Source organism: Ahaetulla prasina, chromosome 4 (genome assembly GCF_028640845.1).
Source record: "Ahaetulla prasina isolate Xishuangbanna chromosome 4, ASM2864084v1, whole genome shotgun sequence".
NCBI classification, from domain to species: Eukaryota; Metazoa; Chordata; class Lepidosauria; order Squamata; family Colubridae; genus Ahaetulla; species Ahaetulla prasina.
Window position 1 is genome coordinate 51,026,597 of NC_080542.1, and position 228,715 is coordinate 51,255,311.

At 38.2% G+C, this 228,715-nt stretch overlaps 3 protein-coding genes and 1 long non-coding RNA gene across 13 annotated transcripts; 3 read left to right on the forward strand and 1 right to left on the reverse strand.

The window, feature by feature from the left end:
- The first annotated feature begins 1,120 nt into the window (after positions 1-1,120).
- Positions 1,121-8,498, forward strand: LOC131196947 (uncharacterized). The gene is made up of 3 exons (XR_009154853.1): positions 1,121-1,516; positions 4,007-4,081; positions 8,362-8,498. It is a non-coding gene; the product is annotated as an uncharacterized LOC131196947 (long non-coding RNA).
- On the reverse strand, positions 6,351-68,081 carry USO1 (USO1 vesicle transport factor). Of its 6 annotated transcripts, none has more exons than XR_009154849.1 (26): positions 67,924-68,081; positions 63,276-63,362; positions 63,106-63,170; positions 62,117-62,196; positions 51,583-51,683; positions 48,915-49,017; positions 46,592-46,647; positions 44,972-45,092; positions 44,688-44,866; positions 44,394-44,534; positions 43,141-43,229; positions 40,729-40,883; positions 35,820-36,031; positions 34,550-34,570; positions 28,138-28,248; positions 24,881-24,999; positions 24,159-24,340; positions 22,793-22,914; positions 20,509-20,647; positions 19,160-19,323; positions 17,183-17,272; positions 16,369-16,434; positions 16,015-16,143; positions 14,978-15,193; positions 8,280-13,155; positions 6,351-6,757 (listed from the first exon to the last, which is right to left on the reverse strand). XR_009154849.1 is itself a non-coding variant. In XM_058180446.1 (26 exons), exons 1-26 carry the CDS (start codon positions 67,987-67,989, stop codon positions 8,592-8,594), a joined length of 2,895 nt encoding a protein of 964 aa, XP_058036429.1. In that variant the 5' UTR covers positions 67,990-68,081; the 3' UTR covers positions 6,351-8,591. The 6 variants fall into 6 exon arrangements, 5 of the variants coding, with proteins under 5 accessions (XP_058036429.1, XP_058036430.1, XP_058036428.1 ...); XM_058180446.1 differs by having other exon boundaries at positions 6,351-8,635; positions 13,119-13,155; XM_058180447.1 differs by having other exon boundaries at positions 6,351-13,155; positions 16,015-16,125.
- A 2,596-nt stretch (positions 68,082-70,677) lies between these two features.
- Positions 70,678-115,487, forward strand: G3BP2 (G3BP stress granule assembly factor 2). Of its 4 annotated transcripts, none has more exons than XM_058182323.1 (12): positions 70,678-70,698; positions 82,439-82,554; positions 89,352-89,433; positions 91,011-91,184; positions 93,087-93,177; positions 97,338-97,440; positions 99,709-99,889; positions 103,891-103,986; positions 106,150-106,252; positions 113,374-113,502; positions 113,678-113,796; positions 114,226-115,487. In XM_058182323.1, exons 1-12 carry the CDS (start codon positions 70,684-70,686, stop codon positions 114,493-114,495), a joined length of 1,479 nt encoding a protein of 492 aa, XP_058038306.1. In that variant the 5' UTR covers positions 70,678-70,683; the 3' UTR covers positions 114,496-115,487. The 4 variants fall into 4 exon arrangements, with proteins under 4 accessions (XP_058038306.1, XP_058038307.1, XP_058038308.1 ...); XM_058182324.1 differs by lacking the exon at positions 70,678-70,698 and adding an exon at positions 73,283-73,418; XM_058182322.1 differs by lacking the exon at positions 70,678-70,698 and adding an exon at positions 73,707-73,847.
- A 23,550-nt stretch (positions 115,488-139,037) lies between these two features.
- Positions 139,038-183,018, forward strand: CDKL2 (cyclin dependent kinase like 2). 2 transcript variants are annotated; one of them, XM_058183293.1, is made up of 13 exons: positions 139,038-139,190; positions 142,454-142,621; positions 144,364-144,558; positions 145,304-145,482; positions 147,675-147,787; positions 147,918-148,057; positions 150,780-150,868; positions 158,825-158,948; positions 170,001-170,290; positions 170,867-170,960; positions 172,809-172,926; positions 173,961-174,067; positions 174,585-183,018. In XM_058183293.1, the coding sequence occupies exons 2-13, from the start codon at positions 142,454-142,456 to the stop codon at positions 174,642-174,644; spliced, it is 1,677 nt and encodes a 558-aa protein (XP_058039276.1). In that variant the 5' UTR covers positions 139,038-139,190; the 3' UTR covers positions 174,645-183,018. The 2 variants fall into 2 exon arrangements, with proteins under 2 accessions (XP_058039276.1, XP_058039275.1); XM_058183292.1 differs by lacking the exons at positions 170,001-170,290; positions 170,867-170,960; positions 172,809-172,926; positions 173,961-174,067; positions 174,585-183,018 and adding an exon at positions 150,953-151,017 and having other exon boundaries at positions 158,825-158,952.
- Positions 183,019-228,715: the final 45,697 nt, after the last annotated feature.

Genomic DNA, 228,715 nt, shown 5'->3' on the forward strand with positions numbered 1-228,715 from the left:
CTTCCCCTGCCGCGCCCATCAAGCCACACCCACAGAACCGGTAGTAAAAAAATTTGAAACCCATCACTGGCTGTAATGGCTTCAAAATTTGAGACTGAAAATAAAAGGTATAAAAACCCCTTTTCTCCCAGGTACACTTAATTTAGGAAGTCCTCACAAGAACCACATCTGAGTCTGGAGTTTTGGTCATCAATCTTTGCAGCCATTAAGTGGGTCATAACATAACATGACATAACATAACATAACATAACATAACATAACATAACATAACATAACATAACATAACATAACATAACATAACATAACATAACATAACATAACAACAGAGTTGGAAGGGACCTTGGAGGTCTTCTAGTCCAACCCCTGACTTAGTCACCTGACTTAATTTTACCACCATTTTTAATTTCACCATCATTTTTTAATTTAATTTTAATTTCACCACCATTTTTAATCATGATCATAAAGCTAGTACCATGGTTATTAAGAAAATCATGTGGATGTTAAGTAAATCTTGTGGTGATTAAGTAAATCCATTCTCCAGAGTGGACATTTTTTGTCTAAAACTGGCAAAAAATATCAGAAATTGGCAAAAAAAAAAGTGACAAATCAAGGTCGCATGACAACAGGATGCTGCAACTGATATAAATGCAAACCTGTTGCCTACTGCCTAAAATGCAATCACATGACTGTGGGAGTCTGTGTGGCTGTTGCAACATCAAGGTTGGGTCATAACTAACTTTTTTGGAGTCTGTTGTAACTTTGAATGGTCATTAAGTGACTAGTCGTTAAGTGAGAATTATCGGGGGGGGGGGGAAGGAGGCTATGGTGTCCTTTAGAACAATGTTTCTGAATCTCAACTTGTTTGAAATGGGTGGGCTTCAACATCCAGAGTTCCCAGCCAGCATGCTGAGATAGAGGAATTTGGCACACTTGTAGATGGGAGGATATTGTGCCTGCCCTAAAAAATCATTTCATGAAGCTTAAGTACAAGTATAATTTTATTGTCATTGTACATATATACACAGTATACCAATACATCAAAATTCACATAACACCCAAAGACCAGGCCCAACACATATAACAATCCCCAAACACCCCCCCCACCCACCACAAATTCTGTACCCCTGAACCACCTAAACATCCACACAACAGACCAAGTAATGCTGTCCAACAGCTCACTGATGGTGGCCCTTTAGTACATTGCTGAGTGCAATTATAGCTCTGGGTTAAAAACTATTCAGAAAACATGCGGTCTGAGTTCTAATTTTCTGTATCTTCTGCCAGAAGGCAACAGTCCAAAAAGATTGTAAGCAGGATGGGAAGAGTCTCTTGAAAATGTTGTGCAACTTCCTCAAATAGTGAGATGTGAAGATGTAATGGTGTACAGATATTTTGTAGGTTCCTAGAAGTCTATGTGTAGGATCTGTATAAGTCAGTATGGAAACAGGCTAGCATTAATATTTGTTCCATTCCTTTCTGGCCCTTCTTGCAGATCTTTCCATCGCATCGACTTTGTGTAAGTAATCTTTTATCTTAACATTTTTGGGAAACAGTTTTTCAGCTCTTATGTTAAATTAGATATTCATATCTGTCATCACTGAAATGTATTGTTCTGGAGTAGCCCGTTGATGGCACAAAGATAGTTTTCATACAGCTGTATATCTCTGCCATGGTGAGAAGCTGTGTCTGCCCTCTCAGGTCCTAGAGGCTGTAGATATCTGGATGGGGAGCAAAAGGGCTAAAATTGAACTCTGGTAAGACTGAATGGCTCTTATCTAGGGTTTTTTGACTCTTGGATAATTACCATCTTTTGTCATGGATGGGGTTGCACCCAGGGGTGAAATGTAAAATTTGTTATTACCGGTTTTGTGGGCATGGCTTGGGGAGGGGGTAATGTGACTGAGTGGGTGTGGCCATTTTTTTTTAACTTTTAAAAGCATTTTTTCTACTACCTCTTTGGCCAAAGAGGTTGTTAAAAAAAAGCTTTTAAAAGCCTCTGATGATCAGGCAAATCAGCTGGGATCGCCAGAGGAGCCTTTTAAAAGCTTTTAAAGGGTTCTGACAAACTCAGCTGAGTTGCCTGATCGCCAGAACCTTTTAAAAGCATTTTTTACAATCTCTTCGGCCGAAGAGGTTGTAGAAAAAATGCTTTTAAAAGGTTCTGATGATCCCAGCTGAGCCACGCGATCATCAGAGGCTTTTTTTTACTTTTAAAAGCATTTTTTTGGCCAAAGAAAAAATGCTTTTAAAGGTTAAAAAAAAACCCTCTAATAATCTCATAGCTCAGCTGGGCATGGGTGGGGTGGGGGCAGGGATTTTTGCTACCGGTTCTCTGAACCACCTGCGGCTATTGCTACCAGATCGGGCGATCTGGTCTGAACTGGGAGCATTTCACCCTGGTTGCACCATCCCAGACAGATCCAGTATGTAATCTGATGGTTCTTCTGAACTCACAACTCCTGCTCAAGGAGCAAGTGGCAGTCGTGATTAGGAGGGCATTTGCACATCTTAGTGTTATATTCCAGTTATGTCTATTCCTGGACCAATGTGACTTTCTCATAGTCACCTGTACCTTAATCACCTTCTGTCTGGATTATTGCAATATTCTCTACATAGAGTATTCAGAAGCTTCAATTAGTTCAGAATGCAGCAATCTGAAGTTTTGTGCAAGCCTAGACTTGCACATTTGTCACCTCTTCTGCAGGAGATGCACTTGTTAATCTACTTGTGGGTCCAATTCAAGTTGGTGGTTATCACCTTTAAAACCCAATATCTCTTGGGGCCAGGCTATTTGGAGGACCCCCTCTCCCCTATTAAATTCACCTAGCCCACCAGGATAGGAAGGCATGTTTCACGTCCCATCAATTATAGATGAGTATTTGGGACAACCAAAATGGCCTTCTTAGTGTTGGCTTCTTCTTCAATTTTCTCCCAATTTCCTCCCAATGTAGAGTTCGCCTCCACCCTTTTACTTTTCTGGTAAGTCCTAAAAATGTGGTTTCCTTACCAGGCCTGGGGACCATGAATTGAGATGGAGCTGAATCAAATGGTTGATTTGACTGTGTTATTGTTACAATGGTTTTTTTTTTAAAAAATGGTTTCTATTATACTAGTGAATTTCTAAAATTTAGATAGATAGATAGATAGATAGATAGATAGATAGATAGATAGATAGATAGATAGATAGATAGATAGATAGATAGATAGATAGATAGATAGATAGACAGACAGACAGACAGACAGACAGATAGATAGGTGGGTGGATTGATGGATCTATCTATCTAGATCAGTGGTAGTCAACCTGGTCCCTACTGCCCACTAGTGGGTGTTCTAGCTTTCATGGTGGGCAGTAGGGGTTTTATCCGATACTGAAGCACTTTCATTTTTTTTAATTTAATTGACTTTTTAAAAAAAATTCATAGCATTATTTAAAAACATTTTCATTAGATTTTCATAAAATTCCCTGTGATAATTTAAATTTCTGAAAATATACTATTTGTATCGCCTACGCATAAGTTTAGTTCACGTTACGTAAGTAAAACTAAATGGCACTATAGTGTGACCGCAAACAAAATAGCCTCGTCCCAGAATAGCTCACGCATCTCCCCCCACACCACCCAGCTGTAACAGACAAGCAGAGCTGGTAGCCTGCGCCCCCCCAAATCCAATCCATGATGCCCGAGAGGCATGCACAGATGACGATACATGTCACATTACTGTGGAACTGGTGGGCGGTTTGAAAATTTTACTACTAATAGAGATACAAAAGTAGGCGGTAGGTATAAAAAGGCTGACTACCCTTGATCTAGATGATAGATGAAGATATATGAGAGAGAGCGTGAAAGAGACAGATCCACCTAAGCCTTTCTCATGGCAATGGCATTTATTCCAAACTCAGAGGAAAATTAGACAAGCAATGCAGGATGTATAGTTTGATCATAGTACCACCTTTGCTTTCAGAAGTTCAGAGGAAATTCACTCTCCTGACCTTCTTTCCTACCTACAGATTGGAGGTCACTTGTTATTTGCAGATAGCAGGGATAGCAGCAGTGGGTACAGAAGATGCATATTCCAGATGCAGGTAATTTATCATCAACCTGTTTTTGCCTATACCACCTTTTCCTCCCTGCTGCTTTACGAACCGGGCAGGAATTCCATTTCTCACTAATTCTCATGGATGATACTTGTCAGAAATTCTAAAACTTGTACCTCCCAGCCATGGCCTCTCTTTAGACATTATAGGAGAGCTGTGTTAGTCTATAGCAGCAAAAAATCAGGAGGAATCTAGTAGCATCCTTTTTGACTAATACATTTTCTTAAAGGCATAGGTTTCCCTAAGAAGGCGCTTGCAATCAGATTCATAATGGCTAGATTTATGTAGTATTTAAATTGGAATGAGGCAAGAGGAAGGCAGGTTGATTACGCTGGTGAAGGTTACATGTGAGACAGAATACAAGTATCTTATCTGTAACATCCCAATACATGTTCCATTCTTCTACCATTAGACAATAAATATACATAATTTGGTGTGGGTGGGGTGGGATGGGAGGGTAACAATTGTTATGCCAAAATCTGATCTTCATGTTACTGGTAACAACCCCTTCATATTCTGTAGTCATGATGAAGGAGATGGTTGGAATGCAAGAGTGGTAGGAGATGGAAAAAGTTGTCCCGTGTTTGAACGTTTTCCTGCCAAACGAAGGTTTTTCTTTTTGCATAGCATGATCCTTCCAGTGCATTATGCCTCTCCCCATGGGGAGAAAGGGTACGGCTCTGGTTGGGGAGGACACAATGGTGCTATGCCATAAACTACTTTTATGGGGAAGCTGTTGAGACCTTCCAATATTAAATAGGCAGAATTATATTAATTCTGCCTATTTAATAGAAGCCCTTGTAATGAGGACTTCAAAAAAATTTTCAATGGAGAATATTCAGCCCTTTAAAAAAATGCCTTTTTAGATATGGCAGAAAAGTACAGTGATAGCAAGAGCCCCTAAAAGTTCCTGGCTTCAATTTTATTCCAAGATTATTCTGCGAACAGATTCAACAGTGCAATTTCTACAAACTAAGTTGCTATATTTTTTTCAATGGCCTAATAATAAAGTTTGCATGGGAAATACTGTCATCTAGTGGAAAAGTATACAAGTTGTATACTACATTGGAGCACTATCAACACACTTAGTCTGACAAAATTGGAAATAACTTACAGCCATCCTGTTTATCAACTAGATATTTTTTTTAAAAAAAGTTTTTTATTTTCTAGACAAACATACAATACATATTTTCTGAATAGAGTACTGACCGAGTCAAAATCCATACAGCTTATTTTCTCCATATTTACTATATATACTCCAATTTCTGCCAAATATTCTACTTTCCCCCTTTTATCTCTTATTTGTATTTTTTATAAAATATATAATCAATATTAACATCCGCCCTTATCTCATCTTTACCTATTTGAAATTATTCTCTTCATTTCTCTTTATCATATGTTTTTCATAATTTTTTAATCTATTGAAACCCTTTACTTTGTAATGACCCTTTACAATCATTCAATCATTTACTTCTTCACAATTATTTCTTTAGTATAAATTTTTTCCAGATGGACCCATATCTTACTATTTTATCCATTATTTTAACCTTTTAAGCATATATTCCTTTATATTTATTTTACATCATCTTTATATAAAAATTTAATCACTAAAACTAATTTCCACTCTTTTTTATCATTCAAATTTTAAAGTCCCAGTATTAATACAATTCTTTTACACTTTCAAAATTACAATATACTTCATCTTTCAGATAATATAATCATCAATATTACTTCTATGACAATTATTTATAAGACTATTATTATACTTATATAGTTACCCCTTCTACGTAAATCATTTTACATCAAATCAGTTATATTGTTTCCATTTCATTTAAATTCCAGTCTTTTAATCATTTCTAAGTATATCATTTTATACCAAATCTATTCTATCTTAATCACCATCAGAAACAATACAATTCTTCACATTTGTTTTTATACTTCATTTTGTAATTTAATTTTTACAGTCCCATTAATTTCCCCTTCTAAATAAATCATTTTACATCAAATCAAATGTAATTATTTAAATTTAATTTTAAAAATCCCAATATTTTAAATTTTATTTCATTTACAAAATATCCTTATTCATATAGTATAATCACCAGTATTAATCCTAATACCATTTTTAGTACAATTATTATTTTACATACATTTCAGGTTACCCTTCCTCCTATCCATAGATTACTCCCTTTATCCATTTTCTCCTGATTCATCTAATAAACCACCCATTTTTTTTCTTTACTTTTTCTTCTTTTTATAGTTCTCTTCTGGTCTATTCCCTTTTTCTCCTCTTACCTTCCTTGTTTCCCCACTGTTATTCCCAATGTAATCATTCAATTTTTCCCCTCTGAATTTTTTATTTTTAACATTGTTAATCCCAATGTAATCATTAAAAAGAAACACTTCTCACCTAGATTGCCCTTTGTTCTCAGCTGATCTATTCTCCATTTTTCCTCTGTGCTTCTTTTTGACCTCTCTATTTTTTTCACTGTTAATCTCAGTGTAATAATTAAAACTGTTTTTCACTCTTTTTTCCATTGCTATTCCCAATGCAATCATTTAATTTTTCATCAGTGTCTTTATCTTCAGTATTATTTTCTTGCTTGTCTTTAATATCTTGTTCATTCCGTTGAATGTGATCTGGAAAAATTCTTGATTTTTTTCTATCTACATCAAATGATAAACATACCATTTTAACCATTTGTTAGTTTTCACCACATTTTAACGTTCTAGCTTTTTAATTCCAATTTAAAATTTATTGTTTTCTTCCTCTTGTATTATCAATGTTCAGTTCTTGAGAAGACCAACAAACCCTCCTTACAAATGCTCACGGCTCATTCTTCAAGGACACAGTAAATTTCCCATATTTAAATGTTCAATGTAGTACTTTTTTTTTCTGCCAGTAGATGGCTCTCTAGTTCCAAATCAATAATGTAACAATACACAAAAACAAGTTTTGTGTATTAAGTCCAATTAACTTTCTTTCTTCCTCTTTTAAGTTTTTGATTTCCAACTTTACATTCCAATTCAAGTTCAATTTAAAAACTTTGACAAGGCTATTCTATTGTGAGTTTTTCTTTATTCTTTAATCTTCCTTTAAGGTTCAAAATTTTTCTTGCAGTTTATATCCAATCCTGTTCCAAAAATGTTTTCTTTTGGGTTTCTTTTTCTTATAATAAATTTAGTCTCTACAAATTCAGCATCCACATTTAAAATTTAAACATCAAACTCCGTTTTGGGCTTTAGTGTTTTTTGCTTCTGCTTTCTCTCTTCTCTATCAATTAAGTACCTCCAATGCTATTTAGCTGCTGTTTCCACTCTGGGATAGCTTTAAAAATTTCCAAATTTTTTCTTTTATTACCTGTGAGTTAGCAATCACTCACCTGGTACCAATACTCTGTCCAAATCTCCGTTCCTGCACAATTCTTATCAATTAGATATTCAAACTGCATTAAATAATGAAACAGGTCCTCCTATTTTGCTTTGAACCTGAATTGTATCTAGATGTCTTCAGTGGAATATCCTTACATATATCCTGATTATTACTATTTGATAACATCATATTGAAAATGTCTTCTGTTTTCAGGGCATTCTTTTTAAATCTGATAGAAAGGACATTGATTTCATATTTCTTTCCTAAATGGAAGAAAAGTTCAGTGGAATTCTCAAGAATGGAATGTACGCTTGTCCTGTATTTTTCTTAATTGAATGTTACTTTCATTGATAATCACCACTTCGGAGATCTATCAATCTCTCTGGTTTCTAATACCTCAGTTACATCTTAGCAGAAGGCATCAATGGCTAGAGCTGGTAGAGTTTTTATTTTAAATCAAAAAAAACCCTGCCCAAACAGGGCATGGAGGAAGGTTGCAGAGTGACAGAGATGTTATAGATATGTACTGTATTTGCCATCTTGAAATAATTAAAATAAGCTCAACAAAAATAAGTTCTAGCCCTAGTTTACCTCATGCAGATGAGAACATGTAGCTCCCATAAGCCCAACCAGAATGTCATGGTCAGGGATGCTGATGTCCAATAACGTCAAGAGGGCCCACTCTTATTAATAGAACATATCTGTAATTTGGGTGTTCACAGTCCAATTTCCTTATTTATCTCTTTTATTCTAGAATTCAAAAAAATGTACCTGCATTGCCATTTCAGTCAATATTAGATGAATAAGAATGGTTACCATGTAATTAGTTGACAACTGTAATGATAGAAATGAAGTCCAGCATTTCATAGATGTAAAATTTCTGCAAATTTCTTCACAGCCTTCCAAATGGCTTACTCCAATGCCCCAAACTCTCAGACAACGAACCAACATATTGGCAATGAAAACTCCAAGGGTTCCATCTTTTATGACTCTAAAACCAGGTGTAAGGATACATTTTGTTGGAGCTGCAGCACATTCTTTTCTGAAGATCCCCTCTCCTCGTTATTGTCCCAGACTCAGAACTACTTCCACTACATTCAGAGATGGCAAGGAATTAGGATCAGTTTCTCACTCTCCAGAAAACAAGTTTCCTGCAGTCACCCAAGGATTTTCTGTTGATACAACAAGGCATGTCACTTTTTATACTACTAAAATGCCCAGAGGTGATGCTTAATATCTCTTAAGTTCTAAGTATTAAACTTCAGGCTTGTTCTTTAATTCATTTGGTCTTTAATGAAATAATACCTAGGCACAGCACTTCCAAACTGATTTATTAATTCCAATTAAATGTGAAAAGAAAAATGTGGACAATATATTTAAATTTTGGAAATCATGTCAATACTTCTTATGATTGTTTCTCTCACAATATGAAATTATTTTTGTTCTCTGTGATTTCCTATAAAATCATGTATTATTGATGAATAATTAGTGATGCAATTGAGTGAAGGAATGTAATTCTCACTTGAGAAATGCGGAAGGGATGAATGAGTGAAATAATACAAGAGAATATATGTAGCTCAGGGCTGAACTGTGGATTCCAAGCAAAATCCAAAAACACTAGGGTATTCCTGGAAGTCTGGCACTCAGACAATTCAGCCATCAATAGACACATTGAGATAACCACATTTATACATCATTTAAGAGACAATAACAATACTAAGATCAGAAGACTTTTTTCATAGCAATCACCCAGATAAGCAACGATTAACACTAAACACGCAATCAAGTAGAAGACAAAATTCTAAACAAGAGACTGCAAAGGAGAAAAAAATATATACCCCATCCACACTGGCAGAACAAGGCACTGAATATGAATAGGATGCAAATCACATGCTTACTGGCACTGAGGATGTTACCTAGTTGGGAAATGAAAGGTTTGGAAGCAATCAAACTCAAAACACTAAGGACACCACAATAAATGAACTGATAAAGAGTTTCAGAAATGAATATTCAGTCCTGAGAAAGAGGAAAGCCTGAGAAATTCAAAATCATCTGTCTTTATTTTTGTCTGGTGTAAGATGAGGCACAGAGGCTTTCAATATTCTGTTATTTACCCTACAGCAATAAAGAGCATTGCTGAACATTTGCTAAGTCTGTTTCTTGACCACATTTTCCTTTAAGTGCTATCAACGCTATTTTGTTCTGTATTGAACTCTATTTTAAGATTCATTAATAGAAGAAATTTTATTTTAGTAAATAAATATAATAGTGACAGAGGATTCAAGTATATTGTGCATCAAAGTGAGAAACATCAAAATCCTAGGGGTATAATATAATCTCCTCTTTTGAAGGACTCCCTCATGTTATCTTCATTTTTATCACTTCTCAGTCCACTTGAGTTACATTAAAATTCAAACGTAGACAGCTATGGGGAAGATAATACATGATCATTCTGATTTACCTTTTTTATATTTATCCCGCAAAAATTATCTCCTAAAAAAATATGTATGAGCTAGATGCCTTGAAATGTATGTTGCTGTTATTACCGTAGGAATGGCTAACACCAAATATTCAATGACCATGGTAATATTTTTAGCAATACATCTTATAAAAAAGGGTGCATAAATAAATGAAGAAAATTTTGATGAAGCAAACTAAAATCTCAGTGAACAATAATTTACATACAGCATGGACAAACTATAGGACAATAAGTTGCATATTTGATTACAATACAAACAACTATTAGCTAGAAAAGAATTACAAATCTGTTTAGCCCTTGAGATTGCCTGTTGAATTACAAAAAACAAGATTGCATATTTTGCTTGCTTAAGATTCTGGAGCATTGCTGTTAACCAGGATAAGGAATTTTCTAGGGCCAATCTCTGTCATCTCCTATTAAAGAGGATTGCTGAGGAATTAAAAAAGGAAATTCATCTTTAGAGCATCCAGAGTTGTTGTGAGTCAGAAGAACCAACTAAATTAGATGGATTTGACTTTATATAAACCAGTTTGATAAATGTCAAAAGCATTCAACAGAGAACCAGAGTTTTCACTCTACATAGTACTATGGAGAAGATTTAATACTCAGAGTGCATTTTTTTGCCACCTGGGATTTAGCTACCTTTGGCAACAAATTAAAATCAATCCCAGATTAAATTAAGAAAGTTTAGAAACACTTTTATTTCAAAACAGAAATATTACAAAACTGAGGTAGCATTGCAATTTATTTTGCTGCAGGTCAGCATATATTACTAGTATTTTAATAAAGTACAAAAAGGGAGAACCTTAAATACATCCTTTATGCAGTACCAACTTAAATCCTACTTATTTTCTAAAAAACCCTGTTAAAAGATTACCAGTGCAGAAAAAAAATAATTTTATGGCCAATGCCTACATTTAAAAGCTTTGCAGTGTCCCTTAGTCATGTGATTCATTTTAGGTAGCCCTCAGTTTACAACCTCAACTGATCCCAAAATTTATGTTGCTAAGCAAGACATTTGTTCAGTGAATTTTGCCCCATTTTATGATCTTCCTTACCACAGTTGCTAAGTGAATCACTGCAGTTATTAATTACACAGTTAAGTGAATCTGGCTTCTGCACTGACTTTGCTTGTCAGAAGGTCACAAAAGGTAATCACATGACCCCAGGACCCTGCAACCATCATAAATATGAACTAGTTGCCAAGCATCTGAATTTTTATCACGTGGCCAGGGGATGCCGCCAGTCTTAAGTGTGAAAAACAGTCATAAATCACTTTTTTCAGTGCCACTGTAACTTCAAATGGTCACTAAACAAACTGTTGTAAGATGAGGACTACCTGTACAATCAATACACATTGTCCTGTGCCTCACCTCTTGTTTTTCTCTATTTCTACCTTTGCAGAGTAGAGATATTGGAAAGATTGTGTAAAAAGATTGCTTGGGTTTTTTTTTTCTCCCTCCCTCCCTCCTTCTCTTTCTACAGTATGTGATCTATTGCCCGATCTGCCTCTGCAAAGCAAAAAGATTGGCTAGGAAGGAATTACAAAGAGAAAGCAGGCACACAAACTGATGTGCGGCCAGCTGTTTGTGTAGTGGGCTTGTGCTTGGCAGTGCCAAAACATTTCCTGCAATATGTATTCATTATCGTGTGCCTGTCTACTTTCTTGCAGTCCTTTCCTCTCCAGTGAATGTAGATACAGACATTTATTTGCTTCTTGCTAATAACCCCGGCACCAGAATGAGCAGTCAAAAGGCAGAAGAGTGATTAGGAGGCAAATAAAAGCCCAAGGTGTAAAATTTATTTTGTCAGCTATAAGCAGAAGCAGGCCAAACCAAGTTGATCAAAGTTACTTCTTTACTGTTACAATGACTATTAGACTGACTGCATTCTCTTGGGAACCGTCAGATAAGGCTTTGGGGATTCTGGAAAAGTAAAATTTTTGCCATTTTCTGCTGTGCAAGCACTCTTAAGATCAGCCTCTTCACACACACATACATACACACACACTCCTCTAGCTAGATATTTTTACCAAATCATTCCAGGGTCTGAGTAAGCATATTTTGCAACCAATTTTTGCAGTTGTGCACTTTCCCTGATGAAAAATGGCGACCCCAGTATTTTTTCTGTAATACTTTTAAAAATTGAATCTGAACTTATTAGGCCTATGTAAAATAAACAGCATTAAAACGTAATAAAAAGCAATCACAACTCAGTCAAATAAATGATACTAAATAGGTATATATTTATTTTCATTATTGAAAAAGTAAGTTGATATAGCAACTGTATTTATTTATTTCCTTTTTAAAATCTATTGGGCAAAAAGAAAACCTCAATAAATTATCACCAATCACAATGTGATTTTTTTTAATAAAACAAATATGTTTTCAAAATAATAATCTGATATCCTTTAAACTTTTATATGGGAATTTTGCTGAAAATGTTTCTTTAATATACTATCAAATAATGCTCTTTATCTTTGAAAATCCCTCTGTACTGTTGCACTTCTTTTACTTCCAAGGTACAGAATGGAGCCATTTCAGATGCAAGGCACTCAATAATGCTGAACAGCTCATTTCATTTCAAGCCAAAATCCACTGAGAAGAAAGCAAGGAAACTATGACCCACTTAACTTGAGCAAACCAAACCAAACCAAACCAAACCAAACCATCACTTTCAATCTTTTGTAAAAGGTGTTAAGAAAAAAATATGTAAGATCTCTCCAAGCTGAATACAGGAGACAATTTCATTCAAGAGATTTTAGCCATATGCATACCATATTTAATCACAATATAATCCAAAATAAGAAAATTAAGTAATGACAAACACTCTGAAAATATGCAAAAGGCAACACATTTTAATCCAACATTGTTACCTTCTTACAGCTTCAAAAATGGTTTCTAATTTGTTAATAATTCAGTTTGATCTGAACATGAAATTTAACATACTAGGCTTCCATTTAGCTACAATATATTACTGACACTTAAGAAATTGAGGATATTTTCTAATGATCTTTTCTTTTATCAAGGTGTTTTGCATCACAAAGCCATCCAGATTGGTTCATACATTCCTAAATTTCAAAGCATTCCTAAATTCCATATTTAACCCAATAAAGTACTATTAATTTTCTTCTTCTCCTTCTGCATCCTCCTCCTCCTCCTCCTCTTCATCCTCACCATGATCACCTAAATCCACATCATCTTCATCTTCAATCTTTAGGGGGGAAACAGAAATAAAACTGCTATTTAGTGTATTATGTTAAATGGACAGCTTATTTTTAAACTTGCTAATTATTTGAAGTATGCTCAAGCAAATAATTAAAATTTAAATCTATCTCCTTAGGTTTAAAGACAGCACTTCATCTGAGGCCATAATCCTTTTGTTTTATTATAGAATTTATAATATAGAAATCTATTTATTTATGACAAAAGAACATTACATTTACCAGGCCAAGGTCCACATTTGCCTTTGAATAGCATATTAAGATTAGACTCAATCAAAAGAAAAAGTTGGTCAAGATGCAACTAAATGGCGAAACTGATTTGTTTGATCAGAGAAGAAAAAACTATTTTTTTATAAAAGACTGGAAACACTTTATGAACTTATCTGCTTAAAACAGATAAAAAGGATCTGATTTCTGAAACTTTAAAAAAAAATTATATGAGGAGAACGGAGCTTATGCCATATAATTTTAAAGGGAAGAAAGGTATTAAGTGTCTATAACTGCTGCGAAGAAGATAATTTGTTTCTTTTAAGTGTTTTCTTCTATTGTTTTCAGCACTTTCTTTTTTATCTTTTTTCTTTTCTTTTATAGTGATTTAATTTTGTAAATAAAATTTACAAAATTTTAATAAAATTTTATATTTTATTAAAATATAAGTAAATCTGCATAGTAATTTTAGTTGATGTTTATACAGTTATACAGATGTATAATATAATATCTCTAGTTGTAAAATTAGTTGCCGAAAGCCACACATGACAGTACCAGTAGTTGTCAGAACATGGTACTGGATTCTTTACTGTTCCCTTTTAGAAGCTTTCTCTACCAGGTAGAGAGAGAAGTATTTAATGAACACAGCAAGCACTTAAACTTCACTTTTTTCCCTTTTTTAATTTCTCTCTCCTTTGTAATACAGTAGCACTATAGAGCAGGGGTGTCAAACTCAAGGCTCCGGGGCCGGATCCAGCCCATGGGGTGCTTAGATCTGGCCTGCGGGGCCACTCTAGAAACAATATAGGACTGGTCCACAGTGCCTCTGCCAGCAAAAACAAAGCTTGGGAGGGCTTTGCGCAGCAGCCCCTGCGAGCTGTTTTTGCTGACAGACGATTGCAGGAGGCCATTGCAGCCAAAATAGAGCTCGGAAGTCCCCCTGAGGTCAAACACAACCCTAATGTGGCCCTCAATGAAATTAAGTTTGACATCCCTTCTGTAGAGGATAAAAGTAGAGGAGAGCAGTGCCTCCAGTTAACATCTTTTACATTTTGCTGATAATGGTCCAGAGACTTTTTCCTCTTCCTATCTTCTCTTCCTGTCTCAGATAAGGAAGCAATGGCACCTTAAGACATTCGTTGCCATTCTCCCTCTCCAACTTCCAAAGCATGCAGGGTTTGCCAGAGGAAGTCAAAATTACCAATGTGGCAGTTAAATCGCATTCTTTCAGAGCAGTAGTCTTCAAAACTGATATATCCGAACAACCCATCTCAATGTGAAAAATCAATCTGTAACTCATTAATTAATATATTTCATGTAATATATTTTATCAAAATGTTAAAATTAGTGTTGTAGTAATACATTTCATGCAAGATAAACCGAGACTGTGAATGCTGAGACCCTGGGTGATAATCATGGAATTCTGATGTTCCAGGGAACACAGTCTGAACGCCATAGTCTAAAGGGCTAAAGAAACTGGGGGCACAAACACAAAAATATACTTTATCATACAACTAGTCATACAATAAAAGATGATAAATTTAGCCCTAAATTGTTCCAGAAATTTCAAATCTCACACCTGCTTTTGCAAACTTTGTATCTTACCGGTTCTCCAAGTTCTTTGAGCTTATTCTTTAATCCAATTATTTTCTGATCCTGATCAGCCAGAAGAACCAGAAAATCATCTTGTTCTTTTTTAGATTCTGCAATTTCCTGCTGCAGTTTACTTTTTTCATTTTTCAAAATTGCTACAGTGCTATTGGATGTTTCCAATTGCTGTTTAAATGAAGTTGTTTCTTCACTGAGTCTTGCAATTTCATTCTGACATAGAAAAGAAAAAAATATTACATTCAGAGACATGTTACCATCAATGAAAAAGTTGCATCCGGAAGGAAGAAGAATATGCTTCATATACCATAAAACTCAATCTCATTTTAAGGTGATTTAAGAATTCCATATAAATGGTCATGTGCAATGCTTTATTGATCCTCATCTAAAATCTGTTTTTTAGAAGTTTATGCTTCACATAGTTGATCTTTAGTAGCTTTTCAATATCCAGTTCTCAAATGCTCTGTCCATTTTTAGAAACTTGACAACGATTCTAGAACAGATCTTTGAAGATGGAAGAAAATAAAACTGTAGCAAGCCTCAGCATGCATTATTGATTGATCATTGCTTAGATCCTCTCTCATCTCAGGCGAACATCTTTTGATATCTCAATGCATTGTATATTACAGTATAACAGCTTTAGGATGAGGACACATAATTAAGATTCCAGCAATAAAGAACTGTGACTCTACATACTTTAAAAGTACTTTTTTGACCAAGTTTATGGTCAAGACCCCGCATGTCTTGCCTGCTTAAAGACTTTAATATCAAAGCCTAAACATAATCTGTAAGAGGACATCAGCAAGAAGCAAATTTACTTCACAATCAACAACGAGGATAATATTTTTTCTCTGGAATGCCTATTATAATCTACAGTTAATTCATCAATCATTACATCCAGACATTTTTTAAAAATGTAAAAAGCATTCTGTGCCAATAATCCAATAAGACTGCAGTTATAAACTATAGACTGTTAACTCTAAAGTTGTTAAATATGCAATATGCTTTATTAGTATGTTTTATTAATTAAATACCTTTAATTCTTTATTCTCCTGCAAGATCACTGAAAGTTGTCTTTCCAAGTCAGTTGTCTTTCCTACCATATCAGCACTACTGTCTTCTGATGCAAGAACTGAAGTCTGGTTCTGAAAAAACAAATAACACTGAACAATATTATGAAGATAATAGTTTTCAGAAACTATAATAATTGTGATTGTTTTATATGGTACAGTATAGCCAAGAACCAAATATGATTATTGATGGCTGATACTGAATAAGGCAAAGAGATTAAGGGATTACTTCTAGTTATTATAATTCACACACATACACAAACACAAAAACTAAACAAACCAGAAATTAAAAGGCAAGCAAAATTCTTAAGATCCTACCATTTTCTGAAGTTCTTCTTTCTCAACCTGAAGCTTGATTATTTGGGCCCTCAAGTTTTCAATTTCCTGTGAGAGAAAAAATATTAAATTCAGCCAAAGATATATTTATTTATAGGTCCAAGACTAATCATATTATGGTAGATATGATAGTAAAACATTAATTAATTTGAAGTGGGTTTGCTACTGAAGTATGGGTAACATGCAGATTTTAGTCTATATCTCTCAAATATCACAGAAGCTGACTTTATAAATTGAACTGAATGCAGACCAGATTCTTATTCAAAGAAAGTATCCATGTTGTTTTGGATAAGAATGGATCAAGATGACTCTTAAGGATTCTTTAGATTTGACTTTGATGCCCAGTTCTCAGCTGGGGCATAAAGTATTTTCCCCACCTCAGATTGGTCAACTTGTAATTTTTATACCTGAAAAGAAAGCATAGTAATTTATGCTAGAGATATATCCAAATTGGATTTCTACTGTGTGTATCTCACTGAGCTATCTTTGAAGATACATTAGCTCATGAAGAATGTGGAACCAAAGACAATAAAAGATTGCCTGTGAGATCAGCAGTGATCCTCATATGAAACACATAATAGAAAACAGATTGGTCTCCCCACCCTAATAATCTGACACAGGGAAAAAAAGAGAAAACTGAATTGTACAACTAAAATCCCACAGGATCTAGTTCCAAAATCAAGGTAAGTGCACCCTTTTCATTCAAATTATAGTCATACTTTGAGAGCAAGCAATGCATGGTTTCTTCCACATGGTTCTTCCAAATACTTTAAAATAGGCTTTAGGAGTTTCCTACCTTACACAGTTCACTATTTAATTGAGTTCCAGTAGATATATTAGTTTGTGATGATTGTTCTGTTGCTTCTTCCATTGTTGTTGAAAGTTTCTACAAACATCAGACACATAAAAAAGCCCAGTTATTTAAAAAGCATAAGCATTTTATACTGTTATTCTGGTTTTATATTTTAAAAAAGCAGCAACCAGGATTATAGCTTCAGACAATCACACAATAATGATTGGTATCATCTTGGAAATTAGAAAACTAGCATTTTGGTATGCTGCATACAGAAGAGAAAATAAATTATGCAAACTAAATTAAATCTTACATTTTAAAAAAAAAAATCCTTTGCTAACAAATATGCTGGGAATGCCGAGAAGTATTTGAAATAGTCATGCTTTTCAAAAATATAAATTAGATTCCATTTTTATGCTATGAACTTCTAAACAATTATGAGATCAGTAAATCCATAGTATTTCATCTATAAACCCAGGTTCAGCTTTTAAAAATAAGGCTTTATTTGCCGGGATTCCAATTTATTTCTGATGAAATGAAAATAGTCATATAAAATTGGTGGGTTATCTCACATCTTCTATTGCTTCTAGACACAGATTTCAATTTTATGGATTTAAACCACTGCCAAGGCAGTAAACTGTTTTGTGTTTTAATCTTGGGAGGCCGGGCTTGGCGTGACCAGGGTGGGCACAGCCAGCTCAATGTCACTCGTGATGGGGACACCTATGGTGGCCCAAGTGTTCTGCCAGTGAAAATGGGCTCCTGAGTTTCAGTTGCCATGGCCTCCTGCAACCCTCTCTGCCAGTGAAAACAGAGTTTGGGAGGGCCAATATGGCCCTCCCAAGCTTCATTTTCACTGGCAGAAGCACTGCGGGCCAGTCCTTTGCTGTTTGCAGGGCCTTGTAATACCCCTGATTTAGAGTAACTGCAACAGTATATAAAATATAAAACATGAAAAAAATCAATTGAATTTAAATCTGATATGCCATAAAAATAAATAGATGGAAGTATGGCAAAAAAAAAATGACTTTTGCCATTTTCCTTAAATATTGGGACAATATACAAATATTCCTTTGGGAAAAGCATTCTATTCTTGAAGCCTTATAGGGGAAGCTGTGATAGACAGATGAACCTCTGAGGGGGGGATCTTCAAATAGCCTATACTGCTGATGTTAGTAAAGGGGCAATTCCATAGTGGGAGAGCAAGTGACTCTGAATCACCATATTACTTAAATTCTAAAGGTCTACATCTTAAAAGAATGTCCATAATAGCTAATATATATCAATCCAATTTTTTCAGCACTGTTGTCCTGGTTTTGACAAATATTAAAAAAAATGCAGCTGTGATCAAAATAATAAAATAGGAAGGTTTTATAGAAATCTCTTTAAAATGTACGTAATGATCATCTGTGGAGATCCTCAGTCATCCAGGCCATGGATGTCCTAAAGAGCTGAAGAAACGTCTTGTATGAGAAGCGAAACATCTTTGAAAAAAACCCAGAAAGTCTAGTTGCCTCTTGAAAAAGCACTTTCAGTACATAACGATCAAGGTATCAAGGCAACCTCCTGAGAACATCAATGATTACATCATTAATGTCACAGGGAAGTTACCTGTAAAAACTGACTAAGGTAGGGAACAACCTTTAATAAATTATGTATCTGGCAATTATATGGCTCAACTATTTCATGAACCATGCTTTGGAACCTCTTTTTGAGATTAATAAGAGTTTTAGAAAGGCAGCCCTCTTAAGCTGTATTTAGGCTTGTGGTCTAGGTGCTCCTCATCCCCAACAGAAAGAATAAAAATGTACTACTTGGATATACTTTTTTCCCCTGATTTGAAGGAATTATGGTCTGCTGTGATTTGGGAGTAAGAAAGGAAACAATTTCTTAATCAACCTTTTAGATCTGATCATGAAAAACTGATGGTTTCAGACCAGATCGGAAGCCAATTACTGAGAATGAAACTTTACTGCTCACCAGGGTTTCAATCAAAGAATCCTTTTCCCTTAGCTGTTCTTGCAGTAATTCCAGTTTATGCTTCCATTCTTCCATTTCAATGTGCAATTTGCTGATTTCTTCTGATTGAACACCATTCATCTGAGCCATATCACTGTGGGAACTATGATGTTGATTGTCTTTTCCTATTAAGCATATTATAAAATGATTAACTTCTAGCATTTCAGATAGAAAATTAAAACATTTTTTCTTCAATGTATTTCAAAATTACAATTCCACTAGGAAATTAATGCAGAACTAAAATTAGACAACTGTATCAGAAAACTATTTATTGACTGTCAGACAGAGTAATGGAAACAGAAAAAATAGGATAAAATAGTAAATAAAACAGGACAAATAAATATATCATGAAGAATGATATTTAATATTGTTCTAAACATTTCATTTCTGAAACGAGCTTTCCTTAAGGCAAAACTTTGAAATATCGATATTTTATATAACTTATTTTACTGGTCAGTATCTGGTAATTGCTGAAATGCTTAGAAATGTACTAAATGGGGGAGGGGAAGGAGAGAGATATTCTGATTCTCTAAGATACCTTCTCTAAGAGTTTAAGTGGATGTGCATGGAAGATTCTTAGGACTATTTATATATAATATGAATAAAAGATTAATACACAAGAGTTGGATTACAGAAATATTTTGGTGTATCAGATTTATTAGCTGATCAACTGATTGATAGAAACTAAGATAAAGGAAAAGAAAAAAAATAAAGGAAAAGATGCCTTCTTTTCAAGCTCATAATATTCCTGCAGTTTTCTTAGCAGGATTACAAAAATCAGATGGTTACTGTCTTCTGTTAGAATGCTTTTTAAATTTTCCTGTAAAACCTACCGGGAATTGTCAACTGGTTTCCCCATCCTTAAACTAATTAAGCTCAACCCTGCTTAAGTTTTGAGACTGAACAATGTTAAGTAAGATATTACTAGCTGCTGACAGTGAAATATAAACAATAAATTTCTTAGCTTCTAAGGCAAGTGGGGAGGGATGGCACTGTGGGTCCAAACTGGTGCTATCAGCTAAAGCAACTGTTTAATTTATCTGTCTAAACTTTTCTTTCCACCACTATACCTCCCTTTGTTTTTTGGGGGGTTTCTTGAAAAAAATATTCCCACTTTATAAATGATAATCTTGATGAAACTCTGAGATTGACTCCAGGTACTTAAATAGTCCATTATCTGTTAATGATTACTGCCAATTCACCACATTCTTGAGCTGTTGAAAATATATGCAACACAACACAATTTAAATACCATGGCCTGCAAGTTATTCCTCAGGAAACACAACATAAAATACTATTAGCATTACTACCTAGCTGTATTTTAAGGAGGTTATATTGGTCCTTGTGTTGTTGGATTTGTGAAACTTGTTGCGTAACTGCTGTCTGCAATTGTTCATTTTGAATTTTAAATGATTCTATCTGTTTCTTCAATTCCTCAAGCTCCTGGTCCTTTAAAATAAAATAAAAAGAAACAAAATTAAGTTTGCATCCATTTATTTAACATAGATCTACTGTCTAATTATGCCTGGGACCTTGAATCTTTTACTAGATTTCTAACTGAGATGCTAAACTGAACAATTGTATTTGGTTAGTGCACTATAGATAAAAATAGTTTTGGGGATTCTCTGGAACATGGTAAAATAAAAAATGTATCAAGGACTAAACTATTCTACTTCTACCATTTACAGGTATTCATTAACTTAAGATGTAGCAACTGTTTATAACAGCACTAAAAAAATTATTTATAATTCATCCTCCTACTTATGTCTGTTGCATCTCTGTGATTATCTCTATGCTCATGGGAAGGAAATTCATATGCTTGGTAACTGGCATGTATTTATGACAATTCCAGTGTCCTTGAGTCACATAATCTCCAGCTGGTTTCTGACAAGCATAGTCAATGGGGGAAGCCAGAATTGCTTCACTTAATGAATGAGGCAAAATAGATCATAAATTCAGACACAGTCTGAATTTTAGGATAGGTGTTTCAGCCCAATTGTAGGCATAAGTCAAGGTCTATCTGTGCAATAAGAGGTCAGGTCCTCGTCGTGTCAAGAGGATATTCCAAAAAGTAATTCTGGAGAGAGTTTAGAAGATCTAAGGGGTCCTCACTTATTGATCATAATTGAGACTGGCAGCTTCACTACTCAATGACATTTTCCTAAAGTGAGAAATCATTACAATGGCAGTTTGTCAGTTCCATAAATTTTATGCATCAATAAAGAAGCAAATGAGATTTCAGTATATGGACAGTGTATGGACAGATTTTATTCCATACGTTGACATGTCGTAAATTGAGATCTATTAAATTGATAGTTATTTGATGCTATTTAATATACAAGTTTACAACATGCCACTTATAAAAGACAAGCCTCAGGCCTGCCAGAATTGAAATTACAATGAATAAGGGAAAGTATTAACTTATATGCCAAATTTATCATCAAAAGGTGCCTTTTGCTGCATTGCACATTTTTGGATATGTATGAGTTAAACTTCTCTTCAATATAATGTGTAACTTGGGCTTAAGATATGCTTCTTTAAATATGCACAATATTCCTGAGATTAAATGCAATTCACTTAAAACAAGATACATTATTTACCTGTACTCTAATGACATTTTTATAATGTGTCACTATGTTGACATGCTGTTCTAAAGTTTTTCACTACTTCTACCATTTACAGGTATTCATTAACTTAAGATGTAGCAACTGTTTATAACAGCACTAAAAAAATTATTTATAATTCATCCTCCTACTTATGTTTGTTGCATCTCTGTGATTATCTCTATGCTCATGGGAAGGAAATTCATATGCTTGGTAACTGGCATGTATTTATGACAATTCCAGTGTCCTTGAGTCACATAATCTCCAGCTGGTTTCTGACAAGCATAGTCAATGGGGGAAGCCAGAATTGCTTCACTTAATGAATGAGGCAAAATAGATCATAAATTCAGACACAGTCTGAATTTTAGGATAGGTGTTTCAGCCCAGTTGTAGGCATAAGTCAAGGTCTATCTGTGCAATAAGAGGTCAGGTCCTCGTCGTGTCAAGAGGATATTCCAAAAAGTAATTCTGGAGAGAGTTTAGAAGATCTAAGGGGTCCTCACTTATTGATCATAATTGAGACTGGCAGCTTCACTACTCAATGACATTTTCCTAAAGTGAGAAATCATTACAATGGCAGTTTGTCAATTCCATAAATTTTATGCATCAATAAAGAAGCAAATGAGATTTCAGTATATGGACAGTGTATGGACAGATTTTATTCCATACGTTGACATGTCGTAAATTGAGATCTATTAAATTGATAGTTATTTGATGCTATTTAATATACAAGTTTACAACATGTCACTTATAAAAGACAAGCCTCAGGCCTGCCAGAATTGAAATTACAATGAATAAGGGAAAGTATTAACTTATATGCCAAATTTATCATCAAAAGGTGCCTTTTGCTGCATTGCACATTTTTGGATATGTATGAGTTAAACTTCTCTTCAATATAATGTGTAACTTGGGCTTAAGATATGCTTCTTTAAATATGCACAATATTCCTGAGATTAAATACAATTCACTTAAAACAAGATACATTATTTACCTGTACTCTAATGACATTTTTATAATGTGTCACTATGTTGTCATGCTGTTCTAAAGTTTTTTTCACTTCTTCTTCCTTTTTATCTTCTTCACTTGACTTATAAACTGCCTTTGTTATAACTCCTGTAAAATGATTATTTGTAATATTAGACAATTTAAGTGAAATGTTGTAGCATTCTAGATGACTATAAAGATTCATAGTTTAAAGGGTGCCTTTTCATTAACTTGATAATGGCTATTCAGTATTTCTTAATCGCTCAGATTTTTTCTTTATTGTGCTAAAAATATTCTTATCCAATAATATCATTACTTTAAAATGGAAAAAAAGAGAGTTTGATAAAAAAATGTTCAATAAATAATGGATCAGGAAACATTTCTCAATCTTGTTGTGGGTTAACCAATCCTGTTGCAATGTTTAACACCCACCCACCCCAATTTCCCACTGAGTTTAACTCTCCACAATTGTTTCAAATTTAAATGAGTTTAATAAATAGTAGTACAATAATACATCACAAGCAGAATATATACTCTAGATTTCTGTGGAGAAATATGAAAGCCTCAGAAAGAACAAACCATTTTTTCTCAAGCCTTCTGCCCAAAACCGAAAATGAAAAAAAAACCCCTCACAAACTATACATTTGAAGAAAATTGCTGTTTCAAAATATTCGTATCAAATCATGAAATAAGACAAATATGCAAAAGGTTTATCTCAAAATAAGTGAAAATTTCAGAAGTCCATGAAAAATGAAGCAGAAGAAGCAGAGCCTGCTAAGGAACCCAGAAAATGAGACTATGGAGTTGTTTCATATGGCAACATTTGAATTCTGAGCTCTAGTGTCTCCTCTTCTCTACTTGGTTTTCAGTTTCTTTTGAAACATTAATCTTCTTTATGTATCTGTAATGTATAATTTACTTTATTTTGCCACAAAGTAAATGGTTTCTTCCTCCTTTCTCAAAATTAACTTTTTGCTAGCCTAATGGTCCTAAGCAGGTAAAAATGAATGAAGAGATGCTACATTTCATTGTATCCAGAAATCTACACCTCCATTGGTTACAAACTTTTTAAAAATTATATACTTTGCTTAATACTTCTTTAAAAATAAGAAATTGACCTCTTCTCTCTACATGGTGCAATAATAAAGGCTGTGAATGTATAATTTATCTGTTATTTTTTTCTCTGAATTTTCATCAGAATTTTCAGAAATTGTATACATTTAATCTATATAAAATTATTGATTTTGATGGCACAAGATTTTTGTTAAAAAAAGAATTAGAACTGCTGGTAAAATGTACTTTCTCCTTTTTCAAATGTAATACTTCAAGAAATAAACAAATAAAATCAGGAGAAATGATGTAATAAGGCTCACCTTCCAGTTCTTTCACCAGCTTTGTAAATTCATGATCAAACATCATATGATCAGGGCTAGAAAAGTTTGGCTGTGGTTTCTGAGCTGCTCGGGAATAGAATTCATGTTTGCTAATAAATCCCAATTTCTCAATAAAAATTTCCTTTCCAATCCTTTTTTCTATAAGCTGCTTTAGTTTTTCTCTAAAGAGGAAAACAAAATTATGTAATAATTCTAGCTGAAAAAAAATCCTCTTTTTAATTGTATCCCTGCCTCTCAAAATCTTATAGTTCTCTTTAATAAATAGAGGATAGAGAAAAAGAAGATTACAAGGTAAATAGTATGCAATAAGCCAAAATGATGAGGAAGAAAAGAAGATGCCTTCCGATCTTGTAGAGAAATCGATTTCAGTGTGAAATAAATTGAGACAAATTACAAAACAAAATCAAGCAATTTCAGAATATTAGAAACAATGAGAAGACAAACTAAACAATAGTTTAAAAAATAGTTATGTCTTATTTTGTTTTTTCAAGCCAACAGTATTCTTAAATATCATCGGAGAAACTCAGCCTCTAATTCGAATGACATTTTTTCAGTTTCAAACCTTTGGGGCCATAAAGTCTATAACAAATAATAAAAAAGCATGTATTTGCCTTAATTTATAAGGAAAGCTTATCTATTTCCTAATACAGTATATACAATGCAAAATATATTAAATGCAATATGAATGCCAATATACTCACTTTTTATAATTCTCAAGTGAATTGTCATTGTAATAAATGGAGATTCCTAGTAATAGAGCACATAATCCTTGAACCAGCTGCTCCTCTTCTCCAAGGTTTTCTGCTATTTGTCCTGTTAGCTACATATTTGGCTAAGGATGCTAGAGACTCAAATCCTTTTCTTTGCATCACATTTTAGAGTAAAAAGGTAACAATTTCCTTGATTTATTTTGACTGAATGGCCATGTCAATGCAGGTATCTTAACATCTGTTTGTTTGTTCATTTGTTAATTTATTCAATTTCTATGGCCACCCATCTCATTCAATGACTCCATACCAATACCAAGTGGCTTTCCTTCTTTCATAAAACATACTTATCAACTTGGCTACAGCTTTTAGACTTCATGGGGGCTTCTTCTCTTAAATTAGAACTAATATAACTTTTCAACATCAGCTTGTCTTGAGCCAGGTTTTTATCTTTATAACTTAACTGCAAAACAATCAGTTGTTTATTCATTTAATCAAAGCAAATTTAATGAAATAGTTATTATACCATAACAGAAACATGCAGCGTGCCAATTTTAACAGAGGAAAGTAAAAATCTATTTATCTATTTCCATGACGGCCTTGGACCTGACGCAAGTAGTTGATGGCCCTACCCACACTGGGGGTGGTACACTCGATTTGATTTTTGTCTCTGGTCAGTGGTTGAGAGATCTGGACTTAAAGGAAATAGTCATCGAACCTTTGTCATGGTCAGATCACTCTCTCCTTCGCCTAGACTTTCTGACCGCCACCCAACACCGCAGGGAGACGGAGCCGATGCGTTGGTTCCGTCCCAGGCGCCTGATGGACCCGGAGAGGTTCCGGACGGAGCTTGGGCCATTCCCTGAGGGTCTGGCTCACGGCACGTCTGAGGAACTTGTTGCGGCCTGGGAACGGGCCGCGGCGGGGGCCTTAGATCGTGTCGTGCCTTTGCGGCCTCTGACCCGGCGCAGGTCCCAACCGGCTCCCTGGTTCTCCGAGGAGCTGAGGGGGATGAAGCGCCGGAGAAGACGCCTAGAGAGTTCCTGGAGGTCTAGCCGTTCAGAGGCTGATCGGACACTAGTGAAGTCCTATACAAGGACTTACCTAGTGGCATTGAGGGAAGCGAGGCGTTGCTACGCCTCCTCCCTCATTGCGTCGGCAGATAACCGCCCAGCCGCCCTGTTCCGGGTGACTCGTTCCCTTCTTCACCAGGGGGAGCGGGATGACCCGCTGCAGGGACGTGCTGAGGAGTTTAACGGTTATCTATACGATAAAATCGTTCAGCTTCGGGACGGGTTGGACCAAGATTGCGGTGACTCAGGTGAGGCGTCCGAGGGTGGTCTTGGTGACATTGTCTGGGATGAGTTTGACCCTGTGGCTCCCGAGGACATGGACAGGTTGTTGGGTAGACTGAATGCCACCACGTGTTTACTGGACCCTGCCCCTCCTGGCTGGTGCTGGCCACTCAGGAGGTGACACGAGGCTGGCTCCAGGCGATTACGATCGCTTCTTTGGTGGAGGGCGTCTTTCCGGCCGCCTTGAAAGAGGCGGTGGTGAGACCCCTCCTTAAGAAGCCTTCCCTGGACCCGGCTGTTTTAGGTAATTATCGTCCGGTCTCCAACCTTCGCTTCGCGGCGAAGGTTGTAGAGAGTATGGTGGCATATCAGTTTCCCCTGCACCTGGATGAAACCGTCTATCTAGACCTGCTCCAGTCCGGTTTCCGCCTGGTTACAGCACAGAGACGGCTTTGGTCGCGTTGGTGGATGATCTCTGGAGGGCCAGGGATAGGGGTTGTTCCTCTGCCCTGGTCCTATTAGACCTCTCAGCGGCTTTCGATACCATCGACCATGGTATCCTGCTGCGCCGGCTGGAGGGATTGGGAGTGGAGGCACCGCTTATCGGTGGTTCTCCTCCTATCTCTCCGACCGGTCGCAGTCGGTGTTGACAGGGGGCAGAGGTCACCCCGAGGCGCCTCACTTGTGGGGTGCCGCAGGGTCGATCCTCTCGCCTTCTGTTTAACATCTACATGAAGCCGCTGGGTGAGATCATCAGTGGTTTCGCGTGAGGTATCAGCTGTACGCGGATGACACCCAGCTGTACCTTTCACGCGGACCACCCCAACGGTTATCAAGTGCTGTCCCGTGTCTGGAGGCTGTACGGGTCTGGATGGGGAGAAACAGGCTCAAGCTCAATCCTCCAAGACAGAGTGGCTGTGGATGCCGCATCCCGCACAGTCAGCTAAATCGCGGCTGACCATCGGTGGCGAGTCATTGGCCCCGATGGAGGGTGCGAACTTAGGCGCCCTCCTGGATGAACGGCTGTCTTTGGAAGATCATTTGACGGCCGCTCCAGGAGAGCGTTTTACCAGGTTCGCCTGGTGCGCCAGTTGCGCCTTTCTGGACCGGGATGCCCTGTGCACAGTCACCACGCACTCGTGACGTCTCGCCTGGATTACTGCAATGCTCTCACATGGGGCTCCTTGAAGGGCATCCGGAGGCTGCAGTTAGTCCAGAATGCGGCTGCGCTGGTGATAGAGGAGCCTCGTGGCTCCCGTATAACACCCATCCTGCGCAGACTGCACTGGCTACCTGTGGCCTTCCGGTGCGCTTCAAGGTTTTGGTGACCACCTTTAAAGCGCTCCATGGCATAGGGCCGGGTTATCTACGGGACCGCCTACTGCTACCGAATACCTCTCACCGACCCGTGCGCTCTCACAGAGAGGGACTCCTCAGGGTGCCGTCAGCAAGGCAATGTCGTCTGGCGACGCCCAGGGGAAGGGCCTTCTCTGTGGGGGCTCCCACCCTCTGGAATGAACTGCCCCCAGGACTTCGTCAGCTTCCGGACCTTCGGACCTTCCGCCGTGAGCTTAAAACATACCTATTTAACTGCGCAGGACTGAGTTAGTTTTTAGTTTGTGGGTTTTAACTTGGGTTTTAATTTTTTATATTTTTAATTATTAGGCTTTTGAATAAGTTTTTTAATTGTTTTTAGAATTGTATTTATTGCTTTTAAATGCCTGTAAACCGCCCTGAGTCCTTTGGGAGATAGGGCGGTATATAAATATAAACAATAAATAAATAAATAAATAAATGTGAGATATTTTAATAATAATAAATGTCAAAATTGCAAACATTTGCTACATCATTGAAAGAAACATATCTTTTAGTGAATTGTCACTTCTCTCCTTCAATTGAAATATTATATAATTTACTACAGTGAAGCATTAAATGGTAATTCTTTTAAAAGGATACAAATGGAATATTTGCTGAATTGTGAAGAAAATGTGTGACAGCGATGGGGCAATTGCTTAGCCATGTGCAAAGCAGCATTAATAATCCAACCCTTGTCTGCACTTTGCTTCCCTGGAAAAAACAAAAACAAATGTTATCTCTGTTTGCATCACTTTTATATCTTGCCCCATATTTTGATTCATAATTTTCAAAGTCAACAATCAATCAATCAAAACCATTCCCTAAAAATGAGGGATGCACAGGCCTAGGAGAAAATTGAAATACAATAAATTTTCAGAAAAAACAATCAGGAATAAAATATCAAGGTAACCTGATAAGAACTGTACATCCTTAGTATCTGCAATTGGAAAAGAAAATTATTATGAAGAGTGGGCTAGAGATTATTGCTATCAGCTAGAAAAGGAGGTTGGATGAAAGTAAATCTTGACTTTATTGTGTAGTAGCAATCCTATCCGGCTTACTACACAACTTTTATAATAGGCAACCTAATGGCTTAGGGCCTGGGTACTTACGGGACCGCCTGCTGTTACCACATGCCTCCCACCGACCCGTACGCTCTCACAGAGAGGGACTTCTCAGGGTGCCGTCCGCCAAGCAATGTCAGCTGGCGGCCCCCAGGGGAAGGTCCTTCTCTGTGGGGGCTCCCACACTCTGGAACGAACTTCCCCCGGGTTTACGCCAAATACCTGACCTTCGGACCTTTCGCCGCGAACTGAAGACACATCTTTTCATTCGCGCGGGGCTGGCTTAAATTTTATGGATTTTATAGTTTTTATCATTAATTTTAAATGGGGTTTTAGTTTCTATATATTCTAAATTTTTAGGCAAATTATAATAAGTTTTTTAATCTTGTATTTTATATAATATTGTCTTGTCTGTTTTTATTTGCCTGTACACCGCCCTGAGTCCTTCGGGAGAAGGGCGGTATAAAAATCAAATAAATAAATAAATAAATAAATAAAATAATAACCAAACACATATTGCTGCGATTCTGTGAATGCTACAATTCAGTCCACCACTGACGGGACCACTCTCCTACTTTTGCCTTGTTCAAGCTTTCTATATAACTAAAAAGACAAGACCGTATAATAATTTAATACTGCATTATTGAAGATGTTATCAAGTTGGCTAATGAAACTTTTGCAAGAAAACAACCAAGCTCAGAGAGCACCAAGAATTCCACATTAAAAATAACACAAACCATAGCAGAATAATATGATTTTAAAAAGGAAGATTATGAATCAAGGATAGAAAGGGAACTGAATTACCAGATATACAGTATATCCTTATTGTCTATTGCTACACTCTGTGTGTAGCTGCACAAAATTTAGTTACATTATGCATACAGCAGGCTGTCTCTCTCAAAATAAAAAGATGAGAAGGAATTCATCTGGTCACCCGGAAAAAATATTTAAAAGGAATAATAAGTTTATTATGTAGATCCATACAGTATTTATGGTACAACAAGACAAAACTGTGTCAAGAGTAAGATTGATGCAATTCACTTAACAACCATCTTCCTTAGCTATGGAAATTTTGGCCAAAATTCTGGTCCTAAATTGAGGATTTGTACATGAGGGCAAGTATGACATTATTTCCATTACTTGGTAGGATGAAACCTAGGTCTGGAATATACAGGTAGAAAGGTTTAAATTGTTCAAAAGAAATAGACCTAATAAAAGAAGAAGTGGAGTTGCATCATTTAGAAGAAATAACTACACCTACTGGTATATATAAATTTTTAAAAAGGATGAAAATCTTCTTGAATGCATTTGGGTTAATATAAAAGGAAAAAGTAATGATACTGCCATATCTGTATACTATAGGACACCCAACCAATCAGAGGAAATAGACAAACTTTCTGTTAATCACATAGCTACAATGTGCAGGAAGCACACTAGAATAATAATGAGAAATTTTAACTACCCCAACATCTATGGGGAGACAAACTCTGCACCAAGTGGAAGATCAGATGGGTTCCTGACAAACCTAAGAGACAACTTTTTCACCCAAAAGGCAGAGGCAGACACTAGAGGTCAGCTATACTGGACTTAATCTTTAGTAACAGAGATGAAATGACAGAAGGGATTGATACTGCAAGAACTCTGGGGGAAAGTAACCATGTCATGTTGGAATTTAACATAACCCGGGCACCCGCAAAGTCATACTAATGTTTCAGACTTTAGATTTTAACAAATTTAGAGAACTTGGGAAGGATGAAAATTTCAAACGGAAAAACAACTCAAGAATCTCTGAAAAAGGAGAGTGTAAAAGCCCAGTCTAACAGTATCACTGAGAAAGAAAAATAAAAGAGACCCCAGATGAAACCAGCATAGTTGCATAAGGAACTCTTTGATAAACTGAAAGACAAATTAAAGTTCGGAACAAACTAAAACTTGAATAGGTATGTATGTACACACACACACTCTCTCTCTCTCTCTTACGTGTATGTATGTGTGTGTATGTGTATATATATTTATCAATGTGTAAAAAACAAGAAAAATGTCAAGGAAGCAAGTAGTTAATATTGGGATTCAGGGAGAAATTGTATTTGCTTAATTTATTCTTTGCATGTTTTTCCACAAAAGGAAAAAAATAATCCAACCTAACAATAACAGTACCACAAAAGACAGATTAGGAATACAAGTCAAAAAAGGGGAAAAAATAAACCCAGGAAATTTCAGACCAATCAGCATGACATCGATACCTGAGAAGATTCTGGAAAAGTTAATTAAGCAATGTATCACCAAACATCCAGAAACAAGCAAAGTTATTACCAGAAGGCAACATGGGTTTGTCAAAAATCAATCATGCCAGATAAACCTTATTATATTCTTTGACAAAGTGACTAAGTTACTGGACCAGAAATTGCTGTGGACATAGTTTACTTGGACTTCAGTAAGGTATTTGATAATATAGACCACAAATCTATTACTGAGTAAGATAGCAAAATGTAGGATAGATAGAATCTCCACCAGATGAATTTGTAACTGGTTGATCAACCACACTCAATTTGAGGTCCTCAAGGGAATGACATCTACATGGCAGGAAGTATTCTTCAAATCTTCCTAAACAATTTAGATGAAGGGTAGAAGAGGAACTCATCAAATCTGTAGAGAACACCAAACTGAAGGGAATAGCCTTAGCATAGATTTTAGAAAATAGGCTCGGGATCCAGAAGAATCTTGATAGATTTCAACAGTAGATCCTATCCAACAAAATATAATTTGGTGGTGAGAAAAATAAGATGTTACATGTATTTCTTTTCTTAGGTAAGAAAAGCTAAATGCACAAGTTTAGAAGAGGTGACTCAACAGCAGTAATTGTGAGAGGGATGTAGGAATTCTAGTGGACAGCCACTTAAATATGAGCCAGCAGTATGCCAAAGCTGCCAAAAGTCAACACAGCCGAAGGCTACATCAACAGAGGAATAATATCAAGGTCACATGATACTATACTAGCAGCTTTAGTACTGCTTTATAATGCAGAGACCACCCTTTATAAGATCACACTTGGATTACTGCATCCAGTTTTAGTCATCATAATATAAAAAACTCCTACCCTCAAAACGACGCTATAGAGCACTGCACACCAGAACAACTAGACACAAGAACAGTTTTTTCCCGAAGGCCATCACTCTGCTAAACAAATAATTCCCTCAACACTGTCAGACTATTTACTGAATCTGCACTACTATTAATCGTTTCATAGCTCCCATCACCAATCTCTTTCCACTTATGACTGTATGACTATAACTTGTTGCTGGCAATCCTTATGATTTATATTGATATATTGATCATCAATTGTGTTGTAAATGTTGTACCTTGATGAACGTATCTTTTCTTTTATGTAACACTGAGAGCATATGCACCAAGACAAATTCCTTGTGTGTCCAATCACACTTGGCCAATAAAATTCTATTCTATTCTATTCTAAAAAAAAAGATGTTCAGAAAAAGTGAAGTGAAAAGTAATAAATTTAGCCTGAAAATCAGAAATGTGAGAAAGATATTCAAAATTGTTCCTTTGAATCTTGTACAAAAGGGAATAAAAAAAATTCTACCAGATTTTCAAAATTCTGTTACTGTGGCCAACTGCAATAATGTGGATTTCTAAGATTTTTTTTTTCTTTTGTGGTGACTGCTTCCTGATTTGGTGTACTTCAATGGAATTACACCACCTAAAACACTAGTATCATGCTGAGAGAACTTGTTAGGCTAAATATAATTACTTCTAGACAATATTTTTATCATTCACTTCTAAAACCATTTGGAAGGTGAAAGAAAGATTAAAAAGCCCTTCTGTGCTTCTTTTTTATTTTATAGGTTACAGCTGCAACATCCACTTGCTTTAAAAAGATGTAGCCACATGCTATCTTCATGTTTCCCTATAATCTGAAGCTATTTTTATAAAAAGAAAATAAAAATGATTATATAGGTTTAACAGGTAAATGTTTCAATAGTTATACTCAATAAGAATATTTGTATTTTTTAAATCTATTCCTGACTATTTCTATCTGGTTTCAATATTTAAAAAAAGTACTTTAGGTTTTACTTTACTTTTTACATCTTTTTACTTTAAATAGCTGATAGTTTTTTATTAGCAATAGATTTTGCAACTGCCTTTTGTCAACTGCATTTTTGTTGATTAATATCTTGTCTTTACTATTTACAAATAATGCAGCAAATGTATCCAACATATCTTCCACCTATTTTTTCCATATATCCCTGTGAGGTAAGTCAGGCTAAGAGACTAACAGCCCTAAGGTCACCCAGCTGGTTTTCATGACTAAGATAGGACATGAACTCATGGGCTCTTGCTTTCTAGCCTGGCACACTTTAACCACTACATCAAACTGTCTTTCTGTTCTGTTCTTCTGTTTCATTTATAACTTAAGCAAAAAACTTTACAAAATGTAAAAGCATTCAATATATAAATTTTATCCTGCATTTTCAGCAGAAAATACTAATCAAGGAGAATGAATCACTTAATAAAACAAAATTTAATCTGAAAATAATTTAATTAAAAGTAGGATGAACACTAGTCTGAAATACCATGGTTTGGAAACACCTAATTTTTTTTTAATCTTCTATCTGGTTATGAACAGAAAGGAAGTACTCATTAAACTTTGCAGAAAACAAATACTGAATTTACACTAAAAGAAGACAAAAGAAGTCAAACTACATTTAGTACCCACTGGTTATGCAAGGACTCTTGGGAGAAAGAAAAGCACCCATAACAACCATGTTTCCCTTATCAGTCACCAAAAACACCAAGAGATAGACAGTTTGTTACTAGAAATAACACCAAGCAACAGGCACAAACTGTAAGTACAAAAAAACACCCTCAAACAGTTAATTCATAAAACACAGCAAAGTTGAGATAGCAGATAGACCCTGCTACAATGAAAGGAACGCCTTGCGTTCATCAATACATACCCGTCTGTCGATCTTATCACCCTGTGAACCATACATTAAATATTACAAAGGAATGCTGCAGGATGTTAAAATAACTACAATACTGTACAGAAGTAAGTTATTTTCGATTTTCATTAATCTGAACAAGTCTGCGTCTATGTATATGGATGACATAGAAGTGTACACATTTTTTTAAAAAACCCAAATAGCAATAGCAGTTCCTTTTCAGAACAAATATTTTTGAATGAGATGAAAAATTAATACTGAAATTTGTTGTTATATATAGTTTAACATCAGCCAAATGAGGTTTGATTGGTTTCTAGGATTTTACTTCATTTAAATCTAATTACCTACTCATTTGTTTTCAAATCTGTTTGCATACAAACAATGGAATAAGGTTCATAACAATTTTCCATGCTGCTCTGAAGGAAAAAAAATATTTTTATTGTATTAAAAAATATGCAAGAGAAATCATTTTCCTCCATCCTAAATGTATACACAATTTGTTTGTGTATACAATTGTTTGAAGCATAGCATGTTCTACAAACTAATAACAAAATTTAATCTGAAAATAATTTAATTAAAAGTAGGATGAACACTAGTCTGAAATACCATGGTTTGGAAACACCTAAATTTTTTTAAATCTTCTATCTGGTTATGAACAGAAAGGAAGTACTCATTAAACTTTGCAGAAAACAAATACTGAATTTACACTAAAAGAAGACAAAAGAAGTCAAACTACATTTAGTACCCACTGGTTATGCAAGGACTCTTGGGAGAAAGAAAAGCACCCATAGCAACCATGTTTCCCTTATCAGTCACCAAAAACACCAAGAGATAGACAGTTTGTTACTAGAAATAACACCAAGCAACAGGCACAAACTGTAAGTACAAAAAAACACCCTCAAACAGTTAATTCATAAAACACAGCAAAGTTGAGATAGCAGATAGACCCTGCTACAATGAAAGGAACGCCTTGCGTTCATCAATACATACCCGTCTGTCGATCTTATCACCCTGTGAACCATACATTAAATATTACAAAGGAATGCTGCAGGATGTTAAAATAACTACAATACTGTACAGAAGTAAGTTATTTTCGATTTTCATTAATCTGAACAAGTCTGCGTCTATGTATATGGATGACATAGAAGTGTACACATTTTTTTAAAAAACCCAAATAGCAATAGCAGTTCCTTTTCAGAACAAATATTTTTGAATGAAATGAAAAATTAATACTGAAATTTGTTGTTATATATAGTTTAACATCAGCCAAATGAGGTTTGATTGGTTTCTAGGGATTTTACTTCATTTAAATCTAATTACCTACTCATTTGTTTTCAAATCTGTTTGCATACAAACAATGGAATAAGGTTCATAACAATTTTCCATGCTGCTCTGAAGGAAAAAAAATATTTTTATTGTATTAAAAAATATGCAAGAGAAATCATTTTCCTCCATCCTAAATGTATACACAATTTGTTTGTGTATACAATTGTTTGAAGCATAGCATGTTCTACAAACTAATAACAAAAGGATTGAAAGTCGATGTAAAGACCATTTATATTGGTATTTTGTATTATTGATAAATTCATAAGAAGGCAAGCCCACATGTAGTCTCAATAAATGGCCAAGGTTTTTTGTACACATTTATTTCTTGGCTTCCTACATTCACAGTTCAAATATTTACCATTGCTCTGATTATGAAAAAAACAAAAGCACATACTATTTTTGCCTTACCTTTCAGTCCCTTATTTCAGTTTTTACTTCCTTCAAGAATGTACCATATATATCAGATTACACATGCATTTCTGAGTCTTTACAATCTGATTCTTTACAATATACTTTTGCTTTCCTTATGGCATTCAAAGCATAACAAACACTCCTCCAATATTTCCTCTCTTTAGTTCTATGAGATAGATTGGACTGACAGAGCTTCCATAGTTGAGGACAGATTTAAATTTGGATCTTCTTGGTCCGAATTCAGTGCAATCACACCACACTATTATTTTCCACATATTTCCATATATGTTAGGCACAGACATTACTTATATCCCAGCAAACAATTAGTTTTGATCATTCTAATCATTAGTTCTATCCCCAATTAACGGAAAACACTATATATTAAAAGCAACAGTTTGTGTCTGTAATAGTAAATGTAATAATCAACATATTTTATAACAACTCTCTTTTTAAAGAATATTTCTTTATGGACACTTTTAAAATGGTTCAGGGGTATGAAAGTTACAGGTTCATTATGCTGTACCTGAGACAGAATGTTAGTGCACTGCTGAAGTAAGGACACTGGAGGATTTCCAATACTAGTGGCTAGCTGTACCCGTAGCAGCTGTTCCTTTAGAATGGCATTTTCTTGCAAAGCATGGGCCAATGCTACAGCTGCACACCAATTTGAAACAGAATCTGTAGAAAAGAGTCCTCCACAAAGAAGTTGGCCAGCTGAGACAGAATTTCCAGTAGCTGTAAAATAAGCAGTCAATTTATTGACAGGACTATTTCAGACATGTTCACCTATATAAAGCTTTTGAAAATATCTGAGAGATTATCTAATGCAGGAATGTTTTGACCTTGATGGGAGGCTTCAGAGTATAGCCAATTGAAATGGTGGGGAAAAAATGCGTGGACCTATTTTGGGCAGCTATGCAGGAGTTGTTGGTCTGCTGTCAGCAGGATTTTATACTGCACACCGGCCAGCTGGTCTTCACACGCACATGCGCACCAGAAACCGGAAGACCAGGTGTCCAGTGCGCATGCGCACACTGGAAACCAGAAGATCATCTTCCCAATGCGCGCATACACACCAGGGGCGGCTGTTCTTCCGATTTCTGGCACTTGGTGCCAAAAATGTTTGCCAACACTATTTATTTATTTATTTATTTATTTATTATTTAAATTTATATACCGCCCTATCTCCCGAAAGGACTCAGGGCGGTTTACAGGCATATAAAACATCAGTATACAAAATTAAAATAATCTTTAAAAAACTTATTCCAGTGCCCTATCATTTAAAATAGAAATATAAATATTAAAATCAATTTAAAACCCCTATAAAATTTAAAATCTAAGCCAGTCCTGCACAGATGAATAAATGTGTCTTGAGCTCGCGACGGAAGGTTCGAAGGTCCGGAAGTTGACGGAGTCCTGGGGAGCTCGTTCCAGAGGCGGAGCCCCACAGAGAAGGCCCTTCCTCTGGGCGGCGCCAGACGACACTGCCTAGCTGACGGCACCCTGAGGAGTCCCTCTCTGTGAGAGCGCACGGGTCGGTGAGAGGTATCTGGTCGCAGTAGGCGGTCCCAGATAACCCGCCCTATGCCATGGAGCGCTTTAAAGGTGGTCACCAAAACCTTGAAGCGCACCGAAGGCCACAGGTAGCCAGTGCAGCCTGCGCAGGATGGGTGTTGCGGGAGCCACGAGGGCTCCATCTATCACCCGCGCAGCCGCATTCTGACTAACTGTAGCCTCCGGATGCCCTTCAAGGAGCCCCATGTAGAGAGCGTTGCAGTAATCCAGGCGAGACGTCACGAGGCGTGAGTGACCGTGCATAGGGCCTCCCGGTCCAGAAAGGCGCAACTGGCGCACCAGGCGAACCTGGTAGAACGCTCTCCTGGAGACGGCCGTCAAATGATCTTCTAGAGACAGCCGCTCATCCAGGAGGACGCTAAGTTGCGCACCTCTCCATCGGGGCCAGTGACTCGCCACCGATGGTCAGCCGCGATTTAGCTGACTGTACCGGGATGCCGCATCCACAGCCACTCTGTCTTGGAGGGATTGAGCTTGAGCCTGTTTCTCCCCATCCAGACCCGTGACGGCCTCCAGACACCGGGACAGCACTTGATAACCGTTGGGGTGGTCCGGTGTAGAAAAGTACAGCTGGGTGTCATCCGCATACAGCTGGTACTTCACACCGAAACCACTGATGATCTCACCCAGCGGCTTCATGTAGATGTTAAACAGAAGGGGCGAGAGAATCGACCCCTGCGGCACCCCACAAGTGAGGCGCCTCGGGGCCGACCTCTGCCCCCCTGTCAACACTAACCTATGCCATTTTGGACAAATGGCTGTCCGGTCTGTTTTCAAAAATGTCCAGTGATGGAACTTTCACAACTTCTGGAGGCAAGCTATTCCATTGGTTTACTATCCTCACCATTAGAAAATTTCTCCTTACTTCTACGTTGCTTCTCTCCTTGTGTTGTGACTCCAGCCCCCGAGCCTGTCCTCATGGAGGAGGAGGACTCTGAGAGTGATGGGGGGGGGGGAGCCGACAAGGCTTCCCTCTCCAGGACCCTCCTCTTTGGCACCACCCCAGGTTCCAGCTGTAGGCCAGGAGGAGGAGCTGACAAGACCTCCCTCTCCCGGACCCTCCCTGGCACCGCCTCAGGTTCAAGCTGCTGAAGATCAATCTTGGATTGACCCGAGACAACGACAAAAAGATAAGCGTGTGCAGCAAAGGAAGAGGTGTGGCAGGCCCAGAGATTGCTGAGTCACTGAGCCACACCCCACAGGGGATAAAAGCGGGTGGAGTTGCCATCTGGCCCTTGTGACGGACAAAAAGCTACCAAGTGTGAACTGCAGATCAGTCGTTTGGGAGTTAAAAGGCCTGAACTGTGCAAAAGATTTTTCTGTGAGCTCTTGGCAACGGATGTTGGACACGTGGGCTTCTGTCTCCGTAAGAGATAAAGAACTCGAAACTTGGCAGGTCTTTGCACTGTTGCTGCCAAGTCTGTCATCCCTACAGAAAGTCGGGTCTGTTGTAAATATAAATGAGTGTGGGACATGTGTCTCTGCGTCTTCTCTGTGAGGTGGGGAGGGGGACAGAACACCTTGGTTAGTTTCTATCCATTGTTTCTTGTCTTCTGGTGGTTTGGAAGATAGTTTCCTCGTCTTTCTAGGAGTCCTTCAAATATTGGAATACTGCTATCATGTCCCCTATAGTCTTTCTTTTCACCGTACTAGACATACACAATTCCTGCAACCGTTCTTCGTATGTTTTAGCCTCCAGCCCCCTAAATATCTTTGTTGCTCTTTTCTGTACTCTTCCCAAAGTCTCAACCTCTTTTTATATTCATCAGTGGTTTTGGGGTGAGATACCAACTGTACGCTGATGACACGCAGCTGTACTTTTCCACTCCAGGCCACCCCAGCTAAGCCGTTGAAGTGCTGTCCCGGTGTTTGGAAGCCGTACGGGTCTGGATGGGGAGGAACAGGCTCAAACTTAATCCCTCCAAGACGGAGTGGCTGTGGATGCCGGCACCCCGGTACAGTCAGCTGCAGATGCGGCTGTCTGTTGGGGGCAAGTCGTTGGCCCCGATGGAGAGGGTGCGCAACTTGGGCGTGCTCCTGGATGGGCAGTTGTCCTTTGAAGAACATTTGACGACCGTCTCCAGGAGAGCTTTTTATCAGGTTTGCCTGATCCGCCAGTTGCATCCCTTCCTGGACCGGGATGCCCTATGCACGGTCACTCATGCTCTCGTTACCTCTCGCTTGGACTACTGCAATGCTCTCTACATGGGGCTCCCCTTGAAGAGCACTCGGACACTCCAGCTAGTCCAGAATACGGCTGCGCGGGTTATTGAGGGAGCGGTTCGGAGCTCCCATGTAACACCTATCCTGCGCAGACTGCACTAGCTACCTGTTGTCTTCCGGGTGTGCTTCAAGGTATTGGTTACCACCTTCAAAGCGCTCCATGGCTTAGGACCGGGATACTTACGAGACCGTCTACTGCCGTCTTCTATCTCCCAGCGACCGGTGCGTTCCCACAGAGAGGGACTCCTTAGGGTGCCATCAGCCAAACAATGTCGACTGGCGGCCCCCAGGGGGAGGGCCTTCTCTGTGGGGGCTCCTACCCTGTGGAACGAGCTCCCCCCTGGACTTCGACAATTACCTGACCTTACGACCTTTCACCGCGAACCTAAAACCTATTTATTTTGTATGGCTGGACTAGCTTGATTTTTAAAATTTTAATTTAATTTAATGGGTTTTAAATTTCTGTAATTTTATAGGGTGTAATTTGTATCTTAAATTTTCTGACTAACTGAATAAGTTTTTTAAGGGTTGTTTTTAATATTGTGCGTGCTTTTGTTTGTATTTTATTTGGCTGTTCACCGCCCTGAGTCCTTCGGGAGAAGGGCGGTATACAAATTAAAATAATATTATTATTATTATTATTATTATTATTATTATTATTATTATTATTATTATTATTATTATTATTATTATTATTATTATATTGTGGTGACCAGAATTGGATGCAATTTTCCAAATGTGGTCTTACTAAGGCTTTGTTAAATAGTAGTAGAACTTCATGTGATCTTGAATCTATCGCTCTAAATGCAGCCTAGGATTGCACCGGCTTTTTTGGCTGCACACTGTTGGCTCATATTTAAGTGATTGTCCTCTAGGATTCCAAGATATCTGTCATAATTATTGGTACTGAGCCAAGTTTCAGCTACCTATATACCCTGTTTCCCCCAAAATAAGACATCCCCTGATAATAAGCCCAGTCGGGCTTTTGAGTGCATGGCAATAAGGCCATTTCAGGGCTCAAAAAAAATATAAGACAGGATCTTATTTTCAGGGAAATACGGTAATTGGTTTTTCTTGCCTAAGTGTAAAACCTTACTTTTATCTAAGTTGAATTTTATTTTAGATAGGGCCAATTACCAGTAAATGTGATAATCTTATGTATCATTATTGTGTTTGTTAATGATTTCTTAATATGAGTTATTTTTTTCAGCACAGCAGGTAATGGGAAAAAACTCCAAAGAAAATTGCTAGGAGAGTCTAATGCTGCTCACTGATACTTTATTTTGTTAAAATATCATTGCCATTTCTGGAATCAAAAAGGGATTAAGTGAAATGGGCTTCACATATAAGAAAAAAAAACTATTCTATAACATTAAAGCAGCAGAAGGGTTTTCAAACAACTTACAGAAGCATCCAATCATATATCTATTATGCCATTTAATGTGTTATTACAATAATGCCAAGCTTGTTTCTGGAGCAACTGCAAATGAACATAACTGGAAAGTTCTACAATTACCACTTATAAGGATAAGCCTCCTGAAAGTGAGTAGAACTTTCCTCCCTCCTGCTACCCCATAATCATGTATTTTTACACCTAAAGTTAGAAGTAGGAATTTAACTTTCCAATACCGTACCATCAATGGTTGAAGGTAGAAGAGTTGATACAATTTCTCCTTGCCCTTTTTGGTTTTTGTATAAGAAACACTGGAAGCAATAAAGGACAGCACAGCGCAGGACAAATGGTTGTCTCTCATTTACCATTGACATAAGAAGCACAACAATTGCAGGCCTGTGATTGAAAGAAGAATCTCTTTTTTTAGTTTAGGTCTGTACGCTTCCATAAGAATGTGATGCATATATACATAAAATTGATACACTAGTATGTAAAAGAAAATATATTAATTAACCCAACTTGTCAGAAAACTTGTGACTTATTCAATTTCTCTCATTTTTTTCCAGTTCTGCCAAGTAATTACCGTATCTTTCAGAGTATAAGATGCATCATTTTCCCCCAAAAAAGAGGGTGAAAATCTGGGTGCATCTTATACTCCGAATGTAGCTCTGTCCAGCTTCTCAAACAGAGATTTCAGAGGCTGAAAAAAGCATCAGAAATGAAACTTCAGAAACAAAGCCCCCAAACAGAGCTTCAGAGGGTTTTATTCTGAAGCTGTTTCAGAAGCTTTCAGAGGCATAAAAAGAAGTTTTTTCTGAAACAGAGTTTCAGAAGTTTCTGAGGCAGAAAAAAAGCAAGGCACAGAGCTCACAACCAAGGAACCTGTTGCTAAAATTAACTTCTGGAACAGCTGATTGGGGGTATTCTGGGACTCAGATCCACCTGCCAATTAGCTTTTTTCTTATTTTTTTCTTATCCCTCAAAACTAAGGTGCATCTTATACTCCGGTACGTCTTATACTTTAAAAACTACAGTACTTCATCTTACACATTTTTTTTAATGTGGCTCTTCTTCTCAGGACAGTAATTTACAAAAAATATTTACAAATAGAAGTTCCAGTTCAATGCCTAAGACCCTCAAAAAAAGCAAGGAAGATAGCAGAAGGGCAACTAGAAGTAATTACAACTTGGTATCACTTTTAGATCCGGACTTTCCTTTAACTCCTTTTTGAACTCGATTCAAAAAGAAAATAACAAAGTACTTTCTTTCTGACATTAAGAAACAAATGATTTGCAATTCATAAACCTCTGATAAAAACCATATTTGAGTATATGAAACAACTGTTAACACCACATTACTGTGAGCGTTCTACTAGTTTCCTTGATGAAACAAGATTATTTGGACCTTTTACAGTCAGGATTCAGGCCTAGATATGAACGGAAATGGCAATGGTCATACTTTTTATGACAATGATTCTGATGGGAGTAGTTTGTTCATCCTTGCTCTACTTGATCTATCAGCAGCCTTTGATACCATTGATGATGGTATCTTTCTAGAGTGGCTTTGGGGGTTGCAGGGGGGGAGGGCATTTTGTTGTCCTTGTTCACTTCCTTCTCAGTCGGTATTCATAGGAAGCAAGAGGTCCAGCCTCACCCCCTGCTTTGCAGGGTCCAACAGGGCTCGGCACTTTCTCCACTTCTGTTTAACATATACATCAAGTCACTGGAAGAGATTATATACCAATATGGATTATAGGTCAATATGCTGATGAAACCCATCTGTATATTGCAGCCCATGATGAGTTAATCCATATTGTGACCTCCCTCTCACAGTGCCTGGAGGCTGTAATGGGCTTGATGGGAAGCAATGGACTAAAACCCTGGCAAGAAAGAATGACTCTGGGTTTGGGTTCTTCAATCCATGGAAAATTCATGCTACAGTCAATTCATCTGTACAGATGAAACCCATCTGTATATTGAATGAAACCCATCTGTATATTGCAGCCCGTGATGAGTTAAACCGTATTGTGACCTCCCTCTTGCAGTGCCTGGAGGCTGTAATGGGCTTGATGAGAAGCAATGGACTGAAACCCTGGCACGAAAGAATGACTCTGGGTTTGGGTTCTTCGATCCACGGAAAACTGCCATCTCTGATCTTGGATTAGGTTTCCCTGCCTCAAATAGCCCCAGTGGAGGTTCTCCTGAACTCATGAATTCTGCTTGAAGAACAAGTGGCAATCATGGCCAGTATGGTCTTTGTGCAACTATGGCTCAGGAATTCTGGCAGTTGAAGTCCACACTCATAAAAGGGCCATAGTTGCCCATCCTTGATCTAGTGGCACCAAGAAAGGCATTCTCTGTAGCAGCCCCTTCCCTGTGGAACATCATCACTGCAGAAATAAGACTGTCCCTCATTTTGCAAACTCTTGCAAAATTGCCCTGTATCACTGTAAGTGAATTGGGTGGCCATATAAATTTTCTTAATAAACAAATAAATAAATCACGAAAACTCAGAATAACTTCTATATCAATTGCCATTTCTTATAATTAAATATTAACATTTCAGATTTTTATACCCAATTTACAGTTAAATGTGTTTCCTTCCATAAACATTAATTTTTACACAAAGTTCCATTACATTTTCTTTAACATACCTTGGAGGATTTGAAGGTGCATTTACTGAAGCAAAGTAATCTTGATTCATTTGAGATCCTCGAATTACTTCTGATACAGTGTTAATGGTCTAGAAAATAAGAATTAAAGAACACAAGAAATCAAAACTAATCGCTACAATGTCAGAATCAGGAAGTGAACAATGAATTGATATTGAGTTCATTTCTTTGATTTATGCTATATTATGCAAAATGCACACTAACAAATATTTATATTTATTTATGAAAATACAATAAAGTATTTTCAGTTTTGGTTCTCTGTATATATTCTATCAGTGAAAGTAACATGATTGCTCAACAGATTTAAGATTGGACAATATTTCATTGTTATTCCACACTATCAGAAGAATATGAAATTATTGAAAATTGAGCAATATTTGTGCATGTAGCTGTTTACATTGAATGAGTTGATTTGTATGTGATCATGTGACGTCATACTCTGCAGACAATTTTTACATGCTATCCTACAAAATCTTAAAAACAATGAGGGTGAATGACATCAGTCCAATTTACTTGCAAATGATAGTAACACACCATGAAATATTCTAAAATGATAATATTATTCCCTAATAACATTGTTAAAATGAAGGTTACCTTTATAGTAGCAAAAGAAGATCTGAACCCTGTTTGTCAAACATTTTCAATAATCTAACATTTTTTAATTTACATTTGAAACGATGAAATTGAATCAAACACAGGTAGTCCTCAATAGTGACCATAGGTCATTTAGTGACCATTCAAATTTACAACGGCACTGAAAAAAATGACTTAAGACTATTTTTTACATGTACAACCATTATAGTAATTCCATGATCATGTGATGAAAATGTAGATGCTTGGCAAGCAGTTTGCATGCAAGCAGTTTGAGGGTTACAGTGTCCCAGAGTCATGTCATCACTTTTGCAACCTTCTGACAAGCAAAATCAATGGGGAAGCCAGATTCATTTAACAACTATGTTACTCACTTAATAACTGCAGTGATTCACTTCACAACTGTGGCAAGAAAGTTGTAAAATGGGGCAAAATTCACTTAACAATTGTTTCACTTAACAACAGAAACTTTGGGGTCAATTGAGATCATAAGTTGAGGATTATCTGTAATAATGTGTGTCAATATTTTAAAGTTCTACAGAAATTTTTAAAAATTCAGCATTTCAGAAAAGGCTATGATAATTTCCTCTTGTTACCTGATCATTATCTTATCTTGTAACAGTCACTATTCTCTAGTATTTTACCTCTGTAAGAATATCAGCAGGAACTCCAGTTGCCATCAGAATTGTACAAAGCTGTTGTAATAACCCACAATGAAACATGGTTTTTTGACAACTGCTGGTGGCACCAGGAGGATTTGTAGGAGACACCAGCACACGCACCAGCTGTAAAGAAAGTAAACAATGATTTAGGTGTGCTGAAAGTATCCAAAGCATCCTTTTTAAATAACTTCAAAGATAATGCTATTCCATTTGACATTAGTTCAAAACTTACTTAGACCTCATTTTAAATGTTACTTCATATGGATAAAAAATTACCTGCAGCATCAAATGCAAATTGGTTACTTTCTGTGCAGACCAACCAGCATTATCATCACCAACTTCAAACCATGGTTTCATACGCTGAATATAAGAACCTTCCTTGAAAAAATTCTGATTTGAATTGTTATTTTTCAACAAATTTTGTAGCAACAGAAGACAGTCCTCCACTACTATGCCTACAAAATAGAGTGGTTAACAGACATTAATTTTAATAGCTCTTATAAATATGAATTATCTGAACTTATAACTATGGAATGAAAATTGAGATTTCAGGCACATACCTCCATCGCTATTACCCTCATCTGTTATGATATCTAACAATCTTTCAAATGCATTTTCAAAAGCAACTATTTTCTGGATTGCTGCATTACTTTTTGTTAACTGCTGAAGTAACAAAACACCCTGGAGGAGAAAGGGGAAAAAAAGACAAAATGTTCACTGGAGTTAAAAACAAAAGACAACAACAACCAATTGCAGACAAGAACTAGTATAAGTATATATTCCATAAAATCGCTTAAAAGTTTGTGAGAATCAATTGAATAAGAATCACTACTTTCTCTCATATATTTTCTTCTGCTATTGCTCAAATCTCCTTTAACAAAAACAGAGAATAAAGGGGAAATAAGTAGTTTTGTAAAGCACTCAGTCATGCAGTTTCTTCAGATGACTCAGAACTTCCTCCTTACCTATGTGTTAGGGTTTTTAATGCCACATTATGGAGTAAAAATAGTAGTATTGTATTGTTTTAAGTTAACTGTTTGAATAGCAAGGATAAACTATTACATATTGTGGGCACCTAGTTTTTTTAAACTTACAGTGCCATCTCTTCTTCTATAGTTATATTTTAGAATTCTCTCTAAGTTTTGGTTCCTGGCTCTTTGTTTGAACTTTGCAAAAAATAAAGATATGATGCATACATGATAAAGCAGCAGAATACTGGCTGCTGCACCTGAAAACTTATCTCTAACTTATCTTAAAGTGTATAACTAGACATTTGTTGAAAAATGTTTGAAAAATAAGAAAAGAAGATTTTATTTTAACTATGCAAAATGCATGTCTGATAATTTATAAAATAAGGACAACAATGACAACATGTAAATGAGTAAGGAAGATATAAGATTTAGGAAAGTGAAGTGCAAGGAAATACAGTTATAAGCAAAGAAAATGTCATTTCAGATTAATAATTTTCTGTTTCAAAACAACCAGGACAGTGGTGAAATGTAAAAGTTGTTGCTACCGGTTCTGTGGGCGTGGCTTGATGGTGGTGGTGGGGTAATGTCACTGGGTGGGCGTGGCCAACTTTTTTTTTTTACTTTTAAAAGCATTTTTTCTACAACCTCTTCAGCTGAAGAGGTTGTAGAAAAAATGCTTTTAAAGGGTTCTGATGATCCCAGCTGAGCCGTGCGATCATCAAAGGCCTTTTTTTTACTTTTAATTTTTTTCAGTCAAAGAAAAAATGCTTTTAAAAGTAAAAAAAAAACCCTCTGATGATTGCGTGGCTCAGCTGGGCAAGGGCAGGGGAGGGATGTTTGCTACCAATTCTACCCACCACCCGCCGCCATCGCTACTGGGTCGGGCGACCCGGTCCGAACCGGGAGCATTTCACCCCTGAATCAGCACTTCTAAAATCAAAGAAACTTGTTTATCAATTTACAATAAATCTGTCAATCTCTTAAGATTTTCAGCATGAGGTTAATTAAAAATAAACGTATTTTCTTCAAAAACAGTCTATAATATTCTGCAATAATGACATTGGCATATACTTCATGTACTTATCATCTACTCTGATTATATTGTATTTTCAGTGAAATATAAATGCTAAGAAAATACTGGGCTGGTTTTACAATTCAGAAAAGAATGTCATTAATAAAATGTTGCATGAATGTAAAATATCTACTCACATCATTTCTTATGACCTCTCTAGAATCTGCTAGTAGATCCATTAACCTTGAGACTCCTAGAAAAAAAATGATAGACTTGAGTTAAAGGGAGAATTATCTATTTTAATCAGCCATGGACATTCAAGGTCTCAAGTAAAGTCTTACCTAGTCTGGCCAGAAATGATTCTACTAAATACCAAGGTCTGAATACACGAATTTCTACATTCATGTCATATGAGACATCATTAAAGTATGACTCCCCTCCCCATATTCTTTTCTTGACAAATTAAGAAAACAACTTTTTAATGGCTTGTTGGCATTCAGAGAATAAAAAATAGCACAGTCTACATGTTTCTTGTACTACTGTAATCTACCTAAATATTCTGGCTAAAAATACTATTACCAGATATATGGAAAATTATGCTCAACTTTTGAATAGTTTATAAAGTTCTCAAAATGAGGTGTAAAGCCAGGAAGTGCAATTAATCTTCTTGCTTAAAACGCCAAGCAAGAAATATCTTTTAATAATGACCAGCAATGAATTAATTACACTTTCTCATAGACAAGAACAGGTTGTCCAGAGTATAGTATAAAATCCATTTTAGATTATTACAATACACTATATATACATAGCACTAAAAAATCTAATCCATTCATCCATCATCTTAATTATCGGAGATACTCTAGGCAGCCACTGTGAATAATAATGCAATTGCCATATTGTGTACTAAACTAAATTTAGTTGAGCAGGTATTGTACGGTCCTTAGTTCTGACAGATAAGACAGGTTCCGGGCCCTAATCAAGAGGTTGTCCCAAAGGTGCTTTTTCTAAAAGGCATCTAGACTTTATTTTTTTCTTTTGAAAATGTTTTGCTTCTCATCTGAGAAGCTTCTTCACTTCTAACTGATGGGTGGGGAATGGAATGATTTATATTCTTTGCAGTCACCTGGTTGTTAGTCTTTTGAGGGTTAGTTGTTACCTTTCTGAGAGTCCTTTCAAGGGTTCAAGCCACTTGGGTGTTTATCTGTAGTCATCTGAATCAGAATGTAAAGAGATGTGGAACCTTCTTGGACCTGCTGAAAGGACTGCTTTATAAACAGGTGATGTTGTATCCTTTCTCCCTTTGTTGAGGGCTATTCAATGTTAATATACATGATCTTTTTGACTCCTCTTTCAACCAGTAATTCTCTTTGTCCAAAATGTGAACTTTGCTGTGTTCAAAACCGTGACCTTGTCTTTCAGATTCAAATGGACTGCTGAATCCTATCTTAATATATTTATTCTTCTGTGTTATGCCATGTGTTTGTGAAGTGGTTGTTTTATTTCCCAATGTGCAGATCTGCACATGTCTCTCTGCATTGCACTGCATATACCACATTGTAGTGTTTGTGACTGGATGTTTTGTACTTGGGGTGGACAATCTTCTATCTTAATGTATTCCTGGATTTAAAGTGTGCATATATGTTGTGTTGCTTGAAAATTCTCCTGAGCTTTCCATATATTCCTGCAAAGTATGGAATGACAACATTGCTCCATTTGTTGTTCTCTTCCTTGTTATGAAAGAACTACCGCTGGATCCTTTTGTGATCCTTCATCCTTTTGATGAAGGCCCAGTTTTGATAGGGCATCCTTGATGTATTTTTGTTTTCTCTTTTCTTTCTCTTTTCGCTCAGGTGACTTTGAAGATACAGAAAAACTCCCAAGTAGCCTCCACAACTTTCAGAGAGCTAATGACCAATCCTCCAAGTGCTAACAACCAGATGACTGCAAAAAATATATATTCTTCCATTCCTCACCAGTCAATCAGAATGGAAAAAGCTTCTTAGGTGAGAAGAGAAACAATTTCAAAGGGAAAAAAAGTTTGGATGCATTTTGGAAGATTTGGAACAACAATGACCGGGATATTGAGAATCTTCATAGAATCTCTCTCTTTCTCGAGGAATTGATTAAATAACATTTTAATTGGTTCTGGAACACAATTCCAAAGCTCCCAGCCCTTGCCCCACACTGCCTGCCCACACTGCCTGAATCAGGGTATGATTTGATCCAGAATAGAGGTTCCTATATTGCAGCATTTCATTACTCAATTATGGTCTTCAAAATATGTGCTTATTATTACTCTTATCTTTTCATACTACAGAAAACATTATTTATCCAGAGAGTTAATGCTAATAATTTTAAATTTTTATCAATTGCTTTGGATATCTGTTTTCAGTCCCCCATGCTGTCCAGAGTCACCATGTGTGAGTTGGGCAAGCATATAAATTTGTTTAATAAAAATATAATTAATAAATAGCTATTACGTTTAAAAATGGATGTAAAATACTATTTAAAAATACTTACCCATAGGACTGACTAAGATTATCTGCTGCACTTGGGGACCTTGCTGTTTTAACAACACTGTAAGAAGTTTTACTCCAGGCCACCGGACATGAAAATCAAACTCCTGCAATGATCATATATTTCATTGATAAAGTATTAAAGTTTTATTGTAGCAGTAATCTAATGCACCAGTTCTATAGAGGCTAGCATTTACATTTTTTGTCTGGGGTAAGTAATTAATAAACTATTGATTGAAATATTACAAATCTGTCAAGTAATTAACATCAAACAATAGCAATACCTAAAAAGCTTTTCTCAAGTAATTTAGATTAGTTTATAAGAAAAAAGTTTCAGGTAAAATTAAGGATATATATGTGTGAAATTTACTTGTCATAGTCATAACAAATTCCTGGGATAAATATCCCAGGCAAACTGTTTCTTAATTTTATCCAAATAAAATTTAAGATTACATACAAATCAAGCACATTATGAGAGAATGCACCAACACCATCACATCAGGTTTTACCAGATGCAGTAAGGTGCAAAATCTACTTTGAGTGTTTTTTACCTACTTCGGACTTACAAACAAAACAGATTTGTGAACAGCCTCTAGGAACATAACCTGTTTAAAAGGAGAGTAATGTATATATTTGCTGTGAAATATCTAATTCTAGCTACAGTAGGCAATAGAATGAGTGATAGCTTATCTGTCTAAAATTTCTGAAATAATCACCAACATTAGCATAAAATACTCTTGAAAAAATAATCCATGACTTGTAACCATTCATTTACTGACCATTTGTAGTCAAAACAATGGTGAAAAAAAATATTTACAACCAATCCTTGCACTTATGACTATAGCAGCATCCCCCTGGCCATGAAATTAAAATTTGGATGTCTGCCAACTGGCATGTATTTATGACAGCTGCAGCATCCCAGCATCATGTGAATACCATTTGCAACCTTCCCAGATGGCTTTTAACAAACAACTGCAATAATTTGCTTAACAATCCTGGTTTAAAATGTTGTAAAATTGGGTACCATTCACATTGACTGCCTTGCTAAGCAATGGAAATACTGATTCCAATGGTGACTGTAAGGCAAGGACTACCTACCCAGGTACAGTACACTGTAACAGCAGTAACTGTAAGAGGGATCTAGAAATCCTAGTGGAAACCAGTTAAGTATGAGCCAGCAGTGTGCTGGAGCTGCCAAAAAAGCCAATGCAGTCCTAGATTGCATCCATTGAAGGATAGTTTCAAAATCACATGATGTATTAGTACTATTTTATACTGCTTTGATAAGACTGCACTTGGAATACTGTGTCCAGTTTTGGTCACCACAATAGAAAAAAAGAAATTGAGAGTCTAGAAAAGAGTGCAAAGAGCAATAAAGATGATTAGAGAGCTGGAAGTTCAAACATACGATAAACTGTTGCAAAATTGGGTATATCTAGTCTAATGAACAGAATTCAATTTCAATTCAAAATAGAGTTGGAAGGAAGAGGTTTTCTAGTCCAACCCCTTGCTATAACATTTCAGGCAAGTAGCAGCCCAGTCTCTTCTTAAAAACCGCCAGTGATGAAGCACTCACAACTTTTGAAGGAAACCTGTTCCACAGTTAAATTGTTCTCACTGTTAGGAAGTTTCTTCTTAATTCCAGGCTGCTTCTCTCCTTGATTAGTTTCCATCTGTTGTTTCTTGCCCTGCCTTCTGGTGCTTTGGAAAATAAGTTGACTTCCTCTTCTTTATGGCAGCCCCTCAAATACTGGAATATTGCTAACATGTCACCCTAGTCCTTCTTTTCTCTAGACCAGGAGTGTCAAACTCGACTTCATCGAGGACCGCATCAGGGTTTTGTTTGACCTCGGGGGACCGGGGTCGCATGGCCAGCTTGATGTCACTCGTTTTGGGAGCGCCTATGGTGGCCCAAGTGCTCTGCCAGTGAAAATGGGTTCTAGAGCTCAGTTTTTGGCTGCAACGGTGTCCTGCAACCCTCTAACAGTGAAAAAGGAGCTTGGAAAGGCCACACATGGCCCTCACAAGCTTTGTTTTCATTGGCAGAGGCACTATGGACCAGTCCTTGGCTGTTTCCAAGGCAGTTCCACAGGCCAGATCTAAGCATCCCGCGGATGTTAGTCTATGGTTAGTCTCGAACAGGGACACCCCTGCTCTAGACTAACTATAGCCAAATCTTGCAACCATTCTTCGAATGTTTTAGACTCCAGGCATTTATCTTAGTTGCTCTTCTCTGTACTTTTTCCAAAGTCTCAACATCAACATCGAAGTCTCAACATCAAGGACTGAGTGACATAATAATAGTCTTCCAACGTTTGAAGAGCTGTCACAGAGAACAGGAGGTTAACGTATTCTCCAAAGCACCTGAGGACAAGGCAAAAACTAATGGATGAAAGCTTAACAAAGGGAGATCAATTCTAGAATTAAGGAGCAATTTTCTGACAGTGAGAACAATTAATCAGTTAAATAGTTTGCCTCCAGAAGTTGTGAGTGCTCCATCACGGGAGGTTTTAAGAGACTGGACAGCCATTTGTCCAGAATAATGTAGTCTCCTCCTTGAGCAGAGAGTTAGATTAGAAGGCCTCCAAGGGACCTTCTAATCTTTTATTATGCTATACTTTATTTATGACAATGTCACTCAGTTAAATTACATACTATTTAATAATTCTCACCTCTAAATAAGTCAGCAGAAGAGTGACATTTTCATGTTGCTTAATAAAAATTTCGGTAAACTGACTGCCAAAATCTTCTGTTTGTTTCTGTGAATTTTCTTCTGTAACATTAAAAATAGTACAAATCAGAGATCTCAACAAAGGCAATTTAAAGTAAATACAATAATAAAGATATTAAAAAGTGAAATTGAACATATATATACATATATATATATTTCATATTATGCAAAAATATTCCAGGACTTTAGGTGTTACACTTTATAGATTTGGTAGTAAATGCCAAAGTAAAACAAACTCAATGAACTAGTAAATAAACATTCAAAAACATACCAATGCTCTATTTACGACTACCTTAATTCATTCATATTCAGAAAAAGACACTCTAAGATGAATTTCTCAAACAGAAATCCCTTAAGCAAAAAATAATTTCATCTTCTATTTTTTAAGTTCAAAAGCCTTTTCCTGAACAAACCATTTATTAAATCATATACTGCATAATGTCTGCAAGTTTCCAATTTTCTGGGGGCGGGGGGGGGGCATTCTGAAAAAGATAGTGTAGTTATAGAGAATCCTAGTTGCTTTAGGCTCAGTTATATGATGAAAACATTATTAGATGTGGATATGGATGAGGGCAACGTGTCCTTCTAGGCTCCTCAGCAGTGTTTGATATCATAAACTACAGCGTCCTTCTAGATTGCCTATGAAAGTTAACATTGTCTTATAAGGGTAGTACACCTTCCACTTCCAGCTAGTGGAGGATAGGAAGTCCCGAAACCCTTGGCCTTTCTTGGTGGAGGGACCCTAGATTGAGGGTAAAGGTTCGTTCTCCAAGCTTGTGGATTGGTTTCTGAATGTTTAATTACCAGGCCAGGTAACATCTGCGGAGTTTAGGGGATGTCAGTGTCAGTGTTCTTCTGTTTATAAGGGCTTCAGGTGTGGGTGTGTCAAGTGAGGGTCTTGTAAATAGATCAGCTGCGAGTCATCAGTGGGTCTTGTGATGAGGTCAGGTTAGGGTCATTGGGAAGTGAACTGTTGGTGGGGGGTTGCGTGAGTTGGTTGAGGGTTAATGCTGTCTCTGGTTGGCTGTGCGGTTGATTTGGATTCTGAGGGGTTCGCGGGTTGGTTATAGGTCAATGAATCTGTTAATAGAATTACTTGTGGAGTGGCAGGCTTCAATGAACTCACGAGGGTGGCAGGTGGCAGTGTGGCTGATGATTTTTGTATTGCTCCAATTGAACTAATACTGTTTAGTATCAGTGTGGGTAGAGACTAACAAAACATTTGGAAACCAACCCACAAGCTCAGAGAACGAACCTTCATCCTCATCCTACACCCAAGCTACAGGTATTTGCCACTATTACAAACCATAGATTGGTTTGAAACTTTTGGGAGAAGTTGTCCATTAGTTTGCAATGGATATTAGGTGCAGTGATAACTGAAGATGTAGAAGATACTTGTTATGCATCTCTGATCTGGGCCAAGCAGGATGTACCTTGGTTTTCTTTGTTGTGTCTGATATCTACAATGGACTGGATGAGATGGAATAAAATCTAAACAAGTCCTAGTAATATTGAGTTTATCACTTCATGACTGAATAACTCTATTTCAGACCTTAAAGATTTAGAAACTACAGTTTGTTCAGAAACTGTCAGCTTGTTTGTTTGACTTTGTAAATATACAAATAGAATGAGACTATTGCCTTATACACTGTAAGCCACCCGGAGTCTTTGGAGAAGGACGGGATATAAATGTAAATAAAATAAATTAAAATAAAATAAAAACTATTTTTGTTTAACTATTTTTATAGCATGATAATGCCTGTATTTTAGATATTACAGTATATTATATAATATACAGTACGTTTCCATATATAATTTAATGTCTTGGTTATGATCTATAAAGCCCTTTAGGACATTCTTTTATCTATAGGATTATGTTCTTTAAACTGAATCTGTCCTATATATCCAAACTGAAATAATGGAAGTTAAAAGCAGGTCATCTCTGCGGTATCCTTGGCCTTGTGATACAGCATTCCCCGGGAGATCAGGATGGGTCATGCTGTTTGCTTTCAGAAAGAATAGGAAGATAATTCTTTTTCACTGTATATTTGCGAACTAAGTGCGAGTTGTGGGATTGATGTTATCCTAAAACATGATATATGGTTTTAAAAGAGATATAGTGCCACAATGGTTAGAACGCAGTATTGCAGGCTAGGTCTGCCCACCACCAAGATTTTGATCCTGACTGGCTCAAGGTTGATTCAGACTTCCATCCTTCCGAGGTCAGTTAAATGAGGATGCAGATTGTTAGGGGCAATATGTTGACTCTGTAAACTGCTCAGACAGTGCTTTAAGCATTATGGAGTGATATATGTCTGAGTGCTATTGCTATTATACATATTTCATCTAGTACCGGTATTATAGAGTTATTAATTCTATAATTTATTTTAATGGATTTATTTTTGTCATGAAGTTACGTTTTATTATAGATTATCCTGAAGTGTGATTTTTCTATTCTGAACATCCCCAAGTCTTTACAGGACAGCACATCTATTTTCTGAAATAAGTGAAATATTTTTCCACTACTTTACTGACTAGTTTCAGATTTCAATTGCTATGTACCATACAGAACCTATATACAAAATTGCACAATGTATCTACTTGTAATACAATGAAATAGTATTGGGGCTTTATTATATATCTAGACCCGTTCCAGTCCGGCTTCCGGTCCGGTCACAGTACGGAGACAGCTTTGGTCGCGTTGGTGGATGACCTCTGGAGGGCCAGGGACAGGGGCTGTTCCTCTACCCTGGTCCTATTAGATCTCTCAGCGGCGTTCGATACCATCGACCATGGTATCCTGCTGCACTGGTTGGAGGGACTGGGAGTGGGAGGCACCGTTTATCGGTGGTTCTCCTCCTATCTCTCCGACTGGTCGCAGACGGTGTTGACAGGGGGGCATAGGTCAACCGCGAGGCGCCTCACTTGTGGGGTACTTCAGGGGTCAATTCTATCGCCCCTCCTGTTCAACATCTACATGAAGCCGCTGGGTGAGGTCATCAGTGGTTTCGGGGTGAGTTATCATCTGTACGCTGATGATACGCAGCTGTACTTTTCCATCCCGGACCACCCCAACGAAGCTGTCGAAGTGCTGTCCCGGTGTCTGGAAGCCGTATGGGTCTGGATGGGGAGAAACAGACTCAAGCTCAATCCCTCCAAGACGAAGTGGCTGTGGATGCCGGCACCCCGGTTCAGTCAGCTTCAGCCGCAGCTGGCTGTGGGGGGCGAGTTATTGGCCCCGACGGAGAGGGTGCGCAACCTGGGTGTCCTCTTGGATGGGCGGCTGTCGTTTGACGATCATTTGGCGGCCGTCTCCAAGAGGGCCTTCCACTCACGCTTGGTGCGCCAGTTGCGCCCCTTCCTTGACCGGGATGCCTTATGCACGGTCACTCATGCCCTCGTCACTTCCCGCTTGGATTATTGCAATGCTCTCTACATGGGGCTGCCCTTGAAGTGCACCCGGAGGCTGCAGTTAGTCCAGAATGCAGCTGCGTGGGTAATAGTGGGAGCAACTCGTTGCTCCCATGTAACACCAATCCTGCGCAGTCTGCACTGGCTTCCTGTGGTTTTCCGGGTGCGCTTTAAGATTCTGGTCACCACCTTTAAAGCACTCCATGGCTTAGGACCCGGGTACTTACGGAACCGCCTGCTGTTACCTTTTGCCTCCCACCGACCCGTACGCTCTCACAGAGAGGGCCTTCTCAGGGTGCCGTCCGCCAAACAATGTTGGCTGGCGGCCCCCAGAGGTAGGGCCTTCTCTGTGGGAGCTCCTACGCTCTGGAACGAGCTTCCCCCTGGGTTACGTCAAGTGCCTGATCTTCGGACCTTTCGCCGTGAGCTGAAAACGCACCTATTTATTCAAGCGGGACTGGCTTAAAATTTTAGTGGGTTTATTTATATTTTAATGTTTTAAATGTTTTAAATTCGGCCACCTTATAATATGCTTGTTTTAATTTCTTTTAATGTTTATATTGTGACTTTTACATGGCTGTACACCGCCCTGAGTCCTTCGGGAGAAGGGCGGTATAAAAATTGAATAAAATAAATAAAATAAATAAATAAATATATGTAAGAACAAAATAGTATTAATAAATTTAGCTAAGATTTAATTCTCAGTTTATTTTTAAAGATTGAATTCTTATTGTTTTTGTTTTTTTTGGTCAACAGTAAGGTTCTTTAGTTCACAAAAAGTTGCAGGTATCAGTCTATTCTATTATTTGGTCTGGTCTTCACTTTGCAGCAGTTTCCAATGGACACTGCCCAAGCAATGTGCGGAGGAGAGTGGTTTCCTGAGCAAGAATGACTGTAGAAATCTTCAAAATAAATTGTGACATTTATTTTATAACTATGGAATATTTACTTTTTAATTACTAGACACCCATTTTATTTTATTTATTATTTAAATTTGTATACCGCCCTTCTCCCGAAGGACTCAGACCCATTAACTATAAATAAATTGCTACATTACCACTGAACATAAAACGTAAAAATATATGACTAAGCTGATTCTAAATTTAATAATAGCAGTGAGATTTTTGGTTGCACAATACTGGAAGAGAGAAGATTTACCTACTATTGAAGAATGGACACTTAAAGTATCAAACTTAGTAAAAATGGTAAAAATCTCTGCGTATTTGAAAGAACATTCACAAGAAAAATATGTATTGGAGTGGAGAAGGTGGATTGATTATGTTCAAAACAAGTATCGGACTAAAAAGTACCAAATAGTTTATGAATAACGTTATGAATGGCATATATTAATGTATATGTTTAAATGGGAAAGGGGAGTTAAGAGGGTGCTGGAAGAGAGTGGATATAAGTTAGATTTTTGTGGTATTTTAGCTTATAATTGATAAATGTTATACCCTGCATTTTGTTCTGGGAAGTCTCGGGGGGGTATTGGGGGGGAGAGGGAGGCGAAAGGGGGGAAGTGGGGGAGGGAACAATGGTTTAAAAATTTGTTCTTTGTAAAAGTTACTTTTCTGGTCAACGTCTATGCTATCCTCCATAGGTAAAGGTAAAGGTAAAGGTTCCCCTCGCACATACGTGCTAGTCGTTGCCGACTTTAGGGGGCGGTGCTCATATCCGTTTCAAAACCGAAGAGCCAGCACTGTCCGAAGATGTCTCCGTGGTCATGTGGCTGGCATGACTCAACACCAAAGGCGCACAGAACGCTGTTACCTTCCCACCAAAGGTGGTCCCTATTTTTTCTACTTGCATTTTTACGTGCTTTCGAAACTGCTAGGTTGGCAGAAGCTGGGACAGGTAACGGGAGCTCACCCCGTTACACGGCAGCACTATTTGAACTGCTGAGCTGCCGACCTTTCGATCGACAAGCTCAACATCCTAGCCCCTGAGCCACCACGTCCCTGCTATCCTCCATAAGGCTTCTTAATTATGCTTGACAATTTTTTTTTTTACCACCAACCATTAGTCTTTTTCCTACCATTTTATCACTTTATCTTAAAGCAATTGCAGGCACAAGATATAATAAACAAGGTTTTAAAGACTATTTGCAGTCTTAAACATTCATAAAGGCTCTTAGCAGTGAATCATGCTCTATCTTCTAAAAGAAATCTAAAGAAGCCTAGTGTAACATTGCTATTTTACAAATGTACAGTTTGGGATCAGATACATTCAAAAGTTGAAAGATTTCAAAATTATATACAGGTAATCCTTGACTTATGGCCACAATTGAGCCCAAAACGTATGTTGCTAAGTGAGAAATTTGTTAAGTGAGTTTGCCGCATCTTACAACTTTTCTTGTCACATTTGTTAAGTGAATCACTGCAGTTGTTAAATTAGTAACATGGTTGTTAAGTGAATCTGGCTTTCCCACTGACTTTGCTTATCAGAAGGTCACAAAAGCGAATCACATGATCCCAGGACATTGCAAATATGAACCAGTTGTCAAGCACCCGAATATAAATCAGGTAACCATGGCGATGCTGTAACAGTGATAAGTGTGACAAATGTTCATAAATCACTTTTTTCAGTGCCATTTGAATAGTCACTAAGTGAACTGTTGTAAGTCAAGGACTACCCTTTACTTCCAATCCCAAGTACTTTAATTGATCTGAGTTTCAGGAAGTTAAAAATAAAAAAGAGAATATTATGTAGGAAATGACAGCAAGAATTACAGTGGAGTATAAAAATGATAGAAATGATAGAAAAAAATGAAAAAAAATATCTTCTTTTATATTGGCTGTACATAGATTACAATTCCTAATAAAAACATGTGCTGCTCCAAACACACACACAGTAGTTGACTACTGGTACTTGTACTTCCTTCTCTCATATGCCTCAATAGGTTACTGTAGTAAATGTTCTTCAGGCTAGTAATTTTTTCTTGTACTTAGTTACAATGCTTTCCAAACCTGAATAAGTATTTTTCGGAGTATAAGTTTTAGGGGAGGAAAATAAGAAAAAAGCTAATTGGCAGGTGGATTGGCCTCCTGGAATACCCCCAATCAGCTGTTCCCAGAGGTGAATTTTAACAACAGGTTCCTTAGTTATGAACTCTGTACCTTGCTTTTTTTTTTCTGCTTCTGAAACTCTGTTTCAGAAAAAACCTTTTTCTGCCTCTGAAAGCCTCCGAAACAGCTTCAGAAAAAAAAGCCTCTGAAGCTCTGTTTGGGGCTTCTTTTCTGAAGCTCTGTTTGGGGCTTTTTTTCTGAAGCTTAGTTTTCAATGCTTTTTTCAGCCGCTGAAACCTCCATTTGAGAAGCTGGGCGAGGCTACATTCGGAGTATAAGACGTATAAGAGTATAAGAGATTTTCACTCTCTTTTTTGGGGGGAAAAGGTGCATCTTATACTCCGAAAAATACGGTATTTAAAATTAGGTAAAAGTACTTTTCTTTAGGTAAGAGGACACAAACCTATTACCCAATCACAACAGAGATATTTAAATAAGTAATTTCTGATAAGTAGTTTTGAATAATGAAAGAAAAAATTTGGGAAGTACTGATCTTATATTACATTCAATTGCAATTTTTCCAGCATTTGATAATCAAAATTGTTATTAAAACAATATAATAATCTCATTCTTAAAAATTTGCTTTGATTACTCTTTTTAATAATAGTTCATAATATGTTAATAAAATATGATAACCTAAGCCCGATATATATATAATGAATAAATATAATATTAACCATGTTAAAACTTTTATAAATCCTTAGTAGAGTATTAGAACAAAAGCTTCTGAAGACTGGCTGCTAAATAAATCAGGACAAACATAATATACAATGTTAACTAGAAAACAACCTTTATGAAAGTGCATAAATTAAAGCATGCTAATGGATCCAACTCTGATTTAAAAGGACTGCAAAAAAGTCAATTTGCTGCTATAAATTGTTCAAGGAATAATAATTGCCTTTAGAAATTATTTTTAAGTAGCATATTAATTGAAAGTTCTTTAAGCAAAAAATAAAATAAAAAATCCCAAGTATTTTACTTGAGGATCTAATATCATCCTTATTTTTTTCAAATAATACCTGAAATTATTACATGACTCCCCTTAATATGAAGAGGACCATTTCAAGTTTGTATCAGATACTTGTGTGTATGTAAAATGTGCTAAAACTATTTTCTAAAATATAGCATCCTTTTTTCAAATGAGTAAGTGTTGCGAATAATTAATACTTAGAACTACATCTAAATGCATCATGGTGATATATACTCCATTTCTTTTACCTTCAGAATCATCTGTAAGAGCAGAGGGAGAAAGAGAAAGTTTTAAAAAATAAAGCAACTTCTATTTAATATTGCAAAGAAGGACAATTGATTTTATATAACTAATGTTGAAAAGAAGAATACAAATTAGTGCTAAAAAAGATATTACTCATACTCTTCTAGTTAGAAGACAAGGTTTAAGATTTTTTTCCTGTGGATGAAGCCCCTCCCTTCAGATACACATTCTAACTTCAGCTGACCACTGGACATAGTGTAACTTCTTTATAGTACGTAGTCCTTGGTCACTAGAATAGTTGTCTTTCAGTGCATCAGAGTGTCAGTGACTGTGAAAGGCAATAAATCTTTAAATCCAACTGTAACTCTTGGTTAGAGAAGATGGAACTGAATGAACAAGATACTGTAGTACAGTGATGGCAAACCGAGTGCCCAAACTGCGTGCGTGTGCATGCCCAAACTGAAAAATGTGTGTGAAAGTGCGTATGCGTAAACATGCACATGCGTGGACATGTGCAGCAGAGACCCAAAGACCAGCTGGCTGGCGTGCAGCGGGGCATCCCAACACCGGCAGCACGGCAAGAGGCAAGATCTTTTTCTTTCGTGAGCTTCTGTTTTGCTGTTTGCAGGGAAACAGAAGCTCACCAAAAGATACGGCACGGAGATCTGACTTGGGGTGACGGCACGCATGCCAGCAGAGAGGGCTCTGCGTGCCACCATTGGCACACGTGCCATAGGTTCACCATCATGGCTCTAGTATGCTCGGGGGGGGGGGGGTTAGTTCAATGTTAAAGCATCCCCAGTGTTGATCTATGGAGCCTCACTTTTCTATCTTGCAATATTTAATGTATGTAAATGGTTCAGACAAGATCAGTATCTTAAAAAAATTAGTAGTATTCTCATTCTTTGATGTTTTTGGCATTCTGACTAAGTGCTAAGGAGAAGAGTTGTGCTAGCTGAACACGCCACAGCAATATATTCTCTCAGACACACTTGCTGATGGTAAATACCTTAAGTGCATAAGTGATAGATTGAATGCTTATTTGGTGTATATCTGTAGTATATTCTAAATATTCCAGATGCATCCAGGTGCATCCAGCTTGTGGCAGGTTTGTTATCTAGGGTGGGAAGTGGGAATACAATTCCTTGGGCTCAGTGGAGTTTGGAACTGTCAGTGGGCATAAAGGAGAGATCTGGTCTTAGCACCATCTTATCTTGTTATTCTTTTCACAGAGAGAGCCCCTCATTTTATAACCTTCATAGTTAATATGGCTACTAAAAATATAGGTATGTTTTTCGGCATCTGCCAAAATAACCTAAAAACTAATTATAGAGTAAGTTTCTATAGTGTTGAATATTGGGCAAGTGAAGATGCTGACACTTAGGAACAGATGCCCATCACCCAATCAGGACATAGCCCAAAGTGGCAATCAATTGATACAATGCATTAGTTGTCAAGCTTTGTCAAGCTCCATGTAAATGGCAAACCCAAGATAGGCAGAATAAGAATGTAATAATAAAACTTGAAAGTTAGTTCTCAGACAGACTTATAATAAACCAGTTAAGGGAGGATTTCTGGATTGTATTGCTTCACCTCAAACTTATTGAACTCCACTTCCTTTCCAGTGGTTCTCATAATCTGCCACAGCACTTACACTTTGGTCCCATTTTTAGGAATCTTAAAAGTTCCCGAACTACTGGTTCTGGTGCCATAAACCTGTCTTCTGTGCTACCAAAAGCATGCCTATCAGTTAATAGATTTTGGCAATAGCCAGGTGTCTTGAGATTATGATTTCCTTTGTGTTGATGTTGACTCCCAGATGCAGGATTTACACTGGTATTCGCCCAATATTGGGAAAGATGGCACATTTGAGCAATTTACAATATTTTGTTTCTTATTGGGCCTATTTAATAAAAGAACAGTTCCAATCCTCTGCATCAACATAGTACTGAAAATCTTTTTAAATTATTTTCTTTAACATGAAACAGCAAAAAACACAAGGTTATTTAAAGTTGGCAACTTTAAGTAAGATCAAAAGAAACACATAATGAAATATGGTTATCAGTAAAACAAAATAAATTTGAAACTAGAATGAAATGAGAATCTTTAATTTTAGAAATTCCAACATAATTATTTTACTTGTTTTCAGTTATACTCATTCAAATTGATTTCTGTAACCACTGGCTTCAGCATATACTTTTTAAATTTAAAACAATGTTTTCAGATGCTGCTCATTTCACTCACACTACATTAAAAACAAAACATGCAAATCCAAAACAAAAATTAGGAAAGACTAAAGCAAAATTATTTCTGCAATAGGAAAGAGATACTGGATTAGTTTGGATACAACCCTAAAGTATGATCTATAGTTATACAAACGTACCTTCATAAGCCTGGGGCACCACACTCTATTCTTTTCTCACTTCCTTATAGCTGCACTAGAGAAGGTTAGAAGGACTCAATATATCCCTATCCAATAGCCATTTTGCAAAAATGAGGGGGGGGGGGAGGAAATCAAATCCTGGATTATAACCTTTTTTTTTTCCTACAGTAGTCGTAGTACCTCAAGTTCATATACAGAAAGCCTTTTTTCAACTTAAAACTGGATTTATATGCATCACATTTCCTCTGGCCATCATAGAAGTGACAGCAACTGAGCCAAAGCTTAATGGGAACTTGCATATCTAAAGCAGATCACTTTAATTTTTTTAAAAATATTTCACTAAATTAAATAAAATTAAGTAAAATCTATTTGTTAAGGACATATTAAAAACCAACTACTTAACCTTGTTCTTCCTCTTCCAAATCATTGGACATGATATTGCAGAGGGTATCCAAAGCATAGCCGATTATTTCAGAATCTGAACTATGAATAAAAGGACAAACTCTCATTGAATAAACTGCATATAACACTAACATTGCAAATAATATCATTATATAATCTCTTATGTCATTTCAAAGCTTATTGGAAAGCCTTGATTTGGAGTATATTTAATACTCGATAAGCAGTACGTTTAGGAATTCTACTACAAGTAGCCTTTGCATACTGACTGCAATAGGCACTGACAAGCCTGCACTATAGAATAGAATAGAATAGAATTTTATTGGCCAAGTGTGATTGGACACACAAGGAATTTGTCTTGGTGCATATGCTCTCAGTATACAATGTGGTCTAAAAAAAAAATCACATTATTGTGCCTGATTTACGAAGGCAGTGTGATAGTTCTGGCTGTGTTGTAAGTGAATCAACTGTGGTCATTAAGCACAATGTCATGTGACCATGACCTGTGACTTCCTGCCTGCCTGCTTTCTCACTGGCTTTCCTTGTTAGAAGGCGGCTGTGCAGGTTACAAATGAGGATTATGTTACTGTGGGATGCTGTGACTATCATAAATACATGCTGGTTGGCCAAATGCCTGAATTACAATCAAGTGACCATGGTGCTGCTACAAAGGCTGTAACTTCAAGGCCAGTTATAAATTTCATTATTCAAATTGTTGCTGAACAAATGATGAATAAGCAAGAAACACCTTCCTATGCACTCCAGATCAATTTTCTCATGTAAATAATTTGTTAGTTACATTGATAGGTTCTGAAGCTTCTTGAATATACTAAAGTAGAATTATACTCCATTATTGCAGAAAACACTGGACAGATAACGATCAATTTGATTCTTATATTTCTTACATTTTAATCATAATTTAATTTCATAATTCAAGATTGTATTATTGGAAGATCCTATTTGTATATTTTAAAATCATCTGGCAAATCTTACCGGTCTGTTTGGAGAACATGTATAAGATGAGACATAGCTTGAATCCCCACTTCCAAACGATATTTCTGTCAAAAACAGAGCAAGTATTAAAAAATGTTAGCATATTCTATCAAACATACTTTAGATGCCACATGCAAATGAAATTTTGTTAGAAATATATTTATATATACCTTTGAAAGAGATTTAAGGGCACGTACAGCATCTCTGCGATCCTCAAGTAAGGTGGAAGATGCCACTCTATCACATAATTTTTGAATCTATAACAGAAATAAAATGATTCAAAAATTAAGATTCTAAGATCTTAAATTCAAAGGGCTTAATAGCTTACAAAAATTTATTTACAGATTTTCTCAGATTGAAATCAAAATTAAACATGATATAGTTCACATGTTACAGTTTAAAAAGAATATGAATTTATACACTATTTTATAAAAATATGAATTCTTCATTTGAAACTATGAGCTAAATGGATTTATACATACAGAAGTGCAAAACCACAGTCCAGGATACCTGATACTGACTTAATGTTTTAAATGAATCAATCAAATTGTTGATTTCTTTGAGAAAAAATTGTTGAACAAACCATAGTTTAAAGCAATGTGCAGACTTAATTAAAATTATTAAATAATTATTAAAATGATTATTAGATATTAATTCTCCATTTTCAAGGAATATCTATTTTATCTATTTATTAGATTTAGATTTCACTTTTTTACAAGAGTTCCAAGGTGGGATATATAATGATACATTCTATTTTCACAAACAACATGAAGTATATTGGCTAAGAGAGTGACTATCCCAAAGTCACCCTTAAGCTTTTATAATAGAGGGTGAAACTGGGATTCACTGCTATATAATCACCTTAAGCACTACATCAGCGATCTTTCAAAATTTATTCATTTCAATTCAATTTTCAATTCAGAATAGAGCTTTAAGGGACCTTGGAGGTCTAGTCCAGCCTCAAAGGAGGAGACCCTATACCAGTGATGGCTAACCTTTTTGCCATCGCGTGCCAAAAGTGGGGGGAGCGTGGGGGGTCTTGTGTGCGCGTGCCCACACCCATAATTCTATACAACCCGCCCCCCATGCAAGTGACCTCACTGCGCTCCCCTCCGCTTTTGGCACGTGATGGCATGGTAGGCCTGGTAGGCCTGTTTTTCGCCCTCGCCAGGCTCCGGAGTCTTTCTAGGAACCTGAGGGCGAAAACGGCCTTCCCCACCACCCACCGAAGGCTGGACACGGCCCATTTGCCAACTTCCGGTGGGACCGGAAGGTCGGTTTTTTGCCTTCCCCAGGCTCCTTTCTAGGAGCGGTCCTCTGAAGGCCAGAAATGGCCTGTTTGCTGACTTCTGGTCCCACTGGAAGATGGCAAATGGGCCATTTCCAGCCTCTGGAAAGCTGCTGGGAGGGTGGGGAAGGCCGTTTTCGCCCTCCCCAAGCTCCTAGAAAGGCTCTGAAACCTGGGGAGAGCAAAAAATGGGCCTTCCTCACGCCCCCGCCCAGGCCCTCCAGAGACAGGAAACAGTCTGTTTCCCTACTTCCAGTGGGCCTAGAAGACTCGCATGCCCTCTGATATGGCTCTGTGTGCCACCTGTGGCACGTGTGCCATAGGTTCATCATCACAGCTCTATACCATTTAGACAACTGGCTGTTTAGTCTCTTTTTAAAAACCTCCAGTGATGAAGCATACACAACTTCTGAAGGCAAGCTGTTCCACTGGTTAATTGTTCTCACTGTTAGGTACTGTAGTTTCTCCTTAATTCTGGGTTGCTTCTCTCCCTTTTTTTTTTTTTTATTTACATTTATATCCTGCCCTTCTCCAAAGACTCAGGGCGGCTTACATTGTGTAAGGCAATAGTCTCATCCTATTTGTATATTTATATACAAAGTCAACTTATTGCCCCCCCCCAACAATCTGGGTCCTCATTTTACCTACCTTATAAAGGATGGAAGGCTGAGTCAACCTTGGGCCTGGTGGGACTCGAGCCTGCAGTAATTGTAAGCAGCTGTATTTAATAACAGGCTATCTTACAGCCTGAGCCACACCACGGCCCAACTCCTTGATTAGTTTCCCTCCATTGTAATGTATTTCTCTGTGCTGTTATTTAAAAGGATTTGCCTGTTTATGAGCACAGCCATATTAAAGGTATGAAACGGGTCAGAAGAATTATTTATCATTGGATTCTCTTTTTCCTCATACACATGTAAGTCTTACACTGGAACCTAAGCTTTATTACTCCATTTTTAAAAAAGAATCACACTCAACACATTTCAACAGAAAAAAAGCAAGCAAAGATTTTTTTAATTTCTAAATCATTTTAAGAAGATAAATTCATGATAAGCATATGTTTGCTTCTTGCAGGTAAAAACAATTGAGCATTACAGTGAAAGCTTGCCAGACAAACAAAAATTAAATAGTCTATCTTCACTCAGCTCTTCTCTTCTCAGACTTGAAACCTACCAACATTTTCCCCCAGGAAAAAAGGATTCATAATGCCATTTAAACCTTAACTGTTGTGAAATATATATATTATTAATTACAATTGCTTTTTGAATAGTATTTGTCAGTACTTTCTTTGTCAGCTCAGGTCCCTGTTAACTGTGAACCATCTACTCCAGGTGGAATTTGCCTTTCTAATATGGAGGGAAAGCCTATAGTTCCCATACACTGAAAAAATGCCCTCCTCAAAAAGAGTTCCTTCACTCAGGAACAGCTTCCCCCATAAGTTTTTATCATTTTAACATTTAGAAAGGCAGGACTATTTTTCTGCAGAAACACTGGTGAAAAAACTTAAGTCAACAAAATATGCTCAGAACATAAGCAGAATTTGTTTCTGCCTTAGATGTAGCAATATTATCAAAGGTCACAGCATATTATCTTCTACTCAACAATAATATTGAGTTTATTTTTCAGTAATCCTACGTGAGACTCAAAAATGATGGACCAACTCAGAGAAATGCTTTCCGCTTATTATTATTTTTTAGTTAAGTTTAAAATCAAGTTACAAAAAGAAAAAAATAAGTAACAAAAAGCTATGCACTATTCTATCATCTCTTTGTAATTTCCTCTAAAAAGGCTCTGGTTTTCCTTTACACATATGCATTAAAATTCAGTTAAAAGTCATGTACATAATCTCTAGTAGTAATGTCACAGTTTTTAAAATAATTATGGAGGATGAAAACATATAGTGAACAGTTGTGTTGTCTTTGAGGTTGCTTTAATCAATTATTCAGTGCAGAATATTCTAGAAAGATGGGAATGTAGATATTAAAATATAAGAGAATTGCATTAAAAAGCAGGATGTAAAATCCATCTTTTAGGAAATTCTCTGATTTGCTTATTTATTTTACTACTTGTTAAGTGTACACTTCATCTGCACACCAAATCACAATATTCATACTTTTTTCTAAACTTTAATATAATTTCAGGGGATTGTTTGTTTATAGCACCTTGTTTTTCATTAAAGTAATCCTGAAGTAGAGTAAAATAGTATTTATGAAATGCATGGGAAGATTTTAGAATTAATCTAATATGTTTTAAAAATTAGAATCCAAGGTTCTATTCAATAAACACACCTGGGCTGAAACAATAGTACCTCCTGGGACAATAGGCTACCTAGTGAAAGAATAACCAACTATCTGTACAAATCTCTATTTAATTTGCTGTATTAGGGAACGTAAAGTAGGTTGTGAATGCTATTGCTGTTAAAATAATGGCAAATCATTATTGTTGATCACAACATTATTGTTGTGATAGCTGTTGATTTTTTTTGCAAATAATCTAAATCCAAGTATCAACAAAACCCAGCATCTTGCTATCACACCAAATCACAATACTTATACTTTTTTCTGAACACAAACAGGACATATTATTGAAGACACTATACAAACAAGGTACAGCAACTATGAGGAAAATATGGGAAGCAATTTGTTAATACTCTCCTCTAAGTCAAGTCAATTCCCACACCATATAACGTATGTATTATTTTAGCAGAATACAGATGTGATTTGCTTTACATACCTTATTCCAGGATATTTTTTTTTTTTAAATCTTATTTTTATTTTTTCAACTAGCTGGACAAAAAGATATATACATGTTTCAAATTATTTTTTCAGGTCTTATGTGTTATTATTGCCAATATCTATAAATTCAAAAACTTTTTGCGCTGAAATGTATACTGTAATACAATGTTTTTAACAAGCTCAGTAAATAAATGATTTTATATTCATAATTTCAACATGGGGACACAAATGAAAATAAAATTATTTCTTAGGAATAACTATAATAATATAATCTTTTCTTGGGCCGATTGCTGAAATGACATTAAATAGTAATAATAAAAAGACATAGCAGACCAACGGGGCATTTATGTTTTATAAGGGGCCACTCTTAGCACTGATCCTTAGTTTACAGAAGATAAGGTGGCGAACTAAGAAAATAGATGGAAATGGCTGAAATTCAGCTCCACCGCTCATCGTTTTCAAAGCTATACTTACTGTACTTAATACAGTATTTACCAGGATTTATCACCCCAGACAGTGTTTCATTGTGATATATTTTGTTTACATGGACATGACCTCTTTTACATATTACTATAAAGAAACACGTACAGCACAAATGGGTTACTTCGAAGATGTCCCCACCCTCAAGCTTATGTCAAAGCTCTGCAAAAGCAGCGAAAACGCCACGCGGTGTAGCAACCTTGGTACAACGTGGTCTGTAAAGCAGGGCTTTTGCCGGGAATAGGGTCCTACGTCTCGCCATGCCGAGAGAGAGAGTCCTAAACCGGACTTTCTACGCCAAACTGTCCAACTTACCGTATCAGCACCGGACGGCAGAGGTCCAGGGCTCTGGCCGCCCATGACGCCCCGTAAGAAGTTCATCTTGTCACCGTGGGCACTCTCCCAGAGATCCTTAGGCCGCGACACCCCACTAGGTCCCCGTCAACAATCGTCAGCATTAACTTCAACGCGCTTGCGCCGAGACGTGGCACCACGGTAGTCACCATAGAGATAGAAACTTATAGTTGATAGACAGAACTTCCGTTTTCAGTAGATCTTTTTAATCTTCTTCCAGTGGCATGTTGTATGCGGTGTAAGGCACCTGGATTTTAGGCAAATTCCGAATGTGTGTTCTCTACAGCAAAACACTCGGCTTTTATGTTGTGTTTCATCATGTAAATAGTATATAAATATTGTTTATCTCTAGGTGCCTGCTGATTGCTGATGGTCTGAGTGCCAGGCCTCCAGGAGTTCTCTAGTGTTTTTGGACTTGGCTTGATCTAGGAGGCTCACACTTTCCCAGTAGAAACTATGGTTAAGTCTTTTCATGTGTTGTGCAATTTTTATTTTTATTTATTTTATTTTATTTATTTTGTCACACAGTATATATAAGCATAAGCATGAAATAACTATACAATATATAAGCATATATATATATATATATATATATATATATTGATTTATATATATATATATATATATATATATATATATATATATATATATATATATGTATGTAATAACTATATTAATTGGATATGAGGAAAGGAAACAATAGGACAGGAACGGTAGGCACGCTTCTAAGAGGTCTGTAAGGGCACCCCTTAGAAATGGGGTGAGGTCAATAGTAGACAGTTTTTGGTTGAAGCTTTGAGGATTTTGGGAAGAGACCACAGAGATCACATCATTTTAGATATTCAACATTTAAAATGCAATCAAATCAGTAGAAAGCAAGGCGGTTTTGCCACTAAATTCTAAATTCCATATTTATTTATTTTATTCATTTATTTTCGTCAAGCATATATTTTATGACAGATACAAGTGTAAACGTAATTATGAGCACATGTAAAGGGTATGAATAAAAAAACATTAAGACAGGGACGGTAGGCACGCTGGTGCGCTTATGCATGCTCCTTACAGACCTCTTAAGAATGGGGTAAGGTCTACAATAGACAGTCTAAGGTAATTTGGCTAGAAAGGAAAGCATTGGAGCAAGGTCAATGAAGATTGAATATTTCTGTAATTCAAGGGATGTTTTAATAACGATCTGGCAAACAGAAATTCAAACTAGCCTCGCATCATCTCAATATGTTATTAAGACTATTCTTAAACTGTTGCCCTAAAACATTGAGGTGACACCCCATGTGCAAAACGGGACACAAATGGTCAATGTTTTAAAAGTTAAAAACTAAAATTCTGAAGTCCAGTCTCTGAACTTGTCAGGATATCTTGAATTGCTCCATTAATTTTGGTGGGCAATTCTCAGGAAAGGAAAATGTCTTCCATAGGAAAAGATGAAATAGTATAAATAATGTCCAAGAAAAAAAGGCAAAATGCTGTGAAGCAATTGAAGAATGACGAAGAAGTAATAGGAGATAGTGTAACTGAAACAACACTAAAATATAAATAAGGTTAGTTTATCGAGAATAGAATAGAATTTTTCATTGGCCAGATGTGACTGGACACAGAAGGAATTTGTCTTGGTGCATATGCTCTCAGTGTACATAAAACTATGAATGTGCAGATCAATGATGTCATAGTCTTGATTATATTGGTAGTTAATTTTAGATAGGTTGTGTGAGGGAACAAGAATATGGATCTGAAAATTAATGTATTAAAAATCAAGGTAGTTGTATTTGACCGGAAAATGAACAGTTTCAATTTACACAGAAATAATGAAAAATTATCAAGTATATTAACTTGTATTCACCAATATAATGTTTACTAAAGAAATACCTAGATAAGTTAATCAGATAAAAGAGAGTAGATAGTATGTAGTTTGTTATAAGCCACGAACATTGAAATAAGGGAAAATAGACCACAGAATTATAGGGCTAGAAGGGAGGCCAACCCCCTGATCAAGGCAGACCTCATAACATCCCAATCACATAGTTAAGCAGTCTATATTTGAAAACCTCCAGTGATAGAGCACCTACAACTCTGGGAGGCAAGCTATTCCATAAATAAATTGTTCTGTCAGAAAATGTCTCCTAGGTTGGATCTTTCTTTAAGAAGCTTCTACCCATTACTTCTTATCCTGCCACTTGTGCTTTGGAGAATACATCAGTTCCCTCTGATGTTCTCTGTGAAAGCTCCTCAAATACTGGAAAACTGTGTATAAGAAGGTGCTTCTGTTTATTGTTATTTGTAAGTAAAAGTTGAATATAACAGCAGAAACATTAAACTAAAATGAAGTAGAAATAGGAAATGTATGAGGTAAAGCAAAGATTCTTTTAATTATACCCAATTTGGTGGGCTCAGCACAAACAGCCAACACACAAGCACTCATAACCTATTAGTCACTACACCATTCTTCTCATTGCTACAACTACACCTTGTGAGTTTTACTACTACTACTACTGTCCCACTATTCTTTTCAAATACTGTTAGAGAAAATTATCACTTTAAGGCTTCTTTACTTCCTCCCCCTCCGCACCCCCCCCTCATCACACCAACTGTTTCTCAGCACAGCTTTTACAGATAAATTGCAGCGCTGGCTGGAGAGAGGATTTAAAAAGGACATCAGCAGCATAGGTACTGGCCGTTTTCTAGGCAGCCTCTTCGATTACAGACAGAATGCAAAAGCACAAAGTAAGTGAACTATATTCCTCAATAAAGAAATACCTAGATAAGTTAATTTGGTAGAACAGAGTAGATACTATGTAGTTTGTTGCTAGGAATGAATGTTGAAATAAAGGGAAATGGATGTGTATAAGAATCTGCTTCTGTATGTACCAGTATATTTTTATTTGTAACTGAAAGTTGAATCTATCGGAAACACTAAATTAAAATGAAATAAAAATAAATTAATTAGGAAATGTGTCTGGTAAAGCAAGAAAATCATGGGTTTAGAGAAAGGAAAAAACTTTAAATGACAGGCTAGAAGTGAGAATTTTACAAAACAAAATATGGTGTATGAAGTTATAAATGAATGTCTGTGATATAAGAAAGAGGAATTGCAAGAAAAGTGGTGATGAAAGGGAGAAAATGTTATTTTAAAGCAAGTACAATTGAATAGAATAACTGCCTTTACAGTGTAGAAGACAAAAAATATTTTAAAACTGGAAGAATTAAATACAACTTTAGGTGACCTCTATAATTGACTGCTAGTGAGACAAAGGATGCATCTTGAGACGTCCTCTAAAAATGGCTAATGGGGCATTTTTGAGCCACAGTTAGTGGGTGTTCTTGTCCATGTCTTAGACTAGTGCACATAGAAAGCATAGAAACTTTATTAGTGTGTTTATTAGTGTGTAAATGTTGATATACAGAAAGGTCTAAAGAAAAAAAATGGAGTTATTTTCCTCATAATTATGCCATTTCTACAATCTGGTAGCCAGAAAAGTTTGGAAACAGAAATGGTGAGAGAATTTAAAACAGTTTGTAGGTTGAGCACGAAATAGTTCCAAAGAAGTCAACTAAGTCCCATGGTCAACTAAGTCCCATGGTAAACAGCAGGAGAAACTTGAAGAAACAGGCAGGGAGCAGGCAGCAAGGAGGCAGGTCTTGAACAGTTTGGATATAACCTGATAAAGCCATATAATGCCACTTACTCTTAAGGTATTATGCCATCTCCAGTGCTCAGCTTTCTTTAGCTAAAATATGATTTTGGACTTGTCGCTCTCCCAAGGTCATATTCTGAATCAGCAACTACTAGCAATTAGTAATTATCAGTATTCACAGACAGCTGGCAGCCTGTTGCCTTCTGAACTGCAGGCGGAGAGTCCATCTGGTTCTCCTTTTTATCCTCACAATCAGAGAAGTTAAAAGTCAATAACAGATATGAAGATGAGCCCTTGAATTGGTGTTCAGTAAAATTGTGGGAGAGCTACAAAAAGCTAATGGATGGCAGTGAACAGGAAAGAGAAATATCGAGAAAGGAGTGAAAGGGAGGCAAATATCATTCTCCCTGTTGATTTTACTTATTTTTCCAAAGGTGAATGCTGAAGGATTTGGGTTGGAGAGTGGAAATAGTCCCAATAATCCATACTCACCCCTACAAAAATGCTTCATAAAACTATACCTCAAAACAGCATATTTCTCCCTCACTCTATTGTATCCCCACCACTCCAACACTTGTTGGAGTCCTCAACACTTCTTGTTTTAGTTCAGCTTGGGTGAAGTGTACTAAGGGCAATATACAGAGTATGGCTATGAAATGTCTTTCTTTGCCTAGTAGAACTTAAGTGGATTTCTCTCCTTGATGGGTCCAATTCAATAAACAGACTTCTATGGTAGTCCCCCAAGTCAAAAACTTTCCTTCTAGGTGGGTGAGTCACTCCATCCTGTTTCCGTCACAATTCTGCTGGTCACCTGTAAATTCAGCCATGCTATAAAATTAAAGTCACTCATAATCTGATCTATTTTTGGAAATATTATACCTTAAAAATAATTATGCTCCTTAAAACTATGGAAGAATGTTTTGAAGTAGGTGACTACAAAAATAACAGCAGGTAATAGTAATAGTTATTAATTTTCCTGAAAACTATTACCATTTCTTTTAAAATAAATTTGTTTCTGGACTGCTGTGGTTTATTCTGAAATGATGAGTAGAACTGGATTTATAAAATTGCAATTTTTGTATGAGTTTCACTTCTAAAATGCTGTAGTGCAATCTCTGTTTTTGTATTTATAAAATATTCAATTTTGGAGAGGGTTTTTTTCCCCCTCAGGCATTTGGGTAATAAGCAAAATGGGTAGGGCTACAGGATTTCAGCATATGATCATTTGAGAGCACTACAAAAGATAGAGGTCTTTAGAGAGATTAGAATTATGGTTTCAAGAATAATTCCATTTTGCCTGCCCAGATACGAAAAGTCCTCATCGGAACCGGAAGTGAGGTTTGTGCAGGGTTTGTTTGTTTTTTTAAAATGTCTCTTGGGAGAAGGGAATCACAGAAACCGTCCCCAAAGGACGTCACAGGTCGGAGGCTCCGAAATTCTTGTGTCTGTAAAACAGTGGAGGAAGGAATTCATATATAGATACACCAGCAGCGCGCGGGGAGAACCAGAACTTCCGGTCAAACTTAAAACCTGGCATTACTCCGTTAGCTTAAAAATACTCCGGTATCCTTTTGCTCTCGCTCTAGCGGCCAAAGCCTTGTTGTAATCGCGACCCCGCCCACATCTGGCCGCTTGGGAAGGTTGCGCGCGCCGCGTGCTCTTCTCCCCTCCCCTCCCCGCCGAGGGCGCGCTCGAGACATCCGGTTCCGCCCCGAACCAGCGTGAAGGAGGGACGCGCGGCATCAGTCGCTCCTCCCCGTGCCTTTGCCTGGGAGCGAACCGGACCCTGAGCTCGAAGAGAGTGTTTAGGTGGGTAACGGAGCAAGATAGGAGGAGAAGGCCCTTCCCGGGAGGAAGCGACTTCTTTTCCTTTGAGACTATCGGGATGTTATGTCTACAAATCGGAGCAGGTTCTCTGCTGGGGCGCTTTTCATAAAGGAAAACAGGGATGGGGGGGTGGATGGGGGGATCTGCTGTCAATAGCACGCAGGCCGACTTCGTGATCTAAGGAATTTCGGAAAAGGTTTATCTTACTCTTTCCTAAAAACAAAAGATCACAAGGGAGAAAACAGAAATCCAAAGCCCTTTAGACAGCTTATAGCGTATCTAGAGCTGGCCTTTGAAAGCCATCGGAGTATGTTGCCTAAGAATACATACATGCATACGCAGATAGTTTGAAGACCCTTTATGCAATTTTATAATGCAGGTCTTCTAATCCAAGGAGAACAGCCTTATCAGGTAAATCAGTATTGGGTAATACCGTGAATTTATTCTGGGTGGGTAGCTGCTGACCACTGTACTATGCAAACTCAGTTCACCGGCAAAACAGATATTGGGCGCTTATATTCCTGATTACACAGCTAGGGTTGCTTCCTGAGTATGTTACCATATATGCTGAAACACACATTGCTTGAATACTTTCCCCCCCCCTCTTTAAATATAGTAATTTAGTGAGCAATAGAACTAATCCTAATAAGATGACAAATTCTGAAGATTCAAGAAGGGAAGATTCAGGAATAAAATTTGCCTGAAATTTTATTAAGAATGATTATAATAGAAACCACAATGCTCTTTAAAAGTCTCCTAATGGTTCTTCTTATTTTTATTTATACTGAGATGGAAATAGATAAAACTACAGTACTACAAACCCTTAGCAGGCAAATAACAGAATTAGACAAACCTATTTTGCATGCATGGGTTTCCAGGAAAAAGAAGGAAAAACAAGGTAAATTAACACAGGTATGCCACACAACCACTGTAACTGAAAAGAGATGAACATTAATGAAACATTTCTTGTTCCTGTTTATAGACCTAGCTGCATATTTGCAAATGAAAGCATTTTATGAGCTGTTCTTTTGCTCCTCAAGTTCATCTCTTTAAAGTTTGAGCCTTGGGTGCCTTGGGAGGAAGGAGAATCATTCTTAGTAGCATGATGTATATAATATGTTAAGAAAATGAATTATCTATCACTCCTTATCTTTTATCATAGTGTTCGATGATACAGAAAAGTTATTTAATCTCCCTTGCCATTACTGCAAAGAAACAGAAATATTGTGGAATAAGAGTTCCATGTAGTATTCTGTGGAATAATGCTACATGACAACACTCAAATACATCTTCATGGCAATACGCTATATTGCATACTTTTTTTGGTATCTGTGTACTTCTGGGACAAGGAATGTCTTTCTCCTGCATCTACTGGAGGACCAGTATCGTAGAGAGCCAAGATAACAAGAAATAGCAATATTGAAAGGATCATAATTTTGTCTGGTACTTGCAATACATATAAAGAAAGTTACAGAATTTACCAACAGAGTTTTCCTGGATATGAAGTTCAAACAACAATCACCACAGTCTCTTTCTGGCTACTATATCCTTTAGGACAGGGGTCTCCAACCTTGGCAACTTTAAGACTTGTGGACTTCAACTCCCAGAATTGAAGTCCACAAGTCTTAAAGTTGCCAAAATTGGAGACCCCTGCTTTAGAATAGTTAAACATAGATAGATAGATAGATAGATAGATAGATAGATAGATAGATAGATAGAGTTTTTGCAGCAAGACATTTTACAGGTAAATGATCAATGACGGATCTTTGTAGTAGCAGCTATTAATGGATATAGAGAGTGATATATGTTTCTCGTCTTCAATGGGATATGGTTTGAGATTCTTTTGGGTATGGTCTGAACTTAGAAGGAACAGTTCTGGCAATCTGTGACACAGCATTAATGTTTGCAAACTAATGGATAGCTGTTTGCTAAATCTTTTCCAGATTTTAATGAGCTAATTGAACTGATGCACTATTCAATTGAATAAGTGTACTGCTTTAAGGCTAATAGAATCAAGCAGTAAAATCCTTGTGTACTGTACAGATATTACAATGTGAGATTCTCCAGAGAAAATGATTTCTCTCAGATCATTTCTCTCAGATGGTTTACTTGACCTCTTCCACATTCAAACTGGCATGGTTATAGGCAATTATGTCCATATTGGATAAAAGTTTCTGATTTTCCTTTGGTTTTAGGAAATCAGTTTTATCATCTGTCTTCTGTTGGTACATGTGATGGTGTTTTCATCTTGAGATTGTCCACATCCTGCAGGGCATTTCAGAAAATTTTAGCGGCTTTTACCATCGTTGAGACAAATCTCTGTTTACAAAGTTTCTTTCTTGGGGATTTTTCTGGTTCTGCTTACATAGCAACAGTTGGGTGCAGCATTTAGTTACTTCATAAAGATCATGAGTACAGTAATTTTCACTTCTGTAAGCTGATAGTCTTTGAGAGCTAGAAAGTGTGCCACCACACTTAAAAGGTCCAAATGGCTTCCACTTAAGAGTTTAAAGCAAGTTAATCTAATCTAATCCATCTCTAGTAATCCAGGAATGTTTCTTAATAATAGGTAAAGAAGGATTCAGAGTTATTTTCCATTACAAGCCTTGAAATATATCTGGATAAGTTCAAGTTGAAGTACCAGTATATGCCTTCCTTTCTTATGATGTTTGTGTATGTAGCTCTTTTCTTTTTGTTTGGTCATTATTGCAACTGCAATCTTGAGCACAGTTATGGAAATGGGACTATGATACAGCCTTCTTCTATTTACTTTCTATTCACAGCTAAATCTAATAGAAAATAGAAAAACATGCAAATTCCCATGTGCACTTCCATTTTCAGAGTCATTTTTAGTAGTTATTTTAGACAGTTTCATTTTGCATTTCTTTAAAAAAAATCTTCAAAATAAGATTTTTCCTTATACTCTATAGCAATTAACCAGTTTTATAATTCTAAAAGGGAGGTAATAAAATATGCCTATTCTTTCTTACTAAGATTCTTTAAAAAACAGTAAATTTAGACTACAATTCTGAACATTATTATAGCATCTATAAATTCATTGCAAGTAGAAACTTAGTTTTGAAAGTGGGTTAAGAAATTTGATTGACTCTATATTGATTCATGAATTTTAAAAAAAAAGATCACATCTGAAATCTATTGGGGATCATTGTTCTTACAAAACAGACTCTATTGGACTTGAATAATAAATTCAAACAAATATAAATAATTGACTATTACATAGGAACTTAGCCAACATTATACTATACTTGGAATAATTAATCAGAATGAGAAAGTATTTTTTGATTTCCAGTGGTGAAATCAAGTGTTTTCTGTTGCTGGTGTTATTTGCTGCTCTTAGGTTATTTGGGAATTGACTTATGAGGTTCTGGACTTTGTTCCCAATGTCCATTTTCAGTTGCACTGTTCAGAATTATTTAAGTAACCAAATATTTAAAATTAATGGAAATAATAAGTTATAGATATTATTCAAGAGGCATCCAAACAATTGTAATGAAATACTTCTCTGCCTCTTGGGAAAAAGTAAGACAAAAATACTCAGAGCAGTCTCTATTTCCTTTGGTATGATAGATAGTGGTCAAAACAAATAGCAGTGTGACCCATCACAAATCAGACATGCACAATATATCTTCTGAGAACTTTGCAATTCTGCATATGTAGTGATTATTCACATTTTTTAACCTGGATATGGATTTGAAATTCTACAATACTGCAGTAGTTTAAAATAATTTTTTAAGCATTGCGGTAATTTTAAATCGAAATACCCTGAATTACAAAAAGAATCTCGAATATCTATTTAGCACAAACTGCTAAGCTTTATACAAAACTTGACAACTTTTACAAGTTTTACAGCAAAGCTGTACTTTCATGAACTACAGTAAATCTGAACTTTCATGAACTACAGTAAATCAATTGCATTTTTACTGTTTCGTGTTGTATTTTTTAAACATTGCAATTTTTTTACAATAGTATAGTTTGCTATAGTAGAGCATTAACTGAAAGAATCAGTTTCTCTTCTGGATTCTTAATATGAAAATTATTGTAAATGTTAACATCTGTTCAAATTTATAGAATCTTGTGTGACTCCATCCTGAAGATGATTTGATTCTACGTCTTAATTTCATTCTGTTGAAAAAGTATTAAAAGTGTAGCATTCTATTCAAATGGGATTTTAATAAACATTTACATTTAAGAATCTTGAATCTTTAAATTCCATGTAAAAACTAAAAATCATCAAATTGTTAGTTAAAGTAACTTTGAAATATTTGTTGCAAGGGCCATATTTGCAGAGACAAGGAAATACTTGACTACAATATTATATTCCTATGGACTTCAAAGTAATCTTATTAACTAATTCATAAATGTTTAAAAATCTTGAACTGTAGATTACTGATAGTCCTTGATCTACAACCGCAATGGAGCCAAAATTTCTGTTGCTAAGCAAGATAATTGTTAAGTGATTTTTGCCCCATTTTATGTCCTTTCTTTCCATAGTTGTTCACTGCAGTTAAGTTAGTAATACAGGTGAAACTCAAAAAATTAGAATATCGTGCAAAAGTTCATTTATTTCAGTAATGTAACTTAAAAGGTGAAACTAATATATGAGATAGACTCATTACATGCAACGCGAGATAGTTCAAGCCTATATTTGTTATAATTTTGATGAGCTTACAGCTCATGAAAACTCCGAATTCACAATCTTAGAAAATTAGAATATTACATGAAATCAATAAAACAAGGAATGTACATAGAACAATATTGGACCTCTGAAAAGTATAAGCATGCATATGTACTCAGTACTTGGTTTGGACCCCTTTTGCATCAATTACTGCCTCAATGCGGCATGGCATGGATGCTCTCATCCTGTGGCACTGCTGAGGTGTTAAGGAAGACCAGGATGCTTCAATAGTGGCCTTCAGCTCTTCTGCATTGTTCGGTCTCATGTCTCTCATCTTTCTCTTGGCAATGCCCCATAGATTTTCTATGGAGTTCAGGTCAGGTGAGTTTGCTGGCCAATCAAGCACAGTAATCCCATGGGCATTGAACCAGGTTTTGGTACTTTTGGCATTCTGGGCAGGTGCCATGTCCTGCTGGAAAATGAAGTCAGCATCCCTATAAAGCTCGTCTGCAGAAGGAAGCATGAAGTGCTCCAAAATCTCCTGGTAGATGGCTGCGTTGACCCGAGACTTAATGAAGCATGTCACCAGCAGATGTCATGGCTCCCCAAATCAACACAGACTGTGGAACTTCACACTGGACTTCAAGCATCTTGCAGTGTGTGTCTCTCCATTCTTCCTCCAGACTCTGGGTCCTTGATTTCCAAATGAGATGCAAAAGTTGCTCTCATCAGAAAAGAGGACTTTGGACCACTGAGCAACAGACCAGTTCTTTTTTCCTTTAGCCCAGGTAAGACGCTTCTGACGTTGTTTGTTGTTCAGGAGCGGCTTGACAAGAGGAATACGACATTTGAAGCCCATGTCCAGGATCGGTCTGTGTGTGGTGGCTCTTGATGCACTGACTCCAGCCTCAGTGCACTCCTTGTGACAGTCCCCAACACTTTTGAATGGCCTTTTCCTGACAATCCTCTCCAAGCTGCGGTCATCTCTGCTGCTTGTGCACCTTTTTCTTCCACACTTTTCCCTTCCACATAATTTTCCATTAATACAGCACTTTGGGAACATCCAAATTCTTTTGCAATTAAGCAAAGGAGGCTTTCCCTCCTTATTGAGAGAGTCAACGATGTTTTTCTGCACAACTGTCATGTCAGCAGTCTTTTCCATGATTGTGATTCCTACTGAACCAGACTGGGAGACCATTTAAAGGCTCAGTAACCCTTTGCAGGTGTTATGGCTTAATTAGCTGATTAGGGTGGGACACTTTGAGCCTAGAATATTGAACCTTTTCACAATATTCTAATTTTCTGAGATTGTGAATTTGGGGTTTTCATAAGCTGTAAGCCATAATCATCAAAATTATGACAAATCAAGGCTTGAACTATCTCACTTTGCATGTAATGAGTCTATCTCATATTAGTTTCACCTTTTAAGTTGCATTACTGAAATAAATGAACTTTTGCACGATAGTCTAATTTTTCGAGTTTCACCTGTATAGTTATTAAGTGAAATTGGCTTTCCCATTGTTTTTGCTTGTTAGAAAGTCACAAAAGATGATCATATGACCCAGGGGTGAAATGCTACCGGATCGGACTGGATTGGACGAGTAGGTAGCGAAGATTGGGGTTGGTTCGCTGAACTGGGAGCAATGGCTGGCTGGCCAGGCCCCCGAACCGATCCACGGCTCGCAGTCCTGCCATGCTTGCCTGCCTCCCATGCTGCCTTCCCGGCGTCTTGGTGGCCAGCTTGCAAAGGCAGGCAAGCTGAAGGCCATGTGGAAGGCAGACAAGCAAGGCAGGGCTTCGGGGAGAAAAATGCTGGAATAAATACATCAACTCCTGTGGCACAAGCCATGCTGCCTCACCCATCGCCACCACTATGCCACTCCATCTCTTCCTCCTTGCCAGCCAATCTCCCACAAACTTTGCTGACACTTCCACACCTCCCAGCGCTTCCATTCCTTCCCCCCCCACGACCTCCCCATGCCCGCTCAGCATCTGGTTCTGCAGTAAGGCAGCTCCGGGAATCGCCAACCTATTGGCAGGCACTGGGGGGGGGTGGATGAGGAAAGCTGCACTTACAAGAAGGGGAATGGTCTCCTCTTCTTTATGGGGCTTGATTTTGCCAGACTTCTCTGCCCACTTTTAACACCGCCGATGCCACTGCTGCTGGGAGACCGGCTGGATGAGCCAAATGAGGCTTTCTCATTCCTGCCACAATTAATAGAAAGTGCGTAGGATCCAGGCTACGGTCAGGATTGCAATGGCATTAGCCCGGATGCGCCTTATTACAGGACCTCCAGGCTGCCTGGGAGCTCTGAGTCAGCTGAAAAAAACCTTCAGTTCTTGGGGAGAATAGAAAAGAGAGCAAGAGAACGAGAGAGTGATGGGGATATGGGGACACCCGATTCTCTCTCCCTCCCTCTCTTCTTTGGCTGGCTCAAGCAGTCACAGCTGTTTGTTGGTGCTCTTGTCTCCTGGCTTAGTCCCACAGAGCAAAAGGAGAGTGAGAGAGACCAAGGAAGACCGAGATATCAAGGGCTGCGGGAGAAGGAGCTAGCAGCTTAATCCCTTCCCTGAAGCCCTGCCATGCTTGCCTAAGAAACGGGTATTGCCGTTTCCCCATCGGTCTCTTGCTCTCTCGCTCTCTTTTCTTATCTGACCATAGCCTGGATCCTAGACACTTTCTATTACTTGTGGCAGGACAGCAAGTCTCATTCAGCTGCGTCCAGCCAGTCTCCCAGCAGCAATGGCACTGGCGGCATTAAGAGTGGGCAGAGAAGCAACCAGTGAGTGACAGGATGCAGGGCTAGCAAGTGGAGGCAGGGTGAGGCTTCCCGGGTGGCTGGAATGTGGGGCAGTTGGCTCCGTCGGCTGCCATCCCCGCCAAAATGACAGCCCCAGTGCAGCAGGGCTGATAAGAAAGAAAGAAGAAAGGAAGGAAAAAAGGGAGAGAGAGGAAGAAGAAAGAAAGAGAAAGGAAGGAAGGGAGAGAGAGAGAGAAAGAGAAGAAAGAGAGAGTGACATGAGTGATGTCAAGTTGGCCCCGCCCACCCAGTCACACGTCCACCAAGCTATGCCCACAGAACTGGTGGCAAAAAAAAATATAATTCACCCCTGATATGACCCCAGGACACTACAATTATCATAAATATGAGCCAATTGCCCTGGGTCAGAATTTTGATCACATAACCATGGGGATGCTTCATAGATCATAAGTGTAAAAAATGATCAGAAGTCGCTTTTTTCAGTGCTCTTATAACTTTGGCCATTAAACAAATGGTTATAAGTCGAGACTACCTGCATAATTAATCTGTAAATGTTTACTGAAAAATTCCATAATGTTCAATGGAGACTATATCGTTTGCCCATGTAAGTTTCAAGTAACTCCTGCTACAGTTAAGGTATTGGACTAGGACTGGAGAGATTCAATCAATCAGAATAGACCTGGAAAGGACCTTGGTAGTCTTCCAGTCCAACCTGAAAAAAGATTATTAGAGAGCTGGAAGCTAAAACATATGATAAACTCTTGCAAAACTGGGTATGAATTGAACGGAATTCAATTCAAAATAGAGTTTGAAGGAACTTTTGAGGTCTTCTAGTTCAACCCCTTACTATGCCATTTCAGACAGGTGGCTAACCAGTCTTTTCTTAAAAATCTCCAGTGATGAAGCACTACAACTTCTGAAGTCAACTGTTCCACTGATTAATTGTCCTCACTGTTAGGAATTTTCTCCTTAATTCCAGATTGCTTATCTCCTTGATTAGTTTCCATCCATTGTTTTTTGTTTTGCCTCCTGTGATTTAGAAATAAGTTGATCCCCCCACTTCTTTGTGGCAGCCCCTCAAATACTAGAATACTGCTATTATGTCACATTTTTCCACATTTAAATTTTTTTGGATAGGGTTCCTTGTTCAAGTCTGTCAAGATCTTTTTGGATCCTGAGCTTGTCTTTTGGGGTATTGGTTATTCCTGCCAACTTAGTGTCATCTACAAATTTGATGAGTTCCCCTTCTATCCCCTCATCTAAGTCTGATTCAGATCCAGATTCAAAATGTACTCCTGTCCATAAAAAGTCACTGGATAACTTCAGTCTATATTTTTCAATATAGTGTATAAGAATATTGCAGTATAGGCTGCCTTCAACTGTTAGGAGAAAAGTAAGTGTAAATTTAATAAAATTCAAAGGGGTTTGCATGGGATTGGATTATTAGATGTACTGACTGGTCATTAAGGTCTTCATGCTGCAGCCTGAAAGAAAAGACATTCCTCTTTTGAAAACTGTTTAAATATTTTCAAAATTATATTACATTTAAAACTAATTATTTTGAAGCATATATTTCTTATATAGATATTCTTCCTCTATTGCAGCCTTTGACATTTACCAAAGAAATGGTGATGGAGAAGCCAAGTCCGCTGCTTGTAGGGCAAGAGTTTGTGAGACAGTACTACACCCTGCTAAATAAAGCACCAGATTTCTTACACAGGTACTTTCTTTTAAATGTCTGTGTCTTATGTAATCACAATCAACTAAGCAAGCTGCATCAATTTATTCATATAATGTAACTATCATTGCCTTTAAAATCAATTCAACATGACTTTATGTTTCCTTGGATACTTACTGAAAGATGGCCAAAGATCTTTTAAATTAATATTTTTATGTAGCTAAATTTGACTAAATGTTATCTGTTCCAATTTTTTTTACAGTATTAAGAAAAATCCCCTGTAATAAATTATAGAAATGTATCAATTATCTAAATTTAGATTTTTAACTCTTAAATTTGCATCAAGTTTATATTCTGTATTCTGTATTTATATTCTGTATATTCTTTGGAGCGGATAAAATAATAAGAAACTGATCAGCAAATTATAGAAAGTGGAATTATGTGGGAGAGATATTGCTCTGTCGCACAGTTTTAACTTTTAAAGGAGTTCACAAAAATAATAAAACAATTTGGTTGCCCAGAATTGTTTAGAGCTGTGCAGCTTGCAAATTTAATACATTTTAAATATATGTATGAAAAAACATTCAAAGTGAGTGCCATCTCATAAAAGTGCCATAAATTGTTGCAAATTGAAATAGCATGTAAAAAGCTTGACAAAGCTAAAATGCATATTTTGTATTGATAGAAAAGTGCCTGGCAAACTTTTTCATAGAAGTAAATGGACAAGACAGGGACCTGTGATCTCCTAAATGTCAACTATTATTAATGATTGCTAGAATTTAACATGTCATTTAACATATCAGCAATTACATTATAATTGTATAGAATGCAGTCAAGCTGGGAGTTGAAGAGCATAGTCAATCATTCAGTTCTCCCTAATGATATTTCAGGGGTATTTACCTCATTTGAAATAGGTATATAACAAGGTATTCGTAGATCATATATTTGTACATTTGTATTTGTAAGTTGCATCTCATAGGAAGGAGACTCTATCCATTTCTGGCACAGGAAATTCAGCATCAAATTTTATTTATTTGTATCCTGCCTTTATTATTTTCACAAATAAACACAACTGATTGGCCCAAGGTCACCTAACTGGTTTCATGGTAAAATGGGATTTGAAGTCACAGTCTACTAATTTCTAGCCTGGTGCCTTAACCAATAGACCAAACTGGTTCTAAAATGCCAAAATGTCTCTCAAATGCCAAGAGTCTATAGATTTCAGAAATGCCTCACATAATAAGAATAAAATCAAGGTTTGCAAAATCAAGGTTCAGCAAAATTTCATAGAAAAAGAAACAAAATAGTACAGCAAAATTATATTTAAATTTAAATATTATTGAAGAAAGAAATTTTTAAATAAAGATTTAATAAAGAGTAAAGATTTTTGTACCAAAGCTCTTTAACTAACAACCATTTCAAGTTACATATAAAACCACATCCCTAATCGTGAGAGGGCAGTCTGCCTAGAAATTGGCCAGCACCTCTGCTGCTGTTGTTCTGCTCTTCCCAGCCAGCACAGGAACATTTGACAATAAAAGCTGTGCTGAGAGAAAGCCGAGGCTGTTGGTGTGTATCAAAGAAGGAAGGAAGTGGGTTTGTTCATGGAAATAAAGTAGCCTGATTCAGCTAGAAAGAAATACTTTTCTTCAGTAGTAGAATTCACAAGGAATTGTAGTTGGAAGAGCAGTAGGAAAAGGTGTAGTAGCAGTGAAGAAGAATGGAATAGTGGTCAGCAGTGAGTACTGGTCTGTGAAGGATTGCCTGCATGTTGTGTGTAAGAACCTTCTTTTGTTCTGTTGGCTATCTTGTGTTTTTGGAGCGCACTGATTTGGGTATACTTAAAAGAAACCATGATATACTCTTTCATGTTCTTCCCATGGGAGAAAAGGCATTCAGTGTAGTAGCACTAGTCCAATAATTAGAGTCAAAGTTCACATATCTGACCTCCAGGCAAGATTGGCAGAATATAAATTGAGTAAATAAATAAAACAACTTGTTTTAAAGGTTTGGTTTTGGTTTCAAAATAAAAATAAAATAAAAACAAGAGAGTTCAGTTTGCCTTTTATAAAAAAAAAACACCTTTGAAACAACTATGACCCGGATAATTGACAACCTCTATAGAAACTTGCTTTAAAGAACTGTTAGACTAAATACTATTCAAGTATCAGTCTGGTATTGAGAAAAAAAAGATACATCCAATTTCTGAAGTTGGAGATAAATTAAAATGGAATCCGATCAACAAGTTGTAAAAGAAGAAATTCCAGGTTAGAAAATAAAAAAGTACTTAAATTATCACATGAGACTTTATTATTGCTTTAGCAGTATGTTTATGTACATACACAATGTATGTTTTCCAGTACTTTTGACTAGTGATAACTACCTATACAAATCCACCCACTTTTAATGAGGTTTTTAGAAATGGTTTGCCTTTGCTTTCTTCATAGGACCAAAAATGTGACTAACCCATAAGTCGTCCAACTGGCTTTGTCATGAAGGCAGAACTGTAACTCATAACCTTCTAGTCTTTAACTTGGTGGCTCAAACTGGTTTCACTGAGTAGAGAAACTGGAGTGATTTAGGAAAAGAAGGAAGATAGTAAGGCCAAACACTACCTAGAAATTCCAGTTGCTAAGGGAAGTCTTTATTGAATTTAGTCAGTATACAGCCCTTTCATTCGATTACTTTCTGCAGACATTCTAGCAGAAAATATTAAATTAATTCCAATCAGTTTATTAAAGGATTACTATAATGTTTTTTTTTTACTGCATCTTTTAGACCATCTTTTATCTGTGGGCAAGCAGGAAAACCTAATTTTGTGGAGAAGCAGGAAAATGGAATGTCTTTTTTCACCCTTATACTTGATTTTTCAATTGCAGATTTACTTAAAAAACCTCTAGCAATGCTAAAAAAAGAATGACTGTTTCTACTTTTTACAATAAGAACAGAAAAAGGAGGGAATCATTACCCAGCAAAACCTTCTTCTGTGTGGAAAAAAAATTCTGACTGCTGGCATTTACATCCTAATTATAAATTACATTCATATCCTTAGTTGCACATAGAACAAGGGTAGTCATGAGTCATGCACAAACTCTTGCTCAGGAAAAAAACATTTTTTTCCTTTCATGCTGATAAAAGGACAGAATAATTAAAACAAATTTAAACATACTTTTGCATATCAAAATCAGCATACACTGTCAAAACGTACTAGGTAGAAACTGTCATCCTTTTTTTTTTAAGAACTGCCAAACTGTTTTTGGGAGGGGGTTATATTGCAGGAGGGCTACATCTGGGGGCAGGGAGAGTCAATTTTGATATGTTAGAATTAAGCAAAGCGGTTAGCAGATGAAATCGGTTTAATCTAGAGGTGGAATGCTCCCAGTTCGGGCCGGATCGCCTGATCCAGTAGCGATGGCTGCGGGTGGTTTGGCGAATCATTGGCAAAAATCCCTCCCCCCGCATGCCCAACTGAGCCGTGCGATCATCAGAGTTTTTTTATTTTACTTTTAAAAGCATTTTTTCTTCAGTTGAAAAAATGCTTTTAAAAGTAAAAAAAAGCCTCTGATGATCACATGGCTCAGCTGGGATTGTCAGAGGCTTTTAAAAGCATTTTTTTCTACAACCTCTTCGGCGGAAAAAATGCTTTTAAAAGGCTCCTCTGACAATCCCAGCTCAGTTGCCTGATCGTCAGAGGTCTTTTTTTTCTTTTAAAAGCAAAAAAATGCTTTTAAAAGAAAAGAAAAGCCTCTGACAATCAGGCAGCTCATCTGGGATCGTCAGAGGAGCCTTTTAAAAGCATTTTTTAACAACCTTTTCAGTGAAAAAGGTTGTAGAAAAAATGCTTTTAAAAGTAAAAAACAGTTGGCCACGCCCACCCAGTCACATTGCCCTCCCCAGCAAGCCACCCCCACAGAACCGGTAGAAATAAATTTTACATTTCACCACTGGTTTGACCCTGTCTCATCTAAAAAAACGGGAGGATAAGAGGGTGTGGCCTCCATTTTGTTTGATGTATTTTCTTCACTGCAAAGTTCTTTTAATTATACTGCATCTCAGATGATTCCAGATAAGATTTGATTCCACATAGATTTAGATAAATCTATGTAGAATCTCTGCCACTAGAACTATACTATTCTTTTCTCCAAAAAGACAACCCACCTTGAAAAGAAGCCCTGTCAGGTTTTTGAGTGCATGCGTTCAAATTAAGCCCTAATTAAGACTCCGCCTACCCCAGGGTACAGGGGGTGGGGTGAGACACACAGGTAAAAAAATAAGCTAGGGTGGGGGTTTGTGGAGCTGCCCTACTTACCAGGCCTCACACACTCTGACACCTGCCTCGCCTTCTGCGGCCGCTTGCTGCAAGTCGCATGCATTGCCTCGGCCTCTGTTTTGTCTTTAGATGTCTGCCGGCATCTAAACAGGTCAGGGCAATATGTGCAAGTGGCAAGCGGCCGCAGAAGAAGTGGGCCAGCAATGGGCTCCTGCTGGGCAGGGCTGTCAGTGCCACTGCCACAAGGTGAGTCAATAATTAGAACCCTCCAAAAAGAAGGCCTGGCTGTTTTTTTAGGGATCAAAAGAAAATAAGACCCAACCTTCTTTTTGGAGAAACACGGTATAATCATTCAGTGATTGCTTAAGAACTGAAAGAGACAGCCAGAAACATTTGAAATCTTCTCTGATCTATTTATTTTTTAAATTTATTTGCCGCACATGTCACCAAGAAACTACTCTGGGCATATATATATATAAAACGGAAAAAACAAAAAAAATGAAAATAAGTGTAAACAAAACAGTATCAAAGTAAAGGAACTGTTTCAATATTCATTATTATCTGTTACTTCCTTGCCATCTTCTCCCATTACTGAACTGATTGTTTTCTTGATTTTTTTTTCTCACATAAAAAACAAGAAAAATGTCAGGGAAACAATCAGTCTATTAATGTGGGGGGGCAAGGAAGTAACAAGACATTAGAAAGAAAGCAGAACTGCTTAATTTGTTCTTTGCATCTGTCTTCTTGCAAAAATATACACTGTAAGCCACCCTGAGTCTTCGGAGAAGGGCGGGATATAAATGTAAAGAAAAAAAAAAGAAAAGAAAATACAATCCAGTTTACCAAAAACAAAGCCCTGAAAGACAGAACTAGAAATTAAATTACTTATTAAAATAAGCAAGAAAAAGGTAAGAGAGCATCATCTAATCTAGATGGATTCAAATCGTTGGGTCCTGACAGATTTCAGCGAACCGGCTGAATCCCACCACAGCTTATGACCATTTTCATACTTACAACAATTGCAGGCCCATGATCAAAATTCAGATGCTTGGCAACTGATTCATTTTTATGATGGCTGCAGCATTCTGAGGTCATGTGATCCTCTTTTGTGACTTCCTGACAAACAAAGTCAATAGGAAATCCAGATTCATTTAATAACCACATTATTAATTTAACACTTGCAGTGATTCACTCAAAAACCGTGGCAAAGAAAGTCATAAAATGTAGCAACTTTCACTTAACAAATGTCTCACTTAGCAACAGAAAATTTTGGTTCAGTTGTCATAAGTCGAGGACTACATGTATATGACCTTAAATCAGAAATAAATAAACAAACAAACCACAATATGTCTTTGCATGATTTGTGAATTAACACAAATGAGATTATGGTAGTTAGTTAGTTAGATAGTTTCCCTAAATTATGGGTTTCTGGCTATTTTTACTGTTCTCACTGACAGACAATTTTGGCTACTGATTATTCACATTGGTTATGAAGGATAGGACAAGATGTGATCTGGCTACGACATGTGCCATACTGTTGATCACTAAGGTTGATTTGACTGACCTGGCTGGTTAGGCAAGTGTCCCCTTCCTCCGTCAGAACTCCTTATGCGCCCCCCCCTCCAACAATTTGTGTGCTCGGTAAAAAAGGATGACCATTCCAGATAGAAAGAGTAGACGATCTTCAGCCAAGGGTATACAATCACTGTGCAACCTCAAAACAAGCTCAGGATTGTTTCTTCTGAGGAGGTCTGGCTTATCTTCATATAAGACTATACTCATATAAGACTATGAATATAACTTAAAAGGAGATACATATTGCTTAGTGATGTTTTCTTTTCTTTTCATATTTGTCCTGTGTTTGTAAAATTTATTATTTGCTATACTTAGGGTACTGATAACTGTTTTTTAGAATATTTCTAGAATGTTAAAATTAAATTCCTTCTACATGGGATCATCTGTATTTATTCAGCAACCACTTATTTAGTGATTATTTAGTGACTGAACAAGGGGACTTACAACTGTTCTTTGTAATTGTGGCCATTGCAGCATCTCTGTGATCACTAGTAGGGCACTTTCAAATCAGCTGACAATTTCAGTATTTAGAGTGTCATGTGAACATCATTCACGATCTTCACCACTGGTTTCCAACAAGCAAAGTCAATGTAGAAGTCAGCACGAGGACACAGATATTGATGATCTGACCATAGGTTGATGCAGCTCTGGGATTTGCCCAACGAGCAATTGGAACTGTTGGATTGTGAGACAACATAATCATGAGACATTTTGCTTTATGTACAATCCAATTACTGACATTAGACAAAGACTACTTGTAACAGTTTTTATCAATTGAATCAGTTTGCCATTAGATGAATTTGGGCTTGTCAGAATCTTCAGCCCTGTGCATCTCAGCCCTGTGTATAAAATAAAATAAAAATAAGGTCCTTTTATCTATCTCTTAAATGCAATATTTTAGAGCATTTAAAATACCTTTCATTTGAAATTGTAAAGAAGAAAATATTTTAGAATATGCTTCCATATGCTTAAATATTGTTTAATTTCTTTAAAGGTTTTATGGGAGGAATTCTTCCTATGTCCATGGTGGATTAGATGCCAGTGGAAAGCCTCAGGAAGCTGTATATGGCCAGGCTGTATGTACTATAAATCCTTCTTGAAATTGGATGCTACAAATAAACATGACTCTTAATAATTAAAAGTTATCTGCATTAACAAATGCTACCGTATATTTACATGTTTCTGTTAAAGCTCACAATAATTCTATGTATCTTTAAAGTCAGGAGAAAAAAATCTTCCCTTGTCTCACCTTTCTTCATTTCTCCTCACTCCATTCATCTTCCTAACACTTAAATGCATGTGATTTGGGAGAGGGGGCTGTCTTATACTTCCCATTTTATTGTCTTTCTACTGCCATTCCTTGTAATACATACAAATAGTGTCCACTTAACTGTTCGAAGATGTACTAGTGTTAAATAATAACTTTAGGCTTATTTATGCCCATTTATGACCTTTGCAGTATCCCTCAGTCATATGATTACCATTATAATTTAGTATACTTTTCTTTTTTCCCCCTTGCAGACCAAAGAGATTGGAGATTGAAAAAAAAACAGACTCTTTGACTTCTACACATCAAAAGCAGTGTGTTTTTACAAGCAGTAGGAAAGAGTCAGACAAAAGAGAGATTGCTTATAAATTTTGTCTTTTTTCTCTTCCCTCTCCCACCTCTTAGAGCATAGAGATTGGAGAGAAAGAGATTTCAAGAGAGTAAGCTGTTTGTGTAGCATGGCCAGCTTCAGATAGCCAGCATGGTTCCATTGGTTTCAGTGTGTACAAGATAGTAAGCAGATACTTGAGCATTCGAAAGGTCAGGGAGTGGTTAAGAGGCAAGCTGAAGGTGTGACAATGTTGATTAGAAAAAAGACACTGATTGATTTTAATAATTGAAAAGCCCTTCTGCACTTTATGCATGAAACAGAAAAAAAATATGTTATATAGGTTTGATAATTTAAAAAAAGTAAATGATAGAAAAAATGAAAAATATGTTGTAATTATAGAGTAAGAAGTTAATTTAAATTTATTATAAATGTAAGAAAATAGGAAGTCAATTTTTATATATATATATATATATATTCCCTGCACTTTTGGCTTTATTCATTCCTTTTTTTTCTCTTTTTCTCATCTTAATTGTTAATTTATGTTAGATTTTTATCTTTCTTATTTAAACATTTAATAAAGTTATTAATCTAAAGATGTGCAGCTAAGTAGCCTTCTCTCTTTCCAACTGAAAAAAACAGAAGTGGTGATATGATTTGCCACTTAACTACTCCTTTACTTAGCAGCAGCAGTTGCTTAGGGTTGTTAAGTGAGGACTACCTGTTTTACCACTGCGAGTTATACCACTGCGAGTCTCTTTACTGAAGGAAAAAAATATTAACATAGAGCCTGTACATTGGCAGACAATATTTGAAATGGTTGTCTTTGCATTCACTAGAAACTCGCAACTAGCTTCCTAAATGCATTGGTTTTCAAACTGGCTAATACATTTTAATAATGTATATTACAAAAAACTATAAAGGAACATTTTTAAAATGCCTAATAAAAGAAAAGCTAACTATTGTATTGTTTTTCAGAGCTATTTTTTCTACATAAATGTATATGTTATAGAAAGTTAATTTTACTTAGCCATTTTTTAAACTGTATTTGTGTTTAGGACATTCACAAAAAGGTGATGTCCCTGCAGTTTAGTGAGTGCCGCACTAAGATTCGCCATGTTGATGCCCATGCAACCCTGAATGATGGAGTAGTTGTACAAGTCATGGGAGAGTTAACAAACAATGGACAACCAATGAGAAAGTTCATGCAAACTTTTGTGCTAGCTCCAGAAGTAAGTGATATTTTGAATGTTGGAAGCAGTAGAGATAGCTGTACTTCGGTCCCTTGCTAATTGTAGGTGAAAGGAAAACATAGAAGCAGCCAGAAAACTCTTCCTTTAGAGTAAGGTTCCTTTAGAGTAAGATTCTCTTAGACTATTGTCTCTGCAAATTTACACAGGCGCAGCTAATGGTGGGTAGAGGGAAAACATGGAAGCAGCCTGAAAACTTTCCCCTTTCTTCTCCCCACCACTTGCTGCACCTGTGTTAGTTTGCACAGAGACCAGTGTCTATGGGAGGCTTACTCTAAAGAATTTTGCTGTCTGCTTCCATGTTTTGCCTCCACCCACCATTAGCTGCACTTGTGTAACAAAGGGGGGAAAGATGTACGGAATGGGTGCAGAGGATGTCAAGCAGCAGTGGGTACTTCAAAGAGTGGGAAGCGGAGCATGGGAGATGCATGAGGAGAGCCGGAGGCAGGTGATTTTGTTCCATGATTTTCCCCACCCCGAAGCATCCCATGCAAACTCAATGACCCGCATGTTTGTTTTAACAAAAGCATTGGAGAGAACTGGGATGGGGGCTTGTTCACTTAATGTGATTCACTTAACATCCTCTGGATTTGTGAATGTAATTGGCAGGTTCCATTACATTCATAACTAGAGAATTACCAGTATTACCTCTTCCTCAAGAAACCTCTCTTTACATAGCTGTGAACTAGATTAGGATTAAAAGCTTACTTTGTGTCCCTTGCTGGCCATCTACTCCTTCTTTCAACTATTACCAAAAATGTAGGCCAGCATGAGCAGTTTTACCTTCATTAAGAGAATGTGTGTTCCCCCAAAGTTGGAGGGGAGATAAGTCTAAGTGCAAAACTAGAAAGCAAAGGCATGTATTTATACTTACACGGGTGCATGGAGCTCTTGCCTAGTTTCTATTATTTCATCAGACGTAAAGGCAGAAATAGCAAGCCACAGCCAATAAACCACATGGTTTTTCAGCTTTCCCAGAGCTTCTCCAACTTATATGCAAAAATTTGGATTTTCAAAAAAAAGGGCAAGTGAAAATTTAAAGCAGATATGTTTTTGCTAGGCTTAATTTGTTTTTTAATTATTTTTCTAAAAATCAAACTTCTGAACTAATGTAAAAATGTCTACAAGCTGAAAATTTCACTTCTAGCCCTCTGCTGACATCCTGCAGTGTAACCAAGGCAGGCAGTTCTAACAAAGTATGGATTTTATTTAATCAAGGTGGCAAATAAAGGGCAAATTATCAGACTATAGCTAGTAGTGGAGGCTAAGTTTGATGACATCAGTATGAACTAGCAATTCTAATGGTTCCAGTTTCAATAACAATGGTTCTTCAAATGTGAAATTTTGAAGACTGGCTGAAAAATTTTCTTCTTGTTCTTTCAGCATATACCAGAGGTCTCACAAATCTTCTATTATTATAAGACTTAGCTATTCACCGTTTGGAGATAGGTAAAAAGTCTTCATATGGATAGGCAAAATCTCAACTCTGAAGAGGTTAGGTTTAATGATTCTTCCCCGAAACTTGAAATTATGACAATCAAGCATTGTTATGTCCATGAAGAAAGAAAAGGCACATCAAACTGATGTAATCTAGTTTCTAAAGGAATAGCTAGCTGTGTTTGGGATCCTAAAGACTAACAATACACAACCATTTTTGAGTCAATACTATTTTCATTAGATGCTCTGTTCCTAAGTCTCCCTCAAATTGAGCTCAACACCCCATGACTTCATGAACATGTCAGTGGAGCTTTCTTGGCAATTGTGCACTCCACAGATATTAACTTTGCCCTTGCAAGGGCAAACAGAAAAAAACATGGGCATAATTTGTAATATTGCTAGAGCGACAATCCCCAAATTAAGCTTTCTTCTATCTTTGTTTTTCAGGGGTCTGTTCCAAATAAGTTTTATGTTCACAATGATATATTTCGCTATGAAGATGAAGTATTTGGTGATTCCGAACCTGAACTTGATGAAGGTAAGTATTTTTAATATGAATTCTTTATATATTTTAAAATAATAATAATAAAACAAAAGGAATAAACAAAAAAGGCATTCGTTACAAAAATGCATAAATACTTAAAAATAAGTGAAAAAATGACAGAAAAATGTACAGTATGTTATAGTAGTAAATATAATTCCATATATATATAATTACCTAATATAAATATTACACATGCGTGTGTGTGCGTTTATGTATTTCTACTACACATGTACAATGCTTTTTTAAGCCTACTATATTTTGTTTAAATGACTTCCATATTTATCCATACTATGTTTATAGTTTATACTACGTTTATCTCATTAAGTAATATCCTGATTAATTGTAACCAGGTCTTGAATCCATTGAGTAAAAGGGATCATACATTTATCTTTTCAATGTTGCAGTATTGGACTTGTAGCTAAAATAAGGACATGGAGAATCCATATTGTCTAGTTGTCAAATTCCATATACTAAGTAGGTAATTAAGAGAATAGTAACTTCTGAGAAAAAGAAGTTTGTTGCATAATAAAATATTGTTTGTTGCATAATAAAATTTATATAGTCCACTCCCAAAGTCTTAGTAAGTATAGGACATAAACAGGTATTTGATAGTTTACTTTATTAATTGATTAATCCTATCACCATTTCAAAATACAAAACAATAAAATACAGACTCTTAATTTCAGGCTAAAATAGAGAAGAGAAAATGCAGTAATAAAATACACATGTGCTAAATACAAAGAATCAACATTCAAATAAACACCTCTTCTTTACAGGATACTCTGATCTGTTTGATATAACAAGTTCTTAGCTTAGCTGCCTTAATTATAAACTTTGAAATTCTGCTTATGATGTATAGATTAGAACCCAGAAGAAATAGGACAGTGTGCGATTCAGATCTCAGTGGGCTGTTCTTTCAAAGAAAACAATCAAAACATGAACAATATCTTTGATTGCTAGGGCACTGCATATACATATTTTCTCATGACATGATATGTGGCGGAAGTGCCCATATTTGATTGTGGAATCCAATAGCTTGTATCGGCTCTCAAATATGCCCTTTCTGCAAACTCTGTCAATTTCACTAGCAAGTAATTTTTCAAATTGAAAAGTAGTTTTGTTCTTAGCCAACCAACTTAAAAATCTACTTTTTGCCATTAACTCCTTATCAGTTTGAGCACTAATATCTAGGACTCTTGTTTAAAAATTTCCCTTGCCTGGTAGCCAGTTGAGAATAAATACTGGATGGAAAACCCATGTTGTGAAATTGTGGTAAGTCAGCTTATCCAGGAGTTGGGCTGAGCCATACTTAATCTGCCCTAAACATATTTTGAGTAGCCTATCAGAGTCCATTGAATGGAACTTCTGCCAGTATGTGAAAACTTTTTAAATTAGCTACGTATAAAGCATTTCTGCTTTGTTTCTGTTCTGACCGCAGGGACTGATGTGTTCTTATCAGTTCTCAGTAAGCTTCTTAAAAACCAGGCCTGAACTTGTTCAAATGAGGTAGCTTTTGCAAGGCTTCACAATTCTGTATCATAAGACAACATAGGAACCATTATATGTATATACTTTCAGTATATACTTTCAGATATTCAGGTAATAGTAATTAAATAATTTGTATAATCTTTTAGTACTTGCCTTGTTTCTTGTTGAACATCTACTAAAGTAATTTATCAACAACTCTATGTTGATAAAAACCACTCCTAAATAAGTAAAAGAATTCACTTGTTTGATAGGCCTTCCCATTTAGTTATATTTCATACTTTTTTTTGTTAAATATCATCACTTTAGATTTGGTTTTATTGATGTTTTAAAAAATAGAGCACAGTAGATATTTAGCTTTTGCAACAGTGTTCTCAGGCCTATTTGAGAATGGGCCATTAAAACCATATCATCAGCATATAAAAGAATATTAAACTCATCATGAATCTTCAGTATATGAATATCAGAAATATAGAGAAATCCTGGAATATCATTGACATATAATTTCTGAGATGTTTTTGATATATGGCATTGTTATCCTTTTTTGACTTAAAATTAGAGAGAACTCCGCCAGGTCCCCATCTGTTCTTCCAGCCAGTCATATTCCAAGGATAGAACTGTTGTGCTTAGTATTAGTGAGGATGACTGGGAGGATGTTGAAATTTTGAGCTGAAACAAATGAGTTTTTCAATCATCCAACAGGAATGATGCTATCCAAAATTCTCCAGTTTTTTTTTTTTTTTTGGGGGGGGGGAACCCTACTGGTTTTAAATGTGTCTATCTTCACTACTGCCTGCTTGTATGAACTCCAGTAGGTTTTGAAATGAGCAGCAATTTGCAGGTTGACAACTGAGAATAGTGTCAATGTCCCAGAGGATAGCTTATCCCTAGGCAGTGATGATTTTCTTACATTTTCTCCTTAGCCCCATGATGTGATGTTTTATCAGGGAGCAGAACTATTCCCAAGGACTCTTCGTTGTTATTTTCCATGTCCTTATCCCATTCTGAGATAGGGGGTGAACCAGGTGATGGTGTCTTAAAATAGGCATTACTTTCTTGGACAATTGAGTTGACCAGCTCTATTAAAAGTTTAGCAGCTGTATGTATTGTTGTTAACAATTCTCCCATATCATCAAGCCTTTTTATAATACCACGTGTTCAGTATCTGGTAAATCAAGTTTATTTTTAAAGGTTCTACAGAGAATGGGCTTATTATGTTCCTCTCTCCCTTTTTAGGTTCCAAATTCAGATCCATCTTTCTACTACTTTTATCTGCTTTTGTTTTAACTAACTCAGCTGTAGTATTTAGATGACTATTTAAGCTTAATAAAAGTGTCTTTCAGGATGTCTACTTCATTAACTGTAATCAGAAGCTCAAAAGTTGACAGTACTCTTTGTGCATCAATAGACATTGTCTTGTTATAAAGTCATTTTTGTTCAGTCCTCTTCCCCTTGTTACATAAACCTTGCAACTGGACAAATGGTTGGGATCTGAGAAGGGAAACTTCCTCAGGGATAGAGCAGAAAAGTTGGGAGCCATCTATCTCCACTTACAGATTTCATTCCAGGGGATCATATTTATTTGGGAGATTATCAAGAGGTTTGGTTATTTTCAGCATGTGGCTGTTTACTTTTTAGGTATCTGTCAACGTTGAGCTATTTAGTAGGTTTAAGTGAAGTCTGAGAAGCAGAATGTGAACTCTGACTCATCTTTCCTTTCTCCATAGCAAATTGAAAAAAATATTGATCTCTGGTAAAAGTACTAAAAATACAGCAATACTAAAAGTACTAAAAATACAGCAGTCTCCAGCAGAAAAAGGATAAAAACGTATCTCAGAAGCTAAAAATGTTGTTGGTCCAAAAAATATTGTTACAAAAGTTGTAGGCATAAATATAGCCACTGAGTTACATCTGATAAATGATATTTATCTCTTAGCACAGCATATTTTAAAAATTCATCCTCTATTAATTGATCCAAAGTCTTTAGTCTTGCTTTCATCCCATTTTCCATATCCACATCTTTTTTTCAATTTTTTAATGTTTCCCTATAAACTCAAATTAGCATGTGAAAAAGGATCATTTTTAAGATATTACATTCATGACTTCCTAACATATATAATTATTTCTAGACATACTTTTTTTGTGAAAAAGGAGACAGGTTCTAAGATAACAAAAGAGTGGTGTGGTGGCCTAGTGATGAAGATATTTACTTTCCACTTGGAAAGTTGAGAGCTCAATCCTAGATATAAGCAGATGTTTCTTTCCTGTAGCGTAAAGAAAAAATATCTGCTACGAACTTGTAGGCAGCAGGAAGGGAATTGTGTATTATCAAGAAATAGACTAAAGACCTAATGAGAATTGCTTAATGAAGATAGGAATCTACAATGATTAATGTATTTGCAAATAATTAAAATGCTATCTCAAAGAAGGGACTTGAGTAAAAACATGACAGAATTTGGAATATTTATACAAAGCCAAGATAATTTATTAGACTGTATCTACAAATTTGTATGGCATTTAGCATTATGGAAACAGAAATATATTGTATTGCACTTCAATTCCTGGAATAAATATGTTTCCTTTCATTTTCAGTAAAATTGAAAATATAAAAAATTACTGTGGCAGGCATCATACTTTTATGAATTACAAATTGATGAATTATATTTTAGAATCAGAAGATGAAGTAGAAGAGGAAAATGAAGAAAGGCAAACATCACCTGAAACTGTACAAGAAAATACAAGCAGTGCTTACTATGATAGTCATCCTGTAACGTAAGATAATTATCTATGCTTATGTTTCAGACAGTCTATGCAAATGTGTTTGAAAATCCATGAATCTGTATGTTAATAGTTTTATCTTTAGCTCATAATAAAACAAGATATGAGAACTTGTAATCAAAGTGAAATGAAACCTTGTTCATATTTTCCAAAATGTTTGATAAGGCAGTTAATTATATGATTAACTATTGACAAATTACTACAGATTTCATGAGGTTAAGGATTTTTTTTAGTAAACATTATAACTTCTATTATAAATGAAATAGAAATCATTTAAGATATATCTTTTATTAAAGTTCTTTGTAAAGAGGTTTGTATATAGAAGTAGAATGTGCTAGTGTGTTTTTAGTGCAGCAGGCAGTTTTAAAATGATTCTTTTAAAGCCTTTTGAGGTGCATTTTCCTGAAAAGTTTTCTAAATGTACAGTAGATAATTATGTAACATATTTTTCGGTGTATAAGACGCACGGGAGAATAAGATGCACCTTAACTTTGGGGGAAGAAAACAAGAAAAAAAAAATTCTACCTCTTCCTACCAGCATTTAAGGTGGCACTGCTTTATGCTGCCCTCCTCCTCCTGCAAGCGAGAGGTGCCTCAGAGACTCGGCTGGGAAGAGGGCATCAATTACTAAGAAGTTATTTTCTGGAAAACTTATCCGGGTGCTCCTGCGATCCTTAGGGACTACTTGCTTTCCCCAAAGAGACCCCTCGTATGCTGTGCAGGGAGGGTCGGGGCACAGCCTGAGGAATGAACCTCTTCGGGATGGTCTGGGGGCACCGGTTTCCCTCCAATGAACTAGGGAGGAAAGCATTTTCAGGTAGCAGCGCCAGCCGCACAGCGTGCTTTTAGTATTCACTAAGCTGGCTCTTCAGCCACAGCACCCGGTACCTCTCCACCATGCAGTCTTTGCAGAGGGCTTTCACTGAGGAAAGCCAAAGCTGGCATCGTCCAGGAAGGCGCCCCCCCCACCTGTCAGCCTGGGTCCTCCCCCGTTTCTCTTGTAGAAGTAGTCAACCACGTCCTCCGCGACCCGCTTGACGGTGGAGATTTTATCTGGGTGCAGCTTCCCCCTCCCCTTCAAACGACCAATCAACCCCCCGCCCCCGTTCCCTGCTATGCTATGAAAAATGCTTTCTCCCCGAATCCAAAAGCATGCCATGTGGCTGGCACTGTCACCTGAAAATGCTTTCCTCCCTGATTCACCAAAGCACTTTGGAGGGAAACAAGCCGCTGCCTGGCTCTGCGAATTGCATCAGGCCAGCGGTGCTGGAAAGGAGGGACGTTTCACTTTAGAGGCTACCAGGTACAGAGAGGGCTTAGGTGGTGGCGGCGGCTCCTCACATTGCTGGGGAGTGAAGTCATTGGGACCATTGTCTGCCCTGAGCCGCCCGTTGGCCAGCCAGAGTGGGAACCAGCTGCGAACCATGGGGCCTGCCTTGTTTGCCGAAGCTTCTGGGCAGATTCCCCCACTCCCAGACCGTCCCGAAGAGGTTCGTTCCTCAGGTTGTGCCCCGACCCAAATCCCCTCCACCTGGAACCGCCCGCAAATGCGACATGTGGAGGTCAAAAATGTCCAAAGGGTGGGGGCTGGTGGGTGGGCGGGCCTATCTTCAGAATATAAAATGCATCCATTTTTTCACCTTCTTTTGGGGGGGTGAAAAGGTGCGTCTTATACACGGAAAAATACGGTATGTTTGCTTGTTTTGCTTTGTGATAGCCGAGATCTCCAATATAAGAGTGATATGCCCTGTGAGATGCCCTTAGACCCAGCCAACTTCCTTCTTTACTTGGCTTATTGTTAATATATTGTTTTAACTTCAAACAGATTTTAAAGAAATTGTTGTAAATTGAGGGCCACCTGTATTCTGTCCAAGGCATACTTAGAAAATAAAGTCATGCAGCTCAGTGTTTTTTATGGAGTAAATGGACCTTCCCAGAAAAAGGCAGAACACCTTCTGGGTGGCTAGAAAGGGTGAAATATGTTTTCTGAATGGTCAGATTCATTATGATAGCCACTTTCTCATACAAAAATCTGGAAGTGTCCATCTGTCTCAAAATACTAACGACCTCTGCATCTTAAAAAAAAAGAAGGTTTTTAAATTGGGCATCAACAAAAGGAGTTCAACTAAAACCTAATGTTAAATGATGCATAAGATGCATATGTAACAATTGTATAGTAAATTGTAGTAGTTTTTTTCCTGAAAATTGGATAATACTAATAATTTACATTAATAGAAACATTGAAATATCTGATTATTCCAGAAATGGAGTTGAAGAAACATTGGAAGAGTCTTCTCATGAACCTGAACCAGAGTTAGAATCTGAATCTAAAACTGAGGAACTGAAAACGGAAGTGGAAGAAAAAACTCTTGAAGAGTTAGAAGAAAAATCTCCATCCCCACCTCCTGTAGAAACTGCTTCCCTACCACAGGAACCACCGAAGGTTGGTTAAGTCAATATGGTTTGTGTAATTAAATGGAACCTGATAGCAAACTCTTGATTATGAGGGTGCTCTAAATATTTATAATCACATATAGATTTAAAGAGAATGTAGCTTGCATTCAATGTCAGCTATATTCCATTGCCCAGCATGAAATTTAGTTGGATTTAGTTGTCTAAATCCAAAAGACAAATACATACAATTGATAGAGGTTCATAAGTATGTGGAGTATTATTTAGTATTGTAATATTTAAACATTGTTAGAACATATTATTATGTTAAGGCAATGTCATTTAATCGGGTGAAAATTAATTTTTGCATTCCCCCCCCCCCCAAAAATGTGTTTTTACACCAAGAATTCAAATCTGTTGTTATTTTTACAATTGCACAATGTTTAGCTGGGTATGGTAAATCCATGTCTGATCACATACCCCACAAAAGTCCATGCAATCATAAACGAACATCAGAAAGCAATTATCTAACTTACAAACATGTTTAAGCGAGTTTCATCAAGTCTTGTTTTGATTCGTTCTTCGACATCAGCCACCGACTTGCTTCTTGGCCTCTGATATAACTTTCACTTTCTCTCATGTATAAAACTCTGCTTGCTACCTCTGTGACCTGTTCCACACATCTTTCTATTGATTGGACATGACAGGGCCATTGTGGTACTTGCATTGATTCATCAGTGAACATCTTTATTTCCGCTGTAGTCAGTTTGCATATTGAAGTGGCTCATATACACCTTCAGACCAGTCAGTCAGGTCCATAGAGTAAATTATCTCACATTGATTAAAGGTGTTTTTCTTGCATGTACAGAAAAATCTCCCAGTGCGTCATCGTCTGCATCCCTCAAGTCAATGATCTTTTGCCTACCAGCTCTTTCTTGAATGTCATCTGAACACAAGAGTGTTTGAATTATCATTTCATTGAAAGCATAACATGCTGAGGGCTGAATTGTTGGTTAAACACCATGTATTACAGCCTTCTTTTGCAGTGTGACTTCCTGCAGCTGGAACAACACTGACCTTCAATCCAGGAATATATTACTTTGATGTTGAACCAGCAAAGATAGTATACACCAACTATGTATTCCACTATCATTCTTAAGTTTGGGAGTTTTGCCTTTAAAGCCATGTTTTGAAACCGATATTTGAAAAAACCTATTTGCAGCTATCAACCAGCATGAATGTTTTGCAGGGCCAATTTCCAAAAGAGACAGATTTGTGGGAAGTTTTCTTGTCCTTATTGCCTGTGTGATCCTATATCCATATGCTTGATCAGTAGAGAGATCCTTTACAAAACTGTCGCTTAGTGAAATGAGAGGCTCACCAATTGAAACTCTGGTGAATGAAGGATCATTGTCAAGTTTTGTTGTAGTGTCTAGCAAGTTGCCAATTTTAATTGCCCATTTGTTGTTAGAAAAAGTCTTCCCATCCAATTTTGTGATTAAGTGTCATAGAGGTAATTCATTTGTGTGGAGTACACACACCAACCAGATCAACTTCAGGTCAAGCTTGACTTGTACCCAATGCATGGCACCACCTTCACAGCCAGTATTAAAATTTGTAGAATTTCCTCCAATGACCTTTAAGCTTTTGTCAATACCTTTCTTTTTCATGAAATACACCAGATTATCTGCAATCACTTGAGCAGGTTTTCTTGTTTTTGAGCCTTTCTGGAGTGAAATGATAAAGATATCTTCCACCATTTTTGCCTTTTGATGAGTCGTTTCTGCTTGGGCACATCTGGCAACCACATCCAGTGCAATCCAAAAAAAAACCACCAATCTTGTCTCTTTGACCTTTAACAAAAGAAAATTCTTTCAATGGTATCTTCATCTCCTTAAAGCAGATTCAGTTAATGTGTGCTTTTTTTGCAGCCTGCAGGAGGGCCAAATTCGGCACACAGAACAATTTGACACTTGTAGTTGAGGATGTCAAACAGTTTGTCAAGTTTCACAGTGAAAGTCTCTTTGATATCTAGCTTTCCTCTACCAAGAGATATGTTTTTGGCTTGATCCCAGCTCTCGGTTCTTGTCAAGATTGTCACTCGTGAATTTACAACAGGGTTCACAAAAGAACTGTTTGCTTCTTCCCACTTTTCAAGAACTTTTGGATATATGTCTCTTGCAAGATTAGCTGCTGAGTAGTTTCTAGCATCATTACTATTTCATTCTCTTAACAGTAGGAGTAGGCAGTGTTGGGAGTTCAGATGGCAACAAGTCCCTGACAGTCCTAATTAGGGTGCTCATATGAGTGAATGTTCCCAGTCTTGTTCTTTTTTTAGAAGCTATTACAGATCAGTTATCACATTCACAGGAAACAAAGCCAGCAGTATTAACACTCTCAGACAAAATAATGTTAAACAAAAAGAGAAAGACAGCTGAACCTGTGAAATGAAACAAACAAAATGTTAAAAAGTTATTATGTAATTACTTACCAAGCACATCTAAATTATATTAAAGTAACCAAAATATCTTTATAATCCCCAAGGCATGTAACAATTTTGAGCATCCCTAATTTTTGGAATTGAAAGTTGAATAATTTGACACACCCTGTGCTTTTATTTTAATCATAATTACCTAATTTTTTTCATTAATTTAATCTGAAATAATCCAGTCCTAATAGTAATCCCTTGTTATTGAGTAATAGTTTGTAATATATGGTTTGCAATGGTAGTAATAGTACTTTGTTTGGCTTTGCAGTCTGCAGGAAAGCATTAAGAACTTTGTACACAGTCTTTAAATTCTTAAATACATGCATCTTGGTTTTAGTAATTGAAGATTGCATACTATATTTTTTCTCTGGTATAGAACATAATATTCTTGCTACCTTAAAGAAGGGTAAAACATCAGGAGTATATTATGAATACAACTTTCTATTATTGAATTTAGCTACCCTTATTGATTCTTATGTCAATCAAAGTTAACTTTAATATTAGCCCAGAATCTCTTCTAATTTGGATTTCACATTTGCTTGAAAATAATTAATAGTGCTGTTATTTAAATTTATATATTTAAATTATTTCTGGTGCTACTCATTCTCCAGGTTATCTTTGGTTGGATAATAGAAGGGAAAAAGCCAAACTAATTCAAACACAATAAACAATGAAATAATTTAGAATTTCAAATAATAAATGTGACATTAACATAGGCACTTAAGAGATAAAATAAGATGTGGACATGAAGTCAAAAGTGCAAGAGTAAAAAAAAAGAAAGGTTTTCATTTAACAGTGAAAATCAGATACTTTGGTTTCATCTTTCTCCTTAGGCAAGAGCATTCCAAAGCCAGGGTATCACAACAGATTCCTCAGTTTGTAAGTCTAGATAAGTGTTTCTCAGCATGGCAACTTTATGTTTAATATCTCAAGCATTGGTGTCTGGGGAATTCTTGGACTTCAAGTCCATGCAGCTTAAAGTTTGAAAAATATTGCTCTAGATGATATACAACATTTCCCGGTGTAGCATCTTTAGGTAGATTGTTTAGTGCAAGATCAGCTCATAAATCGTTTGTAGTATAAATGTTAAGAGTATTTTTATTAAGAAAAAGCTATAGCTAATACTTTTTTAAAATTTCCTGTTAGTGAAAAAAACTCCTGATTAATTTTGCTTACATTAATTCAGGTGCTGATACTCATCTTGACGCCAAAGCCAAGTTTGCTTTCAGTTCAGGAAGAGAAGGGATTGAGAAAGTGTTTTTCCGATCATATTTTTAGATTTTTAATTATGCAAATATTAAGTCTGTACTGCTTAAAAAAACATAAAAATAACTGAATAATTGACATCAAATATATTAGTAAGAACATTTGTAACTTTTTGCAATGAACCTAACAAAGGTGCTTGTTTAACTTTAGCTTGCACAGTGAATAGACTGAAAATACATTGTTCTAATTAGTTGTCAATTGTGGATTAGAACAGGAATATTTTCATAAACCAGATTTTACTTAGGGAATGCCAATAGTCTGCCATAATCAGTAGACCAAGTTTGTTGCATTTCCTGTAGGCTTTCTCCTGGGCTTCAGTGACCAGTAAAAATCTGCCTCCTAGTGGTACTATTTCTTCTGGAATTTCAAGTCATGTTAAAGCACCAACCGCACAGGTAACCAATCTGTGGATGCTTTAAGTTATTTTCTTGTTTATCTCTGAAAACTGTTTCATTAACAAAGCTGTATTATTTTTCATATACAGCCACAGTTATTTGTTTACGGGTTGCAATAATGATCTAATAGCACAATCATTGTTAACATTTCAAAAATGCTTGTGAGAGAATAATGGAAGATATCTGGAAATATCAGGGAGGGAAGAGGGAAACCTTAATAGAAATCTAGCTAACATATTCCATGAACAATTTACATAATTCCTCATTTCTTTAATTCCTCACTTCTTTATATCTCAAGCTATTTGAAGAAAGTTAGAAAACTGCACATACAGTAATTCCCAACAGATTATGTTGCAAAATACTTAAATAAAAATTTGTGTCTAAATGCTGATTTTCATATATTCATATTTTAAGATTTGAAAAATATTTTTCTTATTAGAAAAAAATAGTTATGGTTTATATCATTGTTGCTGTTTATTTCCTATAATAGTTCTGTAAATAACAAAGCAAAAATATGTATTTTCTACATATCCTCTGCAAGCTAAATGTTTGTGTGGATGAAGTTAATGGTATACTTTGTTTGCATTTTTGGTCATTTTCAAGAAGAAAAACAAGTGGCCATTGACAAACCTAGATTTAGAATTTAGACTACTTCTAGTTGTACTGTATATTACAGGCAGTATTTGTACCAGTGAGTTACTTCTGTTTGATGACCTAGTATTTTATGGTTTGGTATTAAACCCCCCGTGTCACAGTCCATTACTGGGCCTTGAGCCATTTGGAAGTGGGCCATGGAAGTGGCGAGCATGCTTACGCACAAATCCCCACTTGCATGAGCAGCAAAACCTGCGTATGCGCTCCATTTGAACAAGTGGCAGGCACAAGTGCCCACAGCTTGCACAAATGGAGCTGCACGTGTGCTTTCCTGCTACTCACATGGAACCATTCCCTCTCCCCCCGCCCCGCCAGTCCGTAAAGCCGGGGAACTCCGGTATAATGTACAGATAGTTCTCAACTTATGCATAGTTGCTAAGCAACGATTAAAAGGGACCACCTAAAAGCTGCTTACCACCTGGTACCAAAGGTCCAGTATCCATCTCCCACATGCCCCATGATCGCATGACTGCATTTTGCAGCACTCCGTTCCAGCATTTCATTTACTTCCAGTTTTCAGCAAAAACAGCCCTAACAAACAATGGGTTTGCTTTGCAAGGTGTTTGCTTTATGATTGCCATAAAAATAAAAATGTGTCTGCTCATGTGGTGACCTGCTTTACAATAATCATAGCAGGCTTCATTATGGTTATAAATTGAGGACTACCTGTATGATGTCCCATGTATTATCTGAAAATTAATGTATCCATAGAGCAAGGTACATGGTGGAAATATAGAGAGTTCTTTTTTAACAAATAATACTTGGTGCCTGGATGATCAGAGGATATAAAACGCTGCTTGATCAAGAGCCTAATTGTTTAATGTATATATCCCAAAAGAGAAGAAATAATGTGCAATGAGATTAAGGGGAAAAAATCCCTCCTCTTCTTCAACTTCAGAATGTTTAGAGAGGAGGTATTTGCAACTATAAAATTCCAAATTTATTAGCGGGAGGATAAGAAAGACAATAATCCCAACTTCTGAAATTTCTTCTCCATAATATCTGAAGACGTTCCCATTCCATCTGACTGCCTTTAACTTGGTTCTAATATAATGTAATTGTTTTTTCCTATTTTTATATTGGTTATTTGCCTTTGTGATACATAATTTGGCTTTAAAAGTTTCAGTTCATTCCGGACTGAAAAAAATATATGATTCCGAATACCTCCTATACCTATCTTGTGCATGTGCAGGATGAGGAATATTTTTCTTCTGAAACTAGCACTTCATAACTACTTGCTTATAGTGGGCAATAATGGAAAAGAACTAAAAATCTCTCATAAGGCTAATATTTTAGTTCCAATCAATATGAATAAAATATACATTAGACGTGGGTTACCACACATTTTGTTTGTGATTTTCTTTGCTGATAGAGCAACAAGACATATAAGTATTGATAATATGGAATAAATGGTGAATAAAGGATGTTTTTCTTTTTGTATTATCAGATAATACACAATGCTCATGTTGTTTTGGATTTTGTTATCTTAAATTCTAATATTTTTTTCAGCAAAGAATTGAAACAAAATCCGAAAACCAGTCCCAATCACCTCGTGTACGTGAACAGCGTCCAAGGGAGCGACCAGGTTTTCCATCAAGGGGACCCAGGCCAGGTATTCTTTCGATTTGTTGTGAATTTCCTAGATGTCCATGAAGATCAAGTTACGGATTTTCACTTAAAGATTATAGACTTAATATATGCAGGTAAAAAAAACTATACATAGGAGAAGATAGAAGTGTCTTTTAGAATAGAATAGAATAGAATAGAATAGAATAGAATAGAATAGAATAGAATAGAATAGAATAGAATAGAATAGAATAGAATAGAATAGAATAGAATAGAATAGAATATTTTATTGGCCAAGTGTGTTTGGACACACAAGGAATTTGTCTTGGTGCATATGCTCTCAGTGCATATAAAAGAAAAGATACATTCATCAAGAATTTAAGGTACAACACTTAATGATAGTCATAGGGTACAAATAAGTAATCAGGAAACAATATCAATATAAATCTTAAGGATACCAGAAACAAAATTATAGTCATACAGTCATAACTGGAAGGAGATGGGTGATGGGAACGATGAAAAGATTAATAGTAGTGCAGATTTAGTAATAGTTTGACAGTGTTGAGGGAATTATTTCTTTAGCAGAGTGATGGTGTTCAGCAAGAAACTGTTCTCGTTTCTAGCTGTTCTGGTGTGCAGTGCTCTGTAGCATCGTTTTGAGGGTAGGAGTTGAAACAGTTTATGTCCAGGATGTGAGGGGTCTGTAAATATTTTCACAGCCCTCTTTTTGACTCGTGCAGTATACAGGTTCTCAATGAAAGGCAGGTTGGTAGCAATAGTTTTTTCTGCAGTTCTAATTATACTCTGAAGTCTGTGTCTGTCTTGTTGGGTTGCAGAATCAAACTAGATTGTTATAGAGGTGCAGATGACATACTCAATAATTCCTCTGTAGAACTGGATCAGCAGCTCCTTGGGCGGTTTCAGCTTTTTGAGTTGGTGCACAAAGAACATTTTTGTTGTGCTTTTTTGATGACATTTTTGATGTTAGCTGTCCATTTTAGATCTTATGATATGGTAGAACCTAGAAGTTTGAAGGTCTGTACTGCTGATACTGTGTTGTCTAGTATTGAGAGAGGTGGAAGTATGGAAGGGTTTCTTCTAAAGTCTATCAACATTTCTACGGTTTTGAGTCTTCAGTTCCAGATTGTTCTGGTCACACCACGAGGCTAGTTCTTCAACCTCCCATCTCTATGCGAATTCATCATTGTCTCGAATGAGACAGATCACTGTTGTGTCATCTGCGAACACCAGTAGTTTAACAGATGGATCATTAGAGATGCAGTCATTGGTATAAAGAGAGAAGAGAAGTAGGGAGAGCACACAACCTTGGCGGGGGGCCCTTGTGCTAATTGTACAGGTATCCCCCATCTTGATTCTGCTTAGCTTCACCTGCTGCTTCCTATTTGTTCAGAAGATTACGATCCAAGAAGGAACATAGCACACCTCTAGCGATTTATTGAAGATACAGGTGAAGATGGGGGCCAATTGGTCAGTACAGACTTTTAAGCAAGATTAAATTAGGTAGGGAATAGGACTGTTGATGGATGAATTGAGATTGGGTGAGAACTAAATGTGCCATTTTGAATTCCATGATAGAATATAAAATAAAATATTAGTAAGTAAATAAGCATGCTGGATAAGAAAATAAATAGGGCTATGCAAAGCACTTTTCAATTTTACTTTCAGTCCATAATTTTATGAAATTTAGAATCTGAAGATAGAATCAGTTTCATTCATTCGGAAGCATTCTAAGCTTAATATGTGTTACATCATGTTTGTAGTTCCTCCAGAAAACTTTGCACTCATGACAAATTGATTTTCCCAGATGTTCCATGAAATTTCATTCATAAAACATTTCAAAATGAAACTTTTACATACTTTTTCTCTAGAATAAAGCTTTTCCATGAAAAGATGACTTTTGAGTCACCCTACTCTAACAACATAGTGATTTTTTAAAATATTGTGATAATTCAGAAAGTCCTTGTTTAGTGATTGCTTTATTTAGCAATAGTTCACAGTTTACAGTTACAACAGTAAGAAAAAAATAATCTTTGCAGTTCTGTAAAGCAAAGGAAAGTTGAAATAAGAATACAAGCATAGTGGTGGTTTCATTAGCAGTTGCTTTACTTAATGACCAAGTTGCCAATCCCAGTTTTCGTCAAAAACGAGGTCTTCCTATAATAGAAATTTGAGTTCCTTGCTCCTTTAAAAATTTTCTTTGTGAACATAGTTCAGATTTATAATCTCATACAATAGCTGAATAGAGCCTTAAATAATGTTGTTTCTGAGTAACAAACTTGCATTAGAAATCAAATGAAATTGACAGTGAAAATCACATGAATGCTATATGAACTGCACAGAATTGTTCTGCATAAATATATGGAACAAATATGTTCAGATAACTATGTCTGTATTTATGGAACAGTTAGGACCCGGTTTGGTATACTGGTTAAAGTGCCAGACAAGAAATATAGTCCTGTCTGAGGTCTGAAAGCAGGATGAAATCTAGTTATCTTCCTTACAGGTTCAGAAGTCAAATGTGCACACAGAACTTCCGGGTGTCATTACTTCCAACCAGGAAGTAATGACACCCGGGTGGGTGGGCTGGGCTTTGCTTTGCCATCGCTAACAGATCGCCGAACCAGCCGCTAAATTTGCTACACAATCCGATCCGAACCGGAGCATTTCACCCATGTCTGAAAGCCAGCTGAGTGACTTTGGATCAGTCACTGTCATCAGTCCAGTTCACTTCATGTTGTTGTGTAGAAAATAGGAAACTAGAAGGAGGAAGGAGTATTAGTTATGTTTATCACCTTGTTATTAATAAAAATAATAAAAATTTTGTTCTGTGGCCCTTTGTGTAATCAAAGCGCATAAGCAACAACTTGTGAGACTAAGTAAAACTGCAATAAAAATCTCTAATAGCAGATAAAATATACTGTAGGTTATAGTGACCAGACGTCCCACTTTTGGCGGGACAGTCCCGTTGTTTTAAAAATTTGTCCCGCGTCCCGCGGCATTCTGAAAAAGTCCCAATTGAGACTTCCTGCGGAGGCGTCGAAGGGGTGAGGGTGCATTTTGCGGCATCCGTTCATTTTAAGCAGAGCCGAATCTCCCCCCACCCAGGAGAGCGAGTGCGAGCTAGGGTCCTTGGCTGACCAGGAGGCAGAGTTTTCACGCGGTCAAGTTGGGCTCCACTTTGCCTCTTCCGACGCTGCCTTGGCAAACCTGGGGCGGGCGGGGAGGCAGAGGAGCCCCCAAGACAGGAGATTCCTTCCAAGGGAGCGGCGAGGAGTTGGAAGAAAGGAGGGGAAGGGCGGCAGAATGCATGTGAAGTCCCCGTCCCTGCCAGGGCAGGTGGGGAGCATGTCAGGACCGTTTCTCCGGCCGCCCCCCGTTCCAGCCACTCCAGCTGAACCCTCCGGAGGGCTCGCCCGGAGGCCGGCTCTGCAAAGCCAACTCTGCCAGGGAAAAGGCACCTTCCTTGAGGAAGCAGCTGGGAGCCAAGGGAAGAGGGCTCCGAGGGATGGAGGGAGGAGGGTAACCTGGAGAGTCCCCCTCTTGCAAGAGGAAGGAGCCGGCAGAAGGGAGGCAGTGTCTCACTCTGAGCAAATGGAGAGAGAGATTTTTTTTTGGGAGGGGGGGTGTTGAGGGTGGCCGCGCTTGTGTTACGCCACCTTTGATCACTGCGCTGTAGAAGGGAAGGAAGGCAAAGCCGTGAAAAGTTTATTAGACTGCAACAACGTCAGCACGTTCTTGGGTTGTTGGTTTTTTTTGGTCGTTGTCAATTTATGGAACAAGGAAGGGCACGGACTTTGCATTTTGCGGGGCGGGGCGGGGAGAACTGGGCGCAGCTGTAAAGGGACCGTCAAGCATAGTTAGGCAGTTCAGATTTAAGGAGAAGTTTCGAGACAGAGATTCCTGTAGGCAGGGCCAACTCTTGGGATCACATACATATACCTGTATTTAGCTTTAAGGCTACCAGATGATGGATGATGGATGATGGATGGATGGATGGATGGGTGGGTGGGTGGGTGGATGGAAGGAAGGAAGGAAGGATGGATTGGTAGACAGACTGACAGACTGACTGACTGACAGACAGATACTGACAGATGATAAGATTGGCAGATGACAAATTTGACAGATTAGAGAGAGAGAGACAGACAGACAGACAGAAGATGGATGGATGGATGGATAGATGATAGAAAGATAGATAGATGATTGTTAGGCAGAGATATGATAGATAGATAGATAGATAGATAGATAGATAGATAGATAGATAGATAGATAGATAGATAGACAGATAATAGAAATATAGAAATATAGATAGATAGATGATTGTTAGGCAGACATATGATAGATAGAAAGATAGATAGATAGCAAGATAGATAGATAGATAATAGAAAGATAGAAAGATAGATGATAGATAGATGGATCGATAGATAGATAGATGATTGATAGACAGACATTAGATATAGATAGATAGACAGACAGACAGACACACAGACACAGACACAGACAGATAGAAGATGAATGGATGGATGGATGGATGGATGGATGGATGGATGGATGGATACAAATTGAGGCGAGGAGAGGCCAGGCACCCTAACCTTTGATGTGAGTGACATCAAGTTGGCCACACCCACCCAGTCACATGACCACCAAGCCACACCCACCAAACAAGCCACACCCACAGAACCGGCAGTAAAAAAATTAGAATCCGCCCCCCCGCCCCCGGTCAATGGTGTCTCACTTTACCAATGTTAAAATCTGGTCACTATACTGTAGTGAAAAATTCATAAGAATTTTTCTGTTTCTAAGAAAAAAATACAATTCAGTAGGCTGCACTGCTAGGTAAGTATCTTTTTGTTATGACTTTTATAGCTTTTTTCACTGATAACAAAATGAGTAAGAGTCTATTAAACATAGTTTTTACAGAATATGTATAAAACATTTTTATAAAAAATTTCAGGGGAGATTCACAATGATTATATGCACCACATGCTTAGAAACAACTTTTATAGTTAAAAATAAAAAAAATTGTTTTGAATTTTACATGATTCTGGTAGTGACAGTTATGAAAGGGACAAGAATTATGAAGATCTACCCTCCCTAATCCACTTCCAGTAAAAATCATTCTGTCCTCCAAAAATCAGAAATCATTGCACAGATGTTTAATTTTAAGCTTAGTTATAAAAACTAAATAATTCCTGTAAAAATAGAAATTTAACAGAAATTGGGCAAACATATTTTCATTTGTATTCTCCATATCCTTGTATATAAATTATACTTCCTATTTAACTTTAGTTGACTAACAATGTATTGAAGCAAATCAATCAATTTTGAATAAATGAAGCTAAACATTTTACAGGCTGTCAGTTTTGGATACTGCTAAAGTAGCTATTTGAATCATGGCCAATAGGGTTTGAAGCAGATACACCCAAAATCTTGTCTCTTGATTTGGCTATTGGTCCATCTCATCACACTTACAGGCAGCAGTTCTCCAGAGCTAAAAAAATATTTTTTTTCTATTCTACTAGTAATTGTTCTTGAGAGCTACAAACCCAGATTTTTCTGTATCCATCCATAAATTTCTTTGTAACCAAAAACATTTAGCCACACATGTTGTATCTGATAATAAGCCCTTACTTTGAGTGAGAATGTGTAGTGCTCTGCTATCAAAAAAAATAAAAAATAAGAGAAGTCCTCTTCCAATGTTTTCCTGATCCCCCCCCCTTTTCTATGGCATTTTATTTCTTGTAATTTCATGGCTGATTCTATCTATAAGTTTGATACAATTATTACTGTATTTTTTGGAGTATAAGACGCATCTACCTTTTTTGGTGAGGAAAACAAAAAAAAAGAAATCTGCCTCTGCCTCCCAGCAATTTTGCCTCATTGCAGCAAACAGCAAATAGCCTGCTTTACTTTCATTTTTGTTTTCAACATATCTTGATTAGCTCAAGAAAAGAAAAAATCTGCTCCCAGCAATTTACCTCCTTGCAGCAAGCAGCAGAGGCTCGAGCAAAACAGCTGAGAGTGGGGAGGCCAATCCAACAGACAATCAACTTGTCCTAATCAGTCTGTGCTGAAGCTGAAATGGGCTGTTTCTTCTTGCTGCTTGCTGCAAGGAGATAAATTGCTGGGAGGCAGAGGCCAAAGGGTGGGCGGGACTATATTCGGTGTATAAGACACGCCTAAATCTTCACCCCCTTTTAGGGGGGAAAATGGTGCATCTTTACTCCAAAAGATATAGTAAGTAGAAAAAAAAGAAGCTTATAGAATTCTTTGACAATACTACTGCATTGTTTTGGATATCAATAAAGGAGAATATTTGTAGTTCAGGGTTGAAATGAGGGGTCCTTGGTGTTCTGAGCTTGCCTGTTTTCTTACAGATGTTTCATTATCCAAACTAGGTAACATCCTCAGTGCTAGTAAGAATTGGGGTTTGCTGTCAGTTTATATTCTAGTGCAGTTTATGTTCAGTTTATATTCACTTTATATTCTAGTGCCCTCTCTAATGGCACACAAGCTGTCACCCCAGTTCAGCTCTGCTACATATGCATGTGTGCCTCCTGCCAGCCAGCTGGTCTTCAGGTCTCTGCCTCACATGTGTAAGGGTGGAACGTGTGCAGGGGGGGCACATACGCATGCGCAAGGGGGCTGTGCGTGCATTGCTTTTAGAGGTTCATGCATGCGCCTTCACACACACACACACACACACACACACACACACACATGCGCCTTCACGCACATGTGCACGCACTTTGTGCACTTGGTCCGGAAAAGGTTAGCCATCGCTGTTCTAGTGGCTTGCCCTGTAAGTGTTGATTGAGCTGTTTAATGTTGGCTTCTTTGGCAGTTTATTGATTGGGATATTGTTTACTTGATTGTTGGTCTGATGTTAATTTTGGAGTTAATCTATGCTGATCTAGGGGCTAACAGCTGCTGGAGCAATTGTTTTGGATAGGTTTAAATTTATTAGGAAACTAGTAAAATAGTATTTTCATTATTATTCTCTTTTGAGATTATCAGAAGTTTTTCTAAAACATATTTGAGTCTAAAACAAAAATTGGGTGATTGAAATACCATATAAAATTATTATTTTATATGCTTGTTAAAATATACACTTTTTATATTAATTTTTTCCTGTTTTGATTACTGTAGGCCGGGGGGATATGGATCAAAATGAATCAGATAGTCGTCGAATAATTCGATACCCAGATAGTCACCAGCTCTTTGTCGGCAATCTGCCACATGACATTGATGAAAGTGAACTCAAAGAATTCTTTATGAGTAAGTAATTTCTCTTTTATTTTGCTATGAAGCCTAGTGGAGAGAAAACTCCATATTTTTAGATTTTTAAGCCCTATTATAATTCAAATATTAAGCTGCTTCTATAAGCAACATGTTGTTTCTGTTTAATCCATGAAATGCATTTTTCCTAACCACCTGCGTTATACTTTTACAGGTTTTGGGAATGTTGTAGAACTTCGCATCAATACAAAAGGTGTTGGAGGAAAACTTCCAAACTTTGGCTTTGTGGTGTTTGATGACTCTGAACCAGTCCAGAAAATTTTATTGGCCAAAGTAAGTAACTTGATTATAGTCACTGGATGGTGATTACCAGAGTGAATTTAGTTTGAATCAGTTCTGAAATTTGTTTACAAGTCCTATATTGGTTTTCTATTAGTAGATTTCTCTAGATTAGGGGTCTCCAACCTTGGCAACTTTAAGCCTGGCGGACTTCAACTCCCAGAATTCCCCAGCCAGCTTTGCCAAGGTTGGAGACCCCTGCTCTAGATGAAGAAAAAGTAGTGAAATATCTATTCTTGAGAAATAATTAATTGCAGGATGTTTTCTTAGACCCATTATTTCAACTTTAGCTGAATATGGCATTGATAAATTTTGAGCTAGAACATGTTTTTCATATAAACTATTATTGGCCTGTGTCTTTTGGATATTCAACTAACTAAGCTTTTTGATATTACCATTCTTCCCTTCCTCTTCATTTAAAAGCCTATAATGTTCCGTGGCGAGGTGCGTTTGAATGTGGAAGAAAAAAAGACCAGAGCTGCTCGTGAAAGAGAAACTCGAGGTGGTGATGATCGCAAGGATATTCGACGCAATGACAGAGGCCCTGGGGTTTCACGTGGCATGGTGGGTGGTGGAATGATGCGAGACCGTGAAGGCAGAGGGCCACCTCTGAGAGGGGCCATGGGCCAGAAGCTTGGCTCTGGAAGAGGAACAGGGCAGATGGAAGGCCGGTTCACAGGTCAACGTCGCTGAAGATTCATTGTTGGCAGGCAGTCTTGACAGTGATACGTTATTCGTCATGTTTGCATTTTTGTTAATTTTCTGGCTTTGGAATGTAACATAGCCTTTTTTTTTATCATTTCTTTGATGTGAAAAACATCTTTTGATCACCAGGTAAATTGTGGTGGACATTCTTTTCCTAATTTCATGACGAAGTCATAATGTTAATTTATAAATTAGACTTGGGGATTAGGGACCGAGAAATGATCATCTAAACTTTCTGCAGCAACAACAAAGGACAAAGGATATGGCTAATTGAGTTAAGGTCTTTCCAGTGTGTTAAAATCCTTCTGCTGCACATTTCGTTTAAGTGTTACTGTTGGAAATGCAAATAGTGCAATGTTTGAATTGGAAAAGCTTCCTCCCCCTCCCTTTTTTTCTTTTAGAACTCTTGATTCCAAACAACTCATGTTTTGTGAACTTTAAACGCACTAATGGGTACCTGCCTCATCTTACATTGACATCTGCAGCAAGGAAAAATAATAGCTTGTGAAACGATGCGGGCATCTGCTCTGCTTGCTGTGACCAATATATGTACACATAAACCTTAACAAGACTAAAAATATGTTCCAGAAGGAAACCATTTAGCTGTAAACACAAATGTAAAACTTCAAAAATCATAGTCCTGAATAGAAAAAAAGTTTTTTTCTTTTTTTAAAAGTCTTATGAGCTTTCTGCCTCTCTGTAAATGGGGATGTTGATTGCTCTACACACTCCTCTTACCTTTTCCCTTTCTGTAAGCAGTGTACAGTGAAAAATTGTCTTTACTGTATTGAGGTCTCTGGTAATGTAATAAGCATGATGGTGCCTTCTATTAAATACATCATTCCAGTCTTGCTGGTTATTTTGTACAGTATAGTGTATGAATGGCTGTGCTGCAAAACTTTAACAGCTGTAAAAATGTTTATAAAATCATTGTATAAAATTGCAGTATCTTTAAATCAGTAAACGCTACTGGAATATTATTTGCCTAGCTCTATAGTTAAGTTTTTGAAGCCTTGGAACAAAAGAGGTATTAAATGGGAGATGCTTTTTAAAAATGGAAGTTTGGTTATGGAATTGAGTATTCCTTTTGCATAGACAAGTCCAAAGTTAATCAAGTGGGTTTTTTGTTTTGTTTAAAGTATACTCCAGATCACATATTTAACATACAACTTGTTATACTCAAGGATACTGCAATTTTCATAGAGCAGGGAAATAGTTCAGATACTTGCTACTTTCAATTTTTGAACTATCACCCATTTTGCACAAAATTTGAAGTGACTTTGCCTACAAGGCTCAGATTTGTACATAGAGGGAAGATCTCTTCTTATGTATTTGGACTTGGTGGAGCATCTTGCGTTTGGGTGAAAGGTTTCCTGTTTCCAGTTCCTGTTTGCATAGATAGCACATTCCAGAAAACTGCAGATGTAGCGAACAGAACTCCCCAGCTTCATGCTAGACAGTTCAACAAACCCTCACTCAGGCTTACTCTTGAAGAGGGGAGACAAAAGCTTGTGACCGTTCAGAACTGCTCTAAACATGGAAGACCTCATATGCTATGATGTAACAAAAGCCTGTAATGCAAGAAGCATTTAGTGAAACTAACCATTTGTTGTTTCCCAAAAATGTGGAAAATTTTGCCTGTATGTTGAGGTGTGGAGTAAGTTTATATTGTTTTTTACTCCCCAAATTGAGATCTTCCATGTTTGATGGTAAGTCTTGCACTATTTTCATACACTTTCTGGGGTACATTTCTCTATTTCCATGTTTATGTGGGGGGAGGGGGTCGTGCTGAATTGTTTCATTTTCAGATGATACCTGGATATGTAGTACTTGAATGCTTCTCCATGAACTATATTGAATTTGAAAACTTTTTTTTAAACTGCATTTCTCAACAAGCAGTTGCGTACCGGTGTTTCAGTATTTATATTTGGCTTTTTAGTGCTATAATACCATCTTCTGTAAAACTGTTAAGGCAAACAGCACTAATGGAATAATAATAATAAAGAATGTAATGACAATTAGAGGAGCTACTGAGCCATTGAGCTTTCCAATTTGCTTCTTTAAATGCCATGAACTAACAATATCAGAAGCATACACAGACGTTTACATGGTGATTGTTCACCTACTTTATAGTGGAAACATAGTGTTCTTGTCCCTCTTTTCAATAAATGTACCTCTAGAAGAAAAGAACAGATCTCTTTGACCTATTTTATTGCTGATTTGTTGATATAGGTAATATTGCTATTATTACAGACCTATGTCAACAAACTTGCTTTAATCATCTTTTGGCTTTAATAGGTATGCAAACAATGAACTACCATCTTTATTGCTGTAATGTGTTGAGCATTATATGCTAGTAGAACCTAGTTTAATTGTTGCAGGTGGAAAATATTTACTTTTAAGTTTCCATTTTTGAATGTGTTTTGACTAAACATACTAATAAACTACTGATGTCTGCAGCATTTACAAATGGTCCAGAATTCTCTCTCAATATGATTTAGTATTCCAGTTTGGCAACTTTCTGACAGGTAATCCTGCTTTGGTGATATACAAAACTGCCTCATCCACATCATTTCATACTGAACTGTGGTGCAGCTTAACAATGGTAATTGGGACTGGCAACTCTGTTGCTAAGGAATAGATTTAAAGCATGGCATCATATGACTGCCTGACTTATAGTGGCAGTTGCAGCAGTCTGAGCTACGGTTGTTAGATAAATCCTAACAATTGCAGCATCCCACTGTATCTCTGATTTCCCCATTGGTTGTGTCAGACGCTGGCAGTGAACACCATGAATGGTATGAATGTGGGATCTGCAACCATCATAAATCCAAGCCAGTTGTCAAATGCCTAGATTGTGATCATGTAATCACACAGACACTGAGACAATAATTATAAGACCCCTTCACAAGGACATCTCATTCAGCTGGTTATCAACAAGGACTATCTGTCTGAATTCCTGTTGATTGCAGACATTTCATTCTATGTTTAACGCAAATGCTAAAATATTTCTATTTTATTAACTCGTTGCTGCTTACAATTTAATGTTTTTATTTTCTTCAATAAAATCAGGCATCTTTTAAAAGTTACTAGATCCTTTGCAGTGATAAAACAGTCAAACATTGACTTTAAAAACCAAAGCAGATACAAAGTGATCACTTAATGATTCTACACTGTATATCACTTTTGCTGGTGAACTCTCATTTCTATATTGCTATGGTTACTTCATATGATTAATTTGTATGTTTTTTGATTATGTGCCATCCAGTTTGTGTCAATACTTAGTGAACGCCTACATGAATTTTTCCCAAGGTAATCTATTCCCAACCTGATTCTTTAGGTCTTCTAAAGGTGAATTTGCTGCTGTAGTTGAGTCCATCCATCTTGAATTGATCATCATCATGTCTTTCCCTACACTGTAAAATTTTCAAGAGAACTAGAGCTTCCCATAATGTGTTGAAAATATGATAATTTGACCTTGGTCACTTGGGTCTTGGAGTTTTTGTGAGTTTTCACTGGCTGATAAATGACATATTTTCTACTTCACAGAAGATGGGTAGCTAAAGCAATTGTTTGATTCTATTGTGGGATTGCAATATATGTTTGGGGCTTGATGAAACCTGGACTATGACCAGGCCAAGATGCCAAAATATATATACATATGTATATTTAAAATGGCATGCTACATTGTTTTCTGAGATTAGAATCATTTCAGTAGATACATCTTTGCCAAGGAAAACTAAAAATCTGTTCAATGAGCATTTAAGTGATTATATTTTGCAGTGTCTATGACATTGATTACAAATAGTCCTCAATTTATGATTGGGTGCTTAACAGCTATTCAAAGTTACAATGGACTCCCAAAACCTACTTACAACTCAGTCCTGAAGTTAAGGCTGCTGCAGCCCTTCCACATTTATTTGCCCTTATGGCCAAGTGCCTTCCCCTTCTTAGCTGCCTCCACATAGTGTACTTAGGCCTTTCCCCTCACACTGGGTTCCGGTTGGCCTTTTCCCCATTAGGCCCTAGCGAAATTTTCCTTCTCCACCAGATCACTGCAGGCCTTTCCCCCCATGGGTCCTCTCAGGCCTTCCTACCCCCACCAGATCTTTCCAGCCTTAAATATGATTCCTACTTCACCAAGCCCCATACACTCATCTTTATTGTAGGGACACTACACTAGGAGCTCTAGGACGGTCCATTGGTGGGGGGGGGCAGGGGAAGGCCTGCTGTGGCCCAAGAGTTGGGAAGCAGAACACGATGTCTTGGGGTGGGAGATGCCTTAGAGAGCCCAGGGAAGTGGCTTGCACTAGGCCTTGGGCAGCCTCCCTTACCCCTGAACCACCTGTGCTCCACTCAACAACCACATGTTCATTTAACAGCTTCATCGTGGAAAGAGCAGAGGATAATGGCCATTAAGTAAGCTTGTCTCAATGGCTATCGTGTTCATAATGTTTATTGTTTCATGTTGGACTATAAGTTCTTGTATGTTGATTGATGATGAGGCTATTAGTCATGCTGTTGTTATAATAAGTCCGATGTCTCCAATACGGTTGTAGATAATTGCTTGTAGAGCTGCTGTTTTTGCATCTTGTCGTCCGTGCCATCACCCGATTAGCAGGAAAGATATGACTCCAACACCCTCTCAGCCGATGAAAAGTTGGTATATGTTGTTTGCTGTGATAATTATTATTATTGCGATTAGAAATATTAGGAGGTATTTAATGAATTTGTTTTTGTATGGGTCATTGTCTATATACCAGGATGAGAATTCCATGATTGACCATGTGATGAATAGAGCAATGGGCGTGAATAATAGTGATTATTCACTATTCACATAATATTTTGTGTTATATATTAAGGACTATTATGCTTTATAGCTGCATATGGAATGTTTGGGTGTTATCTGAGCTTGGTTATTTTCTTGCACACATTACCCAGCTAGATAATATCTGGGTGTTAACAATAGCCTAATCAAGGAACAACCAAGGAGAAAACACCTCACCAAAACTAGCAAAGAAGAGGCTCCAGTGACGTCACCCTCCTGCTGGGTGCTCAAACAGAGCACTCCGTGTTAGAAGATTGTAAAAGTCAGTGAAACAGAAAATAAATCACTGTTCACTGAGCTTAGCATAATCTCTGGGTGAAAGAGATTATCAGAATTGTGGAAGAGTGGCAGGTCTGACAGTGGGTTTGCTCTTAAGAGCGAATTTTCCTGGATTTATGACCCCACCGAATTCCACTCCTTCCAACTTCAGCACGCCCCTGTTTTTATCAGGGAAAAGGAGAGGAATGTTGCTTCTGCTCTAGAGAACTTATTAAATTGATTGATATTCCAAGCAGACGGGAATTTCACAAGCGTTCGAACTTTGATGTAGAATCAGCACGGCAAGTACCGACTCCTTTTGAAATTTGAAACCTTTCTTTGTCTTTGATTAATTGACTTTTAAAATGGCGTCTAAAAGTGAAAGTAAAATTTTTAGTACGATGAAGCAGCGTTATTTGTGGATTGTTACAAACGGAGTTTTTATACTGAAAGGAGGGAAGGAGAGTTATTAAGTTTGAATTCCTGATTCTTTTGAAGACAGAATGGCAGCTAAACCTTTAAAGCCTTCTGGAAGAAGGGATCTGAACCAAGTCTTGAGGAAATATTGAAAGAACAATTAAAACTTTCTGAAGATAGGCAAAAGAGATGATGGAGAATTTTAATGCAAAAATAAGAGAAGATATTCTTATGGCAGTTCAAGGACTGAGTAAAAATTGAAGGATTGGAAGTGGAAATGCAACAGATCTCTCAGTCAAATAAGTATTTAGAAGATGAAATGAAAGGTGTTCAGAAAAAAGTGGATCAAAATGAAGATCAGGTTGTGATATTACAATATAAACTTATGGAAGGAGCTCTTAGAATTCGTGGTATGCGAGAAGAGCGTGAGAAGACTTAAGAAAAATTATATCAGAAGCATTGGCTGAATTTATTGAAGCGGACCCCAAGAGGTAGCTTACCAAATTGATAAAATATATAGAGTTAATTCTTGGATTGCAAGACAGAGAAAGCTTCCTCGGGACATTGTGGTTTATTTTGTGAAAAGGACTATGAGAAATCAAATTCTGCAAGTTTCATATCAGACAACTTTAAAAATTGGAGAACAGGAGTTGAAGGTGTTGAAAGAGATTCCTTCAAAGATGTTAAGAGACAGGAAGCAATTTGCTTTTTACACAAGAACTTAAAAAACATCAGATTCAATTCAGATGGGAGGTGCCAGTTGGACTGACACTATTCTATCAAGGAAGGAGATATAGAATTGACACGGTTTTAAAGGCAAAGGATTTTCTTTCTACAGTTTTGAAAGTCGAAATAGAAGTGATAGAAAAACTTCAAGAGACTCAAGAAGGCGTGGTGACCCAAGAGCCTTTATTGCTGCCAGTATTAGAGGAACCACAAGAGCAAAGGGTGACAAGAGGAGCCCTTAAGCGTAAAGAAGAGCAACAGTCTCAAAGTAAAAGTCAGGATCCCATTATGGAAGCTGTGGGAGGAGCTAGACGGAAGATACCGGAGGAGGAGCTTCCGTTGTCTGCTTCAAAGCTTCAGGAGGCCAGTAATGGCAAATAGAATCTTGTCATGGAATGTTAATGGCTTGAATTCAGCTCAGAAAAGAAGGAAAATATTTCACTACTTGAAACAATTTAAAAATGATGTGATTTGTTTGCAAGAGACACATATAAAATTATCAGACCAAAAATATTTAATTAATTCAAAATTGGGTAACCATTTTGTTGCATCAGCTTTGGAAAAGAAGCATGGAATTGTTGTATATATCAGGAAGGATATACCAGCTAAACTAATTGAGGCAGATATTCAAGGAAGATTTATTGCTATTGAACTGGTGATAGATGCAAAAGACTTTGTTGATAGGTATTTATGCACCTAATCAGCAACAAGAAAAGTTTTACAAAATGTTACATGAGAGGTTGACCTCTGGGATTATAGTTCGTTTATTTTATTAGGAGACTGGAATGGAGTAATTGATACAAGAAGGATAAGAGAACTTCCTCCAAGAAGATACCTATACATGCAAAATTACCAAAATCTTTTTGAAATGATGGAAGACTTTGAGTTTAGAGATATATGGAGGTTACGGAATCCAGATGAGAGAGATTTTACTTTTTTCTGATAGGCATCAATCTTTTCACGCATTGATTTTATTTTAATTTCTAATGACTTGCTTTCTAGGGTGAAGAAAACGAAGATATTTTCGAGGTGTTTAACTGACCATAGCCCAGTATGGATGGAATTATTACAAGGGAAAAAAGGTGGTAGAACATGGAGGTTGAATGAAAATCTGTTTAGATATGAGGATAATGTAACTTATTGTAAGAAACAGTTAAAAGAATTTTTTGATTTTAATATGTACAAAGGGACACCTATAGGAACTGTGTGGGAAGCGAGCAAAGCGTTTATTAGAGGATATTGATTTATTTGGACAACAGGCAAAGGAATAATAAACAAAAGCAGCGTAGATATTTGGAAGAAGAAATTCAAAGGAAGCAACAGTTATTAATTCAAAACCCACAAGATCATAAACTTAAAGAGGCTATAAAAATATTACAGAGTCAATTTAATATGTTAATGGCAGACCAGGTGGCAACGAATATACAATATGCTAAACATAATACTTTTGTAATGCAAATAAACCTGGGAGATGGTTGGCATATAATTTAAGGAAGAAACAGAAAGCACGTGTCATACAAAAATAGAATATAAAGGTAAAGAGACATATCAACAGGATAAAATTAAAAGGCATTCTCAGAATTTTATACTGCACTATATGCAAAAGACAAAATATTGGATAGGGATATTTATGATTATTTGAAAGATTATAAGGTGAATATTCTAACATTAGAACAGAGGAGGAGCTGAACCGCCGATAGCTACTGGAGAAATAGTGGAGGCAATTAAACAATTAAAATGGGAAAACCCTGGTACAGATGGTCTTACAGCAACTTATTATAAAAAACACAGGATGAAATATTAGGCCCACTTAAAGAATTATTTAATCAGATACAATTAGGGTGGGAATACCCCGTCATGGAAAACATCTTTTATTTCACTGATACCGAAGAGGAGCAAGACTGCTCTATACCTGGTAACTATAGGCCGATTTCACTTTTAAATAATGATTATAAGATTTTTGTAAAAATAATAGCAAATAGATTAATGTTAGTTTTACAACAAAGAATTCATACTGATCAATCTGGTTTTATAAAAGGGAGGCAGATGAGGAATAATGTTAGACAGATTATTAATATATTGGAATATTTGGAAAAGAAGAATACTTCAGCGGCACTTATTTTTTTGGATGCAGAGAAAGCCTTTGATCGATTGCATTGGGATTTTTTATTTAAATTAATAGAGAAAATGCAATTTGGAGACTGTTTTATTAGAATAATTAAAGCGATTTATGGAGAGCAAACAGCACAGATTATAGTAAATGGTAGTTTGACAGAAGTTATTAAGATTGCGAAAGGAACAAGACAGGGATGTCCCTTATCACCATTATTGTTTGTTTTGACTCTGGAACCATTATTAGATAAAATACGAGAATTAATGAAAATAGAGGAATTAAGATTAGACAATATGAGTACAAAGTTAGAGCTTTTGCAGATGATGTAGTGGTTACGTTAATGAATCCTATAAATTCAAGTAGATTTTGTTGGAAGTAATTGATAAATATGGAAAGGTATCAGGATTTAAAATAAATCAGAAAAAAACAAAAGTGATAATTAAAAATATGTCTATACAACAGAAACAAAAACTAGAGGAAATGACAGGATTTGAGGTAGTAAAAAAGGTTAAATATTTAGGGGTCTATATTAGCTCATCGAACAAGAAACTTTATAAGAATAATTATGACTTGCTATGGCAAAAAGTTCAGAATGATATGAATGGCTGGAAGAAATTGCAGTTATCCCTATTGGGAAGGATTGCGGCTATTAAAATGAATGTGTTACCTAGATTTTGTTTCTGTTCCAGATGATACCTATAATTAAAAAGGATAAAAATTTGGAAGATTGGCAGAGTGGGATTAATAAATTTATATGGCAGGGTAAAAAGGCGAGGTTAAAATGAAAATAATACAGGATTCACGGGAAAGAGGTGGTTTAAGAATGCCTAATTTTAAACTATATTATGAAGCAGTAACCCTCTCAGTAATAAGTGACTGGTTTAACTTAACAGAGGAAAGAATTTTGAATATAGAAGGTTATGACTTGTTATATGGATGGCATGCGTACTTATTTTATGGAAAAAAAGTGGATAGGGCTTTTAAGAATCATGTGTTGAGAAGTGCTCTTTATGGTCTGGAATAAATATTCCTATAAATTAGATTATAAGATTCCTATATGGGCGAGCCCTAGACATGCAATAGAGAATATAAATATAGAACAGAAACAGGAAATGATTACATATAAAGAACTTTTGTATGCTGAAGGAGGTAGATTGCAATTAAAATCATTACAGGTATTAAATGAAGAAGGGAGGAATTATACTTGGTTTCAATATGGGCAAATAAGTGCTAGATGGAAAGAAGATCAAAAAATTGGTATAATGCAAAGGGAGGAAAATTTAATAAAGCAAATTAGAAATCAGACCCAGGAGCATATAAAGAGATTGTATAATGTGTTGCTTGAAATAGATTCGGAAAAGGATTTGGTAAAGGATTGTATGATAAAATGGGCACAGAATATTCAGGAACCAATAATGTTGGAAACATGGGAGAAAATTTGGGTTAGAAATGTTAAGTTTACACAAGCACAGAATTTAAGGAAAATTTTTATAAGATGTTTTATAGATGGCATTTAGATCCCAAAAAATTATCATGTATGTATCCTAATATCCAAGCGAAATGTTGGAGGTGTGATTGTGATGATGCTACATATTTTCATATTTGGTGGACTTGCAAGAAAATTAAGGTCTTTTGGATAAGAATTTGGTGGATTATTCAAAATGTACTGAAGAAGAAGATAAAGTTCCTGCCACAATTTTTCCTTTTGGGAATTATAATGGATTGTACAGGGATTGAGACTAAACTGATTTTGAACTTAATAACAGCAGCAAGACTGTTGATTGGACAATACTGGAAGAAAGAAGAGATACCTACAATAGAAGAATGGATATTGAAAGTTATTAATTTGGCTGAGATGGCTAAAATCTCAGCGTTTTAAAAGACAATACGCAGGAAAGATATTTAATTGAATGGAAAAATGGATTGATTATCTACAAAACAGATATCAGATTAAGAAATATCAGATTGCCTTTGAATAATTAGAAAGTTATTTTATGTAATGGGAGGGGTTGGGAGACGAAAAGCTTTGGATGTGGTTATTTGGATTGGACTTTACCTTGTGATTGACCGGGAAGCCGGGGTGGGGAGGAGGGGGTGTTTTGTTTTGTTTTTTTTTTTTGGGAGGGAGGGGGAAAAAAGGGGGAAAATGTTTTTGTTTTTTTTAAAACTCTTTCAATAAAAAAAAAAAAAAAAAAAAAAAAACTAGCAAAGAAAACTAGGAGCAAATCCCACATTCACTAACACTGAAGATATTAGCTAATTGGGTAATAAAATATCTGCAAGCAAACAACCAAGCTCAGCAGCAAGGACTCCACAATTTAACTCTTCAGTTACATTTATTTTTTTATTGCATAAGATTTGCTTCATATATTCACTATAGTTGAGTTTTATTTTGCTTCACTGATTTATCTTGTATGTTTTTCTCATTGCGCTCAATTTAGTTTTCTGGCAATTATATAAATATGGTCTGCCTCCTAATCGCCTAGTCTAGTCTGCAGATAGACATAGAATCATAGGGCTGGAAGGAACTTTGGAGGTCTTCTAGTCTAACCCCCGCACAAGGCAGAAGACCTTATACCATCCTGTGGGATTTCATGGTGATGTCTGATTTAAATAGACCTGCCCATCCTTATCTCTCAAGGGGAGCCAAAACCAATATTTTAAAAATGGAAAATTAACCATATCCTGAAGTTAAATAATAGGCAGTATGGATGGTTTTGTCTAGACTTAATTGCTTACCTTAAAATATTCAAATCTTTTATACCTGGAAAGAAAGTAGGTATTCTACCAGTGAAAACATAAAGTGAGAAAATGAAGCACAATGAGATGGAAAGAATGTAAAACACTTATACCCAGATATACAAAACTATTAAATGTTTTGAAAAACTTGCAGAGGGAATTTGTGCTCTGTTGATTATTATTTCTATCATTGTAAGGCATGATGTCCAAAGAATGCACAAATTTGGAAGGCAGCTGGAGCATCATTCAAAGTGTATCTCTAATGAACATAGCACCACAAATTGCACACACTGAACAAATATTCAAAGCAGTCATAAAGAGCTATAACCAACATAGCATTTAGACTTTAACATGTTAAATTCACGTATATGCCATTCTCAAGGTTTGAATAAGGAATTTAAGCAAATAAACTTGTACATCTTCCACCAACATGTTCTCTGCATCTCATCAGAAGATATAAATTGAACCACAATACATATTCCTCTTTCATTGTGTAGAGTACTGATGTTAAACTCTGAAACAATAGGTGTACATCATTGTCTCATATGAAATTAAATTTCTGGTCTTTTGAGTAGAAGAAATTCTGATAAAAAATGTAGTTCTTCCAGGAAGCTATATTCAAGCTTATTTAAAATAACACAGCAACAACAATATTTGAGTGGAGACTAGATCAGGTCTCCAGGTCATTAACAGTTTTTTCAAGGCAATATAAAGGCTCTGAAATCAAGCAAGATGGTTGAGTAATTTGACATCAGCCATGAATACTCATGTGTAATAAGGTAATACATTATTTCTATTTTCTATTCTATTTTCTCCCAGTCAATCATCTACTTAGATTGCATTAGATCGCTTCAAGTCTTATATCCTCTTGTCAAGATAATGTACACTTGAAAACAAGCTTCTAAAAATGAGTCAATATTACTATATATTGCAAAGCCTTTATAAAAACACCAACTTTCAGTTCCCTTTCCTTTTAGGTTGAAATGCACTGTGAGTATTTGATTGAGACCCGATCCTTATTGTCTCCTCTATTTCTTCAAGCAAGAATGAACTGATGCTAAGATTTTAGTCATCTATAAAGCTGGATGAATATATACATACATACATACATACATACATATACATATATATATATACTTTCAGTAACTTTATTGGCACAATATTAAAAGTGAAAGGCACAAGTGAATAAAATGGCATCAAAATTCAGATATGTAATACAGTATTTTTTCAAAATAGCATAATACTCAATTCCTCATTCAGTTTTACTATGATGAGTTTTGGAAACTCATTTAACAGAAAAAAGTGGACTCAGTTATTAAAAGCATGCAAAATATTGACTCCCAAAGGTGCTTTTTTTTTTTTGCAAATTTTCTTTGAAATTTATGCTGCCTTCCAGTCTGATTTCTAAAATTGTTCTAAAACTACTGCTCAGAATGAAACAATCCAGAAAACGTTTGCCTTCTGGGAGAAAAATCTTATACTTACCTTTAAAAATAAGGAGCTTGACATTTAAACTAATCCGATTGATCTCGACAAGACTCTGAATGAGCACAATTGATCATAATTTAGTTAATAGCAATTTTACCACCTTAAATATAAAAAGTACAATATAGTATTTTCTGGTACATTGTTTCTGCAAAAATTTATTTTGCCAGAAGAAATGAAAGTGAGAATGTTCCATTGTTCCAGTATAATTGGAATATAATTCATTGTATGCAATTCTAAATTCTTGTGCTACTTCATATTTTATCTATTTACATATTGCATTTATGCCCATCACAATATCTTTATCAAAATTACTCTCAATTCATATTAAAATATTTTAAAACAATTATACCAGGCAGTATAATTCTGAATAGAAAATTCAAATGTAGCGTATGTAAAAAATTTCTGGAATTTTTTAATCAGGCAAGTGGCTAACCCAAGGGATAAAAAAAGGAAAATATAGTTGGTATTTAAATCCCATCTGCAATCTGTTTCAATTTTAACAGACTAATGTGCAAACATGCACATTGGCATCTATAAATTTGAAATATTGTCAAATTTTATTAGTTATTCTTGCAAAACTTTCAGGGGAGAAGGAAGAAGTAAATATTTGTCCCCTTTTAGAAATATAAAATCCAAGTGTTACAGAACACATGGAAAGTAATCATGCTTTACAAATGTATCATTTCTGATATTTTTTCACGCAACTTCATTTTTTATGCAAAAGCCCTTCAGTATGTAAATGTTTCAAGAAAAATGTTTCAAGAAAAATGGTTATACTTTTCTATGATTTGACAATGATTATAAAGTTTCACAGCCTGAGAATGCAGATTTATTTATTTTTTATTAAATTTATATGCTGCCCCTCTTGCCTAGAGGGGTCTGTAGGCAACTTGTAATCATGAAAACAACATGTAAAAGATTAAAACAATACTAACACTGAAATGAATGTACATTAATTTAAATTAACAAGATGAAAAAGAAAGGAACACGATGACACAGGGAACAGGTGAAGTTAGACAAGTTCCTAAATCCATCACTATTGGTGGAAATATATAGCACCAGCTATTTCTAGATAGGAATAAAGGTAAAAGTAAAGGTTCCCTTGCACATACGTGCTGTTGTTGCCGACTCTAGGGGGCAGTGCTCATCTCCGTTTCAAAGCCGAAGAGCCAGCGCTGTCTGAAGACGTCTCTGTGGTCATGTGGCGAGCATGACTCAACGCCAAAGGTGCACGGAACGCTGTTACCTTCCCACCAGAGGTGATCCCTATTTTTTCTACTTGCATTTTTATGTGCTTTCGAAACTGCTAGGTTGGCAGAAGCTGGGACAAGCAACGGGAGCTCACCCCGTTACACGGCAGCACTAGGGATTCGAACCGCTGAGCTGCCAACCTTTCGATCGACAAGCTCAACGTCCTAGCCCCTTTCTAGATAGGAATAGCTTGACACAAATAATGTATTTATAAACTAGAAATTATTACAATATGTTTTGTGCAGAGCTAGTTTTCAAATGGATATGGAAGCTACCATTTTCACTTTTTCATTCTAAAGTGAATATACAGTATCATGAATATATTAAATTATTTTTAAGATATCATGTTACCAAATCAAATGCAGGAGTTTCTATTAACATCAAGCTTCACAGAATAACAGTTGTAAGGAATTTTGGAAGTCTCCTAGTCAATCCCTTGCTCAAGCAGAAGTCCCTATAACATTCTGGGCAAATGGCTGTCCAACCTCTTCTTAAAAACCTCCAATAATTGAGCATCTACGGCTTCTGGAAGCAAGCTGTTCCACTGGTCAAATTGTTCTCATTATCAGGAATGTTCTCCTTAGTTATAAGTCATGATTAGTTTCCATTTATTGCTTCTTTTAGGTTGTGATCTTCTTTGTCAAATGCTTTACTGAAATCTAAGAATACTATGTCCACAGCATTTCATTGATCTACTAATTTTGCCACTTTGTCAAAGAATGCAATAAAAATTGTCTGGCGTGATCTGTTTTTGACAAACCCATGTTGGCTTCTGATTATGACGTTGTTTGTCTTTATCTGTTTGCAATTATCTGTTTTGCATCTTTTTCAGAATCTTTTCAGGTTTTGATGTCAGGTAGACATAGAGCTAGAACTGTAGTTTCTTGGATTTGTTTTTTTCCCCTTTTTTGAAGATGGGAACTACATCAACCCTTTTCCAGTCCTATTGTAGTTACCCAGTACTACAGGATCTTTGAAAGATATGATTCAGTGGTTCTGAGATCACATCTGCTGGTTCCTTCAGAACCTTGGGGTGTAATCCATCTAGTCCTGGTGGTTTGAGTTCATCTAGGGTGGACAGGTGTTCCATTTTCTTGCCTATTTTAATTAGTCTGTCATTTACAGTTCTGTTTTTGGCAGTCTGGCCTATTTTTTCCATTTGCATGACAATGCAAAGAATGAATGAAGAAGCTCTGCTTTTTCTCCGCTGCCCATCACTTCCTTGCCATTTTTTCCCAATAGTAATATAAAGTAATACTTTATTATCTGGTGGATTACCATTTTTCTCTGAAAAATTATAATCTAATAAAGATGTCACCTTAACACTGCTACAGAAATGAGTCAATGTGAGAGAAATTCTCGATACAAGAATCCAATTACTATATGGAATTTTCTCCCTATTTCTATTGACAGGATCATCACCTGAAGATTCTTTTTTCCCCCGTGCATGATAAAAGTATTCATATACATCCTTTGTTGGTTGTTATTATAGTTCTTATGCTTGTTATCTTGTATCATAACTTTAACTAGGGTTATGCATATCTTTAAAGAGGTTTGTTCACAAAGCAGTGCCTACTTGGTGTCAGCAGACTGGCAGGTTCATTTTCTTTCCTTGATAACAGACATTTCTGTACACATGATGCAGAAGTAAAAATAAAGTGGCGAATCAAAGTATATATTATCTGGACCCTTTCCAATCAGGTTTCAGACCTCAATATGGAACAGAAACAGCACTGGTCACATGTTGATCTCTGGTGAGTGTGGGATCCATCTTTCCTCTCAACCTCTTAGTGGTTTTCAACATCATTAACCATGGTATCCTTTGGGGCCAGCTCCAGTTGTGGCTGGGCAGCATAGTCCATGGCCACTTCTTTGAGGTATGCCAGATGGCTTGGTACTCTCTTTGCTCCTTGTTAAGGTCTACGTGAAGTCAATGGGAGATCTGCCATCATGGGATGAGATACTATTAGTCACCAGATATAAACTTGAGTACCATCAGTACATTGATGATACTCAAATTTATATCTCCATCCCTGGTGACCTAAGTGATAATATTGCTGCCTTCTTGGGGTAACCCTAACCATGGAGGCTGTGGAGATCTGGATGGAGGACAATAGGCTTTGGCTGAACCTTGCTAAGATCATATTGCTTTGGGGTTGTACAGCTTTGGGAAATAGGACTTTTAACATCTGGATGTGGTTAACATTGTTCTGGATGCAGCTGTACTGCCCACAGACCTGGTGCACAACTTGGGGATTCTCCTGGACTGATAACTCTGCTCAAGGAGCAGTTGACAATCATGGCTAGGAGAATTTTTGTGCAACTTTGTGTGGTGCACCAGTTATGTGCAACTTTGTGTAGTGCCCTTTCCTGGATCAGGAGTATCAATGCTCAGTCACTTAAGTCCTGGTCTTCTCATGCTTGGACTATTGCAATGCTCTCTACATGTTGCTACCCTTGAAGAATATTCAGAAACAGCCGGTGGCGCAAAATGCAGCTACACAGACAGTTCTTGGTACCCCTAAGGAGGAACATGCTAACTGCTGTTCTGTGAGTGCATCGGTTCCCAGTTTGCTTCTGGGTCCAATTCAAGGTGTTAGTTTTTACATTTAAAGCCCTTCATAGAATGATCCAGATCATCTCAGGAACTGACTCATCTCAATAGGATTGGCTCATCACAAACAGCTGTGGACTTCCTGCTGATGGCAAGATCAGATGCGAGGAGTAGTTCTCCATGCTCCTGCGTCAAGTTTTCCCTGTTGGAGGGCTCCAAAAGGCGCTAAAGCCACCCTGTAGGGGTGGTGAAGGAAAGAGGGGTGCCCTGTAGGTCGTGCATAGTCACAACTCTCCTGATTGATCCAGGGCTCTTCCCTCTTACTCTCAATGAGAAGAGGCAGCCATTATGGCTGCTGTGAAGCTGGGACAGCCAAGGCAACAAAGAAAGTGCAGGAACAGTGTAAATTGAACAGTGATTGGAACCGGGTGAGATTATTCTTTTGCTACTTAAAAATTTAACCCTAAAAGGGAAAAAAAATTTCGGAAAAGAGACTCTTAGAACAATTTGTTAAAGTGGTGAAAAATTATTCAGAAAAACCTCTCAGACCTGAAAGAAAGGAACTAAGGGGGAAAAGCAATTTAAAACAATAAATAAAATAAAATATAGAAAATTGTACTTTTAAGCTGGGTAGGTGCTGTTTTGGAAAGGCATTTTAAAATGCTGGAACTTTTTATTTTAATAATTGACTTTGCTTCGACAAATTGAATTAAAATTGGATTAAATATCAGTTAGAATTGAGACAATGCTGAAACCTAAACTGAGGGTGCCACTTACTGTTGAATGGAAAATATTCTATACCCCTACAAGCTTGGGGAAATTTCTGATAAGAGAAATAAACATCTACCTGGAGACCTGTAGTGATACTTATTTTTTATTTATCTATTCTATGACTATTGGAGGCTCAACTGCGAGCTCAAGGAAGAGATCTAATTAAAGTGACCTTTGAATGTTAAGACGCATGATTAAACTTATAAAGTGGATTTAAGGAGACACTTGGAGAGCTTTCTGGACTACTTAAATGGAACTGATTACCTGTGGAACATAAAGAACGATGAATACTGTACTCTCTGAGGAACAACGTTAGGCGTGAAAATAGGTTTTTGGACTATTGAGCAAGAATTGGACTTACTAAAATAAGACAAGATGCTCCATCAGGGAGAAATGAGTGGATTTTTGGAAGAAATAGCATTGCTGTTTCAAAACATTAAAGACATTATGACAAATAACTGTAGAGAGCTAAAGACCCTAATGCATGGCACATATGGGAAACTAGTAAACATTCAACAAGAGAAAATGAATAAAGATCACTATGTCCAGGAAAGGGAGGAAACAACAGAAAGAATGGAGGAAAAGACAGAACACACAAATCAGCAAATAAAGCAAGAGGACAAGAAGGAGAAGTCAATAAAGATAAAAATGACTGATAAATAAAGCAAGGAAAAAGTACTTTAAAAGGTTTAAAAATGGATTGGGATAAGTAGGATGATACTTTTAAAAGGGAGACAGGAGAGATAGGAGCTTGGGTAGATATTCTACAGGCCTGGCAATGTAAGATGGGAAAGATGGGAGAAATAAATAGACTGAATAGTAAAAATGCAGAAGTCCATAAGAGAGAAAGATCCAAGAGAGAAGTATGGGAGGTAATCAAAAAAATTAATAAGAATTGAAACATTAAAATAGGCAAGACATGATGGATAGAAAGGAAAGGTCTTTTAATATAACGGTGGACTGATTGAGGCATGTCTAAAAGTTAGAATAGAGGTGGAAATAAGAGAGAGGGGGAATATTAGTATACACATTTTTATGTAACAGAATAAAAGTAATAATTAGATGGGAAGATTAGTGGTTGGAAGGCAGTATTACTATGTATGTTCAAATAATATTGTGATTGGCATTAGAATGGCACACTGAAACAGTAAACAACTAAATAATGAAGGATTGCCTATTAATACTAAAATTATATAAATTTGATTAATGTGTTAAATATTATTAACATTATTATTTGTATCAAAATGAATGACATCCAGATGCTACAATGTTCATGTACTGATATTGATGTATATTTAAAAATAAATAAATATATACCAAAAAAAAAAAAAGGTTCATCATACCCATGCCAGCAGAAAAGGCAGGGTGTGGATCTCATGGTCAAGAAATTCCAACTGGTGAAGTCCAGGAAAAGAGCCTTTTCTGATGTTTCCTGCCTTCTGGAACATTATGTCCCCCTGAGGTGAGATCTACATGGACTCTTTACTTTCTGAAATGGCCTTAAAATCTAGATCTATTAGTTAATGTAGGGTCTTAATAAGCTCCTGTCATTCCAGAAGTGATTAATGGACTAAGATAAAACCTCACCTGTTCCCCATGTTCATCTTGCTCCCTTCCTTCCCACCTTTGTCAATTTTTAAATCAGTTGTACTCCTAATCTTTGTTTTAAAATTCTGGGTTTTTAAAAATTGACTGTAAGCTACCTCAAATTACCTCTATGCAAGATGGGCAGCATATGCCTAATAAATGGTATTAACATAGTCCCTCTGAGTATTTTCCATCATTAACCCAAGTCCTACTACTCTTCCTTGAGTTGAGACAAAACAATGCAAGCATAAAATTTGCTTCTCCCATCTGCCAGGTGACAATCCTGTACTGCTTGTACTGCTTCTGTTCCAAGTCATTGCCAAATGATGTTATCGTGGTTTGGGAGTGCGCTACACACTATATGCAAGAGCACTTATGTTCTACTCTGGTTTTGTTGTGATTTCAATACATTATGATCCAGCAGGACAATCACCTCAGGAGGAATGGATTAGCCTCCCACCAACATCACCTTGCCCCTCTCATTTCCTATTGGGCCATTTACCAAGGTTTTATTTATTTAAAGGCAAAATACAAAATATATGGGAAAACATCAAGGCAGAAGAATAGAATAGAATAGAATAGAATAGAATAGAATAGAATAGAATAGAATAGAATAGAATAGAATAGAATTTTATTGGCCAAGTGTGATTGGACACACAAGGAATTTGTCTTGGTGCATATGCTCTCAGTGTACATAAAATGGTTCCAAAGAAGAGGGAGGCAAGTTCTGCAGTTATCTTGGACAATAGACCGGGATAACTGAAATTGACTAGTTGCTAGATAATTATTTATTTTATTTTATTTATTTGATTTGATTTTTATACCGCCCTTCTCCCGAAGGACTCAGGGCGGTGTACAGGCATAATAAAACCGACAATACAATATACAAGTTTAAAATACGATTTAAAAAACTTATTTAAATTAGCCCAGTGATTAAAATTTACCATACTAAAACCCCGTTTAAAATTAATAAATATAACATTAAAATCCCAATTTAAGCCAGCCCCGCGCGGATAAAAAGATGAGTCTTGAGTTTGCGACGAAATGTCCGAAGGTCAGGTATTTGGCGTAAACCCGGGGGAAGCTCGTTCCAGAGTGTGGGAGCCCCCACAGAGAAGGCCCTTCCCCTGGGGGCCGCCAGCCGACATTGTTTGGCGGACGGCACCCTGAGAAGTCCCTCTCTGTGGGAGCGTACGGGTCGGTGGGAGGCATGTGGTAACAGCAGGCGGTCCCGTAAGTACCCAGGTCCTAAGCCATGGAGCGCTTTAAAGGTCATAACCAACACCTTAAAGTGCACCCGGAAGGCCACAGGCAGCCAGTGCAGTCTGCGCAGGAGCGGTGTTACATGGGAGCTACGCGTAGCTCCCTCTATAACCCGCGCAACTGCATTCTGGACTAACTGAAGCCTCCGAGCGCACTTCAAGGGGAGCCCCATGTAGAGAGCATTACAGTAATCCAAGCGAGAGGTAGCAGGCGCATGAGTGACTGTGCATAAGGCATCCCGATCAAGGAAGGCGCAACTGCGAACCAGGTGAACCTGGTGGAAGGCCCTCCTGGAGACGGCCGTCAAATGGTCTTCAAACGACAGCCGATCATCCAGGAGGACACCCAAGTTGCGCACCCTATCCTTTGGGGCCAGTAACTCGCCACCAACAGCCAGCCGCGGCTGCAGCTGACTGAATCTGGGTGCCGGCATCCACAGCCACTCCGTCTTGGAGGGATTAAGCTTGAGCCTGTTTCTCCCCATCCAGACCCGTACAGCTTCCAAACACCGGGACAGCACTTCAACAACTTCATTGGGGTGGTCCGGGGTGGAAAGGTACAGCTGGGTGTCGTCAGCGTACTGCTGGTATCTCACCCCGAAACCACTGATGATCTCACCCAGCGGCTTCATGTAGATGTTGAACAGCAGGCGAGAGAATCGACCCTGTGGGACCCCACAAGTGAGGCCCCTCGCGGTCGACCTCTGCCCCCCTGTCAACACCGTCTGCGACCGGTCGGAGAGATAGGAGGAGAACCACCGATATACGGTGCCTCCCACTCCCAATCCCCCCAACCGGCACAGCAGGATACCATGATCGATGGTATCGAACGTCGCTGAGAGGTCTAATAGGACCAGGGCAGAGGAATATCCCCTGTCCCTGGCCCTCCAGAGATCATCCACCAATGCGACCAAAGCTGTCTCCGTGCTGTATCCGGGTCGGAAGCCGGACTGGAATGGGTCTAGATAGACATCTTCATCCAGGTGTTGGGGCAGCTGTCGCGCCACGGCACTCTCTACAACCTTCGCAACAAAGCGAAGGTTGGAGACTGGACGATAATTACCCAAAATAGCTGGGTCCAAAGAGGGCTTCTTAAGGAGGGGTCTCACCACCGCCTCTTTCAAGTCGGCAGGGAAAACCCCGTCCAACAAAGAAGCGTTGATAATCCTCTGGAGCCAGCCTCGTGTCACTAATCATTTCTTACTATATAGAATAGAATAGAATAGAATATTTTTATTTATAGACCGCCCTTCTCCCGAAGGACTTAGGGCGGTGTACAGCCAGGAATAAAATACAGAAAGAAAACAACAATACAAAACTAAAAACAACCCTTAAAAAACCTATTCGATATGGCTACTTATAGATAAAATATTACCCTCTAAAATTTACAAAAAATATATGGAATAAAGAAGTGAATAAAAGTGACAAATAAAAGGAAGCTGTCAAATAAAAGTTGCTGAACTAGATAGATATTTGTTTTGATCAGTGACTAGATGCTGAGCTAAATTATTATTTTCCAGATGCCACAAAGTAGGGATACTCTGGAGTCTGTTTTAGAATGCTGATGGAACTGGAACAATGCTACTACAACCCATGTTATCAAATTAAATAAAATACTGTTCTCCATATCTATTGGAAAGGTTTGTTTTTTCAAAACACAGAAAGTAGAAGAAACCATCTGTTAAAGTACACAAAGTGCTGCTGAACAAGGGAAGCAAAATGATAAAGGCATGCTAGTGATCAGAAGGGAAGGAGGATGTCTGCAGCTCCCAGTGTTATCCAAATACCTCTAAGCTTATAAGTGTTTTTTCCCTAGTGAGACCAGTCTATCAGGACAACCTGGTCTACCCAACTATGGGACAAAGCATACTGCTTCCTCTTGGCTTATAGTTAGAACAAATCTCCTGATCTAGCCTCTAAAATAAAATAAAGCATTAAATATAATAATAACAACAGCAGGTACAACTTTATTTGTGGTCTGAGAACAAGTGATGGAAAAGTTACACATTAAAAACAAACACTGAAACACAAGAAGGGTTAAAAATGAAACAAAAATATGCTGGTTTTCCTTCAAAACATTACACATTTACACACATTGTTTCAGGGGGTGTAATGCAAACACTGGGTTGGGGAGGAAACTAGTTTTATATAGGTATTCTTTGGTTACTGACAACTTAAAGGTAAAGGTAAAGGTTCTCCTTACACATATGTGCTAATCGTTCCCAACTCTAGGGGGCGGTGCTCATCTCCATTTCAAAACCAAAGAGCCAGTGCTGTCCAAAGTCGTCTCATGGTCAGGTGGCCAACATGACTAAACACCAAAGGCGCACAGAACGCTGTTACCTTCCCACCAAAGGCGGTCCCTATTTTTCTACTTGCATTTTTTTACGTGCTTTCAAAATGCTAGGTTGGCAGAAACTGGGACAAGTAACAGCAGCTCACCCTGTTACACAGCACTTGGAATTCGAACCACTGAACTGCTGAACTTTCGATCGACAAGCTCAGCATCTTAGCCACTTAACCACTGCGTCCCTACTGACAACTTAGGGAGGTTCAAATCATGGACTGGGAAATGAGATCAGACCAGTGGTGAAATCCAAATTTTTTACTACCGGTTCTATGGGCATGGCTTGGTGGGCATGGTGTGGCTTGATGGGTGTGACTTGGTGGGCATGGCAGGGCAAGGATACTGCAAAATCTCCATTCCCACCCCACTCCAGGGAAAGGATACTGCAAAATCTCCATTCCCTCCCCACTCCTGGGGGAAGGATATTGCAAAATCTCCATTCCCACACCACCAAAAATAATTGCTACCAACCTGCCTTCCATTGAGGACCTGTATACTGCACGAATCAAGAAGAGGGCCGTGAAAATATTTGCAGATCCCTCGCATCCTGGACATAAACTGTTTCAACTACTACCCTCAAAATGATGCTATAGAGCACTGCACACCAGAACAACTAGACATAAGAACAGTTTTTTCCCGAAGGCCATCACTCTGCTAAACAAATAATTCCATCAACACTGTCAGACTATTTACTGAATCTGCACTACTATTAATCGTTTCATAGTTCCCATCATCAATCTCTTTCCACTTATGACTGTACGACTATAACTTATTGCTGGCAATCCTTATGATTTATATTGATATTATATATATATATATATATATATATATATATATATATATATATATATATATATATATATATATATATATATATATATATATATATATATTGACCATCAATTGTGTTGTAAATGTTGTACCTTGATGAACGTATCTTTTCTTTTATGTACACTGACAGCATATGCACCAAGACAAATTCCTTGTGTGTCCAATCACACTTGGCCAATAAAAAATTCTCTGGGGCCAGCCCAAGGTGGCATTTGCCAGTTCTCCGAATTACTCAAAATTTCTGCTACCGGTTCTCCAGAACCTGTCAGAATCTGCTGTATTTCACCCCTGGATCAGACCTATTTAGGAAGACTGTGTCAGTACCACATGGTGGTTCAGTGGTAATACACAAGAGGGGGCAAGACTGTCTCAAGGCTCATTCTCTCAAAGTGAATTGCCTTGTCAAGGTGGATTGCAGCTGATCTGCACAAACCTTGTTTTAATCTCTTGTAATTTAATTTATATAGTTGTTTTGGGGACTTTAATGTATTAAAAGGGGGCATATTGGGGAAATGGAAACCTTTCCATGTTCCAAATGCCAGACATAGTTCTCTGGCTTTGGCACCAAAAGGAAGGAGTTGTTTTCTCACTTCAAATGAGGTCAGACCTGATTTTGTATTATAATGACTGGGGACCGAAATAGCTGTTGGATATTTCGTTTAAGATATAGTGGATTGTTTCTACGCTCAGGAATAGTAAGATTCTCCCATTTAAATTCTCAGAGCCCCACTTCTATTTTGATGCTCCATTTTGGGAAACAGCAGCCTTGGAAGAAATGACGCACTGTTAAAAAAGCTTCTGCTCCGAAGAAGAAAAGAAGGAAAAGGCGATAGTGGCACGCTCGGGGCATCAATCCTGCCTTCGAGTCTCTGAGCTTTTCATCACTAAAAGAATTGAAGCATCCTGTAAACCGCCGGCAACTCCCTCCCCCTCCCCCAACTTGTCCGAGCCCAAGTTTTGCGCAGCCATAACCTACTATTTTCTCTGCCGCAAAGTAAAAAGGATAGGGAAGAGAGAAGCAGGGAAAGGTATTTCTTGTCCTTTACCGCGAAGCCTGGGTTTTGTTATACATCGCTGGCTAATTTTTCTTCCTCAAGCCTTTTTCTGACTGATCTACTCTCCATCCTTGGGAAACGGCACTTGCTTCTTTATTGGATAAACATCATTCAACTTTATTATTGACTGCATATATGCCTCAGATTGAGGAGTATAAGATCAGGATCTCCACTGATACATCTTCCACCAGAACCTGAAGTTGCCCCTCCTTTCCTGGCGGCGTACATCGGCCACTGCTCCTGCTATGTGTTGTGCAAGAGCAAGCAGACTGTTGCCATTGGTTACTGCCAGGGCCTTTGCGTTCCATTCTCGCAGCCGCGGCTAAGCTCGCGTTGTACGAATCCTCACTTCTTCGCATAGGTTTGTGGCTCCCCAAGAAGCCTTGCAGCTGAGTGGGTGATGGTGGTAGGCACGGGCAAGCTTCGCCAGGGAACTTTGCCAGCGGAACAGGCTCGGTAAGTTGCGTTCACTACTGCAGGTGCAAATAACTCCGGGATCAGAAATAATGCAGTCTGGATTTTATATTCAGATAATGTTACTGTTTTGCCAAAAGGAAGGAGGACAGCGAAGTAACAAGGCCTGCAGTAAGATTTATGGTGCAGACACTTTCGATAGCGTACTCACTGACCTTCCTGTCCCGGAGACCCCAGTCCTGCCAGAGAAAGGCAACTCGGAGAATGGCTCCGGAAGAGCGGGTTGGAGACGGAATACTGATCCTGTACGAATTTGTAGCGCTCCCCGCTTTAAATATCTACATGAAAATATGGGATGAGATCCTTTGAGTTTGGTAGCTTAGTTAGGAGATTGCGGTCCTCCAATCTCTCGAGTCAAACGTGGAATGTCCACCTGAGGTGAGATCAGAAAATCGGTTTTGTACACTATTACCAAGCGTGGATGGTGAGTCTAGGCAGCAAGTAACCAAGATGGAATGTGATTTCAACAGTAGCTTTGCTATTTTGGAAGTCCTACTAAGGCCGGTATTTTAGGGCCTCCTATTGGTGGCTCAAGATAGGAATGGCCCTTTTTTTTTTTTTACTAGAAGCTAGTTTGTCACTTTGGTTTTGTATGTTCTGTGACTTCTAAACCTATTACAGTACTGTCTTGATTGCTACAGGCACTATAATGTGCTTCCAGATAGTTTAATTTTATTTCTCCGGGTATTTAACTATTTTTCCAAGTCGTTTTTCAATTTTTTTCAGGAGCTGTAATTAGATATGAGAGGGGGAAGGGGAAAGTTGAAATCAGCAAAATGGGACTTGCATCATAACACTGCCTGTTACCTCCGTCCTACCTGTGCCATTTCATGAATGCTCCAAACAGGCAAATCTCATATTGCAGCACTCCATCTGTCATCTTGCTGATTTTTGACTCTCCTCCCTTTCTAAATTCCACTATCTAGAATCCTAATTCAAAGGAACATTTTTTTCAGTGGTAAATTTTTTTTACTACTGGTTCTATGGGTTGGCTTGGTGGGCGTGGTGTGGCTTGGTGGGCGTGGCAGAAGAAGGATACTGCAAAATCCCCATTTCCAGCCCATACTGAGGCCAGGCAGAGGTGGTATTTGCCAGTTCTCCGAACTGCTCAAAATTTTCACTACCTGTTCTCCAGAACCTGTCAGAACCTACTGGATTTCACCCCTGATTTTTTTTCATACAGCCTTTCATAGTAGCGATCCAGCTTTCTTGGACATAAAACCATGGCTTGAGCCAGTTTGATTCAATTAAGGCACCTGGCTAAAAAACAAAGAAATTGAGCTTTAGCCTATCATAGGCAAAAAAACCTGGGTCGGTGACTCAGGGCCACTTTCTCTTAGTCCAACTCACATTGCAGGATATTGTTGTGGGGCAAATAAGAAGAAGGAGTATGTTCCTCCTCTTATTTATTAAAAAATAGGTGGGATAAAAAATTGATACATATCTTGTTTGTATAATACTTATTTTCAATGGCAATTGGAGTTTTATTAAGGGAGATAGTAGGAGAGACTTCCTTCCCATGAAAACTCTATTAAAATTGTACTTTTGCAATCCATTCAAGATTGGTTAAAAAAAAAGACACACATTGCTAGACATTTTGAACTGCATATGCTAGACATTTTGAACTGCATTTGACATGCCTTTGAAATTACATACTTTTAAACATAGGTAAAACATTTGTATTTCTAAAATAGCTGCTGCCCTGTGAGAGTACAGTCAGACTAAATTTCTGCGAGTGACAAAAGGGATCTCAGATGGATTCACACATTTTCCATTTATGCTTTGCCTATAACTTTGTAGTATATATGAAGCATAGTTTACTTGCGTTCCGCCCCTAATAGTATGACTTTATGATGAATTTGCAGACTTTCATCTATTTGTTTTATTATTTAGGATTCTTTTTAATGTGTCCCTAATTTTTTCATTGTAAATTCTCCTCAGCATTATTTTAATTAAACAAAGAATATAAATATTGAATATAAATACAAAATTTGACATAATATTTGCACTGTGAACACATAGTATTTGTAAAACTAATGAAGCTGAACCAAATAAAGTCAATGGGACATTATAATTTGTTCCATTTATTTCATTGTGTTCACATCACATACTAAAGTGAACAAGATAGAAACATTTTTCCCCCTTTGGTAAAAATCTTAAAACATATTTCAATTCTAGTGTAGTTCATTAAATGTTCAACACCTATTGGCAAGTGTCTATAATTACACCATTATGTTTTCCTCATATACTCATCACTTGATTATTTCTCTTTTTTTTTGCTTGCAAAGCGAAGATCAATGATATATATTATTTACCCTTGTATGTTCTTTAAATCAACTTTATTTAACCAAGGATGTATATTTGTGTTTCTAGTGGCTTTTAAAATAATTGCTTTTCCTATTAGATACTAAGCATAAAAGTTAGAGTTCTAGCTGACAATATTAACTTCTCTTTTAAATATACCATGTTTCCCCAAAAATAAGACCCTGTCTTATATTTTTTGAACCCCTAAATAAGCGCTTGGCCTTATTTTTGGGGAGGTCTTATTATTTTGGGGCGCATGGAGCAAGATGGGGCTCCTCTTGTCATCTTACCTGATTTCCAGCTCTGCGTTTAAATATTTTCGGGGAGGGCTTATTTTCAGGGGGAGGCTTATTTTAGCACATGCGCTCAAAAGCCTGCCTGGGCTTATTATCAGGGGATTCTTATTTTCAGCGAAACAGGGTAATTTTTATTAAATATGTACTTTTTAAAAAAATAAGCACAATATGCAATACATATTTTGAAAGAGAAAAAATAAAGAATATAAAGGAAAGTAATAAGTAGGGAAAAAGTGCAAGGAAAGAAAGAGAAAAGAAAAAGAAAAGAAAAAGCTATAAAGAAGTGGTTTCAGGTCTTCTTAAATAGAAATTACAAATATATTTATATTTTACTGTAACAGAAAGGTTGTGCTCTTCTAGTTCTAAAATTTTCTTATTTCTCAGCAGCATCCACTTCTTCATCCAAACCAAGCAACAGGCCACAAAATACAATTTCAATTCAGGCAGTCTTCATTCCTTGGCATCTTATAGGATTTTATATTTAACCCTTGGCTTTTCCCTACAATATTAATTACCTTCTTATAAGAATATTATGTATTCTGTGAAGCCACCATGATGAGAAACTTGCCGTGATAATTGCTATATTAACTAATGTACACTGAGTATTAATTGTATGCTACAAACTACCCATTTGTTTGAATACAGATGGAAAAATATGAGATCCTTGGACTTGTGGGAGAAGGAAGTTATGGAATGGTGATGAAGTGCAGAAACAAGGAGAATGGTAGAGTTGTTGCCATCAAAAAATTTTTGGAAAGTGAAGATGATAAAATGGTTAAAAAAATTGCCCTGAGAGAAATAAAATTTCTCAAGGTAAGATAATGGCTGATAAGTTCATAATTCTAAATTATGACTTATATCTTTTACATATATCAATATATGTAATCTTATATACCGTTTGTCTTCGCTATAATGTCATTCTTGATGTTTATTAAAAATTAAAAATACAGGAGATGGCAGAGGGTAAAGTAACACCAAAAGGATGTATGCAAATACAATTACTCATGTTTAATTTTAGCTTGATTTCATACATCATTTGTCTGATCTCCATTGGCTAGATTTCCAGAACAAAAAAGTCATGATAGTTTATTAACCATAATTGTTGTAACCAAAATCCAAACTACTTGATGATTAATATGATTATATGTAGTGTGAATAGGACTCCAGCATGTTAAATATTAAACAAAATTGAATAAGTTTTTTAATTGTATTTTAATTGTATTTATATTGTAATATTATTGTGTATTTTTATCTGGCTGTGAACCGCCCTGAGTCCTTCGGGAGAAGGGCGGTATAAAAATTTAAATAATAAATAAATAATAAATAAATAAAAGGTATATAGAAAACTGTTTTTGGAGAAAAGGAGATTAGTATTACTAGAGGGAATTACAAGCATAACAGTAACATTGAGCAAGTAAGAAAGAACTCGTTAATAAAAAATACACCATTTATTCGACTAAAAAGCATTAATTAAAAAATGGGTTTTGTTTGGTCTTTAGATAATTACTAAGATATTATTTTGTTGCTGTAGAGTTATTAGCTAGTTAGAAATAATAATAATAATAATAATAATAATAATAATAATAATAATAATAATAATAATAATATTTTAATTTGTATACCGCCCTTCTCCCGAAGGACTCAGGGCGGTGAACAGCCATATAAAAACAACAATCAAAACACACAATATAAATAAAACAATAGCTAAAAAACTTATTAAATTTGGCCCAGATTTAAAATACATTTAAAACCCAAAAAAACTGATTAAAAATTAAAACCCATAAAACCCATAGAACATCTAAAAATTCTATGCCAGCCCCGTGCGGACAAATAAGTAGGTCTTAAGCTCGCGGCGAAAGAAAAAGGTAATTTCTCTTTTACTATATTTATTATCACTGTATAGTACCAAACTATAGATTTCAGGATAGAGTTCTAATGTTTAGAGAAATCTAATATTTGGAAAACGAAATCATTTTAAAAGATATATTATTTTATATTATATTGTATAACTTTATTTTATTGTCATGGCCTAATAGAAATAGGGCATAGAATTAAATAAGTATTTAACTTTGTTCTATCAGTTAGATTTTGCTGAATAAATAAATGGAGTAAATTTCTACCTTTAGGCAATCATCTCTGGAAAAAAAAATAGTGTAATGTGGTTGTAATGAATTGCTTAGTTAAATTATTTATACAGTGATAGGGAAAAGAGATTGTGTAAATATTGAGACTATAATAACAGTTGAATATTAGTAATCATTAGTACTACTGTATTTCCCTGAAAATAAGACTGTCTTATATTTTTTTCAGCCCTGAAATAAGCACTTCGCCTTATTGCCATGCACTCAAAAGCCCGATTGGGCTTATTATCGGGGGATGTCTTATTTTGGAGAAAACAGGGTATTACCTAGTAAACATGCATAGAACAGTATTTGGAAGTATTTATATGATTTCCATAATGTATATATTCTTCAAGAGGCAATTATTGTGAACATTCTCAGGCAATATACTGCCTCTTATTGTAATTTTATGACGCACTTTCTGTCTCCTGATAGCAATTAAGGCATGAGAACTTGGTGAACTTGCTGGAAGTCTGTAAGAAGAAAAAACGTTGGTATCTGGTGTTTGAATTTGTAGATCACACAATCCTTGATGATCTTGAAATGTTTCCCAATGGCTTGGATTATAACAGAGTTCGAAAATACTTATTTCAAATTATAAAAGGGGTAGGATTTTGTCATAGTCATAATGTAAGTAAATTGCTGCATCTATTTAATTTTGTTTGTCCATTTTCTTGTTAGGATTTTTGAGAGAGATGCTAGTTTTATATCACAGAATAAATTTACATTTTGTAAGGATTTAAAATATTCCAATAATTGTATTTTCATGTTTCTTACATACAGTTATGAAATTATACGCTATCTAAGGCAAACAAGCTGCCTTTTTCAATTTCTATTCTTTGTGGAAGTGGAAAATATGACAGGTTTGTGTCATGTTTTCCCTCATTAGTTGGTGATGTAATAGTTGCTTCAGGGTTAGTATACAAAGCTATTCTTTCAAAGGCAAGGCTTGATTATTATGCTTGTGTGAATATGTTCTGAACATTCTGCATGTTTATCATTTGTATGCTCATATAAAGTAAGTAAATTTACATGTTCTTCCTTTGAGATAGCACAATATTTTACAGTTATGCGAATAGGGAGTCAGTTCTTTAACAGACATTTTGTTGTTGTATAATATATTTTTTTTAATTCTGGAAAATTTTTTTTTTAAAAAAATAATTCAGTGTGTGGAGCTACAACATCATGGAACACCTGTGATGGACTTTTTGCAGTACAGTTTCTCACATAATATTCCATTGGTCAAATAATGAGAATGTGAAGTAGACTGTCCTCTTTAGGTTAGTCTGAGGAGCCTAGATGTTTTCTATGGAAGGTTTTTCATGATGGGTTTATAGTGACTTTGCTAACATAGATACGAATCCTTTTTTTTTAGATCATACACAGGGATATTAAACCTGAAAACATATTGGTGTCCTGTTCGGGAATTATCAAACTCTGTGATTTTGGATTTGCTCGAACGCTGGCAGCTCCTGGTGAAGTTTACACAGATTATGTGGCAACACGATGGTATCGAGCTCCTGAGCTGTTAGTTGGTGATATCAAATATGGCAAGTAAGGAAATTTAGAATTCAATATTAAAATATTCCTAGTTTTTAAAAAACATTTTTATTTTATTCAGAACAAAATTAAAATAGAAAACTCAATAAAAATCGAGGAAAAAAACACACAAAAAAGTCAGAACATTAAAAAAGGATGCATCAACAACAACACATTATACACATATTATCCCCTCTTGTTGAATACTGATTAATATTACTATAGTTAATTCCTACCCCTTGCGAAACAGGCTCTCCCAAATTTTTGAACTACTAAATCTATTAGCAACATTGATCTGTCTTCTGTATGTTATATTAGTGATAAAGTAGTTAGCTGGAAAAACAATAATAGTAAAACAGAACAAAATTAAAGTTTAAAATTTTTCTGTTAACAATCTGTTATTGTAATCCACTCATAGAAAATTTACCACGGTATCTTAACTATCCTGGATCATCCCAAAAGTTATAAATAGATTGTCCTGGGTCAAAAATCCATGTCTGCTTCTTAATATCCTCTCTTATCAATTGTTGTTTAATAAAATATAATTATTGTTTAATTTAATTATCATTTAATTTAATTATTCAGTCTCCAGAATATGTCTGTCTTTGAGTCAGCGAGCAAGCAGAAGTAATTACCACTTAATAAATAAGTAATAAATCCACCCAGTCTTCCTCCATTTTCATATAGGAAAGGGATTCCTTCATAGAGGAAAGGAAGTTGTCTCTTCTAGCTGAGGCCATAAGACTTCAGACAGACTTCTGAACAACAACCACTGTTCTGGTTCTTCAGCCATGAGGTTCTTCCATCTCTTTGATCAGGAACTGGGTCAGAGTCCTTTTGTTTATCTTTATCCAAAGATAAAGCTTCAAGTTTTACCATTCTTTGACAAATCATTAAAGTTTGATCAAGTTTATATAAGAGAAAACCAAGTATAAACTGCGTATTTTCCCATCCTTCTTTCTTATTTTAATCTGTGGAACTTAAATTAGGGAACAAAGAACAAAAAAAAACATTTTCCTCTATATTTCAATCCAAAATTATAAGAAAATTTCAACAGAAATAAACTTTTGCAAATATGTCTCTTTACCTTCCCCAAACATTGCCATGCTTTCCATACGGAAGGGACTAAGGTGATCCAGAACTCAATATATCAGAAGGAAAAAAGAGAAAAAGCAATTAGAGTCCAGCAAGGAGTTGAAATAAATTAGCATTCAATCATTGATCAACTTTTAAACAAAAAGCAAAATAAAACAATAAAGTCAAAAGTGAAAGTTGTAATTCCTGCTTGCTTAGAAAATGAAACTGCTTGAAAAGAAGATGGATATGCCCAGTGACTTTTCAATCGCTTCCAGAGGGAATTGGCATCTTCAAGACCTCCTTCCCTGCTAGGTCCACGATCATCCAAAAGTCATCTTGGGCTTTTGGTGGGTGGGATTCAAAATTTTTTACTATTGGTTCTATGGGTGTGGCTTGGTGGGCATGGCATGGTTTAGTGAGTGCGGCAGGGGAAGGTTACTGTAAAATCTCCATTCCCTCCCCACTCCAGTGGAAAGTTACTGCAAAATCCCCATTTCCTCCCGATTAGCTGGGACTCAGGAGGCAGATAATGGATGCGGCAGGGCCAGTCAAAGGTGGTATTTACTGGTTCTCTGAGCTATTCAAAATTTCCGCTACCAGTTCTCTATAACTGGTCAGAACCTGCTGAATACCACCTCTGATCTTGGGTTACTCCTAAGTACTCCCATTCAAAACCAGGGAGCAGCCCCGTTAAAGACCAACTTTAGCAGTGAAATCAGATAATTGTCGATAAGATAAGATTAAGGGGCGTGCAAAAACGCACAAACGTGCCTACCGTTCCTGTCCTATTGTTTTTTTTTTCTTTTCTTCTTCCTATATATTGTTGTGACAAAATAAATAAATAAATAAAAGTAAATAAAGAGAAAAAAGAAAACCATAGCAAGCAGCAGCCATCTTGAAAGGAGGGCCAAAAAATTTTTAGATTTTTTTTTTATACATTTACAAGGAAAAATAAATTAATGGATAAGCATTATGATGAATTGTAGCTTAAGCAGAAATTTGAAGGCATTGTTATTAGGGTAATATACTCTCTGTTTGGAGAAAATCAAATAGAATAAATTTCTTTTTCTATTGTCACAAATAGAATGTTAGGGCAGAGCTAGTTCTTCATAAGTATGTTTTGTTTGCAGGGCTGTTGATGTGTGGGCCATTGGCTGCCTGGTAACTGAAATGCTTACAGGAGAGCCCCTTTTCCCTGGAGACTCGGATATTGACCAATTATTCCATATTATGAAAAGTCTAGGTAAGAATGCTTCCTGCCTTTTTGTTTATGCTTTTATCTGTCTGGCTAGCCAGCTAGTTATTCATTATTTTTTTTTGCAAGGTTATACTTTTAAAGTCTTGTTATTGATATAAGCAATTATAAATTTTAGGTAACTTAATTCCAAAGCACCAGGAGTTATTCTACAAAAATCCTCTCTTTGCTGGAGTGAGATTGCCTGAAATCAAAGAGTTAGAACCTCTTGAAAAACGATACTCAAAGCTCTCCATTGCAGTCATAGAATTTGCAAAGGTAATTTTGAGGTCTCTTATCTTTCTAGTCTGTTCTTGTTAACCGAATCATGCCTTTGGGAATCTTCAAGTTTCTGTGAAATTGAGTGGTGATAAGAAAGCCAATCATTTCAATATCAGTGATCTTTTCCCAAACTCACATGACTGCTTTAGAAACTGTTTCTCGCTATCTTAGTATGTATGCACATGCCCTCCTATTTTGCTTTTCAGGAAAAAAAAAGCATAATGAAGACTCTCTGTGTGTGTGTGTGTGTGTGTGTGTGTGTGTGTGTGTGTGTGTGTATATACACACATGAAAACAATTGAGAGACCCTTCCAAAGAAGCCAGATATCTACTCCTCAGCTTAGTGACCATTCACTCAAAAATCAGACCCCTCAAAAGCTACTTACATTCCAGTTTCAAAGTTAGAGCTGCTGCGGGATTCTAACAGTCATTTGTCCTTACAACCAAATGCAGGGATGCTGCAGCACTCCCTCCTCACCGCCTATTTCTCCCCCTATATCTCTCCCACCAGGTTGCTGCAGGCCTTGAATCTGTTTTCCATTTCACTGTGCCCAGAACCACCCAACATCGATTGTGATACTCAGTGACTCTGGACTGCTTGGCTTCATTCCAGAAGTGTGTGCCATTTTCCAAGTGCCATTATGAAACAGCAACTTAGTTGGCTCCTGCCGGTGGTTTCCCTCCCAGAGAGGGAGCTCTCTCTCTCTCTCTCTCTCTCTCTGCTGGGCAGCCCCGCTTTCTTGAACTGCTAGCCCTTTAGAAAGCGAGGCCACACAACAGAGAGGGAACTCCCTCAGCCACAGTCCCTGGCAACCGCAGATCAGTAGGATTGGGGCCTGAGTGGTTGAGGTAGGGGACTAGACCCAACCTTGGCAGTGGTAGGGCAATGAACAAAGACTGGGGTAAGTGGTCTATGGTATTGCTGTTGCCATGTGTGAGGAAAGGCTTAGACTGAAGTGGCTTTAATGGCTGCTCCATTCTTGGGATCTGCCTGCTTTCTGCCTTCCTGTCTCTGCTTTCCTCTTCCTGAGTGAGGCTGGGCTGGGGTGCTGGGGCTTCCCATTCTAGGGCAGATTGGGCTTCTTTCCCAGTCTTGCATTTGAGCTGTACTTCAGCATCCTGTTCAACTCATGTAAGTCCTGTGCTGGCCTCCCCTGCACCCTCATGGCACCTTGTGTTGGACGTTTGCTTAATGACCCATACATTCAGTTAGTGACTACAATTGGTATGGTTGATTTTGGAGTCTTTGAACGAAATTGTTCTGACCTAGGCTTCCTGAGATAGTAAAAAGCACATGATTAATCCCCAAAACCCTCTTTTTATTTCAATGGCTGTGAATTCTGTTCATTCACAGCCCGTAATGAGTCACAAATAGTTTGTAAAGAGTCCAACAAAAGTTTGCCACAGTCCTTCGGGATGAGGCTGATAAACACCCACCTTTATCTCCCTTGTCACACTGCCAAAGTTAATTGGCAGTTAACTTTGCAAGGCCACATAGAGCATAGAGTCAAAACGGAGCTTCAGAATTTAAACAGACCAGAACAAACGAAGTTGCTTCCTTCAAAGGCTCATGTGCCTTTGCTCCTCCTTTATGTCTTATGGGAGGGGTCAATTATCTCAAGCCCTACTCCCGAGTCTTCCCTTTTGTCTTAACTGTTCTTGCCTTCTTAACTGTTCTTGCATGCATGCACTGGGAACAGGCTCCCCTTGTTCCTTTGCCTTGCTGATATCTGACTCTGGAGGCTCCAGAGGAAGCACATAACTTCCAGATGGCCCTGGCCCCCTCTCTGCCTCCGACGCAGAGCCCTCTTCTGAGCCTTCCCCAGACACCAAGACTGTCCCATGTTCCTCCCTAACCTCCTCACTGTCCGACTCTACCGCCAGCTCTGCAGGCCGCTGGCGGACCACAACAGAAATAGTCTTACTTAACAATGACTTGTAATCTTAATGGGCAGATTTCATTATAGTTGTAAGTTTAGGACTACCTGTACACATTTAGAGAAACATCTCTATTTTCTTTTTCTTTTTTTTTTAAAGAGATGCTACTGGTGCTTTTTAAAAGTCATTCTGAATGACTTTTTTAGAGGATTTATTAGGGTTAGGGTTATTAGATTTTTATCCTGCTTTTATTATTTTTATAAATAACTCAAGGTTTTTTCCTTCTCCTTTATTTCCTCCATAACAGCCCATAATGTGGGTTGGGCTGAAGGGAGAATGACTGATCCCAAGACACCTAGCCAGGTTTCATGCCTCAAGTGGGACTAGAATCTTCTCAGTTCAGTACTGTTTCCAATATCCGTTTTATATTTTGTGATGTGATGTCCTAATTTCAGATATAGAACTTCTTCCTGGCAATAGTGTGATTAGGTTTGTATGATTGCTCTTTAAATATATCCTGTAAAATGTTAGATTGCTTTACTTCATTTAACTACAAAAGTACAAAAAGCTAGTTTAGACTTAAAAGACTAGAGTGCTCAATGGAATTTTTGACATTTTAGCTACTATCATTGCTCTCCTCCTATTTCCACTGTATTGTATACCTTTAAAAAAAGAAAGAAATGGTTTGCTATGTAATATGAAAGGGATTTCATAAAATCCAGGCTAAATTATTCTAAAGTATTTAGATTAGATGTACCGATTGTGTCTTGTTCAATAGAGTTTGGATCATTTTGTATGATTCCATTGTGTTTAACAAGATAAAGTTTTAATCTTACTTCAGCAATGCCTGCAAACTAATCCAGAAAAGAGGCCATCTTGTAATGAACTGCTGCAATGCAACCTTTTCTGCAAAGATGGATTTGCTGAAAGGTAAGTTTCCTGGTTTTATCGAAGTACCTGTTAAAAAGAAAGAATAGTGAAAAATTCTATGTATATAATATATTCTCCTTTTAGCATTTACAAAGATGGAACTAGATATTGGTTGCTTCTGGAACTGCAAAAGACTTACACAGTATTCAATAAGTGAAAATCATGGATTGGAATGACACTCCTTACCTGCTTCCTTTTTTGTTATTATGCTCTAATCTCAGAAAACTGGTAAGAGATTTGATCTAAGCACAACTCAGAAAGACAAAGTGGCATAGGGCCTGATCTGACCCAGCTAATTCTTCATTGCAGAAGATTTTTTACTTCTTCCCGTTTCCTTTATCAAATGCAAACTAGTTGCTCCTTGTTTGCTATCAAATGTTTAGTGACAGTTCTATATGATTAACCAGAATAATACCCATAATTTCTTTTAACAAGAAGTGACCTTTCAAATGATTCTTAATTCATATTAGAGACTGCCCCTTCACACATCTATTTAGCTCTCATAGACTTATTCTCACTTATGTTTCACCTATGTCTATGTTCATAAACATAGAGTTTATGAACAATTGAACAATATAAAACTCTTTTCAGTGCTCCGTGTTTCTCTGTACAGAGGGAATTGTTCTTGCTGATTTCTTGGAATGTACTTTCAGTGGAAAGCTATATGTGAAAATCTTTATGTTATTCATCTGAGTATATAACTAGCATTAACTAAAAAACAAATGGAGATTGGGGAAGAGCGAAAAAGGCATGATATTAAATCCATACAGGTAGTCCTTAAGATATAGCCATAATGGGACTTGCCTAGTACAGTTGCATATCATGATGGTCATTAAGAGAGATGACCTTGCTTCATGACTTCTGCCCCTTGCTCTCCCTGGTGCAGACTTTGAAGATGCAGATCAATAAGAGGATCATGGGTGCCTTATTTATTTATTTATTTATTTATTAATCACATTTATATACCACCCTATCTCCCGAAGGACTCAGGGCGGTTCACAGGCAAGTAAAAACATATAAATACAAATTAAAATAACAATTAAAAAACTTATTCTAAAAGGCCGAATTATTAAAAAGCAGTATAAATAATAAAACCCATTAAAAACCAATATAAATTTAAAATCTAATCCAGTCCTGCGCGGATGAATAAATGTGTTTTAAGCTCGCGACGGAAGGTTCGGAGGTCCGGAAGTTGACGGAGTCCTGGGGGGAGTTCGTTCCAGAGGGTGGGAGCCCCCACAGAGAAGGCCCTTCCCCTGGGTGTCGCCAGACGACACTGCCTAGCTGACGGCACCCTGAGGAGTCCCTCTCTGTGAGAGCGCACGGGTCGGTGAGAGGTATTCGGTAGCAGTAGGCGGTCCCGTAAGTAACCCGGCCCTATGCCATGGAGCGCTTTAAAGGTGGTTACCAAAACCTTGAAGCGCACCCGGAAGGCCACAGGTAGCCAGTGCAGTCTGCGCAGGATAGGTGTCACACGGGAGCCACGAGGGGCTCCCTCTATCACCCGCGCAGCCGCATTCTGGACTAACTGCAGCCTCCGGATGCCCTTCAAGGGGAGCCCCATGTAGAGAGCATTGCAGTAATCCAGATGAGACGTCACGAGGGCGTGAGTGACCGTGCATAGGGCATCCCGGTCTAGAAAGGGGCGCAACTGGCGCACCAGGCGAACCTGGTAGAAAGCTCTCCTGGAGACGGCCGTCAAATGATCTTCAAAAGACAGCCGTTCATCCAGGAGGACGCCCAAGTTGCGCACCCTCTCCATCGGGGCCAATGACTCGCCCCCAACAGTCAGCCGTGGACTCAGCTGACTGTACCGGGATGCCAGCATCCACAGCCACTCTGTCTTGGAGGGATTGAGCTTGAGCCTGTTTCTCCCCATCCAGACCCGTACGGCTTCCAAACACCGGGACAGCACTTCGATAGCTTCGTTGGGGTGGCCCGTGTGGAAAAGTACAGCTGGGTGTCATCCGCGTACAGCTGGTACCTCACACCAAGCCACTGATGATCTCACCCAGCGGCTTCATATAGATGTTGAACAGAAGGCGAGAGAATCGACCCCGCGGCACCCCACAAGTGAGGCGCCCGGGGCCGACCTCTGCCCCCTGTCAACACCGTCTGCGACGATCGGAGAGATAGGAGGAGAACCACCGATAAACGGTGCCTCCCACTCCCAATCCCCCAACCGGCGCAGCAGGATACCATGGTCGATGGTATCAAAAGCCGCTGAGAGGTCTAATAGGACCAGGGCAGAGGAACAACCCCTATCCCTGGCCCTCCAGAGATCATCCACCAACGCGACCAAAGCCGTCTCAGTGCTGTAACCGGGCCGGAAACCGGACTGGAACGGGTCTAGATAGACAGTTTCATCCAGGTGTAAGGGAAACTGATATGCCACCATACTCTCTACAACCTTCGCCGCGAAGCGAAGGTTGGAGACCGGACGATAATTACCTAAAACAGCCGGGTCCAGGGAAGGCTTCTTGAGGAGGGGTCTCACCACCGCCTCTTTCAAGGCGGCCGGGAAGACTCCCTCCACCAAAGAAGCGCTCGTAATTGCCTGGAGCCAGCCTCGTGTCACCTCCTGAGTGGCCAGCACCAACCAGGAGGGGCACGGGTCCAGTAAACACGTGGTGGCATTCAACCTACCCAACAACCTGTCCATGTCCTCGGGAGCCACAGGGTCAAACTCATCCCAAACAATGTCACCAAGACCACCCTCAGACGTCTCACCTGAGTCACCGCAATTTTGGTCCAAACCGTCCCGAAGCTGAACGATTTTATCGTATAGATAACCGTTAAACTCCTCAGCACGTCCCTGTAACGGGTCATCCCGCTCCCCCTGGTGAAGGAGGGAACGAGTCACCCGAAACAGGGCGGCTGGGCGGTTATCTGCCGACGCAATGAGGGAGGAGGCGTAGCAACGCCCCGCTTCCTCAATGCCACTAGGTAAGTCCTATTATAGGACTTCACTAGTGTCCGATCAGCCTCTGAACGGCTAGACCTCCAGGAACTCTCTAGGCGCCTTCTCCGCGCTCATCCCCTCAGCTCCTCGGAGAACCAAGGAGCCGGTTGGGACCCGCGCCGGTCAGAGGCCGCAAAGGCACGACACGGTCTAAGGCCCCGCCGCCCGCTCCCAGGCCGCAACAAGTTCCTCAACCGTGCCGTGAGCCAGACCCTCAGGAAGTGGCCCAAGCTCCGTCCGGAACCTCTCCGGGTCCATCAGGCGCCTGGGACGGAACCAACGATTGGCTCCGCCTCCCTGCGGTGTTGAATGGCGGTCAGAAAGTCCAGGCGAAGGAGAGTGATCTGACCATGACAAAGTTTCAATGACTATTTCCTTCAAGTCCAGATCTCTCAACCACTGACCAGAGATAAAAATCAAGTCCAGTGTGCCACCCCCAGTGTGAGTAGGGCCATCAACTACTTGAGTCAGGTCCAAGGCCGTCATGGAAGCCGTGAACTCCCGAGCTGCTGTCGATGACGAGCCGGAAGATGGCAAGTTAAAGTCCCCCATGACTAAAAGTCTGGGGGTCTCAACTGCCACCCCAGCAAGCACCTCCAGGAGCTCGGGCAGGGCAGCTGTCACGCAGCAAGGAGCCAGGTACGCGACCAGCAAGCCCATCTGACACCTATGACCCCATCTCACAAAGAGGGATTCACACCCGGAATCTGAGGTACAGTGGTCTCCCTCGGCTCCAGGCTCTCTCTAATCACAACCGCCACCCCCCCACCCCTACCCTGAGCCCTCGGCTGATGGAATGCACGGAAACCCGGCGGGCACATTTCAACAAGGGGCACGCCCCCTTCAGTGCCCAACCAGGTTTCCGTAACGCCTATAAGATCCGCGGCGCCCCCCTGAATAAGATTGTGTATTAGGGGGGCCTTATTGACCACGGACCGTGCGTTGCATAACATGAGCCGAAGGCCCAGGCTCTGAGGGTCTTGGCCATCCGGGGAACGGGACAAGTCAGAGGGATCGGGGCACGCAGTCGCCTGTAAACATCGAGCATGCGCCCCCACAGAACGATATGATCCCCCACTTCCGCCGTATCTGCCCCTCCCACTTACCATGCCAATAGGACCACCCTCACTAGAAGGAACACCTTCCCCCCCATAACCTCCGAACCTAATAAATAACCGCCGCGAGCACACGCAGGAACTGGCTCCCCTCCCGACGGGCTACCCCCAACACCCGCCCTAACCCTCCCACCCCTTAAAAATGCCCTATCTAAAAAACCCCAAAGGCTCTTTTTCTTCGCATGCCACCTCTTTGGATCCCAAGACCCGTCATTGAGGCCGGCCCTTGATAGAGAAGCGGGCCATTCCTGCGTAGGGGCACTCGAGGCGCAAGAGTTCCAATGCAGAATATCGCATATATAATAACTAAAGGCATAAATAGGAGATAGAGGCCGACGAGAGGTAATAATGTCTAGGATGGCAGAATGTAATGCCAAGTCCAAATGGATACCCATCCTCCGATAAATCTTCAGATGGTGGCTGGCTTAAAGCTGGTAAAAGATGGAATGGTAGGCAGATATAGTCTGATGATAAAATTGTCACTACTCTGCCCAAAGCACAGTCCTAAAATCCATGGCCTGAAAGAGATGGTACTTCTCTCCACGTCAACGGCGTCACAGACGTTTCCAAATAGATGTTTTAGAATAGATGTTTCAAAGTCAGGGGAGGCTCTGAAAGGCCGAGCATTTGCCCCAAGTATGATGATTCCCTCAGGCTCAAATTGACTCAAATTCATCCTTACAATTGACTGCAGGAAGCCAGCTCAAATGATGAAGGGTTGGCTTCCTGCAGTCAATTGTAAGGATGAATAACCACTGGAAAGCTGCAGTAACTTTGAAATGAGTAGCTTTTGGGAAAGACTACAGTAACTGAATGGTTGCTAAGTGATCAGTCGTATCTTGAGGACTACCTGTAATTTTTAATCTGTTTTTTGTATTCTAGTCAGTTTATTTATTTCAGTTTTGACCAGCAAATCAAAACTTTTTATTTATTTATTTATTTTATTTATTTATTTTATTTTTATACCGCCCTTCTCCCGAAGGACTCAGGGCGGTTTACAGCCAACATAAAACACAATTATAAATAGAATTAAAAACATTTTAAAAATCTTATTCAAATTGGCAAACCCCATTTAAAAAACTATAATAAAAATTATAAAAACCCCAATTTAAAAACTATAATGTATCAGGCCAGCCCTGCACGGTGAAACAGAAAGGTCTTGAGTTCGCGGCGTAAAGTCCGGAGGTCAGGGAGTAATCGTAACCCCAGAGGAAGCTCATTCCAGAGGGTAGGTGCTTGCACAGAGAAGGCTCTCCCCCTGGGGGTTGCCAGCCGACATTGTTTGGCTGACGGCACCCTGAGGAGGCCCTCCCTGTGCGAGCGCACAGGTCGGTGGGAGGCTGTCGGTGGCAGCAGGTGGTCCTGTAAATAACCTGTGCCATGGAGCGCTTTAAAGGTGGTAACCAACACCTTGAATTGCACCCGGAAGACCACCGGCAACCAGTGCAGCCTGCGCAGGAGAGGTGTTATATGGGAGCCACGAGTAGCTCCCTCTACTACCCGCACAGCCACATTCTGGACCAGTTGGAGCCTCCGGGTGCTCTTCAAGGGGAGCCCCGTGTAGAGAGCGTTACAGTAGTCCAGGCGGGAAGTGACGAGGGCATGAGTGACCATGCATAGGGAATCCCGGTCTATGAAGGGGCGCAACTGGTGAATCAGGCGTACCTGATAAAAAGCTCCCCTGGCGACGGCCGTCATATATCATCCAGGAGAATGCCCAAGTTGCGAACCCCCTCCATAGGGGCCAATGACTCGGCACCAACAGTCAGTGATGGAACTCCGTGCTGTACTTTGAAACATAGGATTGCAATCTTCCTGTTGAAATAATAGTATAACATATACATGATAAAAATAAGCTTTATTATTAACTTTAGCAGACAGATTTAAAGAGAAACACAAAGACATAACATACTGAGCAAGATGATAACAAATATCCGTTCAGCTATCAGGAATCCCCATATAATGACAGCAGAGAAACCCCAAGATGGCCATTGTACACAGCACTCAGCACTAGGTCTGCGTCAAAGTTTATAGCTTTATAGAGTTTTGTGAAGTCCTTTATGCCCTCTTAAGCTTGGTTGTTTGCTTGCAGTTTCATTACCTGAATGGATAACAATCATTGGTACTCACAAGCTCAGAGAGCATCAAGGACGCCATAGTTCAGCCGTGAGTCACATATATTGTCCTATATTAATGATGGCGAACCTTTTAGAGACCAAGTGCCCAAACTGCAACCCAAAACCCACTTATTTATTGCAAAGTGCCAACATGGCAATTTAATGTGAATAATGAGGTTTTACTATCTAAAGTAATGACAAACAACGCAGAGTTTTTATTTATTTATTTATTTATCTTTGTTGCACAGTATATGTAAGCATAAGCATGAAACAACTATACAATACATAAGCATATATATGAGTATGAGTATGTAATAACTATATTAATTAGATATAATGAAGGAAAACAATAGGACAAGAATGGTAGGCATGTTTGTGTTCTTATGCATGCTTTTTTATTTTTTAATTTTTAATTTATTATTTATTATTTTAGGTTTTTTTATTAGTTCAGCTAATTGTTCTAAGAAAAACATGATAAATGCACTTTTATGCCCCTTCATTTTTTCCTGCTTTTGAAATATTACATGTAGCAACAATAAAAAAGAAAAACTTTTGTAATATCATTTCTCCCCCCACCACTTTCCTTCCCTCTCTCTCTCTCCTCTCTGCCTCCGACGCAGAGCCCTCTTCTGAGCCTTCCCCAGACACCAAGACTGTCCCATGTTCCTCCCTAACCTCCTCACTGTCCGACTCTACTGCCAGCTCTGCAGGCCGCTGGCGGACCACAACAGAAATAGTCTTACTTAACAATGACTTGTAACCTTAATGGGCGGATTTCATTATAGTTGTAAGTTTAGGACTACCTGTACACATTTAGAGAAACATCTCTATTTTCTTTTCTTTTTTTTAAAGAGATGCTACTGGTGCTTTTTAAAAGTCATTCTGAATGACTTTTTTAGAGGATTTATTAGGGTTAGGGTTATTAGATTTTTATCCTGCTTTTATTATTTTTATAAATAACTCAAGGTTTTTTCCTTCTCTTTTTCTCTCTCTCTTTTTTCTCTTTGTCCTTCTCTCTCTCTCCCCCACGCCCCCAGGGGAGGAGAAGGAACCCCTGAATTGGTGCTGGGTGATGGGAATCTGATGTCCGTAGGCTGATGAGCCCAGGAACAGCTTGCTGAAGCTCAGCTGGCCGGCAAGGAGGCTGGGCATCCCAACACGGATGTCAGTTGCCTTTCTTTTTTTTTTTGCTGAGCCAACTTTTTTTTTTTTGCTGAGTTGCATTGTGGCTCCGCATTGTAATGGGCTTCAGGAGGAGGACAGGACATCATCTCCCCCATTGTGAAGCGCGCAAGTGAAAAAGTTCACTCAATCAATTCCAACTTCGCGAGATCTTTTTCTTTCACGAGAAGTTGGAATTGATTGAGTGAAACGCGATGGAGAAACACGATTGGAGCTGGGCTGGGGCGACTGCGTGTGTGCCCACAGAGAGGTCTCTGAGTACCACATCTGGCACGTTCGTCATCATGGTCCTATATTTTTCCTTAGACATGTTTAAGTGACAGTTTTATTTGTTATCTCATTGTATTTCTAGTTACATTAAGAAATGATAAATAAAAGGCCAGTATTTCCAGAACTATATTGAAATGTCTTTACTTACAAACATGATAAAGATTGTTTTTAATTTATGTTTTTTGAAAATGATTAATAACAACAAAAACATAAGAGAAGGGGGTTTAAATGCGAATGTGTGATGGGTAAATGCTTTTGCTTATTAATAAAAGTTTCATTTTTATGTTTTCATTTTAACATGGAACATAAGATTTGTTCAAGAACTTAAAATCAAGATTCAGAAAGAAAAAGAACATTCTGAACCCAAGAAACCAAAAATAAATAAGAAGGACAAAGATGATATAGGTGATGAAAGAAAAATGCTTTTAATCCAGGTTTGTGGAATTTTGGATTTTTCCTTCTTTATAATTATATATGAATATATCTATAAAAAAAGATTTTAAAGCCAAGTTTAATCTGTGCCTATGAGAAATTGCTCTTCATTGTTTAAGATGGGACTATCATAATGTTGCAACATTCTAAGAGCTTTCCTATTAGAAATCATGCAGGTTTTATTTAAGCTATTTGCATACAAACCCTGTTTTCTCCATGAATTACATAGCATCCTATTTTCAATGATAAGTTCCTCTGAAATCCTTCTTTATTTTTTTAGTTATATATTTTATTTATTCAGAACAAGATTAAAATAAAAAGTACAAAATTCCCCCAAAAAAATCCAAAAGAAGACAAAAACAAAACAAAAACAAAAAAACATGAAACATGAAACAATCAAAAACATTAAAAAGGTGCATCAAAAAAATCCATATAATCTCCTCTAGTTGAATACTGATTAATACATTACTACAACATTAGTATCCACCTCTTGCAAAAGAGGCCCTCTCAAACTTTTTAAACTACTAAATCTATTTGCAAATTATTTGACCCCTCTTCTAATAGTGACAAAGTAGTTAACAGGAACAATAATAGTATTAAAACAAAACAAAATTAAAGTTTCAAAACTCTCTATTAACAAACTGCTGTTGTAATCATAGATGGTTTACCATGGCATCTTATCTATCCTAAGTCATCCCAAAAGTTATAAATAGTTCATCCTGGATCAAATATTCATAATTGTTTCTTAATACCACCTTGTATTAATTGTTGTTTAATTAAATATAATAGATTCAGTCTCCAGAATAAGCCTGTCTTCCAGTCAAAGTACAAATAGAAGTGGATACCAGTTAACTAATAAATCCATCTAATCTCCCTCAATCATTGTAGAAGAAAGCAATTTGTAACTTCCCCTTTCAATCAGTCTTGGTATTGTAGAAATATGCAGATTTAAACTTCAGAGCAGCAGATCCACTTTGTTAATTCTCCAGAAATGAGAATGTTTCTTTGGTCGGAAACTGGATCAAAATTATTTTGTGTATCTTTATCCAAAGTTTCATGCCCTAACATATTTTGCAGATCATTACTGTTTCATCAAGCTTTTTAAAGATAAAATCAGTCAGGAGTTGCATATTCAGCATCTTCAGAATTAATAAGGTTGATACAGTAGTATATGATATTAAGCTATTACAGAATCTAATGGATTTGGATGCTACAGAGCCTTCCTTCCAGAAAATAACAAAGAAAACTAGTCATGGATGTGGAGTCTAGTCAAACAACACTTATATGCTATGTCCTAGATAGAAGGAACTGAACTTCCAATAATCTTTTCTGTCATTCTCACCACTCTCGGCACAGCCTTCCTGTCCGAAACAGTAATATTTCTAAACCACACAATAGTAGAACACAACAGGATGCTTTCAATCGTCCCTTTATAGAAAGTGGTAAGAAGAGAGGAAGGAAGATTTGCTCTTCTCATACAATGCAGAAAATGCAGGCACTGCTTTACCCACTTCACTAGTGTCTCACTGTCGAGCAACTAAGCTAATCTGCTCATCAGCTACACACCTAAAAACTTGATATTACTAATCACCTCCACAGAGGTGGTTAATAATACACAGAGGTGTATGGCTATGCCTGCCTTTTCTGAAATCAACAATGATCTCTTTCGTTTTTCTCACATTTAAAACCAGGCTGTTTTTATTACACCAGTTCATCAAACCCCTCTAGTTCCTCCTGTGATTGCCCTGAATAAGGCCCACCAGTGTTGTATCATCTGCATACTTCACAATATGGCTGGTAGCAAACCTTGCACAACAATCGTGGGTCAACAGGGTGAACAATAACAGACTTAGAACACAGCTCTGAGGAGAACCTGTGCTCAAGAACATGGTGTTAAAAATATTAGTCCCAACTTGCATATAGTGGGGCCTATAAGTGAGAAAATCAAGAACCCAGTTGCACAAAGGAATATTGAAGCCTAAAAGGCTCAATTTATCTACTAAGTGCTGAGGAATAATCATATTAAATGCCAAACTAAAACTGACAAACAACATTCCCCCATGAATATTTCTTTCTTCTAAGTCTGTGATGGCAAACCTATGGTCATAAAAAAAATGGGGACGGAGAAGAGTGCGACATTCATGTGTCTCCCCTCAATGCTAGCAGCTGCCGCTGTCCCTTTCTCCCTCTCTGTTCCTGCTGCTGGGCAATCCCATGTGAAGGAGGGGGCTAGCAGAGAGGGGAGAATGTGAGGTTGCTGCTTCTGGGACGAGGGGACTGGAAAGTGTCTGGGTCTGGCTCACCTGGCTTCTCTTCCTCTCCCCCTCTCTGTCTTCCCTCCCTCTCTTTGTCTCTTTCCTTCCCTCTCTTTTTCCCTCCTCCCCCCCGTGTCTCATCTATCTCCCTCCCTCCCTCCTTCTCTCTCCATTCATCCATCCATCCATCTATGTTTGTCTGTCTGTCTGTCTGTGCTCTCCTGTCCAGCTTCATGTGTCATGTGAATCCAACCACTTGGGCTGCGGAGGGGCAGTGGAGACTGGCAAGCAAAGCCAAGCATTAGAGATCCATACAAAATAAGACAACTCCAAACTGGATCTTGTCGGGGAGATCCCCCCCTTCCCTCTCCCTGTCTCCTCCTGCGGTGGGGGCCTGGGCAGCCTGAGTGCAGCTCCCTCCTCAGAGGCAACCAGCAAGAAAACAAATGTGGCACTCCGGCTGTGAGGTGCCAGTGTGGAGCCCCACCTCTGGCCAGTGAGAGTGGAGCAGGCAGGGCCCGCATCTTCCCTGCTGCCGCTGTGGTGCTGGCACTGGCTGGGAGAGTCGTGCGAGCTGAATGTTTGGAGCTGCACCCGGCGGAGTTTGTAAGCGGGCTCAGCGAGGCTGCTTAGTGGGGAGACCTTGGCCCATTTGGTTTGCTTCAGTACGGGGTGGGAACCCAGAAGGCAGAGGAAATCCATACCTCTCGACATTCAACCCTCAAAGACTCCTTTGGGGCAATTTTTTCTGCTTTTGAAACATAATGTTTAGCAACAATAAAAAAGAAAAACTTTTGTAATATCATTTCTCTTTTTTTCCCTCTCTCTTTTTCCCTCCCTCCCTCCTTCTCTCCTCCTCTTTCTCTCTCTCTTTCCTTCCCTCCTTCTCCTTCTCTCTCTCTCTCTTTTTTCTCTTTGTTCTTCTCTCTCTCTCCCCCCCGCCCCCAGGGGAGGAGAAGGAACCCCTGAATTGGTGCTGGGTGATGGGAATCTGATGTCCGTAGGCTGATGAGCCCAGGAACAGCTTGCTGAAGCTCAGCTGGCCGGCAAGGAGGCTGGGCATCCCAACACGGGTGTCAGTTGCCTTTTTTTTTTTTTTTTTTGCTGAGCCAACTTTTTTTTTTTTGCTGAGTTGCATTGTGGCTCCGCATTGTAATGGGCTTCAGGAGGAGGACAGGACATCATCTCCCCCATTGTGAAGCGCGCAAGTGAGAAAGTTCACTCAATCATTTCCAACTTCGCAAGATCTTTTTCTTTCACAAGAAGTTGGAATTGATTGAGTGAAACGTGATGGAGAAACACGATTGGAGCTGGGCTGGGGCGACTGCGTGTGTGCCCACAGAGAGGTCTCTGAGTGCCACATCTGGCACGTTCGTCATCATGGTCCTATATTTTTCCTTAGACGTGTTTAAGTGGCAATTTTATTTGTTATCTCATTGTATTTCTAGTTACATTAAGAAATGATAAATAAAAGGCCAGTATTTCCAGAACTATATTGAAATGTCTTTACTTACAAACATGATAAAGATTGTTTTTAATTTATGTTTTTTGAAAATGATTAATAACAACAAAAACATAAGAGAAGGGGGTTTAAATGCGAATGTGTGATGGGTAAATGCTTTTGCTTATTAATAAAAGTTTCATTTTTATGTTTTCATTTTAACATGGAACATAAGATTTGTTCAAGAACTTAAAATCAAGATTCAGAAAGAAAAAGAACATTCTGAACCCAAGAAACCAAAAATAAATAAGAAGGACAAAGATGATATAGGTGATGAAAGAAAAATGCTTTTAATCCAGGTTTGTGGAATTTTGGATTTTTCCTTCTTTATAATTATATATGAATATATCTATAAAAAAAGATTTTAAAGCCAAGTTTAATCTGTGCCTATGAGAAATTGCTCTTCATTGTTTAAGATGGGACTTTCATAATGTTGCAACATTCTAAGAGCTTTCCTATTAGAAATCATGCAGGTTTTATTTAAGCTATTTGCATACAAACCCTGTTTTCTCCATGAATTACATAGCATCCTATTTTCAATAAGTTCCTCTGAAATCCTTCTTTATTTTTTTAGTTATATATTTTATTTATTCAGAACAAGATTAAAATACAAAGTACAAAATTCCCCCCAAAAAATCCAAAAGAAGACAAAAACAAAACAAAAACAAAAAAACATGAAACATGAAACAATCAAAAACATTAAAAAGATGCATCAAAAAAATCCATATAATCTCCTCTAGTTGAATACTGATTAATACATTACTACAACATTAGTATCCACCTCTTGCAAAAGAGGCCCTCTCAAACTTTTTAAACTACTAAATCTATTTGCAAATTATTTGACCCCTCTTCTAATAGTGACAAAGTAGTTAATAGGAACAATAATAGTATTAAAACAAAACAAAATTAAAGTTTCAAAACTCTCTATTAACAAACTGCTGTTGTAATCATAGATGGTTTACCATGGCATCTTATCTATCCTAAATCATCCCAAAAGTTATAATTAGTTCATCCTGGATCAAATATTCATAATTGTTTCTTAATACCACCTTGTATCAATTGTTGTTTAATTAAATATAATAGATTCAGTCTCCAGAATAAGCCTGTCTTCCAGTCAAAGTACAAATAGAAGTGGATACCAGTTAACTAATAAATCCATCTAATCTCCCTCAATCATTGTAGAAGAAAGCAATTTGTAACTTCCCCTTTCAATCAGTCTTGGTATTGTAGAAATATGCTGATTTAAACTTCAGAGCAGTAGATCCACTTTGTTAATTCTCCAGAAATGAGAATGTTTCTTTGGTCGGAAACTGGATCAAAATTATTTTGTGTATCTTTATCCAAAGTTTCATGCCGTAACATATTTTGCAGGATCATTACTGTTTCATCAAGCTTTTTAAAGATAAAATCAGTCAGGAGTTGCATATTCAGCATCTTCAGAATTAATAAGGTTGATACAGTAGTATATGATATTAAGCTATTACAGAATCTAATGGATTTGGATGCTACAGAGCCTTCCTTCCAGAAAATAACAAAGAAAATTAGTCATGGATGTGGAGTCTAGTCAAACAACACTTATATGCTATGTCCTGGATAGAAGAAAGTGAACTTCCAATAATCTTTTCTGCCATCCTCACCACTCATTGCACAGCCTTCCTGTCTGAAACGGTAATATCTCTAAGCCACACAATAGTAGAACACAACAGGATGCTTTCAATCGTCCCTTTATAGAAAGTGGTAAGAAGAGAGGAAGGAAGATTTGCTCTTCTCATACAATGCAGAAAATGCAGGCACTGCTTTACCCACTTCACTAGTGTCTCACTGTCGAGCAACTAAGCTAATCTGCTCATCAGCTACACACCTAAAAACTTGATATTACTAATCACCTCCACAGAGGTGGTTAATAATACACAGAGGTGTATGGCTATGCCTACCTTTTCTGAAATCAACAATGATCTCTTTTGTTTTTCTCACATTTAAAACCAGGCTGTTTTTATTACACCAGTTCATCAAACCCCTCCAGTTCCTCCTGTGATTGCCCTGAATAAGGCCCACCAGTGTTATATCATCTGCATACTTCACAATATGGCTGGTAGCAAACCTTGCACAACAATCATGGGTCAACAGGGTGAACAATAACAGACTTAGAACACAGCTCTGAGGAGAACCTGTGCTCAAGAACATGGTGTTAAAAATATTAGTCCCAACTCGCACATAGTGGGGCCTATAAGTGAGAAAATCAAGAACCCAGTTGCACAAAGGAATATTGAAGCCTAAAAGGCTCAATTTATCTACTAAGTGCTGAGGAATAATCATATTAAATGCCAAACTAAAACTGACAAACAGCATTCCCCCATGAATATTTCTTTCTTCTAAGTCTGTGATGGCAAATCTATGGTCATAAAAAAAATGGGGACGGAGAAGGGTGCGACATTCATGTGTCTCCCCTCAATGCTAGCAGCTGCCGCTGTCCCTTTCTCCCTCTCTGTTCCTGCTGCTGGGCAATCCCATGTGAAGGAGGGGGCTAGCAGAGAGGGGAGAATGTGAGGTTGCTGCTTCTGGGACGAGGGGACCGGGAACTGTCTGGGTCTGGCTCACCTGGCTTCTCTTCCTCTCACAGCCAGCTTTCCCAGTCTAGTTTGATGCAGGCTTCCTTCCCAGGCCCCTGTCCATTTTCCCCTTGACAATCAGACAAAGCTAGGCAAAAAGCCAGCCCTCATCGGCACCCAGCTTCACCGACAGTGGGCTTGCAAAGGGCAATGTGAGCTGCGCTGCCACCTGTGTCAAGCTAGATTGGGAGGGAGAACGTGAGCGAGCACCGAGGAGACTGTGGAGGAGGGAAGGGCAGGTAAAGGGGCGAGCGAGGGGCATCCACAGCATGCTGGGCCTGGCAGACTTCTTAAGAGAGGGAGGGAGAGAGAGACAGATCCAATCTAACCGCTATGTGTGTTTGGTGTGTGTGTGTGAGAGAGAGAGAGAGAGAGAGAGATCCGATCCAAAATCATAGAGTTATATCAGGGCTGGCGGCAGCGTGCGCTCTCTCTCTCTCTCACACACACACACACACACACATTGGATCTTTCTTTCTTTCCTCCCACCTCCGCCCAACCTACCAGAGACCCCTGGATTCCCTCCCCAGCCCTGTCTGTTTCATTCAGGCACCACCCACATGAGTGATGTAGAGTTGCCCATGCCCACTCAATCATATGACATCCCTAGCCACACCCACCTGATCGTTAGGAAGAACCGGTTGTTAAATTATTTGAATCCCACCACTGGTATTAAAACCTTATTATTCAGGTTAAATTGCCGTGTTGGCACTTTGCAATAAATAAGTGGGGTTTGGCTTGCAGATTGGGCACTCGGTCCCTAAAAGGTTCGCCATCACTGTGTCAAGTGCATCAAGCTCAGATGGAGAACATAGGAAATAGCATCCTCAATGAAATGATTTGGATGATGAGCAAACTGAAGTAAGTCAAATCCTGGAAGGAGGCTGGATACAGTAAAGTCCTTTATCAGTCTTTCAAAACATTTAATAATGATGGACATAACTGCAACTGAATGATAATCATCAAATGTGATTGAAGACTTTTTTTTGGCACTTGCAAAATAATGGCAGTTTTAAAACACAATGGAACACTGGCTGCTGCAATGAAAAATTGAAAATATTTGTAAGAACACACAAACCAATTCATCTAGCTATTTCCTAAGAACACGCCCAGGGATATTTATCCAGGCCTGCTGATTTATGAATGTTAACTTTCCCAATGTCCTCTAGTCAGAGGTAACATCAAAACTAATCACTTTCTCATCAGGATGGCGTATAGCTGTGATGGCGAACCCATGGCATGTGTGCCACAGGTGGCCCACGGAGCCGTATCTGTGGGCACGCGAGCGTTGCCCTAGCTGAGCTCCAGCACGCATGTGCGCGCTGGCCAGTTGATTTTCGGGCCCACCAGAAGTTGGGAAACAAGCCGTTTCTGGCCTCTGGAAGGCCTCCAGGGGGGTGGGGAAGCCCGTTTTCACTCTCCCCGGGTTCCTAGAAAGCCTCTGGAGCCTGGGGAGGGTGAAAAATGGGTCTTCCGGGCCCACTGTGCCATCGTGTGCCAAAAGCGGGGAGAGCGCAGGGGGGTCACATGCGGGCAGGGCGCATTGAATTATGGGTGTGGGCATCCACGTGAGTGACCTCCCCCCTGCACTCCCCCCCGCTTTTGGCACGACAGCAAAAAGGTTAACCATCACTGGGGTATAGCTTTCCTCTCAGGGGTAATATTTGATGCCTCAAATGTTCCCCCAAAAAATGTATTCAGCTAATTTACAAAGACAGTCATCCTTACAACACGATGGAGCCAACTTATAGTCTGTAATGGCCTGGATGCCTTGCCATAGACACCTGATGTTTGTAGAGTCCTGAAAGAAGTTCTGAACTTTCTGACAATGTGCTTGCTTTGCTCTTTTTATGATATATGTCAAATTGGCTCTGGCTGTTGTGAACACCAGCATATCACTGGATTTAAAAGCCGCATTCTGTGCTTTCAATATCATGTGTTATCCATGGTTTTTCATTACCTTGCACCACAATGTTTCTAAGGACAGAGACCTCCTCAATGCCCTTCTGAATATATGCAGTGATAGTATACTTTTCTACCTCTGCCTAAACCCTCACATGCTTTACAATTGGTTTTTCTCTAAGTAATATAGGCTTAAATGCTGGGACAAGCAGCACAGAGAGATGGACAAAAGAGTCAAAGTGAGGGTAGGGAATAGCTTTGAATGCATTCATGATCTTAGAATAAGCAAGATCCAATGTATTCCCATCTCTGGTTGCAAAATTCACATATTGATGGAAATGGGAGAAAGTTGTTTTCAAATCAACCTAATTGAAAAACCACACAACAGTAAAAGCACCCTCCAAGTAAATAGTTGACAACTCACTGATGGTATGATAGAGAACATTCAGGGCCTCATCTCTGTTTGCACAAGGAGGAATATACAATGCAAAAAGAAGAAATATATATCAAAAAGAAAAACAATTCGAATCTAGCAAGAGGTTGAAAAAAATCAGCATTCAACTGCTAATCAATTTTTAAAGCAAAATGAAGCAATAAATTAAAAAAAGTGAAAGTTAATATTTAGGCATGCTTAAGAAAATGAAACTGCTGACAGGAAGATGTATACTTCAGTGATGTTGATAGCTTTTAGAGGGAATTGGAATCTTCAAGACCACCCCTTTCCTAACTGGGTCATGATTGTCCAAAAGTCATCTTGGATCATTCCTAAATGCTATTTAAAATTGGAATAGCACTGTCAAAGAACCAGCTTTGGCAGTAAAATCAGCAAATCATTGGTAAGAGAAAAAGAAGCCCTTACCGTGCAGCAGCCATCTTGAGAGGGAGCCCTGAAATTCTTTTTCCTTTAGTATGTGCAACTATTACCTGGTAATTCATAAATATAATGTTTTAATTATATTGATACACTTGTAACATTTCCCTTTTGTTTTTATTTATAATGCTTTTTTTAATTTCTTTGTTATCTACATTAGCATTTTATACTTCTTCCTGCCCATATCTACATATCTGTGTGTGAGGAGACTCACTAAAACTTCACTTGTTTAGGTATAGGTAAACCAACCAAATGTGTATATTAAATTACATTAACATGTAATTCAGAACAGTAATTTCTAACAAATATTATCTTTCTGAAAAAATATTTTAATGAAGTGTTAGGTTTGTTTTCCGAGAATATGTTCAGACTTAGAATTTTAGCTTTAGGTGACAGAACTTGGTAAATGTCAGAATACAAGGCTTTGTAGAGACATAAGGTTGGGTTTGAACTGCAGTTTCCTAAGCAGCTCATCTGTATCAGGTTACAGTAGTGTGTTGTATTGGTGGGTTGCTACCAGTTCGCCCCGGATCAGACAAACTGGTAGTGGCACTGGCAGGCGGCTCCGCCCACCCTCCCGGACCCTTCTGCATATGCGCAGAAGCATTGCGCGAGAGCGCCTGCAAGCGGACTGGTAGTGACAGGTTTTGAAAGCCGCCTCTGGTGTGATATCTCTAATAATCTTCAGGCTGAAAAACATAATTAAAAGCTTTTTGGAGAGATGCTACTTCTCAATTTATGTAACAGAACATGATAAATTCTATTTCAAATGTGGTTCAGCTGCTACCAAGTACTAAATAGGGCTTATTGAAGAACAAAAGAGAGCAAGTATAAAGTAGAGGGAAATACTGAGAATTAAAGACTGTGACAGTATTGTTGTCCAGCATATACTATAAAAGTGTTTGGTTTATTAAGGTGGTGGTTATACATCTCATTCCTATTGTTGCTCTAAAATAGCCTACAAGGCTTTACCTCTTCATTGCTTCCTGCTGTTGTAGAATTGAAATTTAAAAAATGACTAATTTATCTTGCTTAAATGTTGATACTAAAGAATTAAGATCACCCCACATCTTGGTGATTTAGTTTGAGGTCCCTTAATTTATTTTACACTCATATTTATTTATTCCTTTCTTTCTATCCAGTTCTGTGTATTTCATTAATAGTTACTATTTTCCAAATAAAATGAAGTGAGGACAAGAGTAGGGAAAAGAAAGCATATCATTAAAAAATAAACAGAGTAACTCTTGTAGCAAATCAGATACTGTATTAAGATTTTTTTGTTACTGAGAAATTCTTAATAATTGTTCTTCCAGAGTAATATAAGACTTTTTCAAATATATACATACAGTACATACTGTAGAAACTCCTGCATACAGAATAGAAAAATTGTTTAGAAATTGCATTTCAGAAAACTATTTTTTTTTATTTTTTTGGCTGAAACGCATCATTTTGGCTGTCAGGTTTGACTCAAATGATGATGGAATATTTGAACACAGAAATAATTGGAAATTTATGTATATATCATGCAGGAAAACTCATTAGAGAACCAGGATTGGCGTTAGCTGTTTGTCTAGTGTACACTTGACAACAGACTCAGATTTATTGCTATCTCTGTCAAATTCTTACTATAAATGTGACTTTTTCTGTGTTTCATTGAGATAAAATAGAAGCTGTATTCTTCCATAGTTGGATCAGGCTAATTGTACATACATAGAGCAGTACTGTGGATTTGAATGTGATCAGTTGCCTCTTGCGGATAGAAATAATATTTTTTTTCTAATGTAATTCTCCTAGAGTCACTAAATGGTGCAAATGTGAACAGAATTACAGTTTTCTGTGACCTTCACATAACACTGCCTATTAATTTTCATTTGTGTTCAATTCATTTGTAGTACTTGGGTTGTGTCTTGTAACAGGATTTAGGTGTGAATTCAAAGCTCAAAGACTCCAAGCTGTTCAGAATGAAAGTATCTAAGGCCGACATACTGAAATCTGAAAGATCATCACGTATGAGTTTCCTGTATGATAACAGTGTTGGACAATTTAATACAATTCCAATATATCTAAAGGATTCAAACAGTAGCCTAGAATATGTGAAAAATCCAAGCATGGTAATTCCTCCCATTGCACAGAATTATTCCACCACACAATCCAGCATCGATGGGACCCCCACAATGGGGACAACATTGGCAAGCCATAATTACAGGTACAAAATCATAGTAAACTATCCAATTGATATCAGTATTTAGAAAATATATATCTTTGCATATTATCTAATGTTACTTAAGGACTAATTCATATATTATTTCTACATCATTATTATTACACTATTTCTATTGTATAGCTACAATATTCTTTTTTCCAAGTAGGATGAAGATCCTATGCAAAGTGAGAATTGCTCCAACAGTATTTTTTCTTTAGGCCTCATAATATTTGGTTTAAAAACACACACCCAATTGTGCAGTAGTGGAACAAAAGACCTATAACTGAATAGACATTACAGAGTGAAGGAAGGTTGAAGAGGGAGGAAGAAAACTCTTTACCTAGCTATTAGCAAATGTTACCACTTATAATCACTATATAGCATGACAACTTCAATATTAATTCATGTTAGCAGTCTTCTATACAAATACTGACCCAGATGTAGATCTAATTAATTTCTGCAAAATCTCAACCTCTTCTGTCTGTAGATCAATCTGGCACAATTGTATTTTTCAATTATATCGTTTTGGACCTGGCTTTTAAATTTAAGGATGCTCATTCTCTGTGTGTTTATTTCTAGAACTGATGAGAAAACCAAAACATATTTCAATCCTTGTATCAAGCAAGGGAAAAAATCACCAGCAGGTCACTATAATGTGAACTTAACAGCATCGGTAAGCTCTCTTCAAAAACATTTGAGCCTTCCTGACATTTGGCATTAATGTAGCCACATCTTGTGGGAATTTGGGAAAACATAGGATGTGCTTTACACTTTAGCCATTTTATACTTTAGCCATTTCTATTTAGAAAATATATATATCTTGGAAAGTGGGCAGAGGGAAGAGAAGCAAAGTTCCCTATACCTCTTCCACATGCACCTAGCAAATAGGGCCTTTCTCTTAACATATAGGGACGCGGTGGCTCAGGGGCTAAGACGTTGAGCTTGTCGATCGAAAGGTCGGCAGCTCGGAGTTTGAATCCCTAGTGCTGCCGTGTAACGGGGTAAGCTCCTGTTACTTGTCCCAGCTTCTGCCAACCTAGCAGTTTCGAAAGCACGTAAAAATGCAAGTAAAAAAAATAGGGACCACCTTTGGTGGAAAGGGAAGGCGTTCTGTGCGCCTTTGGCATTGAGTCATGCCGGCCACATGACCACGGAGACGTCTTCGGGCAGCGCTGGCTCTTTGGCTTTGAAACGGAGATGAGCACCGCCCCCTAGAGTCAGCAACAACTAGCACATATGTGCAAGGGGAATCTTTACCTTTACCTTAACATTTTATTTCTCATTGTTATTTTGGTATCCTTTTGTTCACTTAAAAAATTCTACTATACTCAACGGCCAAAAATGTCCTCTGGGTGAATTAAATAAAAACAATAAAAGTAAAGGAATCCTATCAGCAAGCTTACAGTGAAACATACATAGCACCAAGAGAAAAAAAAAACACGAGAAGGAAGGAAGGAAGGAAGGAAAAAAAAGAAAGATTAAAAAGTACAAAACATTTGTAGGGGAAAAAGGAAAGTTTCTTCAATCCCTTTCAGTTACAAATTTGTAATAAATGCTTTTTTCTTTCTGAAGTGTATTCCGTATATATTGACATTTCTTCATAATTGTTCCTGACCAAATTACATAAAATATTATAATTTTTGTTACATTTCATAACTCATTTAGCATCAGCTTTGAAAACTTATCAAGATACAGGAACAAATAATTTGAATATTTAGCATATTTTATGCAAAGTTTGTTTTTTTTCTTAATGGGGAGAGACTTTATTTGTACCTAGAAATGCAACTCAAGCTTTCAACTTTTTTTAATAGAGAATAGCTTGGTTTAACTTTGATTTCACAATAGCATCCTTTCCCAGCCAATATTCCATCATTGTATTTTCAATAGCTATCACTTCTTTTTGCCGATATTTACACATCTTGTTTTCCCACCTCTACCCCCACTCTCTCTATTATGCTGGCTTAAGTTCTTTTGGTGTTTGAGATTGGGCTCGCTATTAATATAGGATATATAATAGTGGTGAAATCTGAACCGATTTACTACCGGTTTGCTGGCTGCTCATGCACAGCTTTTAAAAGTAAAAAAAAAAGGCTCTGATGATCTGTGATCGCGTGGCTCAGCTGTGATCATCAGAGCCTTTTTTTTACTTTTAAAAGCATTTTTTACAACCTATTCGGCTGAATAGGTTGTAAAAAAATGCTTTTAAAAGTAAAAAAAAGGCTCTGACGATCGCACGGCTCAGCTGTGATTATCAGAGCCTTTTTTTTACCTTTTAAAAGCATTTTTTAAAAGAAATGGCAAGCGGGCAACCGGGTAAGCATGGGCGGGGGTGGGGGGAGGGAATTTTCTTACCGGTTCTCCAATCCACCTGCTGCCATCACTACCAGATCGACCGATCCGGTCCAAACTGGGAGCATTTCACTCCTGATATATATATAGTAGATATTTAGTACTGCTTATATAATCTCTGCATGCAGTGTTTCAATTTAGACTTTGTTTTATTTTATTTGCTTGGTAATAGATGCCTAAAGAGAATAATGCTCTTCAGTCCCTCAAGAAAAAGTGGGAATTTTCTAAAGCAGATGTCCATTTGCCAGAGCTTAATTATAGCCATCTCCCTGAACTCAAAGGCGTGGATGGTAAGGGTTTGTGTTTGGTTTTAGAATGTTTATGACTTAATTTTTATTAAATGAAGATTTTACAAAGATTTTTAAAAAAACTACAGAAACATAGATGGAGAAAGGCATTGTGCGGCCATATAAATCTATTAAATAAATAAAGAAAACAAAAGGTGAAGATTATCAAGAGAGTAAGAAAAAGAAAAATACCTAAAGAAGCAACTTCTGGTCTTTGGAAGCAGTTTGTAGCAGTTAGCATAGCAATCACATCTCCACCATCTCATGTTACATATTATAGTTCCTTCCAATAAACAAATCTTTTAAATCTGTTCATTTTTAACTACTTTCAGCAAAAAGTTTATAAAAGATGTCAGTCTTTTACATTTTATAGTTCAGAATTTATTGAATAATCACAACATTCAAAGCTAAAAAGTACAGCTCAATGTATCATTGCCAGTTACATTTTTCTGAAAAGTGATAATTCTAAGCAAAATTGAAACATCAATGAAATTTTATCCTGCTCTATCTAAACTAGAAACATTAATATTTTGTATTTTTAGAGTGTTTTTTCAATTTATTTCTATGCATGCGTTCTGTATAAGTTCTAAAGTTCTAAAATTCCTTATGCTGCAGATGTGGAGGACTGTAATTGATGTTAGCCTGCCCACTTGTCTGGAATTATTTTAGTCCATATTAGTTTTTTAATTAAGGGAGTGAATAATATTCGAGCTAAATAGCAAACTTGAAAAGAACTCATTTAAAAGATATTGTGTAATTGTCTAGAGTCTGTTAAGCTTCAGTTACCCTTCCTACCTAGCCAGCATGACCAGATGTGATGATATTGTGAACTGCAGTCCAACAATCGAGGAGGGCCATATGTAGTCCACTCTATTATAAATCAGTGGCTAGCAAATAATAGTTGAATCAGTCAAATCAAAATAAAAAGCATATTATATATCAAAGTCCTATGTAGCATTGTACATTTTAGGAAGTCTGGTACTTTTGTAAAGAGTAACTTCTGTTAAACAAAAATCAAATGTTTCCTTCATAAATAGTTTGGAATTCCAGATTTCTAAAGAAAGAAAACAAAATTGTTCCAGAGTCTCGCATGCCATCTCTTGCCACAATAGATCTTCACAATCCAAACTTGGCTCTGCATCAGGTATTCCGTTTCTTTTATTTGGGGAGTAAAAAAAATGCATACACAAGTTATGACATTTATTTTTCTTCTTTTTCTTCTTCTTCTTCTTAAGTATGTATTTTTTCAATATGCAGCCTTACCTTCCTTAAAAAAATGCAGATTATTCCTTAAGAAGAAAAAACTTATTGCTTTTCATCTTTGTATTTATTAGTAAATGTATTGAAAATAAAGCAGAGAATATCATAATTATATTTTGTATAGCTCAGTTAGAACATTATATCAATATTATCTCAGAAGAAATATGAGAGAGAATCTTTAGAGAAAGATAACAGAAGTATTTATGAATTTGGACTTTTTAATATATAAAAATAGGACTTAGGGGAACATAATAAAAGTTTATAAAATTATCTTAACACGATCAAACATGATAATAGATTCTAGTTATTGTTATTTCTTACTGATATTTTTGGTAACACTGACTGCTGCACAAATATTATTAGCATGATTGAAATTCAGTCAAAATTTACTTTATTTGCAGATATCTGGAAGCTCCTTGCAAGATACCTCAGAAGCCTCCTTCCCCAAGGTAGAGCATTAGTAACAAGCTGAATGGGCAACTCTTACATGATTCCCATTGATCACACGTCTGCATCACTTTTACACCCTTATGGAGGTACTTTGAAATTGGGGAGGAAGAGGCAGTTGCTAGCATTTTGCTGTAGCTAAGATAATGGCAGTAAAAGGAAAAAAATGATTTTATGTTAACTAGCACTATGGTACTTAAAGCTGCTATTTCTTTTATAATGTGATGTGCATGAAGAAAATAATCTACAATTACTCATTTCAGTGATCTTGAAGATCTCTAAAAGTTGAAGATAACAATTAAACAGATTTAACCATTTATATGAAATTCTCCCATTTCCTCAGTGCTGATTCAGATTTTCTATAGAAAAGCTGTCTGTCATTATACAGTAAATCACGCTTTTGAAGAATCTTTCGTACTGGCTGTTCACATATTATGATAAATGACAAACAAATCAGACATAGGTATCCATGGAGCCATTGATGAAACATATATCAAAATATTGCGACACAAAACTTAAGCCCTTACATACTTTCATTCACCATTGCAATATAAATATGAAAGGATAGACATTTCAACACATATTTCAAAATTTTGGCATCATCATGGCTATTTGTACATGCCTGTGAAATTGCATATGACTTAGCATTAAGTATGAGGACAAGCATGTAAGTACTTTAGACAGGGAAGGCAGATTTTACAAAATTGTCTTACACTAATAGGTACTTTACAAGCATCATTTTTTAAACCTTTTTATTTCAAACTCCTTGCTATGCAAATTGCAAATTGAATTGAAATCAGGGGAAGGCCATTGACTTGATACCTTAATCTTTAACTTTCTTTTGAGTATAAATTCAGTCCTGTGAAAGCCAGAATTTTGGACTAAAAGGCCTTAGCTCTGATCTAGCAGGGAGCGGGAGATGGTGGTTTAGAAATACAAAATATAAATAAATAAAATCTTTTACAAACTCCTAAAGCAAAACAAAATTAGTATAAGTTTTCATTGAAATAAATCTACTGTGAATTCATATCAGTGAAACTCTGGGTTGATTCTGACAATCTATAGTAGGGGTCTCAAACTCAAGGCCCATGGGCCGGGTACAGAACACACTGCGGCCCACGGGGCCACCCTGGAAACAGCGAAGGACTGCCCACGGTGCTTCTGCCAACGAAAATGGAGCTCGAAAGGGCCGCATTCGGCCACATCCATTTTCACTGGCAGAGGGTTGCAGTAGGCCGCCACACAGCCCTCCTCAGCTACGTTTTTGCTGGCGGAGGGTTACAGGAGGCCGTTGCAATCGAAAACAGAGCTCAGGAGCCCATTTTGCTGGCAGAGCACTTGGGCCACCACAGGCACCCTCGACATAAGTGACACCGAGCTGGCCACACTCACCTTGGACATGCCCAACCCTGGCCCTTCCCCCTTAGATCAAACACAATCCTGATGTAGCCCTCAATGAAATCAAGTTTGACACCCCTGATATATAGCCATAAGATTAGCATTTTGTATGAATCTTGCCAGTAATGTTTTATTCAAGAGAGCATAGTTATGTTAACTGTGACTGGACACAATACGCAAACAGACCTAGTAATGGCATTTTAGGAAAAAGAGAAAATAATGCTTTGATAAAAAATAAAACTATTGTTTAATACTATTTTTATGCTTTTGGTTAAAATTCCTCAGTTACAGCTTATATTTGCAATATCTATGACAAATACTTTCCTCCCATAATAAATTAACTTGGATGAATTAGAAAAAAATCTGATATGAACTGATTAGTACTTGGATAAAAGATCATCAAGACATTTCAAGTTTGTAGACCCTGGAAATTTGGAAAAAAATAATCACCAGTCAAGCTCAGCGATGAAGTCACCGCGAGTCAAACTCAACTCAAGGGATATTTTTCTTTGTATAAGCTTTCTATCAAGATTGAGAGAATGCTTGTAGCTATTCATAGCTCTATGTCTCTCTAGTCATTTCCTGGTTTTCACTGAATTATCTTCATTGTAACTATGTAGTTACAAGCATGCATTCAAGAAAAATCAGCACTCTTAATGTTTGAAAATTGGGTCTCTATAAACTACCTTTGATCTCCATTTACACTTTAATTACCCTTGGTTCATAGATCTCACTAAATTTTAATGTTCCTAATTCTTTAATACCATGATCCTTGCACGAAAATTGAAGTTAACGTTATTTGAATAGTAATTTTTTCTAACACTGCACCCAAATAATGTGAATTGATCATTTCTAAAGCATTCTTATATAAGACGTGTTATTGAAGATACTTAAACAATGTGTTGTAAATATCAGTGTTTGTATATATTTGCTCTTATAACTCTTCAAAGCATTTAGAAATTCTGGGTATTGTTACTGTTTTGAGTAAACAGATATCTAACATTTTTAGTTTCCAGATAATAATAAAATTGTAGTAATTGTAATTATTAGAATATCAGTGATATTTCATATCTACAGCAAGAGTGGGCAATCTGAGCATCATGTGGCTTGCCTTCACACACACACACACACACACACACACACACACACACACACACACACACCAGTTTCCCATTGACTGCCCTTCCAGATTGAACAAAATTTAACATTACAGAACCACCATTCTTCCATTTTGGTGATATAGGAAAATTTAAAGACAAATCCAGTGCTTTGTAGTATCAACTACATTGCTTAAAAATGCCTGTATCTCTCCTTCCCATGCATACATAATTTTTTGTGAGTATAGAAATGGTCTCCTCAAAGCTTAAGATAGCAGTCCAAGTCTTAACCTTTCACCAAAGAAGAGATATATCACTGGCTGTATCTCCTGAAACTCCCAGCAGGCAAAATAAATAAATAAATAAATAAATACCAGCTCTGGTCTGCATAGACTTGCAGTAGTTTAATACTGATTCCTTCTTTCTAGGAAATAGCAGGAAAAATGGATTCACTACACTGCTGTATATTTAGCACTCCATAAGGGATGTGGTGGCTCAGGGGCTAGGACATTGAGCTTGTTGATCGAAAAGTCAGCAGCTCAGCGGTTCGAATCCCTAGTGCTACCGTGTAACGGGGTGAGCTCCCGTTACTTGTCCCAGCTTCTGCCAACCTTGCAGTTTCGAAAGCACGTAAAAATGCAAGTAGAAAAAATAGGGGCCACCTTTGGTGGGAAGGTAACAGCGTTCCGTACGCCTTTGGCCTTGAGTCATGCTGGCCACATGACCATGGAGACGTCTTCGGACAGCGCTGGCTCTTCGGCTTTGAAACGGAGATGAGCACCGCCCCCTAGAGTCGGCAACGACTAGCACGTATGTGCGAGGGGAACCTTTACCTTTACCTTACCTTTAAGCTAGAGTTAATTTTTAAAAAGGCACTTAAATTTTATTTGTAGATATGTCCTTTGTGTTTACTATTGTAATTGTAAAGGCGTCATAAGAAATACAGATTTATTTTCTGTGATATTGATGCTGATTTGGAAGCCAATGGCAATGTGAAGTTTCTCTTACTTGTCACTAAACGTTTTGTAAAACATAATGAAGGAAGCGGGATTCTGCAACAACTGCAAAGGACTTGATGTTTGAATGCTGCTTGCTGGAATTTTTATGAGGAAGTATTTTCTACTTTGGCCTCAGCATTTTAATGAAACAAATCAATTCTTTTAAAAATATGGATGGATATAAAGGTAAATGTTTCCTCTGTCCAGTTGTGTCCTACTCTAGGAGACAGTGCTCATCTCCTTTTCCTAGCAGAGGGAGCTAACATCTGAAGACATTTCCATGGTCATGTAGCCAGCATGACTATATGCCGAGGCACATGGAACACGTATTTTCCCACCAAAGTGGTGTAACTTCTGTATCCTCCCACCAAAGTGGTACCTATTTATCCACTCACATTTGCATGCTTTCTAACTGTTAGGAGCTGGGGCAAGGAGTTCACCTTGTCGCACAGCACTCAGGTATTGAACCCAGGCTGTCAGCTTTCCAGCTGACCAGCTCAGATTCTTTAACCGTTGAGCCATTGTTCCCTCTCCCCCCGGTGAATACAATTGTTTATTAATTAAAAAATGGTATATTGAATCATAGCCAGACGAGTGATAAAAGAGCTCTTTATAGCAGTTAGATAGCTTAGTAGAAAACCATTGTTGATATGAAAGACTGGAGTTTCAATCCCGGCTGGTACCTTCTTGCCAGTAAGAGTCCTTGGCAAAAAAAACCCTAATGCTTCATCTGCCTATCTCAAAATATGAGTTACACAAACTAGAAGAGTCATGCTGGCTTGGACGTTACCTAGATTAATATGGTCCACATTAGTTATTGAGGAACAGGACAATTGTTAATAGATGGGCTACTGGAACTAACCATTCATGGACATGACAACAGAACCTGGAATTGATGGAATGCTACCACAATATAGACTTAATAAGTATATGAAATGCATGAGGGAACTGCAACCATACTAACTGAGAAAAGCTAGTTACCCAACACTTCAACATATTGTGAAGCATGTAGCTGATCTATCTCACAATTTGAGATAGATCAACTACACATTTCATCCTAAATTCAAGAAGACTTGGAAGAAGAACTGGACATGTACCCAACACCTGAAAGTGGAATGTCATTATCACCTCTCCTTTACAAAGTACAACAGCGGATATGAGGCATAAGATCACAGATAAACTAGCTACAATCACCTGAGAGTGGTTACCAAGGCTCAGCAGAGAAATACCATCAGATAATACATTAGAAGCCCTCACAACAATCCTTGATATCACAATTAGTCAAACTAATGAATTGGTATATGCGACAGTCAACTGTGATCCTATATTTGGCTTCACAATAAGAAAAACAGTAATACATACTCTCTCTGGAAATGAGGCTAGAGGCTAAGATCAAGATAACTCGTAAAGAGGCAAGTTAACTGGTGGAATTACAGAAAGGTGTAAAGATTAGGGATAAGATTAGGCTTCTGAAAATGTACAAAGGCCTGACTCTATCTGAAATCTTTGAGATGGATAACCAAAGGCTACAGGTTACCAGACCAAGAAGATAGAGAAGCAGAGGCCAAGAAGATAAATGCCTTGTTCTCCAAAGAACCATCCAAAGTGTGCTCCCGATTGCAGTGCAATAACAGTAACAATAGAGCTACCATTAGCAGAAACTGGACAGTACTGGAAGAACATATGGGAGAAAGAGAAGACATAAAACATCAATGTAAAGTGGCTGAAGGACCTGCAGCACATCACAGTAGTCTTCCAGAACAAGAACCAGTCACCATCACAGTTGCAGACATTCAGCAGCAGGTTAAGAACATGAAGAGCTGAGTAGCACCAGGCCCAGAAACGATCCATACCGATTGACTAAGGAACCTAACAGCGGGGCATGAATGCCTAGCATCACAAATGTATCAGCTAGCAGCAGGTTCCCACCCACACTGGCTAACACAAGGAAGGACAGTATTGATCATGTTCCCATAAGGGAACAGCAATGATCAACCACTGGCCAATAACCTGCCTCCACACAACGTATAAAGTCTTATCAGACATTATAGCCACCAAGCTACAGAACCACATGGGCCAATATATGAACTCAGCTCAGAAGAGCATTGGGAACAACACCAGAGGCTCCAAACATCAGATGCTCCTAGACAGAGCAGTTGCCCAAGAATCAATTCTAGACAATTTAAGTACAGCCTGGATTGTCTACAGGAAAACCTACGACTCAATGCCGCATGCATGGATCTGTGAATACCTGGGGTTACACAAAGTCAACAAGACACTTTCCTCCAAAACTCAATGGGACTATGGAAGACAACACTGGAAATCAGCTCAAGACAGTTCATATAAGTGATCACCACTGCTGTTCCATGAACTCCTTCAGCCAGATAATGACAGGGACTGGATATGGAATCAAGTTCAAGAGTAGAACTACTGTCAGCCACTTCCTCTACATAAATTACATCGTTGTATGCTAAGAGTGAATGAGACATCAACTCACTGATCTACCTGACATGGATCTATAGTGAGGATATTTGGATTGGAGAGGTATGGCAAGTTGGTGATAAAGAGAGGGAAAGTTTCCAGAAAAACAACTAAGTGTCGAGAGCCCAAAGTGTACAAATTCTACATATTTCCTATTTTTTTCCTCTTTTGCTCATCCTTATTATTCATTTCATTCCTTGATTGTAATTTCCTGTCTCTAATTTTTTTCCCCAGGCCTTTCCTTTCTCTTCTTATACCCTCGTATTTAAATTAGGAATGCCCAACCCAATGTCATATTTCCCAATATGTGAAAAGATACATATTTTGATTTTCTTAAGAGTATATCCCTTGAATTCAAAAGGACATTGTAATTAATTAATGGAGATTTAATTTTATTGTTTCTTTTCTAACTGACTTTTTTATGACTTTTTTTTTGCATAAGAGGAAATACTTCTGTCTTACCTCCTATATCAAATAGGAATATTATCTTTTACTGTGGAAATAGTACGCATATTTGATGCATATTTTTAACTGATAATTTGTTAAATGATGTGAATAAAACAATTCAGAGATTAGAAAAATAATATATATTTTAAAGTGCATCTGCTGTCCAGAGACATTTTTAATTAAAACAAGTTTTTGTTTTAATTAATTTGCTGATGGCATTGTTTTCATATGTGAACCTTGTATATGTGATTTTGCTATTACAGTTTATGGCACATGAACATAATTATGTTTGTAGAAAAAATAACTAGCCTTTGAAAAAAACTGTCATTATTGGGTAGAGCGTAGGCTAATATTTGTGTTTGATCTTTCATATGAACGAAAACATAAATGCTATCATTTTTATCCAAGTACTGACCTCTCTTACATAACCACAAAATACCATTCTGATTTCAACATTTAAATAACCTATAATTTCTAAGCTCTGTGGCTTTGCAATGTTCAAACATGTATTCCTTATTGTGTAGATAAAATATTAATTAAATGTCTGTCTCATGTTTAAACAGAGATTAAAAATCAGTGATACTAAAGCAGAAACAAGTGACTTAAGAGGGTGAATTAATGCCTTGAAATAGGTGAGAGGCAGCAATGTGCCTGCTTTTTAGGTTTCCCCTACATCAATTACACTGGACCTACTTTTCCTTACTATGACTAAAAGTGGGGAGCATCTGCATTTAATCGGGGAAAGAGCTGAAATAAGTGGGGCTCTTCGTCCACTCTCCTGCTCTGCTCTCCCCCCAATGACCATTTGTAAAGGCTCACCAAGTGAATTCAAAATTGGGTAAAACAGGATTCTGAGGAAACAATTCCTTTTCTCTATGCAGGGAAGGGGATAGTGTATCACCATTTCCCATCCTTGCATGGAGCATTTACTAATATCTGGACAGGTCTGCCTGAATATAACTTCTTATATATGTGCTTGTTCCAAGTTATCTATCACTTAATATTCTTACAGATCTTTGTTACTCATTTAAATATGTGTCGCTGCATACTCATGCATCTTTCTGCTTTTAGTCTTCATATAAGCAAACTGAAAGGTTGAAAATGGCTTCAGTTGTGAATGTTTCTTGCTCTACCATTTTTTAACCAACCGAAATAGCAGTGGAGACTGCAATCAAGTGAGAGTGGATGGAGATGCTTGACTTTTATTTTGGAAGATCTTTCTACTCAATATTGTTCTCCATTCCTCCTAAGTATCAACTTAAACTATATTCCTCTTCCTAGACCAGTATTTAATAACTTAGATATTAAATAAAATTGTGAGGTAAGCCCATATTATATGGAGAAGCATATACTCCATCATTTTATAATTCCAACACAAGTGATAGCTAATCCTTTATAACCTGACACAACATACACACAAATGCCATCTCGTAAGATAATTGCACCAACTTGATTTCAGGATGAAATCAGAGGCCTGAATTCTAAATATCGATTAATAGTCTAAAATTATTCACCATTTTATAAAATTGGGTTGTACTGTATGGGCAATCAAAAGTCATGTTTTTTGTAATTCTACATATCTAAATGTATTAGCATCAGCATTTAATAAGGAAGCTGAATCTATAACCAGCCTTCAACCTCCTTTTTTCTGAGCCTCCTTGAAGGAAGTCAGGAAAAGAATATTATTCCACACTTTCAACAATGCAGAGGGGGGAGGAAATCAATGTATGACCCTTATTACACATTAAGATAGCTTCAACAGAGGGACCTTTTTCTATTTTCATGGATAAAATATATTATTTCCCAGGAATGAAATATGCAGCTAAAAACATTGCTTGATCTCATATGTATGGAAAAGTTATAGCATTTGTAAAATGATTAATTTCAGCTTCAGTAATCTTTGACTATTATAAAAGTGAATATGTAAATCAAAAAGCAGGTGTATTTAGATTGGAACTATTACATAACACTCCTAATTGTTGGAAATAAACATTATTGTATCATTACTGTTTCAACTCATTGTTCTTAATCCCGTTATCTATGCTTCACATGATTCACTGAGTGTTCTGTATCCAAGGCATAGGTTTCAATCAGTAGATTTAATCAGTGCATATAAAGTCAAAGGTTCCTTAGCAGAACAGTTTCCTATTTTTCATTTTGATCCCTTTCCTCCAGTCCCATAATGGAAGCAGTGGAAGGGAATGCTTCAGTATTCCACCTTGGGCCATTCTTTCCTCTTACCATTGCTTTCCACTCTCCTACAGGAAAAAAACAACAACAGCCTGGGGATTCAGCTTGCAGAGCCAAGTAAGTATTGTAATTCAAGGATCAGTAGAAGATGTACAACTACAAGTGAAACTCAAAAAATTAGAATATCATGCAAAAGTTCATTTATTTCAGTAATACATAATACAACTTAAAAGCTGTAAATCATAATCATCAAAATTATGACAAATCAAGGTGTGAACTATCTCATTTTGCATGTAATGAATCTATCTCATATATTAGTTTCACCTTTTAAGTTGCATTACTGAAATAAATGAACTTTTGCACAATATTCTAATTTTTTGAGTTTCACCTGTAAATGCTGGCTGACAGATATGCTCATTTGGAGTATTCATTTCTCCAAGATATAGCAAGAATTGAGCCAGTCAAACCCAGCTTTGCCCAGGAATGGAATGAATGTTGGGTTACTTAAACCAAAGCCATTAGCAAAGATAACTACATGAGTAATCCATGAATTAATCTTTCTGTAGTCTGTTTCCAATATAAATGCAGGGGGTATATTAGAGAGCAAGTTCAAGACTGTAGCAGTCTGAGTAATTATAAACTTCAGGAGCAGAAGCTTCACTCACCATCTCTTTGATGTGGGTTTTGTTGCTGAATAAGATTTTGGAAGGAATAGAGCTGTTATTCAGGCAGCAGTTAGCATTTTTTTCCAATTATCAGTTGTAACTTTTACCTGGTAGTGGTATTGGGTTACTTATTCAGAACACTTTGAAAACAAAATCTCAAATTCTTGTCTTTGTGAAACAGGCATTTCTATTTTGCTAAATATTTAGGAAGACAAATATTTTGTCAAACATTTATGATATAGTTGCCATTACCAAACCTTGGTAGGATGAAACTCATGACTGGAATGTACTGATGAAAGGATATAAATGTTCAAAAGAAACAGACCTAACAAAAAAGGAGATGGAGTTGCATTACATGTAAAAAATCACTATATCTCTATAAAAATGCATAAAACCAAGAATGAACACCTCCTAGAATCCATATGTGTCAATATAAAAAGAAAAAAGAACAACATTGCCGTAAGTATATACTACAGGCCACCCAACCAAGCAGTAGAAAAAGATTTAAAATTTGCTAACCAGTATGTTGGAAACACACCACAGTAGTAATGCAGGACTTTAACTACCAAAAGTCTACCCTGACATCAACTAGGAGACAAATGGCATCAAGTGGGAGATTGAACAGCTTCCTGGCCAGCCTAGCTGATAACTTTATCATCCAAAAGAGGATGGAATTAGAGAGACAGCTATACTAGACCTAATTTGTACTAACAAAGAAGTTATAGAGGGGTTGAAGTTGCCAGAACTTCAGGGGAGAGTGACCATGTCATATTAGAATTCAATCTAATGCAAACACAAACAATAGAACATAAAGCAGTGTCTTAGACCAGTGGTCCCTAATCTTTCCAGCTTGGTAGCCTGGCCTGCACAGTGTGGGGGGGGAGGGGATGGTTCTGTTGAATGGCAAGCATGCATGCATACATACAGCTTATTTGTGCGAGCGGCTGGCTTTCATATGTGCCACTTGAGCAGAGCTTCATGAGCAAGTGCCTGCTGCTTGCGTGAGTGGAGCTTCGAATATGAGTGCCACAGCTCATGTGCGTGGAGCTTTTGGTACACGCTCACACACTGCTTGTGAGGCCCAGTTCCGAAGGGCCATGGCTTGGTAATGGACCACAGCCTGGGGTTTTGGGGGCCCTGTCTTAGACTTTGAAAGAGCTGGTTTTAACAGAGTTTGGGAAGGATTCCATTCATGAAGATCTTAAGGGGAAATCAACTCAAGAAGCTTGGGAAACACTTACTTACAAAGTCTGTTCAGTAATTTTGGTCTGAATACTGTTGAACCCCCAGATCTGTGTACATGGGTTGATTCCATATCTTCTTTCCAGCTCAAGAGAAGGTCTTGAACAAGATTGAAAACTGCATTAATCTTAGGAGGAAGATTTTGAATATATTTGTTAAACATTTAATGTGGAAAAATCACAGTAAAACCAGCATCCAAGGGAATGTTGAAAATAATCATTACAAGTCTTGGTAATGCAAAAGATTTGTTACCAGGGTTTTAACTGCAGTGTAGCACTTTCTACTATTCTGCTACAATATTGCAGAAATCCTTTTAACACCCAATGAAAGAATAAGAAGAAAATTTGAAGTTTATGTGTCTTTAAGAAAGCCTTTTTTTCCCTGGGCATTACATAATACTTAAGTAAAGGATGCTTTTGAAGGAAGGGTAGACAATTAACTCTATCATTTATGTTATTAATACATCTGTTTCTGAACAGGTTTGGAGCTAATTAGTACTCATGAAAATGAGACACACCAATGTAATCTATGCAGTTTTGATTGTTAAGGGGGATGTCAAAATTGCTGTATGGGGACACATACTCCAAACTTACAGTATAGTTGTTAGTTAGCAGTGATTCATTTTCCTAGATTCACTTATCTGCTTACTAATGGCTTACTGAAGAAAGCTTAATTGGTTTGGTTCTTGTGTAACATTCCAAAATTTAGTCAGAATCAACAAATCAATGAAAAATTATATTTTAATGAGCAGTCTGTAAGGTTATTGCCCCCTAATTCCTTGATCTATAACCACACAATATGGTTGCGACACTTGCTAAGAAAGGGAGAGGAGATCTACAGCCTTCTTTCTCGTTTCATTCTTTGCCAAAAGATGGATAAGGTCAGAAAGAGACAATCGGCAAGAACCAACCATTAAACATTTCTGGAAAGTAATCTAAGCCTACCAGATCAGAACTGCAAAAATGTAATGATTACTAGGTAGTGGCAAACAAATCTAATCCTTGCCTTAATATTTTATTTAATTCTATCATGTAAAAGAAAATGTGGCAGGTTTGGGGTTTTCCTCTAAAAGCTTAAAAAAAAAACCACCAGGGAATAATACTCTTTAGCCTTATTCTCATGATACACATAAATAGATTGGGGGGGGGGATATGTTGTAAACTGTCATTTGATCCAGTAGATTTAACCCCCCTCCCAAGTTCCAGTCATAAACAAGGTAAACTAACACTCCCTGACTCCCCTACAGTTATGCATTGGCCCATTTGAAAATGAAGTGGCCCAAAGAGATAGAAAAGATAGAAAAAGCCATGGTTAGCATTTTATCAGACAGAAATGGAACCCAAAAGGCATTGAATTCATCCTGCATACTTGCATAAAAACCAGTCTTTTCCATCAGAATGCTTGAAGTCGTATCTGTGAAAGCACTTGCAGTAATGAAAGCAAATGAAGGGGGGAAAAACAACAATCTATAGTAGCATCACTAACCGAATGTGAGACTAAATCTTACATACTTCCAAAGTTAATTAAAGACTATTGGAATATAGATACAATCATGGCCCTGAAAATCCCAGATATCCCCAAATATAAAATAAAAGCTTTCTTCTGTTTCAAGATCACTCTGTCCCATAACAGTTGTAACTAGCTTCCCCATAAATGATGCAAGGAAACAACCAGTAAATAGTCTTCTTGCTATCAAATCTCATAGCACAATACTAAACAAAATTCCACCTGCTCCTTAGAGCACCATGAAGAATGGAGTACATACTTCTAATCCCAGTCCATACACATAAGAAATGGCAGAAGACCTGAGACATTGTCACTATCTACCTTGGGAGTCTCCAAATTTGGCAGCTTTAAAACTTGTGGACTTAAACTCTCAGAATTCACCAGCCAGAAGTCCATGCTGCAGCTTGGACCGTATGAAAAAATGTACGAGAAAGCTTTCTACTAATTTGGCAATTAGAGGCCGACAAGCTGAAAGTCATGAAAATCAATTCATGAAGGTTATCATGTACAATAGCAAAAACAATGTTATAGAAGTGCTCTATATTCTGCTGCACTATAATTAGCAAGCCATCATGTTTTTGGAGATGTCCTGAGATGGGGTGTACTACTAGATAATATCCCTGGGTTGCCTTTTGAGAATGCCATGATGAATGAAGAGCACAAGGAATTACTCCAAGTACCCTGGCCTCATAGTACCAACTGTTTGATATAATTGGTAGAGGAGAGATCTCACAATAGCTGTCTGCAATCATGACTGTACGTTATGGCTACTGTATGGTCTCAAATCCCTTGGATTTATTCCTTCATTTCCTGTCTTCCCTCTGGAGTTGTCTTGTACTCTCTGTTGGAATTGTGGTTTGCTGATGGTTGTTTTCCTTGTAATCACTATTTCTTGTAGTTACTATTAACACCTTTTATTTCCTTGCAAGAAGTGTGACTGTTTTTCCATGGGCGATTTCTGAAGTGCTGAAAGAAGAGTGGTACCAGGAAGGGTTTAGGAAGCAAGTGCAGTATATATGTGTGGGTGTGGAGATGGGAATATATTTGCTTGGAAGGAATATACAGAAAGAGATGGGAGAATGAGTAGGAAATGTCAATCCCACATCAGCATTTAGAATGGTGCTGTCTTTAGTGGTTGTTATTTTTTCAAATTAATCTCCTTTTTTGTTTTATATCCACTGCTGCCTGCCTCACTGGTAGAGAAGAGACTGCTAAGACAAGATATGTCCTTATTGAACACTAGACATTTCTGTCTCCAGTGGATAGGTCTCTGATTAGTGTAGCATGAAAATGGTGACTTTTGACAGTTAAGGTTGTTGTGTCCTGGTAGAAGTAGTAGTAAGGAAAATTAACTGGTCCCTGTGTATGATGACAACAGAGTCTGTTCATCGTCAATGAGAAAACTTTTCTCAACTCCTTCCTCTAAACGGTTCATAAGTAGAATTTGTTTTGCTTATTTAAAGATTCAAAAATCAATATGTCCAATAGTTGTTTCACTCTTGGCTGTTAACTTAGTTTCACGCTTGATTATAAAATCATTGTCTTTGTTGTGACTGCCAAAAAGAAGAAAAGCAAGAAAAGTGAGCATTGTAAAGAACCATCTTGTTACTTCATAGAGGTCTTGTTTTTTTCTTAACCATTAGTGTGTCTCTTTTCCTTCTCTTTTCTTCTGAGGAGTCATCTCTCAAGAACTTGTTATTCCAGATGGTGTTATAACCAATGGTGCCTTTACTGAAAGGAAATATAATATTAAAGACAGTGTGTGATGGACGTGGAAAATAGGGCAGAAAATATAAAACTCGAGGTCTATCTTCTGATGATTCTGTTTCAATTGTGTGAGTTGTCTTCTTCATCTCTTTGATTGTAGTTTGTGCTTTGGTAACTGGAGGTATTGTAGTTGTTACTGGGACAATCTGACAGTTGGTTTCTTGGCTGTCTGTGCCTCTAAGCTGTGATAGACCAAAGGAAGTGGACCGCTTTGCCATTTCTGTAATAAATACAATTCATTTTATTTAGAACACTTTCTATTGGACCAGTTGGAACATTTGACATATTATTTAATTATATAACGCCTAAAACAGTTTAGGTGGATTGTACCAATTATTTAATATAATAAATAGACATAACCACCTTGTTGAGCCAAATACATGGCTACTTTTCATAGCAAATTAAAATTCCAAGAACTTTATATTCTTCCCATTAATCCCAGTAATTCTGTAAATCAAATGTGCGCAACCCGTTTCATGGACATCATTTTTTTATTATTATTTTCCTTGGCACTAGTACTGCAGTGGCTTCCATTGTGACCTTCAGGATTCCTTTTGATTTCTTAATCCCATCTACCACCTATGGATTTCCTGTTAGTATTAACCAGGGTTTTCAAGCTTAGCCAATGTACCACAGGTAGTTCTAGGAACACACTTTTAAAAAAGGTCAACAACATAACTTGATAGTTTGGGCTGTCTGGCATTCATACTGTTTCTTTCATACTTACTTCTTGCAATGCATCCAGCTGGAAACTCACTATAGTCATCAACAGGTTCATTGTCTGTCTTGGTCAGCTCCACGCTGACATCTCTCTTTTCTTCTCTTTGGAAAAGGCTTGAGTCTTTTCCTATAAAGGTTAATGACAGAACCAGTCCAACAGTCCATGCAACCTGCTCTCCCCTCCCCTTTCCCCAATTCAGCATGTATTGCCTTGCATTTCCCCTCAAAGAGAAGCCACATGCTTCTCACATATAAGAGTAAGCAACAGATCATTGAAGTTAAGAACTGAGATGTTTCGGAAGGAACTGGATGAATAGCTTTGATTGTAGCAGCAGGAAACCTTCAAATATAGTTGTACACCCAGCCACCCACCCCCATTTTAAATCTTGAGAACAATCCTAGCCTAGATTGCTGAAACACAGAAACTTTCAATATAGCTTTTAGCCATTTTTCACTAAAACTAAGGCAAATGTGCATATTTGTCCTACCCTGATTCTAACCATTGCCTTCATCCTTCCACAAGAGCCAGAAGTCCTGGAAGTGGCTGCTAGATTAATGGCAGACTCCCCCTCCTTCCTCTTGTTCTCTGCTGTCCACCCACCCATCTTTTTAGTTATCATTTTGAAGCATTATTCTCATTGTGTTCCTATGTCATTGTTTATTTTATTGTTCTGTTATTTTATTTCTGTTCTGTTTGCACTCCTTTCCTTTTTTCCTTCTTATTATTGTAAGCCACATGGAGTAGCCCCATGGTGAGATAGGCAGCAAATAAATTAAACAAATAATAAAATAATAATTCAGAATATATATAAATCTTTCCAGCCTCAAAAATGTTACTATGTATTTCAGACAACAGACTATGACTGTGTTGTCTCAGTTCTTTGAAAAAATCCATCCAGTTAATGCCCACTGGAACTGACAAAAATTACGTTTTCTAGTGACACTTGCAGTCTAGAATTTCTAGAATAGAACTGAAATAAGAATATCCTAACAAAGTCAGGTCCTGGAGTCTGAAAAAGAGGCTACAGACCAATGGCAAGACTAGCCAGCTTGTCGAACCAGTAGCGCTGGTGGTGGGAGGCTCCGCCTATCCTCTGGGATGTCATTATGTCCCACACTTTAGATGCTCAGCAACCAGGCTGCTTTTATAGCAGTCACATGACCTCATTTTATGGTGGTTTTGCTGAATTTACTTCTGGGGTGTTTTTGTTTTTTTTGACAAAACTGTGTCCATAGAGATTCATTGATTTGTTTAACAATTGTGACATTTGTTTAATTACCATGGTGGTTGCTTTATAACTGTGAGGTTTGATTAATGATTGCCATCAAAAAAGGTCATAAAATCATCAGCAGTTGTTTTACAGCTGTGACATTATCTTTTATCTATCACCAGTTATGACCCTGATGGCAGGCTCCATCACAGTCATAATTTGAGAACTACCTGAACATTATGTTATTGTCTGGGCATTTGATTCCTGAGAGCAGTTTGATGCTGCTAGCTTTGGGCCAAATAAAGAAATAATTCATTCATTCAAATCAAGAATGTATATATTTTTCTTTAGTTTTAGAGCCATCTGTGAGAGCTACTTATGGTTGGTTGTATTTGGCAGTGAATGAGTAAAATTGAGCTTCAGGTTAATTCAGAACATTCAGATCTATTTCAAATAATAATTGAAAGACGTTGCTATTCAAGATGTCTGAAGATCATTTTTTAAGCCATTAGGTCTCAAAAGTTCTCTGTCAAATCAGTGTCTATTAAATTCTCTCCGAATGCAGCTATTGGTAAAGACCATCTATGCACTAAGAACATTCATACTTGTACTGTTAGGAATTAAGAAATACTGGCTCAGTGATTAACCCAGGAACATGAGGAATAATTTTCTAAGAAAGAGCAAAATGATCCCCATAATCAAACCTGCAATTAATTATTTTGGCATCTATTTCTTTCATATGAACTATCTCCTTGGCATTAAAACTGCTCTTTCTGCACATCCATTAAATGCAGATAGAGCACTGTAATAGATAGCAGGCTAAAACTTGCTGTTTGTCATCTCATTCTTTACTGCAATTTATTCTGCAAACTATTTCAAATCATATTGTATTTCAGGCAAATGAACAGTATTTACTATATCTGAAATGAAATTTTCAGGTAGGCACAGTTATTTTACCAGTTACCAGAAGGTGCACTTTATAATATGCTCGATGTCTTTATTAATTGAGGGAAGTGATGCTCAGTTAATAAAGATATCAAACGTATTATAAAGTGCACCTGGTGTAAGATGGGTGGCCAATAAATTTTATAACTAAATAAAATAACAGTACCGATATGAAACAAATTCATTTCAGATATAGTAAATACTGTTTGCTTGCCTGGAATAAAATATGATTTGAAACTGTTTGCAGAATACATTGCAATAAAGAATCAGTGCCAAGAAAACGTATCAATTATAATTATAGTAAGAGAGCAACAGTCTGATCATGAATGGCAGCTGTAGCTGCTCTGGGAACCCATGAGGCCAAGTGCAAGAAATATCTCTCTTCTCATGTGCCAGTTATTGTCTAGGAAACTAGGATCCCAAAATACAATCCTGAAAACACTTAGAGCCATTATGGCAGGATATTAATGGCAGAATTTCAGTGTCTGAACATTTTTCATTATCTGAACAGCAGTTTGGAAGATGGAAATAATCTTTTGACTATGAGAAAGGAATGAGGAAAAGATGTATTTCTTTTTGACGCTATAATGATAAAAATAGTTGTTTTTATCCTCTGTCATACACTTTGGGAAGGTTGCCAAGTATTTGTCCCCTTTCACGGCCAAAAGGTGTTGGGCATACTTATTGTTGGTATATGCACAAATATGTGGTTGACATACTCCCTAATAAAAACATTTATGCAGTTGACAGTACAATTTATTTGTGTTAACTTAGATATAGTAATAAACAATTTTGGGATCAACCAAGTAATGCCTAATACACTCCCCCACCAACCCAATACTGTAATTACCAAAACCTGCTTTGTCAATCAATCAGAAATATCAGATACTTGAAAAGGCTTCCCAAAAGAAAGTCAGGTCAGAGAGAGACCTACTTTCCCGTTGCCAGATTAAGAATCACAGCAGAAAGAGCTGCTTCAAGTCCTCCTTTCCCACAGCTCTCCCATCTAAACTGAGACCAAGCTAGACAAGTTCCTCTAATGCCTATTCCCTGCTTCTTTTTCTATTGAGTTGAACCTATTATATTGTGCATCTTTGAGCAAGGGCTGCCTTCTCTTTCAATAACTCTAGTGTTTTTGCCACTTTAAAATAAACGTGGGAAGTAATATGTTTACTGGTAACATTAGAATATTAAGCATATTAGAGCCAGTTTGTGATGGTGAGACAAGTTGCCTGTGAACTTTGCTCAAACATGCCTCTGGCTGCTAAGTGAACTTGTTCCAGAGACGTGTTTTTAAGCCCAACTGATCTCATATATTTATTGCAAGCATAAAATCAAATAAACATGAGGAAACTGATCTGAACTCTATAAAAGGAATCAGAACTTTTTCATCATTGAAATTACCTAATGTTTGCAACATGAACTGTTGGAATTTCCCCCCTACAAGAACTAGTAGAAAAAAACATTAGAATTGCTTAGGGAGTAAGCTTGTTTAAAAAATAGGTTAGATATAAAGACATTCCCAAAGAGCTTTTTAATAATAATTGCACCAACTATCCCTTTCCCAAATTATAACCAATATATTGATAATGACCTTAAAGTTAAGAGTTTAGCACAACATTTATAATCCTGAATTCTTCCATATGCACACATACATAAGCTCTGTATAAACCTGAAAAACATAATAAAGCCTTACCTTCTACAGTGGATAGAGCTAACCAGAGCACCAGCCACCTGAAGCAAAAACTGGCAGGTTGCTCAAAAAACATTTTTTATACTCAGCAACCAAAGAAGCCTATCTTTGCCAAGAGCTTAGAACTATCATGGCTTTGAAATAAAAAAAAAATGTGTTCAGAAAGTGGACTATAACATAAAAAATGGGATGTCTGATGCAAATTACCACCTTGGTCAATTTATTAAATAGCAATCCTATTTCTTGTCTGAAAACAAAAACCACCAGTCAAACCAAAAAGTCTGAATGGAAAGAAAGATATGAAAACTTCTGATTTCCATCTTGGCACCAGAGAATCTTGGTGCTCTCTCCAAGAAGACTGTGCTGAAGATGGCTTGATTGGAGGCACCTCAAACACAATGGACGCTTTTCCAACTTGGGAGCAAGGTGGCCAGTAAGCAAGAAAAGAACTTTGTTGAGCAGGCAAGTTTAGCCCTGTGTACAGAATGTATGTGCAAGCAAGCAAATTTGTCTGGCTCCCACACCTGGGGTCAGAACTAGATAACTATGCAGGATTGTAGACTGAGGTTCTTCAAACTACCCATATAATCATGCCCTCCCTTCACCAAGTCTGCAAGAAATTTTCTGAGATAGAACAGGGTGGATTAGGGTGGAAAGTGCAGATATAAGGTCCAAATCTAAACTCTGGATGTAAGAAGAAATCAAAACACACAAGCATTTTATATTCTATTGGGGAGAAGAGCTACATATAATTTTAATAAATAAAAAAATATTGGGGAAGGGAGGGATGCAGTTTCTTTCAAATTGCTTGTTTATTTCTTTTCTTCCAAATGTCAAACTTACTCATAAGGATTGTAAACCAGACAGCATTTGGTCAGTTTTTGGACATGTGGAATTTGGCTTGGTTGGAATTAATCATAAAATCATAGGGCTGGAAGGCATCTTGGAAGTCTTCTAGTCAAACTCCCTGTTCAAGGCAGGAGTCCTTATACTGTACCTTCCAGGTTAAATAGTCCAGTCTATTCTTGAAACTCTCCAGTGATGGAGCACCCATAACTCTAAGAGGCAAGCTGTTTCAGGATTTTTTTTTCTTACATCTAGATTGTATCTTCCTTTAATGGGCTTCCATCCATTGCTTCTTATCCTAGCCTCAGGTGCTTTGGAGAATAATGGTACTAATGTACTATGTCTCAATCTCAACAACTTTAAATCACGGCTTGGGAATTCTGAGAGTTGTTGTTGTTGTTGTTGTTGTTGTTATTATTATTATTATTATTATTATTATTATTATTATTATTAATTAATTTATTTATTTATTTATTGAATTTCTAGACCGCCCTTCTCCCGAAGGACTCAGGGCGGTATATAGCCAGGCTAAAAACATACACAATATACAATATTAAAAACTGAATTAAAAAACATATTACACAATTGGCCGAAAAATTAAAATAATTAAAATCTAAAAACCCCAATTTAAAATATAAATAGAATTTAAAATTTAGAAACTAAACAGTTAAAAAAGTTTAAGCTAGCCCCACGCGAATAAACAAATATGTTTTCAATTCGCGGCGAAAGGTCCGAAGGTCAGGTATTTGGCGTAAACCAGGGGGAAGTTCATTCCAAAGAGTAGGAGCCCCCACAGAGAAGGATCTTCCCCTGGGGGCCGCCAGCCGACATTGTTTGGCGGACGGCACCCTGAGAAGTCCCTCTCTGTGAGAGCGTACGGGACGGTGGGAGGCATGAGGTAACAGCAGGCGGTCCCGTAAGTACCCAGGTCCCAAGCCATGGAGCGCTTTAAAGGTGGTAACCAGAACCTTGAAATGCACCCGAAAGTCAACAGGTAGCCAATGCAGTCTGCGCAGGAGAGGTGTTACATGGGAGTTATGTGGAACTCCCTCTATCACCCGCGCAGCTGCGTTCTGGACCAACTGAAGCCTCCGAGTGCATCTCAAGGGGAGCCCCATGTAGAGAGCATTGCAATAATCCAGGCGAGAGGTAACGAGAGCATGAGTGACCGTGCATAAGGCATCCCGATCAAGGAAGGGGCGCAACTGGTGAACCAGGCGAACCTGGTGAAAGGCTCTCCTGGAGACGGCCGTTAGATGATCTTCAAATGACAGCCGTGCATCCAGGAGAACACCCAAGTTGCGCATCCTTTCCCTTGGGGCCAATAACTCGCCCCCAACAGCCAGTGCGACTGCAGCTGACTGTATCGGGGTGCCGGCATCCACAGCCACTCCATCTTGGAGGGATTGAGCTTGAGCCTGTTCCTCCCCATCCAGACCCGTACGGCCTCCAAACACCAGGACAGCAGTTCGACAGCTTCATTAGGGTGGCCCGGGGTGGAAAAGTACAGCTGAGTGTCATCAGCGTACAGCTGATATCTCACCCCGAAGCCACTGATGATCTCACCCAACGGCTCCAAGTGTGTTAAAGTGCTGAAGTTGACAAGCATTGCCCTAATATGGTGCGGCAATAGATGCTTATTTATTTCCAACTGTTGAAAGATTGTTAATTTATATTGTGTGTGGGTATGGGTGTGCAAATTTTGCCATACTGTTATATTTTTAAATGCCCAATATTTATTCTTAGGTTGTCTGAATTATAGTTTTTATTTATTAGTAAGTTAATTCTAATAAAGGAAAAGTGAAGTGAATTCTATTCCTAATTATATTTGTTCATCATAAGGGCTTTATTGTGTAAATAGTTATGGAAAGTAAGCTTGTTTCATTGAAATCACTAGGCTTTATGAGAGTAAACAAGCATTCTACAATTTGCATCTACAAACCTTCAGACTTAGGGATATTTGGCATTCTGATTTGGTGTAGACGATCAATAATTGTCATGATAAGTATATTCACCACAATAGTTATTGTAAACTAAATGCAACTGAAAATCCATTTCACAAAAAATAAGTTGGTGATACTAAAAAATAAGTTACTTGCTTAGAAATATTATTGTTAGATCATAGGTCAGTTTCATGAATTCTACTAAGCCAGAATTTAAGATGACATGTGATTGTCACTACAATCATTAGGTTTGTATGCTATGCAGAGACAGTGACAAGGCACTTTCTCTGTCATACACACATTGCAAAACTCTAAACAATGCAGTGATATCATAGGGGTAGGATTTTTTTTCTTTTTTCTTTTCTATTTGATTATGCAGTATGACATCCAGGGTGCTTAGAAATGGAATATAAAGAATATACTAGGAGATCTATGAAACCCAAAGGTAACACATTGTTTCCTCAATTCTTTAATGAAAATCCAAACAGAAAAAAGTCAAGCAGTTGACATGATAGTGCCCAATAAGATTTGGTCAGCACTTTGGTTTATTTAAGTGTTGAGAATTATGATGTCAAGAAGGCAAAGGCTTTCAGTAGGACATTTATAGCTCAGCCTACTCACTCATCAAGGTTCCTCTTTAAGTTGGTTGCATCACAATATTATGACAAAATATGACTGAGGGTGGCAAGGAGTTAGTTTGACTTACAAACCTGCTCATATCAATCCTTGTGTTCACTTTCTTTCATTTTGGGTTTTGTTAGAATGAGTACAGTATTCTTCATTTTTTCTTCGAATTTTCCTCTTAGATCTTAACATGAATGTAGCTGCTATAATAAGAGGGTTTTCATTCTTGCTTCTAAATAGTACCTCAAGCAATAATCATGGCTCAGTAGCATGTAATTTCCTAATTCTCCAGCTATCTCAAATAAGAAAATGCTAGATATGTCTACTGGCCGATTGTGACTCAGCACCCCACCAACACTTAAATGCTTAAACCAATGAATGATGCATGAGTATTATTTTCCACAATTTTGCTGCTACTGAACGTAATAAAATATTACAAAGAATGTTTGTAGAAAACCAGGCTACAGTGCCAAACTCACTGGCTGCTTGAAAAGAACAGTGATATGAACAATGGCTTTTGATAAAAGCAAATATAATGCTCAAAGTATGCTGAGTACTTGGAGTTATCTTAATTCCCCTCATGATCTCCGAATAAGAAATATGTTTGTTTATTTTCCAAGCTCTGAAATTCCTTTCCTTTCCAATTCACTTCATTTTTCCAAAATATCTGTAGCACTAGATAGCCCTGAAACCCTCTTTCCTTTGAACTATTATTTGGAGTGATAGAAGCCAGCTGGTCATTTCATTACAGTAATATACAAGTACAAGAAATGTGTCAGTGAATGATCTTTGAGAATTTTTACATCTATTTTAAGAAAGCAAGTAAAATTTGAGACAAAATTAAAATACAAACAACAAAGATTAGGGAGCTAAAACACGAAGAATGGTTGCAGGAATTGGGTATATCTATTCCAGTGAAAAGGACTGGGGTGATATGATAAGTGTTCCAATATTTGAGGGGTTTCCACACAGAAGAGGGATTCAACCTATTTTCCAAAACACCTGAAGGCAAGACAAGAAACAATGGACAGAAACCAATCAAAGAGAGAAATTCCGCTTTCAGTTAATGAACACCCAGGCCCAGCTTGCACTGCTATCTGAAATTGGCATGATCCTAATCAATTTGATTACAAAGGCTTCCTTCTGTATCTTAAGTGGCCAGGCCAGGAACATGTTACGCTTGCTGGTGCCAAGGCATTCGTTACAATGGTCTTCCCCATTTTGTGCTTCTTCCTTGGTTGTAATTAATTCCTCCCCAACGAATATAAATATAAACACTGAAGAAAATAAATATCCTTTTCATGTATTTATAATTATGTTTACACTTGTATCTGTCATAAAATACATGCTTGACTAAATAAATAAGTAAGTAAGTAAGTAAGTAAGTAAATTTCCCTAAAAACTAAGGAGACATTTCCTAATGGTGAGAACAGTGGAATGGCTTATTTATTTTATTTATTTATTACTTTGATTTATATACCGCCCTTCTCCCGAAGGACTCAGGGCAGTTTACAGCCAGATAAAAACAGAAAATACAAACATTAAAAAACATTTTAAAAAACTAAATTCAATTTGGCTAAGAAAGACTAAAAACTCTAATAAAAACCCCCATTAAAACTATTTGGCCAGCCCTGTGTGATGAAACAGAAATGTCTTCAGCTCGCGGCGAAAGGTCCGGAGGTCGGGGAGTTGACCTAAACCTGGAGGCAGCTCGTTCCAGAGGGCAGGAGCCCCCACAGAGAAGGTCCTCCCCCTGGGGGGTCACCAGTCGACATTGTCTGACCGACGGCATCCTGAGAAGACCCTCCCTATGGGAGCGCACTGGTCAATGGGAGGCAATTGGTAGCAGCAGGCGGTCCCGTAAATAACCCGGTCCTATGCCATGGAGCGCTTTAAAGGTGGTAACCAACACCTTGAATTGCACCCAAAAGACCACCGGCAGCCAGTGTAGCTTGCGCAGGAGAGGTGTTACATGGGAGCCTCGAGTTGTTCTCTCTACTACTCGTGCAGCCGCATTCTGGACCAGTTGAAGCCTCCGGGTGCTCTTCAAGGGGAGCCCCATGTAGAGAGCGTTGCAGTAGTCCAGGCGGGAAGTGATGAGGGCATGAGTGACCGTGCATAAGGAATCCCGGTCTAAGAAGGGGCGCAACTGGCGTATCAAGCGAACCTGATAGAAAGCTCCCCTGGTGATGGCTGTCATATGCTCTTCTAAAGACAGCCGTACATCCAGGAGGACACCTAGATTGCGGACCCTTTCCATGGGGGCCAGTGACTCGCTCCCGACAGTCAGCGATGGAGTAAGCTGACTGTACCAGGATGCCGGCATCCACAGCCACTCAGTCTTGGAAGGGTTGAGTCGAAGCCTGTTTTTCCCCATCCAGACCCGCACGGCCTCCAGACACCAGGACATCACTTTAACGGCTTCGTTGGGGTGGTTAGGGGTGGAAATGTACAGCTGTGTATCATCAGCGTACAGATGACATCGCACCCCAAAACCACAGATGATCTCACCTAGTGGCTTCATGTAGATGTTGAACAGGAGAGGTGAGAGAACCGACCCCTGTGGCACCCCACACATAAGGCGCCTCGCGGTCGAACTCTGCCCTCCTGCCAACACCATCTGCGACCTGTCAGAAAGGTAGGAGGAGAACCACCGAAAAACGGTGCCCCCCACTCCCAACCCCTCCAGCCATCGCAGTAAGATACCATGGTCGATGGTATCAAAAGCCTCTGAAAGATCTAGTAAGACCAGGGCAGAGGAACAACCCCTGTCCCGTGCCCTCCAGAGATCATCTACCAATGCGACCAATGCTGTCTCCGTGCTGTACCCAGGCCGAAAGCCAGACTGGAACGGGTCAAGATAGACAGTTTCATCCAGGTGCCGGGGAAGCTCTTGCGCCACCACACTGTCAACAACCTTCGCCACAAAACGAAGGTTGGAGATGGGACGATAATTCTTTAAAACAGCTGGATCCAGGGAGGGCTTCTTGAGGAGGGGCCTCACCACTGCCTCTTTTAAGATGGTGGGGAAGACACCCTTCATCAAAGATGCATTGACAATTCCCTGAAGCCAGCCTCGTGTAACCTCCCAGGTGGCCAGTACCAGCCAGGAGGGACACGGGTCCAATAATCATGTGGTCGCGTTAAGCCTCCCCAATATCCTGTCCATGTCCTCGGGAGCCACAGCATCAAACTCATTCCAGATAACGTCATCAAGAGCTACCTCCGTCATCCCGCCCGAATCTACCCAATCCGCATCCAGACCGTCCCGGATCTGAGCGATTTTATCATACAGATATTGTCCAAAATCCTCAGCACGCCCTTGCAAGGGGTCCTCCCGTACTCCCTGCAGCAGAAGGGAGCAGGTCACCCTAAACAGGGCGGCTGGGCAATTATCTGTTGATGCAATAAGAGTGGAAAAATACTCCCGTTTTGCCATTCTTATCGCCACTAGATAGGTCTGAATATAAGACCTTACTAGTGTTCGGTCAGATTCAGAACGACTGGCCCTCCAACCACTTTCTAGGAGTCTTTTCCAGCGCTTCATCTCTCTCAGAATACCAAGGAGCCAGTCGAGATCTGCGCCGGGTCAGAGGCCGCAAAGGCACAATGCGATCCAAAGCCCCAGCCGCCGCCGTTTTCCAGGCGGCCACTAGTTCTTCAGAAGAGCCGTGAGCTAGATCCTCAGGAAATGGCCCAAGCTCCATCAGAAACCTCTCCGGGTCCATCAGGCACCTGGGACGGAATCAACGAATCGGTCCTGTCTCCCTGTGGTGGGGGTTGGCGGTTCAAAAGTCAAGTCGGAGGAATGAATGATCTGATCATGACAGGGGTTTGATGGCTAACTCCCCTAATTCTAGATCATTCAACCACTGCCCAGAGACAAAAATCAAATCCAGAGAGTTTCCCCTGATGTGAGTGGGACCCTTAACTAACTGGGTCAGGTCCAAGGCCGTCATGGAAGCCATGAACTCCCAAGCCTCCATGGATGATTTACTGACTGACAGCAGGTTGAAATCCCCCATAACCATAAGTCTGGGGGTGTCAACCGCCATCCCGGCTATCAGATCCAGCAGCTCAGGCAGGGCTGTTGTCACGCAGCAAGGAGCCAGGTACGTAATCAGCAAGCCCATCTGCGTCCCCAGGCCCCCCTTCACAAAGAGGGACTCACATCCAGCTATCTGTGGTACAGTGGCCTCCCTCAGCTCCAGACTTTCTTTGATAATAACTGCCACCCCCACCCCTCCCCTGGGCCCTCGACTGATGAAATGCATGGAAGCCCGTTGGGCATATTTCAACAAGGGGCACCCACCCTTCTGTGCCCAACCAGGTCTCCAAAATGCCCATTAGGTCCGCACCCCCCTCTTGTATAAGATCAAAAATGAAAGGGGCTTTATTTACCACAGACCTGGCATTACATAGCATCAGTCGAAGGCCCAGGCTCTGGGGATCCAGACTACTCGGGGAACGAGGCAAATCAGGGGGACCGGAGTGTGTAATCACTCGCAAACAGCGAACACGCACTTCCCGAACATGAGGCGGGCCCCCACTTCCGCCATATCTGCCCCTCCCATTTACCGTGCCGATGTGATAGCCCTCATAGAATCGAGTTCCAGCCTCCTCCTTCGCCTCCAAACCTATAACATCCCTACCGTGAGCCCTTGAAGGGTCCGGCCCTGGCCCTAATGGGTTTTCCCCAAAACCCATCCTAGCCCTCCCTCCCCTTAAAAACCCTTTACTTGAATCATTTACAAAAGTAATAAAAGACGATTTTAAAAAGCCCCTAAGTCTCTTTTTTGCAGCATGCCACCTCTCGGAATTCCAAAATCCGTCATCAAGGTAGTCCCTCGATATAGTGGAGGGCCACTTCTGTGAGAAGGGGAAGTCTCGCAGACCAAGAAGTTCCGCTGGAGAGTATCTCATGGTTCCGGGAGAGTGGCGGGTAAGTTTATCCCGGTCAGACCATATGATGGTAAAGCAGGTCTCTGGCTGGAACAGGATTAGGTGACAAAGGTCCAGGTATAAAATGGTAAGGCAGGCTGGCAGGTCCTCTAGGGTGAACACCCTCTCAGGCAAAGTTGGAATATTGCCAGAAAAGATCCCATCAACCACTCTGAGCATGGGATCAGCAGCGTCCGTCGGCGACCAAGCAACCCCCCTCCATCACCATCGACGTCCCTGGGCGTGGCAGCCATGACCACCCCGGCCCCCGATAAGGCTCCGGGGGAGGGAAACGCTATTGCCGCCAAAAGACGCCACCGCTGATAAACAAACGCTATCGTCCAGCCTCGAAGAGGTCTCCATGGGAGGGAGGATGCCACCATCGGCGCCACCGCCACTGCCGCCACCGTAAGAACACCGCCGCCCACCGAGAGCGCCGTTGCCACCGCTGCCGCCATCACGGTCCAGACCAGCCACCTAGGCCTCCAGCGGGCCCAAGGAGGAAAGAGGAAGAAGCTGCCGCCATCGAAGAAATGCCACCGCCACCGCCGTCACCAGAAAGACGGCGCCACTGCCGCTGCCGCCGCGTCCTCAACAGCCCCTCAGACCTCAGACCTCCACAGGGGCTCCATGGGGGTTCCATGGGGGGGCCGCTCGGGGAAGCGTCGCCGCAGCCGCCGCTGCCGCCATCGCCGCTGCAGAAAGGGGGCTCCATAGGGGGCCGCTCAAGGAACCACTGCCGCCACCATCGCCACCGTCGCCACTGCAGAAAGGCTTGCCTTCAGAAGTAGTGGGTAATCCATCAATGGAGGTTTTTAAGCAGAGATTGGACAGCTACTTGTCTGGAAAGGTATAGGGTCTCCTGCTTGAGTAAGGGATTGGGCTAGAGGACCTCCAAGGTCCCTTCCAACTCTGTTGTTCTGTTCTGTTCTGATGTGTCTGGTTCTATATGATTTAATATCTTTCTGTTAGTTATTCTGGCTGCCCATGGTTCACACAATATGGCAGCACCACAGTGGCATCAATTCTTCTTTGATCAGCCATTCTTTATGTCCACCCCCATACATCATTATAGGGAACACCCATACATCATTATAGGGAAGGCTATTGCTCTAACTAGCTTGCTTTTTGTATTTACATCAATATGTCTGCTTTTCCAGGTCTTATTCATGTTAACCATTGCAGCAGAGCCTAAGGTTATCCTCAGTGGTGGGATTCAAATTCTGTTACTACTGGTTCTGTGGGCGTGGCTTGACGGGCATGGCAGGGGAAGGATATTGTAAAATCTCCATTCCCTCCCTGCTCCAGGGGAAGGATACTGCAAAATCCCCATTTCCTCCTGATCAGCTGGGACTCCGGAGGCAGAGAATAGATGGGGGTGGGGCCAGTCAGAGGTGGCTTTTACCGGTTCTCTGAACTATTCAAATTTTTTTATTTTATTTTTTTGAATTTATATCCCGCCCTTCTCCGAAGACTCAGGGCGGCTTACAATGTGTCAAGCAATAGTTTCCGCTACCTGTTTCCGCTACCTGTTCTCTAGTACTGGTCAGAACGTGCTGAATGCCACCTCTGGTTATCCTGCCTTTAATTACAGCAGTAGAACTGCCATCGTGAACAATTTTGAATCCAAGGAAGATATATTCTCAAACTAATTCAAAGAGAGCAAAGGGTGGGTGGGAACAAGGAAGCAGCTTGCTTTTTATTTGCACCTTTGTAATCGATTTACTTTCACTGTGGTGACCACAGAAAAGTTGCAAAGTATGGTGTGGGAAGAAAAGAATCATTAGAGCAACTGACAGAAAGAACAATTACTCCAGAAAATATTACCAAACAATTGAAAAGGCATTACAGACCTCTGTCTAATGCCTTTTAACTAACTCTTTTGCTTTTACTGCATCCCGTTTTGTTTTGTTTTGTTTTGATCCCTTTTATTCTTCTGCTAAAGATCTGTATTTTTACTATTTTTTGCCAGACTGGTATTTTTAACATCTCTGCTATAGGGAAAAGGAAGAAGAGACAAGAGTTCACATTCTGCATCTCAGGTTTCACCTACTAAACATTTCAGAGTTAACAGATACCAAAGACATTAACAGCCATGTGCTGTAAATAACAAACCATTCCTACCAAATAGCTTATGAGTGAATTTAGGAATTGTATTCTACTAGTTTATATGTTTAATCGGGAGAGGAGTTGAGGGTACAAAGGATGAGGAGTGACTATGGATTATGACTTATGTTGTATTTTAATTTATGGTTGTTAATTTTATACCCTGTACTTTGTTCTGGGAAGTCTTGGGGGGAAGGGGGAGGGAGGGAAGGAGGAGAGGAAGAAGAAAGGGAAAGAGAGGGTTAGAAAGGGTGGAAGATGAAGGATTATTAATGTACAGGAATGATTGAAGATACGTAATCAAAAAATAGAGATAATTTGAAATGAAATCGGGGCTCCTCAGCTGCCATTTCAGAAGGGAAGGGAGAGGGAGAGAGCAGTAGAGAGAGCGAAGGAAGAAAGTAGGTAGGAAAAAGAGGTAGAAGAGGGGGAAAGGAGAGGAAGAAGAAAGGGGAAAAAGAGAGGGTTAGAAAGGGTGGAAGAAGAGAGGAAGGAGGAAGGAGGAGAGGAAGTAGAAAAGTGAAGGAGAGGAAGGATGGAGAAAGTAGAAGAAGGTAGAGAAGGGAAGAGGAAAGGTTGTGTTAAGGAAGGAAGTGGTAGCTGAGCAGGCCCGAATAAGAAACAAATGAAAGTTAATGATTGATATTGAATAAGAGACTGTACATTGAATATGTTGATAGAAAATGGAAATAAAACTTTTTTATTAAAACAAACAAACAACAAACCATTCCTATTTTTCTTGATAGCCTCTCAAACACATATTACTCCTTGGAATGGGATCTACAAGCAGAGATGAGAGCTCCCAACTTTTAAATTTTTCTGCCTCTAGAAACTTTCCCTTCTCAGAACAGTCTTTTGTCCTTATGCAACAAGAGGATAAGGACTTAAAAAACAAAATGTTACTGACAATGCATAAACATTCTTGTCAATTTTTAGCTTCTGACCAGTGGTTGGTTGCTATCAGTTCGCCCTGGTTTGGGCAAACTGGTAGCAGAAGCGGTGGGAGGCACTGCCCACCCACCCAGACATCTCTGCCCACCTGCCCTGACATCATCAAATACGATCTGCGCATGCACAGAAGCTTCTGTGCACATGCAGAAGTGGTGCACGCATGAGTGAAGCACGCATGTGCGAGCAAACTGGTAGCAAAGGTAAGTGAAACCAACCCCTGCTTCTGGCCATAGTTAACAACAGAGTGGACACTTAAAAGAGACTTTTATTAAGCTTAAACACTCATTCAATCATTCAAACATGCTGCTGTGTCAGTTAAAACAAACTCATGCAGAGACAAATGTGATTCAAAATCAGATAATACTGGTGGAAAGGTGAATTTTAATTTGGAACCTGAAAAGAGAGTGAGAAATAAGCTAAGAGATTTAGCTCTACTAATAATTCATCTTGGCAATAAGAGGGCTTGTACTTTGAAGTTTAATTGTAGTAACATAAAAGTTGGGAACTCCAAGGACTTTCTATCGGCATTGCCCTTAAAAAGAGAGAGCTTGAATAACAACCTGTGACTCCTACATCAAGTTTGAAAGACAAACTTGATTAACTCTGCCAGACACTGAACACAAGTCTTATAAAAAGGCTTGATGATCTGTGGAAATTATTAGCAAAAACATGTAACATCCGCTAAACGTTTAATAGAGTGGTTACCCCCAAAAGCCCAAGAAAACAATGACTATTTTGAGAAACCATCTGCTGGTTCATCCCCTATTTCAGCATGGAATATATACATGGAAGAGAACAACAAAGAATCCTTGATAGTAGTTTCTATCAGATCTCTCTATTCCCTGATAAAACATTACACCATACAGAAAGTGTAAGTAACAGAAATGAAATAAAGGTTTGACAGATATGAGAAAGTAAGATGCAACCCAAATCTTGGCGTGTTTCTAATCAAATATGGTCTTGGTCTCGGAGTAGGGCTGAGTTATAAGGAGTCAGCCTTAGTTCAATGCTTCCAAAAACAGATATAAACCCAAAATTACAAGCTGCGATTATAGCTCATGAAGCAGTTCAAAATATGCTAAGAAGTACAATTTGAGCCAAGAAAATCATCCTTACCAGAAGTAAGCTATTCCTGCTGGTACTATTCTGAGCTGTCAATCTACAAAAGTAACACACCCAAATTGCTGTGTACTTCAAAACCTGCCAGAGTTTATACAACAGCAAGGCAGTGGTGAAGGTAGACATATTTCAAACCACTGTCTTTATATATATATATATAAAGATTGGATATATACATACATACAAAGAAATTTTGGATACCATCATTTCCAATAAACGATTGAAAAATCCATGTGTCTCAATCCCAAATTCCAATACAATCCCAATCATTCTCACTAATATTAAGCACAAGGCTTCTGTCTAGTAATGTTCTGACTTGTAATATTGCTGGCTGGAAGAACAGATGGGGACTGATGGGGTTCCTCTTTAAATTTGTATTCATAGCAATCCAAGGGACCTGGCTGACTACAGATGAGAAGACTCTTACCAGGCCTTAGATCTTGGAGAAAGCGCATGCGCAATGTGAACCAGTTAAATTTAACCAGCTAAACTGGTTAGAACCCACCACTGCCCTATACAGTGATATCATCTGCAAACTTGATCATCACAGTGGATAGGTCAGAAGATATACAATCACATGTGTACAATGAATACAGATATGGATTGAGCACACAGCTCTGAGGAGAACCAGTGCTGAGCTTCAGGGAGGAGGATACAAAAGACCCAGCCCTTACTGTTTCTGGCTGGTCCATTAGAAAGTCTTTAATCCAATCACAGAAGGGAGAGGGAAAATTCAAGTCAGTTAGCTTTTTGATAAGGATGCTCGGCAGAATGGTGTTGAAGGATGAGCTATAGTCTACAAAAAGCATTGTGTAGGCAAACTGGTGTTGGTCAAAATTTGGTGGAAGGCATGACCTAAGGTGTTGAAGAGCCAATCTCTCGAAGCACTTCATCACTACAGATGTTAACGCAATAGGTCTGTAGTCATTCAGGCACTTAACTGCTGTTTTCTTTGGGACTGGGATGTTAGTAGCTGCTTTCAAGCATGATGGAACAGTGGTTGTTTGCAAGGAGATGTTAAAGATCCTTGTCAGGACCTCTGCTAATTGACTGGCACAAGTCTTTACCACTATCCACAGCACCCCTTCTGGACCTGCAGCTTTGCTTTGTTCATGGCCTTCAATACAGCTCTCACTTGGGTCTGATCGGAAGCTTCTGTGGCTGGGAATTAGAGTGCTGGCGGCCAAGGGCTACATGGTCGAGTCTTTTCACCTCTTAGCGGGCGAAGAAGGTATTCAACTCCTCTACCAACAAGGCATCAAGGAGGCAATGCCAAACCACTTCTGAAAAACCTTGCCAAGGAAACTACAGGGGCTTCTCCAGGCAATCCCTGAGAATTGAACATGATTGAATGGAAGGGAAAAAACACTTATTTAATAGTAGTAATATAGAGAATGTTTTAAGAACATCTCATTTTTTATTATTTGAACCTCCTTTGCCTTTCCCTTTTTTGTTAAAAGAACACTGCTTTGCAGTGCAGTGTAATATCTTTAGTCATCAGCTGGTGTTGCTCAAGATTCGGCACTGGAAATACATATCTATTAGGCTGCGCAATTGCAGTTCTTTCAGTCAGCTGCTTTCATTTGGCTAGATACTTTTAAAATCTGCCCATGAATTTTGGACATATTCAGGATGTACCTATTGGTTTCAGAATTTTATTATGACAATTGTCATACTGTGAACATACTCTTAAAAAGAATTTACACCAAAGTTCCTACCTGTGGTCAGCATCCCCTTTTGTAACTCCTAAATTGCTTGTACCATCATGAAATATTTTTGTAAAAGAAATATTCAGACATCATTGTCATTTTCTATTTGTAAGCATCCCATGCTTTCCCTTGGCTTCTTTTTCTTATAATTCAAGGGCCATGAAGGTAGAAAAGATGGAATAGCTGCCTGATGCGCAGTTTGATAAGGCTGGCAGCCCTTGATCAGAAAATATCTGATGTGGAAAAAATTAAAGAGTCATATATCAAATCAGGCCATGATTTGATTTACTTTAATTTATTCATATATTTTTTTAATTATAATTTGATCCGGTGGGATATGTGGATGTTCCCAATTCTATGCTATCACAATTCTACATGCTGTCAATATGTGTAATATGATATATTGTTTATTTCTTTCCATTTTCCCTTCCAGAATGTCCAATAGGAATAGTTCCAGATTTTTTTCTATTTTCTGTCCTGTTATTTTATCCAGCCAGATTTTTATCTTTTCCCAAAATTTCTTAATCTTAGAGCAGGTCCAGCACATGTGGTAGAACGTCCCTTGTTTGTGACCACATCTCCAACAATTCGGGGACCTATTTGGAAACATCCTGGCCAATCTCGCTGGTGGCAAATGCCATCTATAAAACATTTTGTACAGATTTTCTTTATAAGTAGCTGACATCATTAGCTTGTAGTTTCTCTCCCATAATCTATCCCATTGATGCAGACAAATATTATGTCCAAAATTTCTTGCCCAACTGATCATTGTTTCTTTGACAGTTTCTTCTTTCATTTTGATTTTTAACAAAAAGTTATACATTTTGGTAATCATTTTCCCCCCAGATCCTAGTAATAGCTTATCAAGTTCCAATTGTTCTCTGTACACAGCAGATATTTTTTCTTTGCGCCCAGAGAAATATCTGCCACTACCTGGGATCAAACTCACAAACTCCTGATTGTGAAGTGAGAGCTCCACCTCTAGGCCATGATGTCATCCAGTCACATCCTATCTTTCTATCTATCTATCTGTCCATCTGTCTGTCTGTCTGTCTGTCAGTATAACAATAAAAGACATGTACAGCCAAAAATATAACAGCTCTAATAAAATCAGAAAATAATTTACAGAAGTGATTAAATGAGTGACATTGGTAGAAACTAAAAATATACCCATAAACTTTAATATAAAGCAATAAAGCTAATTATAGTTCTAATGTATTATTAAATCTAGCCTTATAGACAATCTAGTGCTCCATCTTCTCAATTTTTGGGCTCTTAATAAGCTACAGTCCCTTTTTTATCCCCCTCACCCAATATCATGGCCTTTAACGTACCTGATTTTTTTCATAGTTTTATATTTTAATAACTTGCTTTGCACTGTTCAGTGAAAGACTTGTAGCTTGTAATAGAAACAGCTGAGGTGTTATGTATGGTCTGCTATTTTCTAAGAGTCATTGTTGATTTGTTCTGGTCTGCCTATGTAACAATATCCCCCATGCTCAATCACATTAGTCTCCATTCAGCTGCTTTTGGAAAAGTGCATGCCAGCCTATCTATCTACTATTTTTAGTAGCTTTTTTGTTGAAATCAATTTCTCTAGGAAAGAATGTGTTTGTATTCATAAAATATACCTACCAATTTTAATTTTTATTTCTATATTTAGGGTACTATTGAATTGTAGAAAGATGTAGGTTTAGTCTGTTTGAGAAGAAAATGGAATAGAACCACTTTTGAAACTTTGCTTTTGATATACAAATAAACACAATTTAAAAAAAAATAAAAAACAGAATAGCAATAAGAAAGGTGTAGAATTCAAAGATTAGCCGGAATTTATGGAAAGGATAGTATTTTTGTCTGGTCCAAGCAAAGCAGCAATGCGGATGTCACATAAAATAGCAGACCTCTTTCTTTATCTCTAGAATTAGGTTCGCTCCCCTTCAACTGTTTGTGTCATTTATATCCTCCAAAGGTATGGATGTAAATGTTTGAGAATTTGGAATTAATTTCAATCATTCTCAATAGCAGCCTATCATGAGGGGTTCCTGTTGGAAGGCACACAGGGGGAACAGAGAGCAATTCTTCAGAAATGAAAGCCAGCTGTCCACATCAACCCCTGAGGAGAGATTGGAAAGTATCCTTTTCAGCTGGCTGACAGCCAGTTTGCATTGTTCAAGAACCAGCTGTATCCCCTCCAGCCTGATGAAATCCTGAAACCATAGGTGGAAGTGGAACCTTATGACGGAGATCTAGGTCAGTGTTTGTTAACCTCAATGTTAAGATGCCAATTCTGGGGTTGAAGCCAATTCTGGAATCTGAAGTCCGCACATCTTAAAATGAGGCTGAGGTTAACAAGCACTGATCTAGATTCCATCTTTGTAATTCCATCTTTATAACTATGGAAAGATAGTTTCATAGTACTATATTCAATGTATGCAGCCCCCGGTAACTTAAAAAAAACAACAACATTTGGGTTAGTGGCTCATAAAAGAAGAGAAGTTCTCCACTTCCAATTCAAACCTTTTGGTGAAATAGTTTGAAATAGTTTAATTATAAACCACAAATTTTATAGTGAAGACTGAAATCCTATGCATAAGAGTGTTCCTCATAACTACATTAATTTGCATTCAACCAGGGCTCGTCAACAGGAAAATATAACAGCGTAATTTGTGCTACTCTGTTGACTAAGTTTCATTCATTTGCTTCATTAACCAAGTTCACAATAGTTCTCTTGCCACATTATGATGTGAATTTAAAGATGGCAGTTATCTATCTATCCTCTGGCTTTCTATCCCCTCTAGTTATAGATGGGAAAGGATAAAAGTGATTATTATTTTTAAAGTTGCCTACATCACAGTTTACTAATATGGAAATGCTTTTCATTGGTAATCTGTCATTTGGGGTATTTCTGAAGATGAGCAAATGGGAGGGAACTTTCCTTATACATCATGGAAGACCAGTAGACCTGTGTCCAAAAATAAAATAAAAATAAAATTTCTATTATGGGGATTGAACTTTCGGCCTTCTTAGGAATATAGATTAGTGTTTTCAAACTTGACAACGTTAAGATGTGTAGACTTCAATTCCCAGAACTCCCAGCAACCATGTTGAAAAACACTGCAGAGATTTTAGAATTTTCACAATAGAGAAATAGGGTCCCTACCTCATAGATATAAGGCAATACCATTGGGCTTTAGAAGTCCAGACAATCACAGTTTGGCACAACAGAGTTAAGAATGTTCTATATCCTTTGCTGCCAAAAGAGGAGTTGAAGCCCTCTGAATTTTTGCAGTCAAAGCATATCAGCCTGTCAGTGTATAAGATGTATTCATGAACTGGAATAGACATGGTAACAGGTCAGCCAATGGGGACTGTTTGGTGACCCAGATGGCTCGGAGCCTGGACGTGGCTTAGGTTCACTGATCTGTATATATATATGAATGCTTCTGTGATTTTATAGCTTCTGTGATTATATAGATTCTGAGTTCTGATTCTGGCTTCTGCTATATGGTATTGTATATAAAGAAGTTTCTTATATAAATGAATCCTGCTGAATTGTTTACTGGTGTGCTGGTTGGATTGCTGCAATCTCTAACACAACCACATACAGATAGTCTTCGACTTATGACAATTGAGCCCAAAATTTCTTTTTGCAAGCAAGATACTTGTTAAGTGAGTTTTGCCCCATTTTGCTACCTTTCTTGCCACAGTTGTTAGGTGAATTACTGCTGCTGTTAATTACACGATCGTTAAGTGAATCTGGCTTCCCTATAGGCTTTGTTTGTCAGAAGGCCGCAAAAAGTGATCACATGACTATGGGACAGTGCAACCGCCAAAAATATGAGTCAACTGTCAAGCATCTAAATTTTAATCATATGACCATGAGGATGCTGTGATGGTTGTAAGTGTGAAAAATGGTCATAAATCACTTTTTTTCAATGATGTTGTAAGTTTAAATGGTCACTAAGCAAACTGTAATAAAGTTACAAACTGTAAATAAAGTTACAACAACTTTGTAAGTTGAGGACTACCTGTACAAAGTAACCTCAACAACTTTGTAAGTTGAGGCTACTTTGTGGTTCTTGGCTACTAAGCTCTTTCGGGTAAGAATTTTTTTGGGAAGGGACTGGGCTGCTGACCTTACTCTTCTGAAAGGTCCATGTGAAATCTGTCATATTTATTTATTTTTATTTTATTTGTCACAACAGTATATATAAGTATAAGCATGAAATAACTATACGAATTAGATACAATCAAAGGGAACATTAGGACAGGAATGTCCTTTTTTAAAATGTGCTTTGATTCCTTATAGATTCCTAATGTAGTCCAAAAGCACTTGATAAATGTCCACTAAATGAGGGATGGGCCATAAAAAGATCTCCAGGCTGCTTTGAAAAATAGTCTTGCTGTCTGACAGATGAAAACATTCAGATCTATTCAGAGATAGTCTCTAGCTGCTGACTTAACATATTCAGGATAGGGTCTTATGTGTTATATGAAGTGAGTTTGATTCTCTGACTTCTTGGAAAGTGGAGAGGCTTCTCCAGTTTTGTCCACCTGCCTGTTAGATCCAGCTCCTCCTGGATGGCCAGGGAGTGACCTGAGGTTGGTCCCACCACCAAAAATGATGTCAGCTGTTTTGGGTGAGGGGTGATTTTATTGCCCATAAAAGAGGGTGTAATGCATCCTGTCTTTAAAAAGCCATCACTGGACTCTAAGGCCCTGAAGGAATAGAATAGAATAGAATAGAATAGAATAGAATAGAATAGAATAGAATAGAATAGAATAGAATAGAATAGAATAGAATAGGATTCTTTATTGGCCAAGTGTGATTGCACACACAAAGAGTATATGCTCTCCGTGTACATAAGGAGAATAAAATACATTCATCAAGAATAAAAAGAGACAACACTTAGTGATAATCAAGGTTACTAATAAGCTATCAAATCATACTAGGAAATAAAAACAATATAATTGAAAGTTACAAGCAACATGGTTACAGTAATAAGTGGGAAGAGAAGAATAATAGTAATACAGTCTTAGTAAATTATTTGACAGTGGGAATTAGTTGTTAAGCAGAATGATGGCATTCAGGAAAAAACTGTCCTTGTGTCTAGTTGTTTTAGTGTGCAGTGCCCTATAGCATCTTTTTGAGGGTAGAAGTTGAAACAATTTATGTCCAGGACATGAGGGGTCTGTAGATATTCTCACAGCCCTCTTTTTGACTCGTGAAGTATCCAGATTATCAATGGAAGGCAGGTTGGTAGCAATTGTTTTTTCTGCAGTTCTAATTATACGTTGAAGTTTATGTTTGTCTTGTTTGGTTGCAGAGCCAAACCAGACAGTTATAGAGGTGCAGATAATAATAATAATAATAATAATAATAATAATAATAATAATAATAATAATAATAATAATAATAATAATAATAATAATAATAATAATAATAATGTTTTAATTTGTATACCGCCCTTCTCCTGAAGGACTCAGGGCGGTGAACAGGCAAATAAAATACAGACAGAAATACATCATAATTAAAACAACCCTTAAAAAACTGATTCAAATTTGCCAATAATTTAAAATAACCTTACACCCCATAAAATTACAAAAATTTAAAACCCATCAAAATTCCATTAAAATTTAAAATTTAGAATTTAAAATCAGGCCAGTCCAGCCATACGAAATAAATAGGTTTTAAGTTCGCGGCGAAAGGTCCTAAGGTCAGGTAGTTGTCGAAGCCCGAAGATAACAAACTCAATCATTCCTCTGTAGAACTACATTAACAACTCTTTGGCCAGTTTGAGCTTTCTGAATTTGCACAGCAAGAACATTCTTTGTTGAGCTTTTTTGATGACGTTTTTGATGTTAGGTGTCCATTTTAAGTCTTCAGATATGGTAGAACCTAGAAACGTGAAGGACTCTACTGTTGATTACAGTCTAGTTTCTAACCTTCCCTTTTTTGAGGAAGATGGTAGAGATGATGATTGGGCTAAAGCGCCAGAAAACCTCGAAAGATGAGGATTATTTGGACCTGATTCAATTAACTTCAGACCAAGGTTCATTATGGATACAGAATTTGCTATGTTGTTGGTCTGTGGTAGTGCATCCAACCTTGTGCTCCCCAATCTCTTGATAGCTTTAGATACTGGCAAACTTGGGTAGGAATGGGAGACACCATTTTACAATGATTCTCCTCCTTTCTACATTGCTGGTTCAATTAGTATTGACAGGTGAAGAAAAATCTTGCCTATAGCTTTTTAATTAGTGGACTTTTGCAAGGCTCAACATTTTTTTATTTAACATCTATGTGAAATCACTAGATGAAGTCATCTGCCAATGGATGTCCTTGGCTGGCCAGGAAAGTTGAAATACCCATCCAGCACCTGAAGCCTGTATAGGTCTGGATAAAGGAGAACAGACTCAGGCTCAATTGTGAGAAGACTAAGTGGGCCTGATTGTTTGAATCTTTTAGATCCAGCAGTATTTATTTATTTATTTATTTATTTATAATTGCATTTGTATACCGCCCTTCTCCCGAAGGACTCAGGCGGTTCACAGCCGATTAAAAAATACAATAAATACAAGTTAAAAACAGACTAAAATTTATATAAATAGTGGCCAAAAATATTAAAAACTAAGTAATACCAAAAACTAAAACCCCATTTAAAATTACTTATTCAGGCTAGCCCAGCTCGATGGAATAAAAGAGTCTTCAGCTCACGGTCCGAAGGTTGGGGAGTTGGCGAAGCCCCGGAGGCAGCTCATTCCAGAGGGCAGGAGCCCCCACAGAGAAGGCCCTTCCCCTGGGGGTCGCCAGTCGACATTGTTTCACCCACGGCACCCCAAAGAGGCCCTCCCTGTGGGAGCGCACAGGTCGCTGGGAGGCTGTTTGTGGCAGTAGGCAGTCCCGTAAATAGCCCAGTCCTAAGCCATCATTGCTGATTCAAATGTTCTTGTCCATTTGAGACTTGTATACAAACTGTGGTTCCTCTTGAACTCTCAACTTTTGCTGAATTACATCCTTTCTTGGATCAAGAGTTCCTTCAAACTCATAACTGAATTACCTTGCAACTGGATTATTGTTATCCATTGTATTATGTTTGTCGTTAGTAGGTACAGGAGGAGTCCACACAGAGGTTGTAATGAACACAACCCTTTTATTTAACTCTGCCTAGGCTAACATAACAAACGTGAAGAACAGTAACAACCGAAGACTCCTTTGACAGCTCTTAAAAACTTGCTGCCTCAGAAGCTCCTCCAATGACAGGGCTCTAAAACTCCCGCTTTTCATCCCGGCGCGTCTAAACCAATCAGGGACCGCCTGGCTGTTGTCAAGGCTTAATCAGGTCGTAACCATGAGGACTTTGTCAGAGCCTACAGACATAACACCCCTCCCCTCCTGGATTGCGCATGCAAAATCATCTAAATATGCTGGGCGTCGCCGGCTCCACCCAGACCTCCTCAGCACAGGGGATGATGACGCTGCAACAGGAGTGGGAGAGGCTTGGGCCGGACTTGCTGCCGAAGATGACTCCGCCCTTGGAGAAGGACTAGGCGAGGCCTTTTCCGGACTCGCTGAAGATGGAGACTCCACCCTTGGGGAAGGACTACTCAGCGCGGGAACTTCAGGAAACCCAGGTATGTCTGCCGGCGAGATCGCTCTATGGTTTGAGGGTTGGTGTCCCTCCCCGGATCCCTGGTCTGGAAGGCTGGCCCTTGAAGGTGGTCCAGCGTTGTCATAGGAAACCATAGGGGTCGTAGGCCTAGCGGTTGGAACTGGGTCGGCGTTCTCCTCCGACCCTGGGTAGTCCTGTTTAGGGTGCAGCTCCTCAGTGCCCGGTACCCGTCATCTCAGCTGGTTCACATGTCAGCACCACTCTCTTCCATCGGCCAGCCGGACCCTGTAGGAATAGGGTCCGGTTATTTGAGTAATTACTCCGGGCACCCACTTGGGTACAGACCCGAAGTTCTGAGCGAATACCAGGGTCCCTGTTTCAAATGACCTGTTTATTTTAGCATAGTCTCGGGTGTGGTCAGTGTCATATTGGGGGTGCAGTCGGTCCAGGGTAGTCTGGAGCCGCCGTCCCATTAGCAGCTCGGCCAGGCTCAGATAGGTAACCGGGTCCAGGGTGGTATGTTGTGCCAGTAAATACTAGCAGATTCGGCGATGCCAATTAGTGGGCCCCAAATGGGCCAGCGCCTCTTTTGCAGACCTGACAGCCCGTTCTGCCTGGCCATTTGCCGCCGGATGGAACGGGGCCGTAGGTGCATGGCGGATGCCATGCCTGGCCAAAAACATATGGAATGGTGCCGATGCGAATTGAGGGCCATTGTCCATCACCACGAGATCTGGCAACCCGTGGGTGACAAACAACCATTCTAATACTCGGATTGTGGCCTCAGCAGTGGTAGATGACATAATTGCCAACTCCATCCACTTGGAGTAGGCCTCAACTACCACCAAGAATGACTGACCTAAATATGGCCCCACATAATCCAAATGGATTCGGGACCATGGTGAACGGGGCAGTTCCCAGTCCCTAATGGGCACTGCCGGTGGAGCTGGCCTTGACTGCTGGCAACTCTGGCAACCGGAGACGCATAGCTCAATGTCCCGGTCCACTCCCGGCCACCAAACATAGCTCCTGGCCAGCAGTTTCATGCGGACAATGCCCGGGTGGGCTTCATGGAGGGTATTTAGTATAGCATCTTTCAGGTTGAATGGGATCACTACCCTACTTCCCCACAGGAGACATCCCTTAAAGACAGACAGCTCATGCTGTCTATGCCGAAAGGGAATGAATTCCCCTTCCACCGGGTTCCCTGGCCAGCCCCTCCGGACCCAGTCCAGGACCTGAGCCAGGGTCTGGTCCTCTGCTGTGTGGCATGCGATATCCGCAGCAGATATCGGGGACCGCCACTCTTCAACCAATAAGATAGGAACCGCAGGGGCTGGGTCAGTGACTGGAGCAGTCAAGGGGCAGCGGCTCAGGGCATCAGCATGCTTGATCGCCTTCCCTGGCCTATAACTTAATTTATAATTATAAGCGGCCAAGAACTCCATCCAGCGGGACATTCGAGGTGACAATATCTGGGGCGATGGCCTGTCCCCGGCCAAAAGGCCGAGTAGCGGCTTATGGTCAGTAATTAAAGAAAAGAAACGGCCGTACAGATAGTGATGGAATCTCTTGATTCCCGCTACTGCCGCAAGGGCCTCTTTATCTAATTGACTGTAATTCCGCTCGGGCGCTGAAAGCGTCCGGGAATAATAAGCGATGGGAGCCTCGGCTCTGCTAGGCAGCACATGACTTAGCACGGCTCCAATGCCAAACGGTGAGGCGTCACAGGCTAGGGTGACAGGAAGTTGAGGGTCATATTGGACAAGGACCGCTCGGGAAGTTAGGAGGCTTTTAACAGCCTGGAATGAGGCAGCGGCTTTCCTGTCCCACTCCCAGGGCGCATTGGCCTCCAGCAACCGGTGCAGGGGCTCCGCAAGGGACGCTTTATGGGGCAAAAATATTGCGTAAAAGTTCAGTAGCCCCAAGAAGGCCTGAAGCTCCGTCTTGTTAGAAGGAACAGGGGCCTGTAAGACGGCTTCCACCTTGGAGGGGGCAGGGCATATTCCCTGGGAATCCAGGAGGAATCCCAGGAATTCCACCTGCCTAACTCCAATCTGGCATTTTTCCCTTTTTAGCTTAAGCCCCGCCCCCCTTAAACGGAGTAAGACGGCCCTCAGCTTTACAGCTAGGTCCTCCTGATCCTTAGCTGAAATGAGGACGTCGTCAAAGTACGGGACGACACCCTCCAACCCCTGGAGCAACCGCTCCATCAGGCATTGGAACAACCCGGGGGCAACACTAACGCCAAACTGTAGGCGGTTGCATTTGAAAGCTCCCCGGTGCGTTACAATTGTCTGTGCCAAGGCGGAAGCCTCATCTACCGGCAACTGCTGATAGGCTTGCGTGAGGTCAAGTTTCACAAAAAAAGAGCCCCGTCCCAAGGAGTGCAGCAAATGCTGCACCACAGAAACGGGGTAAGGATTGGCTTGCAGAGCCTTATTAATAGTTGCCTTGTAGTCGGCGCATATCCTGACCGATCCATTGGACTTTAGGGAAATTACAATAGGGGTCTCCCAGGGGGAGTGATCAATTGGTTCTAGGACCCCCTGGGAGATAAGTTTATCCAGCTCCTCGTCGACCTTAGCCCTCAATGCGAACGGCACCCTTCTGGATTTTAAACGAACAGGCGCTACCTGGGGGTCTAAATTGAATGACACCGGGGTACCCGTATATTTACCCAGCTGCCCGCTGAATACGTCAGCAAAATCGCGGGTGATGCCTTCGTAGCGGTCCGAAACCATGGAGTCGACACCCAGAACATTCAGGCCGAAAGCCCTGAACCAATCCAACCCTAGCAGGGTTGGCAGGTCCCCTTTTACTACAATCAGAGGCAAGCTGCCGGAGAACTCTCCATGACGAACGACAACATCACAGCAGCCCCTGACAGGAATAGCCCGTCCTTGATAGTCTTTGAGGGTGACCGGGCATGGTCTTAGGCGGATCTTAGGAAACATTGGCAAGCATCGCTTCAGAGTGGACCAGGCAATTAGGGTTTTTGATGAGCCCGTGTCCAGCTCCATTCTGCAAGGCTTGCCCTCCAAGTTCACCGTAAGGTAAATTTTGTTACCAAGAGGGGCGGCAGTGGCATGCCCGATCGCAAAACACTCATCCCTTCGCCTGGCAGCCAGACCAGGTGATTTCCTGCGTTGGGTTGGATTCTTGGGGGAATCGGCCATCGGTAAAGCTGCCTGGCAGACCCGGGCCAGGTGACCACTCTTCGCGCAACGGCGGCAGACGGCATTCTTAAAGCGACAGTCGGCTCTGCTATGGCCTCCCCCGCAGCCTACACAGCACGGTGGGGAAGATGTGGTCGTTGGCATCTTGCGCCGGGGAGCGGACTGGAGGCGGCGCACATCATCGTCCTCGTCCGAGGAGCCCGATTGCCCGCCAGAGGGGCTCACATCCTCATAATGGACTGCCATGGTAGGGGTAGCTGGAGTGCTAGGTAGGCGGAACTTTTGAATCTCCGCCATGGATTTCTCAGCCATCTCAGCCGCCCGAGCCTCATCCAACGCCACGGCCAGGGTAATATCAGAGCGAGCTAGCAGCCAACGCTGCAGCCGCAAATCCGCAAGTCCGGCCACCAGCTGATCCAAGAGGACGTCATCAAGCTGAGGGAATTCACAGTAGAGGGCGGCGGAGCGCAGGGATGTCATATAATCATTGACCGATTCACCTGGGCGTTGGAGCCGCTGCCGGAACGCATGCCTTCGGGCTATGCGTGAGGGCGTGGGAGAATAGTGGTTCCGCAATTTGTCCAATAAAGTCTCCCACGGCAAATCAAAAACGGGCAGCGGCGCGACCAGGACTCTGGCCGTCGCAAACACCTCACGGCCACAAAGGCTTAAGAAATAGCCGCGCTTACGCGGGGGAGGCAGATCAGCAAAGTCCTGAGCCTGCATATAACATTGAAACCGCTCCAGGAAAGAATCCCAGGTCTCAGCCGCTGGCTCGAACGGCAGAAACGAGTGAGCATTCGCCATCCTGAGGGGACACACCTCGAGCCGCAGAGCTCCAATAAAGCGAGCAGGTTACTGTGCGGTGCAGACCCTCCACACCTTCGTCGCCAGTATTATGTTTGTCGTTAGTGGGTACAGAAGGAGTCCACACAGAGGTTGTAATGAACACAACCCTTTTATTTAACTCTGCCGAGGCTAACATAACAAACGTGAAGAACAGTAACAACCGAAGACTCCTTTGACAGCTCTTAAATACTTGCTGCCTCAGAAGCTCCTCCAATGACAGGGCTCTAAAACTCCCGCTTTTCATCCCGGCGCGTCTAAACCAATCAGGGACCGCCTGGCTGTTGTCAAGGCTTAATCAGGTCGTAACCGCGAGGACTTTGTCAGAGCCTACAGACATAACACATTGTACTTGGAGCTGCCCTTGAAGATCATCCAGAAGCTATAGCTGCTTCACATGCTGCACATTATTATTGTCTTGCTGTTTTGCAAACTGCATTTGTTACCATTTGGCTTTCGAGTGAAATTCAAGGTGCTGGTTATCATCTTTAAAGGGAAAGGCCTAGCTATCTAAGGGACCACCTATCTCCAGTTGTTTTTTGGTACAGACTAGCAGGATAGATGCACACAAGGTTGTCGGTTATTATCCCAAGAGACCCATGACATGCTGCACCTACTCTGCTGCCTTTGGAATTATTTCCCAACCCGAGACTCACGTGGCTCCCATCTTTAGCCATTGAAGAAACTATTGAAGATCTGGTTATTCTACCAAGATCTAAGAAGGTGATTATGGAGCCATGTTTTGTATTTTTGTCTGTTTTGTTTTCATTTAATTAGGTCTTGTTTTGAATATTTTACTCTTCTGGTCAAACCAGATAAAATTTGAAGGAAGGCCATGAGGTTGTTATTGGGGTGTTCTGGATTCAGCACTGAGCTGCATAGCCACATAACACTCATGTCACAGCTCAATAAATAAATACTATTTTCTACTTTAATTTTGGACTGATTTTTCACTGCACTTTGTAGAATATATTACTGCATAAAGCACTAAAGCATTATATTATTTTACCCTAATTTATTATATATATTTTATTTTTTTCCTCTTACATTTAGTCTTGTAACTTTATCTTACTATATTTAACCTAACTCTTCTTATATATTGTATAAGTAACTGAACTGATATTGAACTGCTGTTCACATTTGGAAAGCTTAATCTATTTATAGAATAGAATAGAATAGAATAGAATAGAATAGAATAGAATAGAATAGAATAGAATAGAATTTTTTTATTGGCCAAGTGTGATTGGACACACAAGGAATTTGTCTTGGTGCATATGCTGTCAGTGTACATAAAAGAAAAGATACGTTCATCAAGGTACAACATTTACAACACAATTGATGGTCAATATATCAATATAAATCATAAGGATTGCCAGCAAAAAGTTATAGTCATACAGTCATAAGTGGAAAGAGATTGGTGATGTTTATGTCCAGGATGCGAGGGATCTGCAAATATTTTCACGGCCCTCTTCTTGATTCGTGCAGTATACAGGTCCTCAATGGAAGGCAGGTTGGTAGCAATTATTTTTTCTGCAGTTCTAATTATCCTCTGAAGTCTGTGTTTTTCTTGTTGGGTTGCAGAACCGAACCAGACAGTTATAGAGGTGCAAATGACAGACTCAATAATTCCTCTGTAGAACTGGATCAGCAGCTCCTTGGGCAGTTTGAGCTTACTGAGTTGTCGCAGAAAGAACATTCTTTGTTGTCCTTTTTTAATGATGTTTTTGATGTTAGCTGTCCATTTGAGATCTTGCGATATGATAGAACCCAGAAATTTGAAGGTTTCTACTGTTGATACTGTGTTGTCAAGTATTGTGAGAGGTGGAAGTATGGAAGGGTTTCTCCTAAAGTCTACCACCATTTCTATGGTTTTGAGTGTGTTCAGTTCCAGATTGTTTTGGTTGCAAATTGTTCCAGATTGTTTTGGTTGTGAACCCAATGAAATGGGGTCAGTTGTAGGAGGCTTGGCTGTTGTTGGTGTGTCTGAGATGGGGGTTGTGGAGATAGGTGGCTGTAGTTTCCTTTCAAACCTGCAGTAAAACTCATTCAGGTCATCTGCCAGTTGTTGATTACCTTCAGCCTGGGAATTTTTTTTTAAATTATTTTTAAGAGTTTTCCACATGTTTGCTGGTTCATTTGCTGAAAACTGATTCTTTAGCTTTTCAGAGTAGCTTCTTTTTGCTGCTCTGATCTCCCTTGTTAGTGCATTTCTGGCCTGATTGTACAGCATTTTATCACCTTTTCTGTAGGCTTCCTCTTTGGAATGTCGTAGCTGCTTAAGTTTAGGTGTAAACCAAGGTTTGTTGTTACTGTATATTTGCAAGTTCCTTGTAGGTACACATAGGTCTTCACAGAAGCTGACATATGATGTTACAGTATCTGTGAGTTCATCCAGGTCTGCAGAGGTATTTTTAAAATTATTCCAATCAGTGCAGTCAAAACATGCCTGTAGCTTTAATTTTGATTCCTCCGTCCAGGTCTTCACTGATTTAATTATTGGTTTTGTGGCTTTAAGTCTTTGCCTGTAAGCAGGTACAAGGTGAATCATGCAATGATCAGAGTGTCCTACAGCTGCACGTGATAAAGACCGATAAGCATCTTTTAGTGTTGTGTAGCAATGGTCTAGAGTATTCTTGCCTCTGGTGGGACAATTGACATGCTGAAAGTATTTTGGTAGCTCTTTCCTTAAGTTTGCCTTGTTTAGATCTCCCAAAACAATGGCCAGTGAATCAGGGTGTTTGGCTTCAGCCTCGATGATTTGGTCAGCTAGAGTTCATAATGCCTTGTTTACACAGGCTTGTGGTGGGACATAAACAGCAATTAGAAGAAATGAGGAAAATTCACGAGGCGAATAGTAAGGTTTGCAGTTGATAATTAGAGTCTCTAAATTATTGTCACAGAATTTGTAAATTATTTTAAATTTTATCATTACAAGATTTAAAAAATGTATTCACTAATAACTGTTGCAGTTTTAGTTCCACCAAAATGCATCTTCTTTGACGGACATATTATAACATAATGTATTTACTCAGTAAACATATGGGCAACCATTTTCTGTTACTTAGACAATGACAGTTCATGGACATAATAGAGTCAAGAATTGAATCAGTTTAAGAAATCCAGTGGAAGTATATTAACTTTGAGGAATACTCTATTAGACTGGTTTACAAACTATTGAATGTATTAATTTATCAGAATCAGATCTATATAAGACAGTTCCATTGGATGTTGATAAAAAAAGCTAGTGTCTATTTGGCAATCTTCCAGTGACAGATTCTATCAGAACAGATGCAAGACCAAGAGATAAACAGTGGCCTCTATTGAAATTTTCCAAAGTTACATTGATACGTTATGCTTCCTTATGCATTTCAGAGTCCTGCCAATTTTTCACGTAAAACATTCTATTTTGCCTTTCTTTCAGAGCTCATCAAATTCTTGATCTAGGAACTTCATAATTTTTTTCACTTTTGAATTTAATGTGATCAACTACAAGTCTCTTTTCTTCGGTGATCAAGCCAGCATCTATGAAGGCTGCTGTGGTAATGGCAGCAGTGGCACATAGACCAACACTGTATCTTATGCTCTGCATAGCGACATTTGTTATTTCTAATCTATCAAATTCTGTCTTTTCTTTTGAAGTAGAGAATACGTATGTTTGGTCTAAGGCCCTGTTGTAACTTCAGTCATATTATTTATTAATTAATTTATTAATTAGATTTTTATACCCCCCTTCTCCCGAAGGACTCAGGGCGGTTCATATTCCTCTTCATCTTCATCAGTTGTCTGTATTTCATTTTCATCCTAAGAGATACTTACTTCATTTGTCAGTATCAAAATGTTGGAATACTTCTCTGCTTATATTTAGCGAGCCTTTGTCTGTCATCGTCTTGATGCTGTTGCCTTTTGAATAGTTGTTTCTGCTGAGGCACATCACACCAATCTGGTGTGAGCCAAAAGAACCAATCTTGTCTCTCTGACCTTTAATGAAAGCAAGTTCCTTCTTTGGTATCTTAGTGTCCTTACGACAGGTACAGTTAATGTGAACTTTTTTGCAGCCAGCAGGGCAGCCAAATTTGGCACACAGAACAATTTGACATTTGTAGTTGAGGATGTCGAACTGTTTGTCAAGTTTCACAGTGGAAGTCTCTTTGATATCTAGCTTTCCTCTACCAAGAGATATGTTTTTGGCTTGGAACCCAGCTGTCTTGGTTATTGTTCAGAATTGTAACTTGTGAATTACAACAGGGTCACAAAAGAACTATTTGCTCGTTCCCACATTTCAAGAACTTTTGTATATATGTCTCTTGCAAGACTAGCTGCAGGGTAGTTTCTAGCATCATCACTACTTTGTTCTTTTAACAGTAGGCCGTATCTGAAAATGTCTTGCAATGTTGGGAGTTCAGATGGCAACAAGTACCTGCTAATCCCAAGTAAAGTGCTCATATGAGTGAATGTTCCCAGTCTTGTTCCTTTTTTAGAAGCCATTACAGATCAGTTATCACATTCACAGGAAACAAGGCCAGCAGTATTAACACTCTCAGACAAAATAATGTTAAACAAAAAGATGATATTTAAAGATAATGTTAAAAAGTTGTGATATTTATGTAGTTATTTACCAAGCATATCTAAATTATATTAAAGCAACCTAAATATCTTTAGAATCGCCAAGTCATGTCACAACTTTTGAGTACCCCTAAAGTTTTGAAATTGAAAGTTGAAAAATTTGACATGCACTACTTAAGGGCCAGATTGCCCCAAAACAGCTGCTCTGCAGCTGCCAGCACAATAAATTCAGAGAAATATTTTGCTACTCTTATCAACATGATGTTATCGGTGATACGGGTTCTTACATATACTGTGTGCACAATTATTAGGGAAAATGTATTTTGGAGAATTAATTTTTATTGAAAAACTACAGTGCTCTCAGTCAATCAAAATGTTAATAAACTTCAAACCTCAGTATTTAAGGAAGTGATATTTTGGCTTTCTTAGGAAAATATCTATGTGTGTACAATTATTGGGCAACTATTAGTGTGCAGAATTATTATGCAACTAAATGAAAAATGAATATTTGCCCATCTCACTCGTTTATTTGACCAGTTAAAAGTGAGAATCAACAAACAACTCAAAATGTACAAATAAACATTTCTGACATTTAAAAAAAAAATCAGTGACCAATATAGCCACTCTTCTTTTCATAAGCTCCCATTCATGGAGTCTGTCAGTTTCTTGATCTGTTGACAATCAATTTTTTTGTGCAACAGCAACCACAGCCTCCCAGACACTGTTCAGAGTGGTGCACTGTTTTCCTTCACCATAAATCTCCCATTTAAGAAGGGCCCACAAGTTCTCAATAGGGTTTAGGTCAAGTGAGGAAGGAGGCCATCTCATTATTCTTTCATCTTTAAGGCCTTTACTGCAGGGGTGAAATGTAAAATTTGTTACTACTGGTTCTGTGAGGGGTGTTCTGTGGTGGGGGTTAATGTGACTGGGTGGGTGTGGCCAACTTTTTATTTTATTTTGAAAAGCATTTTTTCTACTACCTCTTCAGCCAAAGAGGTGGTAAAAAATGCTTTTAAAAGCCTGTGATGATCAGGCAACTCAGGTGGGATCCCCAGAGGAAAAAGAGCTTTTAAAGGGTTCTGACAATCCCAGCTGAGTTGCCTGATCATCACAGGCTTTTAAAAGAATATTTTTTTTACAACCTCTTCAGCCAAAGAGCTTGTAGAAAATATGCTTTTAAAGGGTTCTGACAATCCCAGGTGAGCCGCTCAATCATCAGAGGCTTTTTTTTTACTTTTAAAAGCATTTTTTTGGCTGAAGAAAAAATGCTTTTAAAAGTAAAAAAAAACACCAACCTCTGATGAGAGGTTTAGCTGGGGGGGCAGGGATTTTTGCTACCAGTTCTCCGAATCACCCGCCGCCATCGTTACCGGATTGGGTGATCTAGTCTGAACTGGGAGCATTTCACCCCTGCTTTACTGGCTAGCCATTCAGTGGATACTTTGATGCCTGCATGGAGCATTTTCCTGCATAAAAGTCGTGGTCTTCTTGAAAGATGCAGACTTTTTCTTGTACCAATGCTTGAAGAAAGTGTCTTCTAAAAACTGGCAGTAGGTTTAGGAGTTAATTTTGAGTTCATCTTCAGCCCACAAAGGTCCAACTAGCTCATCTTTAATAATACTGGTATCCCACTTCCACTTGCTGGTGTCTGAGTTGAGGTGCTCTGTGCCCATTATTGATACAGCCATGGCCCATCCATCTTTTCCGTCAAGAGTCATTCTCATCTCATCAGTCCATAAAACCTTCAAAAAATCTGTTGTCAGATATTTCTTGGCCCAGTCTTGCCATTTCAATTTATGTGTCTTGTTCATTGGTGGTCGGGTTCCAGTCTTCCTTACAATAGCCATGTCTCTAAGCACTGAACACCTGGTAGCTCTGGGCACTCCAGGTAGATGATAGTTCTGGAATATGACATCACTGGAGGATAATGGTTCCTGATAGCTTCACGTTTGATTCTTATCAAATTTTTGGCAGTTAATGTGCGTCTTCCCCCCTTCCACGTTTCTTGAGACCCTATTGACTGTTTGCAACAAAACTTTTGCTGATTGTGTGATCACACCCCAATATTTTAGCCATTTAAAGAGTGCTGCATCCCTATGAATGAACGTTTTACAATTTTTGACTTTTCAGAATCAGTTAAATCTCTTTTTTGACCCATTTTGCCTGAGGAAAATAAGCTGCCTACTGATTATGCACACCTTGATATAGGGTGATCTCCTTAGGCTGTACTTGCCCTCATTACACAAATACACATCAGCTGATATGCTTATATCCATTAAGCATTCATATTTATACAGCTTGAAGGTGGAAATATGCATAAAAATGATATGGTCAAAATACTCAATAATTGTGCATTCAGTGTATGCTTGGTATGATCTACTTTTTATCTTCCTTGAATGATCCTCCAGATGCAGAGAAAGAGAAAGAACAATAACTAGTTTTTATAAAGGACTGGAAAATCTTTGTGGACTTTTTGCTGAAAATCAATAAAAATGAAAAAAATGATTTCTGGATTTTCTAATTAAAAAGGACCGTAAAGGGGAAGAGGGGAACAATGTTTTGTAATTATGAAGTGGAGAAATGCCATTACATATATTTATAACTGCTGTAATGAAAATTGGAAGTCACTTTAAATATCTTTTTTTCCTTTTTTTCCCTTGCTTTCAGTAATTTTTTTTCTTTCTTCTATATTTTTCTTGTTTATTTTTTAACTTTGCAAAGTTATTGCCTATTAGTTATTGCCTAATCACTCTTTTTCAAACTAGGCTACCCCATAGGGGCATTATTAAGAAAAGCATGGTATATACCACCTTTAGTTCTTGAAGGAAAAGGAGGTACAGCTAGAAATTAAATAGATAAATCAATAGAAATTACATATAGGGGCTCTGTCGATGTACAGATAGCCCTCGATTTATGACCCTTAATGATTATTCAAAGTTACAATGGACCTCCCCAGAGCCATTTACAACCTGTTTATGGGCTGCACACCCTCCCTGCAGTCATGTTTAAATTTTAGGCACGGTGAGTAACTCACCTTTACAGTCTTTTTTTGTGGATTTCTGATGTTTACTTCAGATTTCAGACAAAAAACTGTGATTGCTTAATATCAGTGGTATTTACTGAATGACCACCGCAAAAAAACAATCTTTAAAAAATTGGGTCAACACATGATAACATATGATCGAAAAAGCTTACCACCATAATTCTGGCCTCATTTATGGTCATAACTGAGTATATTCCCATGCCTGCATGGTTAACTCAGAACTGATTTAACAGGAAGCTAAAACATCAGGTATACTTGGCAAACATGACTGAACTCTGATATCACAGAAAAGTCAGAGCAATGTTTCATTGGATCAACTAGCTAACAGAACACTCTCCTTTGTGAACATATGAAAGAAGTCAAAGGCATCAGGGATCGAGACTGTTAGGCTAATTTCATTGTATACATGATATACAATGACAATAAAGGCTATACCAGGGGTAGTCAACCTTTTTATACCTACCGCCCATTTTTGTATCTCTGTTTGTAGTAAAATTTTCTAACCGCCCACTGGTTCGGGGGGAGATGCGTGACCTATTCTGGGACAAGGCTCTTTTGTTTGCAGTTGCACTGTAGCGCCATTTAGTTTCACTTACATAACGTGAACTAAACTTATGCACGGGCGATATAAATAGTATATTTTCAGAAATTTAAATTGTCATGGGGAATTTTATGAAAACCTAATGAAAATGTTTTTAAATAATGCTATGATAATTTTTTAAAAAAGTCAATTAAATTAAAAAAAAGGAAAGTGCTCCAATATTGGACAAATCCCCTACTGCCCACCATGAAAGCTGGAACGCCCACTAGTGGGCGATAGGGACCAGGTTGACTTCCACTAGGCTATACTAATCCCATTCGGGTAGCAAATGAAATCAGTGCAGCATTAAAAGGCAAATAGTTTTTGTCTTCAGTATGGATGTCTTCTCTAGTAAGTAGTATGTACCCCTGATGACACATGTGATTAAACAATTGTAACTTAAATAAGGGATGCGGTGGCTCAGTGGCTAAGACGCTGAGCTTGTCGATCGAAAGGCGGCAGTTCAGTGGTTAAAATCCTAATGCCGTGTAATGGGGTGAGCTCCCATTACTTGTTCCAGCTTCTGCCAATCTAGCAGTTCGAAAGCACAGAGGAAATGCAAGTAGAAAAATAGGGACTACCTTTGGTGGGAAGGTAACAGCGTTCCATGTGCCTTTGCTGTTTAGACATGCCGGCCACATAACCACGGAGATGTCTTTGGACAGCGCTGGTTCTTTGGCTTTGAAACGGAGATGAGCACTGCCCCCTATAGTTGGGAACGAGTAGCACATATGTGTGAGGGGAACCTTTACTTTTACTTAAATTAAATAGGTCCACTATGATGTCACTATGCTCAACCTTCCATTTTTATCCATTTTTATCCAACATATCAATCTGTTGTGGTCCGCCAGCAGCCTGAGGAGCTGGCAACGGAGTCTGACAGCCATGGTGGGGTCAGGGCTATCAGGGAGTGAGGTGTGGACTCCAGAGACTGATAGTAGTGAGGCAGAGGAACAGGAGGAGCCTGTTCCTAATGCATGCTTGAGAAGAGCTGCCAGAAGGCAAGAGCAGCTCAAGCAAAGAGGACAACTTGGGAGTAGGGCCAAGAGATGATTGGATCCTCCCATAAGGCTTAAAACAAACTAGCAATGGCGTTTGGGCTTTGCCAGAAAACAACGTTGGTAGCTTTGTCTTCTTTTCGTCTACATCAGTGGTAGTCAACCTGGTCCCTACCGCCCACTAGTGGCGTTCCAACTTTCATGGTGGGCGGTAGGGATTTTATCCGATACTGAAGCACTTTCTTTTTTTAAAATTTAATTGACTTTTAAAAAAAATTTCATAGCGTTATTTAAAAACATTTTCATTTAAGTTTTCATAAAATTCCCCGTGACAATTTAAATTTCTGAAAATATACTATTTGTATTGCCCGTGCATAAGTTTAGATCACGTTATGCAAGTGAAACTAAATGGCGCTATAGTGTGACCGCAAACAAAAGAGACTCATCCCAGAATAGCTCACGCATCTCCCCCCATACCACCCAGCTGTAACAGACAAGCAGAGCTGGTAGCCGGTGCCTCCCCCAAAACCCAATGCACGAAAGGCATGCGCAGACAATGATACATGGCGCCGATACTATGGAACCGGTAGGTGGTTAGAAAATTTTATTACTAACAGAGATACCACAGTGGGCGGTAGGTATAAAAAGGTTGACTACCCCTGGT

Coding starts and splice junctions, on each gene's coding strand:
- CDKL2 (XM_058183293.1), top strand. CDS start 142,454: ATGGAAAAATATGAGATCCTTGGACTTGTGGGAGAAGGAAGTTATGGA. Junction 170,961..172,808: donor ATGTGAACTTAACAGCATCG/GTAAGCTCTCTT, acceptor GCTTGGTAATAG/ATGCCTAAAGAGAATAATGC. Junction 174,068..174,584: donor CAAACTTGGCTCTGCATCAG/GTATTCCGTTTC, acceptor CTTTATTTGCAG/ATATCTGGAAGCTCCTTGCA.
- G3BP2 (XM_058182322.1), top strand. CDS start 73,797: ATGCAATTTTATAATGCAGGTCTTCTAATCCAAGGAGAACAGCCTTAT. Junction 91,185..93,086: donor CTTTTGTGCTAGCTCCAGAA/GTAAGTGATATT, acceptor TTTGTTTTTCAG/GGGTCTGTTCCAAATAAGTT. Junction 113,797..114,225: donor AGAAAATTTTATTGGCCAAA/GTAAGTAACTTG, acceptor TTCATTTAAAAG/CCTATAATGTTCCGTGGCGA.
- USO1 (XM_058180445.1), bottom strand. CDS start 67,989: ATGAACTTCTTACGGGGCGTCATGGGCGGCCAGAGCCCTGGACCTCTG. Junction 63,363..67,923: donor TGCCGTCCGGTGCTGATACG/GTAAGTTGGACA, acceptor TTTCTGTTATAG/ATTCAAAAATTATGTGATAG. Junction 46,648..48,914: donor AATCTTAGTCAGTCCTATGG/GTAAGTATTTTT, acceptor TTTTTTTTCTAG/GAGTCTCAAGGTTAATGGAT.